Here is a 285,856-nt window from a genome sequence, read left to right as displayed (position 1 = left end):
TTGCTGTTTCTCCTTTTTTTCCTCCCCTCCCCCTCTCATGAACTCCCCTGACCCCTGGGGCTTAGACGCAGACGAATATCAACGTGCTGGTCCCAAAACATGACCCAGGCACATGGTTGCCTGACAGGGGATCAAAGGTCACGTCAGTAAAATATGACTCCAAAACGAGCTCAGTCTTAGCACACATGTAGCCCGAGGGGGAGGAAGGAAAGTGTATGTTTCTGTTCAACCGCGAGTGTGCACTTGAATTTGTAGAGCAGTAAACATACGTCAATAAGAGGAGAAACCAGGCAGACATATTTTTCTGATTTTGTTGATATAAATTACACAAAACTACCACAGGAATGCAAAAATATCTACCAGACGGGTTGTTTATGCACAGGAAGAGTCACAGTTCATCATACGTTTTTAGTTTAGTGGTGTTTTCAGCAGCTGCTGATGCACAGAGCTCATGAAGCACTCTATAAAAAAACATGTAGGTGCTGAACATAGTGATCTTTGAACTCTGCTTTTATGCTGTGTGTGTGTGTATGTGTGTGTGTGTGTGTGAGAAGAAATGAGTTTATTTTAAACTACAGGTGTTTTGCAGCCTGAGCAAAATAATTATTGAACTTCACTTGAACCTGAAGATACCGTGATCTCAAACCGTCAATAACGCTGTTGTGTAACATTGTTCCTCTTAGATAAGGCAGATGACTTCTCTCACCAGATGATGTTTCACCTGCAGTTCATGTAACTTAAAGGATGTGTATGAGTGTGTGGTGAGTGGATCAAAGAAAAATTGTGAGCCTCCTGGTACTGACCCTGACCCTGTGTAGCTGAGTGGATTTTCTTGCAGACATACCAAACATTCTCCACATTTCAAATCGATACGGCCTGCATATTTTATTCCAACACTGAACAGAAAAAACAAGCTGAGCAGAAACTTCAGGAACTTATAACTGTCATATCGACTGCTCTCTGACATTTTATGAGCAATGAGCTGATCAAACAGTCAGACTCCTGACTTTACTTACTTTAAAGGAAAGTTCCCTTGTTTTTTCCAAACAGAAGTTTGGCTACCAGCTTCTTCAGACTGAGCCATGGCTAGTCTGGCTATTTTTAAGAAACTCTGACTCAAACACAGATGTTTGTGCAACTAAACTTTACATTCAGAAACATGTCAGTGCCTCACTGACAGAAATCATGTGTGGTTTTGCACTATTTGCAGAAGCAACACGTGTGAGCAGTCTGCCAGTTTTGCTGCCTTCTATAGAGATCAAAGTTGGGATGCCGTTGACCTCCCTGTTTAAGCACTCCTAATACAGAAGACAGTCCCTGTCCTAGTCCTTGCCGTTACTGGTTAGACTCCGGCCCTGACCCTTTGCAGCATGCCCTCCCCCACTCTCTACTCTTCACATTTCCTGTCTCTCCTTTGCCATGAAAATGCCCAAAGACACATCTAAAGTTAAAAAAAATGAGAGATTCTGACAGTGGTGAAACAATCCTGTTTCATGAAGACACCAGACAAAATCTTACACTGGGAACCAGAAAAAAAAGTTGAGTTTTCTTAAAAAATGTTTGTAACCCGGTTACCTTAAAAAAAAACGTCCTCACTCATGGTTACGAACTCCGTCACAACAAAAATCAGCTCTAATGTCATAACTTTGGTAACAGTGAGTGAAGAGGGAGGCAGTAGATATGAGACCCTGCTGTTCACTGAAATATTGTTCTTCAGGGGGCACAGGTTGTCTGAGCTCCACAGCACTGACTGGTGGTCTGTGCTCCATGGCACGGGGTCTCGTTCCTACTGACTTTTGCACCTAATGGTTACTATATTTATATATGAATTTTTGACTGGACTAACATTCTGTTTTGGCCAATTTTAAAAGATTTATTGACTTTTAAAACAAACAGTCCACATCACATAGAGCATGGACAGCTGATCGATGCCACAAGGAACACAGATAGCTGATCCATGCTGTGGAGCACAGACAAACAGTACATATAATGTAGAGCACAGAGAACCTGTGCTACTGCTGCACGTCTAGAAGTTCAGCGGGGTCTCGTATCAACTGTGTCTCCTCCTCACTCACGGTTACAAAACTCAGTCACGAACTAATGGTTTTAAGTTGTTCTTACTTAAACAGCAACAAAAGTTAAATCTACTCAGCAATCATCATCTTCAACTCTGAAAACTCAGACATTTGAGTAAAATGAACTTACTAACAAATTTTAAGTTTTCATAGCTTAATACAATGGAGTAATTTGAACTTTGGGGTTTACAGTGTATGCACCACAGTTCACAGAGGAAGAACACAACTCAGTGGACCAAAGGAAAGTGAGGAGAAACTTCTGCAGACATCTCAGGTTACCTGGTGGTGCAGGTGTGTAACATGTCTTTAAACACTCAGAGCTCCTGCTGTCATGAAGGGTAACAAACACAGGACACCAGCGGCTCACATACTGCTGCAGTCTGCATCTCTCTGGGACTGGGGTTTCCTGTCTGACTCAAAGCTGCTGTTTTACCTCTTCTCTGAAATGTTCAGAAAAACTCTCCAGCTGTAAAACTAACTATTGGCTCAAGATGACCAGCAGCTTCCCTTACAATTGACCACAACTTCATGAAAATAAATGATCCCTTTGAACATGACACATACTATCATGTGAATGTTGCTCAGTCTGCCTCCATGACTGCTGATAATATCTAGTCCAGAGACCAAGACTTTCAACAGGACTCTGCAGAAAACATTTGCGTGCATACACTTTCTGAACGCTGCTGCTTGCTGTCGGATCACATTTGCAGTTTTCCATCAACTAAATCATCTTTACTTCGCGTCTCATTATTTCAAAACAAATTTGTTCTGTACATTCTGTGATGTGGTGGGAGATAAGTTTCATATGGGAGTTTAAAAAAACAGTTTGCTGCTTTGACATCAAAGAGGAACTCTGCTCTTCGTGACTTTCATATCTGCGGTTTCACAGCAGGGCTCAAAGACAGAGTGGGAACAAGCCTCTGCAGAGTTTCATATTAGACCATTGAGTTTCCTCTCAGAGGCAATCATAGAAATCTTCAAAATGTTTTTTGTGTTGATGCAGTAGAGTAAAGGTCGATCTTACACTCAGAAAATTCTAAACTCGGAGGGAGAATCAGAGAATGAAGTCTTCCTTGCTTTGGTTGAATAAAAATGTGAAGTGAAGTTTTTCCCAGCTTAAAAAAAAATTGAAGCCAAATACCCCCTGACCAGAACAAATGGCATAAAAGATGTTTTTCTGATGATGCACCATAAGCTTTTGATTAACTAAAAATAACCGAAACTGAGAAACAATTCATGAGGAGCGCTGGTTTTACGTAACTGTTAGATAATGTCACAATGAAGCATTGAGAAGAACTAATCCCTTCATGTTGGAAACAAGCTCAAGATCACAACAGCAATGAACACACAGGAGCGGAGTGAAGTACGTTATGATGAAAATTAAGAAAGAGAATTAGATTTTACATTCCCACGGTGGAGAAAAGCTTTGAGGGCGTCACCTCAGGCCAAAAGAAGAGGCCAAATTCACAAAGTTGCTTAGTACCGACCAATTTACAAATCCCCAAATTTGGATCCCATCATTGGCTTGAGGTCATTTGAGGACTCGTGTCCTCGTGGTTCGGCCCTGTATGTTAATGCTCAGAGGCAAACACATGAATGGAGGCTTTGTTGCACCCAAAGCAAAGAATGCATCCTCAGTCATAAGTGGCTAAATGGATTGTACACGCAGACGAAAGGTCAGCTGTGAGGAGCTCCCAGTGCATCCAGACATACGAACAGTGATGCATCTCTGTGTGCAGCCTTTGTGAACAACGCACAATACTTAGAGGGAGCTCATTGTAAATGATTTAATGGACAGACAAAGATTGTTTATCATCAGAGCTATATGGGATGAAAAGACCTGACCTGATTCCTTTGAGCTTGTTCGGTTTTTGGTTTCCTCATATCCTCAAGCATTGATTGAATTTCCAGTTCCAATGTCATTCCTGTTTTTTGGATCTTCTGGCTGCCAAACTTATTTTTAATGCTTTGTATGAATGCAGCATTTAGATTAAGCATTAATGATTATACCAATAATGTAAAAGATTGATTCAAGGTACACTGTGGAGTGATTAGGATCATTTAGCCTAAGCAGAAATGGAATTAAACATTTATAAGTATGCTTGAATTAGTTCTCTGAATTTAAAGACACTTTTGTTTTTGTTTACATTTGGAGTGAGGTATGTTCCACAGAGGCCATGTTTTTACCATAATTGTATACTGTGTAATAAATGAACACAGTCTCTGTGACATCACCCGTTTGTCAGCCATATTGGAAATGGGCGTGAAATGGGCACCCGTCAGTCACACTGACCTAATATCTTCTAAACTGCTGAGTAAGAAAAAAAAAATGCAACGCCGGAACAGCGTGTGCTGATAGTGATATTAGTGAATCAGCCAGAAGACTCGTGTTTTACCTGCAGGCTGTAAACATGTCTATTTCTGCTGTGAAAGTGTTTTTTCTCAGCTTGTTGTGTATTTGACTTCTGGTACTTCAGGAGCCAGCGTGAAGCACACACTTGAGAAACTGCTGATTTTAGTACCAGTCCAGCGCCTTATATTTATAGACTGGAGTTTGCAGCTTGACCACAATACATAACTGACAAGTTAGAAAGGGCCACACATTATTGTGTTCAGTTGTGGGTGAAAATCTGTTGATTGGAGTAATAGAATAGAATAGAATAGAATAGAATAGAATAGAATAGAATAGAATAGAATAGAATAGAATAGAAGACTTAATTGTCCATTGGTTGAGAACACAGTGGAAATTTGTCTTTGCCGTCATGATCACCAGCCACAACAGTAAAGCTCACAACACTGTTGGTTTACAAAGCTCTGAATTGATTAGGGCCAAAACATATAAACGATTTTTTGATCCCTTATAAACCATCAAGACCACTTAGGGCTTCTGGATCAGGTCTGCTTTCAGTCCCCAGAGTCAGAACCAAACATAGAGAGGCAGCATTCAGCTTCTATGCTCCAAATATCTGGAACAAACTGCCAGAAAACATCAGGTCTGCTGTAACCAGAGTTGGGTATATAACTACAAGTAACGAACGTTACAAGTAGTTAAATTACTTTTGATAGGAACAAGTAGTGTAACGGCACTACTCCTCCTGGATTAGTAGTTAAACTAGAATTACAAATGAAACGCCACGATCGTTACTTTTACAATGACTGCAAATAGAGCAACCAAAATATCACTATTTGCAGCAGTGCTTCAGGAGATATTTAGATCCAAAATCATGCAGCGGACGTCCGTATAATGGGATCCATCGGGGCATAGACAGCGCCGCTCCTAAAACTGCATTAATCGTCCAAGAACTCGTGTTTTTCATCAATGTTCCATCATGGTCCGCTCCAAGTTAGTGCTCTGCTGCAGTCTGTGTCACTCCAGACAGCGCTGTGTGGCTGTAATGACCTCTGAACTGACGGAGACTTTGTTTACATTTGTCCCTCAAAGAAAGGAGTCAGCTCTCCAGAGAGTACTGCGCATGTGTGACACAGAGTGTGACACTGCAACAGAGGACCAACTTTGAGCGGACCATGATGGAATATTGGTGAAAAACATGAGTTTTTGGATGATTAATGCAGTTTTAGGAGCGGCGCTGTCTGTGCCCCGATGGATCCCATTATACAGACGTCCACTGCACGATTTTGGATCTAAATATCTCCCAAAGCACTGCTTGGATCAGGAAAGCCTTCTGGGTGAGTATTTTGTTCTACTTGATTTTATGAACAAAGTAAAAGCTGTATAAACCAAACTTATCCTTGAAGGGGCATTTACAGTGGGAGGGAGTGCAGTGTTGTCAGTGGGGCACAGATTTATACAAGGCAACCAATTTTACTGTGACAGTTCATATGCACATTATTTTTGATTTTGTAGAGCAGAAGGAGAAGAGCGTGACCGTAAAATGCAAGTTATGCCCAGGAAATAAGAGGCTGAATACTGCATGGAACACAACCACGAATCTCTTGAAGAATATAAAGATATATCAGGGGGATAAAGTAGTGTAACGAGTAGTGTAACGAGTAGTGTAACGAGTAGTGTAACTTCGTTACTATTTCCATGGAGTAATCAAGTAGTGTAAGGCACTACTTTTTTCAATAGTAACAAGTAACGGGTAACTCTTACACTGTAAAAAATTTCACCGTAAAATTACAGTAAGTTACTGGTTAATAATTGCATTACTTTCACAGCAAGTTGCTGTTAATATTTTCACAGCAATTTACCATAAGTAATTCACAGTAGTTTACTGTAATTGTTTCACAGTAGTTTACATTAAAACAACAACACTTTACTGTTAATTCACGGTTGCCAGGCCCAAGGAATTACCGTAAAACAGCACAAGCAGCCTATGCTGTGGAGCACAGCCAGGCAGCCAATGTCACTGGGCACAGCCAGGCAGTCTATGCTGTTGAGCACACACAGCCAGCTAGCCAGCGCAGCTGGTCCATGCCATGGAGCACAGACACACTGGCCCTGCGTGGTATCTTAATGTGCATCAGGGTCTCATATCCACAGTGTTGCCTCCTCACCCATGGTTTTCATTTTGGGTTTTGCAGATTATTGAGTTGAAACAACTAAAAACTTTAAGTTGGACAGATGCAAAATGTTGATTTGAGAAGAATTAAAATATTTAGTTTATTTGACCTATTAAGTTGTGTTAAATGAACTAGTTTATTTCATTTCAAAGAACTTAATTTATTTAGGTGTGACCAATTGAAGCAATTCATTTAAGTTGGTCCAACTACTTCTTTTTATTAGTTGTACTAACGCAGAATTTCAAGTTGACATGATCCACAAAAATACATCAGAAAACTTAATCTAAAAATTTCGAGTTGGATTGATTAAAAAAATTACATCACCTCAACTGACTAGAGATTCCCTTTTTACAGTGTAAGCTGACATACAGTCTTTGTTTCTAACGTGATCTAAAAAAGATTTTGTACTCCTATTATTGACAAAGGAACAGTTTACATCTGTGCTGGGAGCTGGCCCACACGGTGATGCGCTTCATGGCCTCTGATGCGCGCCCCGATGGTCAGTCTGTTCTCCTGGTTGCTGAGGTAACAGAGGCTCCGACCGTCTCCGCTACCGGGTCTTTCCAGCACACTTTTTCTGCGCTGGCATGGATCATCCAGACCGAGCAGTCACTGCGCCTCGGCCGCAATAAAAAAGAGTCAGAAAAGCAAATAAAAACGCGTCAGAGAAAAGAGGAATTAATATGGTGAACTTCACACTAGTTCAAAATGACTATATGTAGATAAAGTAAAGGTAGAAAACAAGGGTACAATAACTTGACAGAATATGTTAAACTTACTTTGGTGGCATCAACCTTGAAAATGTTGAAAATCTGCTGCACGTCCCACAATTCAGTTCATGGAATTTGCTGTGTTTTTGCAGTGGATAGTCTTAATACAGCATTTCATGGTGAAATAATGCAATAAAATGCTGTCAAATCCTGGTAATAATTGAAACAGCAAATATCACAGCAGTTGACTGTAGTAATACTGTTTTATTGTAAATTTTAAAATTACAGTCTTATATTGTAATTATTACAGTTAAGTCCTGTAAAGTTGTAATACAGCAATTTACTGTGAGAAAATACAGTGAAATATTGTGAAATCCTGGTAATTTTTTACAGTGTACTTTTTTGAGTAACAGACCCCAACTCTGGCTGAAACACTCTGCTCCTTTAAATTTTTTGTTTGTTTGTTTATTTTGTTTTGTTTGTTTTTTAAGCATAGTTTTGCAACTCTTGCTACTCTTTTCTTAAAATCTGTTTTAACTTTTTTCTTTTAATCTTGTTTTTTTATTGTATCTTATTTTTTATTACTATTTCTCTGCTTTTTAATCAAATTTTAATTGCTTTCTTTTAATATGTTCTGTCAGTAAAGGACTTTGAATTGCCTTGCTAAAATGTGCTATATAAATAAACTTGCCTTGCCTAAAAACACACAAGTCCAAAGATACATAAGTAAATAGATAGATAGATAGATAGATAGATAGATAGATAGATAGATAGATAGATAGATAGATAGATAGATAGCTAGATAGATAGATAATCCACTACAATTTCACTTAAAGAAGAAGAAGAAGATGATGATGAGAGCAGTGAATTTTCACTAATATATGTTTTAATGGTTAAAACTTAACAAACAAGGGTCAGACTTTTCATGCATCATGAAAGCTTCACTCCACTGAACCAGAGGGTGAGCAAAAAGCTTACCAACTCAGAGTCTGACGGAAAGATATCCCTGAGCATTTCTGTTTCTGCACTGTGCACCTTTCCAACCAAATTTTACAGAGAAAACATCCTGAACCATCTGAGTAGAGGAAGCATGAAGCATACTCTTCCTCACCTATATAAAATGGGAGGGCATGCAGAGGTGCAGTCAATCTAAATACATGTTGCAACACTCTCAGTGCATGTTATCTGTGGAAAAGTACCAGGGTACACTGTGTCACCGCGGCGTATTCCCTTGTTGTTTTAAAGCAAAGCCTCAGAGGGGGGAGGACTACGGGGCTGCACAGGATCAAGAGGTGTGGTGTGTCTGTGTATGCAGGTGTGTATGTGCATTTGTCTGTGTATGCATTAGAGAGAATGAGGGAAGTTATTAATGTAATCCCGAGTGTCTCTGTTGGAAATGTACCTTCAGAATAAAGCAGCTGGGAAAATTTTGACGATGAACGTGAACAAGGGAGGATGTTTCCCCTTCAGCCGTCCAGAAAGTTACTGATACAAACACAGAAGAGGAGGTGGGCAGCAATATGCATGTGAATGTGTCTGTCCTCTAAAATTAAGAAGAAGAAAAGTTTGTCATCTGTATTTTCATTCTTTTTTACCATTTTCCTGCAGAGTGCTAGGTAGGATGTGGACACGTACTTGTATATTATAAAAACAGAGCATGCACAGTTCTACAGTTTCATTCAGCAGTCCAAAGCGACGTACAACACAAGCAAGAATTTAGACAGTAGGAAAAACCTAGTTAATGCGACAAAGTGCTTTAAATTGTTCGGCTGCAGGTGCTGCCATTGAGTGCAGGATTTATTTTTTTAATTATGTAGATTAATCTAGCCAACTAACCACAATCAATTGCTGCAACAATATACTTCAACAACATTCAGTGATTAGTGTTGAAAATTCACTAAGAGCTGGGTCTGAGACCTTCTGACTCATTCTACCCCTGAGGACAAAGAGGAGAAAGGTCAGATTAAGTGCTTGAGTGTTCCCTGAACAGATGAGTTTTCAGATATCTCTTATAGCGCGGTCACACTGGCCATGCAAAACATGCCGTGCCTAAGCACGATTGCCCCCCCCGCAGCGCTGTTCCCCAGCCGGAGAGTACGGCCAGCGGTCACACTACCGCAATATGAACCAGACTTTAGCGGGTATCAGACGCGCACAGCCCGCCTACGTCATCGTGAAGCATCTGTTTACATGAAGTGCAATCTCATCAGAGTCAGGACAATGAGACACAGTGTGAGAGTTCATGAAGTAAACCGTGCCGAAGCCCACGTCTTCGAAGCGTGCCGAAGCACGGAAGGGAATCGTGCTTGAGCACGGCACAGTTGCGGTCACACTGGCCATCCCAAACATACTGTACGGCTGAAGCGTGCTTCGGCACGGCACGATTGGCCAGTGTGACCGCGTCCTTAAAAGTAGAAAGGGACTCTGCAGATCATATAGAGTTGGGTGGCTGGTCTGGCTAGTGATTTGGAGCCGCGCTGGGCTGGGAGCACCAGGCATCTTTCATAAGCAGAGCGTAGTGGACCAGAAGGAGTGTAGACCTGGATGAGGGACCCCAGGTAGGCAGGAGCCGTTCTTGTCAATGTTTTGTAGGCCAGAAGAAGAGCTTTGAATTTGATTGAAGCTGCTACTGGAAACCAGTGAACAGAGATTAACAGGGGGGTGACGTGTGCTGTTTTGGGCTGGTTAAAGACCAGATGTGCTGCTGCACTCTGGGTAATCTGCAGAAGTTTAAGGGACATTTACATGACAACAATTTCAGGGTGAAACCCAGAAGTTTTGTTACGTTTAAGCCACCCATTGACATGGAAACAGTGTTTGAGCTAACCTAAAACGCAAACTTTTGAAAACAGTCTCCAGAGTGGGATTTTTCTGAAACGCTGCTGCCACCGTTGCCGTGTAAACAGTAAGCAGGCACAGAACAACAGTACCATTGTTACGATCCTTGTGATCTACCGTGTTGTGCTTGTGCTGCTCAATCTGCTGTATCTGCTGACTGTCTTTATACAAAATGTGCATCTGTTGCTCCACTTTTGAACTTAGTTTTGTACTAAAACACCAAATTATTGGCTCAACTCTACTTCAGTGGAGATCCAACAAAAGCGGCTTCTGGACAAGACAGTTATAGCGCCGACTACAGGCCCGGCATGCTTACTATAGCGTATTCAGTCCCTCAGTGTTTCCGTGTAAACGCAGATTTTTTTCACTGAGTTTTAGCGTTTTTAGATGACATGTTGTCGTGTAAACGGGGCCTGAATGTACACACAGGGAGGCCTGCTTGGAGGGAATTGCAGTAGTCGATGCATGAAATCACAAGGGCCTGTACCAGAAGCTGCATGGCCTGTTGCTTCAGGTCGGATTCTTCTAATGTTATAGAGGACATATCGACAAGACCAAGCAATCGAGGCCACATGAACCTTAAAGGTCAGCTGGTCATTAATCATGACACCCAGATTTCTGGTAAAATTGGAATCAAGCTGGAACTGTTAACAGGAGCTGCAAATAAGAAACACACTTACTGTGCGTTCACACCAAAAGAGGCAAAAGAGGCAAAAGCAGCAAGCACGCCCGAGAAAGCAAGCCAAAGCGGCTAAATATTTTAGTATTTAAATATTTCAACTTCAGTTTAAAGCATGAACATACTGTAAAATCACCATCTAATCAGTCACGAGCAGATTGACAGGCAGGAAGCAATTTACCAAGGAGTAATATTGATTTATCCACGACATCAAACTTTTACAGTTTTGAAATATACTATAATTCTGTGGTGGTAAGGAGCGCCCATTTTCACAGTGTGTGTGTGTGTGTGTGTGTGTGTGTGTGTGTGTGTGTGTGTGTGTGTGTGTGCGTGTGTGTGTGCGTGTGCGTGTGCGTGCGTGTGTGTGTGTGTGTGTGTTTGTGTGTGTGTGTATGTGTGTGTGTGTGTGTGTGTGTGTGTGTGTGTGTGTGTGTGTGTGTTCTATAATCCTAAAGCAAAATACCCAGGAGCCGGACTTAATGTTAATCTTTTAATCAATAAATTAAACCCCTGTGCAGCCCGTGCATATTCCCCGTTCCAAAATAAATTACAACCAAAATAAAACAATAATCTCAATGTTCATAAAACCAAAATCATGAAAAAGATCCCAACTAATGAAAAATACAAGCTGTCATTCTTCACACTATTTTAAACAGTCCTTTAATCCTGTTTTTTCTGGTCTTCTTAAGTCCGTAACACAAAATGATGTTGATCCACAAGAAACGAAAGATAAATCCTCAAGGAAGAAAAAAGGTAGCTCAAAACAGACATGTGAAAACCAGGTTACCAGCGTCCGTTCAGATCCCGGCGCACAGTCCGGTACGAAGCCATCCACGGAAGGATCCAGAAGGATCAAGCGGGAGAATGTTTGATAATAAAAGTAGCCTGCAGTCCCGGTGTAAACCTCAGATCATTACTGAAAAAAGTTAGTCTGGAGCCCTGGTGTTATATCATTCAGATGAAGCAAGAAATGCTAGCATGCGCTAGGCTAGGCTACGTCTTTGTCATAGACTACACTACACTTAGCTATTTTCTGCTGTTACTGCACATTTTTTTTAACTCACCAGAACAATCTACCACCTCCGCGACACAATTTTTTTGATGTTGGTCACGGTAGCTAAAAAGGCGGATATTAAAAAGTATAGGGTAAACCCGAACACAGTTTATGAGCTTTTCTGTATCCAAGAAGGAACTAAGAACCGAAGTTACATGTGTTGTTCCTTAGGCCCGCTCGGTCAAAGGACATCTCTACTCTGATTGGTTGCCATCGTTTGCCGCTGAACTGCGTCATAGCTAATTACTATAAGGTGACCTAGGCTCAACTTCTCATCTGGTGCCTCTTTTGACGCTTTAGCCGCTCAGGACGCTGGGCTCTCATTGAAAATGAATGAACTTCCGGCGTGCTTGCCTCTTTTGCCTCTTTTGGTGTGAACACACAGTTAGAAAAAAAAACACAAAGAAGAAAATAAACAAACCCCAAAGTTTAAAAAGTCATCAAACTGCTCAACAAACAACCAGACAGCGAGAATTTTTAATTGCAATTCTAATTTTTGAATTTCTAAAGTCCTACTTTAAGGCTGCACACAGTTTCAAGTCGAGTCATGAAAACTTTGTCACCACGATTGTTTTTGTACCTGTGTGTAATGTGTGTCAAACCTGCACATACACTGTCTTTATGTACTAAAGCACCAAGGAAGTCCCAGCTGTCACTGAAGCAATAAAAATGATAAAATAAGATAATGAAGCTGTGAATAAGAATTGTTATTGTGTAAAGTAAAGTTACTTTATCTGTCTGGTTTTAAATTCAGGTTTTGTTTCATCACAATCAGCTGTTCCTGCTGCTTTTCTTCATCTTTGTAATTTCTTTCTTATGTTTTGATTTCCTGTTTTATTTTGCAGACTTTCCTTGAGTTTTTTTTTCCTTTGTTTGTTTGTTTGTTTGTTTGTTTGTTTTTGTTTAGCATTTCATTTTATGTTGTTGTTCTTGATTTCTGTGTGTTTCCCTCCACCTTTATTACCTTGCTGCTTTCACCTGTGTCTGGCATCACAGCTGTGTCTGGTTAGCCTGAGTGTGTTTTGGCTGTTTCCTCCTTTCTGTGTCAGTTCATTGTAACTTACTGGGTGTGTCCTGTATCTTTCTTGTCTTCAGTGTTGTGTTTAGCCCTGTTTGACTTAGAAAGGAATTTCTGGTCACCTTATTTTGTCCATCAAGCCATAACTGTCTGTGTGTGCACACCCCCTTTGTCTTTTGAGTCATTGTGACAGTTTCTCAACTTCTGCAACACTTAGCTTTTAGGCACATAAACGAGAATCTGTATGGTTTGTCCTTTGCCTCCATGAAATGCTACAAAAACACAACCTTTGCCGTTGAATTTCTCTGGGATACAAACAGAAACCGTGGATGGAGCTGGAAAGCTGTCTGCTGGTTTGTGGGCATGCTCAGTTTTCTCTGCTCTGCTGTGCATTCATTACAGTTGGACTGCAGGGGAAAGAAAAACAAACCCAGGCTAACTCTGAAATTCTCATGTATGAGGTCAGAAGGTCATGAGAGGATTGACTAACAACTTCCTCTTTTTACAGTTCTGTGTAACAGCTGAGTTACATTCAAATTCTCTGAATACTGTATGTACTCAGCGCATTTTCAGCAGTTCTCTTTGCAATTTGGGTTCCTTTGGGTTCATATTCAACAACAGTAATGAAAAAAAAAACAATTCAGCAGTTACTTAGCGTGATGAACATCAGAATTAAACAAAGACATTTTAAAAAAGACTTTTCGTCTCAAGATTGGTTTTTGACCAACAGATAAATTCTCTAGAAGCATTGTAACAACAAAGAAACAATCCACCAAACACAAGTTTCTTTTCTTTCTGTGTTAATTTTATATGTATAATCATACCAGCTGTGCTGCCCTGTGTTGTTAGAGCTGCTGCCTACACTGTACACACGGGAAGTTGAGTTTACTCAAAAAATGCTTGTAAACCGGTTACCTTGAAAAAACTAAGTGATAAAATAAGTTAATTGAAGTCAACATCTTAGGCAGTTACAATTATTTTAGATAATCATTCTACTGAATGTGTTTTATCAAATGAACCTGATGCTTATGTATTATAAAATTTTAAGTAATATTAAAAAATGTTTCATATCACTGTAAAACATAAGTTGGCCTTACTTACTTAATCTGAAAGATGTGATATCAATAAATTTGTCTTGTGAATTAAATAAATGTAATAATAAAGAATTGAAGCAGATCTGAAAAACTAAATTAAATAACATTTTCAGATCTGCTTAAAGAACAGCTGGGTCTCATATCCACAGTGTTCCCTCCTCACTCAAGGTTACGAACGCCGTCACAACAAAAATCAGCTCTAATTTCATAACTTTGGTAACCGTAAGTGAGGAGGGAAGGCAGTAGATATGAGACCCTGCTGTACATTGAAATATTGTTCTTCAGGGGGCACAGGTTGTCTGAGCTCCACAGCACTGACTGGTGGTCTGTGCTCCACAACACGAGGTCTTGTACCTACTGACTTTTGCAGTGGGTGCCTAATGGTTAATGTATTAATAAATGAATTTTTTGACTGGACTATCATGCTATTTAGGCCAATTTTAAAATTAAAGATATATTTATCAATTTTTGGCACAGTCAGTCCACACCACATAGAGCATAGACAGCTGATTGATGCCACAAGGAGCACAGACAGCTGGTCCATGCTGTGACGCACAGACAAACAGACCATATAATGTGGACAACAGAAAACCTGTGCCACTGCTGCACGTCTAGAAGTACAGGGTCCCATATCGACTGCGTCCCCTCCTCACTCACTGCGAAAGGCATTTTAGTAAATTGAACGTAGTAACAAATTTTAAGTTTTCATTGCTTGATCCAATGGAGTAATTTGAACTTTGGGATTTACAGTGTAACAGCAACAAGTTTCCCAGTTTACAGCCCAGCCAAGCAGGTGCCTTTCCATGTTGCATTTGGGTGTCAAATTTTAAACAGCTCATGGTGCTAACCAGCTCAAGATTTCTCAAAGGTTTCTGTGAGTTCTGGTGTGGTTGTTTTAAGAGCCGTGCTTGACTCTTCTTTGTCTTTGTCAGATTATCATTTGAAAAATATGTCTCCTGCTGTTCTCCTGTCTAAACACACCATGCCCATGAACTGAGGCTTCTTTGTTAACAGCTATGTTTGGCGTTTTGCAACTAAAATTGCCCCTGAAGAAATGAACAGAAAGATAAGAAAAGTCAGCTGCAATTTTGTAGTTTTTTTATTTGTTTGTTTTTAGTTTTTTTTAGTTTTTTTCAGTCTTTCCTACATGCATGAAAAGTACAGGTTCTTAAATGTGTCTGCTATATTATAATTTTGATAAACAACTTTTCTTTTTGGGGATGTTTGAACTGAAGGAGGAACAACAAATGTTAAGGAGAAACCATGCCGACATATGCAGAGTGTTTCCTAGTATTTGTTAAAATTGTTGGTGCATGGGAGCGCAGATGGCCAAGTGGTTAAGGTTGCGCTCAAAGAGGTTTGCCCAGGTTGGACTCCAGCCTGTGGCCTCTTTCTTGAGTGTCATCCCCAACTTCACCCTGTTTCCTGCTCTATCCACAGTCATCTCTGCTATCAAATTAAAAGCATAAAAGCCCAAAAATTAACTTCAAAAGAAAACATTGATAAGACATGGATGATAAACATGATAAAAAATTTACCTTAACATTATGTGAACGAAACCATCAGTTCTGTTTATATCACAGACCCATTCAAAATATTAGAGCATGAAATCAAGGATTGAAAAGATCATCACAGAGACAAGAATTAATTTGTCCTTTTCCAGAGTGAAGGCAAAAACATGGGATCAAAGCCATGGTTATAACTCCAGTTTGAACAAGACAGCCTTTAATGAATTTAAACTAAAGAATCTAGATATTTAGGTCGACTCCTGTGGATGCTTTTTGGCTACATAGAGGCAGAGGTGTATTTCCTGACTGATATTATTTGGATATTAAGTAGTGGCGGCTTAAGGGAGAGGAAATGAAAACATCTTTTTGAGTCTAACTGTCTTCAGGTGCTTTTCCTTGAGACGGTTATTGCTCTGCTGTTGTTGTGTCGTCAAAGGGCAGACAACTGCCACACATGGTCTCATGTATAAAACAATCTTTGATGCATTTGCAACAAAGGAGGCATTTAAAGATACCCTCTCTTGTTTCCTAGTGTAAAAAAATCACTTAGTGGAGATGTGATAATGTGATACAGTGGGGAAAATAAGTGCTGAACACGTCAACTTTTTTCTCATCACATTTATTTCCAAGGATGCAATTCAAACAAAATTTCTACCAGACATTGGTATTAACTCAAATAATCCAGACATGAAAAGAAATCACAACGTTCAGGTCCATAAATAATGATTATGTGGAATTAAGTGCGATAACACAGGAAAAAAGTATTGAACACACCATGGAAAGGCTGTATACTTTGGCAAGGAAATGCTCCATACCACCTGAAATCTGTCAGTAATTATTACTTGAACTTCCAATTAGTGCAAACCAACATCAGCTGGGCTACAGCAAATTGATGGTCCTATAAAAAATGTTGTTTTTTCACCAAGCAGTTAAATATGACACACCTCATGATGGGTAAAGGCAAAGAGCTCTCTGAAGACATTCACAACCTGATTGTTGCTCAGCATCAGAATGAACTGGTTACAGACCTATATCAAAGCACCTGAATATTCCAGTCAGCACCGTTGAGGCCATTATTCACAAGTGGAAGAAGCACCACCTTACCATCAACAGGCCACGCACAGGAGCTCCTTGTAAGATTTCTGACCAGGGAGTCAGAAAGATAGTCAGAAGAGTACTCAACGAGCCAAGGACCACCCTGAAAGTGCTCCAGAAAGACTTGGAGGCAGCAGGTATAATTGTTACAGAGAAAACAAGAGGCAATGCACTCCACTGCCATGGCCTCTATGGACGCTCAGCCCGCAAGACTCCATTCCTCAAGAAAAGGCATGTTGAAGCTGGTTTAAAGTTTGATAAACAGCATCTTGACAAACCTGTAGAATACTGGGAGAATGTTGTCTGGTCAGATGAGACCAAAATTGAACTTTTCGGCTGTCATACTACATACCATGTTTGGAGGAGAAATGGCACTGCACATCACCCAAAAAACACTACACCAACAGCGAAGTTTGGAGATCGAAGCATGGGGTTGTTTTTCATCTCATGGTATTGACAAACTTCATATAATTGACGGAGTAATGAATGGAGCCATGTATCAGGAAATTCTTGATCTGAATCTGCTGCCATCCACCAGGATGATGAAGATGAGACGTGGCTGGACCTTCCAGCAGGACAACGATCCAAAGCACACGGCAAAGTTGACTCTCAAATGGTTTCAAAAAAAGAAAATCAATCTGTTAGAACGGCCTAGTCAATCACCTGACTTAAATATAATTGAACATTTGTGGAAAGAACTAAAGAAAAGGGTTCACCAGAGAGCACCAAAGAATATTCAAGATTTAAAGACAATCTGTGCAGAGGAATGGGCCAAAATCACACCTGAGTAGTGTGGGCGATTAGTTAAAACATACAAGAAGCTTCTGGAAGCTGTGATTGCAAACAAAGGCTTCTCCACCGAGTATTAGATGAGTCTCAGCGTGTTCAATACTTTTTTCCTGTGTTATCGTACTTAATTCCACATAATCATTATTTATGGACCTGAACGTTGTGATTTTTTTCATGTGTGGATTATTTGAGTTAATGCCAATGTCTGGCAGAAGTTTTGTTTGAATTGCATCTTTTGAAATAAATGTGATGAGGAAAAAGTTGGCGTGTTCAAAACTTATTTTCTCTACTGTAATGTGCAGTCACAGGTGCTCCTTCAGTGGATAATCAACTATAGTATTGGTACATTGACTTGATGTTGGGTTGATTGTTTTGTTAGTGTGAACTAAATTTAATATCAGGTATACATCTTTCCAAGTTTAAATAAGTTAACAGTTTCCTTCTGTATTAACAGCTTAAACTTAGACTGTGAGCTTCATGCAAACAACCCATTTTCCATATTTGTGTTTATAATTTTCTTTTACTTTCATGTTTTTCTGCCATAAATTGTCAAAAAAATATTCACAAGAGTTTCAGGAGTTAAAAGTTGGACGCATTAGTGTTACAGTATTATTTGTGACCCAGTGTATTTCGATACATCCTTCTCTGTGGATGTGCCTTCTGTAAAACCCCGGCTACCTACTGCCAAGGTTGTGGCTTAAAACATTTGCTGCCTATCTTTAATTTAATAGGATTTAAAGTTTGGGAACATGGTTACAGAACGCTGAAGAGAGGGAATGCAGAACAACCTGAAACAACCTGTGTACAGCACCACTGTGCAGTGATCTGTTCACATCAAACAATGTTAACATCCATTCAGAGACTCAGACTTCAGGTATCACATGTTAAAGGAGCCTTCTTTTAACAGCCTGTTTATTAGCATCATGCCGGCTTATGTTTGCATAATTACAGCCGTGTAATAAAAGATAACTTAGTTGAACCTGCAGGGAAGCAGCTGATGGCACCTTTAAGTTCCTCAGACAGAGAGCCCAGAGCTGCAGTAATACAATTATGTGAAATCTGGCTGCCAGATTCGGTCATTAACAAGCAAGTCATGTGACCAGCGTGCTTATTAGCAGCTAATTTGGATGTAATGTGTGAGTTACGTAACCTTGTAACCTCATAACCTTGTATCCTTGTGAAGGAGCTATAGGTTCATCCTGTCCCAGTAAGAAAATGTAAGCATGCGGAGCAGACTGTTCAAGTGGAGCTGGCAGCAGGAGGATTGGACTGAAGAAGCCAGAGGTCTGCATACCTCGGAGAGGGGAATCAGGAACACAGAGCTCTGAGGACAAAGAACAATGTAGCTAGTTTGCTCAGGTTATACAACTGACATTTTGACTGCTATTTTTGCTTTTATTTGCAGACAGAGGCAAATGTCTCAGACAGTTGTTTGAACTTAGAGCCTTCTGGGAAATTTGAAAAGTGCATCAAATACATATCATAATTAAATACCCATAATCTATAACTGATAAACTATAAAAATCATTACATTTAATTTGCACTGATAACTACAGGTAATTCTAAACAATCATAGAAGGAACTGGGATTGATTTACAGGTGTGTTTGTGCATTAAAAGATTTGTGCCTGTGTGTTTTGGTGCAAAACTATCCTTTCTGTGGTGAGAAACAGAGCAAAAGTAGCAGTGGGCCCAGTCATAAAAAGAAGGAACAGGAATAAAATGAAAAAGAAACAGTTAAAAGTGCAATCACTGTCAACATTTGATGTTGGTGAATAAGACTTCTGCACAAAATATATATCAGCAAGTTTTTAACCTTGTTGCTATTGTCACTGGAGAACATTTAGATAGACCATATAATTGTGTTATCTGTTACCCAGCGTGTGTCGTTTTTACTTTGTGCAAATTTTCAGTAAAAGACCATGTTTGAAGTCAAAATCATGTGGTGTCAAAAAATTGATTTTATCTCAGGTCTTCTCATGGTTTATCATGTCACATGATCTCATCTCGTCTCACATTCACGACACACAAAGTCACAATACATCATTATACATTGCATCATTTCATGTCATCTCATCTTATTTCATGTTGTGTCAATGAGGTCACATTAAGTTATGTCGATGTACGTCACATCACAATACCTCACAATATCTCACATCATCTCATGTCACCTTTCATCTGACTTCATCTAAGGTCAGCTGGGTCACATCATGGCCCACATCATGTCGCAATATGTCATATCATGCCATGTCATTCATTTCATGTTCTGTCCTATTGTATCATCTCATATCATGTCCTGATATCACCTCATTCACACCATGCCACGATATGCCATGTCATATCATCTCATTTCATCCTGTATTCCCTCCTGTCAAGTCATCTCTTTTTGGTTTAATCCACTGACTGTATAAACATGGACGTAGTCTCGACGATGTCACCTGTCTGTTTCTGAAATGGAAAATGAAGCACATCGGGTATAGCGGCCATATTGGAAGTGGCAAGGGCTTCGCATACAGCTATAGGGCGCCCGTCAGTCACGTGACCTGGGCTGTGCCTCTGATTGGGTGAGCTTGTGATCTTAATATCCTCTGAACTGCCGAGTCAGAAAAAATTCACCCCTTTTACGGTGTGTGCTGATCGTAAAATTAGCAACTCAGACAGGAGACGTTTTTTGAACCAGGATGTAAATAGGTTAATTTCTGCTTTGAAAACGGCTTTTTTTGGCTTGGTGTGTATGTGACTTCTGGTACCTCTGGAGCCAGCCTCAAGTGGACACTGGAGAAACAGCCGATTTTAGCACTTCAGCATTGTCTCATATTCTTAGACCGGAGGTTGCTGCTTGGTTAAATCCCACATCCTGTTTTGTCCTCTTTTCTCATTTCATGTCATCTCATGTCATGCCTATCCATCCATTTTCTATACTGCTTATCCTCTTCAGGCTGGCTGGAGCCTGTCCAAGCTGTCTTAAGCTGCGTTTCCACCAAGCAGTCCGGTTCGGCTCAGTACGGTTTGTCGCAGTTTGGTAGCCTGATCCCGTTTGTGTTTCCACAGCAAACTGTGCCCTCTCGTGGTAGGTGGCGTGTAGGCTGGATGCCGAAAGCCACAGCTGTTAAACAATAGCGTGAAGCCATAGCAGCGCGACACAGTTTATACCGCTAATAAATCCAACGAAGAAGAAAAACGTGACAGTAAACAAAGAGCAACAATGGAAGACATCCAGCATTTCGTCCTCTCTGTGATTGACATGTAGCTCTTTGATACAAAGCACAATCAAGCTTTGTTTCAGAGAAGTCTGTGTGCCACCAGGAGAAATACAGCAGCTGTTCCATGGTAAGTGATGATTCTTTTGACCAATCAACAGTCTGCAGTGTTGTAGCTCCACCCTCCCGAGCGGATCGGTTCAGTCTGACACCCATACGAAGGGGTCCCAAAAAGTGGGACGGCTCTTTTGAGTTATTTGGGGATCTGTCCCGGTATAAGTCAGTGGAAAAAAAGTCAGTGGCCACAAAATGCATGCACACACAGACGTCTTATGCCATGTCAAGTTGTGTCATCTCCTTTTCTTACAGCTAGTCGTATTGTAACTTTTAGTCCCATCTCATGTCATGTTATGACATCTCATCTATCCACAAATTAATTGATTAATTAATTTTTTAAAATTTATTTATTTATTTATTTATTATGTAGGGGCTGCACGGTGGCGCAACAGTTAGTGCTGCAGCCTCACAGCAAGAAGGTCACTGGTTTGATTCCCATCTGTGTGGAGTTTGCATGTTCTCCCCGTGCATGTCTGTGTTTTCTCCGGGTTCTCCGGCTTCCTCCCACAGTCCAAAAACATGCTCATCAGGTTGATAGATCACTCTAAATTGTCCGTAGGTGTGAGTGTGTGTGTGGATGGTTGTCTGTTTCTGTGTCAGCCCTGTGATTGGCTGGCGACCAGTCCAGGGTGTACCCTGCCTCTCGACCAATGAAAGCTGGAATAGGGTCCAGCCACCCGCAACAGGATGAGCGGTTAAGAAAATGAAATGAAAGTCAAGTGTGGTGTTACTTGTCTGTTGTTAAAAGCAGATCTTAAAAAAAAGAAAAGCTTGGTCAGAAAGTGATCCTCTTCCAAAGATCATATGTTACCTCTCCTTCAGACAAATCACCTCACTCATCTGAACTTTTGCTCTTGTCCCTCTCCTCGTTACTCGTGTTCCCGGACATATTATGATAGATCCTAATGACTGCAGACTTTGACACATTAGAGGAAACTTTAATCTCTTTCTAATGATTCATTTTTCTTTTGAAATTCTTACTAAAGGCAAGAGAGAAACACAATTAGATTTGAATGTTTCCTCATCATCATGTCACACATTTCCTCCTTTGGCGCTGTATCTTACTGGAAGCATCTCACATGTTCACCACCCCAGGGGTGAAACATTCCTTACAGCATGTTCATGTCACAGATCCGCCCTCGACCTCGAACAGGGGTTTGCATCTGAAGCATGAAGCATACAACAGTACACTATGTATATGAGAGCTATCCAATGGCTGCATGTCTTGAGGGGATCAGCACTCTTCAGGAGGACAAGTATCTCTCTGGTTAGCCTTCTTTAAGGTTATCCCTGTATGACCTGAGCATTGGGTGCATACTGTGGCAAAAAGACTGTTTCCTTCCGTGTTTGCAAAGCCATCTCATCCCTCACTGAGGCATGTTTGGAATAAGTTTTATATGGTTTTGGCCTTTTTAGCTGCTCCAACAACTTTTGATTTATGACGTGCTCTAAAAGAGAAACATCTGCCCGAAAGGAGAAAAAAAAGTGATGGAACAAATAGAGCGCCACGCTGGTCCTGCTGTGGAGGTTTTCAGAAAGTGGGTTACTATTTAACTTGTGTTCATGCTGCAGAAAGGTGGTGTTGGGTGTTTTTACTGCTACTTAGATAATTTGCCCGCTGTGAATGTCTGGTCCTCTCAGCTGGGCTGCGTGGGAGACTCACATGGCTCGTCTTTTTGTCTGACAGCTAAAATATATGTGCTGTTTGTTTCAGGAATGCTGGTGAGTGTCACTCAGAGCAGATGTTGTGCTTTTATCATCCATATTGCTCTGAGGCTTTTCATGTTTTACTACTAGGATTCCTCCCTTAGCACCAAACACTTAGCTTGTTTTTTTAGAAACAAAAGAAGCAGACTAAGAAGAAGAAGAAGAGTGGTATTTGCTCTCATAGATATATTTCATATCTTATTATATATCATTCAGTTTGAAATGATTTGAAACTTTTAATTTTTCCTTTTATTTACTTGTAACTTGTACATTCAGACATGGTAGGCAGCTGGTTTTGATCCAAAGAAACAGAGAGAAATGAGAGCAGCCTCAGTGAGCTGAGAGGAGAGAAAAAATGACCTTAGATGTTTTTAACTCAGTGAGTCTTTGAAGCCACCTTAAAGTCGTCACAGTTAAGATTTGAAACATGATGCAACAGTATATGTAGCGTGCCAAACATAATTAAGACTTAAGCAATTAGTGATAAAAAAATCACAGTACTTATCTAAGAGCTTAGTTAGCTAACAATACATATGGAATTATATCTTCAGTCCTCATTACTTTGAAGTCCTCTCTTCAAGGTGTAGTCAGCAGTCTGGGGGAAAACGAGTGGAGAGGTTGTTGATAAACAAATTCAGACCCACCTCTTCCTTCATGCCCCACCCCTGGCTCCACGCCCGGTAGATGATGGACTTGCATCGTCATGGAAACAACCGTAGAAACTGTGTAGCTGACCAACATGGCGGAGACTGGACCAGTGAACAGTCGAGGGTCAGTTCACTATAATACATGAAGCTGTATTTATTGCTATGAAAGTAGCAGTAGTAGTAGCGTGATGAGTTTTAGTAGTATTATAGCAAAAGATATTATAATGTTTAGATGTTTAAATATTTTCCAATCAAAGACGTGCGATGCTCCACAATAGAAAGGCCCAGGTTGTTGAGCTTGCCTTTGAAAGAGACTTCACCCTCAGATGTACAACGGAGTGGGAGGACGCTGTCCTCAGGAGATTTAGCTGCTACGCTAAATTAAAACACGCTGTTTTAAAGGTATTTCTATCTTTAGCACGCTACTATTGTTTGGGTTTTGTGGTTCTTTGTTGAATGGTGTTTGATGCTCACTCTAATCTTGGTGCGCTAAAGGTGCACGGTCATGTGGGCACTGGAGGGAGAGAAAAGAGAGGGAGGGACGTGGCTTTTGTTGTGGTACAGTGCCTTGTATATGTGAATTAGAACTTTACACAATGGTTATGAATCCAGTAACAAACAAGAATTTGTGCCCCCCTGCACCTGTCATAATCCCCCCTGTTTAATTTTGTCTGACGCCAACTCTGGGTTAGCACACTGCTAAGCTGCTAAGCTAAGGTAACCCTGACTTGTCAGACAACGGTCGCCACAACTCGACCGCCATAAATGATAACATCACAACAACAGCACATTTTGACAGATTAGACAATACGATGAACGCCCGACGGCTGTTAGTGTTATGTGAAGCACCACAAAGCTTATCTTGCTTACCTGTCCAGCAGAAAGACGGCAACATCCACGTCCGTTTTCAGCTCTGTTAAATCGTGTAGTTCCCTCCACCGTTGGAAAGCCACACCAATTTTCCCTCTATTGTGGTCATAGACCTTCTTTTTCATTTTATGCTCTTCTGTCCTTTTTCTTTCTGGCTGTTTTTTGGCCATTGCCACTGTTGGTATTTACCTGCTGAAATTCAGAGCCAAGGCTGTGTATTGACACCGGACTTTTCTGTCAGTGATGATATCTTGTGGATGGAGAGGAGACATACGACAATTTTGACAAATAGTGAACTATAGACGATCGCTGACTACACCTCCTACTCACCTACCTGTGACATGATCTTGTGTAAAATTTAAACCCTGATACACAAAAACATCAGTGACAAGTATTATTACAGTTGCTATGACTGGGCATTAGTCCAGTGAGTATACACACCATCGGGTGTGCATTAACAAACACATTTCAACATGTATTAACACATAAAGATATCAGATCTCTAAGAGGTGTCAGCTACCAGAAGCAAGTTGTTGTCAGTTATCGTATGTCCTTACTCAGAGGTGAAAACTTGTCAATAAGACGTCAGCGACCTCAATAGAGTCTCTTTCATTCACAAGATACATACACTGATGCAATTTTTATGTAAAATTTGATGTTCTGGTCTAATATAATTGAGTTTTAGTCATTCCCATCGGCAGTTTAAGAAATTGAGGGCACCAAAGGTTGATTACACAACTGTCCACATCCAGTGGGGAGGTCCTCGACTGCAGAAATGGCTCCCAAAAATGAAATCTATGAACAACACATTTTATCCAGCAAAAATGTATTTACAAAAATATAGGTTGGATTTTATAAATAAAAATGCATGCAAATGAAGTTTGAGTTGTTTTCCACACTAAAGAAGGACAATGGTGAAATAATGTGCACATCTGTACTCCAGTTAAGTGATTCTCAAAGTGGGGTCCCAGGACCCTCATGGTCCCTCAAACCATAGCTTGGGGGTCAGTGGAATAATTCAAAAACTATTGTAAAAGGGTATTACATAACTGACAAAGCATATCACAAACTGGGATCTCTTGCACCAACAAAAATCAGGTATCTTTTCCAATACTGTCCAAAGTAGTTTTATACCATGACATCAATTCTGATATGATGGTGACATAATTTTCACTTTTTAGTGCATAAGGATAAAAAAAAAACAACTACTTAAAACAAACAAATAAAAAACACCTTAGAGTCAACATTGTCTCAAAGTTTACAAAATGAAGTACTTAGAAATTATAAATGTAGCCTAATACTTTCATTGTAAAGTACTACATATAACATTAGTATTGCATTTAATATATTAATATGATCATAATCAGTATTAGGATAATCAGAGGGTCCTTGGAAAAATGTCTCACCTGAGAGGGGTCCATTACGGTGGCCAGTAGGTGTCAGACGATTGGCAAAAGCTACAACACAAGTGCAAAGCTATAACACGGATGAAAGAGCAACAACACAATGGAGGTACGGCCACAACGGAGGTTAAAAGAGGTTATTTATCCAAACAGACACAGAGGAGTTGTAAAAGTAAGTAAGTTATATACTTCATCTATGATAAATATAGCTTTGTAGGGATGTCACCTTGTGATATCCTTCATAGTACTTAAATTTCTTTATTTTCGTTGGCATTAGAGCTATATTTATTATGTTTTAAGTTATAAAAGAAAACAATCATTAATTTACTTTAACAACTTTCGTTGTCCATAAGAAAACTGTCCCCTAACTTCTGTTGTGGCTGTACCCTACTGCATTGTTGTGTTTGCATCCGTGCTGTTGCTTTTGCAAAAAAAAAAAAAAAAAAAAAAAGGGGGGGGGGGGGGGGGGGGGGGGGGGGCATTAGCTATGGTATGTACTTGTGTGTCAAGAAAATTGCACTTAATAAGTCCATTATGAGCGACACTGCAGGCGGTGTTTTCCTTCGTTGCTGGCTAGCTACATGCCCACTGGCAATTTTTGTTGCCATGAAAGAAAAAATATTTATCCTAGGTAAAAAATTTTAGGGGAAGAGTTACTCTATAGACTTTAATGATTAAATAATTATAAATACATTTGGGGGGAAATCATAAGAAATTGATGAAAATTGTTTCTTACCAGAATGATTTGCACCCACCATGCCTTCCACCAGAAGGAGCAGGAAGCAGATGATGTGATGTGACAGGAACCACTTGGAAACTATTTTTTATAAATCAAAATCTTTGTCTAAGTTGTCGACTAGCATATGACTGGAAAAAGTTGCATCAGTAACATTGAGATTTTTTTTTGTGAGTAGAAAATGACAATGATACACTTTGGTGACAATTGCTGCTGTTAGGGCAAAATGGGTTAAAATTAGGATCTATTAAAGTCATAAAACAAAAATATGTTTCCTCCAGCTGGTTAAAAAATGATGAAAATTGGTCTTGAATGGGATTTGTTTTACCAAATATTCAGCCATTCTTCATAATATTAGGCTTTTTTGAGGAGCACTATGGAGCATACTCTGAGGAGTTTCTGTATGTCCATATTTAATTCAATACCAGCGACACACGTTTCCACATGCTGTCATTGGAGCTTTAGAGCAGAGCTTGATCCGCGGTGATGTGGTGAGTCTGTTTCTGTTTCCAACATAACTGTGACAATCAAAGTGAGGCCCTGTGAAAAGATTTAAACCATGCAGAACAACATGGTGCTTTCAGGATTTTAGACTCAGGCAACCCACGATGTCAGTGAAGCTCTAACAAAAACACAGATCTGAGTGCAGCAGCATGCAGGCTGTGGTTTCATGTTGTGGTTCAGGAAGCTTGGCCTGCTCAGTTAACGTTTAGTCTGGGATGATAGCCTGGGTTTCTTGTAGCTTCGGTCTGGTTTTCAGCAGACTGAGATCAATGATTAACTTGAATGTGTGTCAAAACAACTGGACGTTTTGCGTCAGTGCTGTCTGACGGTGAGGTAACACAACATTGTGTCCTTTAACATTTTGTACGGTACCTCCTTTCACAGTGAGGCAGCGTGCACGTTATTTTTATTTCTCTGCAATGTCAAGTGTGATAAAATGCATCTCGTCCTCTCTGATCAGCTCTGTCTACACAGTGGTTCCTTCATTGGGCAGTTTATGTGTAAACACTGCAGCTCTCTCCTCTGAGTTGACCACGTTTCTCAGGATATGCTCTTTGTTTGCTTTGAGTCAACTATGGCTCACATTCCCTCCATTCAGGGTCAAACTATACGCTGAGACGGTAAATCCAGTTTGGGGAGTGAGAAAGACCTGTAATGTGATCTCTTGTCCAAGATGCACCCGTGTTTTGTCTTGGACAGGTAAACAGAGGATTTTTCACCTCATCACTGAGAGTTTAACACATCTGAATATTGCAAGAGTGGTTTAATTTGAAGGCTGTTGAAAAGGCACATCTTTCGTTGCTTATAAACATGATTAATTCTGCTAAAAATGTCTGGTATTTTAAGACAGAAAGGACCTGATCATGTGAGCACAGCCTCGTCGCAGGCATACCTTTCACACAGGGGTCAAAGGATCGAATTCCAGGTCATCTCTTTGGTTTCACAAGACTCGCCAAGGCACAACCACAAGTGTAACCAGAGCTGGAGGTAAACAACTGCGACGACAGGGAGGTGTGAAAGGAGGGCAGAGCTGAACACTGGACAAATCAGCAGGGGTTATTTGGGTACCAGCCATGTGGCAGCAGGAGGGATCCGCTGCCTCTGCTCTGCATTTGACACCTGCAGGTGACAGATTTCCAGGAGCAGTCCGTGTCCTCCGCCTGGATCAGCTTGCTCTGAGGAGCAGGAGCACGTACAACACAAGGAAGAAGGGGATATAATAAGATCACACGTCTACTAGATTTGGCTGTGAACTTCTGTGCTCACAATCTGTTTACAGGATGATTGAAGGCTTCTCAAAACATGCAACTTGTTCATCTATCAACCTATAACTTAATCACCTCAGATCTGTTGAAAAGAGTAAAACTGGGGCTGAATATTGTAAAATTATATCACTTTTCACTATCTTTTCACTTTGATCTGCTAATGTTTGATGAATGAATTCAGAGTTTTCACGTGTGATCATTTCTGCAGATAAATAGGTCTTTATTTTAGGATCCGGTCTTGATTCACGTCCAGTGAGACCAGTTGTAGCTGATCATTCTCATTCAGGTCGGGCAGTTCACACACAGTTCAGTCTGCCACAGGAGGTTCAGGTGGATTGAGAGATCACATTCCTGTGCCAGGACACAGTGGAGCAGAGACACCCTCATGTAGAGCTCTGCATTGTCAGACCATGAGTTTAAAAGATACACTTTGAGTCTGATTTTAATCATCCTGGCAGCTCATTTACATGCCATGCAAAACTAGTTTAATATTCTTTGTTTATAAAATAAAGTGGAAATTTAATAGATGAGTCCATGATGGGGGCGGGAACAGGTGGTGTCAGAATCTGATAAGAATAACATTTCATAAGACTGCAGCCAAAATGTAAAGACCATGCAGATCAGCTTTCTATCAGAGAACAAAATCTGCTGAATCCTTTTCCCTGGGCTCCTTCAGCCCTTTTCAACAAAGACTAGGGTGTGAAGATCTGAGAAAACAATCTGTATTATTATCACGTTATTCACTATATTATTCAGTGTAATATTCTGTACATACTGTCCTGTGACATGTTTGATTCAGATATCAGTGAAAACAAAACCATATTTCCCTGAGTGCCCAAATTCTTTTTAGTGAAGGGCGAAAAACAAATCAGGGTGGAGGGTCGCAGGCTGAAACTAAACATTGATGTTACAGTGCATGATATTAATTATGCCTATAACATAATTGTGCAAAATAAATACTCATACAAGTAATTTTGAAAAAACACTGAAAACACTTTTCTTCACTGAATGTCACAGCATGAAAACACTGAGCACTCGTTTTTCACAAATACTAGGCTTCTGTCAAAGACATTTAGTGCAATAAAACCTAAAACATCATGGGACGCAGCATGCTCCTACGACACAAAAATAGTGCATTTTCCATCCTTTTGAAATGAAGAATTGTTTTCCCTGATATAAGACGACTGTATTTACATTAATTTAAGAAGATCATACTCTTTTAAAACAGCGACTTTCTACCTACATGTTAGGCAAACTGCAGTGGAAACAATTTCTGTTAAAAAAAAAAAGTATTTATGTTCCCAACTATTTTTAAACTTTCTTTTGTCAGAGTGTCACTGTCTCATGCGCTTCATCCCAGCCATGTACCTGTATCCTTTCACTCTCTGGTCCTGAACTTCCAGGTTTGAGCTGATAGGACTAGCGCCACCCTACTCCCAATGTAACACAGTGATAATATGTGGTCAGGAGAGGAAGTGCAACAATAAATAGATGATGAGTAAGAAATTCTGGCTACTGGCAGTGGGAAAATAATAATGATAATTAAATATATATGTATATATATATATATATATATATATATATATATATATATATATATATATATATATATATATATATATATATATACATGTATATATATATATATATATATATATATATATATATATATATATATATATATATATATATATATATATATATATATATATATATATATATATATGTATATAGAATAAAAATTCAAACATGGGCAGCACGCTGAAAACAATAGCTGGCAGGCCAACTTTGGCCCGCGAGCCCCCAATTGGACAGCCCTGCTCTACAGAATATTGAGGGAACAATGTGGAGTGAAAGTAAAACTCCAAGATGCTTGACAGTTTGTTTCACTCTGTTCATGACTTAATCTAGTTACCACAAACTCAACTGGAAAATCCATTTGGTGCTTCAGTTTTTCATTCCCAAATCTCTCTTCAAATGGTGCTTTAAATTTACCTGAATGTCACAGCTGTGAGAGAAACAGACAGAAGTGTGTGGTCATATAAAAATTAATGCTGCAGCACAACTCATGCGATACATACTGAAGCTCCATTACAACCCAATCACCCTGGAGCAGCAGAGAGACTCTTATTTCCTGTTCAGATAGTCTCATTACACAACAACATTGTAGCTTTCTGAGAGTTAATGGGACACGATGTACTAACACAGGCATGATGTACTGTTCCCTCGCCGGCTGTGTTAAGTATTTGATTCTGATCGATTAAAAAAAAAAAAACATTATTAAATTTTATGAACATCTCCTGGGACCAGCACAAAACTTTAGACGTATGGTTGAAATTTGAGCAGTCACGAGTAAAGAGGAGAGGACAAGATGTGAAAATCTGCGCAGAGAGGATTTTTGGATCACACAAGCAGCTTAGTAAAGGCACAGTGACCACACGCGTTAAACAGAAAAAACTCAGAACAACACAAACCGTTACATTTAAGTGCTTTGAGAGTGTTTCAGGACGACTCCACTGAAAAGAAAATGCCCACTAAAAGATAAATGAAGGAGAAATTTATGCAGGGGCTGCTTCGGTGTCCTGCATCTATTTGGAACTCTTATGAAAAAAAAAAAAAACAACAAAACCAACAAAGAAGAAAAAGAAGAGGAAGAAAACGACTTTACTGCTAATGAAACTGTAACTTGTAGTGTTTATCTACTTCACGCTTCAGCTGATGAGGATAACTGATGCCATGACAGAGCTATTGTCAAATAACAATGGTATTAAGTAAAAATAGAAACAATAAAATCATCTTTAGTTGAAGTTACTTAGAGTCACCCTGTTTGTTTCTTCAGTTGATAGCTGGGCAGAAGAATCATGGATGGTGAGCAGGTTGTTATGAAAAATGTAGAAAAAATCTTCTTCTAGATTTAAAGAATATTTCACATATTGCTACATTTTACATTATTCCATTCAACCAAGAGATATTCAACACAACAATTTTTCAGATTGTGTTTTTATTTAAGTACACTTTTTTGTTAATTTGTTTTTTTTGGGTTCTGTCTCAAACTCTAGCGCTGAGAGCATACTATTTGTCAATATGGAACAAACTACTATAAAACTAAACATAAAACCAATGTGTTTTCAGGCAGGCAAGCATTTAGCTTTTGATGAACCGCGCTCATTTAAATGAGTTGTTTGATTTCTACAGAAGCTCTGCAAAATACAAGAATTGATACCTATGACCAAGGGACAACATCCGGTTAGTAAAAATGAAGCCTATGAGGAAGTGCTAAAAGTTGCTGTTCATCAAGAATCTGCTTGAGGCTGGCTGCAGAAAGACAGGAAGTCACATATACACCCAGCCATAAAAACAGTATTTTACATCATTAAATAGCATATTTGCAGCCTGGTTCAAAAAACAGCTTGGGTCTAAAACACTAATTTCGCCATCAGCACACACTGTACGGTGAGTGATTTTTTTTCCATCTCTGTGGTTTATAAGTTACCAGAATCGTTTGATTTTCCAATCAGAGGCACAGCTCAGGTCACGTGACCGCCAGGCGCCCTCGAAGAAAAACTCACACCCGTGGATCCGTCCGTGGATTGGCTTCATTTCACGGTTTCAGGGACAGACAGGTGACGTTGCAGAGGCTACGTCCATGTTTTATACAACATATGGTTAAGACAGTTTTTGTAGCAGAAAAGAGGGGATCATTCAAATACAACTGCACATAACTGGTTACATCAGTGTGTAAAACGCAATCTGCTCTAGATCTGCAATGTAGTGTTGGTTCTTCCTGGCCTCAACAAGTTCAGTCAACTTGCTGCTGCAACTAAAAACGTTTTTGTTTGTTTTGTTTTTTTCTTCAGCATCTACTGTTGAGTGTACAAAATAACTTGTAAGCATTACCCGGTAGAATCCACAACATTGGTCTGGTGAAAAACAACTTATTGCTATAGCTAGCTAAGTCGATTCACAGTTTATATTAGCATGTGCTACTATGTGCTACAGAGTGCTACTGCTAAATGCTAGCTGTATTGTTCAAAGTCCTAGTCTTCGCCATATCTGTGGAAGTAATTAGAGAAACCTTTTGGCTGAATCCTTAATGAATAAGTTAACAGCGAATCTTTATTACTGTTTTATTAGTGGAGCAAATTGAAGAGCTGTAAAGTTTTTGAGCCAACACAACGTACTGCTGTGTTTCAGTTTGTGAAGATGTACTGAAACTGTGAGCAATGTTAGCATTGGTATGTTTGTGTCTGATTTCTATCATAATGTTGTAGTTTCACACATCCACAGTAGAGCTTTAAGTCTTTGCCAGCACTGAGTGTTAGGTCATGGATTGATCTGTTTGTGAAATTAATTCCCACAATTTAAACCTAACAAATCCCTTTTCATGGGTCTGACTCCACAGTGACTGAAACTGTTTTACTTCAAATTGACTTTTCAAGGGGAGACACCGTGATGTAAACTATTAAACATGGCTTTGTGATTATCTGCAATACAACACCATGAATCCGAGAATAAGCATCCTCTTCAGTTACACCGTGATGAGGATGATCTTTAAGTCTCTGAGGATCTGGTCGTCCCTTGAAGAAATATTTGAGGGTTTTTTTTTTCCGTAACGTCTTGTGATGAATTATGGGGCTGATGAACACTGACAAACATTAACACCACAAACCACAAGCATTTATCCCAGATCCAGAATTTGTTTTTATGCGTTAGTAACACAAGGAAAGATTTATTCCCATCAGAGCTGCAATGTGCCTGTGCAGAAGTACTGAAGACACAGGATCTTTGAGTGACCACCTGAAGTGAGAGGTGAAATGATCCACTTTGTTCAGCAGGTGGTCTCTTCCTCTGTCTGCAGACTGATGCTGAGCAGTTAGTGAGTTCATTGGAGTTTCTTTCTACAGCTAGAAGCCTGACTGTTGAGAGGATTAAGAGTTACAGTGAGCTGGACAAAGCTGGGAAAATAAAATCACTGATGGATTTCTCTGTTATTCAAAAATTCACAGTGTATATTGAAACCAATGGCAATATAGTTTTTTTTTTTTTTTCAAAGATATTTGTTATATTAGCTTTGACTCAACAATAAGCAATACAGAATGAAATTGTAGCGCATAGAAAGGTCATCAGGGCTCTGTAAAGACACTTTAGTTTGACTCCAAGATATGTGAACTTGTTTCTCTAAACTTGTCTTGTACAAAAATAAAATCAGTCAGCAGCTCAATATTTGATACAAATAGGATCCTCTTCAGATATCACATTTTTTTAATAAATCAAGCTAGCTTGTAATCTTAAAATGGAACATCCCAACCCCATTTTTAACCTTTAATCCTCCTCTTTAAAAACATCACATCATTTGAGGGACCACTTGGGGGTGTTTTTGCCCAAAGGACAGTGCTCATGTGATTAATTATGTAACCGATATTCACACCACAAACCACAAACATTTATCACAGACCGAGCATTTGTTTTTAATATGTCAGGACAAGAAAAACACAAAGATATAAAGATAAATAAATAAATGAAAATAACTACTAATAACACTTTCACTTATACCATCAAAGCAGCAGCAACAAGCAGTGTTAAAAACATCCAAAGCATTCCACATCAAGTTCAGCAGCAGCAGTATGAAGCATGAATTAAACAAGGTGTTCAGCAGTTCAATCAAAGTCATTTAAGCCTCATTTCTACCAGGTGGTTCAGTTTGTCTTAGGCCACGTTTACACGGAGACTGCAAAGATTCTTCCTTAGCGTTTCCAAAAGTCACCCGTGTTTACATGATGACACGGTGAAAATGATCCACGCTCATACGAATCCAAGAGGACAAGTCACAACGATGTCGAGGCCATGCCAAGCCAGTAGTTGGCGATGTGGATATATATGTGAATATATGCTACTCAGAAATCAGCAATCATATAGTGATTGTTCTTTCTTTTTTACCGTTTTATTGTGTGAGAATCCACACAGCCTTGAGGTGCATTACTGCCACCAGCTGGACCAGAATGGCTTAACTGTGCGCAACCTTCACCTGAAACTGCAAGTGCGCATGCGGTGACGTCAACGTTTCACCCTGAAACGATCTGCTCTGTGTTTGTACGAGGCTGGATGGAGGAGCATTTTGAAAACTCTCCACTCTGGAGAGCGTTTTCAAAAGTTTCTGTTTTCGGACAAAACGCAGCGCGGTCTCATCTAAACGCAAGGAAAAAAACAAACAAATTGTTATCGGATTTGATTGTTTTTGGTGTTGTGTAAATGTGGCCTTAGAGAGATCTCCAAATAAATGAGACACAACAACCCACTTTTTGGTAACCTACAGTTGGGGTACCAGACGTACTGATCCGACCACACAAGATGGAGCTACAATACTGCCGTCCATTGATTGGTTGAAAGAATCGTCACTTACTGTGCAACAGCAGCTGCTGTTTTTCCTCTTTAGTCTTCTCTGAAACAAAGCCTGATTGTGCTTTGTAACAAAGAGCCACATGGGAATCACAAAGATTTGTTGGTCTTTGTTTACTGTGCTGAGTTTTTCGTCTTTGTTGGATTTATTAGCAAGGTACACTGTGTTGAGCTGCTATCGCGTCACGCTATTACATAACTGATGCAACTATTAGCATCCAGCTTACACCCCGCCTACCAAGGTGAGGCATGGTTGACTGTGGAAAAGCAAACCGTTTCAGGCTTTACCGATCCAACCCCAGACTGTACTGATACACACCGCTTGGTGGGAACAGGGCTTCATTGATCATTAGTCTAAATCCCTGCCTGTCCTCACTTCAACCACCTACAGAGACTTTCCAAACAGCTGATCTTTACACCAAAAGTAAACACATTTACAGCCTGGTTCAAAGAAAGGCTTTGGTCTGAATAGCTCAGTTTTCTGTTGGCACATACTTTACAGGGGTGTAACATGATATTTTTGTAGTTATTAAACTTTTAAATTTTGCCTTATAAGGTTGACTTGGCCAACAGGCAGTCCCACTGTAGCCGACTGCAAACAGGCTAGTGGACATTTTCCCTCATCCTAACCACAGACTGTATAAAACATGGACGAAGCATCCATGACGTCACCCGTCTTTTCCTGAAACTGTGAAATGAAACCAATCCGCGGACGCAACCACATTCGCTATGACATCAGCTGTGAGTTTTTCTTCCAGCAGCTAGGGCGGCGGTCATGTGACCTGAGCTGTGCCTCTGATCGGACAATCAATTGATCCTAATAAATTCAAAATCGCAGAGATAGAATAAATACACTCACTGTACAGCGTGTGCCGATGGTGAAACAGCGTTTCAGACCCAAGACATTTTTGAACCAGGCTGTAAATAAGCTTTATGCTGTAAAAGTCAGTTTTTAAAGCTGCGTGTGTACTTGACTTCTGGTCTTTCTGCAGCCAGCCTCAGGTGGATTCTCCACGAAAAGGGACTTTCAGCACTTCTGCATAGGCTTCATTTTCACTGACTGGATGTTGCCCCTTGATCCTAACTAGAACAGAAGTAGCTCACATCAGTTTTTCCAATATGGCATCCCTTCTGTAACCTTGCATAGCAGAAGGACCACCCTGATTCAGTTTCTGGAATCCTGCAGCTCCATCTCGCCAGGCTCCATTGACCAACGAATTCACCAACAAATTCACCAACCAGGAAAGCGGGAGCTGCAGGAGCTGTAAGAGCAGCAGAAGTGAAGTCAGCAGACTTTCATTATTGACAGCGTTCCTTTGATTCTTAAGTTAACTTTACAAAAACTGCAGCAGTCGTCTGACGCCATTATCACAGCTGTTTCTCGGTCCCGCCTCTGAAAACAAATCCGATGAGCTGCTACCCATATGGACTAGTGAAATATTTTCATATATGAAACTCTCTGTCTGGCGTGTCGGGTTATCCCTTTTGATGATTGGCTTCAAAATTCGTCTTCAGAAACAGATGAATGATGTCACTGGTTTCTGTTTCTGGTCTTTGCCTGTTTCTCTACATACAGCTGGTTTCTGGGCATTGTCAAGGAAACTTACCTCGTTTGACAGAGTCTCTGGCATTTGTGTGAAGTGGGCCAGCTATTAAGTTACTTTCTGTTACTTTCATGACTCCTGAATGTACTTTGAACATAATTACCCACCCAAATCCATTATAGGCGCTACAGTCCTCGTGGTTGTCTCCACTCTCCACGTTTCCTGTTCCTGTATCCAGTGCAGGTAAAAAAAAAAATGCCTGTAATATACCATTACAAAATAAAAGAAACCAGTGGGTGGGTCTACTTCCACCTTTTATAAAATCGTCTTTTGTTGAAGACTCTCGTCTCGCTGACATTGATATATCTCACCAGGCGCACCGATTTTCAGTAATCACCTCTCAAAGTGAGCTGTTGGCTTTGTTCTCCAAATGATTGCAGGTGACACAAGTTCAATGTGAGACCATTCAGTTTGTCCTGCTGTGTGTGTGGTCTCTTAATGTGATATCTCCACTGGCTCTGACGAACCAGCAGGATGGACTGCCAGCACAGCAGCCGCCGCTTTGATTTTTCCATAGACAGATGAATCACTCTCGAATGAACACTTAGTGACCCGTGGCTTAAAGGCCAAGATTAGCCCTGGCAACCGAAGCTCACTGGGGTTCATAATCGATGCTTGGGCTGAACATCCTGCCGCTTACCTGAGCCTTCTCCTCTTGTCGTCCTATTTAAGTCGCAGCAGGGACAGTGTGACCAGGAAGTAACCAACAAAACACTGCGCTGGCGGCTGCTTTTCACTGACAGAAAAATTCAGCATTCAAGGATAAAAACATCTTTGCTCTGCTGCTGATCATTACATGAGAAGATTAATGCATGTGTATATGATATGATACTTTATATCAGGAGGCTGTTTACACACATCCATCAGCTGTTTATTAGCTTAGCTTAGCATCAGTAATGAAATTAGAGAAACATTTAAAATCTAAAAGTTAACTGGACCATTCCCTATGGGGAGCACAGTCTTGAAACAGCTGGTTTCACAAAGATTGGTGTTGATGTGAGGAACAGTGCTTGAACGCTTCGATGATGTTAGTTGCAGTTTTTACAATAGAAAAATTGCCAAATTAGAACTGGAGGGGGAAATATTTGAACCAGAAAAACAGAGGGGTGGAAAATTGTTGGTAAATTTTAGGAAAACTTTCTGTACTCGTAAAAACTTCTGAAACTTTCAGGGTTTGTTGCCATCAACTGAAATGAATTTTGGGGAAATCTGTGATTTTTGCTTTTTGTTATAAGCTTGAAATTAGGTTTTCAAAAATAATCTGGGTTAAAACAACATGATTTAATGCAAATTCAACTGTGAATCATGAATCACATGTGCAAACAATTCCAAACCCATTTGACCGTCATCAATCGAGCCCACAGCATTTTCATGATGATAAGGTAAATATATATATTTGATGGTATGGTTTGTCTGTAGGTTATAGACACACTTGAGTTAAAATAATCAAAATGATCAAAATGTGTATGATTTTTAGAGGCTAGCTTCTACAAATATGTATGCCTATACCCATCACAGTAAGACTCAGTAAAGAAAAATTAAAAAAAAAATCCCTGAATCCTTTTTTATTGTCATTTAAAAATAATGCATTAGACATGTTTGGATTGATGTCTGCAAATAACAAGCCAAACTGTTTATTATTTATGCATGCATATAACCAGGTAAAGGCAGTATATATAAATTCCTGAAAATTCACATTAACTCACAAACATTTTCCTTGAAAGTTTCCAACTTCTAAATTCCCAGAACTTTCAAGTCAAGCTAAAGCTTAAAGCTGGACAACAGTTGTCATTAGACTGGCAGAGTTACCACCTAAATGGGCTAAGTTTAAGCTGCGATGATCCAGGCACTCATGTCCAAATATGAATTGATAGTTATATACTGAGGGTTTGTAAATCATTTCAACCGTAAACCCTTGGCACTAGTTTTAAATAAACTCTGTCCTTAAATGGCTTTTAATCCTTCAAATGTCGTTTTTATCGACACTTTAACAGCATCACAGCTTTTCTTACGTAACTTGGTTTGTAAAGGCAGACTAGTTCATGTTCTTTTATGTGCTTTTTTCTCACACAACAAGCAGCCTATTAAAATGTGTCTTTAAAGTCTTGTTTGTGGCTGCAAAACCACGTGTTGCATCTGCCCAGCAGTCACCAGAAAAAGCATCACTTCAACCAGTGAAACACTGGTCTCATCCCACCCCCCCTCACTGTATCCACTGTGAATCCAAAAGTTAGAAAGGCTTTTTCATCTTTCATCCATCTCTTTGTTTTATAATGTTTTCTTTTAGGGTGACCTGGTCAGAAATCTGTAAAGCTATATATATATATATATATATATATATATATATATATATATATATATATATATATATATATATATATATGTGTGTGTGTGTGTGTGTGTGTGTGTGTGTGTGTGTGTGTGTGTGTGTGTGTGTGTGTACAGCGGGGAAAATAAGTATTTAATGCGTCAACTTTTTTAACTGAAATAATCCATATAAAAAGAAATCACAACATTCAGGTCTATATATATGATTATGTAGAATTAAGTGTGATAACACAGGAAAAAAGTATTGAACACGCTGAGACTCATCTAATACTTAGTGGAGAAGCCTTTGTTTGCAATGACAGCTTCCAGACGCTTCTTGTATGTTTGAACTAATGGCCCACACTGCTCAGGTGTGATTTTGGCCCATTCCTCTGCACAGATTGTCTTTAAATCTTGAATATTCTTTGGTGCCCTCTGGTGACCCCTTTTCTTTAGTTCTTTCCACAAATGTTCAGTTGGATTCAAGTCAGGTGATTGACTAGGCCATTCTAACAGATTGATTTCCTTTTTTTGAAACCATTTGAGAGTCAACTTTGCCGTGTGTTTTGGATTGTTGTCCTGCTGGAAGGTCCAACATGGTATGTAGTATGACAGCCCAAAAGTTTAATTTTGGTCTCATCTGACCAGACAACATTCTCCCAGTATTCTACAGGCTTGTCAAGATGCTGTTTAGCAAAATTTAAACCAGCTTCAACATGCCTTTTCTTGAGGAATGGAGTCTTGCGGGCTGAGCGTCCATAGAGGCCATGGCAGTGGAGGGCATTGCCTGTTGTTTTCTCTGTAACAATTATACCTGCTGCCTCCAAGTCTTTCTGGAGCACTTTCAGGGTGGTCCTTGGCTCGTTGAGTACTCTTCTGACTATCTTTCTGACTCCCTGGTCAGAAATCTTGCAAGGAGCTCCTGTGCGTGGACTGTTGATGGTAAGGTGGTGCTTCTTCCACTTGCGAATAATGGCCCCAATGGTGCTGACTGGAATATTCAGGTGCTTTGATATAAGTCTGTAACCAGTTCATTCTGATGCTGAGCAACAATCAGGTTGTGAATGTCTTCAGAGACCTCTTTGCCTTTACCCATCTTGAGGTGTGTCATATTTAATTGCTTGGTGATAAAACAACCTTTTTATAGGACCATCAATTTGCTCTCGCCCAGCTGATGTTGGTTTGCACTAATTAGAAGTTCAAGTAATAATTACTGACAGATTTCAGGTGGTATGGTGCATTTCCTTGCCAAAGTTGTAGTCTTACCATGGTGTGTTCAATACTTTTTTCCAGTGTTATCATACTTAATTCCACATAATCATTGTTTATGGACCTGAATGTTGTGATTTCTTTTCATGTCTGGATTATTTGAGTTAATACCAATGTCTGGTAGAAATTTAGTTTGAATTGTATCTTTGGAAATAAATGTGATGAGAAAAAAGGTAACAACCTTTCTGTGGGTTATAAATTGTCATGGTGTGTACTCTTTGATAAAAGATGAGTCAGACAGCATTAAATGAATTTCCGAATGAGAACGTACTCGAGCTGGAGGGGGTCCAATAAAAGCATCGGATGCGAATGGTACATTTTGGCTAATTGACTGAAATAACAGCAGCAGGGCGCTCACAGCTTCCTGTTGTCATCTCCCTCCACTTTTCGGCTTGTCCTCTGAGTGACATTCACATGTTCTTTGTAAATTGAATCAGATGGGAACACTGCGTACACACTGCGCTTGAGCCTGGATGCTCTGAGCTTCCCATGACTACTGTAGAACTAATTGCAATTGATGGTTTTGTTTGTGGTGAGCTTTCATTAGCGGCAGCCTTGGAGTCTGTGTGATCACACATCACTTCTTTCTTTCTTGCATGACTCGCTGGACAGGATTGATTTGAACACTTGTTTGTGATCTTTTATAGGTTGTACTTTGTAATTTGTTCAGTTTTTGATGAGATATAAGACAGATGATGTTATCTGTACTGAGCAGCAGCTGGCTCATCTTTGATTGAAAACAAGATGAGTGCTTATTAAAGCTGTGCAGATATGTGTCGAGTTGTTTCATTTAATCTTTATATATTTTTTGCCCCTTGCAGCTAAAATAATCAGATTTGGTTGTGAAGCAAAAATCTACTAAGTGTTAATCCATGATCTAAAACATGAAGCCAGGTGCAAAAAAACTGATCATCACATCAAAGCAGGTGAGACAGGTCTGACAGTGTCTCTGCTTCAGGAGTGCTTTGGTGTGAGGAATGTGACAGCTGTAGCACTGTCACTTAGGACATTTGTGTGAGCCAAGAGGGGTTGAGCCAAAATGAGTTTAAAATGTAGTTGTTCCGTCCCTGTATGAGACACACTTCAGTATAGAAAATAAAACCCTGATGAAGAAGAGCTCTGGCTTGTAACATAATGTCCTGGCTCCAGTGTTTTAGTATCTAATTATTTGTGAGTCTATTTCAAAGTTGTTACATTTTTTTTCTTTATTTTATTTGTACTCAAGTGATGTTCACAGCATTTAACTGAACACACATTCAAACTAGAACATACGTTGTCCCCTTGGTGGTTTCTTCAGACGATATTTGCTTTCTGTAAAATGTTTCTTCATATATGTGCTAACCAGCTACTTTCATAAACACTGATTATGATTACCTGGTTTCATCACATGTTGTCTGTAAAGAGCGACCGACTCACTCTCAGCGTGTGAAATAAGACATACACTCTAGTGTGTGTGACCCGTGTTGTAAGCATGCCTGTGCATTATGACACAGTTAAGATACAGTGGGATGCAGCAGCTTGAAGTCAAAGATAAACTTCTTATCTTATCTTCCTCAGAAATATATATAGGGTCCGTTTTGCTCTTTTGCATCAGTCTTGATGGATTATATACTCCATAGAAAAATGTGATGTAAGGAGAGACAGGGAGTTCACTGGCTGCTCAACGAAATGTAATTTTTTTTCCAGATGCCAGAGGAAAGGAATCCTCAACATATAGCAACAGTGTTCTGGTTATATAACGTGACTACCTCAGGAAACCTCAGCTCTGCCCAGAGTTTCATAAAGGAGGATAGGGAGGGAGGGAGGGGTCTGTTCATGTTTTTGGTACACTGGGTCTCTTCATGACAATCAGATAGCACAGAGTTATGCTATAGGGCAAGTCAGGTCTTTACACGCACCATTCCCCCCATTGTTTGCAAACCAGTTCTTTCACTGTGTGTGGAGTGCTAAAGCAACACTTTTAACCTCCAACAACTTATTTCATCTTTGCTCTGGAAATACAAAAATATTTTTCACATTTTTTATTATTATTATTATTTTATTTTTTTAGCATCCTGAAAGGAATTAAAGAAGCAGTGCTGATTTGTGAATTATCATATTTAGAATTCACTATTTGGGTTATATAAACTGATAAAGCTTCTCGCATTGTTTAAACAGCGGCGTAGTTTACTTGGCATGCGTGTCACAATTTACACGCCTTATCTCACTTGAGGTTTACACCACCTGCACTCTGTGACCTAAACCTGTCTCAAAGAGAGCTTTTAAAAGAGTCTGAATCTAATAAATAAACTAGGTATCCCGTCATCCTATGAATATCTTATGTGTGCTAATTTGATGGAAATAAATGTTTTTATAGTAGTAAAATATTAAACTGAGGCCTTAAGTCATAAAGAGACGCACTGAACTCATTTCCAGCCTCACGATGCTCGGTATGTCCGGCACATCAAATGGATGAATGAATTTCAGATGACTGAACAGAAAAAATAATCTCATTACTGGTCTGTTCAAAGAGGACTCCCTCTGTTGGCTCTCTGAGGGCGTTGAACAACTTTTTTTGACTTTCAGAGTAATTTTTCAGGCATTTTCCTCTGAGATTATTTATTCCAGTGGAAAAAAAAATGTTCTGGAGAGAGAATTCTTAATTTTCTCTATGACCCTGTCTTATGTTCCTAACGCAGAGACTTTGATACTTAGAGAGAAGCAGAATAAACAAATCACAGAAGTGAATTTATGCTGCCTATTAAAAAAACTACAATGAGATATTAACACTAATTTGTCAACTTTTTTAAACATTTTAAACTCATGATAGGATTGCATTACATGGTTAACCTGCACTGTGAGTATTTTTGCTCAGCAGGAAAACTATCAAGACTGAAACCAACTCCTGATAAGGTCTGATCAAGACAAATCAAGAAGTATCATGATGTGCATGGGGTGGGATTACAAATTACAGTTTGAAATTATTTTCTAGCTCTTAAGTGTGTGTATATATATATATATATATATATATATATATATATATATATATATATATATATATATATATATATATATACATATACATACACACACACACACACACACACACACACACACACACACACACACACACACACACACACACACACACACACACACACAATAGACTAAAGATCATCATTGAATGTCAGTAGGCAAAGTTTCATCAAATGCATTTAAACAACAGTTTTGACAAAGCAGAAAAGTTTCAAACACACACACTGACAGCTCTTTGTAGTGAGGGCGATGAAGTTGGTGTGTAAAACACAAAATGATTTTCTGGCTGTCCTTGTCTCATGATCAGAACCATGTGTCTGCCACGTGGAGGGTTCCCTGGATTTACATAAGCAGAAACTGAAACGACTTTTAGAGGACAGGAGGATCAGATTAGACACATCTCTCATTGATTAATGCTGCATATGTTCATGAACTCAAAACTGTTCTGCAAATGCATGAAAAGATGTCGGTTTCTGTGCACAAAGACTTTCAACATGTTTTACTTTCAGGGCCTGTGTCCACTAACACTGCTTTATACGCAGGCAGTATCTGTTTCCTGAACAAACCAGTACCAGCACTTTCAGCTGTCAGTGTCCTGAACACGAGTGTCTCAGTGCCAGCTGTGATGATGCTGCACTCACAGCTCTCTTGGCTTGAATAAAAACTGAACTTTTCAGGCATCATTGTAACTGTTCATATAAATTCTTCCCCAAAGATTGTCTTGATTTAAGAAGGGTCTTCTCTTTTTCAATTTTGTCAAAAAAAAAATACAAATTCCCAAACTGATGCTAAAACGAGGCGTACAAAGCACTTTGGGATCAACAGGCTCAAAATGGGTTGAACCTGACATGGTCTGCCAAACTTTTTGTTCCTGTTTTTTTCTGTTTGCTTGTACATTAAGCTCCAATAATAGGCCATAGTTGATTTCCAGGGAAGTACAGATGAAAATAAAGGTGGAAAGTGAGAAAAACTGCTATTTTTTTATCATATTGATCCAAAATCATGTAGAGATGAGTTTTAAAGGTATTTTTCAGTAGATAATGTCTTCACATGTGGACTGTGTATCTGGATTGACTTTATTTATTGACAGCCAACCCAATCCACTAAGCATTTTGAAGGAATTATAGTTTTTCACATTTTTTCTGTAAAAAATAAAGGGTACATACACTAAAATTTCCTCTATTTTTTACATTTTTATTTTTTATTTTTTAAGCAGAGCAGACCCTTCAGTTGTTGGAGTTTAGTCTCCAAGTAAACAGAAAAAAAGCACAAACAAAAGTTTGGCAAACCATGTCAGGTCCAATTTTACTGAGTTTTTGAGCTGTGGATCCCCGACTATCAGGGAAGTGGATTGAACCAATCTGCACTCTGAATTTGGGGTCATGGGGACAGGCAGAGCAAAAAAGACAACAGCCTGTGGTGGACACAGGCCCTTAATCTGAAGGTGTCCTTTGGGTGCCTTATCTGAAAAGGTCCGATTGTCAGCCGATCATTTTGTTTTTTAACATATTAATTTTACAATCAAAGCCTTCCAAGTGTGGAACAACTCTTCCAATAAAATCGATCTGATCTGGACAATGTTACCCTTTTCAAATCACACCTCCAGTCAGTATTTCAGGTGACACAGGGTGAGTGCTCTGGTACTGAGCAAAGGTGTTTTTATGAACACGAGAGAAATCGAGAGTATATTATGCAGCAGGTCGTCAGCAGCTGTTTCAGATTTTAAAATGGCTTTGTGCTATTTTAGAGTCTGTTTTAATAAACTTTCTCTTTCTTTTAGCCATTTTTTTTGTAATTCCTCAAACCAAAATGTTAAATTGAGTCTAACTTATTTTTGATCACTTTCTTTTAACGTGTCGTGCCGACTTTCTAATGATCATTTCCGTGTGGAGCACTTTGAATTGCTTTATTGACAAAATGTGCTGTATGAATAAACTTCTCATGCCTTGGATCTTTGACGTGGTTAAAGATCGGGGTGTGACCTCACAGCTCTGGCTGGATCTTGTAGATGCAAACACTAAAGTATGAAAGTGCTAGCCCACGTAAACTTTTTAAGACCAACAAGACACTTTCAGACCAGCTCCTCAAACTGATGGTCCTGATGTGATCCTGCTGTCTCTTCACAGCCAGGTGTGCAGGTGCATCCTGGACCAGCTGTCATCCACACAGAGTTGGCCAATCAACACCAAACATGCAAAATAATGTTAATCCAGAAATGGTTAACAGATGTTCATCATTCTCATTTCATGTCATTTCTTTATATCTATGATTTTGGAGGGGTTTGATGTTGCACATGCAACCTCAGAGGGCTCACCTTTCACCTCTGTCACAACAAATGTTTTTCAATATGTTGCTTATCTGCTTTACTGTTATCTTCTATGATCACCTGAGTTTCTCAAGCAGAGCCCTTTTTCTCCCTGCATTTCAATCATTAATGTGAATCATAAGCCTGCTCCACGTAAACACATACATCTCCTCCTGTTTTTAATGTAGTGCAGTGCACACAGGCATTAAAAGCATGGCGCATGTTTGCTCCAGGTAAATATGGAGGCCAGGACCTTGGCTGCCATGGAGACATCTGTGTGTTTTGCTCAGGCAGCGATCCAGGTGGAGGTTGAGGTCAGCACAGGCTGAGTGAGTGAAAATGAATGGTGAGCTGCAGAGCTCTGAGATGCAATGAGACTAGATTAAGTCAAGAGGAGGTGCAAAAGCACACAGCATGAGTCAGTTCACATGCACGCTAACACACACACATACACACACACACACATACACACACACACACACACACACACACACACACACACACACACACATACACATACACACACACACACACTCACACACACACACAGACAAGTGTGAATGCAGCGAGAAACACACCCATTAAAGATTTAGACTTCCTGCCGAGCTGAATGAAAAATCTCAACGTCAAGCTGATCTCATTAGTTAAGCTTCAAGGATCATCTGGCCTGTGTGTGTGTGTGTGTGTGTGTGTGTGTGTGTGTGTGTGTGTGTGTGTGTGTGTGTGTGTGTGTGTGTGTGTGTGTGTGTGTGTGTGTGCACATCCTTAACTCCTCAATCAAACTCACTTTGCCTGCCTTTCTCTCCTTAAAAAACCAAATGTACCTCATATTTCAGAGCGTACCACAGAGAGCAGGAGGCTGATCAGGAGAATAAATGAAGACAAAAACGCCGTCACTAGGAGGTCATTCATGCGTGTCCTTTCCACAATAAGCTCCCACAACAGCGTCATGACTCATTGAAAATGGTCTGGAGGTTGTTTGTCCAGGTGGGAAGGAGGTTAAAGTCAAGATTATGCCATTTCTCTCAAAGCTTTCTGGCGGTTTTTTTTTGGTGTCTTGTTCTCATTAGACACATTAAAGTCAGAACTGTACAACTTACATATGAGTCCTGATTTTAATCACCGGGTAGGACATGTTTAATGTAAAAAAAAATCTGTTTGCTTTTGAGAAGGAATCTCAGGATCCCCCTTTGTTGTCTATGGGGATCCCAACCCCAGTTTGGGAACCACTGCTTTAAAGCTCTGCAGCAGGGGAGGAAGTGATGAACAGTCTGTTTTAAATTTTGAACAGCAGCACCATGAGTGATACAGTCTGCTGTTAAAGAAAGCAAGATGGGGGTCCAGTGTAGTTATTAACTAAATATCACATCCCTCTGTCTTAAAGATGCTATGAGGAGGATCTGTTTTACTTGCTCTCCCTCGCCACCTTGTGGCCTGGAGTCTCTGCACACTGTAGTAAATTACTTTTAGCGAGGTGTGTGTTTGTTTTAGAATTAAATGGAGATCAGATCGAAACAAATTTTCTTTGTACAAGACAACTTTTTACTGGATACAACATGCTGAGGTAAGGGACTTATCAGTACAGTTACGTAGCCCTACGGTTTGAAATGTGACACCAAGCAAACATTGTAGCAGCCAGCTGTATGTTGGTGACATCCGCTGCCCAGTGCTTTGACGTATCTGTAGGCTAACGAGACAACAAGTAAACACTGTCAGTTTATAAGTAGTTTAGTAGCTGTTTGTATTTAGCACAGATGGCAGCTCGGCGCTCTAACACATGTCTGTAATGTGTAACGTGTAAGGTTAGTAAATAAAATCCTGGTTAGCTACGTCCTGCCAGTCATCTACCAATCAGAGCTAACGTAACCTCACTCTTCATTTTATTGATAGACTCTCAAGTTTGAACAGACCACTGCAGAATAACTGCTGACTGTGAGTTGGAATCAACATTATCAAAAACAGATTAGCCCCTGTGTTATAGAATGATACAGCTTGAGCTAAGGGCTAATTAGCCTTTAGCTCGGGGTGTATCACTCTCCTGTTTATCTTTCTTCTGCTCTTCTGTCCTTTTTCTGTCTGACAGTTTGGCTCCAGTGTCCACCATCACTACAAAATTAGTCACAGAAATAGTTTTCAGCAGAAAAAAACACAGATCTCTGTGTTTTTATCTCTTCTCACTACTAAACTTTATCAGCCAGCACGGTGTTGTCATAGAATCCTGGACGTGCCGTAGATCAATCCGGCCCTGCTTGACCAGAACTGGAAGCTTAGAAGTAGCAATTTGAAGTAACCTGTAACCTGTAATATTGGTGCTGATAATCTCATTTTAAAGTGTGGATTATGGTCAGATATATATATGGAAGGGAGAATTTTTCAAGATCACTTTCAAACTCCTCACAGATCCTTTAAAGTCACATGACTGGAGCTGCTGTCACTGGATCTGTGGGCTTTGCAATGAGGAAATGGAAATTTGAGACTTTGAAAGTGGAATTGGGACAAGAAAGAAAGAAAGAAAGAAAGAAAGAAAGAAAGAAAGAAAGAAAGAAAGAAAGAAAGAAAGAAAGCATCGAGTCAGTTGATTAAAAAAATTATGCTGCTGCAGCTTAGCGTCAGTTTTTCTGAATTCATGTTTAAATTTATGTTATTGGAGTAAAATCACTGGGTCCTAAATATAAACTAAAAGGCATCACTGGGCACGTCCTCTGTCTCTCTCCTTTCCCTGTCAATGACAAACCGTCACATCTTCTCATTAGAGACATAAAAACACGACCCTTTATTAAGACCTACTTTTTTACAAGTCATAAAAACATATTCTCACATTTTTGCATACTGTAAAGCAGTGGCTCTCAATCTTTTTTCAGTGATGAACCTCTATGATATGTTTTTTTTATTCCGCCAAGTACCCCCTAACAAACAAAGCAGTTTTGGATGGAAAAAAAAAAAAATAGAACATAGCTCCGTACTCTTAGTGTCTATTGGATATAGTATTAAATTTATGAACTTTAACTTATATTGGATTCAAAAATTGATTAAATAAATAGTGATAAAGCAATTTTGCTTGGTTGATATATTTTGAATGAATAGGCTGCATCTTTGAATCTTGAGTACCCCCTTTTAAGAACCACTGCTGTAAAGCAATTTTCTAGAGTATTTTATTTTCTTAGCATCAATTTTATTTGGAGTCCGTACATAACTTGTGTTTTGAAGTGTAGTTAATTTTCTTACCTGTGAATAAATAAATAAATGGATAAAAGTGCAAAATTTGCAAAGAGACAATTTTAACATCAAAACAAACTATTTATAATCCTACAATTCAATTTCTGAGAGTGCCATAAACTTAAGAACACACAAATTTTTGTAAAAAAAAAAAAAAAAAAAAAAAGGTCATCCTTAAAAAGCGTATTTGAAACTCTGAGTTGGAACTGTAGAATGATTAAAATAAAGAGTAGAGGAATACAGGTTTTGCTTGAAATAACGTATTTTGGCTCATAATTCAAAGTGCACACCTTCCCCTCAGTCCTCACAGCAGCTGTTGGTCACAGCTTTCAGCCTGGATCCTTTCTGCGAGTCCATCCCACGCTCTGCCATCCACATAACTAATAAATTTTCAACTCTGCCATCTAAGAAAGACAGTAATGCCTCCATATAACTTCTTATGCAGGTACGTAATAGTATCAGCAAATCGCACTAATCTATAGGAGGCGCCAAAAGCAACGCAATGTGGACAGGCGCTTTAAGAAGACTTTCAGTCTTAAACTTAATTAACTGAATTTTGAACCATTATGAAAGCTGGGTGACTTTTTGAAAAGAGATTTCCTTTCTAATGTGTTTCTAATTATAGAAATCTTCAACAATATCAAGTCAGAGATGAAATGTATAAAAGCAATGACAGGAGAAGGAGCAGAGCTGCAGAGCTTCTCTAAAACCAGTGAACCTCCATTCTCAGCTATAGTTTTGAAGGTGAGCTGTACTCTTCAGTCTTAAAGATTGTTTTGTCTTTATTTTTCTTATTTGGTTAACATTTACATTTTCTCTATGTGGAGACACTGATCATCACACACCCACCACTGTGCATTTAAAGCTACAGTAAACCTAAATACTTTATTTTCAGCTTAATTGATGCACATAATGGCTCAGTCTGTGTTTTTTTTTCACCTCATGTGAAATGGTTTTAACATCCCAGAAGTCCTTGGTTTGGCTCATGTATCTGCCTTTTGCTTGGTTTCATTCACACCCTGTCCTTCAGGAATCAAACATTCTTTGACTGACAGATGAAATTAAAAAGGCAGCATTTGTCTGAAAAGTAAACATTATAGATCTCTGTTTTCTCTTAAACATTTGTGTTAGTGTCTAAAGTTATTCAGGTCTGGATATCTCCCTCTCACAGGCCATACCAGGACTTCCCCCTCTGCTCCCTGAGTGATTTTATAAAACCAAAAAGCGACGTATAAAGGGACTGACTGAAATGATTTCAGCAGTCATTTAGTTTTCCATTTTATTTTGTAGCGCCTCATTGATTTCTCCTGTCTATCAGATGCACTCTGCTGATTGCAGCAGTCTGAGCTCGAGGTTGGTCCAGGTCCAGATCCTATAACTGGACCATAGAGGGGGGGAAACCCTCCGGTTAAGTGCTGCAGTGTCGATGCACTTCATCGTCCTAATCGTTGAGTTGTTTCACAGGGATCATAAAATAATATGCGACTGCCATTCATTGCATCAAATCCTCAAATTTTGAGTTCAATTTGCTGAAACACAAATTGATTGAAGCTGGAGGAGACTCCTTCAGGTCACGTTTGTGACTTGACGGAGTCCTGCATGGAGCAGCTGTGCTTTCAGAAGCTTTGAGAGATAGGATTGTGAGACTTAGCTTATATTCATTAAGACGATTGTTAGACAGATCTGAGGATTAGGTGTGCTGGAGATCAGAGGTCTAATTTGAGAGCGTGCTGTGGTACACACAGATTTAACATTAGCCTCTCAGGCTTTAACAGGTTCCCCAAACATTAAGATGTAGCTGCTCTGACCCTCCTGTTGGGTCTGAAAACAGCCTAAAAATTTAGGATTTACAAGACTTTCTTTTTTTACTTCCTTCAATTAACTCAAAAAATATTTATATATATATATATATTTATATATCACTGAAGGTAAGGGTGCGATGAAAGCAGAGAGCAGGAGAGGAAACAGCTGAAACGCAATATTTGTCACCAAACGTTACAGTAGGCTGCAGGTCTACATGAACTAATACACACCTGTTTGTCATGTCTGTGACTGTGTGTGTGCTTAAAGGTTTTTTTGTTTTGTTTTGTTTTTTTGCTTTTATGATGTTGGGTTATGACAACATTAAAAGAAAGCAACAGTGTATTCTTCTCATTGTGTGTTTACTTTTGTAGTTTTGGTAAATTTTCAGAAAAAAAAACGTACAATACATATGATAAAATTCAATACAATGAGAATTTCTGTTTTGTACGGTGGGCTGCCAAAACCACACCAATGAAAAACCACAGGCAAACGTCACAATACGATGGAAGTGGAGCCACAATTGAAGTTTAAAGAAGCCACACTTTAGCAGGCACAGAAAAGTGTGAAAGTAAATAAAATGCAGTTTTTCTTTTTAACTTCAGCTAAATTGCAAACATTGTGCCCTGACTGATTCTTGGAGCTAAATATAAGATGACACATCACTGGTAAATATCATAAAGAGGTAAGACTCCCACAAAGCTTTATTTGTCATAGCTGAAGTTAAAAAATAAAACAGTGTTTGACTCACTTTCTTAACTTTTCTGTATCCGTTGACCTAACCGTCCTGTAAAAACTGGCTAAAGTTGACTTCTTTTAACTTCCAGTGTGTTGTTGCTTCTGCACTTTTGTTGTGGCATTTGCCTTTGAGTTTTTCACTTGTGTGGTTGTGATTTTTTTGTTCATAAAGTGTTTTTAATTTGCGAATCGTCTGACACTTACCAGCCACCGTCGTTTTATAGGTAAGTATTTAATTGTGAAGATCAAAAAAATCTAAATTAAAAAAAAGGGGGGAAAATTGAAAAAATCAGAATAACACTGAAAGTTATGATACCTCTCAGGAAAAATATGTATATAATTCTATATTTATTAGTCAACCACCTCAGTCCTGTGATTCTTCTTTACCTGTGTTATTTTACAGTTTTAAATAAAGTTTGATCATTTAAAGTGAAAAAGATGTTCTATGCCTGCATCTTTCAGTCTTGATTTTAAGTTAAATATAAACTTTATTGGTTTTTATTTCACGCTGCAGAGTCAAACGTGAGGTGTTGACACAGAGGCTGAATCAAACACTCTCCTCTGAGGACCTCTAGTGGACAAACACTGTCACTTTTTATACAATTCACAACAAATGGCTTCAGAGCTCGGGCCTTAGAGTCACCTCAGGGACTTCACTGTATCACCTTGTAATTTAATGACACTAACTGGCAGACCAACATCACACATTAAAACAATTACCACACTGTGCTCTTTAACCCTTCTTCTTCCACTAACCCAACATTTAAAGAGCAGTGTTGTTAATGGTAAAACAGATTAGTTCCTGGAAGTCACAGAGGAAAAAAAAACGTTGATAACTCTGCCTTATGGCGGTCAGGGCTTAAACTGTAGCTGAACTTTCTCTTCTCGTATTTTACGCCCAGATTCAGGAAGTTAGACACAGAAATAAACCACAGCGGTAGTTTCTAATAAGCTGAGGAGGAAGAGGAGTCGACAGTTCATTCACTCTGTGTTTTCTAACTTCTCAAGAGGAGACTTCAATCATCACATCTTTGTTACATAAATGATATCATAACATTTGTGTTGTCGGTCAATTTTACTCTGTTCTTTTTTTCACTGATATCTAAGACGTAACCATTTTTATCTCTCTTTCCTCAGATAAAGACTTAAATAAAGGCTCCTGTGAAGAACTATGGACAAAATGTGTCATCGTGCTTTTGTAGGTCACTGAGAGGCATTACTGTGATTTCAGTTTGTTTTGAAAGCAGCTAAAATTACTGACAAGAGCTTTAAGTTTTTCTCCCAAGTTACTGATAATAACCTCAGATAACCACACCTTTATTGGCAGGAATGATCAAATTATAATGGGGCATTTTTGTTTTGTGTGTTACATCAACACTCTAACCTTTTAACTACCAAATGTATTTGTTAAAATGAGTAAACCAGCATTTATAAAGCCGAGTAATTAGAAAAAAAAGAAGTCAAAACATAGTTTTTAATTAGTATCTTTAGATCAGTGAACAGAATGAACATTTTATGTCTACACTGATATTTAAGCAGTTCAAATGTCACCAGGAATCCTGCTGTTTGTGGTGCAAACTCAACAAGCACCAGATGGTGGCGCTATTTGCTGCAGATTTACTGAAAGGTGTCACATTATACACACTTTTGTCTTCATTAAATAGATAAAACAGGTTTTTAAAAAAACATGTAGTGTGTTTGTATGGCTCTGGTGGGACAGGGAGTTAAACCTTCCTACAGCTTTTTTTTTTTCCTGACTGTGTGGAAAAGCACAGAGTGTACTCCGGTGTTGAGTGTCTAAGCTGTGTAAAATGTTCTAAATCTGGGCTTCATGAACTGAGATGACTGTTCCTCTCCTGCACAGAGGCATGCTGGGACATGAACCTGTGGTCTGAGGTATGTCTCCATGTTTGCCTCAGTTTAGTCTTCCCTCAGGCTACACATTTCTGCCCTCACTGCTACACGTCAGACACGAAGAAACACTCCAGAGGGTAGAGTTTCAGATTGTTTCAAGTTGACTTTCCAAAAACAGAAAAAATGTTTGTAAAAGAGACTTTTTGCCTTAATCCTTGTAAGAAAAGATGTGTGCATTTTATTAGTTTGTGTAAATTAACGTTCATCTGCGTTACTGCTCTGTCCCTGAAGACGGTAAAAATACTGCTATTCTTTGATCTTCCACTGAGCGGACAGCCTCGAGCTTGAAAGGACGCAAAGTCTCCTTGAATGAGTTTAGGGAGGAGTAAAACACACACACACACACACTCACACACACACACACACACACACACACACACACACACACACACACACACACACACACACACACACACACACACACACACACAGGTCTCACAGACAGCTTACTCCTTCTCTTATGATGACCCTTTTAACAGTGAACTTTGTGAACTTTAAAGGTTTGGTCATTGTTTCCTCTTTTATTCAAATTAAAAGAACAGGGTGAATAGGATTTCATGTTGTTTATCATTTACCTCCGCCGAGGAGGTTGTGTTTTTGGGAGAGTTTATCTGTTTGTCTGTGAACAAAGTAACTCAAGTAACAGGAAATGTTCAAAACCATCTGGATCCAGGATTTTTTTAAAGGATTCTTTATCATTGTGAGATAGGGCTGTTTTCACCATATGTGTATATAACTACATGATAAATGGTTGGATTGCTTTGCAAAACAATACAAGACAAGGTCACCATAATTTCTGAAAGATGTAAAAGTACGATCCAGATCCTGGCAATATTCTGGATACTAAGATCTGGAATATGAAATGTGTACTGCGTCATCACAGTTTTCAACAAACCTGCAACTAACACCAAATTGTAGCAGACAGTCTGCTGAAAGGGAGTATAACATTAAAGTAGGACTTAAGTGTTGGTGACAATCACAATATGCTTGGTGAAGGTTAGGTTTAGCATCAATTATTTAACAGTAATGCCAAAGAAGATAAACTTAAACCAAAAACAACAACCAGAAATAGAGACAGGTAGTGGTGAGGGGAAGTTAATAACTACTTCCAGTGGAGTTCAGGTGGGTGGAGTGAAGCATGTGTGGTACAGAGGGTTGGTCCCAATGAGGTAGTCTGTATGTTTGTTTATGTTTGTATGAAGCAGCAACATAGCAGCGAGTAATGAAGGTGCCTGAAACTGCAGATTGTGGTGTGCCTGGTTGAGGCTGGCTCTAAAAGTAACAGGAACCACTGAAAACACCACAGCGAAACATAACATTTTAAACATCTTTACAGCCTGGTTTGAGAAAGTGACTAAATCTGAACAGCATTTTTTTCCAAATCACAAGATAGATGCATACATACAAACATAGATCACAAGTTTGCCCAATCGGCACTGGTCACCTGACTGACAGACGAGCGCCCTATAGCTTTTAGTGAGAAGGTTCAAAGCCACCACCATCCCCCCCAACCCCAATTTAAGAATGTCTCCTGCCAACAAAACTATTTCAGAAACAAATTGGGAAACAGATTCAGAAAGAAATGAGTAACTTTAAGGCTACTATGCCCATATGTTATACTGTCTTTGGTTTGTGTGTGTTTACAGTAGAATGCATGCGTGGGACACATGTTTCTGTGGTCGAGATTTTGGGGCAAACAGATAGAAAAAAGAAAAAAAACTTACCAAAAAAAAGATGACTGTGGGTATTTGTCATTATAAATGATAAAAGGACAGGTGTTTACTCGTGATTGAAGCAGGAAAAAAAAATCAGGATGAAAACACAGAAAGGCTGTACCAAAATATTTTTATCCTTTAATGATGACCCATCTAATCCTCTATTATACATTAATGTGCTAAACAAAGGTAGAAAAAACTCATTTAAATATCATTAAAGACATGCAAGAATGTGAAATAATGAGACTTTTATTTATAAAAACATCGTTTGAAGTCAAAGAACAAAGAAGGTAAAACCAAAAGGCCATAGGCTCAGCAGATGAAGATGTAAACAAAGACTGCAAAAAAAAAAGTCCAACAAAATCTCATTAAATGCCTCAAACAGGTTAATTTTTTATCATGTTTTTTTAGGCAATTTTTTTCTTTTGTTTTGATGTTCGTGTCAAACTATTGAAGCTATTGTAGAGATGTCAGTTCATTTCCACAATATCAGATCTGAGGGACACCAGCCTGTTTTTTGTCATGTCTTGGAGTTGGGTGCATTTTCTATCAAACATGAACATTTACCCACCAAAGCTTCAACAGGCTGCAAAGAAAAAAAAACCATCCAAAATACAGTTGAAAATAGCTTTTTGTGAAAAATAAAGTTCATCCTGTAACGCCCTAAACATAGTCTCTGCCTGGCTGGCCTGCAGACGGGGGGTAGCGTGGAGATTTTCCTGAGCTCTTACTGGAGCAGTTGCAGCAGAGGAAGCCCCCTCCTATAATAACCAGAAAGGCTGCTCCCCATCCCACATACAGAGCACTTCCAAACTCGTACCTGAGGGAAAACAGGACAACACAGAGATATTTATAAAACTTTCTTTTTTATCAAGAACAACTTTTAAGTCTGAAACAAACTTTTACTTATTATTAATGATGAGGTGTGACCCATCCTCTTGAAGTGACAGTGTTGTTTGTACCCTAGTACTCCCTATTTTCCCTATTTTTTGTTTGTTTGTTTGAATAAAATCTAATATTATACCATCATGGCTGTAGTTAAAGAGATATTTTTGATGGAAGATTTCTCGTCAATAGTAACAGGAGATGTCAGTCAGCTCAGACCCTCTGATGACAAAGTGACCAAAGATCTGACACATGGGCTACGCTAACAACTGCTGCAGATGGAATCACGTCTCAGCTGGTGAACACAGTGTTATGTCCACAAATGGTTTGAAAATAAAGGGAATTAGGATGGTTGAGTAAGTGCTGAAATTTGCATTTAAAATTGTTTCTTTCGGGCTTTTATTCCTTTCATTAGATAGTAGAGAGGACAGTGGACGGAGCAGGAAACAGGGAAAGATTTGGGGGGTGACATACAGGAAAGAGAACACACTGCAAAAAAACAAAAATCCTACCAAGTGTTTTGTCTCATTTGAAGTAAAAATTGTCTTATTACACTTGATATGAGCCACATTCAACTTATCAGTCCAGAAAAATCTCTTGTTTCATATTGTTTTAAGACAAAAATTAGGTCTGATTTGCTTCTAACAATAATCTGCCAGTGGAACAAGAAAAAATTGCAAGAAAATTTGCTTGAAACTAGAACAACGTCTTAATACAAGTAACTCTTCTCTTGATCCATTGGCAGATTTTTTCTTACAAAAGATTCAGGCCTCATTTTTGTCTTCAAACAGCTTGAAACAAGACATTTTTCTACACTAGTAGAAAAATTGCCAGGCTAAAAAGACATTTTCTGCAAATGAGAAAATGACTTGATAAGATTTCAGCTTTTTACAGTCCACAGGCTGGATTTAAACCTGGGCCACCTGCTCGAGGGCGAACCTCATGGAGCACAACCTTAACCACCAGGCCATCTGCGCTCCTGAAATTTGAATTTAATCATGTTTGTTATGTAGATTTGAAACCAGCACAGCTCTGCACAAAATCCAGAAATCTAGGCTCTGTTTGAAAACCAAAACAATCACATTGTTATTTTGTCCTGGTCTGTTGCCATGGCTTCCTGAAATAAGAGGTGTCTGCCTGTAATCTGCCCACGTCCTGCCACTTAATTATCTATCTATCTATTTTGAGTCAGGTATCTTTGCTCTTTTTTTTTCTACAACATGTTTATTGACAGCTACTCATTAGAGTAAATTTCCGACCAGAGATGCAGAGATGCAGAGAGGGCTGGGCTCACCTGGAGTTGGTGGGGGTAAAGGGGTCATAAAAGTCTTGGGCTATTCTGTGACCATACCAACATGTTCCCACCAGAGCAAGCAAACCTAAACGACAGAAACAGACAAATGTTTTATATTGTTGCATTTTACAGTTTTAAACATGTACGAGTCACATTTGTTGTCAAAAAATCTCCATTTATCAATTCATACTCAAGGTGATGACACTATTTCATAAAATAACAACATTGTGGCGCAGCTTTTTCACATTAAAAAAAAAACATTATGACGACTTTCTGCGTTGACTCTGACCAGCAAATATCAAGAGGATCCCTCCAGCCAGAGCAACTTTGTCCTTCTGCTCAGGGGCTTCTGCCAAACAGGTGGTGCACCTCATGCCCACTGACTCCACAAGGATGGCAATGAAGGTGAGCAGGATGGAGCAGAGCATCAGACCCCGGGTCCCCAGAACGATCCCTGCGGAGGAAAAACAGGATTCAGAGTTTTCAGCAACTGGGTTTATGAATGTTCTTTCTCTTGGGATTTAAATCTTATTGTAAAAGGTTGAATATAAATTATCTATATTGTTTTTAAATATCTCTAGAATTATCACTCATAAATAGTTATCCTCTAAACCTAAGCAGACTTTTTGTTGACAACAAGCTCAAAAACAGGGCGGGAATGTGTGAAGCATGAGTCACCTCAGGGGAGGTGTTCCCACATCATCAAGAGTTGTTTTAACCTGAGGACACTTGTATCAGCCTTTTTTATGTGATCAAAAGACAAACTTCTTAATAGAACAACAGAAACAACACCATACTGAAATTTACAGAGTTAAATTTTGTCCCATTTGCAATAAAATGCAACAAAAGTAACAATAGAAGAAGGAGTCTCTTTGATGGGGCTGCAGCTGGTATTTGACTGACATGTCTCTGCACGCTCTGTCTTCTCACAAGGAGGAGAAAGGGCTTTTTCTTAAACCACCTGGAGAGTTTGAATGACCACAAATATTTATCATACTGTTATTTTTACAGAATATAAGCCCATTAAAAAAAAGAAATGTCTTTATCCCCCACCTCCTGTATTCACCTTAAAAAAGAATACTTTGTACCTAAAGATGCAGACCCTGTAGACCTTCCCCCATGTCTCACCTAGATGTTAAGAAGTGTTTTGCAACTCAGTAAATCAAACTTGTTGGAAACAAGGTGAAATAGAAACAGAACATGGGGATCAGCCTCACCTGGCAGCTGAAGAAGTGAATCATAGACTTTGCACTGAACCTGCCCGGTGCTCTGCGACGCACAGCTCTTCCACAGGCCTTCATACAGAGCCTGAGCTGTGATGATGTTGTCTCCTGCGTACGACGAAGCTTTCCACTCCACCATGATTGTGGATGCTATGGTGCCGATGAGGCCCAGGAAGGCCAGCGAGAAGCCAAGCAGTTGAATTCCTGCATTGGCCATGATTTCACTCAAAAAAAGTGAATTAATAAAGAAGGTAAGAAAAAAAGAAAACCAGGTGGATATAAAGAGATTTAAACAAACTCCTGTGATAGAGTTCCTGTCCGTTTTTGGCTTGTGGCTCTGATCCCAAGCTGTGCTGCTGTCTACCTGTGCATCCTCTGGAAACACCCTGGAGGACAGGGAGGATCCAGGAATGTCAGGAGTCAGGAATCTGACTGAGGGAAGGGGGGATTGGGTGACACCTGGTGGAGGTTTCAGTTACTGCAACCTGTAGCTTCCAACGATCTCTGCACAAAATACCTCTGGATCCTGAAACACTTTAGATAAATCAGTATAAATGAAAGTATGATCTGTTTGTGGACAGATATGTTACAGGTATTGATATCAACAGAATATGGAGTGAAGAAAGTGATCTGAGGTGACAGGAGTAGTTCTATGAAGACCACATATACCAGGTTGAAAGTCTTTGTGCAGCTTGTTGCAGTGATTATTTTAAGAAGGCTCAGCTGTGTGCTTCATTCAGTGATAGTTACACTGACATAATGCCAGCATTTTTATTTTATTATTTATTTTATTTATTTATTTTTTTATTTTTATCCCTGGTGCATCTCTTCACATTTTAAAGAAAGAAAAAGAAAAATGATGAAGTTTGAAAAGCTTTACATTGAAACACAGAGTACCCAGCAGGTATTGAAACATACCTTTAAAAAAAAATGTTATTTGAACTTTTAATGATCAAGATCTCATTTTCTTTCTTATGTTCCCACTTTGAAAGGATAACATTGTCTATAAGTGTTACAGATTCATTAGTGTGATGTCTTGTTATTGCTAAACTGCTTTTTCGGCAGTCTAAGATAAGACGCAGTATAGAATGAGTGCAGTAAGTCAATGAGAATCTCTGGTGCTGGTTGTGTCAATGTTCTGTATCATGAAAACGCAATGACCTTTTGGAGATATATTCTATTAATCACTACTTACATCTAATCGACGTATTTATTTTAAAAAGTAACAAGGTTGAAGGACCAAATTCTGTCAAAGTACCCATTCAGGTAAAATTGAAAGGTACCATGTTGACATGCCCAGCAGTCAAGTTATTTTTGACAGGAGTCTGTAAGTTAATTTCAGTGATCATTAATGTAAATATTGTCCCATGTCCGTCTGTGTATCTGTGGGGTCATAGGGCTGAACAATTAAAAACAAGACAAGAAAGTCTTGAAGTTGAGCCTTCTTGGTTGTCGAAAGAATGATTCTGTCAAACTGGAAAATTCAAAAACCAAAATGTTTCTTTGTAGAAACATGGATATCTGAGTTTTTTAATCTTTTAGGAACGAAGCGAATATCAGATACTCTAAATAATACTAAGTTTAGGTCTGACAGCATCTGGAAGCAGGTGTGGGGGCATATATCATTATCTCCTATGTTAATTTGATTAAATTTAATTGGATAAACTGTTAAAGGACTGTTAAATCAGGTTTATAAGAAAAGTGTTTGTTTCTTGTTTATCAAACTAGAGGTATGAGGTTGAGTTGAATATTTAAGTATGAGTATGCACTAATTTCCCTTATATATTTTGGATTTTGTGAATCTGTTAGTGGATTTTTTTGTGTGTATCTGTTAAAGTCTTGACCTATGTGTATTATGGATATGTGTATACAATATATATATATATATATATATATATATATATATATATATATATATATATATATATATATATATATATATATATATATATATATATATAGTTTTGTTTTGTTTTGTTTTGTTTTTTGTTTTGTTTTTTTTTAAGAAAGGTACCATGTTTAGGTACCTAAACACATCCTTGAGACTGTGAAGGAATGGAAGAGTTGGGGAATTTCCATACTGGAAATGTACACAGCATTGCAAGGTTATATATTGGAGAATAAATATCTTAAACTGAAAAAATTGAGACTTATTACATAAATAATAACAAAATAATTAACACAAAATGAAATCTGACTATTTATTCTGCTCATTGGGCTGAATTAGTGAAAACCCTGTCATTCAGTGCATGAAGCCACCAGGAGCGGGCCAAAGGTTTTCTGTGTGTTGCCTCACTCAGTCATGCTGTCGTTTGTACTTTGCGTCAGCTGCTTTCACACAGAAAACGGTTTCAGCGCTGCAGGATCTTAACTCTGAGGTGAGTTCAGTTTTATTGGATGTTATTGGATTCTATTGTGATTGGAACAGGAAATAAAGGTTTTAATGTTTTTTTCCTCTGTGAAAGTACACCCAAGAGACAAATTGAATATTTCTTTCTGTCATAGATTTAATTTTCTGAGTCTCTCTAAGCTTTTATTTGTGTGTTGACAGTGAAACATGGGTAAAGACCTGAGACTGCTTTTGCTCCTGGTGCTGCTTCTCTGTCACAAAGGAAACTCAGAGCTTCGAACTTTGTGTCCGTACGGATGTCACTGTTTCACTCCAGTCCAAGTTCTGTGTGCTGACACATGGATTTCAAAATTACCGAGTAACATGTCCAGGCATGTTACAAGCTTTATTCTCATGACATCCAGTGTGGCCCATCTCTTCCAAAACACTTTAAAGGAGAGCCCACAACTCACCAAGTTAATCTTCCTTAATAATGTCATGATGAGGAGCATTCACTCTCACGCTTTTGATCATCTGACTGAACTGCAGGAGCTGGAGATCAGTGGGAATCCTCTTCTGGATAATTTGTATCCAGGGACTTTTTCACAGCAGGAAAACTTGAAAAAACTGCTGCTGAACTATAACAAGTTTCAGACGGTGCTTCCAGGTATGTTTGATTCCCTCAGGCAGCTGCACAGTCTTCAGATGAAGGGCAACATCATTTCAGATCTGCCTCCATTTCTTTTCCTTGAGCTGGACAGTCTGCGTGTCCTGGATCTGTCGCAAAATAAGCTAACAGAAGTGAAAAAGGAAACATTTGCTGGGCTCGGACAGTTGGCAATCCTTAAAATGAAGTACAACCTCATCAGCAATCTGACAGCTGACACGTTTCACAACATGTCTCAGCTGACTGAGCTTCACTTGGAGGGGAACAAGATTTCACAACTTACTGATGGTATTTTTTCTGTGTGTGCCAAACTGGAGGTGCTGAACCTTCGTGGAAACCTACTTACAACCTTCAGAGACAGTGTTTTTGGATTGCAGACTTCGAATTTAAAGGAGCTGAACCTGAAAGGCAACAGATTGAGCGAGCTGTCGTCATTGAGCAGTTTGATTTATCTTACTGACCTCATCTTATCCTCCAACCAGCTCTCGTCTCTTCCTGAAGACAGTTTTAGAAACCTGACTACCCTGGAGAACCTGGACCTGTCTGAGAACCAACTCCACTGGCTTCCTGAAACAATCTTTAATGATCTACTCGCAATCAAGACGATCCACCTCAACAAGAACAACCTGAGCACAGTGGAGGCCAACCTGTTTAAGGACCAGATGCTTTTACAGCAGCTCTACCTGTCTGACAACCGACTGGAAACTGTCCCTTTTGGCCTGTTGGACCACTTTGTCATGCAGCACACTGTTAGGCTGCATGGAAACCCCTGGAAATGTGACTGTCACATGTTTTATCTGCACGACTGGATGGTGAACAACAGCCTGGACATAGAGATGCTGGACAGGGTGTTCTGTGACAGTCCAGGCTTTCTGAGGAGACAGACAGTGGTCTCCATCGACAGAGACCAGCTGGTGTGTCAGGTGTCTAAAGACGATATGCCTGACATAAGAAGCTGCAGCCTTCAGGCTTCAAATGACACCGTGACCATCAAATGTAGAGTGGATAAATCCTCCTCAATGACTGTGAAGGTGCAGTTTGAAGAGGATGACGGCACAGTTAAGGAGCATACTTTGACCAACAGGTCTGGACCTTCTGGATGTGCTGATGACACAACAACAGAGAGCACACTGGAGTAGTGTTTTTATTAATATTATCATCAATTTTATTATTATTATTATTATTATTATTATTATTATTATTATTATTATTATTGAATGAACTCAGTTTCTGTGAAAATGCGTACCCATGCATTCAGTCTTTTACACAGCCACATTACATGTTCTGTCTGTGACAGGCAGTATTGTAAACAAACTGCGAACTCAGAATCTGATAACACGCTGGATGATAAGAGGGGTGTTTGAACCTGTTTTCTGTGAAGTTTAAAGTTCAGCTCACTAAAAACCCTGTCTCTGCTTTAACATGTCAATCATCTGCTAATGTGTTAAATCCCCAATGTTGCCTCTGTTTCCCTATTGAGATGTGATGACTGTCTTCAGACATGTTGAAAACTAAGAGATGGAAGTGAAACTGAACAATCAGCAGTTAGAAGATAGTCTAAATCTGATCATCTAAACCTTAACAGTAACATTGCAGTTAAAACCTGCTAAAATGTAAATACGCTTTTATGCAGCCTTAACATTTTTTTGCTCGTTAGTAGTTTAGGAAGAGCAGCTGTACAAAAGAAAAGAAAAGAAAAGAAAAGAAAAGAAAAGAAAAGAAAAGAAAAGAAAAGAAAAGAAAAGAAAAGAAAAGAAGAGAAAAAAGAAGCCACTAAAAAAACTTTATTGGCTTCTTAAAAGTCTTTGTTTAAAGGGGCTGTGAGGAGTTTGAAAGTGATCTTTAAAAAGTCTCCCCTCTAGATATATGTCTGATCGTAATCCACACTTTAAACTAAGACTACCAGTGTCAATATGGCTGGTTACAGGTTATTTTAAATTTCTACTTCTTAGCTTCCAGTTGGGGTCAACCAAGACCACATTGATTTATGGCACGTTTAGTTTAGTCGTGAGAAGAGATGAAATACAGAGATCTGTGTTTTTCTCTGCTAAAAACAACTTCTATGACTAATTTTGTAGTGATGGTGGACACAGGAGCCGAATTTTCAGACAGAAAAAGGACAGAAGAGCAGAAGAAAGCTCAACACGAAAATGATACAGTCCGAGCTTAAGGCTAATTAGCCTTTGGGCTAATTAGGGCTGTATCTCTCTATAACACAAGGGGCTAAACTGTTTGTGCTAATGTTTTCAATCCAACCCACAGTCAGCAGTTATTCTGCAGTGGTCTGTTCAAACTTGAGAGTCTATCAATAAAATGAAGAGTGAGGTTACGTTAGCTCTGATTGGTAGGTGACTGGCTGGACATAGCGAACCAGGATTCAATGATGTTACACATTACAGACATGTCTTAGAGCACCGAGCTGTCAGCTGCGCTAAATATAAACAGCTACAAAAATACAACAAACTGACAGTTTTTACTTGTCACGTTAGCTTACAGGTACCTCAGAGCACCAGACTGCTGATGTTGCTAACATGTAGCCGGCTGCTACAGCATCTGCTTGATGTCACGTTTCAAACCGTAGCACTACCTAACAGTACTGATAAATACCTTACCTCCGGATGTTGAATCCAGTGAAAAGTTGTCTGGAGCAAATATAATTTGTTTAGATATGATCTCCATTTCATTCCAAAACAAACTCACGCCTCCCTAAAAGTAACTTATAACAGTGAGACTCCGGGCCACAAGGTGGCGAGGGAGTGCAGCTAGAACAGATCCTCCTCATAGCATCTTTAAGATCAATTAAATTACTCACACAGGGAACTGTCTCCACACACACACACACACACACACACACACACACACACACACACACACACACACACACACACACACACACACACACACACACACACTTCAGCACCACTTCATTTTGGATTATTTAGTGAATGTCAGAAAGTTTTGGAGGCAAAACAACAACAACAAACATGTCATTGAATGATGTTGACTGATCTTGCTATTTCCAGTTTGTATGTATTCTAATGATAAGTAAAGTGGCCTCTGCTGTTGTTATTATTGCTGCTTTACTGGTAGTGCCTTAAAATATGTTGTACTTCCCAATGAAGTCAGAAAAAGAAGGATAAATACCAAAACTGCCTCCAAAATTGTACAGTTTTAGGTTGACTGCTGCTTTAGCACACATTTTGTCTTGAGGTTTTTATCTGTGAGTCCTCCTGTCAGGGGTTTTAAAAGTTGATGGAGACTGGTCAGTCCTCCTCTGATCACTTCACTGCCCCTGAACACTGGGAGGGATGATAAAGAGTGAGGGAAGAGGGAGACCTCGACACAGCAAGGCACACAGATGGCTACACCTTGAATACAGCACACTAACCCAGGGTTAATAAGGGTCAGAGGCCAAAGGGGTCGATTGGGTCCTCTGTCCGAGCTGAATGACATCACAATTCACATGGCAAAAAGTGGAGGCCGTCTTACTTCCAGGGTGAGTAAGAGGATGGGAGGATGGCCTAAAGTTGGAGGTAATCCTCACTGGACTGAAACTGAGGGTGAAACGTTTTGTGTTGGATTGTTGGAAACAAGATGCATGGATGTCGTTAAACACATATCTGTACTCAGTTAGGGTCTCCACTCAATGAGGGGTTCAGATAAAACAGAAAATCAAAGGGCTGTATCTTTTCCTGGAGCACTTTCATTCCTCATTCCTGTGCCCTATGATGTTTTTAAATTACTGTCCTGATATGTGTCATAGTTTCCAAAGACCACAGCAGGAAACAAGTCTTTAAGCTGTGATGGGTAAATTAGAAATCACAAAAACAATGGTTTCGACAAAAAAAAAAAGATGTCTGCCATTGATCTGGAACTTTCTCAATCTTAAATGCATTTCAACAATGGACAGATCTATTGATTTATACTGCTCAAAAATCATATAATTATTGAGTGATTTTTGTATAAATGTACTGAAAAGTTCAAGATAATAGTATCTTTGGTGACACCAATAAAAGGTTTGTGGGGTTTTTTTTCTGTCTTTGTCTGTCAACCCCTTATTTGTGAAGCATTACACGGAGAATCACGCAGCACCGAGATTAGCAGAGTCATCCTTGATATCAAACCACCGCTCAGCGTCCATCACTGCCAATCACTGTCACTCCCTGACAAACTAACAGCCTCAGTCTGAGTGATGAAGTGAAGCCGTTCCTAACCCCTGTGGTCAGATCCTCAGCCTCTCTGTCCAGCTTGGCGTGCAGTAAGCCGTGGACACCGCGCTCCACACAGCAGCTCCTCTGATGGAAAGGGAGAGCAGCAGAGGGGTGCAGACATGATCTGGTGAGACACAAATGTCCAAAACAACACAAAGCACTGGGGGGTTTCCCACAGAGTTTAGAGCAGGCTGTGAGGAGGGAGGAGGCGAGGGCAGGGAGGAATCCTCAGGACAAAGAGCGAAGGGTCAACTGGGACTCGATGCCAGGGGCAAAACCTCAAGAACAGAGTTTTTAATGTAAACATAAACCTATTTTCTGTCGGATTACTGCTTAATAATTCATTTTATTGTTGATTATGTCATCCTGTCCTAATAACAAATATCAGATTTCTTCGTCGAGAGGGTAAAGATACACTGTGGTGGTTTTTATTCCAATTTTAATCATCACGCTTAAGTTTCCTTTTATCCTTTTTTATTCATCTTGACCTAAACGAGCTCACTCAGTCATGAAATGCTGACCAACACCAGTTGCCATTATGTGGACAGGTGTCTATTAGCTCCTCTCTCTCAGCCTGTGAGAGGGCAACTCACATCCTCAGTGACACAATGACCTAAACATCTCAAGAGCACAAATGAGCCATTTTGCACACTCATAATGTGAGCCTTGCTTACAAACAAGGGTCAATATTTTACCCCTCAGTGCACTCGAACCTCGGCTCGGGGCTAAATTGATGCTGCTGAGCAAATTAAGAACAGCTGACCTGATGTGATGTTAAGTGGATGCTGAGATGTCTCAGGGATGGTAATCTTTAAGCATGCTGGTACTCTGCCTTTTGTCTTCTCTGGTTCCTATTGGAGGCTAACAAGAGGCTCTAAGCTCCTTATCATTGCATTACAATTATGGAGGATGAATTAGTAGATATGGCTGTGCAGACTGCACTCTCATACAGACATACTTGTTTTGTCTTCAGTGCTGCAGATATAGAGGGTTTATTATGTATGCACGCAGCTCATCATTGTGGGCTGAAGAGTCCTAGCAGTTTGTTGGTGGCTTCAAGACAATTGCAAAACCCCCAACTCTTCAACGTCCAACAGCAGAAGTAATTTCTGAAGAGGCTGCTGTTTTATAATGGAAATACACTTTATCTCATTGCTTTAGTGCACTTCAGATGTTAAGGTTGAGTAAGGAACCATATGAAGCTTTATTCACTCAACAGTTTGAGTGCCTACTTGCCCGGAGCTTGTCACGTTGTGAAAGAACAACTTTGGCTTGTTTGAGTTTGAAAGCTGAGTGTCAATAGTGGGAGGGGTGCTGCAGAACATTAGTTAGCAATACATGTTTCTGAGATTTGATTTGTTTTAGTCTTTGATTTGCAGATATTTTCCAATTGCAGGTGTGCTTTCAGCAAAACTGAAGACTCGGCTAAATACGACAGTTTCACAAGACGCTAGACTGAGGCTTTGATTACCCAAAATGTCTTTCTGTCTGTGCACTGTAAAAACTAAAGTCTATTCAAGTGCTTCTGTCTTAGTCTTGGTAAAAGTTGTTTTGTATGAGCCACGTTAATCTGAAAAGTTAAGAAAAAATTATTATTGCATGATATTAACAGAAAAAATGGAGGCTGAATTGCTTGTAAGGAGTAAACAAAATCCTCTGACAGGGTAAGGAAAATGTTCTTGCTTCTTGAAATAAGAATAATGGTTTAATACAAGAAACTTAACAAGCACATTTTTCTTCTATAGGCATTTTTTATTCCTTAGAAGGCAAATCAGGTTTTCTTTGTCTTTTATATTAATCATATGGAAATAAGACATTTTTCTCAAGTCATCAGTAAACGTGGCTCACATTGAGTGTGATAAAACATTTTTTTATGAAACCAAAGATATAAACTCATAGACTGTATAAAACATGGACGTAGTCTCGCCGACGTTACCCGTCTGTTTCTGAAACGGAAAATGAAACACATCGGCTATAGCGGCCATATTGGTGGTAGCAAGGGCTTCGCCTACAGCCATAGGGCGCCTGTCGGTCACGTGACCCTCAGCTATGCCTCCTATTGGAGGAGCTCGGGATCTTAATATCCTCTGAACGGCTGAGTTAGAAAAAAAATCACCCGGTAGTAAAATTAGTGCCTCAGACTGGAGACCTTCTTTGAACCAGGCTGTAAATAGGTTCATTTCTGCTTTGAAAACATATTTTTTTGGCTTGGTGTGTTTGTGACTTCTGCTACTTCCAGAGCCAGCCTCAAGCGAACACTCGAGAAACAGCAGATTTTAACACTTCAGCGTTGTCTCATATTCTTGGACAGGAGGTTGCTGCTTGTATAAACTCTTGTTTAGATTTCTGTTTGTTGAGATCTGTATTACCTAAATATATTTGAACACAGATTTTAAGCGTAGTGTGATGGATTTTCTTGAGTCATTCCGGTGTGGCCTATATCTATAACTAATCTATAATTTTCATTAAAACATTATTTTACATAAAAAAAGACCATTAAATATATGATGTAAAAGTACTGATTGAAAAAAAAAACTATTGGTCTTTGTAACAAAATGTTAATCGAGCTGAGTGCCTGAGTCTGAGCTCAAGGTGCAGGTTAATAAGAAAATGTGTATCTGACTGCTCATTTAAACCTCTTAATTCATTCAATACTAAAGCAATGTTTCTGATATACATGTAGATTAAAACGGTTATGAGGAAACTTCTGTTTCACAATTTAGAGCAGGGTATAAAAATCAAACCTCTTTGTCCTTCACTAACTCTGTCAGGGTGACTCCACTGACGCCCTTCACAATGTTTGTGAGTCTTGCTCTGGGACTAAACATTAGTATACTTTGGAGGACCCTTGTAAAACCTTTATGAGCCTCTTCAGAGGCCTTCATGAGCATATGGCCCACACCACGGAGATATCAAACTCTCTCCTCCTGCTTCCCAGCATGCAACACAACATCTCCTTTGAAGAGGCTGTGACTTGTATAGAAACATGGTTACTCTGTTTTAATAGTCACACCACCATCTCTCTGTGTGGTGCTCCTCTGTAATAAATTTTCCACCTCCAGTGTTATCGTGTCACGCTGATGCTAAATTCACCCCGGAAGCTGCACTTCCACCAGCATGTTGTTGAGTTTTCCTTCAAAAACAAGCAGCTAAATCAAAAAGGGATGAATTGGAGGGAAGGCACAAAGAGCTTTGTCCATTCACTATTGATTTCAAGTGTATAATCTATTCATTAGCCTTGATGTGAACCACTGCTGGCCACTTCCACCCCCATCAAGCTCCATAACAACCCTCAGAACAATACTATGTAGATTCACCCGCAGAGGCAAGGCAGTGGAGGTTTCCGGTGAGTGTTGGGAAAAACAAGCGGGGAACCTGTCAGAGTTGTCCTCACAGAGTTTGTGAGGGAGGACATCAATCACTGAGTGGAGGGACAAGTCTTACCCTCCTAATGTTTACTACAGGCCACATTCACACTGCACCCATTTTCCCAAGCCTAAATGTTGTCATAATGTTGCACAGCTGTGTTCAAGGTTGGAACATAAAAAGTGATCCTGACAAATTTAATTTCACTGCTCCTTAAAAGATTTGCACATAGACGGCTTAAAAACAGAATTTCTTATGAGACATTAGGCAAAACTTGGAGTCAACATGATAGAGTTTGCTTGGGGATTAAGGAGGAAACAGGGTAAGAGTGGGGTGAGACATGTAGAAATGGTGCCGTCAGCTGTGGTTTGGGGTCAGACCCAGCTAAGGGCTTTGGAGTTTGGAGTTTAAGAGTGATCTTGGAAAAGTCTCCCTTCTAGCTGTTTACCTGTTGGTAATCCACACTTCAAAATGAGATTATCAGCGCCAATATGGAGGGTTACAGGTTATTTTAAATTGTTACTTCTTAGCTTCAAGTTTGGGTCATCCAGGACCGGATTGTTTAACAGCACGTTTAGGTCTCTATAACAACACCACACTGGCTGACAAAGTTTAGTAGAGAGAAGAGATAAAACACAGAGATCTGTGTTTTTCTCTGCCAAAAACGATTTCTGTGATTAATTTTGTAGTGATGGTGGAAACTGGAGCCTAACTGTCCGACAGAAAAAGGACAGAAGAGCAGAAGAAAGACAAACTGGAGAGTGATACAGCCCGAGCTAAAGGCTAATTAGCCTTTAGCTCAGGCTGTTTCACTTTATAACACAGGGGCTAAACTGTTTGTGATAATGTTGATTCCGACCCGCAGTCAGCAGTTATTCTGCAGTGGTCTGTTCAAACTTGAGAGTCTATCAATAAAATAAAGAGTGAGGTTACGTTAGCTCTGATTGGTAGATGACTGGCAGGACATAGCTAACCTGGATTCACTAACGTTACACATTACAGACATGTCTTAGAGCACCAGGCTGCCAGCTGAGCTAAATATAAACTGCTGCTAAACTACTTAAAAACTGACAGTATCTACTTGTTGTCACGTTAGCCCACAGATACGTCGGAGCACCGGGCTATCATACAGCCAGCTACTACAGTGTGTGATGTCACCTTTCAAACAGTATTTAGTGAAAAGTTGTCTTAAACAAAGAAAATTTGTTTTGATCCTATCTCCATTTAATTCCAAAACAAACACACACCTCGCTGAAGGTAATTTAAGACAGTGTGTGGAGACTCCAGGCCACAAGGTGGCGAGGGAGTGCAATCAAATCGGGTCCTCCTCATAGCATCTTTAATGCTATGTTTGCTCAATACTTACGTTAGCTGTTTTCCATTAGTAGCAAATAGGACAATCAGATATGCTGTGTCAATACAGAAAAAAACTCTTATTTTCCAACTGTCACACTCACAAAAGTCAAAATACTGAAAAATGTGATACAAGCTAATCAACTTGTGAACTGTGTCTCAGTTCAGAGGATGTATCATTAGAAGCTTAACTTTACTGTGTCATTTGGCACTTTTGAATGCATCCTCTAGTTCATATACCTTTTGATTCCACTAAACCATTTTTTTAAGATGGCAGACTCCCTCGTGCCGAAACAAAACAATGTTAAATGTCAGTATTTGGTTTCAGCTTCATGGAAAAATAAGCAATACAAACTTTACAAAAGTTTCAATGATCTTTTGAACCATGCAAATGGAGGGTGTGTTAAAACATATTAACTGTGTCTGCTAGTTAGCCAGCTAGCTACCTGTTGATTCCAGACTCAAGCAGGGCTGGAACAGCTACTAACACATGAGGAAAACTTCTGTAGACCTTTTTTTTTTTAGATTAGCAATTGGAAAAATATGCACAGATTTTTGATGTTTTACCTCCAGGTATTTATGCGACTAAGAGATGCGTTGATATTTCAGCATGAATTAAAACCTTCACAAATTGACCATGTACCAACTTCATGCCACACTAACGTTAGCATTAGGGTTGCTCACATGTTGACTATTTTCACCCTATCTTCAAAGTTGCTGATCTGGAAGTGGTAGAACGAGAAAGTTTGTCAATATCTTCACAGTGTAGATAAATATGACAGAAAATTGTGCTTCACATCCCAAGAAATATTTGCATTCACAATATCCATCGTGAGACTGTGAACATTTTTTTTTTAATTTATGGATTTGGCAAAATAATGGATTTAATTTGTGGTTTTGAGCAGAAGAGGCAGGAAAAAAAAAAAAAAAAAGAAGCAGACTCAGCTTATATTTAACCAATCTTTCATATTGAAATAAGGCTTGCATTGCATTTTAACCACCTGTTGTCTTTCCAAGTACAACAGGACTGTGATGATCTGTTTTCTTATAAATACACATCTCTGGATGTTTGGAGTAGGGAGGAAACACCAGCACTTAGAGGTATTGATAGATACGACCTGTCAGCTCTTATCTACTGAGTGAAGCCTGGTCTGAGGAGTTCTCCTAAAGCCTTAAAGAGCAGGACCTTTCAGGAGCGAGCAACAATAAGCCTTCTTCAGCACAGTGAAAGTGACAGCATGGACCCCCTCCTCCTTCTCACGACCATTAAATCTCTTCCTGGATAAACAAGAGGAAGGCCCTTTATGAAGATAGAGAGGGTCACAAAGAGAGGAGCCATTGAGCCTCTGAGGGGCCTGTCTTTGTTTTTGTGCTACGGAGGGTCTTCTCAAAGGATGCTCTGATAGAAGGGGGGTAGTATTTTTGTCTTTAAGTCCTCTTTAATGCCAGTCCTCTGCTGCTGTGCCAAAACAGAGATGTTTACTTAATTGACTGTATCATTTTCACAAAGTTAGGAGTTGTAATAAGTTTTTGATTAGCAATTATTTGACTCACATGTATCCTGATTTTTATGTTGAAGTGCAAAATTAAACTGTGACTGGCTCTAAATAGAATATGAATAAGACTTTAATACAGCATTGTTGCCTCTATGTGTAAACAAGCCTGTCCTTTATGAGAACTTAGGTTATTTTCAGGCAAGTTATTCACATTGTGTGAAGAAACAAAAGTTTGGAAGACATTTTCTTGACTTTATCTTGTACAAAGTCAACACAAACCAAAGCACCTTAGATTTACTTAAAAACTAGCAAACAATCATGGAAGCAGAATCAGCGCTGTGAGAAACACAGAGGTTACAGCTGCACTTATTTTTGTTTTGACCTAATCCCTGAAATTCCATGAATATTAAATAAGGAACAACCAAATGATGGTGGTGTGTGTGTGTGTGTGTGTGTGTGTGTGTGTGTGTGTGTGTGTGTGTGTGTGTGTGTGTGTGTGTGTGTGTGTGTCAGCCTCTGGAGGTGCCACTGTGTGATGCCATCAAAGGGAGGCCCTGTCTTCTGGTGATGGGCTGCCAGGTCTGTTGATGGGTTGCCAGCTTCAGGGCAACATGCTGCTGGAGCTGCGTTGTCTTTGGAGCATGAATGAGGGGCACCTGTGACCTCTGGCCACGCTCTGCTTGTGTCCCGCTGTGTGAGCACCACGCTCAGGACACACGCTGTGACCGTCAGCGCTTCAACTGTCCACTTAACGGACAAAGATTGGGCTGAGTCTGCAGGCTGCTGCTGAGGAGCCATTGTGCAATCACACACTTATATCATCTCAACATTTTAAATCGATTTTACAGGCCACCGTGTCAAGAGGTTGTGTCCATGTATGGTAATGGACTGCTCTTACACAGCGCTTTTCTGATCTTCTGACCGTTCAAAGCACCTTTATACTACATGTCAATTTCGCCTTTTCACACACATTCACACGCCAGGAGCAGAGGCCGCTGCTGAAAGTGCCCAATGCCCACCGCTGCTAATCACATTAAAGACAGCGATGGCTTGAGTTCAGTGTCTTTCCCCCTGACACTTTGATGAGTAGACTGCAGGAGCTGAGAATCAAACAGTTAAACTTTCAAATGAGACACAACACACAGCTACTGACTAAAGTGCTTCAGTTGTCCCTCAGAGGAAGAGCAATTTTTTTTTCAAGTTTTTCTCATTTCGGTTTCAAATCACCAGCACCAGTTACTGTCAGACAGGATGCAATATAGCCTGACTGAAATGACTGTTACAAAATACCCTAAATTTGATCATCAGCACAAAACTAGATGGATTTTTTGGTATGGAGAAGAATAAAGAAGTCGTAGCATACAATATTGTAGAAACATTATAGAAACATTTTATTCATCTCAAAAAAATCAGTGCTTTAGTACAACTTTCAAGGATTTTTCTAGATCTCCTGCAGCAAATCACAACACAAAAAGGCCATGAATATCTACAGAACACGTCCATATAAAAACACAAATGTGTGTAAACATTCCTCCAAAGAGGGTTTAAAACATTTACAAAATGTACATTAATCAGTGTTTGTTTTTTAATAGTTTGATAGTCCTTTTCCAGCAGATGAGTTACCATGGTCTCCACACAGAGTCTGAAGTGAGTGGAGGTGCGACAGGTGACATGTGCTGGCTGTTTTGCATGCTCAGAGGCACAAGAGCCGCGCTAGGGACCAGAAAAGCAAACTGTCCATCTGTTGTTGGCATGACCTGGAAACCTCCGTACATCTTCATAGCTCCTGGGGAGACAGGCATCGCTGAGTCACTTTTGCAAGGCATCTGAGGGATCTGTGGGCTGGTCTGTCTAAGTCCTGGAGCACCTGGGTGAGGTGTGTAGAAGTTGACAGCGTTGATTTGGGTCACACAGGCTGCCAGGTGGCTGAGGAGGCGAGTCCTCACATCTGCGTTCACGCCTTTACACGTGGACAGGAAGCGGGTGACCTCGCCTACACACTCACTGAAGCCGGCTCTGTATTTACCCAGAACAGATGGATCTGTGTTTACTGCAGCTGTAAAGGAAATAAAATATACATGAAACATAGATAGAAGGATGGATAGATGGGTAGATGGATAAAAAGGTAATATGGAGAGCAGATGGAATGCAGGAATATCTGTAATACTGTGAAAAACTAGCTTGTGTAACGGGCCTGAAATCAGTTTTAATGGTAGAAAACCACCAGCTTTGTGCCAGCAAGAGACTGTGGGAATGTAGACCATCTAAAGTTCTGCATCTGTAAACTATTTCACACATTAACATGTCATAGATGGAGCCCAGGTTTGCTCACCAGTCATCTGAAGCCGCTGCAGGTTCCTGAGGTGCTTCACAGTCATCTCCAGGATGTCTGCCTTCTCCAGTTTGGAGTGTCTGGAGCTCTAAAAAAATGAAAGATAATGTTTTAGCTTTGTTTCATTCCAAAATTAAGCTTATGTTGAATAAAAAACAATTTCCCATGCACTTACATCTTTCTTTAGTGCGTCCATGATGAGGGTCTTCAGCTGGCCCAGACTCTCGTTAATGCGCGCGCGTCTCCTCTTCTCCATGATGGGTTTGGACGACTGGAGGAAAACAGGAAATTGGAATATTCAGAGAAGAGTTTTAAAATGTTGACATTATACAAAATGCAAGATAAAATAAACAGGTAACCCAGCCTACCTTTCTGTTTTCTGTCAGAGTGCGGGGTTTCTCCGGTGTGGAGTCTCCTCTGGCCGGTGTCGCAGCCACAGAGGATGGAGATGTCCTCTCAAAAGTTCCGGCAGGCATCTTCAAGTTAAACCAAAGTTTATGAGTACCAGAATGATAAACAAAAATAAAAAGTCAGTCCAGTGTGGTGAGTCCCGCCTTCTCCTGACGAATCAGTGCAGTTAACAGAAGATAAATGACTGCGGTGACTTCTGTCCCCTCCACATGCCAACACTCACTCTGCTCCTGTTTCCAGCGCCTCACGTTTTATTTATAGAGCGCGAGCTTGCACGCGAGCGGCTCGTGTGAGACGTTCCTGGGTTTCTTCTCTCCGTCCAATGAGCGCGCGGGACACGGTGCCGGGGAGGCGGCGGGCTCGTGCGACGAGACGCTGCCATTGGCTACCAGTCAGGGTGCAATGAAAGGGTCAGTGAGAGAAGGTGCTCCATGGTTAACTGTTGAAGGAATCTGGGTCGCTCCAGCTCGGCTACAGGTGTGTTACTCCTCACATAAAACTAAATTTGTTATAAGAGGATGTCGAAGATGATACATCACAGGGAAGCCTGAGGTTTTACATTAACTCAAGCTTTTTTTAAAGTTTTGCCTGAAAGAGAAAAGCAACATCAGATTGGCTACTGCCAGATCCATCAATGAATCTGATTCAAGGTTTAATCTAATTGTAAACGCCAATAATATATTTTTCCATTTAATTTGTTTGGAAACCTTAAAACTAGCTTTCATCCTTAATTAAGCCACGTGATAAGTGGTAATTGCATGCGTTTAATATTTTGGTTTTGGTCAGACAAATCTAAGACACTTGTACCTCGGAGTATCCTGTTGTTCCTGTATAAAATTTCCAGGTTAACGAGCTTTGCATTTCTCAAAAAGGTATCATCTAGAACTCATCCTTAGATTAAGGAAACAAGCATTTTATGTTCTGACTAACTTACATAGAGTTGATCTTTTATGTATTTATGTGTATCAGGTTGGGATAGGGTATACACAAATAAAAAAGTAGCCCCCTTAGATGTAGAACATCTAAGTTCGCGAGAGTTGATTAAAAGATTTTTTATTCTTTCATTAAAGGTTCTGGTGAAGTGTAAAAAAGTAGCGCATCACTTGATGATTTTTTTTTTTTTTTTTTTTTTTAATTTTTCCCATAATGTGATGTGTTTATCAATGGCACATTTAGCAGCACTGATACTGTCTCTTTGTGTTTCTCTCTTTAGAATACACACAAACACACACACACACTCTCTCTCTCTCTCTCTCTCTCTCTCTCTCGCTTTGGGGGCATAGAGTGCCTCAGAGTTTGAGGTGGAGACCTGATCCACTGACACACTCCAGACCTGATGTCTAATGAAGAGGAAAATCTGAGGCGCACTCGTCTGCCTGCTCGCTGAGCTGAACTCCAACTGCTGCCACCTCCAAACACAGAGCTAAGGAGAAATAGTTATAACACTCCATTTGAATACTGTCATAAATTAGCTACTTTAGAGTAATAACAACAGTTTTCTGAAATAAAAAAGTCTTTTTGCTGAAAGTCAGAGTTTAACAAGTTGATTGAAATGAAGTATGACATCATAAAAACTGAAGTAAATCAATCCTCTGATTTATGCCAATAACTGTAATGAGGCAGAGTCAAATTAATGAACAGAGACGGGGACAGTGTTTGTATACAGGGTTCAATTGTAATCCTGTTGTTTCTGTAAATATTACTATGATGGAAAATTTGTCCAAAGGTAACCACACATTATTTAAAACCTCTATTTTTAATGACAAATCAGCATGCAGAAACCTGATCACATGTGGAGCTGCCTTTTCTTGTTTCATCTCTTATTTCCACCAAAAGTACATTCATAAGTCTTTTTATAGACAGATTTGGACCCTTGTGGCTCCAGAAACAACACTGAAAGGTTTATAATTTGACATGGCTGATGGATAAGAATAAGTTCACCAGGAAACAATTATACTTTATTTTTGTTTTTGTTTTATTACTTTTTCCTTTTTTGTGTGTTGCCTCTTTTTGTTTGGCCAGAGCCCTTACAGTTGTTGATTATTTTATGAAAAAGTCCCTAAATCAAAGTTGTCATAAGTGAAGCAGCAAATTTATTTTTTGTTTCAGTGTTGATATATATGAAAGTGCAGAATGCATGTCCGTTTTTTTCCTCTTTTTTTTTTTTTTTTCCAATTTTAACATAATTGTGTGTTTAGGTGTGAGAATTGCATGTGAAACACCCCTGTGTTAGACAGTTTCATTAATGTGAGCAGCTTGACAGATGTCTCTGTCTGGCACAGGTTTATATCCTCTGTGATGGACTTCAAACACTCTCCCCAAAGCTCCTAAACCCTCAGAGGTGAACTGACCCCAGAAGCAGGTCACTTTCTGCGTCCTCGGAATTATCTGTGTGAAGACGATGACTTCAAGCACCGCCAACTTCCTGACCTTAGTCTGTCGTAAATCACATCAGACAAAAGTAGATTTTTCACATTTACAACAAAGTTCTATTTGTGTTTGTTTGTGAAAACATGTCTTAGATTTTCTTGGAAAAAAACCTCAGTCACTCTGGATCACACAAACCTTAAACTTCATCCTTTAATTAACGAGAATTTTCGACATAATCTGTGAAAAACAACCAGGATGTGCTCAATGCAGATTAAAGAGAGTGTTTTCTGGAGAGGAGGCTTTGCCACAATAAATTACCTCCTATCAGTCGTGTTTTCAGTGAGCCTGCAGCGCCGACACAAACAGCCTTTTATTGTGCAGAGGGTGAAACAGACGTGAGGTTTATAGCCCGGCTCTGATCCGTATCAGTGTGGGAACCCTGAGAGGGGAGGGTCAGGTTAGAAAGCTATCACAGTCCACCATGAGAACGACAACCAGGAAAGGGAAACGGGCAGGCGGGTATCAATTAATCATGGTTTGGTCTGTTGAAAGTGTTTAGAAAGAAGTGGATAATTAAGGTTTGGTGAGAATAGAGTGACACAAATTGATTTTTTTTTCTATTAACTGCTGTTCAAATGTATTGAATATTATGAAAATAAGCACAAACAAAATTCTGAAAAATAGAACCATCAAAAAAGACAACCTGCAGTCAGGAGGGAGTCAATTCCTATGATTAAAGAAAGTCATTTATGTTCTGACAGTAAGATTCCCGTGAGGAGTTTTCAGCTTGTTTTGGACTGTGCCTGCCTTTTTCTGACCAAGAGAACATCAGCACGAATGTTGGTTATTGCCGTTAGTTTCAGTCCAAAAATGCTGGTGCAGAAAAAATGAAAGTAAATGTGTGCTTCAAATATAGACCTACTTAATTTGCAGTTGTAAATATTTATCATGAGTGAAAGGTTTGACCATCGGACAACAGCAGGATGACATTTTTCAACAGAAAACACAACCTTTATAAGCAGGGCAATCTCAGTAATGAAGCCGAGGATTTCACTTTGTCCACAGGGGTCGCCAAAATCAACCCAAAACCTGACTTCCTTACTGGAGCTTCAAATTAAACCAGTAAGAGAGGTAGACCCACCTATGAGCTGAGAACCATCTCAACGATTTGGTTTAGTGACAAAAAAGTTTTAATTGGCTGGGTCCTGGGATGTAAAAACTTTTATAACAGTATTGGTTTGACTGTGACATGATGCTACATTCAATGATGCTTAATCTATCAGAGTCCTTTGACGACTGACTCTGCCTTAAGTGTTGCAAAGCCTATTTTCAGATACACAGTTCCTAAATCTGTTTCATTTATCACTCTATAATATTTTTTGACAGTTTTATATGAAGGTCATAAATGAATTTGTCAATCAATCTTTGCATTTTTTTTTTTGATATATCAAAAAATTACAAACAAAAAGTTATCATAAAGCAGGCCAAGACTGCATAATTTGTCATGTAATTTACAGACACCAGACACTGATCCACCAGTGAGCCAGCTCTGCACAACAGAGTCAAGGAAAACTTCCTTTTTACAGGCAGCATCAGAGTCAGGTGGGGAACATCTTTGTTGAGCATGGGATAAAGAGCTGGAGCAAGTTTGTTTTAGTTTCATTTATATGAAATTATAATGAGTAAAACCACATCTGGGACAATATATGCCAAAATCTTAGCTTACATAGCTAGCAAAATTTAAGCAGGTGTGTATGTCTTAGTAGGAAATTGTCTCATTAGATTTTATATGAGCCACATTCCCATGTCAAATTCAGGATGATGTCTTATTTTACGATAGGAAAAAAATGAAAATGATGCCTGAAGATAAGAAAAATTTAGCTTTTATGTTTCTTGATTTAATTCTTATTTCAAAACGCCTGAGAAGCAGTTTTCTCAGTTTTTGCAGAGTGGCTGCATAAGCCAAGATTTTAGCACACAGGCCTGAGTGCTGGGCCTCATTATGATTTCATATCAGTGACTCAAATGCAAACTTGGCCCAGCTCATAATGCAATGTGATGCACACAGGAGCAAAATGACAGACTGATGTGTCAAATACTGGATGTGACAGGATGTGTCCTCGCTGTCAGGGAGTTTCCATCTTCACCTGTTCTGAAAGCTGTGCCCCCCTGGTCTCCTTCCTCACCCAGCCACCATCATCACCACCATGTGGGCAGTGAAATGACCATCCTCATCATCAAATACAGCAAAGGCTTCCTTTCAACCTCTTGTATGAAAACATTTCAGAATGAGCAGACAGAGGGGATCACTTAAACATCTCGTCCAGCGCTGCACTCACTCTCCGTCCCTCCTTCTTCCTTTGAATCCCCCCTTAAAGAGAGAAGGGGGGCCCCCCCTTTGCAACTCACAGCCCCCCCCTCGACTCTGCCCTCCTTTTGTCCCCCTCCCCAACAGCAGTTTCTGCTCCAGAAGCCTTAGACAAGGCCTCCATTAATTGCGGGCCTGTGTGGAATACACGCGGGACAATGGGCTCAACAGAGTGTCCGGCCCCCAGACAAGGCTGGAAACAAGTGGTACAGGAATCCAGCAGAATAGACTCGTCCTGGCTGATGTCACTGAATACATTTACCTACCTCAGAGCGCATTCACTCTCTGCTTTGTTTTATTTGGACAAAAAAAAAGAAGGGTAGGGGGGAGGCAGCAGTATCAATGCCAAAGAGGAGCCGGACGGAGGGGAGGCTCAAGGATGGGAAATAACTGGTTGTCATGGTGAAGTAGTGAATCAAAAATATGGTCGAATTTAGCGGAGGCAGAGATGTAAAAAGGGTAGAGGGCATTAGATTAAACCCCGGGTGAGATAAGAGAAGGCTGGAGACAGAGCTCTGGTTTTTCTAGCGTATTCAGGCCTGTTTATACGGCAATAAAGGGTGGATAAAGGAGCGGGAGATTAGCAGACTCATCTGGGCTCATGTTTGTCAACAACAACCTGTGGAGTTTCAAGTCCCCTTTTTCCAAGTCAGTACACCAGCAGAGAGGATGCTGAGCTGTGCCGAGTGAAGCTGGGACCATAGCAACTGGTATTTCGGCAAAACAACCTGCCATCTGTCACCTAACGTGGTGGTGGGTGCTTTCTTCAAAAAAAAAAAGAAGAAAAACAGCGTTTAGATTTTCATCTTGGAGGCAAAGGCAATGAGACTGAAGTCTTATTGAACTCTGGGTCTCCTCCTTTGAAAAGGAAAAGCCCAGTCAACGCCTTATCCCTCATCAAATTGAAAAACGCTTTTGGAGACTCAAAGAGAGGCCTCACGTTTAATTTTTAAAACCCAGACATGAAAGTGTTTCCAAAGCACATTCAGCAGTAGAAACTCTTTAAAGGACTAGTTAGCATGTAGATTATATGCATTTCAGCGCATTGTCAAAGTATCTAAGTGTATTTACATGTTAATATGTCCAGGGATACTATCGTCTTGAAAAGGTGTTGGGGGGAGGTTGTTTAACTGTGTGTTTTCTCCGTGTGCACCACGGGAATGTGATTTCTTTGTGCCATCAAGGTTCAAACACATTCCTGTAAGGCCATGGATATTATGAGCACTGATTCCCTGCAGAAAAACAACCTGTGAACTTGTTGATTCCAACATTAAAATGAGGCAGTGGTCAATCAATGTGCGCTAAAGTTAGCTCAGCCTGTGTGTTAATTTGCTCTTTTCTCTTCTGGTGGTGAAATGACAACAGGCCTGGTTCTTTAAAGTCAGTGCCAAGCCACCGAGCTTCAACAAGTTCCCCGCTGACGTCCCTCCATGTGGTGCTTATCCTCATCCATGCTCAGTTTATATCCATGAGTGTGTTTGCACTGGGATTTATGAAACTGAAGATGGCCCATTCTTGCATCTCAAGATGACTCACAAGACCAGCGTTTTGGCCACTTACGCAGTGAAAGCAGCCCAGGGGATGCCCTTTCAGCACTCGAGGACCTCTGGCTGAGTCTCCTTCACACGCTGGAGATCAGCCTCACTTGGGAAAAAAGTCCCCGCTCCGTACGGGGGGGTAGAGCTGTCCTGAGGGATGGCTCAACTCGCTCCTTGTCCCAGGGCCTCCCTTCTTCACCTGCTGGCTTAGCGCTCATCTCTTATGCACATAATCCCTGGTTAGTGCATGTGATCCACCAGCCTGGGCCCGGGACCCTGCACCCCCTTTCTGTAGCCTCCCCTCGCTCACATGCTTGCTGGGTGGCTCCTGGGTGGCCATGGTAACTCTCATCTTCTCATGACAGTTAGGCTTCAGTCATAGCCCTAAGTCCCTCTTCAGTCTCTGAGCGTCTTTTTCTGTGCTTTCCTAAAGCCCTTCTCTGTTTGTGTGTTGCTCCATCTATGGCTCTCTGTGTCTCTTTTCTCCTGGGTCACTTGTTCCCATGCTTTGGCCCAACTGAGGCCCAAAAACCAACTCTAACTTGGCGACAGTCTGCTGTCATGGACCACCATATTTCAGACCCAGTCATTTTCAACTGGACCTTTTATTGAGAAGTGTAATGACTTTTAAGTTCAAAATATTTGTATTTGCTGCAGTGGATTGCTTCAGACAGCTGCTTAACAAGACTGTATGGGCTGTGCTATAATCCTTTGGAGCAATTATGAGCCACCAATCAAAGTTAAATACAACAAGTTACAAGTTCTTATTATCACCACAGAAGATTGAGCATAAAAGCAGAAACAGATAGGAAGAAAATAAGAACATAATCATTATTATTATTATTATTATAACTGTCATTTACCCGCAGCAGACTTTAATTTTTCCAAAAAGGACATTGAAATAAAACTTGAAGGCCCAGTGAGGAGTTAACTGAAGTGGTATTAAAAAGGTTTACATTTTTATATTTGCCTCCTCTGATTATTGGGTTTCAAAGAGATTATCAGTGCCAGAATCAATTAATTTGTGAATCCTCATTTTTTTAAGATTGATTGGTTGGGTTGAACAGTTTCTCTTTACAGCAGGTAGACCCAAAGTCCCAATGACAACACTACACCAGCTGTCAAAGTTTTGCAGTGAGAAGTGAGTAAGAACCAAGATCCGTCCTTCTCTAGCAGACAGCTCTGTGGTGGACTCTGGAACCAAAATGTAAAAAAGAAAGACGACAGAAGAGCATAAGAAAGCGAAGCAGGAAGGTGATGGAGCATGAGTTAAAGGCTAAAACACGGGTCAAACTGTTTGTGATGATATTCATTTCGACCAACACGCAGAAGTTATTCTGCAGAGTGAGGTTACGTTAGATCTGCACTAATACATTTCACAAACCACAAACATATTTCTAAAAAGACAAAAACATTTCACAGAATTCAAATAAAAATTATGGATCACAAATTAAAAGTAACTGAACTGAAAATAGGGCTGCATGGTGGCACAATGGTTAGCGCTGCAGCCTCACAGCAAGGTCGCCAGCCCCACTCCCAGCTTGGCCAGTGGGCCTTTCATGTTCTCTCCGGGTAATCCGGCGTCTTCCCACAGTCCAAAAAGATGCTCATCAGGTTATTTGGTCACTCTAAATTGTCTGTAGTGTGCATGTATGACTGTCTGTCTGTCTATGTTGGCCTTATAGTTGACTGGCGACCAGTCCAGGGTGTACCCTGCCTCTCACCCAAAGACAGCTGGGAAAGGCTCCAGCCACCTGCGGCCCGGAACAGGATAAGCGGTATAGAAAATGAATCAATGAGCACAAGATAAATTTCAACTATCACAAAATAAATTTCACTGATCGCAAAATAAGTTTCACAAACCGGAAGTGTAGGACCAGCGCCATCGAGTGAGACCATGATACTTGCCTCTGATTGGACAAACCCATGGAGTAGTTAGTGTGACAGATAAACCTGCAACGTGTCCACAAAAGGGTCCCACGTGGATTCAGCTCCCGGAGCAGTCTCGTTACGGTCTCCCTTTTTGACATGGAGACTGTGCTCCTGCTTGGTCGTGAGCCTCATTGTTCGGTTCCCAAACAGTTATCCAGGTCCCAGCAGCTCGGCTGATATTTCCCTCCTGACGACATTCAGCGAGGAATAACCACCTCTTCTCTGCAGCCCAAGGCTCTTTATGCGTGACTTCAGGGTTTGTAGTGATAACTGTATATCATGGTAAATGGAGGCATTTCTATAATCACACTATACGTTTGTCCCTTGTTGAAGTACTGTCTTATGAAATCAAGCTTCTCCTCCATCCTGGTTGATGCTTGAAACTTTCTGGCTCTGCGTAAGCTGGTATCTAATGTAAACAGGAAATGATTGACTGATGTGATTAACATGCTTCGATTAAGCCAATCAAAGACAAGTAGCATGGTCCTTCCCTTTCCGGTTACATGAAATTTATTTTGCAATCGGTGAAATATATTTTGGGACTGGTGAGATTTATTTTGTGATCAGTTACTTTTACTTTTTGTGATCTGTGATTTTCTTTTGTATTCTGTGAAATGAATTTGTCTTTTTAGAAATATATTTGTGGTTTGTAAAATGTGTTAGTGCTTCTGAAATTTATTTTGTGCTTTTGAAATAATTATTAGCATTGCCCTTCAGGGCCACACTATGTAACACTTCACTAATGTAACTACAGTACAAACTGGGTTTACAAAGTTTGCCTATTGTCACGTCTAAAACAATAGCGCTCAGTAACCCCAAATAAAATCATTACCTCGTCGCTGCACATCCTGGAAAAAGTAATGTTCAAAATAAGATTCAATCTCCAATTGTTTGCTTCTTAACAAATGCATGCCTTGGTAAGAGTCACATCCTTACGACAGTGGGTCCTCATGCTCATGGGAAACAGAGTCTTGTCAGACACCTGGGATAACCAGTAAATCGAAATCAAACATCTTAATCCACTCAGGTATTCTTGTCTTTAATTGTCCCAAAATCCAAAAAGTTTCACTGATACGTCCATCCTGAAATTAAAAGAAAGCCTTTTCATGTCAGTGTAGAAACCCTGAAGGGGCTGAGGCAGAGCCTGAAGACATGTCACACATGTGTGTGTTAGTGTGTTACAATCATAACCCAGTGAGTGAGTGAGTCAGCTAACTAGATAATTACCTCCTTGACTAACAAAACATGCATTCAAGTTTTCAAATTCTCATCACGCAGCATCACTGTGAACTGTGAGTTTTCAGGTGAGTGAACTTGATCAGAGCGTGGGTGGAGTGATCATTAATATCTGTCAGTTTAGGAATGTTAGCTGTGGTTAGCTTGTCTGCTACATCCATTTTTCAGAGTGACACAGACCATTTATCCATGATTTTAGCTAATCTATTATGGATACATTATTAGGGTGACCATATTTTGATTTCTAAAAAAGAGGACAACGGCACTGGCCTCGAGGCACAAATTCAGACAGGCTTCTTATATTCTTAATATTTTCACTGCCCCGTGGTCACTCCCGTCCGTGGAAACACCACAGTACTGGATTTTTTTGAGTGCTTCATGAATGACTTCAACAGAATGGGGGGTTATTACACCTAGAGATGGGTACCGAATCAGGTACTTCAAAAGGTACCGACCGATTTCTGTAAAAAAGTACCAAGTACCGATTCATGTAAAATCAAAAGGTACCACGTTTGGGTACCTGAACACATCCTTGTGACTGTGAGGAAGTGAAAGAATAGTCGATTTTCCATGATGGACATGAACACAGCATTGCAAGGGTATATACTGAAGGATATATATGTTAAATTGAAAAAAATATATAATATTGTTAAAGAAATTGAACTTTTTTACCACATAACTACAAAAAAGTACTGAAAATTTGTACCGTTGAGTACCGTTACCGATTGCCAGGTACCGGGCATTGGTGCCAGCACTACTAAACTTTTTAGCAACGTCAGAGTCAGGAAATGTCTTTTTAGCAAGGCACTGGTGCAATCCATGGACCTGTAGCTGTTGTGGTGTTTTACAGTATGAAATGCCAAACATGCCCTGTCATGTCATGTTTTTCGGTGTCCATGTAAGCTTTGAGATCTCCAGCACCTTTATTGGACACTGAGACATATGTGCCAGCTTTGCACACGGTTCACTCTGCCTCCCACTTGTCCCGACCGGGTCGGTATGTCGGAAATTTTTTTTTGCAGTTCATCTGTGAAGCTGCACTTAAACTTAGGCATCTTCCGTGCAATACAGCTCCGCTGTCTAAACAGCCCCGTCTTCTCCGCTCTCCGTCTATGTCTCTCTCTCTCGCCTTCTCTCTGATCTTCTCACTCTCTATGCGTGTGTGTGCACGCGCAGAGCAGACCTGCCCACAAGGCAGCTTCTCGGTAAGTGATGTCCATCATAGTGTTGTTTGCAAGCGCCGGTCAATGTACGGACGCGCGTAATGGTCCTATGAAAATCAGTGAACACCGGACATTTTCGTGAATTTATTAAACCCGCCCGGACACCCCAGACAGGACCTAAAAAGTGGACATGTCCGGGCAAAAGAGGACGCTTGGTCACCCTATACATTATGAGCTAAAGCTAACCGACAGCTAAAAAAGGAAGAATCGAACAACTCGACTACCGATTGTAACCACTTATTAAAGGGAATGGAAGCAGGATTTTTCTAAGAATAAAATTTCAACCTTCACAGGAGTAATCCTGCTCAATCATCTCCTATGGGCCTCTGTAGATGTGTGTCAGTGTCTGTGTCTGCCTTGCACCCCCTCCTCTGCCTGTATGCTGCTGTTTTGGTTGTACTGGATGTTTCTGGGCAGAGAGTAAGCGTGGGTACATCAGCCAATCACAGTGTGCCAAGTGAGCAAGCGACTGAATAGTGAGTGGGAGAAGCTAGGCTACGATAGTGGACATGGTACAGAAAAAGAAAAACACAACCAAATTGAAAAGGAATGACAATCAGATGAGGCTTTTTCCTAAATGAGGATGAAGCTTGACTCGGATTTCACTCACTTTCAGGAACTCTGAGAGCAGTACAGGACAAAGAGGAACTCATGTTGCCTATCTGCTGAGCAGGTATGCGTCAAATAACCCAGTGATTAGCTTGTGCTAACATGCTAAGTCAGGTGCACGGCTCTCAAGTCTCTCCCATGTAGAAAGGTGATGCTACAGGTGGTTGCTGGGCTAGTAACTGTTTTAACACAGTGGGTGTGCGCTGCAGCTGGCACTGAGCCAAGGAGGAGGAGCCTAAATGTTGTGTTCACTGACAAGTAATGAAAATTCATGCTAACCCCTAAAATCTGACTTACCTAAACTCACAGAGTAATCAGGTTTCTAAATCACTAAGTTACAGGTACCACTTCACTCCAAGTAGTTGCTCTGGGTTTGTCACCTGCCTCAGGATCAGCCAATCAAAAACTCAATGACAGCTGCTGTGTTTTCACCTGTAGAGGGCAGACGCTCAGCTTATTTCTAAAACAACATGTAAAATTTAAATTCTTTGCACTGAAATCTCAGGATTAGAGAACTATTTGAATCTATGAGTCATTTACTCACACAAATATTAAAAAAAAAAACCTTGTTGAGAAATACAGATTTCCCTTTCAGTGGATCTCTGAGGCTGATCCTCGCTGCAGGTTGTGCTCAGACTAAAAGCCTGACCTCATTTTATTGTGAGGCTGATCTGTAAGCTGAGATAGGTAGGATACACTTGTTCAGTGCTTTTCTCGGTGGTCACTGCAGGCCTCTGGGTGCAGATCATCTTACCGCAGTGCAAACCCTGCTTCCCAGACCAGTGGTTTGTTTAAAGTGCTGAATCTCGCACAGGGCCCTCGAGGGACAGGGGAAGAGAGAGCGAACCCGGCAGTGTTGTGCGGAGGCCCCCCAGTCTAACAAGTGTCACAGTGATCCTGGACCGGTCCTCCCCCTGTGTGAACGCCATGTGAGAGGCGGCTCCATCCATGCCCCCGCCACCTCCGCACAAGGCTCTCCATTGACTTCTAACCTGTTGAGGGACCACAGAGGACAAAGAGCGGCGGGGCGGGGCCCGTCCCTCCGACAAGCCTGTGAACAAACGTTAACACGGCTGCAACTGTCCACCCCCTGAATCACTGAATTTATTGACCAACCACAGAGCCTTTTCAGGCCTGCGAGGACTGATAAAGGAAGGGGGACAGGGACACAGTGAAGGCCAGGGGAAGGAGCCCATGCTTAGGGGACATGAGGGAGGAGAGGGGCTTTGTGACCGTCTGGTGGGTCACAGACCTTTCAGCAGACGTGGGTGCTTTTGTGTCATCTGTAAAATGAGGCTGACCGTAAGTGAGCATCAGGTTGGCCTTGTGTCCAGACTATTAATCAAGACGAGGGCCAAATGAGCGCCCAACAGCCGTCAAAGAAGACACATAATAAGAGAAAGCATGTGTGCTAGACAGGCGTTAATAGAGACGTCAAGAAAGCAGCGAAAATGACAACTCCTGGTGCAGAAAAGTGTGTTTCAGAGGCTGTGTCTGCAATTTATTCCAATCAGGGCTGATCTGAATGAGACACAGTAAACAAAGACGGCGAGCACAGGCCCAAATCTGGGCTCAGACAAAAAAACATATGGGTCAATGAGAAAGGAGATGAAGTCCAAAATGTTCAAAATCACACACGTCTGAGCTCAAGCTTGAGAAAGTCTTTTGGAGCGAGTAGCTAGCTGTGAAGAAGAAAGGCTGTGTGTTTTAGCTTCTTTATGTCTTTCCACCACTCCCCATCTGTTGCTCTAACCATACAAAAGGAATACAGCAAGAGTACACAAAAACCCATATTGCTTTGTGGAGAGGCAACACTTTCCTCCAAACTACATGGCAAACACACAGCGTCAAGCAGGACATCCCGGCTCTGCACACATCCCTGTTTACTGAAAAGATGATCCCTGCAAGTCAGGGAGACACACACATGAATTCAAGATGCCTCCTCATCCTCATCATGAATATTCCCAAAAAGGCTCTTCCCTGATCTGTGGGAGATTCTTTTCTCTTTGGTACAAGCGAGGACCCCCGTCCGTCATTCACAGTCCCCCCTAAATCCACCCATTCACTGCCTATAGGCCCTGATCTCCACATGAAATGATACCCCTCTTTCTCCTCCACTCTCGCAGCCTTTAAGCGCCCATATGCCAGGCAGCGAGGAGGCTGGGAAAGCCCATAATTGATCAGTAAGTCTTGGCTGAAAAAGTGTGACCAGGGTCAGCCCCCCACGAAGCACGCAAGAGTGGCTTCATATTCAGATTTATTGGGAGATGTAGCGGGAGTTCTGCAGCGCAAACAGAAAAGTTTGGGCAAGTTGTAGAAATAAGAAAGAAAATCCAAAAAAATAGTTTCCTTACTTTCAAAGATTAAAAAAGTTAATACAAAGACAAACTCTTACATTCTTTGACATTTTATTTTCATTTGAACTAGAAAAATATGTTTACATTAACAACAACAAAAAAAGTTACAAATACTTTGTAAAAATCAATCGTTAAAATCAAATGTTATAAAACTATCACAGCAGCAAGTGTCTTGATTCATTTATTTATTTTAATTGTTTTCATGTTAAAACTAAAACATTATCAGTATTCTGCAATACTTTAGTGATGTTAGAGGGTCTGATCACTTTGCTTTAAAACATTTTAGTTACAAAATCTTTTTTTTTTTTAAATCACGTTTTGAGAAAAAAAAAACAATAAAAGGTGTCATGATGCATTCGAGGGACAGAGAAATGACTTTTTAGATTCCCCTGTGAGGAAGTTGCGTTTAATTTTGCACCCCCGTAAATCAGTTGGTACCTTTTATCTCTTTACTAGTTTTGTCAGTAACACTTTACTTTAGAGGTCTGCAAATTTAATCCCACTTAGGTAATAATTACAAAAAGTTTTTTCTTATTTCTTTGAAATTACCTCCAAAATTTCTGGCCAATGTGGTGAAAATTAGCAAAATAACTTCTAGACAGATTCTATTTTTCAGTGCACCTGTACTCACAGTGTCTATCACACTCAGGTTAGGCCAATTTCCAACCCCACTCTTGGTGAATATCACATCTGAAGCCTTCACTTGTATTATTGTAAAACATTATAGACCTAATCATAAAGGTTTATCATTTTACATGTGATCTCAATTATGCATATCAACGAACTGGGTACTAAAGAACTTGGTGAAATTAAATAACAAATAGATAACTAACAACTGCTTATTGGGAAATTGAATTATTCACTGAACATTTCAAAGGTAATTATCAGAGGAAACAATGAACCTAACTTATGTTTTCAAGAACTAAGCAGATGTTTATCACCTGCTTCTCTGGAAATAGCAGAAACTTTGGGATACTTGTAAAAACATTTTGTGGTGGGTTGTGATTTAATTTAAAACGAATTATTTTCTAGCAAATAATTTGAAGCATCAAGACCACTTAGGTCTTCTGGATCAGGTCTGCCTTCAGTTCCCAGAGTCAGAACCAAACATGGAGAGGCAGCATTCAGCTTCTATGCTCCAAATATCTGGAACAAGCTGTCAGAAAACATCAGGTCTGCTGAAACTCTGAGCTTCCAGGTTGAAGACCCACCTTTTCACAGCTGCCTTTCATTAGAGCATTTTAACAATTTATTTTAATATCTTCTCTGTAACTGCACTGCCACTCTTATCTTACAATCTGTTTTAAAATCCATTTTATCTATTTTTATCTTATTGTTTTACTGTATCTTGCTAATTTTAATCTGCTTTTTAATTGAATTGTAATTGTTGTTTTTTTTTATTTGTTCTGTCTGTAAAGCACTTTGAATTGCCATGCTGAAATGTGCTATTTAAATAAACTTGCCTTGCCTAATTGTCGCCTTCTTACCTTGCAATTTGGAGTAAATTTCAAAGAAACTGGAAAACCTACCAATTGTGACAATAAATTTGCACATTATTTTAAAGTAGTTATGTGCTTATTTTAAAGAAATAAGATACATTTTTGTCTTATTATTACTGAAATGTGATGGAAATTTGCGGACCTCTAAAGTGAAGTGCTACAGTTTTGTCTTGTACATGTGTTAACAGAGTTTTCTGACAATTTCCTGATCCTGTTTTCTCAAACTGCCAGTGGTGTCATGTCTTGTGTAGATTTTCTGGGGGAAATGGGGAAAAAAGTCCTTTTCCTGCAACACAATATTCATTTCCTCACCTGTCACTAATCCCTCTTAGTGATGACACAAATTCAAAGTAATGATGCATTTTTTTAGTCTTTATGCTGGTGAGCTGGTTTGCTTTTGAACCAGGGGTTCATAAAGTAATAATAACCTATTCAACTTCAGTTTAATTCATACTTAGCTAAAACGCACACACTCTCTCTCACACACACACACAGATTTCACTGGCTTTAATTCTTTAAAACAGGGACAGTAAATTTTCTGTTTCTCTCTTCCACAGGAAGAATTTTAACATCACCCACTCAGAGACAGAAACACAGCAGTGGAAAGTTTTCTGTCTTAAAACAGACCAGATATGTTCATAAACCAGCAGGAAGACGTTCATCTTTCTCTGACTCCATTTAACCTCAAACTGTTTCACATTTTTAATCAGCAGTTAATGGTGAAGAACCGTACATTTGGATTTACAGTGACGTGGAAAAAGATACAACCAGCGCTATTAAGATCCAACCTGTCTGAGGAGCTGACCAGGTATTGTTTTAGTGGCACAACTGACAACTTAAAATCTTAGAGTTTTAAAAAGACCATAAATGCACCACAGAAAAATCTAACTGGTCACATGACTTATAGTGTGGAGCCCATGAATTTACACAACTTAAAAATAATGAGTTTTGACGCTGTGCTCACAAAATACTTTCCTTCAGCATCCAGGATAACAATATGTGCACACAAGTTGTTATGTGCACAAATTATTATTACATGCAATGCTCAACAGATAACTATGATAAAAAGGAACTTTTGCCTTTTTTGTGATTCAGGGTCCCCTACAAAAAACACAGATTAGACCTTTAATAAACTGCTCTTTTCTCTCCAACTGTTCCTCATATCCAGTGTTGTAGTTTTTAAGTTATGGTAAATTTCTTGTAGGGAATTTGATGAGAAGTCTGACACAATTCTTATATTTGTATACCAAAGAATAAGCACAAAGCCAGAAGCTAGCTAGCTTAGTTTAGCTTAGCACATGGATCGGAGACAAAGAAAAAGGCATCTTAGAGTCTGACACGACCACACAGAGGACCAAAAGTTGCTCTAAGTAAAACTGAACAAGGCCAGCTGCTTCCTGTTTGTGTGAAGCTAAGCTAACTAGCACATGCCTCTTCCTTCATAATCTCAGAGACAACCTCCAAATCATCAAACTCTTAGCATAAAAACAAAATGAGCCAGAGAAGAGCTCAAGTTTCAGGGATGTGACCTGATGTTAAAAACCAGAGTGTTTGTTCAGATGAATCAAAATGAGAAAAACAAACTAAATGAGCAGCTCAGTGTGGGTCTGTTGTGCAGCAGGAGGCCTTTGTTTTATGAGGATCCATGACTAACATGGAGCACCAGCAGGCTCCACTTTTATTTATCACAGTGTTACCGCTAAGTGTCTGAGCTCCTGCTCAGTCCTTTAAGGTTTAAGATGAAGGTTTAAATTTAGTCTAAGCTGTAGTTTACTCATTGGTCGTCAGAGGGGTTCAGAGCTCTGGGACTGTGTGTTGCTGCTGGCATACGTAACTGTGGAGGGTCGGGGGGGCCAGTTGGCATCGTCCTGCAGCTCGAGGGCCACGTGCATGTAGCGCACCCTGGGGGGCTTGTTCCTGCGACAGAACAACCAGGAGAGGAAGGAAGAGCCGCGGCGGTCAATGGCCTCCTGGGAACATGCAGAGGGTTAACATTAAAAAGTTGTTGAACAGAGATGTTTACACAAAGCAGGATACTTCAGCAACTGTCTCTCTTCTTCTGTGACTGAATGATCAAACTTTCATTGGCTGAAAAAAAATTGAGTGTGGCAATCTGATGTCAAGGTGACAAAGTATCAGGCTGAGACTACAAGTCCTCCAAAAGTTTTTTTAAAATCATCAAAATTGATGGAGGATTTGTTACCTGATAATAAACACCTCACTGTGTCATATACTCCTACAACAGACAACTGATGGCTGATGATCCAGGTTTAGTTCAATGATTTTTCAGCAGAAAACCCTCAAATATGTAAAAATATAACATAATTAACTCCAGTTGTATTGTTCACTTTACTTAGTCTCTGTTGATTTCACAGCACACAGTACACAACGCGTCTTCAGAAGGGAAACATGAAGCAAGAAAAACAACGTGTGACTTCAAACAACATGAAGCGTGCCAACCTGCGGTGTGTCAGCAGAGGGGGGCTGTGGAGGCGGATTTACCCCCTGATTCCCTCTGAAAACAAGCCTCCACAAGATGATGTCAAGGATGAAAATCTACGGGAGATTTCAGTGGGAATTTGAGAATCAGCTGATCGTGGTGATTGGGTCGCAGCAACAGAAATGCACACAGGAAAAAAAAAACTTAAACAGAAGCATTGGGATGATTTGATTCATTGGTCAGCAGGGTAAAAAAATCAAAACATGCAAATCATGGATTTCTAATCAGAGGGAGCAGACAGGTCACAGAGAGCAGGGAGAGTTTTTCTGAAGTGTACCTCAAGTACGAAAGACACGGCTGCATTCACAGCGATGATGATGACCAGCGTGAGGCGCCAGTCCTGGGGGACACAGACGATCTGTGGAGGCAGAGCAGCGTCACATCCATCACACTTTACAACACTTTACAACACTTTACAACACTTTACAACACTTTTCTGTTTCTACTTTTACAACAACTGTACACACACTGCAAAAAATGAAATCTAATCAAGTGTTTTTTGTCTTATTTCAGTAGAAATGTCTTTTTAGACTAAACATGAGCCACATTCACTTGACCTCATCCTATGAAAAATGCACTTGTATTAAGACATTATTCTCGTCTTGAAAAGCACATTTCTCTAACCCCAGTGGCAGATTTTTTTGTTGTTGTTTCAAGCAACTCAGACGTCATTTTTTTCTTTAAATAACTTAAAGTAAGATATTTTTAAGCTGGTCAGGTGAATGTGGCTCATATTAAGTCTAAAAAGACATTTTCCACTGAAATAAGACAAAAACACTTGATTAGATTTCATTTTTTGCAGTGCAGATGATACTCTTATTTGCAGCAGAAGATGTCTTTTTTGCCTTAATATGACCCAACTAGTGCAGAAAAAATGTCTTGTCTCAAGCTGCTTAGAGACAAAATTAGGCCTGAATCTCTTGTAAGCAGTAAAAAAAAATTTGCCAATGCATCAAAAGTTTCTTGTATTGAGACTTTATTTTAACTTATCTCCTTTCTCTAAAGTTTTCTTGTTTCATTGGCCGATTTTTTTACTTGTTACAACCAAACCAGACCTTATGTTTGTCTTGAAATAACTGGAAAAGAGATTTTTTGGACTGATAAGTTGAATGTGGCTCTTATCAAGTGTAATAAGACATTTTTTTTACTTAAAATGAGACTAAAACACTTAATAAGATTTTAGTTTTTTTGCAGTGTACCTGATCCAGGACCTAGTCCTTAACAATTTAGACCTGCATCAAACGTAAATTCATCTGGAGATGTGTTTTTTTTTCTGTACAGGGGCAGCAAATCTACCTCTGTGTCAGATTTTTAGAGGAATATTTTATCTCATTAACTTTAAGAGTAAAGCTGCCTAAAAAGTACTACGTTTCATGATTTATACACTGAAAAAAGATGAAATCTAATAAAGTGTTTTTGTCTTGTTTTTAGTAGAAAATGTCTTTTTAGACTTAATATAGACCACACTCACCTGACCAGCCCAGAAAAATGAGGTCTGAATTGATTTAAACAAGTAAAAACAATTTTTTTTTTTTAAATTGTTTCAAGCAATTCAGACCTCATTTTTTTCATTGCATAACTTGAACAAAATATTTTTCTGGACTGGTCAGTTAAATGTGGCTCATATTAAGTCTAAAAATACATTTTCAACTGAAAATATGAGAAAACTACTTGATAAGATTTCATTTTTTTCCAGTTTAAGATTGACCTCCTGAGATCTGAGCTTTTGACTGGTGTGCATTTTTTATTTCTCTTTGCTTTTGGGAATAGAAAAACCTAAAAGTCTGTTAACTACATGCGTTTTTTTTTGTACAGGAAGTTTTTGTTTATTAGTTTTATCATTAAGTTATTAGCTAGTTTAAAGGTTTTAGAGTTATTGTGCATAAATACACTGGTTATATTCAGAAAATTTGGATACAATTTTTATTTTTCTCTATTTTACTGGAGCTGCTGTAGCAGTTTTTTTGCAGATGTTCATTTTGTTTTCACTGAAATGGTTGTAATGTTGTGATATCACCAAAAGATGAAGTGGGCTGTGTCCCTAAATGTAGTTATTGGGTCAAAGTTTTAAAAAATGAAGTATTGTGAGTTTGAGAGGCAGAAATGAAATGTCCTCATATGACCAAGCAGGGTCCCAGGAGGTTAAAGGGTTGTTTGAGTTTTCTGGCATCTAAATTTTTGTTGGAAAAAATCTGAGGATTTTGTTCTTCAGTTCCTCAGAGGCTTCACGTAACTCAGTGTCAGCTTCCATCACAATTCACAACTAGTCAAAGAAATTTACTTGTACAATTTATCCTGAAAAAAAAAATTGTTAATCAGTTTATTATTTTTTCTGAATTGAACCTCTTTAAATCATATCTCCAAATAATCTGGATTTCTTACTGGGAGTTATCTCAGAGCTGCTCATAAGGTTCAGAGCATAAAAAATGAAGGTTTGATTCATTCAAGACTTTTACAGTTTATTCCTTAAAAAACAACAAACACATTTTTCCGGACATGTTCCAATCCAGTACATGAAACTGGATCAAGTAACTTCTGGACAGCATTCATGTATTTGTTGGTGTTTTAGAGTAGAAACTGATCAAATAAGAGTTTACCTCCAGGAATTTGTCGATCCCAGCGATAGGATACAGCAAGATGAGGAGGAGAAACGCATACAAGCCAACACAGGACAGCATGAACGGCCCTGAGGAGACACGAAAAGAGGAATTCACAACACGAAACCACAGACTTCTTTAAAATACATTTGTCACGAGAACGGGTTTAAAAAATTAACAGGAATAAAGACACAAAGTCCCACATCATATTTTTGCATCTATCATTCTGTAGTTATTTAAAGCCCTTTCCAAGGTTAAGAAAACGATAATCTAAAAATAGTATTCGCTTGAGGGTCAGCGTCTAAAAAGCAGCTGACTTTAACCAGTTTTGTCCCATCGGCAACAACTGTTGCTGAAGTGTATCACTATTATTTACTACTCACATTAAAAAATCTCAGTGTTACCAATACACATTTTTCTACTTATATGCTAGTAAACAACTTAAACAAAGATTTAGAAAAATAAATAAAAACTAGTTTCCAAGTGGTTCCTGTCACATGACATCATCTGCTTCCTGCTCCTTAAGGTGGAAGACATAGTGGATGCAAATCATTCTGGAAAGAGCCAATTTTCATAAATTTCTTATGATTTTCCCCCAAATACATTTATAACAATTTAACCATTCAAGTCTTTAGGGTAACCCTCATCAAAAACTTGTACCTGGGATAAATATTTTTTGGTTTATGGGCTTATTTCTGTGAGTGTTCTTTCAATTTATGAAATTGGACATGTGATGTCTTAGTTTTTCATTTTTGATAAATTTTCCAAAATTTTTGAAAAATTTGAAATTTCAAATATTTGCAAAATTTGATGAAATTTCAAAAATGTTCGCAATTTTTTTTTAAAGTTCAGTTTTTTAAGTATTTTTTAAAATTTCCTTTTTTTAATTTTCAAAATATCAAAGCATTTTGAAATAAAAAAGGAAAAAAATCAAAGAATAAATAAAAAAAAAAACGTTGTTGAAATGTCAAAAATTTTTAAAACAAATTGAAATTTACTAAGATCTGCAACAATTTCAAACAACTTTGGGATTTTAAAATTTGCTTAACTTTTATAAATTTTGAAAGACTACTTGAACTTGATAACATACCTTGATAATATTGCTGAACTTATCTTTTTTTGTTGTTTGCTAATGTCTTGCTACATATCAATCATGTATTTTAAGCATGTTGTCAGTGAAATGAATCCATCCACAAAGAATTAAAATCTCTATTTTCTTCTAGCTTTGTCTTTTTGTAGATATAGTTTTCTTCCCAGGGCTGTACAACTTGGGGTTAGCCACAGGTGCGTGGAAAGTTGGTGGGCTGATGATGTTGTAGGAGGTGAAGTAGAGCGGTGGCAGGCTTAGTGTCTTTAATCATCAATACCCTCTGTAAGAAAATAAAAAAATCTTTATTTCAATAATATTTTTGTAAAGCTACAAGGAGACACTGCAAAGGAGTCAAAGAGCCACACGAGGCTCCAGAGCTGCAGGTTGTAGACCCTTGCCATAGCCACTCCCCACACCTACCACACACACACACCACCTTTTCTTTAAATTTATGACTATTATTTTTTATAACTTTATTAGTATTATAATTATCATTATTATTTCTATATAATTATTAGGAGACCAAGTGATAAGCTGCGTGACCACCGGCATCAATTGTTGCCAGTCATAAAAATCCTATTTTCCTCAAAACAAAGAACAAAATGGAAATATAAATACATTACATGATTCAGAGGGACTCAACCGATAAAACTATGTGCCTAACAACTCTGAAACAAATCTGAGCATAAATGGGTTAAATCATAACTTGCTTTGAGGCCTCATTCATGCCAACTAAGGTCACTCCTGTTTGCCTGTTTGCCTACAGCGATCTTTTCTCCAGGCTCATCGCTCTGACAAAGACGAGAGCTTTCACAGCTCTGAATGAGGCTCACAGTTCTTGTAGCTGGGCTGCCTGAAGGGTTTCCCCTTGGAAAACACGATGGCCACGGTTAAATACTGGAAGGAGGAGACGTAGAAGAGGGTGGTGTTCTCGTAGTTCCTGATGTTTTTGGGGTCAGGAGGACTTGTTACGTTCTGGCTGTCGAGGCCTGAGTGGGAAACATTACAGGCGCTGCAGCAGAGAGAAAAAAGACATGTTAGGAAATCTGTGTTTATTTTTACTCATTCATGTGCTTTGGTAGAAATAAACATTAGGGAAACAGACAATTGAAGACCTCTGAAGTCTTATGAGTTGTAAAACAAAACAGGAAAAATAAGGTGTAAAAAACAGTTTCAGGTTTTTATTAGGGATAGACCGATTATCAGCCGGGCAGATCATCGGGGCTGATATTTGGGATTTTGATGCATATCGGCATCTGCCTTTTTTTAATCTGACGGCTGATAAGGAACATATTTAAAACTGTGTTGTTGCAGCTCTGATGCAGCTGCTCTGCTATCTGCAGTCACTACTCAGGCCCCGTTTACACAACAACGTTTCATCTGAAAATGCTAAAACGCAGTGAAAAAATCTGCGTTTACACGGAAACGCTGAGGGACTGAAAACGCTGTAGTAAGCATGCCAAGCCTGTAGGTGGTGCTACAACTGTTTTGTCCAGAAGCCGCTTTTGGTAGATCTCCACCGAAGTAGAGTTGAGACGATTATCAGGTGTTTTGGGGAATACTAAGTTAAAAAGTGGAGCAGCAGATGTACATTTTGTATAAAGATAGTCAGCAGATACAGCAGATTGAGCAGCACAAGCACAACACGGTAGTTCACGACGATCGTAACAATGGTACTGTTGTATACTGTTGAATGCACGTGCGCGAGGCGGAGTGTGACATCAGCATTTCCACTGAAAACGCCGGCTTACTGTTTACACGGCAACAGTGTCGGGAGTGTTTCAGAAAAATTCCACTCTAGAGGCCGTTTTCAAAAGTTTGCATTTTAGGTCGGCTGAAAACGCCGTTTCAGTTGACAACAAAACTTTTGCATTTCACCCTAAAACCATTGTTGTGTTAACAGCCCCTCAGTCCCCGGCACTGTCCCACCCACAGTACCATCTGATTGGTTACAAACAGAGCCATGGCTTGGGAAACAGCCAACCAGCAGTGCAGTTATTACAGTTATTGCAGTTACATTGAAATTTTGAAAAAAGTTTGGACACCAATATTTGCACTTTGACTGCAAATTAATATCGGCTTCAAATATCAGTTATCGGCCTGCTTGATTATAAATAATCGCTATCAGCCCAGAAAAACCCATATTGGTCTATCTCTAGTTTTTATTTGGTTGTTTTAAATGGTTGCTTTTCATTTCTTGGCCTGATTGACAAGCTGATGCTTATTGAACTAAAACTTTACAAGTATCCAAAATGGATTTCTATCTAAATCTCCCTTAAAGGTTTTTCTTTGTTTTTTTTTTACCACCCTGACAGAAAAAAACTACCACATCTTTAAGAAGAAAATTAGTAGTAATTCTTTTTGGATGAATGTGTTCAGGTCAGGTGTGTTTTTTTTACCAAACTCAGAACTTGAGAAGTGACAGCTCTAGAGCTGTTACTCACTCTGACTGAGGCGTCCACGTCTCGTACCAGCTTTGCTGTTTCACCAAAAGGAAAACCAGCACCTGAAAGACCAGCGCAGTGATGATCTGAGTCAGGACTGAGAAGAGGAGCGGGCCAGAGATCAGACTGGACGGCGGGCGGCGGGACACCAGCTCCTTCCACGCTGGGTTCAGACTCACTGAAGGCAGGAAAAAGTAGTGAGCTGCTTTATGAAAACTCCTTTATTTCACCAAAATCTCTTTTATCTGTCCCTGTCGACACAGAGTCCACCCAGCCACTGTTTCTCTGATCATGGATACTCACTGGTGAAGGCAATGATGAGGATGATGGCGATGTCAATGAAGAGGAACTGGAAGTCTCCCAAGTTACTGAGGATCTAAAATATGACAAACTATCACACAGCAGCAGAGAAACGTCTGAACTGACAGGACTCATTATTAGGAACAAAGCGACGTCACTTTGTGGTCGCTGCCTTTGTGTCACAGTCACAGGATGGAAACCCCCATGTCTTTCTGAAGCCCAAACTCTCCTCTACTTGCTCCTCACGTCTGGCTCTGTATCTCACGTGGGAACCAAACCAGTGTTTGTGACTGGACGCCTCTAACCAACACGGCTAACAAATGACAAAACCTGAATAACGAATGTCTTGAAAGTGAAGCTACGTGACACTTGTCATGTCAATTTACACGTATGAATCACGCCAAGGGTGAGTATTCTGCAAGTGGAAATGTCTCATTACACAAGTCAAATAATTCTTAAACATTTCTACTGTTTTAAAAGTTAAACAGAAGTATGTGCAGAGTGTCAGCTTGTTTACCGAGTAGAGCAGGGTCACACTGACATACTGGATGATGCTGTAAAGAGCCATGAACTTAAACACACAGAATGACGTGATGAGCGCAGCTCGGCCCTCCCTTTGGAAAAGCAAGAGTAACAGAAAATATCAGAGAAGGAGAAGGCTTCAGTATTTCATGTTCAGCAGTTTGATTCATGTCTAAAATGTAAAATGTTTAAAAACAGTGTTAGGACTGATGAGGGAGCACCTGATGAGGTTGGGGACACACGAGATGTTGGAGGTGGAGGAGGTGAAAGGGGAGGCAACAGAAGCCTCCAGCTCCGAGAGGGAGATCCCACTGTGAGCTCTTTTTAAAGCCTGACACACACACACACACACACACACACACACACACACACACACACACACACACACACACACACACACACACACACAAACGTGACAAGCTGAGTTATTTGAGTTTAAACTTCTCTCCTATGAAAGCAGAAATGTTTTGAAATAAAAGGTTTTAAATGCAGTGTAATGACTAAAATAAAATTTTTAGATAACATTTTTTTCCCACTGTTTTTACATCACAGTTTGTGTTTTTGTTTTATTATAAGTAAAATAAAAAGTTTTTTTGGCTTAGTAAGAGTCACATTCACATGACAAGTTCAGCGTAATTTCTTATTTCAATATATAAAAAGATCAAAATGACACTTGAATTTTTTTTAAAGGGTGAAGAAATCTGCCAATAGGTTATGAAAAAAATGTACTTGTTAGTTTCTTGCATTCAAAAAATAATCTTGTTTCAAGAAACCTGATGAGCACATTTTTATGGAAGAGGATTAGGGCCACTGGAAAAAAAAACGTCCAAATGTTTTTTTATTACTGTTTTTTCTATTAAAAAAAAAAAAAAAAAAAAAAAAAAAAAACACATGATTCTGACTTTGATCTTAGAATTCTAACTTTTCTACAAAAAAAAAAAAAAAAAAAATTACAGGAAGGTCGGGAAATTCAGGCTTCATTTTTTGTCTTTTAACACCTTGAAAAAAAATTACTTTTTTTAAACTTTCTGGTAAATGAGGCTCATATTCAGTCTAATTGGACATTTATTGCTAAAAAATAAAACGTAAACAGTTGATTAGATTTCAATTATTGCATTGAAATAACCTTTCCAAATTGTCTACATAAAATGACATGATCATGTCATTTTATGATAAAGACTATGCACACCAACACGTGAGCTTCTTTATAAAAAAACACTACAGTATTTAAAGCTTAATCCAATAAAACAATACTCTGCTCCTGACATATAAACCATTCTGTTAGTGGAAGAAGAATCATTGATGAAAACAAAATAAAAGTGCATTTAACACATTTCTCACTTACTCCACAGTCGTTAGCTCCGTCCCCACACATCCCGACAGTGTAGCTGTAGGAGAAATAAAGTGAGTCAGAGATGTGCTTTTTGTTTTTATAAAACAATCAGATTGAATCTGAAGAGATGACGGACTGACTCGATGCTCTGCAGGACCTCCACCAGCTGAGTCTTCTGGTCTGGAGCCATGCGCGCAAACACAGTAGCTCCCAGAGCAAGCTGCAGCGCCCCCATGTGGAGAGAAAGAGTTACTGCAGAATTCATACATAAAATGGCTTTCAATAGAGAAACTAACTCTGACAGTGTGTTGGTATGGCTGTGTAAAAAGAGGAGTCTGCACCTTCTGGACGAGGTGAGGGAAGTGCTCCATGAGCACAGCGAAGGCTCTCCCACTCACAGCGAAGTGATACTTTTGTTCCTGCTGAGCCATCTGTTTGTCGTACTCCTCGTCCTGCTCCAGATTTATCTCCACAGTCTGAGGACAGAGCACCAGAAAACACCGGATCATCAAAGTCCTCCGTCTGTGTAGAAAATTTGACCTAAAACACCTGACTTTGAGTGGTATTCATTCATCGTTATTCAGAGTAAATGGGCTGATGAAGGACATGTGATTGAAATAAACACTAACTATTGTGTTTATTGTTCCATTTGTTACATTGAGGATTTACGCTTACTCTTAAATTTGCAAATCCTAGTCCTTGTCTATAATAAGAAAAAATCACACCTGTACATGTTCAGCTGTTAGCATGTTCCTTTTTTTAAGATATTATGTAAACTAAAGACAATACAGGTTCCAATAATGGCCACAGCTGCTACACTGGCTCCTTTCTTTTCATCATTGTGTTGATTTTGGGGCCCTGGTACTTGGACAGTAGATTAAAAATAGAAAAGCCTTCAGAGAGCTCAGACCTCCTCCAAGCATATTGTGATTGTCACCAACACTTTAGTCCTACTTAAATGTTATACTCCCTTTCAGCAGACTGTCAGTGTTCCTGACAGTGTTGAAAATGATGATGACCCAGTACATATTTCATATTCTGGATCTTAGTATCCAGAATGTTGCCAGGATCTGGATCGTACTTTTACATCTGTCAGAAATTATGGTGACCTTGTCTTGTATTGTTTTGCAAAGCAATCCAACCATTCATCGTGGAGTTATATACACATATGGTGAAAACAGCCCTATCTCACAATGATAAAGAATCCTTTAAAAAAAAGTCCTGGATCCAGACAGTGATCCAGATCACCTCCAAAATTTAATCACTACTTCCTTATCCTGTTTTGAACATTTTCAGAAAATTTCTTGAAGATCTGTTCGTAACTTTTTGTTTACTTGTTGGTCACAGACAGACTAACTCTCTCAAAAACATAATCTCCTTGGCATTTTGAATTTTCTTAAAAGAAAAGAAAGCGTTTATAGTCCAGTAAATTTTTGTTTTGTTTTTTAATTATTTTATTTAATTTTTTGGAGTGTATGTCACCTTGTCTTAGATATTTACCCAAACCAAAAAATGATGTTATATTTTCTTGTTTTGTATTTGTTTGTATAAGAAGCCTTGTTTCATGGGCTACTTCTTCAGAGAAACACATACACACAGATTCTGTAACACACACACCAGTCCTTTAAAGCTCTAAAAACATTGACTGTGGTTGAATTAAACGTTAATTAAAACTTAAGGCTACTCCTACTCCTAAAAGCTAGTGAAAAGTATGGATGACGTTTAGATTCAGATCATTCTGACATGAATTAATACGTCCTTCACACACACAGCTCAAAACAGTCAAAACTGTGACATTACAAAACCTGCAGACACTTAAAGGAACAGAGACAAATACAAAGCGTAAGGTGTGTTTAAGTGTGTGAGTGTTTCCAGCAGAAAGGAGGAAAGAGGATCAGATTATTGTAGTTTGTGAATCATTGTTTTAAAAGCTGGAGAATAATCTCCCTGAAACATAATGTTTCTCACATTGTTGATACAGAAGATCAGTTTGGGTTAATTGATCAAAAAGATGATTCATTTATTTTTTTGAAGGGTTTCAAATAACTACAGTTTTTTTTTCAGTGGCTCTGAGGCGTCTCCCACTCACCTCAGTGTCTTTGATGGTTTGATGGTTTTCCGTGTAGTGCCAGGTGATGCAGGCAGGGAGAGACTCTTTAGGAGGCACAGCGTCCACGATAATGACCTTCTCATGTGCACGAACCATCCCGCAATCCCTCGCCACAGATATCGCTGTCAGCATGTTGTCCCCTAACAGAAAGTCAACAGCACGTCAGCTTTCTGTGCAGCACTGAGGTAAATAAAAAAACACGATGAACACATTAACCACCTGTCACCATCACAGAGCGGATGTCAGCTTTCTGTAGATCCTGTAACACCCCGGCCGTCTCCGCCTTTATTTTGTTCTGCATGATGATCAAACCCAGGAACTCCATGTTGGTCTCTATCAGGTCCCTGAACACAACACAAGTCAGACTGTTGATTGAAAACAAGCACTTTGTCAAAATACACTGGGGGAAATAAGTATTGAATGCGTCAACTTTTTCCTCATCACACTTATTTCCAAAGATGCAATTCAAACAAAATTTCTACCAGACATTGGTACTAACTCAAATAATCCACACATGAAAAGAAATCACAACGTTCAGGTCCATAAATAATGATTATGTGGAATTAAGTACAATGACACAGGAAAAAAGTATTGAACACCCCATGGAAAGGCTGTATACTTTGGCAAGGAAATGCACCATACCACCTGAAATCTGTCAGTAATTATTACTTGAACTTCCAATTAGTGCAAACCAACATCAGCTGAGCTAGAGCAAATTGATGGTCCTATAAAAAAGGTTGTTTTTCCACCAAGCAGTTAAATACAACAAACCTCATGATGTGAAAAGGCAAAGAGCTCTCTGAAGACATTCACAACCTGATTGTTGCTCAGCATCAGAATGGAACTGGTTACAGACTTATATCAAAGCACCTGAATATTCCAGTCAGCACCGTTGGGGCCATTATTCACAAGTGGAAGAAGCACCACCTTACCATCAACAGGCCACACACAGGAGCTCGTTGAAGATTTCTGACCTGGGAGTCAGAAAGATAGTCAGAAGAGTACTCAACGAGCCAAGGACCACCCTGAAAGGGCTCCAGAAAGACTTGGAGGCAGCAGGTATAATTGTTACAGAAACCAAAACTAGGCAATGCACTCCACAGCCATGGCCTCTATGGACGCTCAGCCCGCAAGACTCCATTCCTCAAGAAAAGGCATGTTGAAGCTTGTTTAAAATTTGCTGAACAGCATCTTGACAAGCCTGTAGAATACTGGGAGAATGTTGTCTGGTCAGATGAGACCAAAATTAAACTTTTGGGCTGTCATACTACAGACCATGTTTGGAGGAGAAATGGCACTGCACATCACCCAAAAAACACTTTACCGACAGTGAAGTTTGGAGGTGGATCATCATGGCATGGGGTTGTTTCTCATCTCATGGTATTGACAAACTTCATATAATTGACGGAGCAATGAATGGAGCCATGTTTGGGGAAATTCTTGATCTGAATCTGCTGCCATCCACCAGGATGATAAAGATGAGACGTGGCTGGACCTTCCAGCAGGACAACGATCCAAAGCACACGGCAAAGTTGACTCTCAAATGGTTTCAAAAAGGAAATCAATCTGTTAGAATGGCCTAGTCAATCACCTGACTTAAATCAATTGAAAATTTGTGGAAAGAACTAAAGAAAAGGGTTCACCAGAGGGCACCAAAGAATATTCAAGATTTAAAGACAATCTGTAGAGAAATGGGCCAAAATCACACCTGAGCAGTGTGGGCGATTAGTTCAAACATACAAGAAGCGTCTGGAAGCTGTCATTGCAAATAAAGGCTTCTCCACTAAGTATTAGATGAGTCTCAGTTAGCGTGTTCAATACTTCTTTCCTGTGTTATCACACTTAATTCCACATAATCATTATTTATGGACCTGAATGTTGTGATTTCTTTTCATGTGTGGATTATTTGAGTTAATACCAATGTCTGGCAGAAATTTTGTTTGAATTTCATCTTTGGAAATAAATGTGATGAGAAAAAAGTTGACGCGTTCAATATTTATTTCCCCCACTGTATGCGCATCAGTTGAAAGATTTCACATGTGAGAGTTTCTGTTTCTGTTCTGTATCATGAGAGATAAATGTCCGAGGCTCACATCACTGTAGCGTAACTCAAGTTTCAAGTTTGGTTTTCCACACTGCCTCTCTGTTTATCGGCCTTGTCCACTTCACTGAGGTTAATTAACAACTACAACTTCAGGATGCTGAATCATGATTTATTTTCTTACATAATTCCCAGCTTATTGTATTTTTTTACCTTTAATTAAATTATCATGGGAGTTTAGGGCGTTGACAAAGATAACAAACAAATAATTTGATGAAAGTGCACTTTGAGATCATAAAATAAGATTAATCATGATAGCCCTATCTTAGATTGCTGTTATAATATTTCACTCCGTCACGCTGTAAACCTCTGTGCCAACTTATTTATGACGCCATCATGTTACGTCTCTTATCCTGTAAAACATGGCTCAATCTATTTATTACTGCTTAATTATTACATAACTGGCTTATTAACTCACACATGCTTTGAGCTGGCACTCGGAAAGGTTTACTGATACTGATATTTAGCTTTTTGAAGAAACTAAAAAAAACATAAAAAGATAAAGATAGAAACAAAGTAGGAACCAGCACATCATTTCTTGTGGCCTGCCTCTGATATCAAGACTCCCTTTGACCCATTTCACAGCTGAGCTTGTGTGTTTCTCTTTGGTAGCTCGAGGTTTTGGTTTGTTGAGTCACTGGAACATTTCCCCTCTGCGGCAGCATTGCAGTAAATATTTGGATTTTATTTTATCAGGTGTGTTTACTGAGTTACCAGAAGAATTACATAATCCAAACATCAAAAAGTAAATCATGTAATCAATAAAGATACACAAATTGTAACCCAGTGCCAGTTTCTATGGCAGTGTGTTTCTGTGTGTTGCTGGGTGAACTGTGGACCGTGTTATCTGTGGGGGGAGCAGTACCTGCTGAGGCTCTGGACTTTGTGCCAGGAGAGTTTGGACTCCAGCTGTCGATGTGCCAGAGCAATGACCCTGAAGCCCTGCCTGGTGTAGGTCTCCAAAGTCTCAGTGAAACTCTGTGGGACTGTACACAAAGAGGGAGAAAGGGACATGTCAGTGCGGCCTTCTTTCAGATGAATGTGGTCGCTAAGCTCTTCAGAGGTTTGTGTTGTCTGTGTACCCTCATGGAGATTAATGAGGGAAATATCCAGCCAACCTCCACCAAACAGAAGTGTCGGACCTGTGTGCTGTTTGCAGAGGTTTGCCACAACCTCTGGTGCTCCTTTTAAGTAAGCGTCCATGTGTTTCTGCCCCAGCCTGCGGACCACCACGCTCATCCTCTGCAGAGCTGACGAGAAGGGGAACTGACGCACAATGCCGATCTCACAGGACTGAGGATGAAAACAAGCACGTTGTTTACATCTTCAGTTTCATTAACTTTTAACAAATGATTCAAGATTTTAAAAAAAAACAGCTAAACACTTGCTAAGCGTGATGTAGATAAATGACAGAAACCTTTCCCTCTGTACGATAAATATGAAGAAGCATCCACCAGATGGTTAGCACAGGTTCACTTACTGACAGAAAACAAAGAAAATAAGAGACACTGGCTTAAGTGAATTAAAAGAGGAGAGTGCAGATAAAATACTTTCTGTTGTTGTTTGATAAGCCAAACGGAGCTGTTTTCAGCCAGGATTTGAACACCGTCAGAGTTGGGGCCTGAGTTGGTTCATATGGGTCTAGCATGTCTGAGGTGTACTTTAGGCGAAACCATGAAGGGACTTGTAAACAAGCAGAGCTGTTTTAAAGTCTATTCTCTGAGCCACAGGAAGCCAGTGTAGAGACCTGGACTTATATGGTCGTATTTCCTGGGTCTGGTCAGGACCCGAGCAGCAGCGTTCTGGATGTACTGCAGCTGTCTTACAGCTCGTTTTGAGAGTCCATTGAGCAGGCCGTTACAGTAATCTAACCTGCTGGAGACAAACGCATGGATCAGTCTCTCTAAGTAAGGTTTAGACTCTATTCCTTTAATCCTGGAAATGTTTTTAAGATACTAAAAAGCGGCTGATGCTATTGATTTGATGTGGCTGTTAAAGTACAGGTCTGAGTCCAATATCACCCCTAGATTTCTAACCTGGTTACTCACATTTAGAGAGAGTCTGAAGGTGACTGATAACACTTTCTCTTTTTTTCTGTGGGCCACAGACAATGGTTGCAGTTTTATCTGAGTTCAGCTGGAGGAAATTGTTCTGCATCCACACACTGATCTGTTCGACGCAGCGACAGAGTGAATCTACAGGCTCATGTTCGCCTGCCGTCATTGACATGTAGATCTGATTGTCATCAGCATAGCTGTGGTAGGACACATTACAGCTGCGTATTAGCTGACCCAATGGGAGCATGTACAAATTAAACAATAGGGGTCCCAGGATTGAACCCTGGGGAACCTCACAAGTCAGGGCCATTTGGTCTGAGACACAGTTACCAATTTCAACAAACAAAGTCCTGCCCTCAAGACAGGACTTGAACCAGCTTAAAGCAGTTCCAAAGAAGAAGTCATCTGAAACATAATCTCCAGCAAAAAAGAACTAACTAGAACATCTGAAGAACCAGTAAAAACAGGAAAACTTACCGTCATTTCAGATGGCTCCTGAGAAAAAAAAAAAAACATAAATGGTTTGAGGATATTTCTGAAACCTGACAGGGATTTGACTTTAAGATGCAGATCATGAAATAAAGACGACTCTGTACCATGTTCTGAGTAAGTGGGTTGTTCTGATTGGCCTCAGGGGCGATGTGCCTCGGAGGACGCACAACTGTGGGCATGATGGGATTGTGAAGAGCGGTCTCTTCCTCTGTGGCCTCCTCCAGGATCTAAGCAACAGAGAGATCAGGTAAAAACAGACAGCACACCAAGTCTGTGACTTTAAGTAGTATGTTCCAGCTTCCTTGTGTTCATGCTGGAGTATCCATGGTACCAGACTTCAAACATTTCAGCCAAGAAGAAGAATCTTCTTTGTGCCAAGGAGACGAGCCTGGTGCTGCATAATTCATGAATGGACTGCTATCTCTGTTAACTGTGGTGCCAGTGACTGAGCGCATTGGCTGTAAACACTGGAAAACTTCACTTACCCAGCCTGTAGCTCCAAACATTTTGAGGTCCAGAGGGTCTCCAGAGAGCTCGCCCTCAATCTTTGTCAGTGAGTGGCAGGAGGCCATGCAGGCCACAAACACAGAGTCGACCAAACTTTCTTTAGCTGCATCCGACTCGGGAGGAGAGAAGCTGAAACAAGAGGAAAGCTCACTCAAAAACTGAGCTGACTTTGACTGGAAGAGGGGACAAATTACAAAATTACCTCCAGCAAGGAGGTTGTATTTTTGTCTATGAACAACGTAACTCAAAACAGAACAAACAGATCATGATTGAATTTTCAGGAAATGTTCAAAAAAGGATAAGGAAGAAGTGATTAAATTTTGGAGGTGATCTGGATCACCATCTGGATCCAGGACTTTTTAAAGGATTCTTTATCATTGTAACTTCATGATAAATGGTTGGATTGCTTTGCAAAACAAAACAAGACAAGGTCACCATAATTTCTGAAAGATGTAAAAGTATGATCCAGATCCTGGAAATATTCTGGATACTAAGATCCAGAATATGAAATATGTACTGGGTCATCATAATTTTCAACACTGTCAGGAAACAAATTATCATACAAACCTGCAACTAACACCAAATTGTAGCAGACAGTCTGCTGAAAGGGAGTATAACATTAAAGTAGGACTGTAGTGCTGGTGACAATCACAATATGCTTGGTGGAGGTCTGTGCTCTCTGGGTGATTTTCTAGGTATGGGGATGTGTTGAATGGATCACGCCGGATTAAATGTTTAGTCTCACAGGCAAAAAAGAAATCAGAATCATAAATAATCCAAAATATGTTTTCTGTTGCTACTCGAGTAAAAAAAATAGTTCTTTTATTTAAGTTTTTGTCTTTTTTCAACCATGTATTAGTTTCGGTTTAATTTAGTTGTATAGATCTCTCTCTATAGGATACAATCACAATCAATCCCAGGCATATTTTAAAAGTTACTTTGTATTATTGTCTCTTTCTGGTTCAGCAACCTTTCAGATGGTTGTTCTTTCATCAAGTCTGAAACTGCTCCTCAGTCGTCTGGTGTGCCTCAGGGATCTGTTTAGGGTCCTACCATATTTTCTCTTTCATGCTTTGTCTGAGTCATGTTACCGTAAAATTTCAGGACACCACCATAATAAAAATAATAATAATAATAATAATAATAATAATAATAATAATAATAATAATAATAATGTATTTTATTTAAAAGCGCCTTTCTGGACACTCAAGGTCGTTTTACAGCTAGTTAAAAAACATACTTGAAAAAGAGACATTGACAAATAAAACCAACATACACACAAAGGTTACATCAAGTTAAAATGGATCAGAGAATCCCCAAACCATTGTGCTGATGATAATCATTTGTATGTCTCTTTCAAGCCAGTTAACACCACAAAATTACTATTCACAACACTCCAACTGCCACCAAGCACTGGATGAGTGACAGCCTTCTGTGGTGAAACACTGATAGGATGGAGGTCCTTATCGTTGCCTCTGATAACATTAATTTAAGATTCGGTGTTTTATGATTGTTGATTGTCTCTTTCAGCCCAGACTGTGAAAGGTGCTGTGAGTAAACTTGTTTTTATTCATTTGAAGCTTCTTGACTGTTTTTTTTCTCTGTTGTGTTTAATCTTCTTTTGTTCTGCAGTTTTAATAAACAATAAAATCAAGGCCGCCTGATATTTATTCACACAGTGTTTCAAAAGTGTACCGTCTACAGAAAACTGCCACATTGTCTAACGATAAAACTGAACTTCTTGATAGTTTGACATGAAAATAAAAGGTCATACCGTTGAAGAGGAACAAATTCTCACATTTCTTTGTTCTCCCAGTTGTAACCAGTTTTTAGATTACTCCAAAGAAACTAAATGAGACCAAAGATCCAGTCTTACCTGTCTCCTTCAACTCTCTGGATACCCCACAAGTCCAAACCGTCCTCCGTCAGAGTGCCAGTCTGAAGAAAGAAAACACAGACATCTCCATCAACCCTACCTCAGATTAAAACACAAACTTTTTAGATAAGTATTAATGTCTGAGTCCTTGTCTGCTTACACAGAAACTTGTACACACTGTGATTTTTTTTACCACACTGAAACATTTGGAATAAGAAGTTGATTTAATCCTCAAATGAAAAGTCTACAGACTCACTCACTAGACAGCAGAAGTTATCAGAAAACTTTTGATTCAAAGCTGAAACTTTTTCCACATAACTCTCTTTATCTGAACATTTTTATTAACTTAACACTTGGATTTGAAAAATTGGTAAAAATACATGAAAAAAAAGAAACACAGCTCACAAGAAGCAACAAGAAAATTAGAAGAGGAACATTGCTACAGGATGCATGTACAGTAATAACACCCTGACCACAGATTTTCCCAGCTGATCTATTTTAAGATGTTCTGTTCTATGGGAGCTTAAAACTTGGTTTTGCTAACGTCATTTCTGTCCCAAACAGTAATGCATCAGAACATCATCAGTTATGTCGGGTTTTCAAGGTCAAAGATCCATGAAGACATTTCTCAAAAAACAAATAACTACTTGGGACGGAAGCGGGTTTGGATGCATCATGGTTCATTTCCATGAAGCCTGAGAAAGAACTCTGTTTAGTCTTCATTATGCAAGGTTCATAGAAATGATGACTGCCGGAAAGTTCTCTAAAAATCCCCGCTTCAGCAAGGAAAAGATTTCTCAGTAAAGGCAGAAACAAAGCTGAGCTTCGTAGTACCTTATCAAAGCAAACCAGGTTGAGTTGACCACACATGTTGATCCTCTGAGGACTGATGCAGAAGATGCCAACGCCCTTCAGACGCCGCTGAGCGTATACTATGCCAGCTGTCATGGCTGCCGGTAAAGCTGGGGGTACAGTGATGGTGATGATGTCCAGAGATTCAATGATGATGGTTTTGGCTGCAACCTAGAAGACACAGAGGAGGTACCATAAACTACCAAGATCTAAAAACAGGGTATTGTGTATTTGTGTATGTGTAAATGAGGGAAGCTCATTTACTCTCTAGGACAGCTCACTCATTCAAAATTGTATTACCTGTTTCCTAGTCTATTTTTGAGCTCTGATTTTTTGTGAATATCTAAATGACAACAAAAATCCAAATGGGTACATTAAAGGTCCCATATTGTGCAAAAATCACTTTACCAAGTCTTTTAGTGAAATTTGTGGGTCTTTGGCTTTCCTCCCAGCCCACAAAATATGATATTTAATGACAAAACCTGTATTTAGTAGTGCTTGTGAATGTAAAATCCTGACCTAAAATGAGCTGTTTGGATTTTGAGGATTAGCTGGCGTCAGTGGTTCCCTTTTTTGACCAATCAGGGGCAAGTCTGACCTGATTGGTCCACCGAAGCAGATACCCAGACCCCCCTCCTCACTGCTGGAGAGAAATCTCTCGAGCAGCATGGAGGAGAATGCCAAAGTTGAAGAGCCATCACTGCTCTGTTTTTGGCTGTAAACAGCCACATAGTTCCATGCACAAGCTTCCCATCTCAGAAGAAGACAAGACTACGTGGCTAGAGTTCATTTATGAGGGAAATGTACCAGCTACACTCAGTTAAACTGTGCATGTGTGTGCTAGTCAATTCACACTCGACTGCTTTTCTAACTTTGGACAGTACAACAGAGGGCTTGCAAATAGACTGGTCCTGAATCCAGGCACATTACCAACCATCCGCCAACAAACCTCGGACCCTAGAAATGTGAGTATTTTAAATGCTGTGTGCTGTGGAACAGATGTGAGAGCTTTTCCTCAGTGTCCCCCCTGTCTCTGTGTTAGCTTCAGGATGCTAACTTTACCTGCGGTTAGCCCGTTGTTTTAGCCTGTAATGTCACGGTAAATGAGCTTCGCTGTTTTCCAAACATTGTGCACTCGGAGCTCGTGGCGCCGCTCTCAGTGACGCAGAAGAGCGGGGCGGTATCAGCGGTGGCTCATTTACATATGAAGGTCACGCCCACTAAATCAGAGCGTTCTGAACAGAGGGGCTATGAGAGCCTGGAAACAATGCTGCTGTGCTTGATTTATTGGCTTTTTGGACCAAAACATGTTACTACCATTTAATGAAGACATCAATGATCCATATTAAACTGCAGAAAAGGAGCATAATATGGGACCTTTTAAGAGTTGTGAAATATTTTTTTTAAGCTTGGCCATTTGGCCCTAACATAAATAATGGTCTTGATGTGAACCGCGTTCATGTTTTTATAGACAGAGTTCTCAGATAAACCAGATAGACCAAATGCCAGGACCCAAAGATGAGGTCTTACTGCTAAACAGGGATAAAGAGGCCATCAGCTAATCAAGACGGGACCAAAACTTCAGGTTGTCTTACCTTTGCAGGCGAAACCCTGTGTAGTTTAGGATCACTGATTTGTGTTGCCTGATTTTGCACATTGCACACGTGTGTGTGATCTCACCTTAAGAGTCACTGAGGTGTCTCGACAAACCAACGAGAACTCACAGGTAAACTCTTAGTGTGTTATCCATTTGCAACTTTTAGAAAAAATGGTTAAATCCCCTTACGTCCACTGTCATACCTTGTTCATCACACTGAGGATGATGGTATAGATGAAGCCGATCCCAGCCACTCCCACCAGACACAGCAGGAACAGGTACGCATCCCTGTACAGTTTGAAGTCTGTAGGTTTGGGGTAGAGGATGGAGCGCACCAACTGGCCCTTCTCTGTGCTGAAGCCTGTGGGAACATTTCACACTCCTTCACTTTGGATTAATGTGAATATATATGATATATGATCTGTAGCAAAGTTATCAAATCTGTGGTTTCTACTCCTGGTGTTATTTCTCACCTGTTCTGACCACGACAGCTTTCACCTGTTCTCCTGCATAGAAGCGAGTCTGGATGACTTGGGTGCCACAGAACAGGGTGTGTCTTTTGTGCTCCTCCATGTTGTAGCAAACAGCTGCCTCCTCTCCTGAGCTTGGCAGACTCGTTTTTGTGACCGGCACACTCTCACCTGAAGAATTAGGACATGAAAACACAACATCAAGTTACAGTTTCTATGTAAAATTTACTATGAAGAATTATTTAGCGCCACGATCATGTGAAGTTGTTTTATGACTCATGAACTGAAATTTATTTCTGCACTAAAACTTGACTTTTAAACTGTAACACAGCAGAGAACATGTTTTATAACCAAACTGACAAAATGTTCTGTGTTTTCACTTTTATAAATGTCAGTTTTTAGTGTAACTATACAAAGAACTGAGGATCTATTCATGTTGATGTGAGGGTTGCTTTTAATTTGGATGGCTTGTTGAGGAAGATGGGTCATTACTCAGAAACTGAGACAGTAGTTTGTGTTCATACTTTGGTCCGTAATCATCAGCCAAAACATTAGAAAAATAGTTTCAGCTTAAAAACAACATGATTAAGACTTAAAAATAAACTGTGAATATTGTCAGTTAAATTCTAAATGGAATGACCCAGGGTCCGGAAAACATTGCTGATTTCTTCGGGTTATTTGAACGTAGAGCCTGGAGAGTAGAAGGTTTTATCAAGTCTACAACCTGAGTAAATTCATTTTGTTGGGGAAAGGAATGTTCAGAAAAAAACTATTCTCCTAATTCTCCAAAAGAAGATTCAAACTGTGACCAACCAAATATCTTTCAGGACAGAAAAACAAAACAGAATGAGTCCAAAGCGATCACATCTAAATATATAATATCCCCAGTATTAACATGCGATGTATTTCAGTTTTTCTCCATTGGTTTGGCTCATTTCTTGAAACAGAAATTACATTCTCAAAACTCTAAGATCCTTTGGCAAAACAGTGTTACAGTTCAGCACAACACAATAGCTCACCTGCAAAAGCTCATATCTCTCCTGAAACTGTTCACTCATGCTTCAAAGCTAAATTTCTTTCCCATAAAAACAGTCAGTGCCACCAAATATGCAAAAATCCTTCTCAGTTGCTTTGGCTCATTTTTGAAACAGACCAAACATTGGTGCTTCTACTCAAAATAACCTGGATTGATCAGCAAAACACCATGGATCACCTGTAAAAAGCTCATATCTCTCCCAGATCAGTTCAGTTAAGTGTCAAAATCAAATTTCTGTCTCATACAAACAGTCAGTGACTCCAAATTGCATAATCTCTTTGGCTTTGTGTGAGCACTGCAAGTCAAAATGTGTAGATGTTCTGTCACTATGGCAGACGACCATTGAAATATCCCTCAGGTCCACCTCTCAGTCTGAGCCTAGTCCTTCAAGGTGAGAAGAAGGAGGTGAGGATGTGCTGGTTCTCAGGTGTGAACTAAGAAGTGGCAACATGGACCTGTCCTTCCATCCATCGTTATTGAGAACATGAGATCTATCTCCAATAAGATGGACGAGCTAGCTGTGCTAACAGAGGGAATACCAGAGGGCAGAGTAGCATCATGCTATTCACAGACATGGCTAACAGAGCCAACATCAGACACCAACACCACATTTGAAGAGCTTCACCTGCTGTGAGCAGACAGGATCCAGGAGACAGAGACTGAACAGACTGCTGAAGAAGCTCAGTCCTGGACCCTGTGGAGGTGGAGACTGGCTGAACTGGACAATGATGGACAAGCTGTCATCATCTATTTTCTTATGGACCTTTTTGCACTTTCCATACACTTTCTTACTTTTGTTTTTCTCGATTGCTGCTGTGACTTAGATTTCGTTGTACTTGTTACAATGACAATAAAGTTCTATTCTATTCTATCAGAGTAAAAAGAAAATGTATAAGGCCCAAAATACTGTAATATAAACACATAAACAAAAAACAAAGAAAATCATATGTAGCCTGCAGTGCTGTCAATAAAGCTGGAGTTTCACAACTAACTCTTCTTCAGTGGTCGCTGTTCTCACCTTCCCTCTCCTGACCAATCACACGCTGCCGTTTGTCTGGCCACAGATTCTTATTCTCATCACAGCGTTTTTTCAGAATCATAGACAGAAACTGTCATTTGGTCGTCTGAGATGTGTGAAACTCCTTCTTCAAGTTCTAGTTTCACCTGACTTTTGATTCATCAATTTATCAAATGTTCCAAGAGATTTATATCTGGTATTCATGGTATTATGTTGCTGACTAATTCTGACAATTGAACAGACTATTGTGCTTGAGGTGACTCATACAATGAAATGATGCTGATATTTGCTGGAGAGAATGACCATTAGACTGAGAATCAACAGTCAGTTTAGATCAACGAGATGTATTCACTTGAAAATTTTGCTAAATCTAGGCTACCTGTGCTAACTGTAGGCTACCTGTACTTTTGTCACTAAACAAAAGCATTTGCAATTTGATGAAATTCATGAGAAATTAAATTATGCTGTGAACAATTGCCCAGTAGTTTAGAGGTTTGACCATATTATTTTGAGAATGTAATTTCTGTTTCAAGAAATGAGCCAAACCAATGGAGAAAAACTGTAAAACAATCAACTTGAGAACATGAAAGGAAAAATGACTGCTGGTCCAATGAGTAGCTTCTACTTACTTCTAAACCAAAAATCCATGAAACAGGTTTTGATGTATTAACAGCTGCTTTAAAAATGTACAGAGAACTTTTGTGCACGAGAAATCTACTATGTGAGAACTAAGTGAAAGTCTATCCCACCTGTCAGCATGCTCTCATTCACAATGCAGGTTCCATGAGTGAGCACGGCATCGCAGGGCATGATCATCCCATTGGCTGGGATAATGATGACATCACCAGGTACAAGCTCTGTTGACATGGCCTGTTCCACATCTACAGGACGGGAAATAGAGGGATTATTTCTGATACAGACACAGCTGACAGTCTGTAAGAGGTTATAACACTACGTCCCTATTCATACTGCAAAAAAAGAGTCATCAGAATCATTTAATCTAATGCGAGTTACCTTTAACACACCGATCCATTATTCATAAAGTGTATAAATCATCTTTTTTCTCTTTGTATTATTCTCAAATGTTGGAAATAAGGCACTCATTCATTCATTCATTCATTCATGTGGACAAGACAAAGAAAATAAAAAAATGGCAGTTTGTTGAATTTGTACACAAAAATAATTGATTTAAAACATCGTGATGATGTTCACAAAGTCATACATGCCTTTACCTCCTCTGCAAACGGACACACGGACCACACTGTGAGCTGCCACCATGTCCCTCAGCATCACGTATTGCTGGAACGAGACAGACAGTGTAATAAAGAGTGGAAGATTACAGCCAGAAAACACAGGTTAACTCACACATGGACAAGAGGCAGAGAGCAGGTTCTTCTTGAATGAACTGCTTCATGTTCTAATCTCAACTCACCTTTTTAACAGTGTACAGTGAGGTAACAATTGAGATGGCAGACATGAAAACTATAGCTGAAGCATAGTAATAGTAATCCTCAAAACTCCAGAGAATAACACTGAAGAGCTGGAAGATGTAGAAAGGATTCAGGACCTGATGGAGGAAACGAAATAAAGCGAAATTTAGAGTAAGATAAGTTGACAAGCAGAAAAAGCATCAGGCGAGCGGTTATGACTGAACTCACTTCTTTTATGAGCAGCTTGAACAGAGAGGGCACCCGTACAGCGATTTCATTCTCTCCAAAAAAAAGCATCCTGATGGGAGAGCATTCACAGTCATTGGAAGCGTCACTTCCTCCACATTTAGAGAGCAGTGTTAGAGCTCTAACGAATCACATACCTGTACTCCTGCAGTGTTTTAGAGAGCCCACAGCTGTGGTCAGAGTGGATGTCTCCACAGCTCACATTCAAATCCTCCAAGCCTCTAGAAAAGTCACACACAGTCATTCCCGCTGTCATAGCTGTGCAGAGCAGCAGATGCATGTATGTACTAATGCAATGCTCACTTCAGCAGCTGTTCAATGACTAAGATTTGATGCATGTAGGAAAGAAGAAAGGTTGTTTTCTAGTGGGACTCTTACTTAAAGGATTCAAAGCTCTGTATCTCATCGTTCCAGTAGTATGTAGTGCTGTGGTGGGTGAAGTAAAAGATCTAAAAATAAAGAAAAAGAGATCATCAGTTATCATCTGTATTTACTTTATCGACACATTTCAAAACAAGACTTGATATAAAACGTCAAAATCTGCTGTTTCTGGGTCAGTGAGGAGTCTCCATGATTTTATAATCTTGTACTGCTGAGTTTTAGGCTACAAATCTCAAAACAATATATTTAAAACCAAGCCTTAACTGCCTTTACATTGATAAGTACCACTGATAGTGAAATTGTGGCTTCATGTCACCCTGCATTCAGCCACTGCTCTGCAAACATGCATATTCACAGGTCATGATGGGGTAAAAATTAAATTCCTAGATTTGACAAATCTTGAATATTCATACAACTTGACATTTCAATCACAGCAGCACAGTGCTATTATTTTAAGAGGTAAAAGTAAAAAAAAAACGGTTAATCACTAATTCTCATGAAAACATGTCTATTCTAATAAGACTCCCCTTCAGATGAGAAACAAACGATATCAGACAACACTCCTCTAAGCTACCTGAGCACTCTGTGTGTAGTTATATTTCCCATAATGCTCCTCATGAGCCGGATTAATGCTGTGGTCTCCGTTTGGCAGCTGAGCTGAGGGCAGCAGATCCACACGGTCGAATGGTTTCCTCCCCGGAGAGATCATCACATGAACTTTGGCTCGAAACCACTGCCTGAATTCATCCTGTGATAATTAGATAAAAGAATTTTTCTTTTACTGGAAGAAAACCTTGAGTGTAACATTTGCAGTGCAATTGTTTCTGAATGTGCCAAAGAGTGTAGCAAGTGTGAGGATGATTTGTGAACAGCAGCAGCACTGAGAGAACTCAAAGTTATGATGAAAGACAAACTAGCTTCACACAGGCATGAGGTTCCCTGAGCTTTATGCATTTTGTTTGTTTGCTTTGATAAGGAAATTCAAAACTGGTCTCTAGCTTTGAATCACAGTTGTTGTTTTTGTTGTGTGTTGAGTTGTTTTCCTACAGTACTCCTCAGCAGCAGCGTGTGTGCGTCCTTCAGGGATGTGGGTGTGCAGGTTCCCTTGACGCCCCACTCAGGTAGCCAGTAGAGCAGCAGCAGCAGGAGACCCCCAGAGCACACAGTACCCACACCCACCAGGACCATCTTCCACATGCAGGGCTGATACCCCCACACTTCCTGCAAAGACACAAACTCAGGTTAACACACCTGAGGGTGAAACCTGCCTTTATAAAGAACATTTTAACGTGTCATGAAGCAGTGATTGCAAGTCAGTGTGAACAAAACAAAAAAAAAAGCTTAAAAAACAAGTTCACGATGGGGTTATTCTCACTGTGAAATGTCAGAAGTTCTTTTTAAAAAGCCTGAAATTTCCCATTTTGCTTGAAAATTGAAGAAATATTTTCCTAAGCAGCGGAGAACTGCAATTATGTGCAAACACTACTCAAGGACAAGTGACGGGATCATCTGATGGGATCTATTTCAGCAGAGAGCATTTCACACAAAAAACACTTCTCAATAGTCACTGCTAACTAGTCTGCAATAATTTGAGTAGATCTCCACCTCTCATGCAGACAAGGAGCCACAGATTCACGTCAGGACTCTAAAGTTGTTGCAGGCAAGTGAGATAAATAGATGAATGTGTATGAGCTATATACATGTTCTAGTTACACCGAGTGAAGTTTGAACTTAATCTCCATTTCTGAATCTCACAGTGTCAAACATGTTCTGAAAGAAAAATAGCACTGATATTCTCCCATGTTATTTAAAATGTTGAGATAATAGTCACATTAACTAAACTTCGCACAAAGTTGAGGCAATTTTTTCTGGTAGACTCTTTGTTGTAATAATACTTCTTGGCAGTTAATCCTGTACTGTTGTAAAGCCTATCACTATTTGTGGGATGAGCAGCAGAGCTAAGAGTCTGGGTTTCTCCTCTGCCAATGCCAAACAGCATATTCTGCCATTGACTCCTGTTCAGAGCTTCTGGTGCCCTCAGAGTGAGGCTGTTTGACACGGTCTGCCCAGGTACACGCTGCCTTTGGGGCCATATCAGACCTGGTCCACTCCTCTCATAGAGTCCCTTTATATATGGTCTGTTCAAGGACGGGCTATAACTGTTACACCAACGGACTGAGGAAAACACTAGAGGTGGGCTGATTGATCCAAATATCAATAATATCGATACCAACAAAAGATACCAGTGGAAAAAAAACAAAACTCTAGTTTAATTTTTTCCTGCATGCACTGACTGCTCTGCAGTTTTATAAAAGTGGCGACCTGACTGTGTCTGTGTAAGAGCTGCTGTCACAGCACGCCAGGAAAACAAGCAAGCAGGCTCCGCCCACTCTGCTCTCTTTGCTTTCTTAACTCTCTACGTGAAAAAAAAAGATTTTGTTTTTTTTTCTTCTCAATAAGTCTCTAATAATTTTTCACACACAGTTTTACTTGAAAAAAAAAGTTTGTTTGCACAGTGACTCCCCAACTTTTGTTTAATTTCTGGATTATAATCTTCAACTCTGTTCCTCAAAAAAAAGATTTTTGGCTTTTTCACCAAAAAATGAACATTTTTGGCACTTTATTTTCTGAAGAAAAGAATTCCACACATAACAATGTTTTGGGGAAGATTTGTTTTGTTACTGTTCCAACATAGATGTTTATCATGACTCTAAATTATTTTGTAGTCGCCTTCAAACTTTCCCTGAGCTCTGTCCTAGTTTTTAACAACATAATCAAAAGATAAAGAAAAAAAAACACAAAAACACCTAAAGGTTAGTAGTTTGATGATACATCAACCTTCAATATTAAGAAGTATCAGTATCGGCATGAGTATCGGCATGAGTATGGGCATGAGTATCGGCATGAGTATCGGCATGAGTATCGGCATGAGTATCGACATGAGTATCGGCATGAGTATCAGCGATACTGGCCCTGTTTTTACTTGGTATGGTATTGATACCAAAACTCCCAGAATCACCTGCCTCCATTAAACACAGTTTTGTTGTCCATTTGTTTTTGAAGAGCATTAAAAAGCTCAAGCTACAGCCCATACGCCTGTTCATCAACCCAACACAGCACCCATATCAGATTGTAACATAACTTAGGTTCACACATGCAGAAAGTGAATTAAAAAGTTAATTTTTAAGAAGTCAATGAAATTAAGGCATCGTGCCTATGTAACATATAAACATTCACATTTCAAGCAAGCGGGATTGATATTTACCATCTCATCCTCCAGATCCTGGTTCAGGATCTTCATCTCTCTTGTTTTCATTTTGTCAGAGGAGCAGCAGCTGCAGAGAGAAATAAAGAGTGACCTCACTACTGAAGTAAATAAGGAGGAAAAGTTTAAAAGCTCCTCTGAAATCCCTCAGTATTTATGGGTCAGCAGAGGTGATGAAACCTCAAAGTCACTCATGGTCATTAAAAAAAACAGTGTTTTATGACGTGTAGCAGAGGCAGCCTGAGGTGGAGAGGAAGTCACAACGGGTCGAGTTAATGTTTCTCTCTACTCATTAACAGGAAAACTGAAATGTGTATCTGTGTCAGACCACAGAACAAACCTTTACCGCTTTATTTTGATATGTCTACAGATGCTTCTCTTTTCGATTATCAATATCACTTTGAAGCTGATTCTTCGGGGGGGGGGGTCAATGATACGGTGCAGGATGGGTTGTTTTTAATGTTTAAAAACCTTTGTACCATACAAACGTTTCTGCTCAATAAAAGTCACACCTTTAAGACCGTACAGCCACAGTCTGTCTGAGTCAACCATTCAAAATAAAGTCATAAACATGTCACACAAACAAGGTCATTATTATTATTAGTGTTGTTACTCACAGCTCAGTCAAGTGTCATTTCTTTTCAGAAAACTCCCTGTGTGATTCAACCTTTCACTTACCAAATACCAAAAGTGATTTAGGGTGAAAAAGTGTTTTCCTATACTCCCATAATTTGACACCAGTCTGACTTGTGCTGATTTTTGTTATTGCCTCCCAAACTCCTTTCTTTATATTATTATTATTATTATTACACCAGGAAATATATATATTTCTTTGTCCTTTTCTATTTTCATCCTACCTTGTTTGTTTTAAGCCCCTGATCTGCCCTGCTGGCACTTGTAAAAACACCTTTTGTCTTTTTGATACTGAGGTGTGGTACCATGAGTAAATGACCATTTACAGCTCTGAAGATCACTTATTAAATCCTAGTTTTAAAAAGCACAACAGAAGAAAAAGCCCTGTTTGTCCTTGTTCTTACACTTTAGTGGGTTAAGTAGGTAAGTGCACTCCTTTCCTTGTCCCTTGGCATTTAAAGAGTTTAACATCTTGTTTTTTTTTAATTTCCTAAGATTTTTTACAGTCTCAATCATTTTTAAAGGGGAAACAATTTTACCCTGAGACACAAAGCATTGATCTCCTTTAAATTGCTTTCTCTTAAATCAGTCTGGGAGTGTGAGGAGCTGCCTGGTGTGACAAAAGCTTAACTTTTAATCTTTATTTTTTCCACTTTTTAAAACTATATAGTCCAGCATAAAACCTTGTGCCACAGTGAGCATCATAACATAAGGAGCACCATGGTTTAGCACCAAGCTGTGCGGATGACTCTCTGCTGTTTCATTCAGTAGAAATAAATAGAATTCCTGTCTGAATCCCTGCTGCTGTCCGTAAGTGATCCAGGACTCTTGAGGGAAAGATTTATTTTATTTTCCAGCTGGACAAAGACCCCAAACAGAAAACCAGAGCCGCTTCCAAACATCTTTGTGAAACTCCTGGAGCAGTCAAATGAGAGCCCATGTCCCAGTCCAATCCTGCATCTGCTTATGGCACAGATTCAAAGTGTCTGTTCTTGCAGGGTCACCACTGCAACCTGACAGAGGTTTGTACACAGAAAAAGCGGGAAACTGTTGAGTCCAGATGTGAAAACAAATCCACATGCGTGGAACTCACAGCTGCGAGGGGTGCAGGAGGAACTTTACTTCTGGCACAGTTTAAAAGGCACTGAAAGTTCATGTTTACTCTACTCATTTTGGATTTGAAGGTTTTTCAAATAAGACCAGAGAGGGTGTACAAATTCCTGTCAACCAAACCCAATTCAGCGCAGTAAAACAATAAAACAAAGTCCAAGAAGTGGTATCGTTCTGATGGACTTTGAACAACTTCATCTACTTAAAGAGCTAAGATTTACAGCGAAATTTTAACAAACTTTTAACCTACAAACTGTCGCAACACTGAGTATTTCTATTCATACATTTGAGTCGCAGTCGGCAGCATCATACAGTGTAGTTAGATCAAATCGTTGTATAGAACAGTTTGACACTTTGCTGTTTCACTGTGCTGACACGTAAAGCTCAAACCCGAGCAAACTCTCTAAACTCATGTGTAACAACGACTCACCAAAGCGTCTTCTCTTCTTCGTCAGTGCATCACACTCCTCACTGTCAGGTGCGTCAACAGATGCATCAAATGTTTCCTCTGAGGTCGCGTGGAGCAGAGTTTCACGTGTGCGTTCGGAGACACGCGCCACAACAACAGAGATCCACGCTGCGCCGCAGCCGGACCGTCCCAAACCGGTCCATTCAGTAGGAAGTGGGCAAACAGGATGTGAGGTCATTACAGGACACCGTGTTTGGGCTCAGAGTTGTAAAAAAGTCCACAGAGCTGCAGCGACGTGGTGTGTAAAACTGTCAACCTGCAACAGCGGAGGACGTTTCACTTAAAGATCTGCAGCTTTTAGAAAAATAAAACGACGCTTTTTTTCAACTGGATGCAGACTGGTCGGTTTATAGGGAGACTGGTGTTATTTCAGGTCAGTGGCACAGAAGAAGTGAACGAAGTTGGCTGATCTGGAGGTTACACCTTTAGAGTTTTAATTATAGATGTTGGAAAAAAAAAAACACTCAGAGGGAACTGGTTTGGTTTTTCCATCATTTATTATTATTACAACATAAAAATACAAACATTGATCACATGTTAGACCCTCAGCTAAAAATGAGAAGCATTTCAGTTAATCATTTTACAAGTTATAAAATCCAGGTTAAAATTATAAAACATGAAATCAGAAATTATCAGGTTCCTCCTGACAAAGAAATCACAGAACAGGAGTAAAATAAGGATGAAATCATTAAACAGTCTGTACACGCAGTCACAGCTGATGAGTGAACATGTTTTAGGTCAAAAAAAAGAGAGGAAACTTCTCTCAGTGGGTCAATCCTTATTTTTGATTTTTTTTTTAACACTCTGCTTTTTGGATCCAGCACCACGTCCTTTACCTGAAAGACAAGAAGTCCGTTTGTTTACTACACAGGATATCATGAGATAACCACTCAGAGACAGCCACCTACTGGCTGACACCTTTCCTCTTTATCAAGCAGATGATCCTGCACTCACGAGGCACTAAATGCTTCATCGATACATTTTAATGATAAATTAACTTAGCCAAACACAACAAATTAAAAAAAAACTTCAAAGAAAAATACTTGTTTCATGAAATGGATGTTTGCACAAATGTCAGAGGCTGGGTAATCTTCAACAAGGGTGCTAAAAATAATTTCCAGAGACAGAGTAGCAAAATGAGAAATACTTTTATTAAAGTTGGATGAGCCCATTAAAAAAAAAAAAAAAAAACTATCTGTGTGCTCTCCAAGAAGCTGTGACACTGATTTGCCAACTTATTAAACCGTTGGATGGAAACAGAGCAACATCACTGAGTGATCAGATGGGCTTTAACAAGGTGATACTGACATTTGCTACCATCTGAGCTCAGCGTGTGCAAGCTAACTGCCAAGATCTCCACTGTTTGATGGTAGATGGTGTAACGTATCAACATATTTGGTGTGACTCTGTTTGTTATACAACTGTTTGGTTAAGAAGTCAGCACGTTTAATATCCTGTAAATTAATTATAATCTGAGAAAAAAAGAGTCCAGACCTGCAAAAGAAGCATTTCAGCTCAGAGCCTCCTTCAGGCTTGTATCTAATGAGTTGACAGGAAGTAGTTTCCACATTTTCAAAATGAATGTCCAAGTAAAAAAATCACCCCCACAAAAAGAAAACCGTTAGTAATACATCAAAAAAGACCACTATCAAATTATCATTTATCAATTTAAAAGAGGAGGAAAATTCTTGCAACATTTTGGCTTAAAAATGACCAAGACTCAACACAACTGAGGCACATACTGTGGAAAAGCTTGTGAGGTGAACTAAATCATTGGTGGTCAGTTTTTCTACACATCAGCATCCAGGACAAACAATCACAGAATGTGATTCACTGGATGATATGATGATTCATTCATTTTCTGAACCCCTTATCCTGTTCAGGGTCGCTGGAGCCTATCCCAGCTGTCATTGGGCGAGAGGCAGGGTACACCCTGGACTGGTTGCCAGTCTATCACAAGGCTGACACATAGAGACAGACAACCATTCACTCACACACTCACAACTATGGACAATATAGAGTGATCAATTAACCTGATGATCATGTTTTTGGACTGTGGGAGGAAGCTGAAGTACCCGGAGAGAACCCACGCATGCATACTCCACACATAAAGGCCCACCGGCCAAGCTGGGAATCGGACCAGTGACCTTTTTGCTGTGAGGCTGCAGCACTAACAGTTGCGCCACTGTGCAGTGACATGATATGATAATAATTATCAAAAAAAGGTGAGGGGGCGCTGTATGGCCTCGAGGTTTAAGTCACACCCAATGAGTCCTGAGCGGTTGGCCCTGTGTTTAGATCGAACCTCAAGAATTTATCTCATGTCAACCCCAGTCTCCACCTGTTTCCTGCTACATCCACTGTCCCGCCATCTCTAATTAAAAAATTGATTTTTTTTTTTTTTTTTTTTAAAAGGAAGGCGGAAGTGCTCCCACATTCCCCATACCTCCCTCTAAGAGCACTTAAAATAATAACACAAAGAACAGCCACAAGGCCCGATCCAAGGCCTAAAGGAAAGAAATAAAGAAGCTCTGATATTTTTGCTAAAATTCTACAACAAATCTTAAAAGTACACCACCTTTCTCTTTCTTATATATTTTGGCTTTCATGTCTCCATTTAGAAAGGACAGGGCAGGACAGGAAACCATTGCTACAATTGTTTCAATAATTTTGGTCCTGTTCTTCGTATTGATAAATGATGAACTGATTGTGAAGTCGTGCACCTCAGGACGTTTATTACCATGAGTTTGTTTGATGACCATCAACACCCTGACAGTAAACTTTAGCAAACTTAAAGGCAGAGTGGATCATTTTAAATAGAGCTCATCCAAACCAAAGAAGAGAGTTGGAGTATAGATTTAGTGAAAAACAGATTTATTCTCATCTATTTAGATGACGTAAACTTAAAAGCAGGAGGTAGAAGGGCTTCAATCAGAGCATTTTCTTTACTAACAGCTGCGGGCTGTGGCTGAACATTGAAATGTTATCTGACCTGATTTAAGAAAGAAAGCCTAATCAAAATAAGTAAACACCAGAAGATGCTAAATACTCTGAATGAGAGCTGCTGAGGATTCTCTCTCCATTGTCACAAGCAAACGCTTTTAATTCAGTCTGTTAGTATACCATGATAAACCAGTTAAATTTCAAGTGTTACCTCCTTTTTTGGCTCCTAATCCTTTGACAGTCTCCTGACCAGCAGGCTGACCACCAGCACGCTCACCGGAGGCTGCCCTCCCTCCTGAAGAGACCCTCTCCTGTTGGGCGTAAGCTATGGTCACCACTTTGCCGTCTATCTCGCAGTGCTCCATGGCTTTTTTGGCCAATTCAGACTCTTTTTCAGACTCAAATTCCACAAACCCATACCTGAAAAAATTAATAAAACCAGTTAGTGTGAAGCAGACTTCTGAAAGAGCTCCAAGCACAGCATTTCAGAGAGTGTTTGCTGTTAACCTTTTAGAAACTTTTGTCTCCTTATCTAGAATGATACGCGCAGAGAGAGCGCCTTCGAAAGCACTTTGTAGCGTCTCTGCAGTGGTGTTCTCATCCAGGTGCTTCACCACCAGCGTTTTTGTTACAACTGCAAAGGAAAAAGTGACCTCAGTTATAATTCAACACAATGAAAGAGAGACAACAGAAACCTTGAACTAATGTTTTACTAATCAAAAAAACTTAGCAGATTATGTCATAACCATATGTAGATGAATATGTTGTGGAGAAGTCAACAAACCGTTCTCCTTCTTCTCTCGATGTTCACTGAATTGTACGTTGATTGTCCTTTGGCAGATTTTTTTGTTCTTGGATGATTCCAAGGCTTTTTCAGCATCTGCCACTGTTGCAAACGTAATGAACGCAAATCTGAAAAGAGTGAACGACATTTCCTGACCCTGTTACAACAACTCTCATAGGAAAAAAACACAGGACAGCGTACTGGTACTCACCCTTTGGATTTGCCTTTGTTTTGAGGTAATTTAATACTAACTGCCTTTGGGAAAATGGTCTTCAGGTTTTTTTCTTTTGCAACAAAAGACAAATTGCTCACATATAGGATGTTGTTTGGAGCAAGTTCAGCTGTGAGACAGAAGAAGAAATATTTTTTATGCACAGTTTCATTCAACTTTCAAAATAAAGGCATCATCTTAGGTATGGACGGTGAATTTCTGAATGTCTAGTGTATTCTACCTTTCTCGTTTTTGTCATTCGTTTTAGCGGCTTCAGACTCCTTCTTTGGCCTTATTGAGTCCACAATCAGAACGCGGCCTTGGATCTCAACGACTGGTTTACTCTGTAGCACTTGTTCGGCGATGTTTTTATTCTTAAACTCAACAAAGGCAATGCTGTTGGAAATAAGGAAGTTGATTCAGCAGTGATAATAAGTATCTATTGCATGCACAGATGTATCATGAAAAATAAAGTACATGTAAAGCATGTTTTACAAATCTGCCAACATTTCATAGAAACACGAGAAACTCTCACCCATGGTTTGGGTGTTCCCCTCCCCCTGGAAACCTGACTGTGGCGGCTCTATGAAAGCTTTTCAGGATTTCTTCTTTTGTGGAGTCGAAGGGGACGTTCTTCAAAAACAAACACCTGGCATCTTTTGCAGCTACAAAAAAGAAAAATCAGGTCAGATCATCCACATTGATCCAGACTTGTAATTCCTATGATCACAGATCATTAAAAACACCTAAAATTGTGGAGTGGACAATGAAACAATGACTGTCCAAAAATTACTCCAATTTCACCAAATAAAACATGTCAACAAATGTTGAATTCTTGAGTCACTATCTATCATTTTTTGCAGATGTACCTTTTTTTTCCTCTGGTGAAACTTTCACTTTCACCTTCTCTTCACTTTTGGCTTTTGCTACTTCGATCTTCATCGGCTTATCAAGCATCATCTCTCCATCTAACGTCAGGGCTTTGGTCAGATCCATCTGTGAGGCAAGATGTATGTGTGCGTATTTTCTAAAAGAACAAAACATTGTTTAGTGTTCGCTTAAAACCTGAGCAAGCAGCACTGCGGCAGGTTGATGTTAAGCAATCATGTCATTGAAAAAGTTTAAAAGCACAGAATCATGCACACCTGGAGCGGTCTAATATGATGTCCTGAAACAGGAGACTTTGTGACATGAAGTACTTTGCCAATGAGTTTTTGAGTTCTTGAAACCCTCTGGAGTCGTTCAGGTTGCCGACGTAGAGACAAAAACCTGCGACAAAACCAAGGCGAGAGATGTGAGGTTGTTAATAACCTTACAGATGGATGCATTTTGCAGTCATGTTTGTGTTATTTGAGTTTTTACCATCAGTGATGAGTTTGGTTTTCTTTGGTGGGGAGGTCTCGACAGTTTTTGCTTTCCTTTTTCCTTTAACTGAAACAGACAGAGGTAACATGTACGTCATGAGAAAAAGAAGAAACAAAAACATTGAAATGTAATTCCTTCAAAATAACCATGGACATAAAAAATGGCAAAGTTACACTTGCAATAAAAAGATTAAATGTGACACTGATTGTGAACAAGAAGCCCCATTAGTTTAACATCAAACCACTTTGGTCTTCTGCCTTTCATATTTCACACTGACCTGTGCCTTTTAAATAACCTCAGCTAGCTTTATAGATTATATGAATCACTTCAGTATCATTTACAGATTTGGGTGTCAAATTTGGGAAAAATTCCAAAGCAGAATGTTACAAAGTGATTTCCTTAGTGTTGTCTTTGAATAACTTTGATGAAGATAGGACAGATGGGAAAAGATGAAGCTGTATTGATATTAAATAATTCTTTGTTGAGTTCTTCCAGGCTGTCCCCAAATAAAGACGTTTTAAAGACCCAAGCAACAATGGGAGACTTTTCTGTCACGTTAAGTGGAATTGATCAGGCTTCAGGATGGAGAGGAGAGCAGCTCTACGAAACATCTTACCTGCTTTAATTTTAACTACAACCTCTTCACTTCGATCAGTTTTCTTTTCAACATCATCACTCTCCTCTTCATCGTCCTTCATTTCCTCAGTAGCATTTAAGGTGGTTGTACTTTCACTTTCTTCTGCCGTGGTGTCCATCTGAGACGCTGAAATAAGAAGGTTTACTACCATCAGCTCAAAATTTTGCTTTGCGTGAATGCGTGTAAATTTTGGAATTGATATACCTTCATCTTCTGGTTCTTCAACTTCTTGCTGGACCTTTGACTCCATCGAATCAACTCCATCAGTAGTTGAAACCCCCTGTTCCTCGCCTAAGGGTGATTTTTTTTTTTTTACAGTTAATATAGAACTTGTTTTTAAACTGTACAATCAATTCAAATAAAATCAAAAATGTTATTTGATTACAGAAAAGGTGCATAAAATAATTTTCTTGCTTATACAGAATGTGTTTAATACTTATGTAGTGATGATATGCAATAAATGCAATAAAACCTTAATATAACAAAAAAGCATGCAAACATATTTACCAGTAATCATAATCTGGTTACTCGCATCGGTGTCCTTTTCAATTTCTTCCTTTTTCTTCTCATCCCATTTTACAGTCACGGTGTCTTCAGCTCTTTTTACTTCAATAGCCATGTCCACCTGAGGGTCTAAACATGCAGGTTTGTAAGTGACAGCTCTGAATAAGTCAGACATGGTGTGTGTCTATTTTTGGCTCTGTGCTCTCAGTTATTGTGTTTTTGGAGACAGACTCGGTCTGCTCTTCTGAAAAAGTGATTGAAGTATCCATGTTACTGTCATAGTCAAGTCAAATGAGTCGTGATCATAGATTTACGTAGGTACCAACAAGAATCACTTACCAGTGTCCACATCAGTCTCCTCCAATTCAACACGTTTGACTCCTTTGCTTTGTCTTTTACTTCGTCTTGTGGCCTGAAAGACAACGCAAAGATATCAATTAGAAACCCTATATACAATCCAATTCAATCTATATCTTTCTATATGATCTATGCATGGCCCTGTACATCTAATAACACCGGTCACATCAATAACATTGATGTCCCAGCTGTGGGATCTTTCAATCCTTTTAAGTGACGCTCAGGTATAGTCTCCAGGTTACCTGTATTACACTTTTCAATGTCTAATACTACCTATATAACTGGTATATTATTAACGCTGATGCTGTTAACTCACTCATAAGTCAGTTTGAACGTGTACCCATTTTTAACTAAACCACAGCTTCCCCTGTGATTGTCAGTAAACTACCGAAAAATGGGTTTAAATCAAGCTGTTGTTTTGTTTATCACCAGATAATATAACTTTCATGTTGTCGGAACTAACGAACACAGAACCAAAACACGGAAACAACATCACACTTAGTGCACATTGAAGCCTGCTAGAAACTAATGTGAAATGTAAATTCTTTACCATATTCGTGGCTCGAAACGTCTAAATTTACCGGTTGGGGGTCGTTGCAGGTCGACACACGTGTGCTTAGCTAAAATACATGCATGCTATTTTCGATTACACATTGCGCATGCGCGTGGTGTACTACGGCTACCGATAAGGTATCAAATTTATGTGTGTCCGAAGAGCTGTGAAGGATCTTCCCCGAATGCTGCTCCAGTGTTTAAACGTCGTATAAATGAGCGCGCGCCTGGTAAATATTTATAACGAACAGTGACGGTTATTTGAGTAGAAACTGAATATTCGGATTTCTTGTATTCTTAAATTGGCTAGTATCTAGCCAAGAACCATTAGCTTGTAGCTGAACTCTTAAAATGGGAAATGCCTAACTTAATTCAGCTCAAGTGGTCATCACTGGACTCACTGGGCTATGTTTTACTTTCCGTTTAGCCCGCTTAGTAACTGCGCTAGTGATATTTTTCCAAATATTGTGCATTGTGTGTGGACTCGAGTGTAGCACTGTGTTGACTCAGACAGATAAAACTGGACTTCGAGGAATCAACTGTACGAAGGTCAACAGAGCAACAGCTCCAACTTTACAGCTAACCCGCAGCAGATATGGTTTTATCAGGTCACTTCAACAGGCTGCGGACATGACCAATACGAACTAGCTACGGCCGCGCAGGGACTGGTTTTGGATCCACAGGGTACGGTTATCTGCCATGGGGAGTCACAGAAACAGTGCGAAGAGGGAAAGCTTCATTCTGTCCGTGGACGTCGGGACAACATCGATCAGGTGTCACGTCTACGACAAGGAGGCAAAAATCAGGGGATCATGCAGCACCAAGGTATTCATCAAAACCCACAATTTGTCTGTCCACTTTTACAAATGAAAATGTTCTCAATTTGACTGGATCTCTGTGTTTCTCATTGTGTAATTATGCTGTGTTCAGGTTCAGCTCTTGTACCCTGAGGTGGGACATGTGGAGATGGACCCAGACGCCCTTTGGGACGGCTTTATCACTGCTGTCACAGGCGCTGTTCAAGGTACAGAATAACAGCCCATGTTACTGTCATCAGTGTTTACTGTTAGAAAGTTAAACCCGATGTTAAATGTCAGTAACATGCTTTGAATACTTTGTACGATTTCACAGAGTAGAAATGCCAGGCAACACAATAATACTCAATACATTTAAGGGAGGCATGATTCTTTCAGCACACCTGGGTCTTGTTCATTTAGCACTATTTATGAAGAAGTAATGAACCATCCCTACTAAACTCAGATTACATTTGAGGGTGTACCCTGTACTTGTTTGGTTATATGGTATCAGAATGTTAAAGTATTTCTGTCCTCAAAGGATCATCAACACTAGAGTGTCTTCATGTATGAAAAAGATCATTACATGATCATTTCACTAGACTTAAAAATGAATTTCTTACAATAGCTAGGATCTGTCCTTATTTCTTGCATTACAACAGAATGCCTGTATGTTTTTATGTTATAGATGCAGGAGTGCAGATGCGTCAGATGGAGGCTCTTGGCATCTCCACTCAACGAGGAACTTTCACTACATGGGACAGGTAAAACAAATGAAAGTGATCAAATGACTTTTCTCTCCAGCCTCTCAAAACCTGCAGGATTTCAAGCCACTGCTTTAAGACACAGTGAACCAGTGCAACTTCTTTCATTTATTTATTTCTGTCTATATTTCACCAGAAGTTCAGTTTTGTTTTGTTTTTTTGTTATAACAGAAAAACTGGGGTTCCTTTTCATAACTTCATCAGCTGGCAGGATCAGAGGTCTGCAGACCTGGTGAAGTCCTGGAACGGATCATGTACGATGAAGGTGAGTCTTTGATCGCTGCCCACTTTTTAGCAGATGCGTTTAGATTCAACTGGCAACAGAATAAATATAAGTTCACCCTTGGTGGTTAAATCGTGTGAAATTATGCTCTGAATACTTCATGACCTCCTGTCTATGACCTCAGGCGGTCCATGGCGTGATGAAGGTCCTGTACTTCTTGACCAGACAGAAGAGATCACTTGCTGGGAGTCTGATTGTCTTCTCCACTCAACATGTCACCTTTCGCCTCATCTGGGCCCTCACACACTACAAACAGGTGTGTGTGTGTGTGTGTGTGTGTGTGTGTGTGTGTGTGTGTGTGTGTGTGTGTGTGTGTGTGTGTGGGTGGATGTGTGTGAGAGAACAAGCTAATATTTGAACATTTAAACAAGTTCAGTGACAGGAACTATAGCCAAGAGCAGCTGAAATGACCTCTAGTAACCTGTGTAAGAACAGAAGAAGAATGAAATAGAACACAACATTTTTATAATAAATTAAGCTTCTTAATCATAAAAACTAAAAAGAGTCAGCACTAAAAAATGAAGTTGCAAGTGTTTTTTCTACTCATTGGATAATTAATGGAAAATTCAGGGTGAGCAAGTCATGATACTGGGAGAATAATCAACAAGGACAAGTTACAAAGAACTGTGTGGTAATATCAGAGGAGCAGACAGCCTCCTGCTCAAAAAAGAGGAACATAGATGATGAGAAGCTCACAGGCACCCCATTTCTCCACTTTTCTTCAGAACACAATCACGTTTCTTGCACAATCCATTCAGAATCCTGCTCTTTGTGACGATTGGTTGTGATGAGTTAAAAAGGGAGTGGTATTTTTGTAAACCTTAATTATAGAATAACTCCAAAGATGCTCCTTGCTCTTCATTTTAGTTTATGGTGGTGCCACTCTTCTGTTTTCCTCTTCGGAATGACCTGTGGGCTCATTAAAGCCAAAAAATACAAAATTTTCCCCAATAAATTTTCTTGCTTTCTTTTTCATGAATAGCATGGGGCTAACACCCTGTTATGCATTGGGTGTAAGATTTTTTGCAACTCTTTGTGGGTTTCACTACAATATTATGCCTGACCTGCAGTTTGCAACAAAATTGCTTAACTGTTAACTTTCCGCAACCAAAGTCCACTCCATCGAAATACTCATCATTTTGTTCTTTGTACACATTTTATCATAGTTCTTTAAAGCTCAACTTTTGTATTTTACCAAACCAATGAACTACTTAGAAAAGAGAGAAAGCAGCACATCCTCTCTCTTTAGGGGCCAACTCTACACTCTGCCAACACTCCTGATTTAGCACCACAGACTGTTACTATCACTGTATCATAGGCAAGAGTAAGTCATAGAATAGAATAGAACTTTATTTTCATTGTAACGAAAACGACCAAATCTAAGTCTCAGCGGCAATCAAGAGAACAAAAGTAATAAAGGGTATAGAAAGTGCAAAAAAGTCCATAAGAAAATAGATGATGACAGCTTGTCCATCATTCTCCAGTACAGCCAGCCTCCACCTCCACAGGGTCCAGGACTGAGCTTCTTCAGCAGTCTGTTCAGTCTCTGTCTCCTGGATCCTGTCTGCTCACAGCAGGTGAAGCTCTTCCAATGTGGCGTTGGTGTCTGGTGTTAGCTCTGTTAGCCATGTCTGTGAATAGCATGATGCTACTCTGCCCTCTGGTATTCTCTCTGTTGCTGGGTTAGCATGACTAGCTCATCCATCTTATTGGAGATAGATCTTACGTTCCCAATAACGATGGATGGAAGGACAGGTTGACATCGTCACTACTTAGCTCACACCTGAGAACCAGCACGTCGTCCTCACCTCCTTCTCCTCACCTTGTGGGAAGACATCAGGCCTTACACAAGTTAGCATTGACATGCTACAGGCTGCTAACAGCTGATATCACATGTAAACAATGCAGCCATGGTTACATGTAGGATCTCCAGACAAACACAGGAGAAAAAGTACTAAAAATATCACTGAAGACACAAATATTTTGGTGTCCATGACCAACAAATGAGCCACACAGAGTAATGATCCACTCCAAATACAAAGATTACAAAAAAGAGACGAAAAATTCAAAGAAACGGACAAAGAAGAGAGAGCTGCTGCAAAGGCAGCCATAGCCAACAGGGCAGCACCTAGCAACAGAGGTTAACGATAACTTCTAGCTCATCATTTTAGGTGGTGATGCAGAGGATAACCTCTTCATTCTTTAAATAAAGCGCAAAAGAAAGTTCCCGCACATTGGCCAGAAAGAAGAACTTTGTAACAACATTTTGGCTGTAGACTTTTTTCAAGCAAAATTGACCAAAACCCCATGATGAAGTTCTTCTCTCTGGAAGTTGGCCAGTGTGTGGGAACTCTCTTCTGTTAATTTGGACTTAATGGTCTTTGTCCAACACACCTGCTAAGGAGTGGATGTGCAAAGATTTTTTTCTAGAACAAAGAGCAGAAAGCTTCACAGGCTGGATGATGTGGGAGGGAGGTTTGTTTACTTTTTGTGAGATATTTAGCTGTAGGAAATAAACTCTATTTTAGCAATGAGGGATGCTACCTGTTAATTACGTTAAAAAGTACACCTCACACAAAAAACTCACCACACTTTAATGTAGTTTAGTGAAACCCATATAATTATCGTAAGATAAGGATTGTAATGATGTGGTTAATAATAACTGTTGTTTTAATAAAAATGTTTCAGGACATTGAGTCACATTTAGTCACTTAACCCCAGTTGTAGACATGAAACATCAGTTGTAGACAGGGTTGATGGGTTTAGGCTGATTTTCCGATACCCCAGAAAACCTCCCTGTTTATCACACTCTAATGTTGGCAGGTATGAACAAGATGGATGGATATAAGGTACAAAACAATCAAAACCTTTTTAAAATGTTTAACACAGGAAAACAAACTATATGAGTGAGATTAACCCGTGTTTAAAACCAGGTTAGAAAAAAGTCTGTTTCTTCTGTTTGCCATCTTCAGCTCAAGGCCGAGACTACTCACAACAATTCTTTTTGGACACTTGAAAAACTTTTGTAGAGAAGAGTTTGAGCCGAGGTATAAAACAAATAGGATGATGCTAAATGATGTATGGCTTTATAGATGACTGAAAGGATGCAAAGATCAATTGGGAATAAATCAGAATCAGAAATACTTTATTGATCCTGAGGGGAAATTACAGGTGGTCAGTTCAGAGATGTGTGCAGTAAAGTGAGTCGACATGTGATCCCTCCTCAGTGCTCTTTTATGGGGCGGCCATGGCTCAGTGGCAGAGTCGCTCCTTTCTTAGTTGGAAGGTCAGGGATCAGCAAACCCCAAACCGCCCTGGTGAATAGGAGTGGTTAATACTGATGGGCTCTTTCCACAGCAGTCTTCATCAGTGTATGACGATGGTGTGGATGGGTCTGTGTGACTATACAAATAGATTAACCTTCAGGTGATTCCTGTCACATGTGGGGCTTCTTTTGGTCAAGCTATCATGGTGTAAAACATGTTATATATTCCTGGTTCTGTGTACAGACCCCTCCCTGCTCATGGGGTTTAAGGTTTTTTCACAAAGAGCCTTTTTCATCTGCATCATGCATTCATCTTCATCTTAGTTTTATTTTTTCTCCCAGGTACGCCAAGCAGTCACTGAAGGAAACTGCTGCTTTGGAACGATCGACTCCTGGCTGCTGTTCAAACTCACTAAAGGTGTGTTTGGCACGTTAAGCTTGTGTTATCTTGTGTGAATACCCTCTCCTATTAGCATTTTAGCCTGAGAATACAGAGCAGTAACATACGAGTGGCCCGTGGGTAGCATTCCTCACAGTATCTAACATGTTTCTGAAGACCACACTGTGAATGTTCTTAGTGTTTTCAATCCTCTTGCATCACTGTTTGGCTGAAATTCCTCAGAAATGTTTCTGCTAATTCCAGTGGGAGGGGAGGGGTTCCCTTGGAAAAAGCAGGGGGCTATTTTTGTTTTCCCTTTGGAAAGGATTTTTAATCCGTTATATTTTTGGCTTTCAGGGCGCATTCATGTCACAGACTACTCTAACGCCAGCGCAACTGGAATTTTTGACTCTTATCAGGTGAGGTGGATAAAGGGAGGAATATTTTCTGCTCTTTTTCTTGCTTTTGTTTGTTCTACATTTTTTTTGCATCCCTGTCATGTGACTTTTCCACAGATGTGTTGGAGTGGGTTTCTCAGCACTCTTTTGTCCCTGCCTCTCTCGATTTTTCCCACAGTAGAAAACACAGGGTGAGTCATCCATATTCCCCAGACACTAACAAAATGTCAACTATGCCTTAGCTTCTAAATGTACTCAAACCTTGGATCTAGATTTGTTGGCTGCTGTTTAACTGATGGTGTCAGACTGAGAGAGTACCACTAAGTTTCCTGTACAGACTTTTATCATGTTTCATGGCAGAGATCTTCAAAGAGGGATTTATTTGTTGGTCAGAAGAGAGCAGGATGTGGTTTGGGGTCAGGAGACACCAGTTACACAAACACATGATAAAATTAGTGGTACTAATTTTACTAATTTTACTAATTTTACTAATTTAGTACAGACTACATTGCCCACAAGGGGCGCCAAAATCAACACAATTAAGAGTGATTTCTCTAGGGTTTTAAAGCATAACCATTAAATAGTAATGGTAACTTTGGCACATTTCCACCACACAGTACAGTTTGGTTCAGTATGGTTTGGCTCGGTTTGGTACTGTTAAGCCTGATCCCGTTTGCATTTCCACAGCAAACTGTGCCCCCTTATGCTAGGCGGTGTGTCAAAAGCTGCATCATGATGCCACAGCAGTGTGAAACAGTGTACCCCGCTAATAAACCCAACGAAGAAGAAAAACGCGACACAGTAAACAAAAAGCATAGATGGAAGATTCCGGCCTCTTTGTGATTGGCACGTAGCTCTTTGATACAAAGTACAATCAGGTTTTGTTTCAGAGAAGTCTGTGTGCTGCCAGGAGAAATGCAGCTGCTGTCGCACAGTGACAATTCTTTAGACCAATCAACGGTCTGCAGTGTTGTAGCGCCACCTTTCGAGAATGAATCGGTTTAGTCTGACATCCCTATGGAAGGGTCCCAAAAAAGTGGGACGACTCGTCTCAGTTTTTTGGGATGGTCATGTGAGGAACTTTGATGTTGTGTTGATTTTGGCGCCCTCTGTGAACAAACAGGGAAATATCTCTTCTTTCTGACAGAAACGTCTGTCTCCCAAAAGAAAATTTGCTTTAACAAAGTATTTTTCTTCAGATTACTTCATCTCGCACAGCTTTTATTAATATTACTTTAAAACCATAGACCATATAGAGCATGGACGTAGCCTCCACGTTGTCACCCGTCTGTTCCTGAAACCGCGTAATGAAGCCAATCTGAGGACGCAGCCACATGGGAGCGTCTGATTGGACAATCAGCTGATCCTAATAACTTCGAAACCGCTGAGTTAGAAAAAAAAATCACTGATCGTACAGTGTGTGCTGATAGTGAAATCAGCTTTTTAGACCCAAGCCGTTTTTTGAACCAGGCTGTAAATATGTTTTTTAATGCTGTAAAAGTCCGTTTTAATGGCTGGGTGTGTAGGTGACTTCTGGTCTTTCTGCAGCCAGCCTCAAGCAGATGAACAGCAACATTTGACACCCCTGCATAATCCTCATTTTTACTAACCAGATGTTGCCCTTTGTTTAAACCGTATAATCTGAGCATGAATGAAGAATTGTGTTGGTGCCGTGTTTGGTGTCTCCCTCAGACACGACTTTGGTTCCACTGACCCGTCCATCTTTGGAGTCCCTGTTCCCATCATGTCAGTGGTGAGTTGTCAAGTCTGTGCGTCCCACACGCTCTTATCTGTTTATAGATTAAAAGCTATCATTACAGCCTGGTTATGATTATTTAAGCACATTTAGGTCTGTGCCAAAGCAATAATGCTCCTAGAAGAGCCTTTATCAAGTCTTATTAAGTTAATCAACAGCAAGAAGCGTGCTACTTGGCCTCTACAGTGGACTCCATACAGTGAGTGACTTCTGTACCTCTGCTGTAGATGGCAGATCAGCAGGCAGCCATGTTTGGAGAGTGCTGCTTTGATGTTGGAGATGTAAAAATCACGATGGGTACGGGAACCTTCATGGACATCAACACGGGAAGCAAACCACATACATCTGTAACAGGTACATCAATGACAGGGGAGTGTATAGCTTTACATCTGACTCATCCATCCATTCTTTCATTCATTAACTCTCTTTTTTTTGTTGTGTTGTTGTTGTTTGATGAAAGCACTTGTTCTTTTGTTTTCTGAAGATGATTGTTTTCATTCTGCAGGTCTGTATCCCCTGGTTGGCTGGAAGATTGGCACAGAGGTGGTTTATTTGGCTGAAGGAAATTCAGCAGACACAGGGACAGCGGTGAAATGGGCTCAGGAGCTGGGTGAGTGATCAGTTGTTTGGTTCTGTTCTCATCACAAGGAATTTTACATCATTAAAAGAAAGTAATGAGGTGCACAAATATGAAAGTTATTCCAATGGACTATTTCTGACATCATGTGTCATTGCAGAGCTCTTCTCTGATGTCCAGGGCACCAGTGCGATGGCGTACAGTGTCAGTGACTCAGATGGAGTGTGTTTCGTCCCTTCCTTCAGCGGCCTGCAGGTAGATGATGTGTTTAGTACGATGTGCATGTTGGTGTATTTGCATCAAATAATGTTGTCACACGGTCAGTAAGAGTTTGGTGTTTGCTCAGCCACATTGGATAGAGATGTCCCAATCCAACCCTGTGTGTAAACTTAGCAGTGTAATAGCTCTGTGCTGCTTTCTAGTTTCTCTTTAATGTATTTTTATATTTAGAAAAATGACAAACTCTCTTCAGTCGTGTCTCTTTCTCTCTGTCTCAGGGGAATTTCTTCATTTCTTTGAAAGTATCATACTCGTTTGTCTCTTCCATGCTGCCTTTGGCTGATTTGCCTCATTGAGGTGTTTGCTTTGAAGGTTTATTCCTGTAAATCTTGCACACCGCTTACATTAGAGAAGTCTCTTTCTTTTTTTGCCTTTTATTGCACAAGCACACTGCCAAAACTGAAATCTAAGAAATGTTTGTGTCTTATTGTCTAATTAGACTAAGTATGAGTCACACACCTGCACTGTGAAAAAAAATGCTTGTAAACCAGTTAACTTGAAAAACTAAGTAATGAAATAAGTTAATTTAACTCAACATCTTAAGTAGTTATGATTATAATGGAAAATCATTCTACTGAATGTCTTTAATCAAATAAACCTGATGTTTAGTTGTTACAATTTAAAATATTAAGTAATGTAAAAAAAAATATTTCATATCACAGTAAAACATAAGTTGACCTTATTCAAAACTGAAAGATGTGATATCAATAAATTTTCCTTTTGAATTAATTAAATGTAATAATAAAAAACTGAAGCAGATCTAAACAATTAGATTAAAACACATTTTAAACTTCGGCTGGGTCTCATACCCACAGTGTTCCCTCCTCACTCATGGTTACAAACGCCGTCACAACAAAATTCAGCTCTAATTTCCTAACTTTGGTAACCGTGAGTGAGGAGGGAAGGCAATAGATATGAGACACTGCTGTACATTGAAATATTTTTCTTCAGGTTGTCTGAGCCCCACGGCACTGACTGGTGGTCTGTGCTCCATGGCACGGGGTCTTGTTCCTACTGACTTTTGCAGTGTGCGCCTAATGGTTCATATATTAATATATGAAATTTTTGACTGGACTATCATGCTGTTTAGGCCCATTTTAAAATCAAAGATATATTTATCAATATTTGGCACTGTCAGTCCACACCCCATAGAGCATAGACAGCTGATTGATGCCACAAGGAGCACAGACAGCTGGTCCGTGCTGTGGCATACAGATAACCAGTCCGTATAATGTGGAGCACAGAGAACATTTGCCACTGCTGCATGTCCAGAAGTACAGCAGGGTCTAATATCGACTGCGCCCCCTCCTCACTCACGGTTACAAAACACAGTCACAAACTATGAGCTATGATTAAAACTGGGACACCTGAGTAAATTGAACTTACTTAAAAATTTTAAGTTTTCATAGCTTAATCCAATGGAGTAATTTGAACTTTGGGGTTTACAGAGTGACAAGCCCTGAAAAATCTCATTTCAAGATATGAAGACACAAAATGTCACCTGAATTTTCAATAAAAAAAGTGCCAGTGGGTTAACAAAAATGTATTTCGTTTCTTGTATCGAGGCTTTTTTATATTAAGAAACTCAACAAGTCAATTATTTTTACTCCATGAACCTCATTGATGTAAGAATGGTTGCTATCAACCCCCATAAAGGTAAACTAGAGTTCTTCTGATACAATAAATACTTTCAGTACAGCTGGTTCAGACATTCAGTTTCACATCTTGAAAAGAAAAAGGGTGATGTGACATCAAAAAGCAGCCAGTAGCGTGTGGCGTAGTAAATAGTATATCACAGGGGGTCAGTTGCATGTGCTGGTCCACTCTGTGGTTTGTTGCCGTTGTTACTTTTTCGGTTTCTATTGAAGCATAAGCACAGCATGATGATGCAGGTAGCTTGTTTTTCATGTCTGGACTTTATTTTTATATGAAACAGTTGTTTTCCACCCTACTGATAACTTGCTTGTTAGCCTGGCTCGTAACCAGATAACTGTGATGAGCAGCTCATAGAAATCTTTGTTTAGAGGAAACAAACGACCGATGTGATTCTACCAGTGAGGACCAATCTGCTTCTTCCTGGTGTGGGCATTAGCTGCATGTGATGATGTAATATGCGGCATCCGCATATGGTGTGGCATGCTATCACATCTAAAAGCTGCCAAGAGTCGAAAAAACACCCCAACATCTATGCGCTGAAAAACCAAGAGATCAGAATTGAGCTGAGGATCAAACACATGTACAGTAGACAAGTGTTACAACACGTTTAAACCTTTACCCTGTGCATTCAGACTTGTTTTTGGTAAGTGGACCCCCTGTTCTTACACACAGTGTTTTCCTCCTGTTGATCCAGATTGGACCGGATTGGAGCATCTCTATTTTTCACTCTAAGCTACTAAAATCTGTATTTATTCTAATACATGCTCTGATTTAACGTTTTTGTCTCTCTGTAAAATGATTCTGTGTCTCTTTTGTTTCTCTGCCCTCCATTGTGATCTGGCCCTTGTAAGTTTGTGTGCTGAATGTTTATGGTTCATAAAGTAATTGAGATATTGTTGCATCAGTTGTCTTGTATTCGTGCAGGTTGTGTGTAGCATTCATTTGAAATTAAGATTACTGGTCAGATTGACGTTTGATTTTAAAAACGTTGACATTTATCTGCTCTTTTTATCCAGGCTCCTCTGAACGACCCTAAAGCCTGTGCCTCCTTCATGGGTCTCAAACCTTCTACCACTAAAAGTCACCTGGTCCGAGCCATCCTGGAGTCGATCGCCTTCAGGTGAGATCATTTGGATGGAAATGACCTCGGCTTTCATTTGGATTTAACGTAACTGAGTTTTTGGATTCTTTTCAGAAACAAGCAGCTGTACGAGCTGATGCTGAGGGAGACTCGCATCCCCATCACTAAGATCAGGTACAAGTTTTTATTTATACCAGCTTGTGAATCAAAAACCTGACAGAGAATTAGGTACTTTTATTGGTACTGACTGAATTCTGTCTGTAGTATCAAGTACCGATTCACGCAAAATCAAACGGTACCATGTTTCGGTACTTAAACTCATCCTTGTGACTGTGAGGGAAGGGATGAGAATCGATAAGATTTTGTCAATACCGATGCCCTTATCAATTCTGCTTATCGATCTGATTCTATATCGATTCCCTTATCAATTCCCGTTGTGAATTTTCTTTGTACAAAAAGTAGCTTTACAGGTTTTCTGTGTCAAAAAAGTTTGATTGAGTTTATACTGTAGGTGAATAAAATGTAATTGGTCCCTGAGTCTGAATATTTCTGGGCATAATTATACAGAAACAGGTAAAAACTACATTGATGTACTGTGTTGTAATATATAGTAATAATTCAAGTAGGCCATCTAGTGTCTCAAAGTGGTTATAGCATTGGTTTAAGTTGTTTGGAACCTTTCCGTAGTTATGAAGTCAGCCATGAGCCTTTCAATTGCCTGTTAGCTTTTGACATTTGAAATTCTCAGTATTTTTTACAAAGAGTTGATGTGACATGTTTCTGTGATGAAAGTTGCAATTCTATTCTGAAGCTGAAGTTATACTGATGTATGCTAACTGCTAGCATATCAATGCAGTTTCCCATATACGTTAGCATCAAGCTTGCGCTATTTTGTTATTTTGGTAAATAAGGTGATTTATACCATTTTGAATGTACTGAATATGAATCTCCTGAGAGAGAGTAATGTACATTTCTTTATGAAGTCAGTTCTTCAGTAAAACTTCAAGCTGAAAGTCCTGAATCAGAGTTTTCTTGGGAAACGTTATCTAACTGTTAAGCTAAGATAGCTACAGCAGACTAGTCGACGTAAGGCCCGGTGGCTCCAGCACAATGTAAAGAATTGATAAGGGAATCGTTAAGCACAAAGGCTAACGATATCGATGGATTGAAACATTTCTTATCGATTCTCAACTGGAACTGGTTTTCGATACCCATCGTTATGGGAGGGAGAGGGAGAGAAGGCATTTTCCCATGCTGGACATGGACACAGCATTGCACGTTTCTGTATTTAGAAATAAATGTGTTAAATAGAAAAACTTTGAGATTTTACGTTTAAAAAAGTAATATTTATTACCACATAAACTCACAAAAAGTACCAAAATTGGTGCCATTGAGTACTGATACCAATTCCCTATCCCCATTCCTAGTTATGTAAGCGTGCACATTAAACTCGACACATTCATCACACAGCTCTGTGATATCCCAGCTTGCATTGCAGTATGTGATGGAAAGATATGGAGTCAAGCCAGCAAACAGAGTGTAGCTGAGTGCACTGTTGTGTACGCTGCGTCTACTAATGCAGTCCAGCAGATTTTATCAGCAATGCATTATGGGTGTGTGTTTCCTCTCTGATGCTGTTACAGTAAGTGAGTTGCAGTGTAATTGAGTGCTCGTTGTTCTGTCTCAGGATGGATGGAGGAGTCTCCTCCAACGACTTCGTCATGCAGCTAACTGCGGACCTGTTCGGCAGAAAAGTGGCACGACCCCAGCACCACGAGATGTCGTGTTTGGGGGCCGCGTTTGTTGCTGGACTTGGAGCTGGTATGAAAAAGCTCATTTTAACGCTGCTTACATTTCAAACAGGATGATGTAGAGAATTTTCTAATCCTCTTCTATGAAAGTTTGGTGTATGTCACACTTTGCCATGTAAAGATGAGAGCAGCTCTATCAAACACATCACCTTACTTTTGCTTTTGCTGCTTTTCTTCCGTTTACTCTATAAAATCCATAAAAATACTCAGTCATGACATCGAGCACTGTTTAAGAAGTTATGATCAAAAGTCCTATGTTTATTTTTGGAACCAGAGTGTGAGAAGCAAACTGAAATGCCTCTCTCTGTTATGTAACCTGTTTTCCATTTAATTATTCACATTATGTAATTAGATTATTATACATTAGTCAGGGTTTAATCAAATCAAACATGCAAGAGAAAAGAGGCCAAAAGCAGGAGGTGCTAATGTCTGAATATTAATGTGAATCAAGTGTTTGAGAAGATTCATTTTCAGTGCATCAGGAAAGAGCATCATTGCATGATATATGAAAAACAGTAAAAGTCAGAGTCCTCCATCTCCAGTTGTGTTACATATCTTCTAAGTGTTTGCGATGGTCTCTTTATCTCTATTTCTGTTGTCCCTGCAGGCTTCTGGAAGACCAGAGAAGAGCTGAAGAAGCTACACAGCACAGACAAGGTGTTTCACCCCCGAGACGCACCTCAAGTTTCCAATCACTCTGGTAGCCCGAGTCGAGAGTACCCCCCAGTCCTCCAGAGCTGGGAGAGAGCTCTCAAACGCTCCATGAACTGGTACAACAAGACCTGAGACTTGAAACTGAAAGAGTGAAGGTTTGAAGTCTTGTGACAGCAGGACGTTTGTTCTGAACACCTTTTCTTAAGATTTAATGAGAAAACTCCAAAGGTCCATTTTTTGTTAAAGCATCATCAGCCACCTTCACTCGCACACATTTCTTCCTCTTTTCTTTACTTGATTCAGCGGTCTTATCAGATTACTTTGTTCCACATCTTAAGCCACTGGTACCTCTTCTTCGTATAGTCTTTCACAGGTGAATAATAGTTTTACATCTCTCCACATGGGGGCGCTAATGACTTCTCATACAGCTTTTTTACATTTATGAACTGTGCTATAGCAACCACATGCTGCCTGCTAACAAGCAGCCTCAGAGTCAAACCAGTGATATCACATTAAAATGTGATCCTCTGTGAGGAGAAAGACCCTGATCTTTACCTCTCTGTCACCTCAGTGTTCAAAGAGCTCAAAACACAATTCAGGAAATATTGCTTGCAGGTCTTCTTCTTGATTTTCAGGACAAATATCAAGGTATTAATGTCATGTTAGAGTATTACACAGCATCGAAATTCATCAAACACCAGTATTAACTGTGAGGATTTCTTTTAACTGGAACAAAAACCTGGACGCATGAAATACCAACGGCCTAGAGAGCTGGGTTTCTGCGTCTGTGGCACATCACTCGTCTCTCTCAGCAAGGACTCAGAAATAACGTCATCTGTGACAGGAAGTTTTATAGGATTGAGGATATTATAAAGACATAATAAATTAACTTGCCTTTACAGTAACAGCTGACTTCATGCCGGCTCACAGAAATGTATCCCTGATCATAATTCAGTGTGCACATGTTTACAGAAATAATTTATATGAAAAGTTTACAAAGACGTCGATTGACACTGCCTCAGACAGAATGATGATGATGTCGCACAGGAAACATATGAAATTATTCTAAATGTTGTGTAGATGTTTTGTCTGTCACTAGTTTGTGATAATAATTGTGTTTTCATCCAGGACGATGTCACATGATAAAGTTATGACTCAAGTCTTTTAGTTGACCTGATGAACTCTGATGACAAACTCAAACCACTCACTGTGTTAAAAGCTCTTGAATGACGAAGAAAATGTAAACTTTCGTTCTTGGGTGGATCTTCTCAGTGTTAAAAGTGTTTGCCTTTTCTATCTGTAATGTATTTTCTTTTTATAAAACGTCTCATGCACTGTGCATCATCAACACCTCAGCATTGTTTTCCCAACACTTTGTACTTCATTCAGTTTGTAAACCGCGATGTGTTATCCCAAACTGCAGGGAAATATGAGATCATGTGTAATTTTACAACCAAACTGGATAAAAATATCTGTTCTGAACAATCTGAGTATGAAAACTTTATTGATCAGTGGAGGCACGTGGGCGCTTGACTGTAGGTGTCACCCACATGGTGTGTGAGCAGATGCTGTCTGGAGGATTTTACCTCCTCCTGCACTCTGGGGAAATGCCGTTTGTGTTGTGCCTGGGGAATTATCAGAAACGCAGGCTGCTCAGATGAGTGCAGGGAGTGCTTCCTATTGATGTGGCCAATCTGGCTGTGAGGGTTGCTATGGCAGCTCGCGTATGGAGTGACTGAGAACAAATGGGGTGTGTTTTCCTGCTCATGGTGCTGGTATGGTGAAGGGGGCGCTAATTGAGTGCGCAGAAAGGGGGATTTCCTAAACAATGGGAGGATTGTGTGCTCGTCCCTTCAGAGGACGAGCAGAAGTGAGTGTCGTGTACATCGCTCAGATCTGTACTGTACAGCTTTGCGGCATTAACCCTTCATCCTCTTGCTGTCCATCACACATGGGCTGTTTTGCTCCCGTGGGCTCGGTGCGCACTAGGATGCCTTCACAGAGAAAAAATGCGCTGGAGTGAGTGAGACAGACAGGACTAGCCCATGAATCAGTGCTGCGGGCTCTCACACTAATCAGTAAAATGGCTCTGTGTGTGTGTGTGTGTGTGTGTGCTGGTATTATTCTTGGTAGCCGCATTATGTGAATGGTGGAGGACCCTGCCTTGCAACAAATTCAAGCTGACAGCAGGAACTGGATGCAATGCGACCACCACTCCAGTCCCCCTCCCCCATACGAGCTGAACCCTACATCAGGGGTCATTATATAACTCCCTCGTCTCTCCTTTTCTGACACACTGGGATTGTTTTCTGGAGTGTCAGGGGGTTGGAAGTTAAGCTTTTGTCTTTTTTTTCCAGTGTCTCAGCCTCTCCCCCTGCTGCCTGAGCACCTAACTCCATCTCTCTCAGTTCACTTCACTTCAGTCAGTGGCACGACATGCAGTACACGTGCTGCACAGTGTGGCAAAGCAGGGGATGGAGCACGAATCAAACGAGAGATTTACTCTGCAGGTGGAGCTTATTTATTAATGTGAATGCCAAAACAAATACAGCGAAAAGAAGCTGCAGCATTGCCCCGTTCCCTCGAGTACAGTGTTCTCTGTTAACTCTGACACATCTGGCTACAGCGCATGCTATGCTCCCTCTGCCCCCCCCTCTGCACCTCCTCCTCAATTTAATCCAATTTAGCTCAAAGGACTCGATTGTCATGAAAGTTTCAAGAACAAGGAAAGAGTGCAGATATCTGGATGGAATGTGCAGCATGTCACTAAAATGAAATATTTCACAATGAAGGCTATTGATCCATGTGGGATAGATCTGCTCCACTGTGCAGCCTCCTTTCAATCCAAAAGCTTTATGAGCAGGAGAAGTTTGGGGATAAAAATGTCACCGAGGAACAGATGGACCAAATTTGGAAATGTAAAGTGCAAATCAATAACAGCAGTAATTCTGGCGATAACACAACAAAAACTATAATACAGAATTTCTCTCCCCCTCTGAATGTGTGTGTGTGTCTCTCTCTCACACACACACACACATTCTGGTTTCAGTAGTACTGAATTGCCATAGCAACAAGGATTGGCAAATGCTCTAAATATCTATGCTCGTCCAGTCTGTCACAAATAACATCCTCATGGGCTTCAGATATGTTGATCACTGGCATTTATGTTCTTACTGATAACCAAACAGTGCGTGTGTGCGCGTGTGTGTATGTGCACGTGTGTGTGCATGTGTGTGTGGCTGCTGTTGAGATTTTTCCTCCCAGCATTCCTCCTGACTTCAGGGTTTGGTGACTCAACACCTGAGCAGTTCTGTTCACGTAATGTACCAGAGTGATGTGTTGATAACGAGCACAGGTGCGTTTGGTCGGCGCAGACACACTGGAGCTCTTTTTGATTTCTTGAAAAATCTCATCGATTGATTTGTTTTTTCAGGATTCCCATCTTGTGAACCTCTGAGACCCCCTACATGTCCCCCCACGCTCACTGCCATGATATTATAATTGATGTTAAGCGGGATGTGGTGCGCTCTATTTATAATTTGTGCGCGTAACGGTGCGTCTCCTTGCGTCTCCGTCATTAGCCAATGTACATCCATCTGCTCGCACTGCATCAGCTGCCACGGCGGGGTTTGTGTTCACGTCACTGATTTTTTTCTTCTTCTTCTTCTTCTTTCCTCACCTTCCCCTTCTCGATTTTTTTTGTTCCAGCAGAGCATCTCTCTCCTTCTGCTCTCCCTCCCCCCTCTACTCTCCCTCCCTCTCCTCTCTCTACACCGCCCACTCCACTCACCGCCGCCTCGCCGGCTTCTTCTTCGCCTGCCTCACCACATCGCCCGCTGCCCCCTTTTTCTGCATTTTTTTAAAGGGTGAAGGATAAAGTGCACATTTCAGGACCAAAAAACCAAACCAGCCAAACAGAAAAGGAAGAAAGGACCATCACCATGGCGAGCACCGAAGATAAACCGGCCAACAAGGAGAGCACGTCCAGCTGGAAGGACTCCATCTACAACCCGAGGACCGGGGAGCTGCTGGGTCGCACGGCCAGCAGCTGGGGTAAGAATCCCACGATTCATACAGGATTCAATTAGAAGATTTGCTATGACATTCACGCTGCTGTCATCTAATATGGCGCCCCCCATTCAACACTGCCAAAGCTCTCACAGACGTGTCCCTCCTGAATAAAAACCCCACTTAAATCTGTGCATGGGTGGATTAGTGTGAAAGCCTTATTGATATTGTTTTAGCGGAGGAGCCATCACTGGCCTACATGAAGGTGTAAAGGAGAAGCCTGGGCTGAAAAGAGGATGAATGATGCTAGGAAAGGTGTGCTCCAGCCTCTCTTTGCTGCATAGGCAGAAAAACCTACCAGGTGACCGTCAATTAAAGAAGCAGGGATTTATTTTGAACCTTATGAATAAATGGGATTATCAGGATTATAACAGAGGAGATCCCGGCTGATAACACCTCACATTACCTAATCATCCAGGAGTGTGCTACAGCAGAGCTGAGCTGAATCAGTAGCTCATTAGGCCATACATTTTTTACATAATGGCTCTTCTCCGGTCATTTCCACACTGAGGTAGTAACACAACACCTACCCTCCCTCCAGCAGCTGCCTCCTATAGGCTCTCGCCGTGCTGTCGGGCTGCCTGGGCCCCTGTGCTGATGTGCAGTGGGATGCTCCATTGCAGTTGCATGGCCGCCCACATTAGCATGCCTGTCAAGGTCAAATGGGATTCCCCTCTCTCCTCTTTCTCCCTCTTTCACGCACTAGGCAGGTGCATTGTGGGATACTGCTGGGGAGGAATGAGAGGAAGGGGGAACGTACAGCAGGAAGCTGAGGGGTCCATCTCTTTTTTTCCACCCCCCCTCCTCTCTGTCAACTTAGAGGGCATCTCTGCTGTGCAGGCTGGATGGTGGTGAACCATTTTGAGTCAGATGTTTCCTCAACTGCAGCTCCGCTTCCTCTGTCTCCCCTGAAAAAGATTGAACAGGTTGTAGAAGATTTGTGCGCTGTAGTGCGTCACTAAATCTGGTCTGGTTTGAGTGAAGAATGGGCTCAGATTTGATAGCAGCGAGTAGCTTTCCCCTCCTCATCCAAAATGGTTTCTCTCAGAAGGATTGTGCTTTCAGATGACAGTTTTCTTCTTCAAGAGGCTTTTTTTTTCCTGAGCATGTGTGGAAAGCTTGTAGTTAATTATACATGACCCATTTTATGTCTCTTTTCCTCATTATGTCTCCTCTCTCCTTCTCTTTCATTACATCTAACGTCCACCAGCGCTCATCCTGCTCTTCTACCTGGTCTTCTACTGTTTCCTGGCTGGTATGTTTGCCCTCACCATGTGGGTGATGCTGCTCACTCTGGACGACAACGTGCCGAGGTACCGAGACCGTGTCCCCTACCCAGGTTAGTGTCTCAACACACGCAAGAGGAGCACGAGAGAGAATAACAGGGGGCTTTCAGCTGCAGTAACTTTTCTTTTAGACATTTATTATTCATGCTCGCACCAATGAGCTGCTGTCACAATAATGTGCAACATAACAACTGCTTTTTGCATCGATCTATTTTGAAAGTCTCTTCCTGAGTGAGATCAGCAGCAGAGATGGGAATGTTTTTCTGTTCGGCTGTAATTCGAGACAAATTTCAGAGCTGGATGTGCATTAGTTCCCTCTGTTTGGATTGTTTACTACATTACTCATGTTTACATCGTTTTATGTGATGTTGGCAGGGCTGGTGATACGTCCTCACTCACTGGACATCGCTTTCAACAAATCAGACCCCTTAAAGTATGGTCAGTATGTCCGAACCCTGGAGACCTTCCTGCAGAGTAAGTGCCTCCCCTCTCCCTGTTACAGAGATGAATCTTCTTTTTCCAATGAGTCATTCCAATTACCTGAACACACACTCGTTTTTCCTCAGGTTATAATGATACAGAGCAGGAGAGGAACCTTGACTGCCCTCAAGGAGAGTATTTCATGCAGGATGAAACCGAGGAGCCTACCAAGAAGGCTTGTCGCTTCAAGAGGGGCTTTTTGAGTCTCTGCTCCGGCCTCTCTGACACCAACTTTGGTTATTCTGAGGGACGACCCTGCATACTGCTCAAAATGAACAGGGTAACATCATCTTCACGAAACCCAAGTCTTAAAAAAGAAACGCGAGTCTTTTCAATCCTTTTTTCTCTGACAGCTTCTAATCTCTGTTTCTTTCGTCTGGCTGACAGCTCCTAAAATAAAGCTTTAAGTTAATTTCCACAGCAGTGGCTCCTCACATGCAGCTGTCTCACCCTCTCCTGTTTTTACCTCACCTCTCAGATCATTGGCCTGAAGCCCCGCGGAGACCCTTACATCAACTGCACAGTAAAAGTAAACAAATTTTTCCACGCCTTGGTGTGATACATGTGACTTGCCTGTTTGTGTATTCTGTCTGTTCTGTTCTTTTCATTTCCTTCACAAAAATAGCACTGTGATCATAACGGTCTCAAAGTTTTCTTTCTGTTGTTTTCATTTCTTCCTCCTTTTTCTTTGTGTTTGTGTCTGATTTCTTTCTGCATGCTGTCACTGACGGCTTTAGGGTAAGATTACATGTAAATTACCGGGATAATAAGGCCAGTAGGAGTGTTAGCGCACTTTTTTATTATGTAACAGGTCATTATGCAGGTGCCATAAACTCATCATAGTGACATTTTACAATCTAACAGGCATAATTTTCAGCAACAAATGTCCTTTAGCAGATTTTAATCAGAACACATCATGTTTCCACTTTATTTAAATCTCTTTGCTAAAATCTTAGGGTCATTAATTTCGTTTTGTGTCCTGTCTCATGTGGTCTTTACAAACTGTCTTCATAGTTCACTTTTGTTTGTGAAACTTACATTTACTGACAAGTTTTCTTTATGCAGAGGGACAACCCAGTTCAAATGCAGTATTTCCCCAGTGAGGGGCGCATTGATAAGATGTATTTCCCCTATTACGGCAAGAGGATCCATGTGAGTGATTATTCTCTGCACAGATCACAAACGTCCTCTCATCTCTCATGGATGTTTGACTGACAGGTGTCTGGTTTTTGTTTTTCGATGCAGGAGAATTACGTGCAGCCACTGGTGGCTGTGAAGCTGCTCCTCACTAAGGAGGACTACAACAAGGAGCTGGCCGTGGAGTGCAGGGTAGAGGGCTCCGACCTCCGCAACGATGACGAAAGGGACAAGTTCCTCGGTCGCGTCACCTTCAGGATCAAGGTGGTGGAGTAAGAGAGAAGAAAGCCAGTAAAAGGGAGAACCCCAACGCAGAGGCTGCCAATGTTTGCTGAGGATTTGTGTTCAAGTTCATACGAAAGGGAAGGAAGTGTCAAATAAGTCACAAAGGTGGCATTTTAAACGGAGTGTGGGAAAGCATTGTGAAGCAAATGAGTCGAGAGCCAGTTAGATACAGATACTGAATGTTGCTTTGTGGACATTTCTGACCTTTCTTTCCTTAACTAATCCTTGCCAACCTTCGCAAACATCCCCAGAACACCATCGAAAGCTCTGCTCCTTCATCTGTCCATGTACCTTTTCTTTCACCCATTGCACTGCTCATTCCTCATCCAGTCTTTTTGTTTCTATCAGCATAGATGTGATTAGATAACTAATAGCCATTGCAACCAAGCCATTTGGAGCTGTTGTGTACTTGCAGATACATCATTTTTAATTGTTTTTAGATCTTTCTGCTGTCAAGAAGCGAGTGGTGAGTTCATCTTTCTACAATGTATGAACAGCTGTGTTATGGTCAGAGCTGAGAGGATTTTTATCTTGCTGTACAGTACAAGTGAGAAGGTAGAAGATTTCCAAACACATCCCCTGAGTATTCACATTATCACATCACAAAGAATCCATAGGAACGTATGAACCTTGATAATCAAGTATAGCCACTGTATCCTTGTATATGAAATGCCAATTACAAAGTCCCTTTCTACATATAAATACATTGTGATCCTTATCATATTTAGGGAATTATAGATAGATCTTTGTGTTGGGGCCTGAGTAGCCACAACAACAGTCTTGTGCTGTCTGTCTGTCCGTCTGTCTGCATGTCCGTTCGTCCGTCCGTCTGCTCGTCTTCCTGTTTTTACTCACTTCTCCACTGCAATAGCCGACATGGGTGAGCCAACCAGGGCTGGGTTAGATGTCCTGCTCCACCTCACAGGGTGCTGCACATCATCGGTGGCTGAGGAGGCACACATAAACACACACACACAAATACACAAATACATACATGTAAGGTACATAATGCTCTAAAGATGAAGAGGAAAGCGTTGCAAAATAAAAAGCTCACTGTAACTATGTACTGTATATCTTATACGTGATCTGTATATCTATCTGGGTCTCAAAGATTGTCTGTTAGTTTTCGCTCTTCTTCAGCCTGTTGATCTGATTGTCTGCCAATCTATTACTCTTCAATGTATATATAAACACTATCTACCATATTTACTTAATTCACACTGTATTTTTGTCACAAAACACAATGTCTGTGCACTGTAAAGAAATAATTTAAGCAAAGATTTACAGGAAATTATCTTATTCAAAGCTATGTTTACACAGTCTTAAAAGGAACCCGCATTTGAAAGAACATCTTGTAACATCTCTTCAGGGTGCCTTAAGACCTGATGAAATAAATTGTGAAATAAAAGTGATTTTGAAGAAAAAAAGAGAGTTTTTTAAGGGTCTGCTTTGTCATCATTTTACAATAACTAAAAGTGTGCCTGATGGGGAAAAAGTAAATGAAACTGTGAGCCTGATTTAACTCATTTGTTTCATTTAATCCATACCTGTTTGTTAATATAACATATGTTTACATCATGAGGTGGTTCAGGCATCAGGTGAGGATGCCTCCCTGGGGGGGTTGTTCCGGGCATGTTCAACTGGATGGAGACCCCAGGGCAGACCCAGGACACAGTGGAGAGATTATATCACTCAACAAGCCTGGGAACAGCTTGGTATCTCCTCAGAGGAGCTGGTGGAAGTGGCCGGGGACAGGAGCCATTGGTCTTCGCTGATGGCACTACTGCCCCCACAACCCTGGATAAGTGATGGAAAATGGATGGAGGGATGGATGTTTACATCTTTAAGAAAACTACTGCCACAACTCACAGGTACCTGAACACATCAAAGGGACTCTACACACTGCTTCTTGTAAGAGGATGTGGAAAAAACACCACAAAAACAAAATGATTTGATCTTTGAAATTATTTATGACTGTTGTGTATAAACAGTCCTTAAAGGGGCTATAAGCGCTATCTGAAAAAGCTAGTGTAGGGTAAAGACTCCATCTCCCATGAGCACTAGAATGCACTGTCCTGAGGTCATGACTCTTACCAAGGTATGTGCTTGTTTTGAGGCAAATCCTTCATTTTACTGATAGACTTTTAAGTTTGATCAGACCACTGCAGAATAACTGCTACATGTGGGTTGGAGTGGACATTATCACAAACAGCTTAACCAGTGTTTTAGCCTTTGGCTTGTGTTTTAGCCTTTGGCCCGTGTTCTGTCACTCTCCTGTTTAGCTTTCCTCTGCTCTTCTGTCCTTTCCTTTTTGACAGTTCAGCTCCAGTGTCCACCATTACGACAAAATCAATCCAAGAAACCTTGTTGGCAGAGAAAAACACAGGTTTCTATTCTCACTTCCAAACCTCATCAGCTTGCACCATGTCGTCATAGAGAAAATCACAAATCAATCCGATCCTGTCCAACCCATTTGGGAAACTGTTAAATAGTATTTAGAAATAGCCTTTTTTGGGACTGATAATCTCATTTTAAATTGTGAGTTATGATCAGGCATGTATCTAGAAGTGAGAATTTTTCAGGATCAGTTAGAAAGTCCTCACAGTCTCTTTGAAAAACTTATTAAACCACCTGTCTTAAAAATGAGAAAACTACTCAGCCTCATGAAGTCTTTTAACTCAGACCCTTTGTTTTTCAGACATGTTGCTTCATTTCAAATTTTTGAACAGGAATGAGGACTTTCAAACTGATTTAATGTTTTTTATTCCCATATCTCAACCAGAAGACTGGAATTCTCAAAGAATTCAAAAACTGACAGATTAAAAAAAAAAAAAAAAAACACTAAACCACATTTTTTTCTGTTCAGGTATGAAATAACTTTAACTTGTCACTCTGAGGGTGCTTTACTTTTTCTGCTATTTTGTACAACAGTATAAAGTATTTGAGAATTTAAAACAAAAGTTATAGTTTATCATTAAATAATAATTTTGATTAAAGAGCTGGCACATCCTGGTGGATTAACCATTACAGAAACAAAGTATTTTGGTACTGAACTATAAAGGCTACTGCTATTTAAGGCAGTGAGGGCCAACACCTTACACTGGGTGGTTCTCTAATAGTTTATTAAGCACTGTATATGTCCCCTTTTTTATTAATAGGAACATTTGGATCATTATTTTCTAAAATTATATTAATCTAGTCTTTCGTGCAACCATTAATGTCACCCTAAAAATACATTTTTAACGTTGTTTGAAACATGTTCAGTATGTAGTTGAGATTAACTAAAGCGTATGAACCGGGGGCGTCAACAATATTAGAGACTGGCGGAGAAAAATATCATACTTTAAAAAAAAAATTAAGTCGTGTGCTTTTATTTTGAAAGCACGACACAGCGTAGTGTGACTGGGACCCCCTTCCTTATCGGCTCTAATGAGATTTGAGAGGCGGGAGATGGCAGGAGGTGACAGCAGGTTGTCCAAGGACAATCTTTCTTTGAATGAGGTAAAACTGTAAGGACGACGTGAATACAGCTTGTTTATGACGTCATGTTGTTAGTTCACATTCATATTCAGAAACCAAATCTTTTGAATGAAGTCATCTCAGTCTTGGGATTGTTCTTGTCCATTATTTAACTTTAAGTTATGTTATAAACAGAATTGACAGTGTATGAGCGTATACATCTACAAATTGTATGTAATGTTGTCTGTTGTCTGTAGGAAGAAGTATTATATAATAGTGGTAGATATTTTACAGGAGTTTACAAAAAAAAAGTGGGAAAATGGAATTGCTTGCTTGTATTATATTGTAGTCACTTTAAGTTAATTAATGACACATTTCTGCTCAAAATATTTGCAGGCATGTCAGGTTTCTAATATGCCCACACACACACACACACGATCCCCCTGGGGGATCGTAAAAAAATACCTTTCAAAATTAAAAATAATTTACAACTGACATTTCATCAATTATTTTAAACATATTAGCAAAAAGTCTTAAATAGTATAGAAAACCATGAAAAAGAAAATTGTTTGACCTGATTTCCACATTTCTGTTTTGCCACAAAATCCCTGAATAAACCAGAATAATGACGCCACCTACAGAGTTCACAATATATACTCATAGGTTGTCTAATCGTTTATTAATAAGTTAGAAAAAGTATCATGGGCCTTTGGTTTTAATTGCTCACTTTGTCTGTTTTAAGATTGGTAGTGTATCCAATGGCAAGGGCTCCCCAGTCTCTGGCACCCCTACTTTTGGGGTCAATGGCTAAAAAGTTTTGAAACCCCTGCTTTACGTGTTGTTATCTAAGAAAATCAACAGTATCTCATGATCATAGAAATATAACCAGACACAAGCTTCAGAAGTTTCTTTGCATAAAACTATCTGTACATTAATAAGTTGGCACAAAGTGAAGAGAAAGGTCAAACTGGGATTTGAGCTGTACTGTACAAGTGAGATTGTGTCTTGGTGAACTGCTATCTCAAGCTCAACCCTGCCAACACTGAAATGTAAAACCTGCAGCCACACGAGGGAGCCAGAATCTACAGCTACAGACAGAGTGAGCACTTAATAACAGTGTGGTCCAGACATGTAGCTGCCACAGGGCCGGAGGAGGTCAGTGTGGCGTTTTAAATTCCTCCTGTCTGCGTCTTGAGGTTTTCCCCCATCGACAAATCGATGTCAACGAATCCACATGATTAAATGTGCCAGCAGTTTATGTAACATCACTTGATAGCTGCTGGTAAATGAGCTTAGAGTGTAGCTGCTGTGGATCCTTGTTCTATTCCTAACCATTTAAAACCACCTGTCCAAGCCTGAAGCCAAGCTTTTGGCTTTCCAATGAGCCAGGTCAAAGATGATTTGGATTTGTGCCAGGCGTATGGCACTAAGTCTACTTCTCTTCAAGTCACCAAGTATTTCTGACATGTCCTGAAACATAGTTCTATTCCTCACTATCATGTGCATTCACCTGTAACTATTCCCAGAGGTCAGAAGACATCAAGTCAGTGTCAACAGAAGTCTGATCATACCCGACTGCCCTAATTTCACCTCCATCTACCAGCCTTCACAGCCCTGAGGCGGCACCATCAGCAGAGGCTCTGTCCTTCACTGTCAGCAAGTCTCCTGTCCCCAAGTCCTGCTGTATGTCAGATAATCTCTCAGGGTTTAGCTGGAGAACGAATCCACCTAGGCGTCTTCTGAGCTCTCACTGTCCTTGAGTGGCAGCGCTGTAAACAAGTGCTGAGAACATCCAAAAAGAACAACATAAAACATGATTTCATCCTTTCGACTTCTAAAAGAGTGGGAATGAAGGAGGTCAGAGGTCATTCAAAGTGAACAATCAGCATACGTGTAAGTATTCAAGTATCCACCCTTATTTTTCTAAGATTCACTCTCAGAGGACATCCATGGTGTCACCTTCCAATTCTCTACATTCAAAGGCATCAGGGAGATTTTTACATTTACCTTTTTCTCTGCACAGCACATTTACTGAAAAGTAAAAAAAAAAATCACATCAAAATGTGTCAAAACAATGTTTTTCAGCTCAGCCTTGCTGTTATTTTTTGTTTTAATCTGCCAAGTAGCTGTAACATTGAGATGCTTCAAAACCTGAAGGGGGATTTGAAGCTGATTTAAGCAAAGAAGGTGCAAGGATAACACTGGTTATCGCCTTATCAGCTAAGAGTTGAACTTGCCAATTTGCGGCAGCCTGGAGCACAGCCTGGCTGTAGTCAGCATCCTGGAGGGGATTATTGCAGCTGATATTTTTAGGTTTTACTCCACAGTCCTCACAGCACTTTCTCTATGGATATATATATATATATATATATAGTCCAAACAACATCCATAACATTTTACAACTCTCTGACACTGGCGGTAGATGTGCTCTTCTCAAAGTCTGAAGACAACGAGAGCCACATAAATTCTAATAACCACAGAAGAAACACAGGTTTTTAAAAGACATCTTTTAATTTATTCAAATGATTCAACATTTAAGGAAATTTCTGCTTTACATCTGCCAGTCCTAGAGTAGCAATTCATTTTCTGGTATATTTACAAGTATATGTGTCATATATATTTATATCGTATTAACATTACTGTAAAAACTCAACTCTGCCCAACATCTGGAAGTTCAAAAACTCAAGCAAATAATTACCCTGAGACAAGTAAACAAAAATAACAAGGACTTTCTTTTGAACTAACCCAAATCGCTATTCTTCAAAAACCACAGCAGTGGGGTGTTTTTTTTTTTTTAATTTCCAAATCTGGCTAGTTTGAGTTATTTACATTTATCTCAAACTAAAAGAAGCTCTGAAGCTTCACAGTGTTTTAGGGTCATGAACAGGGCAACCTACGTGATCCTGGTACAGGAATTTATGCCCAACTCCTCTAAAAAGTTCCTCTTTCATGTGCAGTAAGTTACTGCTATTTCTGCTCTTATCTCTCTCCCAGCATCCCAGGGCTACATAGTTCTCGCTAAGTTGAGCCTCATAGCACCAACAGTAGAGGGATTCAGTGAAGAGGTGTCTCGAATTCTTAGATTTTTTTAAATATGTGCTAAATTTAAAATTACTTACATGGTCGCCTTCCTCTCTGTGCATAGATATAATTCTTTATGTACAATACATACAACAGCAATATTTGCTTTTCTAAATTTATAAAACTAAAATTTTGGGCGGAAGGAAACCCGCCCGAATAGAAATGGAGTGATCGGTAAAGGATCACAGAGTAAAATACGCAGCACTAGAATTATCTCCATGCCTGAAAAGCCCTCTTTGTTATGGAAATAGTGAGACCCTCTGATGGCATAAACAAAGGGGGTAAAAAGGTGAGTCGTGGCTTTTAGTCAGTTTGGATTTAGACATTTTCATCACAAAGTCAATCGGCACAAAGGCCTTTATCGTACTACTCTAGTGGTTGTATTGTTGTTAAATTACTCTGAGCAGTCTTTCTGGGTTGCAAGTCTACATTACGTATGTGTATTTACATAAGAAGCTGTGAACCAAAGAAATGATGTTTAAAATACATCATCACATCCTCAATATTTTACTGAACCTCGCCCCGAAAGCAGGAGTTCTCTAAACCACGAGCATCTTTACTAGAGAGGACCTGCACATCTATCTCAACGTAGATGCTGATGCTCACCTCTCTCCATTCATCTTGTGCATCCATAATACCTTTCATCTGACCAAGAAACAAACAAATTATTGAGTGTTAGAGCAGATCAATTATACCACACATGAGGCTTCTCACAGCAATATACATGTGCCAGATTTCTTTTCATCGTCAGGATCCCCGCCACCTTCTTTCCTGTTGGGGTCATTGAGCTCGTCAAACAGTCCGGTGTCAACCATCTCTTGCTGCCACTGAATGGCCACAGCCCCTGTGCTGAACTCCTTGAAGAATTTGTCGTCCTTGGCATCAAACTCAATGCCTTTGATCTCAGAGAACTCAGCGATGTCGCCGGTGTCCTTTGCATATACGACATTGGGCTTGGGTACCCAGGGAGGAGGCACGAGCCCGGCCTCCAGGCGGGGGAAGTTGATGGACTTGAACCACTCGTGCTTCCTGGGATCTTCCATGTTGTTCCTGTGCAGAAGACGAGAGTCAGTGTTTCAGAAGGATGAAAAGAGAGCAGGATGCAACACTTCTGTTTCAGTTTCAGTGAAGGTGAAGTTTTCTCAATCATGCGTTACCCTGTGTGCTGCAGGTTTGGTCTTGTGGTTAAGATGCTACAGTCCTTGATGTCTGAATTTAACCTAAAGCCCTTTACTGCGGATCATTTCTCTCTCTTGATTTTAAAAGTCATATGTTGCTTTTATCGTACTGGTTCATAGATTCAGTGTAACATAAAAAAGCATGTTGCTGTAAAAAGAAGCACCAGTAAAACAAGTAAAAAAAAATGATAATAAAAATAATCGAGCAGTATGCATAATCAAAAATTTGAATATTGTGCCAGTCTCTTTTATTTGAGTTCGTGTATTCATGTCAGAGGTATACAGGGATTCTTACTTCATGCCCAGGCGCTCTTCGATCTTCTTTTTGAGGAACTGCTGGATGATGTCCTTGGTTGGGGCATCGAAGCACTTATGCTCCCACTTGGGCTCCTCGTTGAGAATACGACGCTGTACCTCCTCCTTCTCTACTTTCTCTTTCTTGCTCTCAGGCCCTTTGAAAGGTGTGTAGCCAGCCACCATCTCATAGATACTGCAGCCCAGGGCCCACCAGTCCACTGATGTCCTGTAGGGAGTTTTATTAAGGAGCTCAGGGGCCATGTATGCTCCTGTACCAGCCTGTAGGGAGGAGTAGAAGAAAACTGAGCAGAGGTTTTAATGTAATCTTTAAGAAAGAAATAATAAGTAGTGATAAAAAGTAATGCATTTCATATCATTTTAAGAAACTTTTGGATGTGTAATTTTTGTTGACTAGTTAAAGTCTGACATATATTCTGAGTACACGTAGTGTGGTGAAACAGTCACTGGCTAACAATGCCAATAAAAGGTGACAGGAAACAGCTAAATGGTCAAATTAAGCAGGGCCACTCATCCTGAGTAACTCAGGACTCTTAAATCTTAACTCCAGCCTTCAGTGTTCTTGTATTGTCAATGTCTGTGTAACTTTCACCTTTTCCTCTTACGCTCACTCTCTCCCTTCTCCTCTTCCCCTCACCCTCTCTGACCTAAACTGCAGCCTCGGACCAGCAGCTTAATCCTAATGCTAAGCCTACTACCTGTCAAGAGTCATGTATGTCTACACACTGACAGAGTTGCCCAGGCTCTTATATAAAGGCTGGCCATTTTTGGAAACCTATGTCACCAGCAAAGGTACGCAACATCCGGACTACACGTAGCCGTGCTCCTGATTTTTTATCTGTTTACAATGACGGCAAACTAGCACTGAGATGAGGTCCTGAAGAAACACACTTTTGCACATTTTTAAAGACACAAAGTGCCCTGTAAGAGGTTGCATCACATATGCTTTTACAACTTCTGTAGCTGTTAGACTAAAAATAATTCATTATATTGCATCACAGACTGAGCGCAACAAATGCGCTTTTGGTGCGCAAGATCCTCCCTGCACTCAGTGACAACACTTGGTCACAAATGACCGTAGGTTGACCTTTCAGGCTGATAATTAAAGAAATAATATGACAGCTAACTTTACCACATTTAAATAGGTTTGCAAGCAAAAGCTGCCACTTTGTTGACTCCAACGCCACCAAACATTTAAATCAACAAAATTCCTGCACTTGCCATTTTGATTTCCCTTTGCGTTTTTTGAAACTACTTGTGTAAATTTGCAATATGTGTATTCTTTGGTAATAGGTTAAACCTCACAAATAAAGAACCAGCACACTCTGGTCCATCATAAAGGCCAAACTCTGTTATGTAGAATCACACAGGTTACAAAATTATCACCTAAATTGATCTAATCTTGGTTCAAACAAGGAACAGATCTCATTTGTCAACCCCAGTTTAAGTCACCTTGTTTGCAAGCTAACATGTCTGAATATATTCAACATAGGTTTTTACCTGGATCTGTCAATCTAATCAGGGACAGACTTGTGTAATGCCACTAAGAGGATTAGAGGACCAAAGCCAGCCTTGCCTGTAGGAGGTTAGTCCAGTCATTTTGGCTGGCTGAGGAGCATCAGAGTACTGGATAATGAGCTTACTGGACTTTCATGGAACTGAGAGCTTACTCTTTGCTACTGCAAGTAAGTCTCAAAGAAACTCTGAAAAGGAAACTCTTTTGCTGTTCTTAATTTCATTTGGTCACACATTGTTTAGTGTAAGTAGGTGTGATACACTGTGGGTGGTTTAATGCAATAATTGGAAATTGATATTAAAATGTACTGTTAAGCACTGTGGTTCTTTCTTCCATCTGTGGTTTTTGAAGGTTATGGTAGTCTCCCACAAGTACAATCCATCTTTGTTGGAACCTGACCCATTTTTAGGCCTCACTGATTGGTCTGGAAGGCAATCATGACCACTTAGATACCACTAACCACCTGTGCGGCCATGTGATGTTACGACAGGCTGAACTCACAGGTGACATAAATGCTTGAGTCACAATCAAGAACATCAGGAAACAGGCTTCATAAAGGGCTGTTGGGTGTAACTGCAGCACAGAAACTTTCTCAAAGTAATACCTCTACAGGAATAGAAACATCTCTGCAAACACATTGCCACGGGACACTTCTCTTATTCATTGACGGTTAATTTTCAGGGCAGTGGAACTCCATGTCTCTGACGTAGCCCCTGACAAAATGGTGGCCTATAATTGGCCATGCTATAATCTGTCGCTCAGGATCAATTGAGTTATATAATGGATTCAGAGTCACTCATTGCACAGATCTTTAAGTGGTAATCCCTGTCCGGATTTAAAGTCAAAACCCCACCAAGACTGACAGCATGTGCAATAGCCTGAGCTCACAGACCGCCCTCTTTACATGAGTGAACTGGCAGTTAAAGATGTAGACCAGACCAGATCACCTATCACCTGCTCCCTTTTCCCCTCTCTTTGTTTTCCTGTGCATCAGTTTGTGTTTGCTCTCTTAAAACCATACAAATGTGCATTGAGCTGTCAGCATCTTCTTAGCTGAAAGGTCAGCTTCACACCACAAAGCCAGGGTCTCTGACCGCTCTCTGTGCCATGCAACCTCAGGAACTATGAATAACACATGAGACGACCCTTGAGAATGGACATGTCACCATGATGTGAAATATCAAGTTGCTAACATAACACCACAGGGTTCCCTTGTGTAAAAAATGTCATAAGAGTAAAACTTGGTGTTCTTTGCGAATATCTTGACACAGTTCATCATTTGTACCATTTGTGTTTGTTGCAATTTAAACCAGAAGGTCACTGTCTTGTGCACATCTACTCACCATCTGGGTGACGGTCTTCTCAGGACTAATCTCAATGGCCAAACCCAAATCTGAAAGTCGGCACTGGCCTTGGCTATCCAGCAACACATTCTCTGGTTTCATATCACGGTATACGATATCCATGGCGTGCAGATGCAGAATGCCAGTCGTGATCTGCCCTGTGTAGTGGATGACGCGTTTCATCTCAATTCCCTTGTCCACACCTTTTCCATCATAACCCATGTTGTAAATGTGATACTTGAGATCTCCTCCATTCATCAGGGTCATGACAAGGCACAGGTGGGTCTTGGTGTCATAAGCGTATCCCAGGTTGACCAAAAACAGACTGTTAACCTTTTCCAAGATCTTCTTCTCCAACAGGGCCATTTTCTCACCACCCTTCTTCTTCAGTCGCTTTTTACACAACTTCTTGCAGGCATACATTTGACCTGTGTTCTTGACTTGAACAGCACACACCTGTGGGAAGACAAAATGATTTTTTAGGGTTCATAAAAAGGAGGAATTTTCTACCAAAGTTATTCAGAAGTTTTTCTTTTAAAGGATTAAAATCCATTTTCCAGGGTCCAACCATATGAACTATTGGCACTAGGCCTCTATAGGCAGAAGAGGAACCATTACACTTCACTGTTCTGAAGACTAAGATCTATAATCACTGTAAGTCATTTAAAAACTTTGGTGTATCAAAGGGTCTTTCAGGTAAACTGCTAATAAAAATAAAATACACTTAGTATTTCTCATGTGTAGGTTAGATCAGATTGGGTTATCAATCTGTGCTGGCGCATATTACATCACACTTTTTTAAATTAAAATTTATCTGATTATATTATCCTTTCACACAAGTGCAGGAGGATATGTTTCATGCAAAAAAAAATCTCTCATAACTGATCCTTACAGAGTACACTCACTCAGGATCCGGTTAGCACACAGCATAAGGCCTTCTTGTGAAATCAGCATTTAAAACAGATACCCCGGTTGGACATGGTTATTGTAGTTCCTTTCACAAAGAGCTCAACTAGGAGTATGTCGATTTAACATCACTTCATGTATTTCTGTAAAGTCCTTTCTGTATTTCTTTTTATTTACTTATCTCCAGATGTGTCCAGAAGCTAGCTTGATGCCATCAGTGGCCTTCCTAAAGCTTAACACTACTATGAGGTTCCTCAAGGCTTGTTTGTGGGTCCTCTGTGTATTAAACACTTAGCTAAACTAGTGGATGTTCAGACACCTCTCGTCATTCATCTTTAGGCTTTTAGACGACTGAAAATAATGTATACTACTTTCTTTTATCTCTGCAGGTAACACGACTGTGTGCATTACTGTTTGTCAGACAACTTCAAACCATCTACTGTTGAATGATTTTATATTCTTTGTTGTTGTTTTTGACTTTTCTATTTTCAACATGAGCTGTGAACTGAGACAGAATTTGGTCTCAATTATGCAATGGTGGTTTGGACTGATAGGTGTACGAATTATTCTGGCTGTCTGCCAGGTTTACCAAAGAGATAACTCTCATGAGTTTTGTCTATATGTAGATTTTACATTCCATCTTATAAGATATGATTTCCATTGGTTTTAGAGGTACCTTGCTATGCCACATGATCACCTTGAGGTAAGGCAAATCCACAGGATTGTATAAGGCATGATCTCTTGTCCTAGAAAATCCTTTCTTATGGTTCAAAGAAAATACATCCTTTAGCTTTATAAACAGAATTAAACTGTTTATGCCCTGGAATAATCTTCTGTAGCACAAACAAACACATGAATGTAACTTCTGATTGAAATTAGAGATAGTATCAATACCTAAGGGGGATTTTAAGAGTCCTGCAGGTTGATCATGTTTAAAGATGAATTACCTGACACAACACATGTTTCAACAGAAGTTAAGATTGTAGAGTAACTTTCATGCTTACCTCTCCGAAGCCTCCTTTCCCCAGAGTTCTGAACTCATAGAAATATTTGTCGGAGATGGGCTGTTTCTCATACTCTTTCCATTGGAGGAATTTATCAAAGAACGGGCTGGCCTGGTAATCTGTGAAGGGTTTGTCTTTGAGATATTCACGTACACCCTCCTGGACTTTGCCCTTCATCACCTCATCAAAGTTGGCATCTGTCACTGACTTGCATTTTTCAGCAGCTTCCCCAGCGAGGAAAGACAGGAAGTTCTTGGATTCTGGCTTGCAAAAATTCTTGATGATGTTTTGGCGGGCTTTGTCTTTTGCTGCACCTTCAGCCAGGTCCCAATCATAGAGCTCATCCAAGAAATCAGCAGCCAGCTTGTAATCTTTGTTGTTTGCCAGGAAGTTGCGGAAAAACTTCTTGCCAATAGGCTGCCTTTCACAAAGTGATGTAAAGTCCTTTTCAATAGAAGCCCGTGTTCCAGCACATTGCTCAGGCTTGGGAAGAGACAAGCTTCGACGTCGCTTTTTCATCTCCTTGTCATCACCACCCTGGGCTTTTAGGTAGGCCGTGTTGGCCACCAAGTTATCCAGTCCCCCCATGTCACACATCTTGGCGGCTGTTTGTGGTCTGTCCCCCCTAAGTGACTGGGTTCTTCAGTGGCCCTCTTACAACCGGTGCAGGGTCTTTCAGAATGTGTGTATCAATGTGAGAGCGCAATTCTCTCCAAAGCCAGCCAGCAAATGAGCTCCTTAACCCAGCCTACCTGGAATCCGAAGACACACTGACACACCCAGTAATTACTCATTTAGAATTAAATACCAGGGAGGGATTTTGGCTTAAGGATCTTTGTGTGGTCTATTCGAGGATGCTGTGCACGGAAAGGGAATCGTAAGCGGGCTCTGTCCTAAGAGGCTTTGTAGCCCTCTATATTTGCTCTTTGTGTTCAGTAGTCTCCAACTATGGTCCTATGTATTCTGTTGACTGTGCAGTAAATGGTGAGACAGTTACAGATATACGAAGAAGAAAAAGGGATACCTTTGCAAAACCTTCCCTTCTAAATTTTTGATTCCTTCTACAAAGTAACGAGGAACCATTTGGTATTTACATATAATTTAAGCATAAAATTAAGTCAGGACCCTTGTGCAGAAAGTTGATGAAATAGTCCCTGGGACAGTCAGTATAGTCTGGCCTGGCCGAGCAGTACAGTTGAATTTCTTCACATCCTTCTCTTTCCTCCTCCCAGTCTCAGCGTAGCAGGAACTTTAGGGAGCTTACCCTTAATCTGTCTGCTTTATTTTGGCCACTTGCTCTTTCATACTTACTTTCATCAGTGACCAACAATATAGAATGAGCAATCTTTGAATTTACTGCATTTTATGACTTACTTTATAATTAATTTTACAATCTCTTGCTGTCATGTGCATATGATATTTCTATAACTGTAAAATGATCTTAAACTGAATGCTGACTTGGTTGGAAAGAGATGCTTCAATTCATTTTTTGTCAGCATTTGTAAATGTGTTAAAACAAAACATATGACTGTGAGTAGTTTCTGGAGGATGTGTGTATGAATGTTTCCCACTTTTTGTGGGAGATGAATATCTGCTGTATGTGGTCAATATTGAAAAAAATGCATTAAAATTTAGTCCAAGCTGTGTTTTTACAGCCTCTTCAAATAAAATACTTAATTGCAGCAGATGTGTATTTCAATGTAAGGAATCAATAAAACTCCTTGTCATGTTGTTTGTTTATTGTTCAATTTAAAAGTTCAGAAAAGGTCCACAGGTAAATTAACCAGAGGATTTATTTTTTATTATTATTTTTTAATATATATTTTGCAAATTGGGAAAAGTAAAAAAAAAAGTGTCATAGTATCTCTTCAATCGAAAACTATGCATTGTGTTGTTGGGAGTAGTAGCTTGTATGTGTTTAGATGTGTGCACAAATGTATTTCTGAGCGACTGGCAAAAGAAGGACAGAAAGAAACTCTCTTGGTTTATCGCCTGGTAACCGAGGGGCATTGGTTGACGAGATCAAAAGTCAGCACTCAGAAGAAGAGATCAATGTGGCACCAGAGCTTCTTTTCACCAGGTGGTCTATAAAAAGCCTGAGGAGTATGAACTCAATCACGTGACAGTGCCGAGGTCAATCCGAGGATACACTTGATGACTTACTGCGATACCACACACAAAAAGACAGACGAAGATTTAAGTGTATAGGTATTCTACAGGTCATGGTTCAATGTAGCTCTTTGAGTCAATCTTTAGTCTCATTTTACCAAAATTATTGTTAGGTTGCTTTGGGATCTATTGTGGAGCACTACATTAATAATGTTTATGAATAAAATGTTTCTCTTCTATTGTTTTATTGTATTTCATTTGACCATCAGTATGATAAATTATATTTCATTTATTTCGTTGCTCTGCAATGACCTTCTGTACGGCTATGACCATGTGGGCTAATTTAGTAACGTAACCCTTGGATAATATTAGCTAATCCTTTCTCAAATGGTCCCAAGCCCTCAGTCCTCAGCAAGCTCTCAGTGTCCCGCAAAAAGATCAAGGGCTTTGCTTGCCGTCAAAGAGCTACAGACCCAGACCTTCTGACTTTAAAGCCTGGGGACAACCGCACAGAGGAACCAGCTGGATTAGTTCCAAAAGTAGAAAAACATGCGTGATCGGGTCCACTTAACAGAGTAGAAACAAGAACAGTGCTTGTGTTACACCAAATAATAGAGTAAGATTTAAAGTTTTATAAAGAAAGTAAAACGTAAAAAATGTCCGCGGCCAATATCAAATATGTCAAATGTAAGTCATGTTGCAAAGGGATCATAGTGCCAGTAAGAACTTAAGCCTCCTAAGTGGATGAAAAGAGACTACAGGTTTCATCTTTCAGTGGGTCAGGTAAGGCAGAGTGCTGATAGCTGAATCTGTGCGGGTTTCCCTTTTTACTCTGTGGTGCATACCAACAGATAACAGGGGCTGTTTACAAACTCAGCCCTAAAAACTAATTACTAACAAAAATACCATTCAGTACAAGAGTTTTTTTGGTGTCATATAAAGTGGGCAAGGGCAGTTTAGAGAGTAAGCAAGGTTACTGCAGTTTGTTTGTCGGGATGTGTCGGGGTGGGATTAAAAGAAATTATTGTTCCTTTCCTTCTCTTCTTTGTGTCCGATATTTGGTATTTTTCTAAATGCGATGTTTGATCTTTGATCACCCCGTCATAACCTTGGGAGGATTAACCCTACCTCAGGATGAAGGAAAGGTTAAGATGAGCAGAGTACTCTCATCCTAGCCCCCACATGGTCTGCTGTGTGGTCTTTTTAAGTGGTCTGACTCCATCCTCTTATGGGTTTTCCCGAGCTCTAAAGAGGCAGTGGTCAGAAAATATTCTGAGAAGAGCAGAGGAAACAATAAACAGGAAGGTTTTTGTGGAAGCAGTCAATCCTCCTGCCATTGTGCTAACACTAATTAAATCAGAAGCCGTGATTTCTTACTTCAGGGAATCAGAGCATGAATGGTTGTCTCCATATGTCGATCCTGTGCCTGACAAGCGGTGTCTTCCAGTCTCCCATATCAGCTTGTAGTAGCTCCATCTTCTTGACCAATCTTCGAGGTTAAGCAAAGAAAAAAGTCATAAAGAGTGTAAATGATACACAACCTTATGAAGAGACACAATACTGATCAGTTAATTTTGAAATCATAGCTCCTGTGTGGTACAGCTGCTTTTTTCTGATGCATTGAAATTGATATTGTGACATAAATCACTCAAAATAAGGATAATAAAAATAATGACAGTGAGTATACTTAAATATGAATTATTACAAAGCAGACAATGCCAGTAGGAGTATATCACCACAAAAATATCTCCCAACCAAAACAGCCAAGACCAGCCCTGTAATGTGGAACCTTTACCTCGATTCACCTGATTCAAGGTAAAGGGTGGCATCAGGGTGCAAAGTCCAAAGGCTGGTCCAGGCCACAAAGCTCCTGCAGACTATGATTTTGGCAGCTCTAGTGCAGAGTTATACAAAACAAAAGCAAGCTGCCAGGTGTGGAGCTGTTTGTGAAATAGAAAAGTTCTGTTACTACTCGTCTCTCTAGAGGAAAATTAACTTTTCTCTGCACCTTCGGAGTAAAGCAGGTCAAGTGCTAAAGAGGGCTCAACCTGGTGACCTCACAGATTTGATTGTCTTTCTTTGAAAGACTGGTTCAGTAAGAGGAGTGTGATTTGAGCAATTGCCCCGTCTGATCTGGAGCTGGATGGTGATTGAGATTTTGGTGACCAAAGGAGATTTCCTTGCTAGATGTTTTATCAGATCTGAGGTCATATGCTCTAGACGCTCACGTGAATTGAGTACATGAGCTCATCATCAGATTACCATCTGGCAGTGAGTTGGATCAGATAGCAGGATAAGGCTCCAACATAATACCCAAACATGTTGTGAGGGTTTTCCTGGAATACCTGATTCGAAGCTTCGTCCATAATTATTTCAATCGTGACCCAAAATCTGGCAGAGATTTGAGGTCTCTACTGGTGCAAGTCCTCAACCCAAAATGATGCAGAAGGAAATGTCCAGGCTGAATGAAGATGGTGTCCACATCTGGTTGGTATCAGGAAATCAAGGTCCAGGAGACTATACCTGACAGGCAGAGAGAAGTGAATGACAACAGTCGTAATAATGGATTTGTCAGCTTTGATAGATGACTTTCTGACAACCGTTTATAATCATTCATCCGTCTTAAAGTACTCAGCCATGTCCATGTGCCCCTTGAGTACAAGTAAAACCGCAAAGAATTTACAGAGTCTGAAGCACAGATGAAACACCAACAAAGTCAGTGGTGAGCTGCCACTATAAATAAAATTTATAGCCCAGGCCAGTGGCACAGGTGGCTGCAACACACTTCTGGCTGATCTGTGCTCAAACTGTCTCAAGCAGGTAGTTTCATTGCAAGAGAGATAATTCTATTCCAAGGCTCATTTACTAAATAAATCTGAAAAAAAACAAAAAAACATTAGCATTTCAGCAGGCCCTTCAACCCTTTAAGGACTCATCAAAGTTTAGTCCAAAAGGCAACCAGACTTGGCTGACAAACAGGAAGTCAGATGAAAGGGTGAAAATGTCAGTGCGGCTGATGATGGTACAAGCCTTACCAGCAGACTCTGCCCCCTAGAGGACTGTCATATACCTGCACAGCACTCATAATCCAATCAAAAGTCACACGTTAGCTGAGATTTAAAGGGATACTGATCATGATATGACTGTATCAGACTCACTGGTTGAACAGATGGAAAGCCTGGAAGACAATAAAGTTCATTTTATAGGTTCTTAAGATACAGTTTGTCAAATATCAATATAAATCAAAGAGTACCTATCTATTTGTGTTTGTATTTAACCATATATACAGTATAAATGCTTTGGGGAAGTGGCCAGCTGCATCTCAGAATGTCAGACAGTGGGCATCCACACACTTAATCTGAGCCATATGGTATTTACTGGCTTATAAAATGACCACATGGTGATAGGATTCTTGATATTCATTGCTGTAAGAACCCCTGGACAAACATAGCACGTAATGATGAATGACTCAAGTTCACTGTTTCAGTTTTATTTCTCATAAAACTTGCTGTCTGGCTAAATTTTATGTTTGAAGATAAAGTCTTTACACTTAAAGTAGTTGGATGGAAGAGCCTCTTTACCAGCGATATCAAGGAAACTTCCTGTGTTTTCATCTCAGATGAAAAAAAACAGGAACTGCATTTGTTTCTTAAGCTGATTACAACACAATAATAACAACCTCTTCGAAATAGGAGGTGCTTTGTACTATTTACTTCAGTAGAACCATAACATTTGGGAAGAAATACTGAGATGGTTAAATGAAAACTGTGTGAGATAGAGGGTCAGACCAAATCTAAATCCTAAAACAACGTTCAGCCTCTAAATAAACTTCAATGGACTGTTACTGGTTTTGGTTATCTATAAATTACTGGTCATATGTAAAATAACACTTATCTGTTAATTAACCCTGTTAAGCCTGACCCATCAAAAAAAATATAGCCAGAAATTTTTATATGTTTTGGAATTTAGATGTTTATTAACCCGTTTAACAAAATCCGCAAAAAGTATTGTCTTATCATTCTGTTTCTGATAAAGTTTTGTATCACATTTGACACATTGGGCGGTTATGGAAACCCATATAGTTAAGTTTTTAGTAAACGTGCATTCTTTCAATATAGAAAGTACTTGTGATATCACAAATGATAGTTTGGATCAGTGTTTCCCAATCCTGGTCCTGGAGGACCCCTGCCCTGCATGTTTTTTATGTTACCGACTCCTACACACCTGATTCAAATGATCAGCTCGTCATCAAGCTCTGCTCAAGCCTGATAACGAGCCATTCATTTGAATCAGGTGTGCTGGAGTGGGGTAACATCTAAAACATGCAGGGCAGGGGTCCCCCAGGACCAGGGTTGGGAAACACTGGTTTAGATGGTATTTTTACTTCAACTTCCTGAAAATAAGCGAGGCTTTCCATGGTGAAAAAAACTGTGTGGAGGATTTCACGGAAGCAGCCATCTTTGAAAGAGCCTAATGACAATTTCATCATCAGTTGTGATACTTTTGGCAAAATATTGTTAAGCATCACAATAAACATTATTAGGCATGCATTGACACTCACGGGAGAGTAAGGTCCTGACTCATCCACAAGTTACACGGAGTAAATTCACTAAATTGATGAATGATGAGCAAAATTAAGCAGAACTATGAATATAAATATATTTAATCCAGAACAGATGTACACTCTAAAAGGAAACATTTACTGTAGCTAAAACTTGTATAAACTACAATGTCTGTCTATATTTTCTGTTAATGTCAGTGTTAATGACAGTACTCTGTACACAGAATCATGGCACGGTAAACAAATAAAGCAATAGAATACAAACTGTTCAAAGAATTGGCAACTGAAAATCACAACACAAATAGTTAGAAAATACATTCAGCAACTCAAAGATGAATTGGAGAAATACTCAACTCTTCTGAGATTGATAAGTGTGTATAAATGTAACAGTAACTTTGAAACACACTAGGCAAGAATTTGGCATCAGCATTTACTTGGGGTCTGGTTCTATTCTGCACCGCAGTCCCCTCCACTGCACAGTTCATCATCTGGCTTCTGTACATCATCCAACCCCTTCTCAATGTCTTGCAATGTTTGGCCAGACACGGGTAAGGTAAACTCAGAACAAGTGTCAGGTTCAGGGCAAGGGTCAGCCTCACAGTAAGAGTTGGTGTCAAAGCCAGTGCCAGTCTCCGTGCCTAAGCTTGGATCGGGGATAATACGAGGTAGAGAGTCCAGATCAGGACCAGATAAATGGTCTTTCCCTGAGCTTTCATCAAGAGACTTTTCCATCTTTGTATCAGGATCAGGGATCTGCTCTTTCTGTTCCTCCTCAGACTTCAGCCTCCTTCGGCTAAGCAACTTCTGCAGTTGTAGCTTACTGGTGAAAAAGACGCTGCGCCAGCCCACCTCAAGTGCCAGTGATGCCACCTCAGCTGAAACTGTGCTGCAGTGTCTGTGCACTGTCTGCCCCCAAAACTCTTCTGAACAGTAAAGCTGAGGAGCAAAGCAATAGTTCAGTAAGTACTGCTGATTCTAATAAAGTTTCTATCTAAACAAATGAATAATGACTTTACATCTAAATAACCAGTAATTTGAAATTGCTTGCTTGCGCTGTATGTCACTTTGGACAAAAGCGTCTGCTGAATGAAATTATAGAACTTTAGAAAGGACGTCAGAGACAGAATTCAAATTGTATGATAGAGAAAATTTCTTCACTTATGTTTTTGTGTCTTCAGAACCTACCTTCCTGAATCTACGTGATGTTCGTCCAAGTTGATCCGCATCCTCCAGTTCTAGATAGCTCATTATGTACAGGAGTAAGGAGTCAGGCAGGCGTTCCAGATAATCAAACTGCCCTTGGCACAGAGCTTTGGAGTACTGCAAGATGTGACGTCCAAAAACCATACAGACCTCACCTGTGAAGAAGCCCATCATTAATAATATGTGTGTGGAAAATATTACTAATATTTTCCACACACAGATCAAATCCAAGGTCTATCAAGGCTTGATGAAAAATTCAGGTCTTTAGTGATGCGTCTTTCTTATGCTCCAAAATATTGACCAACGTGTTTATTCTTTTACATCTCTGGGCAGAACTCACATAAAATACTCTGTATTTACTGGTGCAAAGCCACAACGAGGTGGTATCAAAGGTTACAGCTTTTTCTGGATCAGTGTTTTCAGTTATGTCTTGGAGAATGCGATCCCTGTTATGAGCTTTTTGTTTGTTTCCTGCCCTTACTAACACATATACAATGAGAATTGTGTTTATTTCTTGTTCAATTTCTCTATATCATAAATATCAAGTCCAGCAGACATTTGATTTTGCATTGTAGGTGAGGCATACAGTTGGTGTTATTGACATCAATGCTGGAACTGTTCCATTCTTGGTTTTAAGTACCAGAATAATACGATTGTGTCATTGTTTGATTATTGACACTTGTTTCCAGCCATTACATAATGATATTGAACCCTTTATGATGGACAAATAGGAAAAAATAAAACTGTTAAAGAGAGCGAAGACCATGTGAGAAGGTGAGTGGTGTCTTCAGCTCTAAACATCATTGTTTAAATCCCTTACTCTGTAGCTGCGGGTCATCTAAGAAATCCTGGTAGGACTCTTTCAGCTCTCCAGGCTTTGTGCGCCTGTCCACAGTTCTCAAAGAAATCTTCCACCATCTCCATATTATCTGCAAGAGAGTGTTCAATTCATATTATTTCACATCAAGGTACAACAGTTCAAGTTTTCTTCTTAAAGGCACCTCTTGTAAGACATTTTACACTGAGTTAAAAGTTTTTATTTTTGTTTTATTCAAAGCAGGCTAATGCATGCAGCTTTTAAGCTCATTGGAAGGAAATCAGTAGTTTATGATACCAACGGTAAATGATTATCTGGCATTACAAGCTGTGCTAACATCTCACCTCACAGCCGTTAGTTTAGAAGTTAAAGCTAGCAAGATTGAGAAAAGTTTCCCACAGAGGCCATTTATCGGTTTTTTACACAGATGAGACGTTTCTTCACAGTGTAATGAGAGTCTTACTGAAGTGCTGATACTTACAAGGGACTTGGTGACGGATAAATAGTAAAAAGTCTTAATGGGCGCAGGTCCCATCCCAGAGATTTCAAACAGCGGGTCAGTTAACAGAGACGCCATGTCGAAGTGTCTATGTTGTTATGGCAACAGCGCTGAGGAGACGTTGGGAAGAATGTGTAAGCTAACCGGCGATAACATGCAAAATGCTACATGAAAGACCTCCTGATTGACAAGTGATAAACACGGCTTTAATTTGAGTTCTTATCAAAGACACTTTTATGGAGGGTTTACATACACTTTCCAAACATAAATAAAACGAATTCAGACCGTCCTCATCGATTCTTAGCTTCGATGAATCAACTAGTCGGGTTGCTTGCATGCTTCCTATTAAGTTTAACCTTGTGTTATTTGGACATAATTTTCGCAACCATATGGAAAAAATGCGAATAAATGTGAACCTATGTGTGATATGTGTGTTGTGTTTTATGTTGTATATACCAATCAACAAAAAAAGGGCCCTCACAAATGTCAGCCCCAGTGTCTTAGTTAAATACAGCTGTAAATTGAGCATATTTCATAACCTTCTTGTCCTATCTATAATAAATGTTGAAACTGTTTAAACAACACAGAAAACTCAACTGTAGTTAAAAATCTTTAATTTATTTATACATATATTTATATATGTACACACTGACTTACCTATTCTTGTAAATACAATAAACTCATTGTTAGTCATTGGTGGCACGTTCCAGACCAGTTCTCAAGGGTACCAAGCTGATCCAATAGTGTAACAGGCCCCAAGTTTTAGTAGTTACTTTTACCTCACCTTATCTTAAAGCAAACTGAAGGAACATTAATTCTGGATTCCAGTTTTTCCATTCCAGAGCCTCATAACCAGAAGGCAGGAGGAAAGAAAGACAACAAGGGAGTGTGGTAGAGTTCATCAACATTACATAAATATTGTTCTCAAAAGTATTTCTGAAACGTTTGCCTTTGAAGGGTTTGCTTAACCTGTTTGACTCTGTGGAAGACATCACCTGCAATCATGTGAAGATGCCATAAGCCACAACCCTGAAGCTTTCTGAACAGCCTTTTCCTTTAACATTTCAGTATTCATTAAGTATGATTTATATTCTGGTATCTTCACCCAGAAGAAGACAGGATAACAACAGTTTATATAATAATTTCAACAATGTTTAAAAGATTAAGCTGAGAAGCAAGATAAAAAGCCAGTCTTTTGATATCTTAATGACTTTTTGTCCCTTTCCTCCAGTTGTGCTACAGATGTTATTTGCCCAGGGGGCAGGTCATCTGACATTTCTGCTGGTCTCATATTCAAGGAGTTGGCCTCGATTAAAACCCGAAAGAAGCCTGTAGTAATTTTCAAATTCTCAGATATGAGCAATTTCTAAAAGAATGTCTTGCAGTCCAAGTTTTTGGGTTTCACCCCTCTGGTACATCTGTCTGGGATGTTTGAAAAAAGCAGACATTTGGCTGCTTTGAAAAATAGGCAACTTGAACTGGGATCAGCATGTTAATAAAGGACACATTGCACCTCTGTGCCAGTACAGTAGTAGTTGTGCTAAAAAAGAAACCAAAAGTAATCCCTTTTGAAAATTCAATGCCAGTATCATCATGGTTACTTCACACCATAGATCGTGGACTTGGATGGCACCCTGTTGATAATCCTAAAGTGTTTCCCCGTACTTACATAGATACTTTGTAGTGGGATTTTCCCCACAATGGTGTGTGTATACTCACCTTTGTTAACTCAGTCCTTGTTATACATAACATATACTTAACTGTGATTACAAATTATGATATGCACAGAGCTTACAGTCATAAACAAAAAGTAAAAAGCATACATTGTAAATAGTCCAAAAAAGTATATAATCCTGATAACAGTCCCTTAGTCTTCAGTATAGTCCTTTGTACTCCTTCATAGTGTTGTAAACTTATTTCATGAAAATAAAAAAGAAAAAGGAAAAAGCTAGGTTTTTTTTTTTTTTTTGCAAATGTCCTGCCTCTAATTGCATGATGGGTGCTTTGAATATGTGCTGCATGCTGCCCTCTGCTGGCGATGACTTGGAGTTGTGCTACAGGAAAGGGTTGGTGGATGAACCACTTGATGGGAATGACCCTGCTGGAGCACCCGCCTGAAAAACAGAGGGAGCAGGCATTCACCAAAAAAGTATCCCCTCATAAAGAAATGTGTCCTGTTTAAAAATATTTTATATCATTAACTTCCAAAACAATACATGCTCACCATAAATGGGTTATTAGACATGCCAGGGCCAGCCATAGGTGGCCCAAAGGGTGTCATAGAGGGCTTGTTCTGGCTGTAGACTGGGAATGCAGGGCCTAAGGGTGATAACAGACAAAGGACTCAGCAATTATTACGTCTCTTTTTAACTTTTATTTAAGTGGACCATAAAGAAAAAGTAAAATGGAGTCTGAAATAAACAGTCATTTCACAATCAACTACATCATGGGGGAACTTCTAAAGAGAACTACGTGAATCAAACTCTTAAAATAAACAATGCCAAGCCCCAGAGTACCAGATTGCATTAAAGTGACAACAGAGATCTTCAAAATGTTTTCAGATTTGTTGGTTGTGTTTCTGGTTTAAAGCGAGGAAATTAAGCTCTTTTACCACAAATGCAGTCTGTTTTACTATGCAGCAGCAGGTGAAAGCAAGTCATCCTTTCACCTTGCCAAAGACAGACTTCAAGCAAGATTTCTAAAGCAGATTAATAAAATGCAGATTAAGATTTTATATCACTCATGCCAAGGAAATGCTGATCATGTCCTACATCGTGGACAGGTACTGCACTGGGGGGAGCAGGATAAGAGGGCAGAGGGATGTGGGAGGCCACTAACCATTAGACTGAGGGTGGTAGGTCGCAGGTTGAGAGTAAGGGATGGGGGCCTGGCCAGGGAACTGCTGCTGGAAGTTCCCGCTGAAACTGGTCGGGAGGCAGTAGGAAGATGCATTCCCAAAGCCGGCGGGCATGCTCATAGAGCCAGTACCAAATGAGGCTACAAGACGCACATACACAACACAGGAGTGGGAGTAATTCTACATACTTTGGAAAAATCACAGAGCTATTTGGCAATGTAACTGGGTTACATCAGAAAAACACAAATCTAAGTAAAAATGATATGTGGCAAATTACACTTCATCTAAAAAGCACACACCTGCATTCGGAGCTCTGCCATTGGTCTGGAAGGGGTTGGTGGCCATGTCTGGGGCCACAGCTGCAGCAACAAATGGGTTTGTGGATGGAACGGCTGGATGACAGAGACAAGCACATTGCAGGATGAGTTTTCAGATTGATGTGAAAACGAGACTTAATTCTGTACACAGACTGAAACTGTTGCGGCAGTTATTTGTATCACCTCCAAAGCCAGGCTGCATGCTGGGTAACACAGGTGGATTCTGGGCTGGTGATGACCCAAGCACTGGTCCAAATAGGTTTCTGTTAGAAAAAGGGTATTTTTAATACGGGACAGGCTTTCTTAAACCTTTGTGATTGATTTTGGTCATACTGCGATTTTTTTTTCAATTAAAATCAGCTAGCCCACTTTATCATGAGATTATTCAGTAACTCATATTAAATGCAAGGTTAACTTAAAACTCTTCAATAATCAACACATTATTTTCCTGGCTTTTTGAGTTTGCAGAGGAACTCTGGTCAGAAAAGTAATTTTACTTGATGGATTTATCAAAAGTCTAATTATTATGATACCACTGCGTGTTTGTCTGTGATGTCTCACCCTGGCACATTGCTGCTTGTGGAGACAGTCGAGAGTTCGTTGTCTAACTCAGCCAGAGCAGCATAGCGGTCTTCTGAGCAGCTCCCTGAGTGGGTTTGGGTTGGGACGGCTGTAGACATCGATGGGATTGGCACACCTCCACCTTTTGAGGGGAAAAATGTACTCACACTGACGTGACTCAAGACTCACAGAAAAACTCAGTTGTAAAATTCACATAGAGCTCGTTATAAGACTGGTTGTCCACTGGGGGTCTCCCTACACAGTGCTTCCATTTTTAACTGAATCCAAAGTGAAGGAATACAGTATGGTGTAATTTGCATGACTAAGACATGAACTTGACATCAACAGGATAGACGACCTGCAAATCAAATGTAATGGAAAAATCCAGTGAGGTGAAGGTGAGTATGTGGGTGGGGTAGACAGACACAATGGTAAGGAGAGGGGGTACCTGATGAAAAGGACTTTGAGGGGGGTGACGTGCTCAGATGGGATGGAATTGTAGTGTTTCCAAATGCCTCAAAGTTGGCAAAGTTGGTATTTGAATTACCCTGAGGTGCTGCTGCCATAAATGAGGAAAAATCAACAGAAACAATGAAAGTGGCAAAATAATTAATGACAGGGGAATGAGATGATGACTACTCAACAAAAACATACTTCTTAATTTCTTTTCAAACCTCTACTGGTCTGAGTTTAATGATGTACAGTTAGGGGGTGCTGTTTTACCCGACTGGCTTGGAAAATGTGCAAAGTTGGCAAAGTTTGTGGAGCTGGAGGTTTGAGTGGGTGGAGCAGCAAAGATGTCTCCTCCCAGGTCAGAGAGCAAGTCAAACTTCTTCTCCTGAGCAGCAGCGTGAGCCTGGGAACGACCCAGTCCCGGAGACTGGGCAGAAAACAAAGAGGGGTTGAGGGTTTTGCTCGGCTAACCCAGACAGACATCACAGCTTAAAATCTACAGTCCTCCTACCTGGCGTAGCGGGGTCTTATTGAGTTGCAAGGTCTTGAGGGGTTGGACTTCAGGGGTACTACCAGTGCTGCTGGCTGAAGAGCCAGAAACTGAGGCCTGAACATTTACCCTTGCCTGATCTGGAGGAACATACCTTTGAGTTCGGGAAAGCACATTTAACAATAATCATGAGAAAAATGAAATCACAGAAACAGCTTTTTTAAGTGGATCAATACTCTGAGTTAACAAACAAGTACATTTCCCAAAAGTGTCTTAATTCTATCAAACGTAACCTCCTCCCATAAATTACAGTCTTTAGAGTTTTCTTTTCTTCTCTTCTGACAGTGCAGTGTAGAGGAAGAGTGACACGTGGACATACTTGGAGATCTTAGACAATGAAGAGCATGTAATCAAATTAAAATATGGTTAACCAAATCTGTGACACCAAAACTGTTTCTGGGCAGACGTGACACTTTACTGTCAGCTCTTTTCACCAGTGGATCACACTTCACAGACAGAAACCAGAATGGCTAAATGAACAGCAAATGTTTGACATTCTGAATGAGTATTTCATGTCTTCCTGATTAAACTGTACAAAGGAAAATGTATCTGAGAGTATTTTAGTCCTCTATCTATTTAAACATGAGAATAGAAAGTATGAAAGTCAAGAGCAGAAGTATGTCACTGATGTCTCGGGGTCATTTTTTTTTTAGAAATGAACCAAAAGAAAAATCAAATGTTTACCATCTTTTCTTTTCATATTTTTCTTGAAGAAACTCTTTTACTTTCTGTGGTTCTCGGAAATCTGGAACAACTGATGTCCTGTCGTCATAGAGGCCCAACCAGATGTGTTTACAGACCTACAGGGGGGCAGAGGAATGAGGGGAGTGGGAGGTAAGGAAGGGGATTTGGGTGGGGGGTGGTGGCAAAGCCAAGAGAGAGATGAGAGAAAAGTAAAGGGAAGGGGGGAGGGGATGATGAGAAAGAGGAGAAAAAAAAGTTGGGAGAGGAATGCCAATAAAGTTGACTGAGCTGGGTTCAGAAAAATGCCATGATGCCACTTCAGAATCAAAACCAGATACTAATCAAAGGAAAAGGTGAAAAATGTCTTATGTTGAGTTGAGTTGAAAGGATAAGGTACCTCATTGCTGTGTTTCTGTAAGAACTCAATTTCCTGATGTGTAAATGTGGTCATAGAGATGGACTTCACTCTGTGTGGTGGATTCAGTCCTCGCCTGTTGGTGGAGAAGTGGATGTTAGTTTAAGAATAAGAGAAGCGGGATGCAACCCAGTGCTGTTTGTGTGACATGGAGCCAGCAAAGAAAATTCTCAATCACTGATGCACAGACACACTCCATCCAAGGCTGATTAAACATGAGTGTTTGATGTGTGGGACCTGGAAACTCAGAGCCTCACAAACATAACAGTCATCTCAAAAATGCAAACCAGCACACAGGATGTTACAGTTTCTGTTAAAGTCTCAGGAAATGTTTTTACTAATTCTTGGAAATCTCAGACATCAAAATGACGCGAATAAAAAAATGCAGCAATCTAACAAGACACAACCACATAATCTTTTTTTTTGCATCAGCTCATTTTAAACCTGTTGCCAGGAATTCATTTCAAAAAGTTGGTACAGGGGCATGTTTGACTGTGTTGCATCATCTCTCCTCCTGAGAATGCTCTGCCAACACTGAGCAGGGACCAAAAATGTGGTGCAATTCTTGTCTGATATAAGAATTTAGCTCAAGCTCGCTTTAGTCTGCTTTTTTGTATTTTGTGAAGCCTTGGTGTTGCAGAAAAGGTGCTGAATGTGGTTTGGCATCGTCTTGGCATAAGGTCTTCCCTGAGTTAAGTATTGTGTGGATGGTATAAGCTGACCCTGCTGTAAGCATTAATACATCCCAATACCACCACCAGTGTGCACTGGCAAAAGCCAAGAGTCTGCTTCACCTCTCAGAGTAAGGATGTGATGTCCATGAAAGAACTGCTTTATTTTGATTTAACAGACCAAAGGAAGATTCTGGTCTCAGTCCTGAGAGGTTGCTGATGTTTTTAGACCATGATTGCAAATGATTTCTGTATTTGCATGGTACAGTTTAAATCTGCATTTGTGGAATCACAGGCAAACTTTGTTGACACACAATGGTTCTTGGAAGTGATTCTGAGCCCATGCGGTGATCTCCATGACAGAGTCATCTGAAATTGTTGAACTAATAGCTTATGCAGTCTCTCACAGAAAACAGAGCATCTCTCATCATTATTCCTAAAGGGGCTCAGACTTTCTGGAATGCTGCTTTTATTCTGCTTTTACCGGTTGCAAATTAACCTAGTTAGGTTTAATAGCTGAGGGATATTCCTTGTTTTCAGCTTTCAGCCTTATATATATATATATATATATATATATATATATATATATATATATATATATATATATATATATATATATATATATGGTGGGACTTGGTTAAAAGAATTTAACGAATTAATTATGCAATTTGTAAATAATAATCATAATTAATCGCATTTTGAATCACATCAATATTCAACATCAGAAGCAACACTTTTCAATTCAAACAGATTTGGTAGAAGACTTAATCATTGAATATTCTCATACTCAAGTTTAAACCACAAAATCCTGTTTATTTTGTTCAGAAGATGTTTTTTTTTGTGGACACTACTTTCAAGTACATTCATCAGCCATCATGTGGAAAACAGTGCTGTCAGAAAAATAATCTAATTATTTACAGGATTTGTAATTAATTGATCTAATTAATCACATTTTAATCTTATATCTGCTTAAGGTCCCCACATAAAGACTTTGAACTGTAGGGCATTACAAAATCATAGTGCATGACTAATCAAATGAATTTACGAAAAAGAGAAGATTTGTAAATCCTTTTTTTTTTTTCAACTGGTCAATATTAATTGTCTGTGTTCCCTGCCATTGACATTGGATTACTATTTACTGCGTCTATAGAAGTAAATTATATTTTTCAGCGGAGGGAGGCGGAGTCTGGTGGAGCTTGCCAGTCAAAATCCTGCTCGTAAACTACTGTGGGTGGTGCGCTCTTTGGATGAGAGCTCAGCATGGATATGAGGAGAAATGTGAGATGACAGAGACACAGAGAGACTCTGCGAGTCAGAAAAGTTCAGGCAGCTCACGCTGACACGAAGATGTGTCACGGTAGTTCAGAGAATAGGGCAGCGCCATCGTGAGAAAAGGAGATCATGGAGAGGATCAAATAATGGAGCGCCCAAGGTGAACGCTATCAAAAAAGTTTGAAATTTTTTTTTTTGGACCAAAAACAGGAAGAGAGACATAAAAGAAGAGAGTCCACTCTTCTTGAGTAACTTTGGTGTTTACATGGTCAAAGAAAACAAGATTATTTGGGTCTTAAAAGATCGTTCAAGATGCTCTGAAAATGTCTAGCAGCCAATGAGTTAATCTTGCGTTGATTTTTATAACCCGTTAATGTGAGGTGTAATTAATTCATCTAATTAACGCGTTTAAGTCACAGCCCGAATATATATATATATATATATATATATATATATATATATATATATATATATATATATATATATATATATATATATATATATATATATCTGTCTATATATATATATATATATATATATATATATATATATATATATATATACAGATGGATAGATAGATAGTAATGTAACAGTGTTCCAGTAAGCATTCACTTGTTGACTGGAACAAGGTGCTTCCCCCAGCAATGAATTATCAGTCCCTAAATCATGACTTCAAACAGTGGCAAGCAGTAAGTTTGTTACTCCCTGACTAATCATCCGGTGTTTGCTCAAGCTTCCTCTAAAGTCAATGACTCTAAAGGGGTGATGACACATTGGGAAAAAAATCATACAAAGCAGTAATACCTTCAATCTAAATAGGAATAACAAAGGCTGATGTGTGTGAAATAAAAAAGAATAGTGAAATTTGATGTTAGAAAGACAAAACATGATCATAACTAATAAAAAATATTTATTTTTATGTATTTTTATAATTTACATCTTAACTTTTACTATATTCATTACATCTTAACTTTTACTATATTCTATTTTAAAGAGCTTGTAATTCTGTGTTATTTAAGTAGATGCTAGTCTCACGTCACTTCCTTGTTAATTGTTAGCACCAACAGACAAAGTCAAATTCCTTTTATGTGAAAATGTACATGGCAATAAAAGTTGATTCAGATAATAACAAGACTGTTTAGAATAGGAGAAAAAAAGCTTACATCACTTTGATCAACAAGCAGGTTTAAACCCACTTTGTGTGATTTAAGTGTTACTCTAGATGTTTGGTTGAATGGTGATGTTAGGTTTCTTGAAGATGCAACAAGTGCAGCCAACCCATTACAGCAACGTGCCTTTAATAACAAATCAGATTGAAGATTTCTTATTTAAACAGAGGTACTAATGTGTGTGAAGCAGTATTAAATATGTGGGTCTTAGAAAGAGGGACACCAGCAAGAAGGATCAGTAAGGGATCTATGGTAACCTCCAAAGAGCTGTAAGAGCACAGATAGGACAACGACTTATGTCAACAACTGTTTTTTTGGGGGTTAAGGGTTCACAGCAGATCCACTCAGAGAAAATTCCTCATGAAAAAAGCAAAATAATCTAATTTCCAAAGCACAGTTTGGCATGAGGGATGTGGGAGACTCTGTAAGAAAGTGTGAGAAGGTTCAATGGCCTGATAAGGCCAAAACAAAGAATGAAACCACTGGTAGACTTGTGGGGGCAAAGGGTAAAATTAAGTCAGACACTTGGGAAAGATCCAGAAAGAAAACCTGATGCAATCCATGACAGGGATGACTGGACACCGACGATGACAAAGTCCTTGCGCCACCCGGCCAGATTCCGGACCTGGATCCAAACCAGATTAATGTCAGGTTTGGAAATTCCCTTTCACTGTGACTTGGCAGAGCTTTGAAAGATTTCCCCTTAGATTTATGACTGACACTTGTCACCAGTTACCCATGAATCTCACCCTTGGTCTGTTCAGTTAAAGATTATATGTTGAACATGCATAGATTCAAACAGCTGTGAAGAATATCTAACAGGAGTGGGTTTTTCATTTGTCTCAGTTTCTTTGGAAATAATACTATCAGCTAATATATTCAACAACGTGTCTGGATCCTGCTGATGGAGGCACACACCTACATACAAACTAGCTTCTCATTAATGTGTAAATACAGCTGGGTGAAGGCTTGCAATACCTTCCCTAAGAAGAAAAACAAATGTAACACACTGACAGCAACATCAGCAGAAATGTTTGCTGTGTATGAGCAATTTCAGGGGCGTGGACAATATTGCATATATCTGCCACATTGCCCAAAATTGTGCTATGATTTCGCAAGGCAGAAAGTTTTCCATTAGAAAAAGAGGTTTCATCAGACAACCCACTGCCCCACTTCGTTTTTCACCTATTTCCCAAGCTTAGACCCACCCCGTTCCTGCTTATCTAAAGGTGTGTTTACGTGTGTTAAGGTGTGTGCGTGTGTGTGTGTGTGTTTTGCGAAATGACTTGTCGGAGGTCCAGCTAAAGTTTAACATGCGGAGGCTTTTCATGTCTGTGACGTGCTGTTTTCAGCAGGCTGCTCAAATATTTGGCTGTTAGGTATCTGGACCTAACACAAGGAGGGCTAACTGTGCCCCTGAGACCACCTCACGCTCCGACTACATGTATCCACCAACCATCACTCGCAAGTGATGCTGTAAACAAAACAAACTGACGACAACAACTGGCCCAGCCCAGCGGCTCCGCCAGAACCGAAGGTGGCGTTACCTGTTCTGACTTCAACGGCTAGCTAACGAGCTAACGGTACCGCCAAGTCAGCGGTGCCCCGCACAGACTCACAGCCAACAGATGAGCGTCTGCTTCACCTGGTGTATGCTGAACACATTAAAGATGTCAGTTTCGTCTTTAAGTAAACTCACAGGATACCGGAGCAGGTGGTACAAACGAAGGAGCCTACTGTCATGTTGACATAGGTCGGGCCGCGCTGGTCGCAGTCGAAGCATTTCCTATTCGCGGGAAGGCTAGTCATTTCCCGGAGCATCTTCAGATGAGTCTCCTCCTGCTTTCGCTTGGCACTCGTCGCCATGGCGGAGAACAGCGGGCTGGTATCACCGGGGGACACGTTTGGTGAGGGGACCCGGGGCAGGGCGGGTGTCTTCGCGGCAGACTCGTCGCGTGCGGCTGGCAGACACCTTGCTGAGAGGTCTGGCTGGGAGACTGGGCGACTGACAAACTACTTCTTCTACATGGTGAAAGTGAGAAACAGAACGGCTTTCACAAGCACAGGCGCCATCTGTTGGCTTGGAATGATGCCCCGTATTCTCATAAAAAACTAACCCGGTGCTTTTGGACACAATTCAAGAACAAGGTGCTATGAAAACACTGCACGTGCACAACTTGCGATTACTTGGCCAAGTCACACAAAAACACCACACTAACAAATGAACTAACAAACTGACATTTATTTATAAGGCTCTCAAGCTTGTAAATACAAAACATACATCATAGTCTCAACATATGGCATTTTTTTTGTGGATTTAAACATCTCACTTCCTTTTTTGGAAATTATCTCACTTCTAAACATGTTTTAAAATTCAACTCTCTCGGTCCGCATCTTGGCATCCTTTACACAACAGGTGCTCATTGAATATCTAGTGATGAGACATCCCCTGTCTGCAGTTTTGGCTGTGGGGGAGGTCTCCATGACAGTGGTAACACTGGTCTCTTTCATAGTCTTTCACCTCCTGCTCTGCTTTTCTTGGTGGCTTTGCAGGAAACTGCTTGATAGACTGAGAACCTGCTCAGTGAATTGTATTGTCCTTTTAGAAGACAAGATCATCTTGTTGAATTGTCAGTGGGTGATGTGTATCCATGTACACAAATTAAACCTGGAATCAGCAAGGTGCACGATGTCTGTTAGGTCTTGTTCTTGATTCGGGGGCAGCAAAAAGGCACATCTCACAGTCTCAAAAACCATGATCCAAAATGTAATTTAAGTTAAAGCAACTTCTAACATGTTTCAATATTTTCATGATTTTTGGAGATGTATTGGTCAGAGTTGAAAACTTCTTTTTCTGCCTGGTGGCCAAGGCAGAAAATGGCAGTAGATTATGGCTTTATTTTGTCTTTTGTCTCTTTTTGTTGATGTTTGGAGACTTCTGCACATCCACAGGCTGAAAAAAATAACAGACACATCAACACTCCACATCTTTCAGGTCATAACTGAAGCAAAAATCAAGACTGAAGCAAACACGGTAACTGTCATTATGTTGCATTTTTAAGTTTATTCATTATTTATACCTATCAATCTCATTCATTTATACTCACATGATTCCTTTTCCTGGTGACTCTGAAGAAATCTTCCATGCGCGTCTGTCTGCTACTTCCTGTTGCCCGTTCCTTCTCCCTCTCCTCTCGAATGCTTTCCCGCGTCTGGCGAAACTTTTCCATTCGACGATGGACCCTGTCCCCCCTTGATTAAATAAAAAAAAATCACATGAATACAGCCTTGATGTATCAGCAACATAACCCAAGCTAGAGAAGTTACCGTAACAAGTACATACTTCACGTGTGCCGTGTTACAAAGAAACCCAACCAAGGCCTCTTCATCTGGCTCAGTCCAGGTGAGGTCAGGAGCTTTGGTTTGAGGTTCATCCAAGAAGATCCTGCGTGCTTCTTTGTATTTCCATGAATGTGGCACAGGATGAGTCTTTGGGAAAGTTTTCACATTGTTATTTTACTTTTGTCTTTTGTCAATCAACACAAATAATAAAAATACTTCAGTGGTCCATTTTCAGAGAGTGGCTTTGGATTCCTATTTCAAATAGCAGGGGCGGACTGGCCATCTGGACGTTCTGGAGAAGTCCAGAACTGCTGCCGGTCGGCTGACAGCCGGTTTGTCCGGTGACAGCACCCCCCAGACAGCGGCGGCCAGCCGTTGACAGACCTGCAGCACCGGCCGTCGTTTCAAAAAACTGACCACAGAACAACTGTACATTTTTATGCTGATAACAGGTTGAATTTAGTGTTTAAAAAACGCTAATGCTGAATGAATGGAGCTAAACTCTGCCTTTGCGGTCAAGATGCATGTGTATCTTTATGATCTTTATGATGACGTAGCCTAACCTAACCAACATCCATCATGGCATGTCCTTGCATCTAAGCAGTCTTTATTTTAATTCCTCTGTTTATGTTTAATTTACAACTGCTTTCAAGTTCCTTTTTTCTGTTTTGTAACGTCAATATTTGCATACACTGCTATATAATTGATATTTAACTGGCTTATTGTGCTGCAGTAACAAGTTTCTCCCAACATGCCTTGCTGTATCAGGGCTCTATTCTAGTGTTGTCTTTTCCTAGTTGTGGTGCTGGGCTTCATTCCGACCCACTCAGAGTTGACCAAACAAACGCAAATCAGCTGTTTTGAGAACAAAAGCTCAGTTTCCCATCTGAGGTTCATAGTTCATGGTTTGACTCTGAGTTTGTTGAAACTTCTGTCTGAAATTGGACCCTTGTTATGCACGTAGTACCTTTTTGTTGACATGCAAAACCACTTCCTCGATTGTACGATGCCGCTGGATCAGTGTCAGAGCTTTCTTTGGACCCAGACCAGCGATCTTCTCACAGTAGTCACAGCCCAACAAAATACACAAGTCGACAAACTGATGGAGGAAAGTTGTAAAAAGTCTAAGAACTTGTTTGTAAAATATATTTACATAAAAAAGTGTAATTTACTTTTGAAGGCATTTAGTCTTACCTCACTGTGATTAATTTTGAGTTTCTCCAAGAGCTTGGGTAAGGAGTATTCAGTGATATCACTGTAAGGGAGAGGGAGAAATAAAAACTTTTCTAGTGAAGAAATCTTCTGACTGAGAGTTACCCAACAGTGGAAATAGGGGAAAGTAATATAACTGTAAAGGTAGTATAGTGGCAGGTGAAAACTTTGATCATGAACACAACCAGAGAAACACTTCAGCCATAGCACGACAAGACAGAACAATGACATCCCAAAACAAACACAACACATCCTCCTCCAAAAGTTAAGAATGACAAGAACAGCTTTCAAAATATTTTTCAGCTTACACCATTTTGCTGCTTTAACTGTTTGTCTGAAAGGCCACCTGCTGACAGGATGATGATGACTTGCTGCAGTGCCTGCAGCCTTAAGTAAAGTCAGTAATTCAGAACAACTTTATACTGTTAGCCAGGAAAGACCACTGAATGTAAAGAGCTCTAGGAAGTGACAACTATTTTGTACACATGAACACAACTGGGAACACAAGCTTTTCAGTTCAACCCTCAAGCAATATGGGAGTTTAAACTAAAATTTTATCTGTTAATCAAATTTCCACCTCACTATAATTAATGACACATTTTTAGGCTGTAAATAATAACTCTAAATAAAATCCTGTAAGTGTGGTATTTCTTTGACATTTCTCACCTGTCTCTCTTGGCGTTAAGCTGTCGTATGACAATAGTGGCTCCAAAAGGCAATGTGTCCATGTCCTCTGATGCCACGGCGTCCACTGTCCCCTTTTTCACCAGCCATGCACACAGAGCCTCAGCGTCCCCTGGGGCCTGTAGCCCAAGATAAAGTAGGGATAGAAAATGGGGTTTAAGGTACACCAATGAGATAGCAAAGAGCATTAATTCTACCAATGTTCAGGAGGGCTCACCTGGACAACAGGGACACCGAGAAGTCTAAGAAGCTGGAGACAATCATTGGTTTTGGATGATACTGCAGAGATTTAAAAGAGGTTCTCTAAAAAAAACTGATAGCTACAATTCCTTAGTATAACTAACTAACTAACTATAACTGATAGACAACAACCAGTGCTTGTAGTGATCACTCCAAGCGTAAGTACCTGTGCCTCTACGTTCAGTCCAGCTCCAACCAGCAACCTCAGCTCGCTTCTCAAGCTGCAAGGAAAACAGGAGCTTCATAAGAGCAGAAATCTGTATCACACACGGGTGTTTGTTATCACCCTGGTTCATCAATCTCACTGTTCAGTCACTGCATTGTTGAGATGTTTGCTTATCCGACCCGAACAAGGGAAGAGGACCAGTTTTACCACTCATTATTATCCCTCTGCTCTGAACAGGGATTATCCTGCACACATCAGGAGATTTTTTTACTGTAACATTCAGACAAAAGATAAAGGCTGATAGCTGTCACTTACTACAGGTTTCTTTTCCTGAGGAGGTTTTCCATCAAAAACAAAAACTGGCTTTATGTCATGCTCCAGGAGGGTGAGTGTGCGGTAAAAGACGCCTACCAGAGGGCTGTGGAGAAAAAAAAAAATTGAGTTTTTTTTTTCCCCTTTTTCAAATTTACATCCATTAATGACAAGCAGTTACTAAAACATTCACTTTAACAAAAATAAAATAATAAAATAAAACAGTACTGAAAATAAATCATGACTGTAATCATCATCATCCACCAGGACAGGAATGATATACTTTTCTCCCAATTCAATTCTTTTACAATTTGTGGGGTGCCAGTATGATTGAAACTGCAATTCTTCCCAATTTTTGATTGATATAGTAGATCACATCCCAGCAAGATGACATCTGTCACAGCACCTACACCTTGATTTATTTTTAGAAGTTTTGCCTTTAGAAAGGGAGCTCCATAGATTATGTTTCAAGAAAAAAAATCAATTACCAAACAATTAAAATACATCATAATAAACCTTAAAAGAAGACTATACATGAGGGCTTTTGTTATGGTGTCTTGTCAATAAAGAGCATGTGAAAAATGATCTGCTGCAGAACATATCATGTGTCAGTAAGGAGCTTACCTTAGTGAAGGTGTCACTGCCCGAAACTGGTTGACAATAATAGAAGTGTCCAGTGCAATTACTTTTCCTGTAAAGGGTAACCAATGGGTAACACATCAGTGTTGTTGTTAGCACTAAACTAAAAATTAAACAAATATGAATAGATGAGAGATCATAGAGTTAAGATAAAAAACTGTTTTCACTAGTCTAAACACCTAAGAGTGAAGTACTAAACCCATTCAAGGTTGTGACACATAGTAACAGTGGTCTTCGCTGTTTAGTCATACCAGTTGCGCTAGTATGCTAACATTAGCATTTAGCTTTTTATAAAAACACACGGTCACAATAAACTGGAGACACAGGTGTAGGATTAGTTGTAAAAGCACTTACCTGAGTAATCACTGATATCTTTATGGGAAATAGCATTATGAGCATCGAGGCGGATCAAATCCGCCAGTTTAGTGATCCCCATCGGGCTGTCAGCACTGCTCCTCTGTCTGGAAGTGGTGTTACATCCACTAATTTACAAAATGAGATTACGAAGTTTTTAAACTCTCACTGCCACGTGTGAATGGGTTTTGGTTGAAGAAATCAATCCACAATCTAGCAACACACCTGATCACCGTGAAGTCGCTGTACAATCATAGACCATAACAAAGTAGAATCCCTGACATCACTGGCTTCCTGGTTTGCACGTAGTCTGATGAGGCGATAGGGGTCAGCATTGCACAGAGACAGTACTCTGAAGGAATGTAACATCCATCATCATTTATTGCAGCAAAATATAAACAAACAATGAATTTATTCACATCTCACCAAGAAAATAAAATATGAACTTCAGCATGTAGTGAAAGGTACAGTGTTTAACAGAAACAATGGTCACATCAACATTTTGTTGGTACCGCTGCATGAAAGCAATAAGTTAACCCTCATGAAATCAAAATTTCATATACATAGCCATCTATAAGACACAACAACACAAACAGCAGCTCTGAGATGTACATCACTTGACGTAAATAAATCATATAGTCCATGCTTGTGGCTTTGTAGGTAATTTGTGTGGGGAAAAGTGATTTATTTCTCTAAAAAGAAAAATAAGCTCACGTCAAATAAATAGCATGAGGAAACAACCTTCCATTCACCACTTCATTTAGCTTATTATTCAATTCTTCAGCATACAAGGCAGCCAAAGATGTTAAAAAATAAGAGACATATTACAAACATTTCAACAATATATGAAGTGCTGAACTTAATGTTTTGGGTAATCTAGACCATAAATGACATCCAGGGTAAATGTTATGGCATCTCTAGAATAATTCAAGTTCCTTTGACACATTAAGAATGGTAGTCTTTGACAAAACTAATAAACCTCTTATCTTAAGCACACAAGAAGGGTCGGGTCTGAGGTTTGGTCCTGTAACTACAGCTTCAGCTTTGAGCTAAGTTCCCAAAACATTTGTGGCTGAAGTAAGTCCTTGTTCATCCTTTATCCATTCAACCTGTAAAGCTTAGAAGTCTGGTGTACTCAGTGCGGCCATTTTCTATATTACTGGTGCAATATTTAGTCACTGTTCAACTCCAGTTAACACCAGTTGCAAGAGCACTGGTTTCATTGTGCTTTATGCTATCAGTTACTACAGAAACAATAGAAACATCTATCGATGTAAGATCTGCTACCTTTAGGCTCATCTCTTGTTCTGATCATGATTGTTTTTCCACCCAGTTGGTAGTCAGTTGTGAAGATGAGAATATGAAGGAAATTAGGCTGAATTAAAAAGAAATGCCAAACGTTCATATAGAAATGGTTTTGTAAACTTAAGTTATATTTTACTGACAGCACCATACATTTCACTAAGAACCTAAAATGGAATTAGTTCAATGATGTTCTCATTCTATCCTTCTTAAAATGTAATTAACATGATTAAAAATGTCTTGGTTAACAATGGTTGCTTTTGACTTTGACAAACGAAATTTCAATGGTCACCTTTGACAAGGAATTGCTTTGGCTACAGTGTTTTGGGAGACAGTCTCGTCCCACCTTAACGCCTGAACCAAATCCAAGTGTTAATAATCCAGAAAGCCACCGTGGCAGAATACAGCATCACCTCTCGTTTGGAGCGTTCTTTGTTCTCTTCTTCCAGCAGCTGCAGACGCCGGTTCAACTTCACTATCTGAACAGCAACACAAAAAACATTTGTTTTTTACTTTAAAACACTACTTCAGCTGTACCTAAATAAGATTTGTGTAAGTATACACACAGACATCCCACTAGCTTGAACAACAGCAATAATGTTCAACCTATATAACTATCGTATCTGATGCATGAGTTTGAAAGACCTCTACCTTATCAGCATTCAACTTTCCTTAAAATCTTGTCAAAAAATATTTGAACACTTTGAGGATTATCATACAGGCAGCGGAAGTTGTATTTTGGCCTTTTTTTGGCTCCACACATTTTTTCAGGAAAATCACTGCTAATTTCAAGAAGTTGAAGTCAGAATAACATGTGAATTGTAACTCATTTTGTAAAATAAGTATTTTATAAAACCATCACTGGCCATGGTTCTCTCCCACCATCCTTTGCAGCCTGGTTTGCAGTCTTGTCAAGGACAAGATACAAACCAGTGCGTTAGGGAGGCAAAGTAACGACTAAAGCTATGCTCATGTCTGTACCATTTTTAGTCATTTAACAGACTTTGATGATATGTTTTTGATAAACTGTGCCTCAGGTAATGGCCTCCAAGTTAAATGAGTTGTTTCTTGCTCTGTGAGATTTTTTTACCTGTCTCCGCAGAGATGATGCGTCCATTAAACCAGAGTCATCATGGTTCATATCCAAGGCCAGGTCGAGGTGTGTCCTGTGGAGATCAACATTACTCAATTTAAATAAATGATAGCAGTGACTGGGGTTGGGTACTGAATTAGGTACTTGTATGGGTACCGACCGAATTCTGTCAAAAGTACCAGGTACTGATTCATGTAAGATCAATAGGTACCATGTTTAGGTACCTAAATGCATCCATGTGACTGTGAGGGAGTGGAAGAGTAGGAGATTTTTCATGCTGGACAGAAACACAGCATTGCAAGGTTATTGTTGAAGAATAAATATTTTAAATTGAAAAAATATATACTTATTATTAAACAAATTGATGTATTTTTCCACATTTTAACACAAAAAAGTACAAAAAAATTGGTACCGTTGCATACCAGTATCGATTGCCAGGTACCGGGCATCGGTAATGTATCGTTTTAAATTTGAAAGGTACCCATCCTAGCAGTGACATTCCTCCTAAAACCACAAAAACAGTTTTCACTCTACTCATGTATGACCCAGTGGCGTTTTCTCCCGGAGGCCAAGGGAAGCCATGCTTCCTCTCTTTTTTTAAGACTGTAGCTGTGATTTAATGAAAATATTCCTTTTTAACAGTTTCGATACTTCTTCTGTGTTTTGTCACCGTCATCTCTTCCTTATCCCTCTCCTCTAGTTATTGAGCATTTTACAATGTGTAAAACAGCGCCCTCCTAAATGTTCTGTGGCAAATGCGTGGTGAAAATACGATACTGCACGCTGTTGTCCGCAAGGAAGCCAAGCAGAGTTGGCATCCCTTGGTGAAAAAAACCCAGAATGATTAACCAATCAGATGAGGCCGTGGTCATGACACTGCTCATCTGTGATTGACCAAGACTGTGCCAAGGGAAGCCACCCTGTCTTTGGCCTCAAACCAATCAAATCACAGTATCGTCATCCTCGAGCCACTGAATGAAATCAGGGAGGTTAGCACATTAGTAGTGTGCATGAAGCGGCCGGTTGTGTGTTTAAGTGGGCGGTTGAATTAATTAATACGATGTTTAAGCTAAGTCAAGAGGACAATGTACGCGTGTGAATGAGTGAGTGAGGGTGGGAGAGCTAAAGGGCGTGTGTCGGTGTTAAAAGTAAGTAAAACGAGCGCTCTCTGGGCACTCTAACAGGTCCCTTACATGAAATAGCGATACAAACTGCAACATAGCCTTTTATGTACCCCACTCCCTTAAAAAAAATACAGATAACCAGATAACAGGCTTTGTCTCACTTGGCTTCCTCAAAAAAAATCTCCACGCCACGCCACTGGTATGACCTGATGTACCACTGACAACATACCTGTGTTCAGACTAATTCAAATTGTCCATAAAATTCTTCTTCTACACTTCAGTGACCATCTCCAAACATTTGTGCCTGAGAGAGCATTTTTTTCTCTTTTTGAACATTTACAAGTTTCAAGGTCAAATCACCTGCGGTTGCTGTCATCAAGCACTTCCAGGACCTGCTGATATGCCCGGCGTGTTGTAGACTGGATGTACGACAGGAACCCTGCAGCTGTGTACAGGTTGATGTTTGCATCCTCTGGAGAACAGAGGGGGGGACACAACCGGACTGGGGGGGCAGAAGGGGAGGGGGTTACACTGGCACAGAGAAGAGTGGGGACAAACAGCAAAGAAACAGGATATTTAAAACACAAACAAGTGAAATGAGAGTAAGTTCTGACTAAACTAGCATCGCTGCATTTGGTTTCTGGACAATGGATGTGCTCTTACCTAACATCAGCTCTGCTGTGGCGTCCAGTCATGTTCTCACTCGCACTGCGTTCTCTTCGTGATCGAGAGTGAAAGTTGGCCTGTGAACAATACACAGATTCAAAATAAGCTGGTGTGTCAAAAAGTAAAACAAAAACGCTGATTTTGATTTTACCTCAAACTAAACAATAATAAAAAAAAGAGTATTAATGCTAGCATGTCAGTAATAGTTGTCATTAATTTTCTACACAGCAAGAATCTTTCCAGTAAAAATAAATAAACGCTTGTTCCCACACTGGTGACATAGAGAAGAAAGTTTTTTTTTCTATTTCTGCCCTTGTAAGTCTGAAGCTGGTCAGCTGGCAGGAGTAGACTGCTGATGACATCCTCCTTTAGAACGGTGACTACAACTGTTTAAGTGACTAGACTTAGAGATTTAACTGGTGTATTATGATGAAATATTGTGAATATAAAAAAAATGTACAACCCAAATCTACCGCCTGTCCATAATGACATAAGAAAATCTATTGGAAAAGCATTAATGGGATTAATGTCAAGTTAAACTAATTAAGAATTGTCACGCACAGCCTGGCTGGAGTTGCTCTGTGAAGTTGGAGTTTGTTCAGTTTCAAGGGAGTCAAGTGGCTGTTCTGAGAGGGTGAGGACACGTGGTGGGGCCTTCATGTCCAGGAGGTCCACAGGGGGGATGGACTGGATCAGGTCTAGGTCTCTGGGACGAGAAAACAGAGTCTCCCCATCATCACCTGTAAGGTAATTGAAAAGAGAATCAACTCTGGTTGGTAGTCATGGGGACCACTGGATATATAAACAGTGGAACTGTCCAGGTGTTTAGCTTCACTTTAAGTAAGTACATGAGTGTGTGTTTATGTGTCTTACCTGCAACCACAATCCTCTCTGGCACATGCATCATAGCTGTGTGGGTAGGCAGAGGTGGTTGAAGTGGCAGTGACCCCGTTTGCTTTTCTGAAGACACCATGAGGGTCTCAGGGATTCGCATGCGCTGGCTTATGCCCTCTGTGTACTCCAACTCATAATGGATACGGTTCATCTCAGCCACCTCTGCAGAGGGTGAGGAGAAGGTTGGCCCACTCATCCAGCCTGCAGACATATTAAACAGAGACACATGAGTAAAACACCAAGGGACATTCAAAGAATTAGACTAAGACAATGTGGATTTATTTCACTGGCCCTATCACGAAGGCAAAACTGTCCAAACCAATCACATCATTGCTCGTGCGTTAACAGCCTGGATGCAAGCCAACTCTAAGTGAATGACTGACAGCCTGCAAACCCATTATGTTTGTCTTTGTAGTAGTCAAACGCAATGCCTAATATGCAATGCAAATTTGAGAAATTAGGTGCTTCTAAATTCGCGCGGTGGTTTTGTGCAAAACCCAAAACATGTTGGCTTTCCCGTGCAAAAGGGCATATCCCATGACCAAACGAGTCTCCACTGCAAGAAAAAAGATAGCGATGTATAAGCAAATATCCGCAGTTATAAAATCATGGTTTATCACAAATTAGGTGTGTTACGTTGCATGTAGTTACGTAATGTTACCATGAGGAGCTGTTGTTGCTATACGTCTTCAATGTCACTGGATGAAAATCCACATAAGACGCCATGTCTGGTTGGTAGGTTGGCAGATATCTAAGGTTAGCTGATGCTACTACAGTATTATGTCATGTCTGACAGCTTAAGCGCTTGTTATCTTTTTCAGGACACGTTAGCTTAGCAGCGCGTGAGTGGCCGTTGACCGTGAGCAGAGACATGCTAATCACATACATCCATGACTTCAATGTAGAGTCCCACTTCCTACCTTTGTGGTGTAATACCGGGGTTCAAAATGTCATATGTCTCACTGTTTTCCGTTCAGCAGCTTAGAGAGCATTGAAACGGGACGAAGGCGAAGCGAATCTGAAGCACAAGCCACGGTGGGTGTGTGTGGCTTCTGCAATGTTCCTCGTGTGCGTCCGCTCGGGCGGAGCTTGTTACTACAACGCGAGCCCTCGCTACGCGCACTAGCAGGTGGATGCCAGGTCAACGATCCCACAAGACAGTCCAGCTCTGCCGGAGACCACCACTCTCAGCCGACTCTCTTGCAGGCTCCGCTCCGAGATCCACTCCACCGTCAGATGGAAGTGACGTCAGTATATTACCAAAAAAAAAAATACAAAATTAAATCGACAGCATTGCTTTCAAAGCTACGTTGGGTACGTTTTTCTGCGTTTTTTAAGCTGTTGGAGTTGATTCCTCACTTGTATTACACTGAAAAAAAACAGCAGAAAATGCAGGCAATCAATAACATAAATTAGGCACCTAGTTTGGTGTAATGATCTTGAAAATTATCATTTCCGAGAGAGAGAACACAGTTTTCATTTTCACTAGTCCTATCACCACCAACGGGGGACAAATATTTCAGACCAACAAATGGGAAGTCAGAATTTTGACCAAAGCCATTGGTCAGAATTTTGAAAATCAAAAAACAAAAGTTTTGGTCCTCAAGCTTTATTCAGAATAGATTTTAGCACACTGGCTCCAACTGGCTTGGACGGGGGACAAATACTTCATAGAAATGACTTGAGAAATTTTGAAATCCTATTTCTCGATGGAATTCTAGTTTATTTCGAGTAAAGCCCGAAGGCTAAAACCTTTGTTTTTTATTTTCAAAATTCTGACCAAATGGGCTGGCCCCTCATTTTTATTAACAACACCTCAAAAATCTGCTTACAGGGTGCAAGCAGATTCATCAATGAAAAGATGATAGAAACAGTCAGAAAGATACCAAGAGTATGCTTTCTCAGCACTGTGGGTATTCAATGACCTCATCAATGAAGAAATGAAAAAAACCCACATGGTTTAGATACATCATGGGATGCCACTAATGCATATATTACCTCTGTTTTTTTAAGAGGTAGTACCTGAACATGAGCTTGTCTACTGTCAGTATCACTTTTGTATTTTAATCTTTTGACTCTACTTTACTCTTTTCTTCCTCCCTTATTATTGCTAATTTAATTTTTCATTTCTTTATTCTAATACTGTTTGTTTGGACATCCAAACACATCTAAAACAAAACATGTAAAACATAAATGAGCCTTGAATTCAAACCTGAAATGTATGTGACACAATTGCTCATAAACAGGTACATGTTAAAGTTGTTAAAAGTCAGCATTTACAGCTTTGGATATTGAAACAAATTTCTTTAAAATGTTCTCTGTGTATTTTGTACAAAGTAAAGTGAAATAAAATGTAGTGAAAATAAACTTTTAAAGAAGAAATTATTATTATTTTATATTATTATTATTATTATTATTATTATTATTATTATTATTATTATTATTATTATTATTATTATTATTCTTTGAGGACAGACTAATACACCAGGAGTAATCTCCATAAGCAAAATATCAACGGAGAATAAAAGTTTTATAGAAAAGTTCATAATTGCTAAGAAATACATCTCCCATGATTCCCCCTTCCTCCAAACCGATGCGCATGCGTCTTTCATCTGGGCCATTATTTTGTCCTCCTCAAGCTTCAAATGAACAACAGGCTAAACGTTCCTTGAAATGAATTAAATATTTAAACACGGAAGGAGTATTTTTTCCTCTTGTACATCGCTGCCGACATAAATGGAGTCTCTCAGTCAGTAGCTGGTTGTGTCGCCGGGCTCGTCGGTCCTTCGTGGGACTTGGAGGCCGAAAACAGTGCGCGGAGTGACAGCCCGTTAAAGCCAGCAGATTGGGTGTTTATCTGGTTGGCTAGCGAGCTAGCTTGCTTCCTAGACAGCAAGAAAGAGGGGAAGAAAAGCCCGAAAGCACCATTTAAAAACTTCGGACGGAGAGAGCTGTGGCTGTCCCTGTCTTGTGCGACCTACAGCGGGGATGGCACACCTTCAAAACATGCAGAACCAGGTACAGAAACCCTCTTTTCACTGTCACCTCCCTTCTTCTTGTCTGAGACTGGGCGAACCCCCATGACTGTCACTTACTCCATTAGTAGGTGGGTGGGGGTCTGAGCCTTCAATTCAAGTGTTACAACATGCTTTTCAAAGGCAACATTTCTGACAAAAGTGCACATTAAAAACTCTGTTATATGAAAGTGTACTGATATAATGAAAGCGTCCATTGTTTCACAGTCATAGCTTTCATGTGCTGTACACAATAGAGAAATTTACATTTAACAAGTTCTTTTTATGACTCCACCCAACTCCAAATTGATAACTCATTTCCTGCTGAGATGAGAGAGACACATCCACTTAACACTAGAGTAATGCATCTTCAGTTACATCCTGGCTCAAAGGTCGATCTACAAGCTGTGTAATTACACAGGCTGTGACTGAATAGATGGCCGTTGACACTTGACACACATATAAAAGTTTTTTTTTGTATTTGATCATGTGTAATGTAACATTTTTATGCAGGCTAACAGGCAGATATGACTCTTGCTGTCATATCTTGTCAACCTTTATTTAAAAGTCATTCATATATTATTACTTTCCCATTCATTTCTGTCCATACTTTGATTTTTTGTCCTGAACAGAACACCCGGTTGGACCCTGAGGAATACTTCACCAAGCAGGAGCGGATTGGGAAGGGGTCCTTTGGAGAGGTCTACAAAGGCATTAACAACCGCACAAAGGAGGTGGTGGCGATTAAAATAATAGATTTGGAGGAGGCGGAGGATGAGATTGAAGACATTCAACAGGAGATCACAGTGCTGAGCCAGTGCGATAGCCCTTTTGTTACAAAGTATTTTGGATCATATCTAAAGGTGAATAATGAAGCCACACAGTTCATTTACATTATGCCAAATAACAGCTTATTTGAATCTTAATCAAAATATTTTGCTCCCTCAGGGGACCAAACTGTGGATTATCATGGAGTATTTAGGTGGAGGATCTGCTCTGGATTTGGTAAGCAGATTAATATTTTTATACAGCTTGCAAAGTTTTATGCGGGTGTCGCAAGATTACACTGTAAGTACCTGAGCAGCCTAACTCGCCACTTGTTTCTGATACCCTTTCTTTCTTTCTTTCTTTCTTTCTTTCTTTCTTTCTTTCTTTCTTTCTTTCTTTCTTTCTTTCCTTTTTTCTGTCCCAACTTCCCCTTTTTTGTTCTCTTGTTTTTATCCCCCCTCCTCCCAGCTCCGTCCAGGGCCTCTTGAAGAAACTTACATTGCTACTATTCTGAGAGAAATACTGAAGGGTCTGGAGTATTTGCACTCTGAAAGGAAGATTCACAGAGATATCAAAGGTAGTAAACTGCATTCTCAACACACCTCACAGAAAAAAAAAAATTAAATATTTTGCAGGTAACTGTCATTTTTCAATTCTAAGCCTGATGGGAATTTTTGTTCAGTCTTTAACCAGATGCTTGAGTGGAAAAGGTGTTTGCAATATGCTGTGAAGCTGCATGCATTAATTAACACATTCTGTGTGCAACCTCACAGCATACTGTAGGTGTAAAAATTATATCATGTTTTTGATTTTGCATTTATTTTTTGTTTTCTGCAGTTACTTAAATATGATGACGCACTTTTACTACGTAGAATTTTAGAATAAAACAAATGACACAATGTGGCAAATTAACAAAAACAGAAAAAGTAATGTGTTTTTGTTGATCATGTTGAAATGTCATCAATTTCTCATCCAAAAGGCTCCGATGTTTGAAGCTGTTTCTGAACTAAATGGGGGAAGAAACTGTGAAATACCCTTTTTTATCCATTTTTTCCCTCACTGTGGGAGGTTTTCCTGATCAGAGAGTGTCTCGTGAGGCCAGACAGATCATTAAGAGCATAGTCACAATGTAATGTCTACAAGGCATCCAAGATGGTCAGGAAGGCGGAGTATGACTTTACAGACACTCTTTGCTTGTATATTAGTGTCACATGTGAACCATCATATTCACTGGTTTGGTGGATGAGTAGAATATGGACGCCCCAATTCTGGTATCAGGCAATGGTCCAGTACAGACTTAAACAATAAGTCTGAATATTGGAGACACAGAGCCGATCCTTGGAGCAGATTTGTTAAATTCAGTTCCATGATCTTCTATGTTGATAGAAATTATGTGCGTGCACTTTGTCAATAGCATCCATAGGATTATGAATATTATACAGTTATACAGAATATTATACAAGTGTTTTTCACACTTGTTTCACCAACAACTCTGACGAAAACCTTCACGTTTGGTTCCTCACTTACCCACTGCTGAGGTTGACAGTTAAATTGTAATTATTGTTAGGATAAACTCCCCACACATTTACATATTTATGAGATGAGATTAGAAAAGACTCATCCCACATCAAAGGAATTTACTGAGTTACAGCAGCAAACAAGGAAGTGTGTAGTGAAAACATTACAGTAAGAATATATCAAATAGGAGAATGTAATGTCACCAGAAAAAATATGTACAGGACTATTTAATAGGGCTGAACAATTAATTGAATTTAAACCAACTTTGCAATGTACAAGAATGCAATTTTTGTTCCTCTCTCTGATTGTATTTAAGGTTAGCAATGATAATTTTATTACACATCTACAAGGCTTGAAGTTGAATCAATCAAAAAAAATTTTATTAACATTTACGGGTCTAGACCTGTAAATGTTTTTGTAAAGTGTCTTGAAATAACATTTGTTATGATTTGGGGCTATACAAATAAAGATTGATTGATTGATTGATTGATTGATTGAATCAGTCAATATTCTGCTGTGATTGTTAAACAGTTAAGTCAAGATATTTTATTTGTATTAATTTATGCTTCAATTCATCTCATTTCATCATTACATGTAGGCCTGGCATACAGGAAAAAGTTGTTTATATGTTGACAGTATCATTTGTTGTGTTGGTCATACTATAGAACAGTTTATTGCTTGTGTTAAGTGGATAATGTAGAAAATAAACACCCCCCCAAAAAATCGCAATTGCAGTGTTGGTCCAAAAATATCGCCATTGGATTATTTTCCAAAATCATATCACATGAATCATGTAAAGAATCGATGTCAAATATGAAATGTGCACAGACTGATAGCATAAAGGTAAAGAGCCTTAACAAAGGGGTAAGACATGTTATCCATCAAAGACAACAGCTTGTCCATCATTTTTCTGTCAGTCACCACCTCCACAGGATCCAGAGAGGAGCTTAATCCCATAAAATAATGGTACAGTCAATTTTAAAAAAATGTTTTAATTCTTTTTGGTTTACAAAGTTAGAAAAGCCTGAAGTTGCCAAAATGTAATGCTCAGTCTCATACGCACATTTGGACTTTAAAAGTTGGATCAGTGCATCCCTGCATGTAAGAGCATGAAGCTTCTTTCTACAGATTTTAAATGAACACCAGTTGAATGCTGTACTGGTAAACTGTTACACCACCTCCAAAACACCTATGTGAACTGTTACCTGTTCACTTATCAGCTCACTTCTTTTGGAAATTTGACTTTCACAGGGGGCTTGTAAGAAAAAGTTTGGGTTAAGTAGGGGTAGAAATTTCAGCACATGCAGCTCACCCCTGAACACGTCTGTAGATTTTAAGGATTTTATTGCAGGAGTGAAAGCAGCTGTCATAGCTTAAAATGAGGCTCAACGGTCATTTTATGCTGTTATTATTGTGTCTCATGCTGTCTCTCTCCATGTGTCACTCTCCCAGCCGCCAACGTGCTCCTGTCAGAGCAGGGTGACGTGAAGCTGGCAGATTTCGGGGTGGCGGGACAGCTCACTGACACGCAGATTAAAAGGAACACATTTGTTGGCACACCTTTCTGGATGGCTCCAGAGGTTATCAAACAGTCTGCCTATGACTTCAAGGTGAGTCTGACAGAAAGAGCTGCTCAGATACAACAGAGAATTTAATAAAGCTCAATGTGACTTCCTTGCACACTTTCTGGTGTCTGTAAAAGATGTAAACGCACCTTGTGCCTCCCCTTCAGGCTGATATTTGGTCCCTGGGAATCACAGCCATTGAGTTGGCTAAAGGGGAACCTCCAAACTCTGACCTCCATCCCATGAGGGTCCTTTTCCTTATCCCGAAAAACACTCCACCCACGCTGGAGGGACCATACAGCAAACCCTTCAAAGAATTTGTGGAGGCTTGTCTAAATAAAGACCCTCGTTTTGTGAGTAATTGATTCATGTGCAGACATTGTAGTGGAGCTAAAAGAGCTCAGACATGCTGCTTATAGAGTCTAATTAGGGTCAGAAAATTGAAGAATAATTCCAGATTGGTTCTGAAGTTAAGAGTATAAGACTTAGGTCATTGTGAGGAGATTATCATGCCATGTCCTTAATAGGAATTTTAAACCCAAACTAAGTCATAATCTTCTGAAATCTAAGAATTGAGACAGTGGTGTTGTGTGATATTAGACTGCTGATCCCAGCTGTGTTAGTGTCTTTTGGCTGCTTCTGATTTTCTAATATTTCTGCGCAGAGGCCAACAGCCAAAGAGCTCCTGAAACACAAGTTCATTACACGTTATACCAAGAAGACGGCTTATCTGACGGAGCTGATCGACCGCTACCGCCGCTGGAAGTCTGAGGGACACGGGGAGGAATCCAGCTCTGATGACTCAGATATGTGAGTCTGTAAAAACAAACACAACCTGCAGTTGTATTTCCCAAAGAACCAATGTTGAAGATAAATGTTAAAGATGTTGAAGGCTCCTGTACAGAAGAGGAGATGAATATTTAGTTAGGTTTTTTATTCATGACCTGGGCTTCCTGATAAAATTTCTCACGTGAAGCCTTGTTATGATGCAGACAAACAAATGAAACCATTACAATCAGATTGATTATAACTGTTAAGTATTCTGCTATAACCACCATCGGGGTGATGCTTCATGGGCCTCAGGTGAGAAGATTACAGCTGATGTACATGCTGGAGAAACAGCAAATATTTGCAGTGAGTGAAACATTTTACTGTTTAAAGAATGGAGGGTGAGGGGATTTTTTTGTCAGAAAACTCTACTGATACATGTAAAGGACAAAATAAGCAAAGATGTAAGAAGTGCTGCTTTGTTTGTTGGAGTCTCCAAATCAGAAAGTTCCCCACAAGAATTTTGGTTCCAAATTAAAACTGGGTAAGGCAAGTATTTAAAGGTCGGGTCTGCAGGAATTTTCATCACTTGTTAGTAAACACAGCATCCAAACTGGGCTGGTCCTTCTTGGCTCAGTGCCAGCGGCAGCACACACCCACTGCCTCCAACTGTGAATACATGAACACAATCACTAGCCCAGCACAAACCTGTAGCGTCGCGTTTCTACATGCACCTGACTTGGCATGTTAGCACAAGCTAATCACAGGTATTTGACACATACGTGGTTAGTAGAAAGCCAACTTCTCACTCTTCATCCCGTCCTGCTCCCCAAGTGCCCATAGGCAAAAGCAAACTTTATCTGTTTAGCATTTCGTTTCACTTTGGTCGTGCTTTTCTTCCTCCGTGCTGCATCCACTATCGTAGCTGCTCTGATTAGCTTCTTCAACTTGCTATCAACATGCCAAGTCACTTGAGCACTGGGCGTGCTATGATTGGCTGAGAAAACCACGCTTACTCTCCTCTCAGAAATGCAACCAAAACATCAACATACAGGCAGAGGAGAGGGTTGGGGCAGACACAGACACTGACACGCATGTACAGAAGCCCAGAAGAGACAATTGAGCAGGATCATGATCATGAAATTAAATGTTCTGACAGAGGCTGAAATAGGAGTTTTTGGCTGTGAATCATGTAACGTGACAACGAGGGTGCCAGAGGGACAGTATAAAACCTTAAAGTAGAGCACAATACCCCTCTTTAACTAAATGAAAAGTAACATAAAGTTGCATTGTGATGTGTTCAAGGTTGGGTCTGAAGCCCGTACATATCAAGACTTCAAAGTGAAGCATCATGAAGTTTTGAAACAACCTCAAGAAGTCACTCAAAGAGCTGCAGCTTCTGGCATTTTTGGCTTCTACTCTCAGTTTTAAAATTAACACTTAATGTTCACACACACTTATATCCATGAATTTTTTAAAAAAACTGTGTGTAGTTAACAGTTTTGTTCTGGTTTTATTGAATTGGATTGTTGGATGATCATATTATAAAAGAAGTCTCTACTTTTCTCTCTCCTCCCTTCATTCTTTTCTTTCCATCACGGCTTCAGGGATGCTGACGGTGATGTGGACACGTGCCCCATGTGGACCTTCCCCACAGTCAGACCTACCTCTCTGAACAAGCTACAGAAGGGCTACACATACACAGATTCAGAAGTAAGACTCAGCAGCAGCTCTGAACGGCAGTCAAACGTTTAATGAATCATCAGTTCACCTGTTTCTCTTTCTTCTTCTCCAGACAGGAGATTCAGTGAAAAGACATCCCAAGTCACAATGCCTGTCTGCTTTGGTAACACCCATCTTCAGAGAGGTACGCTGAACTGGATTATTTGTTCACGTTAAAGAATCCAGTATCTATCTAGCTTTCCTAAATCAGATTATATCACAAAAAAACTTCTTTTTTAGTTCTGTAAAAAAGTCATTCATGGTTTTCTATCAAATAAAAACATGACTCTTTTCTAACAGTTAAATGGAACTAGTAGCTGGTCTTAATTTAGAGCAGGTAATCCAGTCTAAAAAAAGTATCCTGGTTATGTGTTGTTCATAAGCCCTAATAAGCCCTGGTCCTGGTTTTGAGATACCTTGATTTGTTACCTAGAGTACAATGTCAGAAACCTGTGAAACATGTAGCATGTTCACACTTCAACCAGGTATTTGAATATTTTCTTTCTCTTGGTACAAAATGAAGCGACTCAGGTCGTCAAACAGGTCCTGATGTTTTTTTTTCTTTTTGTAAACCAAATAAATTCAGAGGATGAACCTGTTCAGTTTTACTGAAGTGGTTTGTCACATCATCAGTGTAGCCCTTTTTACTTCGTAAAGTAACTCTCTAGGCCAGGTGTTTATTTAATCTTAGAACAGTTAAAAAAAAAAAACTCTTAATTGTTGAGGCTGACCTTTTTTCAGCTCTGGTACCATCATTGTAACCTATACAAAGCTTTTCTGTATGTGTAGCATAAACTTTGAGTTGTTCTAGGGTTAAAATTCACATTTGTTGGACTAAAGCAGCTTTTTTTTTTCCACCAGTTGAAAGAGAAGCGGCGGGCAAGCGGCGCAGGCGTCGGAGCCATCGAGGAGCTGGAAAACGCCTTTAACCTGGCAGAGGAGTCCTGTCCAGGGATCTCTGACCGCCTCGTCACACACATGATGGAGAGAGTGTGCAGGTGAGGCACCAGTCTCAGCTTTTAAACCTGTTTCTCTTCTGCTCTACAGAGATGATTCATTCATTTATTTTTCTGTTTCAGGTTTTCTTTGAATGGTAACACCACCCAGTCCTCGCGGTGAAAACCTGATGGATGGATGTGACTGAACCCCTGACCCCAGTTTTACTGTTTCCCAGACCTACCCACAGTTCAGAAAAGGACCACAGAAGACCCAACAACGCCTCGTATCTTTGCACCCTTCCTAGTGCTGCCCCTGAGAGATCTTTTAATTAGTTATAATTAAATATTTTTACAGTTTTTCTTTAAGAGCGGAGTATTTAAGACAAAAAAAGCCATGACATGTAGAGCGTTGTGTATACCTGTTAGACTGAGATGAAAAAAACTATAATAAAGTCTATGGAAAATGTCCGGTTGTTGTGAGGATCTTGTTTTGTGTTTGTTGTGACATTATTTGTGCAAATGTTCGGTGAGTCGGTCTTGTTTGCTTAATGTTCATTTACCTGATTAGGGCCAACATGTTCAATGATCAGCTCATCAGTGGAGCATTCATTCATAAAACTTCATCTTATTTTGCTGTTATGAGATTACAGGGTACAGGACCACAGTATCAAAAATCATTCATCTTATAACTGCAGTGATAGACACAGACAAATGTTTTTATATTTCATCAAAAGAAAGAAATTGTGTTTTACTCTTAAATAAATTTTCCACTGACAAAAACAAGCATGAAACTAATGCACACTGACAGCTGTGTCTTTGCACAGCAAAACACTGAAATCTTACCAAGTGTTTTTGTCTTATTTCAGTAAAAAAAAAGTCTTTGTAGACTTAATTTAAAAAAAATCTGCCAGAAATGTGCTTGTCAAGATAACAGTGACGTCTCAGTAAAAGAACATTTTTCTTACGTCACTGGCAGATTTTTTTTTACTCTTTACAGGCAATTCAGACCTCAATTTTGTCTTTAAATAAATTGAATGAAGTAATTTTTCTCGACTGGACAAGTGAATGCGACTCATATCAACACTTGGTAAGATTTCAGTGTTTTGCAGTGTGCAGACAGTGATAAACATGAGATCCCAGCAGGGAATTTGAAGATATTGACAGTTTCAAGCAACAAAAGCCAATATCCCAAACATGAACACACAGTGTGGATCTTACATGCAAAGAAGTCTGGTGCAATGAATTTTTGAAAGTCAAACATGTCCCTCCTGTTTATTTCTTGTCGGATAAAACACTCATTCACACATTTATAACAACCAGACTGAACGACTGCAAAAATCTCTTTATGACCTTCCCTCTGCTGTCCTCCATCCACTCCAATCTGTTCAGACTCCTCTTTCAGCATTTTCACCGGCTCCCCCATACAGCTCCTCGAGATCTTCCTTCATCCCCTAAAAAGCTCTCAATAAGCTCACCTCCTCATGCTTGATGACAAAACACAGGTGTTGGGGAAGTTACTTTTAAAAAATAGTGTTTGCTCGTTCCTTCTAGAAAAAGTAGTCCCTTACTTTACTTAGTTACCCTCTATGGAAAGAAACTTTTTATGTTACTCGTTACTTTTATGGTGCGTGACTTTGGGCAGAACCCCACCTCATTTCGTTAATGTGTATAGGCCTACATTAAGTTCCACCATGGAGGACATGTCACATTATTCTTTTGTGCTAATTATTTTGGAAAATGCCACAGAGCACTTGACAAGAAAGCAATAATGCCATGATGACTGAATGCTCTCTGCATGCTGTTGCAAGTAACAGTCTCAGTGAGAGGCAGCAACTATAGTGCATTGGCACAGCTGAGGCAGTGTTGCTGTCAAATCGGTCCGGGGGAAAAGTAAAGTTGTCCCCAACTGAAAGAGGAACAACATTTCTTACCATATTACCATATTAGTTCACAGCCAAACCAAAGCAGTGATGGCTCTTCAACTTCAGCACTCTCCTCCCCGCTAGCAGCTGGGAGGGGGTATCTGCTCCGGTGGCTCCTGATTGGTCGAAAAAAGGGAATCACTGACGTCGGAAAATCCCCAAAATCCAAACAGCTCATTTTAGGTCAGGATTAAACATTAACAAGCCCTGACTACTAAGTACAGGTGTGGTCATTAAATATCACATTTTGTGGGCTGGGAGGAAAGCCAAAGACCCACAAATTTCACTAAAAGACTTAATAGAGTGACTTTTGCATAACATGACTTCTACCTTCTTCCTGTCTCTGATCCATCTTTCTGTACTTTAGACTTTTTGTATCCTGTCATTTATCTGATAATATAGGCAAGCCCTCAAGACGTCCTACCACTTGCTATTCCTTAACTACCATTTTATATCATTTTTATTTACTTCTTTCTTTGAAGGAAGGTAAGCCCTGTAGTTTTATAAAATCAACCTGCTGTTATAACAGTCACTTCATCATTAAGGGCAGGAGAGATGTTATTTCAGTTTAACAAATCAGGCACAACCACAGAGAGAGGAGGAGGCACCAGCTGATGTGCATTAAAACCCTTTTGTTCATTTGACTGATCAACAGTACGGAGGCATACTGCTGCCATGCCAGGATAGAAGAGAAGACCTGGATCAAATCATAATGTGAAGTTTTCTGTGAGGTGTTTTTCCAGGTTATTAGAACATTCACTACTATCAAGTTTAAATGTGAAACAGGGAAATCAGCTCATCGACATGATTAGATTAAATTCTGTGTGATGTTTGAGTTAAGATGTAGAGAAATTATGCATTTTTCTGGTTCACCACAAATTTCTAGAAATGTCAACAGTGGTGTTTCCCTATTTTGGAGCATAGCGATTCTAGTTCACTGCATAAGGCAAAGTGCCAGCAAAGCAATGTACTTCACAGTGAGTCTATGGTCTTAATAAAAAGTTTTGTGCGTCTAAAAAATGTGAAGATATTCTGTTATACTATGGAAAAAAAATGTTATAACAAGAAATGTTTCATTTTATAATATAACCCTGATTTATTTTTTTCCTGTGTGGCAGTAATGTGCTTCCATACAACAGCCCTCCTTTGGTTCATCATGGGTCATGGTAAGGTGGATAAATAAGCATGAAACACAAGAACTGAATGAAGCTTAATAAAACTTTTATTACAATATATGCATCAAAAACAATATTTGGTTCTTTTTTTACGGTTGGATATCAACAGCACAAAGAGGAATGTCAAGAACTCACATCTTGGCTGGTGAGGGGAACGTTGGCTACACTGACTTCATCGGGTCACCTGTAATCTCCACAGTTATAGAAAGTACAAAGTACTCAGCAGTTTTCAGCTACTCACTGCATCAATTAATGTAGAAAACAGGAAATGCTCCCTGTCACATGACTTCATTTTACAGAGAGGAGGAAACACATCAAGATGTCTGAAAGCACCAAACAGAGGCAGGGCACCTCGTCTGTCTGTCCTTCATTTGACAGGTCCACAGGAAGACTGTAAGAGGTCAAGGGTCACAGTTTTCATCTATATTAATCTCAAACGAAGCTTCACAACACTTGAATTCCATTGTACGCAAAGACACTGGTCTGAGAAACGCAGTAATGAGTAAAGGTTTGGGCAGGACAGGGAGAAGCTGATCCCAAAGTTTTACATGCAGAGATGGTTAACATGATTAACACTGGTCAAATCTGGGACACAAAAACATGAAACAAAGACTAACTTCATGTCTTTTATTTCTGCTACTAGTCTTCACCATAGTTGACTCTGTCGATGTAAGTAACTACCTGCTTTCAGAGATGTTTTAGATTTAAAAAGCACTTCACCAAGCAGCGAAACTTTGGTTTTCTCATCAAAATAAACAACAAGGTAACACAAAAGAAGAAGACATCCCTACGAGTTTGTGGTTTATGTAGATATATATTGTGACTTCATTGATAACTGGCAAAGGTTTAAAAATATGACACAAAATAAAAAAAAAACTGAAAGAACCGTGTGAATATATAAAGATAACACTGTTTGAATATACTTTAATGTATTTAAAAAAAAAAGAATGAATCCTGATCCGTTAAAGGATTGAAATAAAAAAATAGTGGCAAGCAGTACGAGTCAATAACCAGAAGGCCTTTACAGCGTCTCTGCAGTCAGTCATCCCACAAGGGTCAAACTCTGGCAGTGGCTCAAATACCTGCAGAGGAAAACAAAGAGAAGGTACACACTCGTGTTTGGAATTCAAAGTTAAGCAAAGAATTACAAAAGAGCTGTATCAGGAGATAACAGAGCGTGGTTTAAGTCACAGCACAGGAGATTAGATGTTCCATAGGCTGGGAAATGAATGATCACAGTGTGTCTGGACCACAGCTGGTCAAGCTCCTACCATGGAGTTCTCACTGGTGTGGACCTTCTCCCTCTCCGTCTCCCTGCTTCTGCATCTGGGCCTGCATCTTGGCAATCATCTCCTGCATTCGTCTCAACTGTACAACAAAGAGCATTCATGTGTCATTTTTTACATCTATGTTCTCTGTTTACCTGTGATAAATTATTTTTACTAAATGTATCGTTTAGTGTCTACATCCAATCACAGCAAGTTTTTGCCCTGGTGGCCCACTCTGCCTCAGTGTCTGTAGATATTGAGATGTAGCACTAGAGTTGGGTACCTTTCACATCTGAAACAATACGGTACCGATGACCACTACCTGTCAATCAGTATCGGTACACAACGATACCAATTTTCAGAACTTTTTTGCGTTAATTTGTTAAAAAACATCAATTGGCTGAATAATAAAACTTTTTCTTTTTTCAATTTAAAATATTTATTCTTCAATGTATAACCTTGAAATGCTGTTTTCACGTCCAGCATGGAAAATCCCCTACTCTTCCACTCCTTCACAGTCATAAGGATGCATTTAGGTACCTACATAAGGTGCCTTTTAAATTTGTGTGAATGAGTACCTGGCACTTTTGACAGAATGCGGTCGGTACCTATAGAAGTATCTAATTTGGTACCCATCCTTATGTAGCACAAGTGTCAGATTCAGACTTGTAAAACAAAGTGCTTCTACTTTTTCCTCCTTACAAACCTCTGCTTTTGTTGGCAAAGTTGGTATCAGAAGTCCTGCTCCTCGTTTTAACTGATCACTGCTGACGAAGTGACAGTGACAAGCATCTTCTGAAAGTTTCATTTATTTATTTTTTATAAGAAAATGCAGAAAACAAACAGCTGCTGCAAAGGGCAGTTTTTGTCCAGAGGATGTGAAATGCTACACAAATACTGGACACGGGCCTTGATATTTTTAATTTGAAACAACTGGACCCATATATAAAATGCTCTTAAATTGCACCGTTTTTAAAATCTATAGGGGACGGTGAACATTCTTGTAAGGACGGGTTAACATTTTGGGTGTCCTGTTTTTAATAACAATTCAGCAAAGTCTTCGACTTGTAAGCTAACCATTCTCAGGGGTTCACTTTCATCAACATGGAGACCATAGACTGTATAATAAATGGACTAAATCTCTGTGATGTCACCTGTCTGCTTTTGAAACAGAGTTTTAAGCAAATCGTTGGTGGAAGCCATATTAGGAATGGGGCAGACGTTGACTCTCCACAATAACAGATACAGCTGAGCTGTGCCTCTGGTTGGGTAAACTCGTCATCTTAGTATCTAAACTGCTGGATAAACAAGACAAATTCACCCCTGTACAGTTAAAAAAATTGGCTATTGGCTACCTAGACTGAAGTTGTTTTTGTACCGTGTAAACATGTTTATTTCTGCTGTGAAAACAGCTTTTTTTGGCTTGGTGCGTTTGTGGTTTCTGGAACTTCTGAGGCCAGCCTCAAGCAGACACTTGACAAACTGCGGGAATTAAACTTCCCCATTGCCTCATATTTTCACACTGGAGGTTTCCATTTGATAAAGACAAAAACAACTGTATATTCCCAAATGTTTCCTAACTCAAGAGTGACTATCTGATAAAAATGATAATTCTTTAACGTGTGTAACATCCTACCTCAGCCTCCTTCTCCTGCAGGATCATGTCCTTGTCCATTTCCTCCGGCTCTGGTCCCTTTCTGCTTTAATGACACAACCACAGTTACCTTCGGAGTTACAGAATTAACTGTTGATATTTCTGAAAAATGTGTCCCATTAATCATCCAAACACTCATTGAGTTAATCTCATGTGAAGAATCGCTTTGTGTGATCATTTATAAAGCATAATGGCTGGTTAGGCTGAAGAGTTTGTGTTTGCGTGTGCATGCTTTAGAGAGCACGTTGTAGCCGTTGTTAGAGGCAAGAACAAAAAGCCACATTGAGAAAGTGAAAGTGGAGTCAGTGAGTTAGTGGTGGCAGAAAAGTGGGAGTCTACAACACAGAACTACAAAGAGATGAGAGCAGATTCAGGAGAGGAGCAGTGAGCGTGAGAGTCAGGGGAACAGCGGTACCTCCCCCCAAACTGGAAATAAAAAACGGTACCTCTTGGGGTTGGACAAATCAAGACGGGACAGCCATCATTGGTCAGATGGAGAGCCAATGAGAAGGCAGTTTAACCACTCCCTTGTCCTGGGTTTTTGAGGAAAGCCTTAAAGGATGTCTCTGCTCTACTTGGAGGGTTAAATGATGAAATATCCAAACTATGTTAAATGAGTCAACTGGTTTACAACTACGTGTTCTACTTAGCTACAAACTAACCATGTAAGCCCACAAACCACTGAGGCCCACAGAGCAGGTCTACGACCCGCCCTGCTGCACTGTTAAACATGCAAAATGAAGAGTTAGATCTACCGCACTAAAAAATGATACAAATGTTCATTATGCGAACGCTATTCTGTCTCTGTATGCACTTCTCTGGATGTTTTATCAATGAAACATGTGCTGTGTATTGCAAGCTTGATATGTGCATAGTTTGGGTTGAATCTTCCTCATATGCTGTATGTAACGCAGATCTAGTCACAGGTTGGCTGTTTGAGGTGGGGGAGGTGCAGAGAAGCAAGCTGACGTACGCAGGAGACAGAGGCAGAACGTAACCATGGGAAGACAACCTGCCACCCCGCTTGAGGCGGTCTGAGCGGAAGTTCTCATAGTGTAGGTCCTGGGTTACTTCCTGCAGGTCCTGCATGTGGGTTCTGTGATGGGATGAGGGAAAGTCAGTGAAGACGTTTAGAAATGACAGATTACTGCTTAAACACTGAGCTGTGGTGAAAACTAAACCTGAATTAAAAATGTGTACTGTAGCTTTAAAACTTTGACTGTGCCAACAGAAACAAATTTTCTTCAGCATAAAAAAGTCATCAATCGAGAGTCTGTAGGTCAAAGGAAATCTTTAAATGTTTAAATCCCGCCCCAGAATCTGATTGGTGCTTCATACTGGCAGATGATTGGTTGGCAGGAAATAATGAAAAGTTTTTAACCCACTCCGCAGGAGAAACTATCTCTGTTTAACCACATTAAGCTGGCAGTGCTGATGGTACTGAGTTTCACTTTAAGAGCTACGCGCCTCCATTTCGGGTCCATCCCTTGTTTTAATCAGCTACACCTTAACAAAGAAGTTACTGGCAACGTTAGAGGTAGTCGATTGTGTTGAAAGGCATCCTGGCAAACTAACAAGCTGGCTGCAGTTTCTTTCCTCAGTATTTGTAGGAAAACCGCCTGAAAAATCAGCCCCAACGTCTCAAACTTTCTCATTCTACAACAGTTTTCCACTCTAAGGAAGGCAACCTCCTTCACTTACATCAGCATGATCCGCAGCTTGAGGAAATCATTGTGCTCAGGATTCTCCACCTCCACGACACCCCAGGGATACAGGCGGCCCCTCACTTTCTTCCCCTTGGCCTCAATCTGCTGGTTGGATCCCACCACTGCAAATGGGATACTGGCCTGGGGAAGAGGGGGGGCGTTCATGAAACGACAGATTCAGATGACAGAGAAATAAAAACATTTCAGTTGAATTTTCATACAGGATACAATTTACCTTCAGGATCCTGGTCTGCTCCTTGAAGTCCTCGTCTTCGTCTGACTCAGCATCAGGAAGGTGGTAAATCTTAATGCCGTGTTCATCGATCTCATCCAGAATCTGTGGAGCAGCACCCTAGATGTTAACATCTTTAATACTCTCTCTGACGCCGTGTATCTAAAGCCATGTTTCAAATTACATCATCACCACTCGCAGCACACAACAACAACAGTTTATTTCAGGAGTTGGAAAAAACCCTGAACAATAGACGACTGTTATCCTCACCCTGCGCTTCAGCCTCTCCCTTTCTTTGAGGGTGAGCGTGTCTGCCTTGGCGATGACAGGAACCACGTTGACCTTATTGTGAATGGCCTTCATGAACTGAACATCTAGGGGTTTCAGTCTGCTCCAACAGGAAACAGACCAACAGAGAGACAGACATGGGCGGAGAGGGGAGAGGAGATTCAGGAGAATCGTAGCTGCAAACACACGACTGACTGACCCAAAGCTTTGTTTGTGAAGTGCACTCACCCGTGGCCGAGAGGGGAGATAAAATAGAAGCAGCAGTGGACTCTGTTGTCCACTATGTGTCTACGGTTTAGCCCGCTCTCATCGTGGAGGTAGCGCTCAAACTGGTCATCGATGTAGCTGATGATGGTGCTGAAACTGGTGGAGAGGAATATTTTCAAACATGAGAAAAAGGTGTTGTTTTTTATTTTACAACAAGGCTGTTTGGGGAAAAAAAGGGGAAATTAGCTCAACAATACATCAACACTCGTGAAATAATTTTACAATATAAACCCTTGTGAACTTTAAATGCCTCCAGGTTGTTCAAATAAATACATTAATTAATTAAAAACACCAAAGAGAGTTTATATTTTGTTTGAAACTATTTCTGATTTTGTTCTTCTAGAGACAGACCGATATAGACTTTTTAGGGCCGATACCGCCTATCGATATTAGTAGGCGAGGAGGCTGATAACTGATATTTGAAGCCAATATTAATTTGCAGTCAAAGTGAAGGGTTAACAGCATATTTTATAAAGTTAAATGAAAACTTTAAAAAATTAACAGTTCAAGTTTTCCACAGTAAATAAAGGTTTCCAAAATTTCAATGTAACTGCAATAAAACTGGACAAAATTGAGTTTGAGCTGTCTTTTACATGCATGTAATGTAGTTGAAATAATTTTCTGTTTGGTTTTACATGACTGATTTTAAATGTTTTGACCACCTAGGGCTTCCATAGAGTAGATGGCGAAACTGTGCAGAGAAGCATCAACAAGCAGCTCCTGAATTTCTGTAGTCTAAGACATTTCTTTGCATTTTGAAGAGGCAAAAAAATGAATTGTGTGTGTGAGAGAGAGAGGCAGCGCTGCATGTGCACAGCTTTGACTGCTGATTGGCTGTTACCAGGGCCACGGCTCTGCTTGTAACCAGTCAGATGGTACTGTTGGTGGGACAGTGCCGGGGACTGAGAAGTGACTGCAGACAGCGGCGTGGCTGCATTAGAGCTGAAACAACACAGTTTAGAATTGGGTTTCATATCAGCCGTCGAATTAAAAAAAAGGCTGATGCCGATATGCACCAAATGCCAAATATCGGCCTGATAATCGATCAATCCCTAGTTCCTGGAGTTGGAGAATTTTTTTTAGATCAAAAAAAACATGTAGGACTGCATCAGCTTTTGCCAGATGTAGCTGACGCATCACTTAATACATCTAAACAGAAGTACCGGTCTGACAGCCTCAAGAACATGAGAAGTAACATCTCAAACAGGAAGAATTTTTGAAATTCCTTTTAAAGCGTAGGAGTTCCTGTTGAAATATGAACAAACCTGGCACAAAACTTAACATTCAAGTTGTTAAAAGGCTTATATTTGGCCATAGGAAGCCAACAAATACTGTACCTATTAAATACTTTGATCAAAGGCTCAGGAAAGTTTCTCACCCCTGTTCTCAAACTTCATATCGTTTGATCCAAACATTACAAGGCTTCACGCTCATCACAGTTTAGATCACAGGGCAAACGCTGTAATCTCCATCTAAAAATACCTCATCTGGTCAACAGTGTACAGTGTTCAAAGTGTTCATACCAGTCTTGGCTGTTGATGGCATCTCCGTATCCTGGTGTGTCTACCACAGTGAGGCGTAGCTTTACTCCTCGCTCCTCAATTTCTACAGTTGACGCCTCAATCTGAACCGTTCTTTCAATCTTTTCTGTTAGGAAAACATGCAAAGGAAAGTTTTTAGGGAAAGTTGTGCAAACAGCTTCAAAGAAAGGTTATTAAGAGTTGCTTTGCTTCACCTGCTGCTCCTGGGATGACTCTCTCTGGGTAAAGGTCAGTGAGGAAAAGGCTGTTGATTAAGGTGGATTTTCCAAGTCCAGATTCACCTTTGACAGACAAAGACAACAATACTTTGTTAAAACCAGGATAATCAAGTTTCAAAAGTAGGACACTGTACACTTGGCTGGGGTAGACAGTCAATCAAAATCACAGTTGTGGCGTTAAAACAGAGTATAGTTGTAACAAACAGGCAACAGAGATCCACAGTCTTCTGCAGAAAGCCTGTGGCATGACACCAATAAACATCCTGATGCTAAATCCGTCTCCTTCAGCAGGAATTCTGCCTGTGACCAGGTCAGGTGTCTCATTCAGCAAAGCCAGTTTTGTCTGGAAGTGTTCAGAATTAGTTTGTTGGGTTTCAGAGAAAAAGAAAACAAAATGTCCATGACACAACCTTCAAGAAACTACAGAATACTGTGAAGTAACTGTGACTGTTGTTTGCATTGCACAAAAATAAATACTGACAGTTTCAATGATAAAGTTTATAGTGCAGAGAACAGCTTTGTTGCTTCCTAAAATATCTTCTTTCCACTGATTTCTAAAGGCTGGCTGAGCTTTGTTTTAGTCTTATGTTAAATTCTTCTGCAGGAAACCAAAAGATACAGCAGCAGCTTAGCAGCAGAAGCTATGCACTCATTGTAACAATGTAATGTGCATATCTTCACTCATTTTTCTAACTTATTAGCTTTAGCTTGGAATGCTACTTCTGTGGAGCCAAAGCAAAAGCTTAACCTGCCTGACTACATCCAATCTGGCAACTTTCAAAAGTGCATGAACTAAGAATTTAAATACATTCTTATATTTCATAGGAACAAACAGTCAACAGTCAGTGAGTTACAAATTAGCACTCAGTTAGCATTCTTGAAGCATAGCTGGCCAAGCAGGCCTTCATCCGCTGTGTGAATCAGACCCTGGAGGCCTGCTTGGCTGCATTCCTCTCTGGTTTATTTTAAAGGAAAAAGGATGAGCAGCAGCAGCGTTCAGGGGAGCTTCTACCCTCCCCCCTCACAGACAAGCAGGGAGGTTTACACAGTCACAGTGTTCACATCAAGAGTTCACGCTGCTGCTGCCAGCTGAGCTACTATACTGCTGGGACATCTGTCATTTTATACCAACTTCATGCTCATCACAACACACCTATGGCTGAGAAAAAGAAGAAGCAGATTACTGACGCACAAAGAAAAGGAACTACAGATGTTCAAAAGATCTGGATCTGTTGTGTAACAGGTGGTTGTTCAAAGAAAGCCAAACACAGGAACAAACTTATGATCTGTTTCATAATGGCAAAGATTACCCTGAAAGGTTTTTACAGAAGATTTTCAGCTGAACACCCAAAATACATCACCGAATTCAACTTTTAATTTTAGACCATCAAAGTTAGCATCACAAACAAGCAGTAAGAAATGAACAGGGTGACACAGGGTCTGTGTACTCACCTACAACCATCAACGTGAACTCAAATCCTTTCTTTACTGACTTGCGATGAACCTGATTTGGCAGATTAGCAAATCCAACATATCCTGGAGTCTCAGGGTTGTTGAACTGTCCCTGCTGCAAAAGAAAAGGTCACGTTTAAGCTTAAATGAAGTAAACGTGAATCACACTTTGCAGAGCAAGAACTGTAAACATAAAGATGACATCCATTCACAGAAAGGCAGGTTATTCAGGAGGCTGACAGCGACTTCTCTGCAGTTTATTTACAAAAGACCTTCAACCCATCATTCCCATGTTTATGACCCTGTCCTACACAGAAAGCCACACCAAGCAGAGACAAGCAAACCAGCAGCTTTTATCCTCCCCTGAAGCAACTTCAGATCAGCTGCTGTGAGTTCATGTTGTGATCCAGTTTGCTCAGGTTGGGCCTAACACAGTATCAAACTCTGCATTCCTGTCCACCCTGCAGAGTTAGGAAGTGATAAGAAAGTTTCATGTTCTTGCTCTGCCTCTGGGCCTGTCTGTCCACATGAAGCCGGATCACTGAGTCATAAGGGTGGTGAGAAGCCTGCTGAGAATTTGTCTGAGTGGCCCAGTAGTACTTGTGCTGGGAACCACACCAGAACGCAGGAAGTAATGTGAAGGAAGCAGCAAAGCACAAATTGTTGAAGTGGGAGTACTGCACTGGTTCAGATGTAGTACGTGTCTCACCTTCATTTTATCTGCCTGTGACATGTTTTCTTCTTGTTAGCCCTGAAAGAAAAAACAGACTGAATCAAGCAATGCGAAACTTGTTAATCTAAATACCTGCTACAGAAACTCTGATTTGGCTACAGTTCAGTTCAGTGAAGACTTAGTCTAAAATGGAGGGTATTTCATGTCGGCTTTTACTGACAGGCCTGAAAGAGTGAGAGACAGGAAGTGCTCAGTTCATTTTGTGAGTGTTGTCTCACCACAGGAAAAAAAACTCCTTTTCCTGCTATGATAGCTGCTCTACAGCTGCACCAGTCGTAGGACAAGAGAGATTAAACTACACATGTGCTATTATTTCCCATGGATGGGATGTTCCTTACCTGGATTGTTATGTTGTAAAATCTAAGCACTGAAAGCTCATTTTGGAACTAAAAATGACAGGCCGCTGCTGTTGTAAACATTTTATACAAAGTGCTGACAGTTTGCTACTAAACATCTCGGAGACACAATTTCTTGTGTGTGGTGGAGGCTATGTGCTTACAGTGTGTGTGCATTTGTGTTTTAAATTATTCTTCTTTTAAATGTGTCACTTTCATTGGTTTCCAAGAGAAACCTGCACAGCCAAATAAAAATAAATGTTGGATTGTTATCTTACTTATCCCCCCTAGGAGTCTAACACAGAAGAATTCATCATTTTAAAAATCATCTTTACACTACTTTGGAGTTAGCACAGATGCAATTTTGAGATTCATTAAAAAAAATAGAAAAAAAAAGAAAAACTTAACAATTCCACAGGGAAAATATCATTAAAAAAAAAAAAATTATCAACGGCTTCGAATGCACCATCATCACAACCTTAGTTATGACACAGCTACAATGAAAATAAAAAAAAGAATAATAGATACTGACAAACATAAAACAGTGAGTTTATATACGTGGTGTAACGACTTGCAGTCGTGAAATTGACCTTTTCTGCTTGTAAATGTATTTTATTTGCCAACAGACTGATATCTGCCAAAAAAAAGTTCGATAAACACAGTAAACACTAACAATATAAGTGCTAACTTGGTAAAACTGAAAAACACACCCAAACCATTCAGGCTGTGAGAATGAATGTCCCTCAATACATCCACTTTAGAGCAGACATAGGTGAAATGCTTCTCTAAGTGCAGTTAAAAGCCTTTCTTGGAAGATAATGAATAAAACCATATAACGGTCACTTGTGACAGCTAAGTAGCCAGGTCCCACCGCTTTCAGTAAGTTGGTTGTATGAAAATTAGCCGGTAATTAGCCACGGTTATTTTTATAACGGTAACAGCGCGGTGGGTGTGACGCTGATGCTGAAATCTTCGATTAAAAAGAAATCGTATTCCTTTGTATTTATTCGCCTTCCAAGCTTGATAAAACAAGCACATTTGGCTCTTAACCGAAGCTAACAGCCCCACTAGCTGTCCAGAAACTGGTAAAAGACAGCCTTAGCATAGCATTAACAACTAACTAGCCGAGTAGCTTCTCCTGCAGGATGTTAACTTCTAGAGCTAATGTTAGCGCCGTGATTGAGCTTACAAATGAAGAAGTCCACTGAATTAAGACAAAGAGGTAAACGAGAAGCTTTACCTTACAGTCTGTCCGTGAAAAATGTAATGCAAATAAGGTTACAGATGGATGGACACGACAGACTTGGCGGACACCTCAAATTCTTCAGATTCCGGTGCAGCAGCTTCCTCTAGCACACAGACCACAATGCACTGGGGGAGAAAGAGTGAGCTGCAGCAGCAGGGCCACAACTACTCCACACAGGATGACTACACACACGACGGCTTTTAACTGTAAAAGTCAACGTTTTTACTGTTTAAGCTTTGTACTATCTGCTATCATTAACAAGACTGGGGTAGCGTCTGGGTGCTTTTAGCAAAGCATAATGTTGAGTACTAGCACGATGATGAATCCCAGACGTGAGGAATCAAAATAAAAGAAGACAAAATCCACCTCGTTTAAAGGGGAATTTTGTAAGTGTTTAAGTCAGTAATATAACTAATACAGAAAAAGCGACTGTCTTATCTAGTTGTCTAATTGAAATAATACAAGGTGTGAATCCAAAGTCCTAAGCGTGTGGCTCAAGTCAAGTGCAGATAAAAATGTGCCCAAAGTAACAAGATAAACAAATGAGAGTGATCCGACAGGTTAAATGAGGGAGGATATTGGTGATGTTACACGTGAATGAACTATTGCATTACATAACTGCACGAGTGAAACTATTAAAAAAAAAAAAACTTGCACATGGGTGAACTATTTCCCATAATAATTAACTAAATAAACAAATACACGTTAAGATATTGCACATGGAATGAACAATTGTAATGACTATGTGTTATTACACGTAGCATGCATAACTGGCTGGATTTAATTTGGCTCAAATGATCATTAAGTTCAAAATTAGAACAAATATAAGATTTTGCCATGCTTTCCATTCATCAAACGTTTAAACTTAATGATCACCAATAGATGGCGCTGTGGCCTCTTCATAACCGATGAAAGCGTTAAGGCAGCGAGGTAGCCTATTTGTACTTCAGTAAAGTTTGAAACATTTGCAGTTCGACATTAAATTCCCCAACCGGTAAAGACACAGAAACGTACAAAGCTTTGAGCAAGTAAGTATAATTTATTTGTGTTGACTATGAATGAGCTTTCTAACCAGAGGTCCCGCATCTCAAACTAAAGCTGTCACTGAGTCCACAATGAAAAAAGAGGCTATCTATACAGATGTCCATCCAGATAACTACCATGCATCGATAAAAACAAAGACCAACATGCCTGAGTAGTCTGTATAAAACAAAGATAAGTTGACATTTCATCTAATGTACATGTTTGTCAATTGACTTAATCGGAAAGGCTAAGTGAGGAGCTTAGCTAGCATAAAACTGAGTTGTTAGCCCTACTGCTTTCTGCTAATCTTCGAAAATCTTTGGTTTTGGTTTCTCTGCACATTGTTTTGCATCAATTTTGGGCAATGATGAGTATTTTATCTTGTTGTTTTCCCAATACCTGCATGGCTCGTTGGTCTAGGGGTATGATTCTCGCTTTGGGTGCGAGAGGTCCCGGGTTCAAATCCCGGACGAGCCCTGCCTTTTGTCAAACTGAACTGATATATGTGTAATAACCCTGTGTGCACTGTCCCTGGATTTGTTCTAATTTTGTTGCTAAAACGTTTGAAAACCAGTCAGTTTGAGCTTTGCTTATCACCCATTGTTATACTGCCCTCTAGTGGATGTTCATAGTATGAAAATTTGGGGCCTGTGTTCCCTGTAAAATCATTATTCCAGTATTTTAATCCTATGTATGTCTTGTTTTTTTACCTTACTTTTCTTGACTAAATATATCACTTATAGTTGTTCTATTGTGTGATTAGGTTGTAGTTTATATCATAGACTGTCTGACAGTATAAAACAGTAATCATTTACATGGAAGACAAAGGAAATCTGTGTGTATACAGAGGTTTTCAAGATTTTCCACTTACTTCTTTCATCAATTGTGAGTGGTTCCTTCCCTATTTTAGATTCAGGACAGGCACTAAAGCATGAGATAACACCTGACACCATCTTTCCCTGTCTGTTACAGTGAGCATAATATTGTGGCAGAAGCTTAATGAAGGTTATCTTTTTAGATTTCTGTTTTTTTTTTGTACTTATTCATTTTTAGCCACATATTTTTTTTCTCCCCCTGAGCCCATTCCCTCTCTAATTATTTTTCTGAATGACAAAAAAGTGCTTTTGGAACACTTTATTAGTCTCACATTATTTACACTATCATTCTGATAACATGTGTCTTATATTGCAGTAAGGATCTACAACCTATTCCTTTTTTCTTTAGTGAAGTGAAAATTTACATTAGAGGTCAAAGTGAAATTTCTGTCAAAGACAGAAACAAATACAAACAAACAGACATTTTCTAATCACATATTCGAAAAGGAGTGGGATGAAGTATAAACTTATTAATTCCCACCCCTTTACCAAACAATTATTTATAAACAGATGCAGATGTTATGCACTCAAACAAAGTCAACTATGTCCACGCACCCTTGTTTAATGCTTGGACATTGCAACAGAAAACTTTTATCCAATTAATTAATTTAATCAAATTAAGTAATTATAATTTCAGACAGATATATATAATTCTCTCATCATCATTATATTCTAATAATAACCATATAATATTTTCAGACTCCTTAATTCTCTTCATTATGGTATCTTGCAAATATCATAATTTTGTACATTTTTTTAAACTTGTTTTTACTCGAACATTTCTTTAATTCCTCACTTAAACTGTTCCATATGCTCACCCCGATAACAGACACACAGAAACTTTTAATGTTTGTGCGTCTACTTATTATTTTAAAGTTGTCTTCACCTCTCAGATTGTAACCTCCTTCACGGTTAAAAAACAGACTCTGAATGTTTTCAGGTAAATGATTGGTATCAAGGACCCAGGTAAAGGTCTGCAAAACTTCATACTAATACAGATTTCTATAAGTAGGCTGGCTTATGGTTAGGATTAAAAGAAAAACAACTTTTAAAGCTTGATATGAGTTAAATAGTCTTAATAATGCAGGACTTAACAAATGTGTAAGTCTTTCTTTGTTCTTTCCTTTGTTCCACAACTAAAACATCCCTTCGATAAACAACAGAAAAAAACAATGAATACATTTTAAAACATAAATGGGATTCAAAATCTGCTTCAAAAAAATAAAATCACATTTTTACAGAACAATCAGTATAAACAAAGGGAATCCATCAAAAACCATAACCTTACTAAGAGAACTCAGATAAAAATTAAAGGATAGGTATTATAAAATTCTCTTTAAGATATATTAGTAGTTTAATGTAATACAGTAGGTTATGTAAATTATGATATTATAAATATATACTCAATAAAAAAGAAAGGCTCCAAATCCATCTGTTTTTTCTTTTTTTGTATTAAATCACATGTCTCAACATACCATCTCTTGTTAAACTTGAGTGTCTATCATTTCTGATCTTTGGCTAGGTTCAGAACATCTCATGATATTTTTGCTATTGAATCTAACCCCTCACTTTAAGAGGCTTTTACCTCTCTAAACTTAATTTATAGCCCAGAAGATGTTCCAGATTCTGATATAGATCATTCTAGTGTATTTAGTGTATTGATCAGTTGGTCAAATGTTAGTTTATCAGCATCGGAATCAGAGTCAAGTGTTCAGAGATCAGCCTCCTGACGTGTCAGATGCTCAGTATAAAGGGTGAAATCAAACGTGTAGCCCCCGGTTTACTCCCCTGATACCCCCATCTTCACCCCATCATCACCTCCTCAGCTAGGCTGTCATCTGGAGTAAGCAGCTGCCTGCTTAGGCGGCGCCTTTCACTTTTCAAGCAGCACTTCATTTACTGCAGGACATTTTAAATCTCTGCCTCTGTGGCAGAGTCGCTGACAAATGCCTGGTTGCAAATGTATCTCATTGACTGCTGACTTGGTTGTATTACAAGCCTGCTGATAGGAGCTGCTGCAGTAATGTGGCCCTCAGGTTTATCCTCAGATGTTGGAGGGGGTGAATTAATTTAGTTTAGATGGGGCCGTATGAAAGTGTACTGGCAGGGGGAGACTCACAACCTCTGGGGATTGAAGCTATCTGCCACACAGCTCAAGCATATTCCAGCATCAATGTGTCAGGGGAAAGCTATTAAAACCGCTTTACTTTTCCTAAGTATCACCAGAATAAGCACAAGATTTAGTGAAATCCCCCCACAGAGCGCTGAAAATCTCAGGGATTTTCTCCCTGAAATGTTTCCTAATGGACCGCTCAGAAGTGTCAGAAACTCTTGTAGGACTTGAATGCAGTTTTTAGGATCCAAGTGTGTTTATATGGAGCTGAAATGACAGAATTTCAAGTATGGGTGCATCTGAACTTTTCACACAAAAGATGGAAACCCATTCACTGCTTTCTTTGCAGTTCACTAAAGGAATTTTTGGTGGGTTAGAATAAAAGTTTGACTTCATGCTGACGTGCCGCAGAGTAAAACAAACTGGGAAATGATCAGGACCAAAACCTGAGCAATGGGCCACAAGAGTCTCAGGACCTGGGTCTCTGAAAAGGCTGAAACCTTTCATTCACTTTGTGAATCACTCATTGGCTTATTTTTTAAAACATTTTGTCTCTAGACTTTTCATAAGAGAGATAAAGGCTTTAGACTCTGTGTAGAATGAAATTATTGGGAAACTAAACAGACATCAATCACAAAATTATAATTTGGTTTAAGCCATTTACACTGGGCATGAACATCAGTCCTGCTGCTCTTACATTTCTAACACGGGAAGATCATGTACTGGAAAGGGGAGCAGAGGTGGAGAAGGTGTAAGTTAAGTAAAATAAATTGACCAAATTGTTGAATTGCTAGAATTAGAGCTGGGTACCAAATTAGGTACTCTTATAGGCACCAAGCAAATTCTGTCAAAAGTACCGAGTACCCATTCACGCAAAATCAAAAGGTACCATGTTTAGGTACCTAAATGCATCCTTGTGACTGTGAGGGGGTGGAAGAGTAGGTGATTTTCTATGCTGGACGTATGAACACAGCATTGTAAAGTTATGTACTGAAGAATAAATCTGTTAAAACGAAAAAAAAAGTGTTTTTTATCATTTAAAAATTGTTTTTTTTTACCCCATAAACACAAAAAAAGTACCAAAATTTGGTACCGTTGAGTACCAATACCAATTGCCAGGTACCAGGCATCAGTACCGCATCGTTCCAAATGTGAAAGGTATCATCCCTTGATAAAATACCTTGTTTCTGTAGACTTCAATCAACCAATCCACCAAATAAGAGCTGACGGCAGTAAAGGCTGTTTGGCATTGGCAGAGAGAAGATTTGGCAAATTTTTCATGAGCACAACCCACAAATTCATGTTCCTTATAAATGTGGCACCACTTAAAAGAGAAATAAACAGGCTTGCCAAGAAGCTTTGTTAAAAGAATAATCAACCAAACACACAGTGCCTTAATATTTGTGTTATGTTTCTAAGTAGCTGATGGTTTACATAAATGTGTGTTGAAATGTTGAGTTTTCACACAGGCCAGGCAGAGGGAATTTTGACCCATTTGTCATGTACGGCACAAGCTGTAGTTGTTTATTTGTTTACTTGTTAATTTAAAAGGATCCCCATTAACTGAAGACAACAGCTAGTCTTCTTGGGGTCCAGACAAAACATACAACACACACAATTTACAATCTGCATTACAAACAACTACAGGGGAAAAAAATGACAGCACTAAAAGTACTTGTTCGGACAAAAACAAAATCAATAAAATTAGGAAAAGCTACATCCCATATCACATGACAAAAACTCACTCAATCTAATAACAGTACTATCCAAGAAAAAATTATGGTGTCAACACCAAATACATTTATCCTTAATGTCACGAACCACTACTGGGAGTTTGTTCCAAGACGCAGTCAACCTAAACAATACAGTCCTTATTATATAGTCTGACTTAGGTAAAGGAATGGGAATCAAAAACCGGTTCTTGTCGAGAATCAATAAGAAATGTTTTAATCCATCGATATTGTTAGACTTTGTGCTTAACGATTCCCTTATTAATTCTTTACATTGTGCCGGAGCCGCCGGGCCTTACGTCAACTAGTCTGCTGCAGCTATCTTAGCTTAGCAGTTAGATAACATTTCCCAAGAAAACTCTGATTCAGGATTTTCAGCTTGAAGTTTTACTGAAGAACTGACTTCATAAAGAAATGCACATTACTCTCTCTCTCAGGAGATTCATATTCAGTACATTTGAAATGGTATTAATCACCTTATTTACCAAAATAACAAAATAGCGCAAGCTTGATGCTAAAGTATATAAGAAACTGCATTGATATGCTAGCAGTTAGCATACATCAGTATAATTTCAGCTTCAGAATAAAATTTAAACTTAAATCACAGAAACATATCACATCAACTCTCTGTAAAAATACTGAGAATTTCAAATGTCAAAAGCTAACAGGCTAATGAAAGGCTCATGGCTGACTTCATAACTACAGAAAGCTTCCAAACAGCTTAAACCATTGCTATAACCACTTTGAGACACTAGATGGCCTACTTGAATGATTAATATATTACAACACAGTACATCAACGTCACATTGTGTGCAATTTCTACCTGTTTCTGTTTCTTATGCCCAGAAATATTCAGACTCAGGGACCAATTACATTTTATTCACTTACAGTATCAACTCAGTTAAATGTTGTTGACACAGAAAACCTGTAAAGCTACTTTTTGTACCAAGAAAATTCACAACAGGAATTGATAAGATAATCGATAAGGGCATTGGTATTGACAAAATCGTATCAATTCCCATCCCTACTTAGGCAGGGGTAATGAAATCTGTCCACTATTAGCTTCTCTGGTGTAATGTGAGTGCTTATTCGAGCAGTAAGTGATATAGTTATAAAGAGACTTCGGAGTCTGAATGTTAATAATTTCATGAAAGTAAGTTAATATATTAACAGATAGTCCATGCTTGACCATCAGCCAAGTGAGACGTTCATGTCAGTGTCAGTTGTGACACACAAGCAGTTAATCAGAATTTATAGTAACGCAGTGCAATGAGTGGACTGATATTTCTGTGTTATACAAGAGTGTAATTCTTGTACTTCACTGATAAACTTCAGAGCTGCAGATAAAAATCAGGCTTCGTGATCAGTTTTATGTCCACTCATCATTCGGTCTGAAGTCCAGGCTCCTCCCTTGAGGGAAAAGCCAGACTTGATCACAAATAATCAGAGGAGACACAGTCTATTGTGTGCACATTCAACCTTGTAGAGTTGTCCACTTGCAATAATTTGTTGTTTAACCTGTAATGTTGCTCTGTGACATGACTAGGTTTCTCTACCCTTTGGGGCAAAGTGGGATTTTCAGGGTTTCTGTATTTTTGTAGTCCACCAACCTGAGAGAAAACAGTATGACATCATTTGGCTTCATAGCTTTAGCTTGTTGCCTGTGAAAATAGTGAATTCAAGGAGACAAGAATAGGTCTAATTTCAGTTGACAGACTCATCTCAGCCCATAAAGCTGGTAAGACATAGAAGCTGTTCTGTAGATCTTCTTTAACAGTGGACTATGGTGTGGATATGAGATCTTTCCAGACTGTAATCCTCTCTGGTGATTTTTTTTTATGTTGGATACTCATAAAGAATGCTAATAAGCTGAAGTAAACTTGGTGCATCAGCATCAGTGACCAACAGCTTTAAAACCTTCAAAGAAAGAAAAGCCACTTGACAAGACATAGGAAACAAAGTCAGCTTTCCCAAAGATCATCCACATAATCAATACATGAATTAGTACCAGACATTAGCATTTTCCTCCATGGTTGATGTGACAGATTTGTTTCTCGTTGGATGTTGGCACGCTCCCCTTGCCCTGGCGCCCAGCCTACCTCTGTGTCTTCTTTCATTTCCTTTTCACCCCCAGGTCTTTCTGTACCTGTCAATTTCTTTCTACAGTGTGACTCCTTAATCCACCTGAGTGCATGGAGGACAGTTTTGACATAAGAAGAAAAGATAGACTCCTAAGGAGAGGACCAGTATCTTTAGAGCCCTGGGGATAACCGGATTACGACGGCCATTCTGTGCTGCTGGCAGTTTTTCTTATTACTCACCCCCCTCTCCACACTTTCCCCCGTCTCTCAGAGTTAAAATGCTGCCCTTTCTTAGAAGTCGCAGCAAACACTTACAAGTACACAAACAAATGCTGTTTCCCCCCCAAATGAAAGGGCTCAAAGCTTTGAGCAGAATAAAAACAAATGAGGGTTTTAGTTTGTGAGGAAAAGATTTCTCCAAACTGTTCTTCAGGAACTTTTCTTCACACTGTTTAAAGCTCTGACAAAAATGTTTTTCCTGCCGGTGGACAGTTATAAAAACATAATGCAGGAGCGGGGCAAGACAGTTCCCTTATTTGTGTATAATTTTATAAAATCTGGACTCACATCAAGATGAAAATGTAAAATAATAATAATGAAATAGAATTGATTTTTAAAGCTTCAAAGGGAAGGGACCGCTCTTTTCCAAGATTAGCATGAAGAAGGATTATAGAAACAGATTATTTGTGCTGATGTACAACAAACAGTTCTCTTACCCTGATGCTATATCAATCACCAAATCATAAGAAACGTTATGAAACCTAGATTTGTGTGTGTTAGAGGACAGCTTTTGTGGCAGAAAAAGTCTTTCAGTTCTTTATTTGAGAAAAAGTAGAGGATTAAAATTGGCAATAACGTGTGAAAATGTTGAAGTATTTTACAGAATTTCTCAAAGACATTTAATTTGATTTAATTTAATTTAATTTAATTTAATTTAATTTAATTTAATTTAATTTAATTTAATTTAATTTAATTGCTATGCACCACCCTGTTGGCTATGGCTGCCTTTTGCAGCAGCTCTCTCTTCTTTGTCTGTTTCTTGTAATTTTTTTGTGTCTTTTTCGTAATCTTTGTGTTTGGAGTGGATCATTACTTTGTGTGGCTAATTTGTTGGTCATGGACACTAAACTTTTTGCAGCTTCAGTGATATTTTTTCTATTTTTGCTCCTGTGTTTGTCTGGAGATCCTACATGTAACCATGGCTGCATTGTTTACATGTGAACTCAGCTGTTAGCAGCCTGTAGCATGTCAATGCTAACTGGTGTAAGGCCTGATGTCTTCCCACAAGGTGAGGAGAAGGAGGTGAGGACAACATGCTGGTTCTCAGGTGTGAGCTAAGAAGTGATGACATAGACCTGTCCTTCCATCCATCGTTATTGGGAACGTAAGATCTATCTCCAATAAGATGGACGAGCTAGCTGTGCTAACCAGCAACAGAGGGAATACCAGAGGGCAGAGTAGCATCATGCTATTCACAGACATGGCTAACGGAGCTAACACTAAACACCAACACCACATTGGAAGAGCTTCACCTGCTGTGAGCAGACAGGATCCAGGAGACAGAGACTGAACAGACTGCTGAAGAAGCTCAGTCCTGGACCCTGTGGAGGTGGAGGCTGGCTGAACTGGACAATGATGGACAAGCTGTCATCATCTATTTTCTTATGGACCTTTTTACACTTTCTATACACTTTCTTACTTTTGTTTTCTTGATTGCTGCTGTGACTTCAATTCGGTTGTACTTGTTACAATGACAATACAGTTCTATTCTATTCTATTCTATTCTATTCTATTCTATTCTATTCTATTCCGTGTAATGACACATATTTCTTAATGCTGTATCTTGTGTCTGTTGGATGTTTACTGCTCTGGCAGGAGTTAGTTATTGACTACAGCTGACACTGAAAAGCTGCTCAGCCTGTGATGAGCGTAACTAAAAGTTATGAATGTTTCCTTTCTTTAAAATGTTCACCTGACAGGAGGTTTCCAAACGCTGTGATATTTAAAGCAGGTTGTGACGTGGAGTGCGAGTGCAGGCTTTCCTCTGTTGAACTAATCACTGTCTCTGTGTGGTCCCTGGTTCCTCCTGTGTGTGAGGCCTGAACCCACACAGCAGCAGATAACATACAGCCATGAGGAGACAGATCAACTGTCTGACCCCCCGCTGCCAATCACTTTATCCCTCTGGCCGTCTCATCTGAGGAAACCCGGAGGAAAATAACACTCTCTGAAAACGTCTTATCACCTCCAGCACTGATGTGGCGTGCTCAACCAGATCTTTTTTGTCTGTTTATTTTTCCTTCCAAGAGGCCTGTGGAGCCTTTGATTGTAGGAGGCAAATTAAATAAAGACCTCCTCCTCACTGGTGCACTGATATCTGAGTTTATCTCTGCAGCCAAAAGCTAAACCCAGCGCTCCAGCTAACCACCATGGATCTGTGGACGGAGGGAAACATTGTGGTTTTAATTCTTTATGACAAAGACATTTAGTGCCTTTGAGAGCCCTTGAAGCTTCACTTGCACACCAGTGATATGTTAAAAATAATTACCCAGTGTTGTTACCTACGAGACAGCTGGAAAATTACTGATTTACTCAGAGGAAGAAAATTAATTTAGAAAATATTTGTGTTTTAAATTTCATTTTGTTGAGCTCCAGTTTTAATGGCAGTTTTGTAGACAAGTGTGTTGATTCCTCTTAACTTACACTCAGCAGAGATATATAAATATATATATTCTATAATCTAAAGCAATGTTTTAATAAATGGTCCTATCCTCTGAATTGGGGATTGTTTATTTTATACATTTTTTTATTTTGTTTTATTTTTTTTTTTGTTTTGTTTTATTTTATTTTATTTTCTATTATTTTTATTTTATTTTAATTTACCTATTTTATTTTATTTTATTTTATTTTTTTGTGCAAAGAAACAAAACTTTGAGTTTGATGTGACTATTTGCTGACCAATAAGACACAAGGCATCAGTATTTTCCAGTCAGAAAGCTCTCCATAGAGACATTTGAACACATTTTTAATACCATGACAGTTCCCCCAAGTGAAATTACAAATTTCAGAGCTTTTCCAAACCGACCATGTTCCCATTCTGTTAGAGGAGATGGAACGTGGGTGAAACTGGAAAACTTAAACAAATGTAAAATGAAGCGGGCTTTCTGTATTTGAAGTTATGTCCAATCAGGTTGATTGAAGACGAAGAGTTTATGACTGTAATAATTATCAGTAAGAAAATTTTTCAGTTTCCTTCATCATTATTATATATTTTCTGAAAAAATGTATTAACTTTAATTAAAAATGATTTCTTAATAAATAAAACAATAATCTTTCTGTAACAAACTTTCAGTTCGTGATTAAATGTGGTATCCCTGTGGACTGGGTGGTATCTCTTATCTCTTTGCTTGTTTGGTAGTGACCATAGACTATATTATAAATGGTACCAGTAATGTTAATTGACTGTGAAGTCACAAGATTTAGCGCACCCCCTACTGACAGGCTATATGTAGGTCATAAACCACCAGTAACATGGTTTTGATGATATTTTAAATTGGAAAGATGATTGGTTGACAGCTCTATTAACAAATGCAGCTCCTTGAAGTGTTTTTAACCAGATTATCAGAATAAAAGAGGAACAGTGACAGGAAACTTAACAGATGCCAACACAAGTGTCACTGAACTTTCTATAGCTTAAACATCTGCTACAAATCAACTTGTGAATCAAATCTGCCAAAGTTACCAACCTGAAAAATCCCAGAGTTAAATTTGAAGATGGAGGAGTGGTGAATAAATAAACAATCATTAGGCTACACCTAGCATAATTTTTTTTTTTAAATCCTTGATGTTATTCTTAAAGATTTTGTTGTTGTGGTCCATACAAAGTCACGGATAGGGAAGTGGGGAAAAAAAAAATTAACAATCAAGGATTTCTAACAAGCGTCTGTTTTTTTTGTTTGTTTTTTTAAAAGAAAAAATAATGATGATGATAATAATAATTGTGTCATTCAACCTTGGGTTAAGTGCAGTGAGCTTTGAACCAAGTATGCAACAATTTTCTAAAATGGATCTGCTGCTTGTTGCTTGCTTGTTTGCAAAGTGTCTTTAAATAGTCTTTTAAATTGTATCTAGCTCTGCTATATACAGTGTTGTTTAGTTAATTACACTTTTATATTTCTGTTTTATTTAAGATTTATCACATCTTTTGCACTTAGGGGGGAGCTGTCCACTAATTTTGTTGTACTTACATACTCGATTTACTTAGATGTAGTTCTGATTCTAATTCCAATTCAGAAAAAAAAGTGTTATCAGAAAAAGTTGACCATATTTGAATAATCAATAACCATTTTTCCTGTGGCTCTACAGTTTGAATTTAGTTCTGGAGAACAAACCAACAATTCAGGTGTCTGAGTTACTCCAATAAGACACTTTGAAAGGTTATCAACAGCTAAGTAAACCAAAATGCTGTGTATTTGTAAATGTAAATTCACAGATAGGCTCCTCTCATGACCAGTGTGACCTCTGATTTTCTGACTACACTCCTGAATTTGGAGGAGAAGCTGAAGAACAGCACTCACCTCCTTGAATGGACTGTCAGGGCGCAGCACATCTCACAGTTTACTTCCATGACCTTGTACAATCTTTAACTTTATGTTTTCTTGTTTTATGTAGCACCGACTCTCTTGCCTGTTCTCCTGGCTGCTCTTGAGTCCTCAGGGAGACTAAACTGTCAGCGGAGGGGGTGAAGGAGGAGATCCCTCAGTAATGTTGTACAGTCACTTTGTGAAGGGATTAGCGCTTTCTCTCCTTCCCATTGGCTTTGCCCGCCGTGACAGCGGTGTGGAGATGAGTGGCTGACATGCCCAGCATCATCCATAACAACCTTCAAATCTGCTCCTGTGTGACTCCCATTCATGCGCCCTGGCTGTGCGCTTTATGTACTTTTCAATCCCACTTTGTTCAAAGGCTTTGGTTGATTTGGAATCATCATGTCTTCTTCTTCTTCTTCTTCTTGTTTTTGTACCCAATGGAGTGACTATTTTTCCTCATTCTGACTCTTGCTTTGATTCAGCTTATCCTCTTTTCTTTTACGCACGAGTGGACCATGAGCTCCTTGGAGAGGTGATTTCTAAGACCTGTGAGTTTCTAGATTTCATGCTTCAGTTTCTGATATGGCAAAGCCTTCAGATCACATCAAAAGACCCATGAACGCTTTCATGGTTTGGTCCCGAGGCCAAAGGAGGATGATGGCTCAGGAGAACCCAAAGATGCACAACTCTGAGATCAGCAAGAGGCTCGGGGCGGAGTGGAAGTTGCTCTCCGACTCCGAAAAACGTCCGTACATCGACGAGGCCAAGAGGCTGCGGGCTCAGCACATGAAAGAGCACCCGGACTACAAGTACCGACCCCGGAGGAAACCCAAGAGTCTCCTGAAGAGGGACCGCTTCCTTTTCCCGCTGCCGTCTCTGCTCGGGGACGCAGCGGAGCACTTAAAGGGATTTCCCATGGACTCTTTTCTAGTCCCTGGGGATAAAGCCAGAGCTCTCCTCGCTCCTACTTCCTCCTCCTCCTCTTCCTCCTCCTCATCATTCTCGCTGTTAGAGCCGGTGGCGCAGTTCAGCACCGGAGCTGTCCCTCACACTTTAGCCGCCGGCGCTCTGCCCTTCAGCGCGCACACCTTTGGTTTCCAGACTGGAGGGGTTGGGGGTCTGACGTGTCCTGGACAGTACTCCCACACTCATACCCACACCCACCCGTCCCCCTCTCACCCGGGCTACGTGATGCCGTGTAACTGTAGCGCCTGGTCTGCTGCCAGTTTGCAGCCTCAGGTGGCTTATATCCTCTTCCCTGGAGGGATGTCAAAGAGCGGCGTGGACTCCTGCTCCTCCGCCGGCTCCGGTGTGTGACCGGCGGGATACACGTGGAGACAAGAGTCTGAGCAGGAAATGAAAATGACTCAATTCACGTTTTACTTTTCAAAAGTCTGAGATGAACCATTTAGGCCACTTAACGCGTGTGTTAGAGAGAAAAAAACCAATAAATAAGACATAAAACTTTGTAGTAACTCGGACTGCCACTGCACTTAAACACATCAAACTTTGTAAAATGACAGACAAGTTGTAAAAAATTACGGATTGTTTTTAATACATGGCAAAAAAAAAAAGTCATGCTGGAGGTTTTTCCAACTTTCCAATGAAACAAAAAGAAGGAGAAAGTTTGTTCTCTCAGTCTCTGGTCTTGTATTAAATCCATCTACATGTTACAGTATCAGGCCTGGTTTATCATTCAGGAAGGATATTCCATTGTGTGAAACTGTTTCAGTAATTAAACCGTTTTAATGATAAAACACAAAACTTTTTATATTTGATTTGAAGGTCTGCAGAATATCTTTGTTTTTTTCTGAAACTCTTATGAGTAACTTTTCATTCACTTTAAGGGTCAGTATCATCATAAAGTGCCTTTGGTGTCCTCATCACATATATCAGTACAATAATAAGTCTCTTAAAATGTGTTTCCTTCATTTTTACATCTTCTTCATTGGATGCGTGTGATTTTGGTATGTCTCACACACTGCTCTGCTAACTAACACTTAAAGTCCGCTGAACATTTTGTTTTACATGGTTTTATAGTCCACAGTAAGATATTTGATAAAATGAGTCATTTTGATCATGTACACTGTATTTTTGTGATTACATTAACATTTTGCATGTGTCCCTGAAACTCCTGTCCACACTGTTGTGATGAGGTAAATGCACCCTTTAAGAAACCACTGATGTTTTTGATGACACTACTTCCAGTATTCTGTCTGTATTCAGTGGAGGCTGAAACAGTGGCTTGTTGCAGAGTAAGTATTTACACGTATGTTCAGTAATTTTTTTATCATACTTTGTGTGTAGCTGGATGTTGTTAAGCTTAACATGTCCAATCTGTCAAAGTGAAATATCAATTGATAAGAAAAGAAGATTCAGAAATTTGAAATCTGTTTGTTAAACAGCACATAGTTGGCTTACTAACTGAATCATATATCAGTGAAGGTCCCATGTGCTCATTAAATGCTCACATTTGCCAGAAATCTTTACCCTGACATTGTCCAATTGTTATTATGACGTATTTACTCTACTTTGAAACTGTCTATGACAGGGTGGACTTTTTTCTATTTGCATGTACATCGTCTGCAGTTGGTTTACATAAAGTGTGGGAGCTTGACCAATATGCATTTCTTACAGCAGAGCATCTACTACATACGTTGAAGATAAAGTTAAACTGATAATCTCAACTTTTTATAGGGAAATTGGAAAAGACTCAAAGGCACTTTGAGGTGATACTGGTCCAAAAACCCTTAAAAATTCACATATATGCCCCACTTTAAGCCATAAAAGGAAGCTGAACATCAGTATGAAAATAGAGCATGGATTTGAATGATTCTGTATAGTTACTATTGATATATGTTTTCAACAGTTCAGGACAAAATCCAGCAGCACCTTGATCAAAAGAGACCAGAGGAATGAAAGTGGTCTCACGATTGTGGTTCTGTTACTGAAGTGATGGGTACCTGGCAATCGGTATCGGTACTCAACGATACCAGTTTTCGGTACTTTTTTGTGTTTATGTGGTAAAAAATATCAGTTTGTTTAATAATTAAATTTACTTTTTTAAATTTCACATATTTATTCTTCACTGTATGACCTTATAATGCTGTGTTCATGTCCAGCATGGAAAATCACCTACTCTTCCACTTTCTCACAGTCACAAGGATGCATTTAGGTACTTAAACATGGTATCTTTTGATTTTTCATGAATAGGAACCCAGTACTTTTGACAGAATTCAATCGGTACCACTAAAAGTACCTAATTCTGTACCCATCCTTAACAACATTAATATAATACTGTGCTGTGCTGTACATTGGTTTTTAAATGTATTTACGTTAATTGGCCTAGTTGGAAGTTAGCCTTTTAGCCCAGTCAGAGTAATGAAAACAGATGGAGTCGGTGATCCTTCCCAGAATCCTTTGCTTTCAGAAAATATTTATAAAAGCCCACTTGTTACTAATTTGGAGTTGACTATTTTCTATTTTCTGTTTTCTGCTTTCATTTATGATTGAGTTTCATACCATTGAGTAATGTGGAGTTGCATTTTACCTGCTCTCAATTATTTTGCTAAGCTAAGAGGCTAAGAGGCTGGGCACCATCAAAAGGTGACCAAACAGATTTATTTTGATACTAATGAGTGATGATGAGAGAAAAGAAATCACTGTGTTGCATTTGCATTGTTAATAAAGACAAAAATATGCAGGTATAATGATGGCATGCTGCTGAGGAGGAGGACATGCCACAGAAGCCCTGCTACTTAACTTCCTGATGGTGTAGCTGTGGGTGCAGACAGTGACATGCCATTTTCCACTTTTCTACCTCACAGCCACTTCTAAATCATTAAAGAGGTAAGAGGTACAGTACTTGATCCATGGGGGGCGCCAAAGGCAACACAAACTGAAAGTTCCTCACAGGAGTTTTGAGAGTGTTTGACTTTCAAACTTCCATTAAGGTTGAAAATCCACATCCACAAAATACAGCCCCCAAAAAGTTAATAAAATGAAGAAGAAGAAAAAATTCTACAGTTTTGTTGTTTTTACTTCAGTCACTTTGATTGACTACTTTTACTAAATGTTGTTGTGGGCTTGGTCACTAAGTTGTTAGGTTAGAGTTAAATGATCAGACATGAGGGGCTTTTTGATTAATTGGTTAGAAAGAAAGATCTCTACTCATTTCCCCCATTTTGGAGAAACCCAACAGCCCTCAACCCGAATCAACATCGTACCAAAGAGCCACTTTGTCTCTCTTTATCATCTGCTTGAATTTACAAACACAGATATTTCAAACACAGGAACTTCTTGATCCTCCAGAGCAGGAGCCACAATCTGATGAAATCACTTGAAAAGTACAAAAATCTGGAGGAGTGTTTTCGAGTAAAGTTTGCTAAGAACTCACTGAAAAGAAAATGTCACAGTGCAGGAGTGTAGAAATTTTACACTTGAGGATTGATTGTGTGGTAAAAATACAGACTCTAAAGAGCTTTTCCAAGCACAGAAACATTTCATTTAGAGGAGAAGAAACAAAATGTTTGTTGTTGGAAAATGTAGAATATTTGTTGAACAAGTGATATTTTAAACTACTGTTTTTACTGTGTCCTTCTCCTCTTTAACACTTTTTCTAGTGTTGAGCGGACTCCTACAATATTACACTTAGAGCAGTGGAGTGTGTCCCCAGTCATGAACGGTCAGGCTGTGGTTGTAACTCAAAAACAGAAGGAGAGTGTAGATTCCTACAAGAGAGACAGATTTAATGAGAGACGTGAGTCCATGTTTTCTGTATGCAGACAGATCAAACCCTGATGACCGCGGGTTTGGTGCTGACCAGCCGACTTCCCTAACATTAGTTTGAGTGTTAGTGCAGCCAGAAAGTTTATCACGGTTGATCCAGTGAGAAACACAGAGGTGTGAAAGCACGGTGCAGAAATCAATCCTTTATCAATGATGTTGTCACAGTTTACCATAAAACCTCTGATTGTCACAACTTTACATCTTCTTATCAATCGTGTTACATCTGTAACCATCTCGGATGTGATTTTGTTTCATTTATTTGTTTTTAACATGTATCTTTGTACATCTTACATTAAGTTCAATTTATATTTATATTTAGCTTTTTATTGTCAGGGTATTGTTGTTTTGTTTTGAAGGGCTTCATGAGTTTTAGATAAAGTGATCTGGTTGTTAACATCATCCTGAAGCCATCGGCTTTGAGGGAAATTTGGAAGACAAAAATATCCTGGTGAGTTTTACTTTATTTGAACTTGTTTCAGTTTTCTACTTTTTAAAAATCTTTTTGACATGTTATCACATTCTTAAAAAAACCCACAACTTTACTATGATTTGCCTTCTGTATACCCTGTCCTTTGTTTCAGTTACCTGGGAAGGGAAGAGGTTTGTCTGTCAGGACTCTATAAAGAGAACCAGAGCAGGCACTCCTGAGGGATTAAAGCGGGACCAGAACCACGTGTTCATCTGTAACCAACAGTCTGTGTCTGCAGTTTGCTGTGTTTTTACAATGCTTCATACTGTCTGTAGGCAACACAATTTATGAAGTAAAAGAGGGAGTTAGGTTTAGTTTAAAGGAAATAAGTTTACTCTATATTTGTAGATTCATGTGTTTTGTGTAATTACCATTTAATTGTTCACTTTTTCAAATTCTTGGTTTTAATGTTTTGACATATACTTGAGTCATCTCTACATCGTTCTTTAAAACACTTTGCAAACATGAAGACTGACACATTTGCATACCTGACTGCATTATAGATCAGTAAAAGAAGTTGAGCTGTATGTCAAAGTTTTTTGCAGATTGCAATTTTTTATGTTATTAATTTTAGGGGTGCACCGATGTGAAAATTTTGGCCGATACTGATTGTAATATTGCAGTTATGGCCGATAACCAATATTTACCGATATTAATATTGGTAAGAAAAAAAAAACAATCTGAGATGATCAAATTGTGAATAGACTGAAAATCATACAAACTGAATTATCAAATACCTCCCTCTATTTTCTAACATGTTTTCCTTGTCCACTCTTCTTAGGTAGTTTTGGTGTTTGTATTGTCATAAAAAACAATATTATTTGAGTCTTGAAAGATCGTTCAAGATGCTCTGAAAATGGCCGACAGCTAATGAGTAAATATCAGCCTAATTTTACACACCAGCTGATACTGGTATGTTAAAAAAATGACCAACGGATACCGATATTGGTACCGATATATCGTGCATCACTCATTTATTTCTCTGTATGTTAATCTAATACATGTTAGCAACACAACTTTTCCAATTATTTCCAGGGCAAGCAACAACACTCCATATGTCAAGGCTGTATTGGATTACTTATGCCGTTCAGCTAAATTATTCAATACTCTTGCTCTGAAGAAGGTGATCGGGTGGGTTTTGATTTGCTCATCCACTCATTATAAACAAAACAACTTGTGAAAAATAATGAAAATCACATATGTAGCTTAATTTTTGGCACTTTAAGAGCCTAACAGGCACATTTTAACTTAATAGCCACTTGCTGAAGCAATTTGCTGCAATGTTGTAAGAGACCACTAGATGTCAGCACAATCATTGCTTGTGTAAAGATCAGGCTGATACATGGACAGATCATTTGTTACCTGTGCCAGGAAAAATGAAAGCGCAAAATGTTTTTCACACACGTGGGAAATAAGAGTCACTTTTTACAGAGGTACCTTCAGACTTTGTTTATTGTTGCATATTTCATCAATCGCCTCACTCGCTCAAAAAACAGACATCCTGGAAAATAAATCCAGTTTCTCTCTGAGGCTGGAGGGGCAGACAAACACACATGTACATCAGACGTCACATTCCAGCTCTGGTTTACTGTGACGTCTTCACTAACGTGTGCTTCAGCTCAAACTCCTGCATGCAGAGAAAAACTGGGACTCATTTTTAACCACAAACCCAATCAGTCACCATGTTGAGCATTATAAAAAAAAATTATACAAGAAAACTAGACGGATGGACGAGGGACAACTCATGATGTGCAGGATAGATTTCTAAATTTATCATCATTAGTCTGTGATGTTGAGTTTATAATCTGGGTGTGCTGCCTCTCCAGGCCACGCGATCATTTTCATCAAACCCTCAGTTATTTGGTCAAATTTAGACAAGAACTTTATGTTATACAAAACAGTCACACAGAGCAGTTATTGAACAACCATCTATCAAGGCAAAGTTGGATACAATTAGGAAAATAAATTGTTGCTTCGCCAAAGTTATGACTAGAAAGTTATCAAACTCACCTCTAGTTGTCTGTAGCCACACGGACACTTTTATTTTCTAACCTGGAATATGAATATGAATGGTTGCATTTTTTCTTTTTGTTGCTCAAACACTCAAGTAATTCAATGAAGTTGGAAACTGATATCTCCATCCATCTGCACGGCTACAGTCCACTAGAGGGATCATAATTCAGGCGAACCAACCCTTTAACTTAGAACTAAAAACAAAGAAGTTGGACTTTTGTGTCTATATTCGGTCTAGTTTCTCACTCAGAAACTCCTCCACGCTGTCTGTGTTCCACTTGAGGATGCTGAGTTCTTCAGCGATGTTCCCGTTATCGTCCAAAAGCTTGAGCACAGGATCTGAGCCTCTCACATACTGCAGTGTGGGAGGGGGTTGAGTGTGAAAGAGAGAAAAAGAGGAGAGACGTGTGAGGACAGCAGGTTTGCCCTCAGTACAACCTAATATATTCAGGGAAATGTTGGCGAAGCCTTCTTATCACCCTGATCTGATTTATCAGCTCCCACATAAAGCTTAATGTGTCTAATTATGACTTTAATCAGTTATAACACGAGTTATCACCCCCTACCTTGATCTGAAGACCCTTGAACATCTTCGGCTTGTCGCTCCTGACAAAAGCTGAGCAGAAAAAAACACAGTGGTGAGACAAATGTTGACTAATCAATCACTCGATTAGCCTTTCTGCTTTAGCACTGAGCTTTGTAATTCGTGACAACTGCAAACTCTCCTGAGAATGTGGCGTTAACAGCAGCAGCACAGACAGTTGAGAACACAGAGCGGCTACAGCTGAAGCAAACAAACGAGACGGCCATATGGCACAGACAGACGTTTCCTCCTGTCAATGTAACCTGACGCTGAATTAACCAAATGTTACACTGAGCGGTGACGGGAGGTCTGCTCCGGAAACACAGACAATAAAAATCACGTCAGAGGCCTGTTTGAAATTTGACCTCGACTTTTAGACCACCTACTGCAGAGAGGATCTCTAAAGGTGAAACAAGAACACAATGACTCCTTTAGTGTACAAGCAAACAGAATTAATGACTGTACATTGTCTGTAGGTCAGGCCGGAAACACTTTAAGACTCATTTATTCAACAATCTACATCATAAAACCTACAAGATTTTCTGTCTAAGAGAGCCCTCAAAAATAAATGGCCTTTAAAAAAAAGTCTGCAGAAATACAGTGTGCAGTCAGTAGTGTGGCTGCTGACAGGTCATCTCAACGTCCCCTGAATGGTGAGGCATGTTTCCCATCCTAAATCATGGCACATCCACCTGAAAACTGATACTGATTAATGTTTAGTGTAAACTCTTTCAAGTTAAACAAAATATTACTTCTGACTTACAGTGTTTAACAAATTTATAGAGCACCACCCAGTGTACGGTGTTTACTACCCCTAAATCAGCAGTATAAAGCTGACTATCAAACATTATTTATGTTTGTGACATAGTTAATGGTTGAGGATGTGCAAGCTCTGTAATCAAAATGATATATTTGATGCTAAAATATAATTATTGTTGTTATCCACGAGTTGTCAAATTTACTGTTTTACGAAAGGCCACAAAAATTAAAGCACATTGTTATTATAACTTTCATTCCTCAACAGAAAAAAATGTGTTTTGGTGTTTTTACATTAATTTTGAGAAATTTCTGACTCGTCAGACAATTTCAGTAGTTTGGCCCCAATTTGAAAACATAAAATCAGTTTGAGACTCCTAACTCCTGCTCAAAACAGTAAATGGAAGGAAAATCTCTGAAAGACAAAGTGTCCGAGTTAAAGCACTCCATGATACGGGGTGGTCTTATTTTATAATGACAGGTGGTCTAATAAATGCGTTACACACTCTTTCTTTACAGCTAGCAATTGGTTGGTTGCTTTGATTAGGAATAGGCATCTTTCACATTTGGTACTTTTTTGTGTTAATGTGGTAAAAAAAAAACATCAATTTGTTAAATAATATAATGATTTTTTTTTTATTTAACATAATTATTCTTCAATATGACCTTATAATGCTGTGTTCATGTCCAGCATAGAAAATTGCCTCCTCTTCCTCTGTCTCACAGTCACAAAGATATATTTAGGTACCTAAACATGGCACCTTTTGATCTTTTGTGAATTGGTACCCGGTACTTTTGACAGAATTCGGTCAGTAGCTATAAAAGTACCTAATTTGGGACCCATCCCTAGTTACGATTGGCTCTGGATTAATATTTCAATGAATAATTTTTCTCATTGGTTGTTTGTTTTCCCCCATAAAGTGGACTACCTTTTTGTTTATTACACATTGATGTTCAACGCTTAAAAAAACACAAGGGTTTTAAGAAAATTTTTGAGCACTTAGAATGTTCGTCATGTTCATAAATCTATGGGATTACCTTGTGTATTTTTCTGTTTAATGAATTAAAAAAATACAGAAAATCAATTTATGACATGTAACTGGCCGAGATAATCATGTACGTTGGCTTTATCTTCCAGGGAAATCCCACTGGTCCCCAATACGTTCACAGCAGAACCAAATACAACAGTGTTGAGCATAAACTTTTTTTCAGTCTCTAAATCTCTTTTCTAGACTGAAAATGTGCCGCTGATCTGCTGAAGTTGTGGGTCTGTTGTGGCACATCTCCAGGTGGCTATGGTCTCTACTAGGGCTGGGCGATTATGGTAAAAATAAGAATCCTGATTATTTTAAGTGATATTGAAATCACAATTAATGAACACAATTATTCTTTTATTCAAAAACTTCAGCATTGAATTACAACACAACTTTAAAGAACCAGCAAGTGGCACATAAAGTATTATTGATACACATAAGTCACACACACTCGCTGTGGCTGCACATGGAACACAGAAGAGCTATGAAGCACAGGAACTTGCAAACATCTACACTGTGTGGCATATTAATTGTTTTTCTTCAATTATATTGTTTTTATGATTGTCAGATGGCAAAATTGAAATCCCGATTAAAATCCAATTAATTGTCCAGCCCTGGTCTCTACTCTACCTACCTACCTATACACCAGTTTCACTATCACTGGCTGAAAGTTAGAAGAAGTCATCAACTGCACTATCAATTTTGATCCTGTTAACACTTCTTCAGAAATCAATGGGTGAGATCATCAAGTTTTCTTCATACAGTCTTTAGTTAAAATCAGATCCAATCCCTAAGTTCAGGTTGACTAAAGTGAAGAGCTTACCTTGGACTTGAGGGAACCTCCCCAATTTTCATCCACACACCTCCAGGATGGCCCCAGGGTAGAGCTGTGTGCACACACACACACAACATAAGGATGCACATGAGTTCACACATGAATGCACAGACAGACACAGAGGTAGGACTCCTGCTCTGCAGCTGTAATTTGATTCAGACAGGCTGATTCATAAACGTGTCCAGGCGACTCCACGGGGGTCATTAAACCCTGAGTCTGTGCATATGGAGCAGAGCTGATGGATGACAGTTTATGCAAGGTTCACTTGTAATCAAAGCTCCAGCACCACTGTACAATGAGTTAGAGGAAATTGGAGTGTCACGGCAGTATTTCACGACGCTGCTCTGCTGGGGGTTTCAGGGAGGAGGGCAGTAAACAGCTTGATGTGACTGGTTCACGCAGCAAATTAAATCAGCATGCAAAGCTGAGATGTTCTCCTCAACACTTCCTCTCCTCACGCTGTCTCTCTGTAAACAATCCGGCACAGCTGAAATTTAATTTCCGTGCTTTTCATTTCCACAAACAGACCAGAGACACGACTCTCCTGCACGCAGGAAACAAATGACAGAAACGCTCTGAGTGGACTTGTTGGAGCATCATAACATTTCAAATGTCTCTCCTAATGAGCTAATCCCCTGATTGTCGGGGATTACAAACCAACATGAAACAAGTTTTACTTTCTTATCATCCCTGTCAATGAGGAGGATTCAGTGCATCAGTCTGAGGCTTGGAGGATGGTTTTTCCTCCTCTGAGCAGGGAAGCTGAGGTGCTGCTGATGTGTCTGAAATGCCCTCCATGCTCAGTGAATCTTCCTAATCGACCAGGCTGCAAAATAAGCCATTTCTCAGAGGGTTTAATGATTCGGCACTGATGCCAATTGCGAGAGTGAAAGAATTCTTAAGGCAGATAATTGTTGCTGCTGAGGAGAAAATGTGCTTAGTGACACTGTCATTTCTGCTGCTCCCCCCAGAGAGCAGCTGGAGACAGCCAAGCGCTCGTCGAACCGACATTTTCACTCAAATCCTGAGGAGGAAGCAAAGTAATCGCTTCTCTAAGAGTCTGTTTGAAACGGGGTTATCATCAAGAGGTGTAATGAGGTGTGCGCTGGCCTGTTTCCAAGGTTCTGTTGCTAGGATACCACACACGCTCTGGGGGGCTTTGCTTAATCAAAGAAAAATGACATTGTTTTTCCGCCATCAGTTGACTCAGTGTTTACCCGTCAGGGCTCAGCAGGGACTCCTTTTTGAACTCCATGTAATCACTGGAGCAATGAGCGCATGCTAACACCTCCTAACTGGTTACAGCTGGTCTGTTACTGCAAAACTCGGACCCCACGGGGAGAGTCGAGCTGCGGTTAAGGAGCATTGCTTCAGAAGATCAGAGAGAAGGATTGAAACAGACAGTGACAGGGTTTGTGTGTGGCAGCTCGGGTCTGATGCACAGCTGCAAAGTGTCTTAAACCAGGTTGTTTTTAGCAGCAGTTCAAAGACTGGTGGGTGTGATCCTGACAATAAACATGACGCAGTCTGACAGGGCGGTCCTCTGGGTGCTTTTCCTCGCTTCAAACCCAGTTAAAATGACAGCAAAACACACTAAAATAAATACAACAACTTTTGTGCGTCATCAGTTGTACAAAGTCCCAGCACGCAGCCAAAAATAACCCTACATGCTTTTCTATTAAACATAACCCTGCCTGCACTTTGGGTAACCCTGAATTACTCTATTCACACTAATCTTTTAAGTTACACTCCTCGCTGTGACCCTGTCCACACAGGTAATCACTTCTTGTTTGTCGCTTCTCTCAGCTCTGTTGTTCCTCTTACCTTGCGCGCCTCCATCTGGGCCTCCTGCTGGCAGCACTGCCGGCAGTCGGGCTGGAGCTTGGTGAGGCTGAACTCCCCCAGCAGGTCACAGGAGCTGCACAGCAGGTTGCTGGAGAAGCCCAGGTCCCTGCATGCTTCAGACGACAGGTCGGCTGTGTACGCCGACAGCTGAATGGAAGAAGACAGACACAGTTTAGATAATGAAAGGACTAAAATTTTTCATTTAATTGTTCACTCATTGTTCAGCAAAGGAGATGATATAATTAAAACACAGGTTGTAGGTTGGAATGTTTATTTTGATACTTTGAGATATTTAAAACCCCCATCATCTTGGAGAGTCCTCAACAACAGCACCTGTGTCTGCTCACTTCTTATGTTACCTAACAGTAAAAGTATTTTTCTTTAATAACTTTCTACACAGATATTCATTGTGTGATTTTCTTCTGATCATTGTTTTTGTACAATGACATCAAGACAAGTACCTTGCATGGGATAACTTACACTGGATTCTGCATTTATTTTTTCTACAAAAATTAGAAACAGTCCTCAATTGATGATTGACACAACACAAACATTTGTTATGCAATTCAAATTTAGTCTCTTTTATATAACTCCAAACTTGAAATTATGTTTTATTAGCCATCGTAACAAACAATAGAGGAAGTTTATCTGTTGTCTGTTGCCCATTATTGGTATGTCTGATTAGATGGCATTAAAAAGCTGTGTCTTTTTAACATGGCTGAGCTATGAGAATACTAATTCTTCTCTTATAATTTGCCATAAATTTTGTTTGTATAACTTATGAAATATCAAAGCACAATAATATAAGACTGCTTTGTATGAGGGGAATTTGGCTGAAAACGTAGATACATTAACAAGATGTGTCACTCTGAGGTGTATCAAAACCATTTGCTTCCGTAAAAGTCTTGCTGTCAAAGTTAGAAACACAGAACTGACTGTAGCAGCTTTTTGTTTGAGGCACTTCAACTCTTCCGGATAGTTGAATGAACAGTTTTCACTTTCAAGGTTCAGGAAACTGTCGTGTTAACTTAAAATTCATAACCCCAAATGTTTCTTTTGGAAGAGTGGGGCACAGATTTGAAAGGGGTTGAGTAATTATGGTAACACCGGAAGTCTCACTCTTTTAAAACAAACGCTTTGATATACTAAAAGGTTTAAGCATAGCACTAGCCGCCCATCTGATAATTTATCCCTTAAGAGGCTTCACTTTCCGACACCGGAGCTCAGATTTTGACGGTAAGCCACGTCATTTTGAAGCTCCAGGCGAAGCAGGATGCAGCTCATAGACCTGAACTAACCGTTAGACAGCTCTCTACATCACCCAGTGTTGTTACCACGGAGACAGACCTCTGTAACGCTATCAATGAATCCCATTTTAGTGTGGAATAAACTCACCGTTTGTATTAAAGAGAAGAGCCACAGGAGATATACCTCTCCCGACATTTTACAGCCTGCTTTGTTAGCGAAAACTACAATGAGGACTCCTATATTTACCAAAGGGCTGCCACGCCGCGCCTGACTGTTAAATATTGTGGTTTGTCTCTTTTTTCTGTTTAAATATTCAATACTCTATGAAATGAATCAATTTAACATTATTTTTGTGATTTATAGAAACGTGTGTCATTGTTGAGAAAAGGAAAATTGTGATTTGACGTTTCTTTAGAACAGGCATTTTAGACGGTCGACTAAAAGTGTTCTTCCTCGCCTCTACAGCTGAAGCGGTTTTAAGTGTAAGTGCGACACCTGCCGTCCAAGTTCAGGTCAGCGTGTGAAAACTGTCCAATCCGGATTGAACAGACAGCTACAGTCGACGAATAGTAATCCTCTCCTGTGTGGTGGACTGTTGATACATCCAATAGCCTGGGTGGTGATCGTAGTAATGTGTCCGTGGTGCGCTGCTGAACACACTGGATGGGACAGGACAGCGCTACATGGGGGACGCAGGCAGCAGCAGCGGGTACCAGCGATCGCACACGCCGGAGGGACAAACACTCTCTCTGGAGAAATCCCTAAGGCTCTAACGGCGTTCTGCTATTAGGAAATGAATTAATGAAATCAATGAGCCGGGCATGCACACATCGCATATGAGGTAACCAAAGGATCTGAACACTGGGAGATATCCACTCACACGAAGAGAGAAAGAAACAGAAGCAGAGAGAGGGCCATGCACAGACACTCTGCCGCTTTGCAATCACCGTCGTCGCTCTCAATGCATGTGTGTTTCCAGTGTCTTCTCATCTGAGCATGGACTGACCAAATCCCTCTCTGGATGATTTGATGGGGCTGCTTAGAGTCATGATGCCGCCCAAGTTGCAGCTTCTGGCGCTGCTGGCTTTCGCAGTGGCCATGTTCTTTCTGGAGAACCAGATCCAGAAGCTCGAGGAGTCCCGAGGAAAGCTCGGTAAGTTTAAGACTGACCCAGACCTCACACTGTCCTCCAGGAGAACCGTGGGCTGCGTGTGTGTGAGCCTGGGGTCTCTCCTCTGTTTGACTCATCACCTTTGTTTTGCATGATGGTCACTAGGCGAAGCTCCTCCACCTCACATGCTTCATTGTTTGGTTCAGCCTCAGTCATGTCATTCAAAACATCTCTCTGAATCTGTCCTCCTCAACTTTGCATCACTGTGACTCCAACATTTTCCCCTCTTCTTTCAGTGACAGAATTACAACCTGTCGTCCTGATCTGTGCAGTGCAGTGTGAGATTTAGGAACTGCTGTGTTCAGCCTGTTTGACAGAGAATGCATGTTTGGATTCAGATAGTTTCCTAAAAATGAAGTTCTGAGTGTTTTTAATTTTGGTCTTTGCTGTTTTCTTAAGTTTCTGATCACAGTTCTTAAAAAGTAAAAAAAAAAAAGGTGCAACAGAGAGGAAGAGTGTATGAGAGAATAAAATGGTAAATACTTTGTATGCTGTGATGTGTGCTCAGCTGTGTGGCCGTACAGCCTAGATAATGAACATGTTTTTCTTTCTCTGGTTTCTGCTCAGGAGATGTGACACTGCTAACCTGTTGTGATATTGCTATTGCGGATTTGTAGTTCCCAAGGAGTGTGACTCCAAGTTGAGGTGGTCAGTCATGAATTTCAATCACGCTCAGTGCCCTAAGAACTGGCAGGAAGCATATTTTTGCTCAGAGTAATTTTTTTGGTAATACACTGCATGCTTGAGAGCGCTCCCCTGCCACAAATCCCCTGCTGCCCCTTCACCAAACTCTTCCCTGTGATTGAAATGTGGCCTGTGCTTCATTCAAATCTCATTTCGGGCTCCCATCAGGGGCTCGGCCCCAGTAAAGATCTGGGACATTGCAGGATTATCTCTCTGGTGCCTCCACTGTGCGGATTTTGCAGGAACAGCAGAGCGGCAGGGCCACTGTACCTCAGGGGTTCAAACAGCACCTCTTGTGTCACCCGTTGGGAGTGGACAGGAGGAGACATTTGGAGATGTTGAAGCAGGAAATTCACAGATGTAGACACTTGCACAAAAGCTGCAAGTGAGCATGAGACTGTCCCAGTGTCCTGTGTCAGTGCATGCTGGCTCTTTTTATTGGCTCATCTTCACGCTTAGTGTAACCTGATGTTATTAGTGACACTGATGTCTCCCCCACTATGGTGAGGAAATCCTCTCTGCTGTGTGATCTTTTACTAATGTAACTCCCTTGCATTTTCCCCAGCACACAGGTGTCACTCTGAACAATTGGACCAATACTTTACAGATGTTAATGACACTGTGAATTTAATGGCATGTCTATTTTGGTCATAATGAACTCTACTAAAAATCATCAAAAGAAATGTTCCACTCTTAAAATAACACTTAAAAATAATGAAAGTAATTCACCTTGCATTTTATAAAAAAAAGTTTGTTTTTTTCCACACCCTATCCAGTTTTTACATAAAAAGGCATCCCTGTACAAATAAGAACAGTAGGGATGCACTGATTTATCTGCTGAACAGCACTGTGTTGATGGGAAACAGCTCATTAGGTATAGAAATGGGCTTTTAGGGGAGTTTTTGGTCTTAATTGGATAAGACAGAGATAAGAAAGAAACCAGTGACCTTTGTGATGTAGACTACAGCCTCTGTCGTCCCCAAGCTCCTGCTAAAAATCATCCCATCTGTCAATTATTATAACAAATCAAACATTATTGTTTTTAGAGAGAAGACATACAAAGCATAAAACAATGTTATAAGTTCAGGGTTTGCACCTTTAGCTGAAAAGAAGGTTGAACTTGTTATATACTGTTATATATATAGTTTTATTGTGGGCCCTAAATGTCAGTCATATGTCATGTCAAAGCTGTAGTGTTGCCACCTTCCTGTGGCTGGCTTTAGCTCTGCCAATGCTATCGTGCTCTGATGCTCACAGGTAAACATGAACAGCCACACTCAGCGTACAAATTTCACATCATTTACGCTGACCACACAGATCCTCTGAGCCTGTTTATCTGCTGGTTTCTGAAAGTTTTCCTACCTTTGGTGTCGTTGGGACTCTGAATTTAAACTGACAGGAAATTGTTTGATTCAGGAATATCCCTGTTACTGGAATCATTTATGATTTGGTTTGTCTCTAGTTTCTACATTTGGGTTATTTTGGCAAGCTGAGCTGTCTTATGAAGTGACCGATGTGAAGACAATAATCATATCCCCAGTAATGGCAACGTACCAACCGCATTAACTTAAACATTACTTTTAATGAGATTCACAGTAAAACCATCATGGAAAATGCAGAGACAGTTTTTCACTATTATCCAATACCTCCCATATTATCTCTGTTATCAGCCTGTTATTTAGTTTGTCTCATTACTGTTTTATTAGTTGCAGTCTTTAATGAATTGTACTTCATAAATAGTCCTGAACAAACGTTCTACTCTCTTACTTTTGAGTTGTTCATCTTAAAAAAGACCCAACATCAAGAAAGGATGAGATCCACTTTCATAGCACAGCATAAGAGTCAGTTTTGTCTCATCTTAATCGACCATAAACAGAGCTGTTTGCAGCAATTAGCAAAATAACAGTGGTGAGGAAAAACTTGCCTCATGTCAAAGAGCTGTCATTGAAAGGCAGATTGAAGGAAACAGAAAATGATTATTGACTACCAAAACTATTTTAGCTTCATTTTTTTTATTGATAAATAGATTATTTTATATTTCAAAATATGCTATTTTTGATTAGTAGTTATTAGGGGTGTGAGAAAAAAAATAGAAAATTAATACATCAGGATTTTTTTTGTTTGACAATATCAAAACCATGATTCTTTGCCAAAAAACCGACTTTTTTTTTTTTCAAATTCAAATTCTTTGTTTCAGTCTTTGTTTATAAACTGGATTGGAAAAAAGTTTGTACTTTTCTCCAGCAGAGGGTGAAATGTTTTTCTGACTCACGTGATGTGCATATGGGAAAATATGGCTCTTGATATGGACTATAGATATTATCACCATCATTGAACTTTTTCACATAGTCTCGTGTTAAAAAAGCAAACTAAAAATCGCAAAAATCGTAAATATCAAAGAATCGCAATTTAAATTGAATCGGCACCCCAAAAATTGTAAAAGAATAGAATCATGAGAATGGCATATCGTCCCAGCCCTAGTAGTTATTGATTATAGGTCTCTTTGGTGATTATTATCCAATTATTACTCATCAGTTAATACATTTCATAAATTCAGTTTTGATTAAAGTCTTATACAGCTGATGTTTGATAGGGATGCGCTGATAACGATCCTGGTATCGGTGTATCGGTGCCTCTCAAAGCTGGATATGTATCGGTGGGAAAGGGGCCTATCCATAGTGTCAATCCAGGCAAACAGCTCCATACCTTTTTTTTACTGGCGCTCTTGGCTACTTGATCTAAAATGTTACCTTTAATGCACTTTTTTTGCTGCATCACCAGTCTACAGGGTATAAAAGTCTATATTGGCATAGATTTTTTTGTACATTCTGAAGCTTTGTTTTTACCAAAATACTGCAAAACATTTGAATATTCTATAGTTTAAATAGATATTTACTTCAGTAATTCATCTACTTATTTTTTGTCTTTTACCCAAAACATTTCCAGTCTTATCCCACAGTAGAGCATGCAGGTTATTATTTAACACTAGTATCAGATCGGTATCAACTGACACCCAAAGTCTAGGAACCAGAAAAGTTGGATCGGTGCATCCCTAACGTTCACCATCCTTACTCTGACTTTAGACCAGATTTCCTGATTTCTCGGCAGAAAATGACTCATTCAAACAGTATTGACAAAGCAGCATCACTATGAGTCATAGTTCAAACAGAGGCGTGTATACATTATGTACATTACAACATTATGCATTAATCACTTTCATCCCCATCAGTAAAATGAACATCTTTTACCTACTGACTGCTGTTAAGACCAGAATTGAAGTGTTAATAGCAATTTAGAAGATTATACTTGAATCTTTTTCTTTGCTTTAGGACTTAAGGTTGACTGAGCTATTAAAGTTAGTGTTAACTATTAAAGCTTACAGTCTTTGGGTTTACATGGAGGTGACTGACAGGCAGATCAGATTATTTGGAAGTCAAGAACCAGATTGTGAATAAAATATTTCAGTTTTGGTTAATTGGCTGCAGTATCACGGCTGAGCTCTCACATGTCGGGACAATGAGGAGTGCTGGGTGTGCAGATGGCTATATTGGCCTGTGACGTGGTTTACTGCTGCTGTAAAGGGCTATTCTTTCCACCCAGAGGGACGCACAAATAAATATACACACACCCTCTGCCGATGCTGAAACACAACCTGAGAGGCCTTTCCCCCACTGCCCACCACCACTAGAATCTGTTGACTTGGCACAAAGCGCTCTGATGGATGGCTGGGCCCGGCAGACGTCTGTATACCGGAGCTCTGAATTATGTGCTGCATGGCCAAATAGTTGTGAGTGAGGCTTTCACAGGCGCGGCACTGACAGACCGCCTCGGGGCCGGACACATTACCAGGTACTCCTGCTGCAGGTCCATCTGTGCAACAACATAAAGCAGCGTCACAGCCTCAACAAAGACAGGTGGTGTCCAGACCCGAGTCATGGTCCCTACCCTCTATAAACACCAGTGAAAGAGCGCTGTGTTTGTCACCTTCCTGTTTCATGTGTTCACAGTTAACTCCATGCAGGTTCTGGTGTTCAGTGTCCTCTCTCCACAGCGAGGGATCCTGTCACCTGACACACGTTCCCCCTGTTAGACGCCTCCCACGGGGCCGACAAGCTGTGATTTGCTTCCAATCTAATCGTTGTCCCCAGGTTTCTGCGAGAAGTCTCCCGCATTACAATCACGCCGCCGTGCAGCTGTGTGTCCTGCTGTGGGCCTAATCCATTATTCTGACAGGATTTCTCCCCGGCTGTGAGGCGGCCTCGCTGCAGGCTGGGTCAACGGTAACGCCGGCTGGCTGTGCAGAGATGGATGGGAGGAAGAATGAAAATAAAGTTTCTTTAATAAGGAGCCACAAACGGGGATTTAAGGCCACTAGTCATTAACTTCCTCCCAGTCCAGGCTGTATTACTTTCTCACCTTGAAGAAATTCTCCCTATCTGGAGTCTGAGGCTGGCTTTCTTGCGTTTCAATGACTTCGGAGAGGAAACAGACGCCTAAATTTGATTAAACTGTTATTAGATCTTCTCAGATATGTCAGGAAATTTAATAATTTGGTTAAAAGTGACCCAGGGGACTTCCAAAATTTTAATTTGGACCACAGCTAAAAGTCTGGGTGTTCAACAAAGGTGAAGTGCAATAGCTTTGTTAGAATAAAAGTATGTTTATTACACTCAAGAGTAAGTACCTTCATCGTGGGACCATGTTTACGTCTCATTAAACTCATGAAGGTGGTTTCCTCTTTGTATGTTTCAGATTTGGCACAGTCTCTATTTTAAAGTGCAAAGCTGGCACATGTGATGGAGTCTAGTCGGCTGGATGAGACATCTCATCCCCTCAGAACAACATTAGAAAAGATGCTGTTTCAAAGTAGTGCTGCAGTGCATGCTGGGAAGTATGTGATAAATTGAAAGCAGTGAAAATCACTCTCAGTAGTAGCTCTGAAGCCAGATTTCTTTTAAAATCATCCATCTTTTCTGGCTGAGAGCATGTTCATTACACAGTTGAGTGCATCAGTATTTGTGTAACATCTGTCTTACTATTTGCTTTTACAGATTAAAGCCATGCCGAAGTTATTTCCTCAGGGACAATATTCATAAACACAAAGGGAAGTTTGTTTTTTGTTCTTGCTGTTCGAGCTTTTAGCAGCCTTGTCATCTTCAGAATCAGTCCGTTTGAAGCTTGTGTTGATGTTGGGGTTCATTCAGGGGTATGCTACATTTTGAGCTGTGTAAATAGACACATTGCTTATTAAGCTGTCACCTTATGGCCTTTGTAACTGAACCAAACCACCTCCTCACCCCTGTGCCCTGCAGGCCATGAGAAGGCTGTGTGTCACCTAGCTGGACACATACCCAGAGACTTTTTCACCTCCTGAATCATGGCCTTTTTATCTCGCCAGCCGTTACTCAGCCTGATTAAAGGAATTCAATTTCTATCTGTTGCTGGGTGATATTAAGCTCCAGACACAAGCGGCTCTGTGATGAGCTCCGAGAGAGAGAGAGCGAGAAATGCTGCTATTGAGTGCAGAAAAAGAGGATGGAGATGCATGCACTCATTGTCAAAGTGTGTGCCTAGCTGACGCAAGACTGTTAAGCATTTGTTTGTAGCTATTAGGAATTTCCTTCCAGGCTGCGGTTTGGATTTGACTTTTGATTGTTGGCCAGCCCAGTCAGCCTGGAGCCCAACTTTCAATCCCTGCCACTGAGGGGACAAAAGCATCCGGGAAGGAATTTGGTTTTGAGTGGATACTGGTCAGACACTGACACGTCAGTTTTGGTAGTATGAGTCTTAGAGCTGTGAAAAAATAATGATACCGCAAAAAAGGGATAGACCGATTATCAGCCGGGCTGATTATCAGGGCCGATATTTGGCATTTTTGAGGCATATCACCATCGGCCTTTTTTTTAACCCAACGGATGATAAGAAACAAACTTAAAACTGCGTTGTTGTTGCTGATGCAGCCGCTCCACTGTCTGCAGTCACTTCTCAGTCCCCAGCACTGTCCCACCCACAGTACCATCTGATTGGTTACAAGCAGAGCCATGGATGGGGAAACAGCCAATCAGCTGTGCAGTTATTACAGTTATTGCAGTTACATTGAAATTTTGGAAAACTTACTGTAGAAAACTTTCGCTATTTATTTTTTGAAGTTTTAACTTTATAAAACATGCTGCTAAGCCTGGGAGCTGTTTAATAAAGTCATGCTTAAAAGTATTTAAATGAAGTTAAGTGTTGGAGTTTGTATTGTTTAAGATTTTGACACCAATATTTTCACTTTGACTGCAAATTAATATCGTCTTCAAATATTGGTTATTTGCCTCCTTGACTACAAATAATCAGTATCGGTATCGGCCAAGAAAAAACCATATAGGTTATCTCTACCACAAAATATCGTGATACTTTGACCTGTGATAAAATATTGATATTTCAGCTCTTGATATTGATGTTTATTAAAATAAAAATTCCTATTTTAGGTGAGTTAGAAGTACAATACGCCTTCTGCACCTCCACCGCTGTAGATGGCACTGAAGAGCTACTCCGCTATAACTTGTCCACAAACTGTTTAATAAATATAATCTCAAAGTATATTCAGAATATTTTATTTCTAAACTTGATGATGTGGGTTTTGGTGCCGTAAACATCAATATTTACTCTCTATTCTTGGGAATAGACTGATTAAACTAGAAAAGCCCTCAGAGAGCACAGACCTCCTCCAAGCATGTTTTGATTGTCACCAACACTTTAGTCCTACTTTAATGTTATACTCCCTTTCAGCAGACTGTCTGCTACAATTTGGTGTTAGTTGCAGGTTTGTACAATAATTTGTTTCCTGACAGTGTTGAAAATAATGATGACTCAGTTCATATTTCATATTCTGGATCTTAGTATGCAGAATATTTCCAGGATCTGGATCGTACTTTTACATCTGTCAGAAATTATGGTGAACTTTTCTTGTATTGTTTTGCAAAGCAATCCAACCATTTATGGTGGAGTTACATACACATATGGTGAAAACAGCCCTATCTCACAATGATAAATAATCCTTCAAAAAGTCCTGGATCCAGACGGTGATCTAGATCACCTCCAAAATGTAATCACTTCTTCCTTTTCTCATTTTGAACATTTCCTGAATATTTCATCAAGATCGGTTTGTTACTTTTTGAGTTATGTTGTTCACAGACAAACAAACTCTCCCAAAAACACAACCTTCTTGGCGGAGGTAACAATAATCATTGTCATGCTTTGTGCAGTATTAGATTTTTTAGGAGTAACATTGGTTTCACCAAGTGACATTTATCAGTTTAACCAACTGACCACGTCTTTCACCTGATAATTTCTTTTCCACATTAATTTAATGTCACAGTAGCTTAAGAGACAAACTTGATGCACTTAATGTTTTTAAGCTAAGTTACTGTATAAAACACTGCATCTGACTTTCTTTATTCAAAACTGCAATATGATAGAAAAACTGTTTTCAATTAAAAAATTAACTGTGTAGAATATGGCAATATGTCAGTTTATTATTGTATCGTGACCCAAGTATTGTGATGTGTATTGTATCGTGAGGTTCTTGCCATTACTCATCCCTTTTGAGTCTGTGCCCTGCTGCTAATCTGTCTTTCAGCCTCTTTTACACATGCTATTGGCAATTTAAGAATTTTCAGCATGTGTGAACACAAACCTCTGAACTGTGAAATTCAGGAGGATCCAGTGTGAGTGTTACGAACAGGCTCCATCCTCCTCCTTCTGTACGCGCCATTCTCCCACCCCTCCCTGACCAAAATCCAACAGAGTTCAAGGAGTTGTAAGAGCATGTCTAACACAGGTGATCTACCTCGGTGAGAGCTGTGTGTAAAAAGAAAGTTTCTGAGATTTCATGCCTTGAATATCCTAAATGATCTAGAAATGTCAGGAGTTCATGCGTGAAAGGAGCTTGAGCTGCAGTCGTGTTTGAAATCTAACTTTTTCAAAGATCCAAGCAGCTTACCTGTCTTCTTTGTAACTCCTACACACTTTCCAAGAGTGTGTCAACTGGTTTGTGACTCACTCAGGAGGCTGCAACACCAAAAGTTGGCGTCTTTCCAAAGCTAATTGGTGACACTTTGGGAGCACTGAGCGAGACTGGAGCCAAACACCAGCCCCTCTGAATGTGAACCCAGAGTTTCCTCCTCTCGTTGTTCCCGTCTCCTGTCCGAGGACGGTGTACTCAGTTTCCCTCTGAACTCTTCTTCACACCTCACATCTCTGTTTTTAGCTCCTCCGAGGGGTATAATGGGCTCATGAGTCATCTGCCTCGCTGCTCGTTGGCATCTGTTACCGTAAGAATCTGGTCCCGTCCAACGCCTGGACCTGGCTGCTTAGTCATTCCCTGCAACATGCCAAGTGAGCAGCTAATGGACACAAAGCCCCAGCTGAGATAGCGTAGGTGTCATGGATGGATTTGGTTTGGAGCACTAATGGTGATGCCAGGCTTTGGCTGTATTGTTTAAAGTAGGCTTTGATTGGAGCGAAGAATTTATGGATCCTGGCGCACGCTCGTACCTGATGGAGAATGCGTTCCTGCAAAGTGTCGCGTGGCAGCAACCAGAGCCGGCTGCTGCGCTCGCCGCTGTAGCAGGATGACAGACAGGCTAATCGGGGTGTTATGGACGGTTTCACACTCTGGATGTAATTGGAGGCCGTTTCAGAAGAACACCTCGATCTGAAACCACCCATCACTCGCCTCAACTGGCCTCTACCCAACGTCCCCTCCCCTCCTCTCCACACAGGAGCACTTTCTCCTCCTCACAGACTCCTCTCCGTCTTCATTTATTCCTGTGACACTGTTTCTTCAGCGGTGTCAGATCACTCAACTCCAGGATTCAGGCTTCAAATATCATGTGGCACAGGAACCCTGCAGGCCAGAGCCTGGTGAGTGGAGACTTGGGACAAATGGAGTCCTGACTGATGGCTGAAGAGAGGTCATTTAGCTGAAGTGATGAATCAGACGTGGGTCAGCAGACCGACCTGCTGAGACTCTCAAAGTGGACATTGATCCTGCGTGCTATGCTCCTCTGACATATCTGCACTCAGATAAATTATATTTTTCAGGCTGCACACTGGATTTTCATCATGAAGCCCATAGATCAGCGCTCACACCTGCCTTACCTGGTTAAAGCATGAAGTTTGTGACGGATGTTTGGGCATCTATGGGGCGAAAGGCATTTTGTCATTGAAATCCAAACCCATCCCTGGTTTCTTTATTGGATCACCTCCAGTTCTGGTTTTGAGAGCAGCCGTCTGTCTCCCCTCTTTCCTTTTTCCCTCAACACCATTCAGCTCTCCCCCTCACAGAGGAAACTTGGAGCAGTTAACAAACCTCTGTTGTGATTATAACTTATAATGACAGTGCTCTCATCCAGCTTCCTCTAGATCAATACACAACTTTCTCTATTTGTGTGCAGAGCCCTCTCTCTGATATTCAGATCCCTCTTGTGTTTCTCTCTAACCCCGCTGGATTGACGCCTGAGAGAAGAATATCCGCTGCTGGCTTCGGAAACAAGGTGCTATCAAAGGAGGAGGAGGAGGAGGAGGAGGAGGAGGAAGCGTGGAGGGAGGAGGATTGAAGGGGAATGAAATGAAAAAGATGATTTAATTTTCATTGCGACACAGTAATATTTAAAGCCCCGGCTTGTGAAAATCATAAGCCTCTGTGGAAAAAAAAAGGGAAGAAACGAGGAAAGCGGGCCCGCAGCTGTTTTACAACCAGTTTCATCAGAGAACAGAAGGATGAAGGAGAGATGAAGGAAGGTGGATGAAGAGCTCTGTCCTTCTTCATCCTATGATTCAACTTTGTTCCTTCTTGCTGGAGGGGTTGGCTTTGAGCTGCTCTTACTACATTTACCTGTTTAATGTTTCACACCTGGAGCCTAGGGGACCAAATGTGACATTTTCACTCCTCTTCCTCTTCTTTGCATCTGATTTATTCTAGGGGTGCACTGATCACAATCTGGCCGATCTTTCCTGCCGATACTGATTTGGCCCAATACCGATTTTTATTCTTTATTTTTTATAACTGACAGCATATACCCTCAATGTTCCAATCTTAATTAATTGAAAATAATTGAACAATACCTGTGAAACAATAAAATCTACATGTTTTAACTTAAACAACCAATAACGTGTCCTGAGTTTTAGGTCTCAGAGCAAAAAGCAACAATGGCCTTCAGACCTTCCTGGAGGTGTTTAAGATCAGTTTCATATGTAAGGATGGGCCAATCACCGATCCCCCAAAATCATAGATCCCATACTGTGCTCTTTTTCTGCAGTTTAATATGGATCATTGATGTCTTCATGAAATGGTAGTAACATCTTTTGGTCCAAAAAGCCAATAAATCAAGCACAGCAGCATTGTTTCCAGGCTCTCATAGCCCCTCTGTTCAGAACACTCTGATTTAGTGGGCGTGGCCTTCATATGTAAATGAGCCACTGCTGATACCGCCCCGCTCTTCCACGTCACTGAGAGCGGCGCCACGAGCTTTGAGTGCACAATGTTTAGAAAACAGCAAAGCTTGTGTAACGTAATATCACAGGCTAAAACAACAGGCTAACTGCAGCTAAAGTTAGCATCCTGAAGCTGACACAGAGACAGGGGGGACACTGAGGAAAAGCTCTTACATCTGCTCCACAGCACACAGCATTTAAAATACTCACATTTCCAGGGTCTGAGGTTTGTTGGTGGATGGTTGGAAATGCACCTGGATTCAGGACCAGTCTATTCACTAGCCCTCTGTTGTACTGTCCAAAGTTGGAAAAAACAGTCGGCTACTGAGTGTAGCTGGCACATTTCCCTGATAAATGAACTCTAGCCACTTAACCTTGTCTTCTTCCGAGATGGGAAGCTTGTGCATGGAACTATGCGGCTGTTTACAACCAAAAACAAAGCAGTGATGGCTCTTCAGCTTTGGCATTCTCCCCCTGGGGAGGGGAGTGGGCAGGGAGGGGGTTCGGGGGTATCTGCTCTGGTGGACCAATCAGGTCAGACTTGCTCCTGATTGGTCAAAACAGGGAATCGCTGACGTCAGCAAATCCCCAAAATCCAAACAGCTCATTTTAGGTCAGGATTTTACATTCACAAGCACTACTAAGTGCAGGTTTTGTCATTAAATATCACATTTTGTGGGCTGGGAGGAAAGCCAAAGACTCACAGATTTCACTAAAAGACTTAATAAAGTGATTTTTGCATAATATGGGACCTTTAAGGGCATCTGCACCAATTGATCGATGCATGTCTAATTTATTCCCATGTTGATATATTTTAGTTGTGTTCTCTTGATCCATGTGTTTGTGACCTCCCCTCTCTCTGTTGTGCCTGATGGTTTCAGCAGCTCCTCCATGTTGCCTAAAATTCAGGTTTAAGCCCATTAGACAGAGCACTAATACATCCATAGTAAACAGTTGTGTTGTCTGTGTGTGTGTCACACCTTATTACTGAAATATCTGGGTTGCTGAATATTCAGCTCCCACATTCAGACTGCTCCCTGCTGAGTTGGGATCAGTGGATTCGTGTGTCTGCATTTCTTTTTTCAGCGGTGTTCATCGTTTCTCTCAAACACTCTGAATCAGTAATGACAAACACTGAGTTGATTGAATAGGAATCATTTCATTAGAATAGAGTCTGCGTCCAGCCTGTCTCGTCTCTGAGTCATATTTACAACAAACCACTCCAATAAACTGGATTGGCGCTGCGTCTCATTCTGACCTTATTAAACAGATTGGATAGCGGCCAGACAGAATCGATCACCAGTGAAGACTGTCTCTTTTGTCGCTGTGATCAAAGACACAGCTTCAAGAAAAGCGTTGAAGTTTTCCCAAGCTTAAAAATAACCTTTATGTTTTCACTTTGTAGGATTGGAATTTACACTTATATCCTTATTGAGTAGTGAGACGTAAGACAAGCAGTGTTTTCTACGGTAGCTGTGGCAGGAGAGGTGACAACAGTGAGGAGGGGTTGTCCATTAAACCTGGGAATACATCACTCTATTAAATCACCTTACGTCATGAACCCATTACTGGATTAGTTCAGACATCAACTGTGCTTTTTACTCAAACCGTTTCAGCACGTCTCTTAACACCTTTCAATAACACAACCGCACCTCATCTACAACTTTCCTCCTCTTAACACCCACCCTCCTATTGTTTCCCTTTTTCCATCTGATCTTCTGACTGTACTCCTCACTAAACATTTTATTCAGTTATTTGTTTGTTTTTCCTTTCTGAGATCAGAAGTCTTCCCCAATAGAGATAAGGCAAAGTATGGCAGCGACACCATAGACTGTAAAAAAATGGACATCATCTTGCATTGCTCAAAGTGAGAAACACTGCTCCCTCTGGTGGCTGGCTGCAGTATAAGTAAAAAAAAAAATCTATCTCCCCAGACATTCCAGATGGGCTGTGGTCAAACTTTAAAAAATTAATACTCCTCGTAGAAATGTTCCCCACGTCCGATTGTTGTGGTGATTTGAAGATACCATTTCCATACCATTCAAGTTCTCTTTTTTTCTGAAAAGTTTTGTTTTCATTAGTTATACAAGGTTAAAAATTAGGTTTTACGTTATGTTTAATGATGATTGACAGCTGCTGTTCTTGTGTATTTTTTGGGGGGATTGTAAAATATGTTGGGAGGTAGAGTCAAGAAGTGATTAGACTCTCGAAAGAAAAAAAATAGTTATTATTTTTGTCACCCAGCTCCACCCAGATTCTCCCAGGATCCCTCACAGTCTCTACTGCACAGACTCTGGCTGCACAACTGCTACAATGTCTGCGCCTGTGACGGAGGAATTTTGGCTTCAAAACCGTACAATGGTAGATGGCACAGCCAAGCTGTCCACTCTATATACAGTCTATGAGTGACACATTAAAAGTTGAAATTAGACGGTAGAACCAAAGACTCCATGACTGAAGTCATAACAAAGGTTTAAATGACTGTAAACCTAGAGTCCTCACTTTTAACTTAAAAAACATTAGGGCTGGGACGATATGCCATTCTCATGATTCCATTCTATTACAATTTTTGGGGTGCTGCTTTGATTTAAAACGGTGATTCTTAGATATTTACAATTTTCGCGATTTTAAGTTTACTTTTTTAACATCAGACCATGTAAAAAGTTAAATGATAATGATGATGAAGTCTGACTACATCAGGAGCCATATTTTCCCATAAATGCACAACACGTGAGCCAGAGAGAGACATTTCACCCTCTGTTGGAGAAAAGTGATAACTTTTTTCCAATCCAGTTTATAAACAAAGACTGAAGTGAAGAATTTGAATTTCAGAAAAAAAGCAGATTTTTAGACAAAGAATCAGGATTTTAATATCGTCAAACAAAAACAGTTTATCAATTTTTGATTGACATTCAGCGCACCTTTGAGGACCAAAGGTACAGGAAACCCAAAGGCATTTTTTCCCACATCAGTTCTGACTTCAGGAACAACAAACTGCACGTCCCACAAACAAAGGCTGTAATTCCATCCTTCAGGGTTAAAGGTAGTCCAGAGTTTTGCTAAAAGTGGCTTTAAAGATAAAGACACACCAACCACTGAGACAGTTTGTACTTAAAGCATCATAAGTTATAAAGACCCCCAAATAACAACCTGCGTTTGGGAAGCTTTGCCCTGTATTTTGTTATTACATCACCTCAAACATGTGAGGTCAAGACTGTTGCATTTTGTAGTGATTCACAATAATCCAAAACCAAGATAGTGCAGGTTGACCTGAGCTGCAACCAAATACACATAACTTCTAAACCAGCATCATGAGAAGGTTCATATTTAACATTTAGTCTTACACTGCAATCGCCTTTGGTCTGCTGGATGGCATTGTATCTGTAGGATTTACATTACAACAACATACATTAGCTGTTCCCTTCATGCTGTATGAACAACAGCAACTAGTATCAGATCCATTTTAACATTATCATTGTGCGACATAAAACAAAAGAAGCAGAAAATGTAGTCAGATTGGCAACATGTGATCTGACAATTGTAAAGTTTACAATGCACACAAGTGCCCCCCATTAGTTTTAATAGAGCCCCTACAGACTTAGTAAGAGTAAAAGTTACAATAAGTTGTGAAATAATTTAAAGCATGTTGTGGGGTAGTCATCTCTCGTTTATAATATCTTTAGCCTCTATTTTTCCTATATAAGGTTGGTTGATGTAAGAAAGGTTGCTAGATGAAATAAAAAATTCTGGGCACTGCCTCTAGCGGTGCATCATGTTTTCTCGAATGTCAGATGACAAATATATCATTTAGCCACAATTTAAAAGCTGAAGGATATATTGAACAGTATTAGTCATCATGCCAGGAGAAAACCGATTTTTACCTGGCAGCTGAGATTCAACTCTTTTTGTTGTTGTTGTTGTTGTTTTGGATTGTGGTGATCTTTTGTGAATGCACACCTCTGCACAGTGTTTCCATATGTTTGATACTGTCTACCATGCATCCTTGGGTTCATTGCGAACTGTAGAGCTCTGACTGACCATTGTAAGCTGTACTCTTGGGATGGCCTGCTTTGGCAACTTCTGATCTCATTCACTGGTACACCTTTATATATGAGGTATACCTTTTTATTTATGTGTTAGTATCACACAGAGAAATATCAGACAGTATTCTTTCTGTTCTAAGGACCTCCTCATGCTCTCTGTCTCAAACGCTCAGACACAAAGTCAGAAAAGGGCCTTAGGGTGCTCTGCACCCTCAGCCTGGAATCTGTTGCGTAACGACTTAAAGTTGAAGGAGCTGATGTCCTTAGATGTTTTTAAATCTGAAATGAAAGATATGGAAGCAGATTCTATGGGATGTCGATGTTTAAGTTCGGCTGTTTGAACAACTGATCCCCAGATATGAGTCATGGATGGATCTATTTTGAATCCAAAATGTTCCCTTTGTAGATGTACTTTGTCTATCTTTGTTTTCCATCTGTAGCTCTGTGTTTTTGCTGCTGCCTGGTATGGGCTCCAATACAGCCTCTAAGAGCTGGCTCCTGTATCAGGTATTGGTGGGAAAGGATCAGTCTGAACTTGACACCAAAGCTAAACTATGATTTAGTATACAGAGTATAAAAATTTACAACTGAAAAGTCATTTCTGTAAATTCTGAAGTCTTTTTTTAACTTTAAACAGTCAAACTGCTCTTTGACATTTTAACAATTATAGTTTGAATAAATATCCAGTATCAGGTGGTGCAGCTCCAAAAACTGCTGTTATAAGAGGAGGTTTTAAGAATATCCTCACGACATCTGTAAAAGTTGTAACCACAAGTGTTTTGATGGAATTTTGAAGAGCGACACAAACACACACCAACACACACACACAGTATGTAGTGTCAGTCAGGCTTCGGTCTCTAATCTTAACACATGCATCACCCAACAACTCAAACCAGCAGCCACCAGCAGTTACGTTGGACTTTGAGGTGTTATCAGCAGCTGATATCGACTTTACCCTGGTAACTTCAACCAGGGTTAAAACGTTTTTCTGAAGACTTTTACTTCATATCTTCTCGTCCCCTGATTTTTCCCATTCTCCAACTGTCGTTTTTAGCTCCATCTAATGACTCACTTGAGAGAATTCATCTGATTTCTTGCAGCTGCCTCCGGATCCCAAAAAGCTTGTGTGCAAATTTTCTCAAATATGCAATCCCAAAGAGAGCCTCTGTCATCTGGGTTATATTGGACGGGCAGTGAAAGCGTTTGTTTGCGTGAATGAAGCACAAACATTTCAAAAGCGTGACCTTGCATATGGATACCTTATGGTTTTAAATACATGCTCCATGGCAAATTTTACAGATTTAAAAAGAAAGAGAGCTCTGGTATGGACTCAGGGATCAATATTAATTTGAATTTTTAGTTTTCTATTTAAGAGTCAGAACTGAAGAAGTGAAATAAGGTTGGGCTGGTTTGACAGATGTCTGATCTCAGTCCAGATTTTTGCAGTTTAACTGTCAGAGAAAAAGAGGCTGAAGCCAGAGACCAACACTTTCAGAGTCTAAAGCTTGTATCAGGGGCATGGAGTGGTATCATTGTGACTTTAAACTGTCCACTTTTTGACAGTCAACCTTCAAAGCTCAGTAATGGTGGGAAATAAATATCAAAGTGAGGTGCGAGGACGGTTTTTGGTCTGCTGTTGTTTCATGTGATGTTTCCCTCAGCAGCTTAGCAGGAGAAGTGGAGAGTTTTTTCAACTTACAAATTGTAATTTCAAAGAAGAAACAGAAAACAGCATATGCAGCAATAATGGCACCCCTCTTCAAAGGTCCCATATTCTGCTCCTTTTCAGCAGTTTAATATGGATCATAGATGTCTTCATGAAATGGTAGTAACATGTTTTGGTCCAAAAAGCCAATAAATCAAGCACAGCAGCATTGTTTCCAGGCTCTCATAGCCCCTCTGTTCAGAACGCTCTGATTTAGTGGGCGTGACCTTCATATGTAAATGAGCCACAGCTGATACCGCCCCGCTCTTCAGCGTCACTGAGAGCGGTGCCGCAAGCTCCGAGTGCACAATGTTTAGAAAACAGCAAAGTTCGTTTACCGTAACATTATAGGCTAAAACAACAGGCTAGCTGCAGCTACAGTTAGCATCCTGAAGCTAACATAGAGACAGGGGGGACATTGAGGAAAAGCTCTTACATTTGCTCCACAGCACACAGCATTTAAAATACTCACATTTCCAGGGTCCCAGGTTTGTTGGTGGATGGTTGGTAATGTGCCTGGATTCATCTTTGGCATTAACGCGCAATGGATCTTGGGATACGTGAGGCTACGAAGGATTCACCGAATCTGTCCTTCATGGCACTCAAAAAGGAGCAGATTTGTCGGCTGCATTTGGAGTAGCCTTTGAAAAGGGACAGCTTTGGACGCACCGCTGTGACATAATCTGTCTTCAAATTCAGCCTTTGTGGGCTGCAGCCCCTGAATTGGGACACAGCCGATGTGTTTCCATAATGATTTACAGGAAAGGGTGGCATTACCTGTGACACAGCATGCTTTAAGTTTATCCATTTTTTCCTCCTGTTTTTTTTTTTTTTTTTAAATTGTTGTTTATCATTTGCTTTTTTGTATCAAATTAGAGTTCTCTGTAGAACCTGATTCTTTTTTTACTTCAGTAGATATTCCACATTACGTATTTAAACTTCATGGGTGCCAATAATGGTGAGCAGTAGGGAAGAACAATTAATTGAATTTAAGTGGACATCGCAATGTGATAGAATCATAGACTGTATAAAACATGGACATAGTCTCGCCGGAGTCACCTGTCTGTTTCTGAAACGGAAAATGAAGCACATTGGCTATAGCGGCCATATTGGTAGGGGCAAGGGATTCGCCTATAGCCATAGGGCACCGGCCGTCACGTGACCCTCAGCTGTGCCTCTTATTGGGGGAGCTCGCGATCTCAATATTCTCTGAATGGCCGCGTTAGAAAAAAATTCACCCCTTGTACCGTGGATGCCTATAGTTAAATTAGCGACTCAGACAGGAGACGTTTTTTTGAACCAGGATGTAAATAGGTTAATTTCTGCTTTTGAAAACAGTTTTTTTGGCTTGGTGTGTATGTGACTTCCACTACTTCTGGAGCCAGCCTCAAGTGGACACTCGAGAAACAGCAGCTTTTAGCACTTCAGCACTGTCTCATATTCTCAGACCGGAGGTTGGCGCTTGGATAGAATGCAATTTCCAAATCGCAAAGGCTGCAATTAAAAATAAAAAAAAGGCTTTAAAGTGCATTGAAGTGCATTTCAGTGGTTGAGCCAAATCTTTGTTTTTATTAATATTTCTGCCCCTAAGTTTGTGTTTTGTTTCTGATAAGAGCTCAGTAAGATTTTAATACATATAATATTTATGTTCATTTAGTGTTTCTTTTTCATTTTATAAAACAGTGCACTCCGCATATTGATATATTTCAGTGGTTGAGCCAGAGATTTGGTCTAACTTACATTTCTACACTTTATTTAGTGTGAGATTCATAGAAGAGAGGATTCATGTTTACTTTACAGATTATTGTCCATACTAGGCCTGTTGTTCTTCAGTGCTTTGTTCCTTTCTCTGATTTTATTTAAGGAAATTAATGGTCATATTATTGCATGTCTACAAGGCTTGAAGTTCAATCAATCAGTCAATATCCTACTGTGATTTTAGTAGTTAAAGATACGTTATTCATGTCAATTCATGCATCAGTTTATCTCCTTTCATCATAACATGTAGACCTAGCCTGCAGGAAAGACTTGTTTATATGCTGACAGTGTCCTTGTTGTGTTGGTCAAACTATGGAACGGTGTATTGCTTGCGTTAAATGAATAATGTAGAGGATAAACATCTTCCCCCAAAAAATCACATGCTAAATCTCAACCGCTATATTGGTCCCAAAAAATCGCAATGGTCTTCAGATGCTGGGTACATTATGACAAAAGAAAAGCAGCTGAGCTCTGTAAAGATGAAAGCTAGAGAGAAGAGGCTGCAGAGATGAAGTGATAATAACATGTCGAGGTGGAGTCGTCTGTGCAGAGATCCTCTGTCAAGAGTAGTTCTCACTCTGTAGCTCCTTCCAGTGAGGGACTGATCCTCTGTGGGGCTCACCTGGTCCTCCCACTCATCATTAAACCTATGAATAGCTGTCGTAGGCTCCGTCTAATAGAGTGTGGAGTTTTCCCTGGACTCCTATATATGCATTATTAATTATCTGCTACAGGCCGGAGACTTAGAGGGAGAGGGAACATGGATGTCTGTGTTGTTCTTGCAATCAGATATCTGCTGTTATGCAAACAATGTATCACAAGCTGCTTTATGCATTACTAGCTGCTCAAATTTCTGCTCGTCACACAGATTTGACTGCAGCGGATGTGAAGCTGCAACAATGATGCTCCTGCTGTGGCATCTTTTCTACCCCACAAATTTATTAAATCTCCCCTTCTAACAAGACTTACCCTGATATATTCATCCTCCCTTGAAACACTCCTAAAATCCTGGCTAATTCCCCCACGTTTAGTCATCGACAGTCTGTGCCAAGAGAGATCTGTTCCAATCAATCGGCCCCCTCCCCCCGTCTTCCTCAACCTGTCAGACCCGCCTTTACCTAACAAGACGGGAATGATGAGATCTGCCATCTGTGTAAATTGCTCCATAATCTCATCTGACTGGCTGGTTGCAATGAGGCAGACAGCTTGTGTCCCCGCTTTACTCTTTCTGCTTTCCCTGACATTATCGGCTCACCTGCCAGACCGGACTGAGGGCTTCGATCGCACATGAGACACATTAGGAGGCAAAGTGGCAGGTTGAACCGTGGTCATAATCCTCTCCATCTATCCCAGATTGTTATCATTAGTGAAGGGGCTGCATTTCCTTTCAGACACGAGATTGTAATTTGTCGGCATGTGGATGCAGCTTGTTTAGTTTAGAGGAACAGCTTGTTTGTCATCTGTACTTTATGAACTTCAAAGAACAAGAAAAAGGAGCTTAAATCTCCACTTTATGACTTTGTTCCTCCAAAAAATGCTCACGTTGGAGTTTTCAGCAACACCATCTTTGTCTTAAATTGTGTAATTGTGGTCTCAAGCGTCATACACTAAACCTCTTACCCACTTTAAACTGGCTGCACAGTGTCGCCTGTCAGCACTCACAAGGGCAAGTTTTGTCTCTGCTGCATGTCTGAGGAATGCTTTGTCGGCACTCTCTGACAGAAACACACTTGTTTTCAACACACTTCATCTTCAGTGGGGAGAAAAAGTCATTTTCTAGATCGGTATGACCTTTACATGGATCGTTTGGGCTGAGTTTACAGTCCGCATGCAGCAGAAGCAGCATCTCTGTGCCTCAGTGTCCACCTGAAGTCCAGCTTTTATCCTCAACTGCCCTCCAACCTGTCACACCCACTGCCTGTATTTTTCTCACCTGTCCTTCTCCCCTCAGTCTTTCAGTAAGAGCAGAACTAGCGTGAAAGTCATAGTAATGAAACCCTCTCCGACTGGTGTTTGTGGAGCCTCACAGCACTGCAGCGCCAAGTTCAGGACAGGAAATATCACGTCACTCTGAAAGGCATTATTTACGAGAATCTGCAATGTAGCCAGGCATTTTATTTTCCCCACGTCACCTCTCCTGGTGCATCTGTGAATTTAAATTCTAATAGTGGAGGCTTTCTTCTGCTGATTCACTGTGAAACGTTGTTTGGGTCCATTTGTCACATTTGCAGTCAGACCTTCTCCTGTCACGATGAATCGAGAGGAAAAGACAAAAAGAGTCCTGAGGTTTTCTGTGGAGGAGACATTTTTGGGAGATTTGTTTCCAATTCAGTGCCTGTGGTTTGGTATTTTTGCAGTCACTACCTTAATTTCTAGGGTAGTGTTGAAAAGTTGAAGCAAATACTAATGGCTTTGGAAAGTTTGATGATTCTTGTGTTAGTCACTCCTCCACTTATGAAATCTAAAACTCTCTGAAAGACAATAAATCAGTTTGATAAACACTAACAATGACAAAAGAAACCATGCTGAGAATTTTTTATTTGTTAAGCTCTTGTCTTAGTTTGACTCATGTTTTAAGCCTTATGTTAACAAGGGACGTGGGATTTGTGACCTATACTGCAGCCAGTCAGAGGAGGTAGCTCTAAATCTTTGGGTTTCATGTTCAATGAACATTACAGAAAAGGGGAAGGTGCAGGTGCAGTTTAACTCTTAAAATTATTTATCAAACAAAAATCCAAACAAATCCCAACTAAAAAAATCCACTAACACTTACCCAGGAAAAGTCCAAAAAGGACATTTAGTGTGCTGACTTCATTTTTTAACTGTGGAAAGTAAACCTCCACTAAGCAGGATTGTAGTACATGACATGATATAGAATAGAATAAAATAGAATAGATCTTGTATCCTGTCTGCTCACAGCAGGTGAAGCTCTTCCAATGTGGCGTTTATGTCCAGTGTTAGCTTGGTTAACCATGTCTGTGAATAGCATGATGCTACTCTGCCCTCTGGTATTCCCTCTGTTGCTGGGTTTGTCGTCACTTCTTAGCTCATACCTGAGAACCAGCACGTCCTCCTCACCTCCTTCTCCTCACCTTGTGGGAAAACATCAGGCCTTACACCAGTTAGCATTGACATGCTTCAGGCTGCTAACAGCTGATTTCACATGTAAACAATGCAGCCATGGTTACATGTAGGATCTCCAGACAAACACAGGAGAAAAAGTGGTGAAAAAAAAAACCGCTGAAGACACAAAAAGTTTGGTGTCCATGACCAAAAAATGAGCCATACGCAGTAATGATCCACTCCAAATACAAAGATTACGAAAAAGAGAAGAAAAATTACAAGAAACGGACAAAAAAGAGAAAGCTGCTGCAACTAACAGGGCGGCACCTTGCACATATGACACAATATGACATGAACTGACCAGGGACTTAAAAACACAAAAATAGACAATGGGTGAATCAACACAGATGTGAAACAAGACACAGGAAAAAATCTCGAGGGGCAATCCAGACAGGAGGGAGGCATAAGGGCATGAGTCGAAACTTCAACAGACACAAAGGGAGAAAGAACCACAGCGTCTGGAAACATGACATGGGAACGCCACAGGAAACATATAAGAAAAGAATCAAATCCACAGGACAGAAAACACAAGGAACAGACACATCAGAAGCAAAAACTACATGATAAAACAGGAAACACAAGAAGACATACAAGAGAATCATCTCTGAGAATAAGACAGAGGATACCCAAGAAACATAGAAACACAAGACAAATCCACAAGACAGAAACACTAAGAGTACACATTATAAAAAAAGGCCAATGCGTGCTGTGAGATGCTATATTATCTGTGTTTGTTTACATCCTGGTAGTAGAGCCAAATAGAACAGAGCGATATTTCAGACCCACAATGATAAAAGTGTTAGTGGTTTCTTTAACTGACCACGAATTCTGGTGTTTACTAGCAAAAACTGCACTCAGCTATCTGTGCAGTCTCCCCCAGCTGGTCACATTACATCTTAAAGGCACTGTCGTATACGCTTTAGCTTCCAATTCCAAGGTCTGCATCTGCCTCTTAATTCAAATGACCACTTTCAGGCCAATCACAGGCCCAGGTGTAACTTAAACAGTGTCTGTATTACTGCACATTAAATTTATTCAGTCATTTTATGTAGCTGAATTTTTATCCCTTGAGTACAATATTCCAGAAGACAGGCCTGACATTTCTTACACTCATCTTGTTGTTCTAAATCCCTGTAAGATGATAGCTGATGGGTTTCGTGATCGGCTTAATGTGTCTGACTCTGAGTGCCTGGCAGGTAGTGCACAGTGGGTTTATTAGAGGGTTTTTCTTTTAATACAAGGCTTCCTGCTGCGAGGGAAAATAGCTGGGTTGGAGCTTTGAGACTGAACTGAGAGAGAAAAGTTTTGATGATTCAAGAAAAATAAACATCATTGACTTGGTAAGATACTGTGGATTTGTGGTTAGGTTATGTTTGGGTGAAAGAGCAGCTGATGACTGTAGATTAGTTTAATTCTGAAAAACAATATGATACACAAAACAGTATGAGGAGGCCAGAACGTGGGATCAGCTTTCACTATGTTTTTTCTTATAGACTGATCATGTTTAAAGAGGCGGCATTGTGCTGTTTTTTGGCTTTTTACATCCATCTGGTACCTATTTAGTAGCTTTAATGATCTACAGCTCAAAAAAAATCCCTGTTTTTCTCACACATTTTATAACTCAGTCCTTTTTTGATGACTTTCTTTCTCCTTTGACTTCTCCATCTCCTCGGACTGCTGAATGAGAGCCTTCATAGAGTGCAAATGTTGCACTTGAGTGTTGAACCATCAGGAAAAATGTCTCAGCTGGAACAGAAAGTCCACCCAACAATCACACTTCATTCTTTTGTGTGCCAGTCGTACCCTTTTCTAACAGAGAGCTGATTTGAAGAAGTGTTTGGAAGTGAAGTATTGATGTGTAGCTTTGAAGCCTGAAGGATGCTTCTCTGAGTGTTTGTGTACCTCTGTTCCTGCCGTCGTACTGAGCTTGTTACAAAGCTCTGAGAGCGTTTTAAATGGACCAAACACCTTCACAATCACTTAATGAAAGCGCATCCGTTTATCTGTCTCTTTTTTCTCCAGCTCTCTGCAGCTGCCAGCAGAGTTAAACGCTGCACAACAGACTCCTCTCTCGCAGTGTTTCATATTCCTGTCTTAAATCACTATGCTAATGCAGGTTCTGTTCTGATAAGTCAGCCCTGAATCCCCCCTCCGTCAGCCTGACTTTGTTCCTGTTTCCTCTGATAATCCACTCTCTACTAAAAGGATCTGAAGACTGAATTAGGATAATTAGAAAAGCAGAAGTGCACCATTTATTCAAATGTTCTTGAGTGCTGCAGTGGTGACATAACTGCAACCCCCCACCCCTCCAAACCTGGCACTGCAAAACAGCAGAGTGCATCCAAGTCTTTATAGAGAGAAGAGGCAGAAACACCATCACCACCAGCACCAGCAGCAGCAGCAGCAGCAGCAGCAAACTCAATTTTTATACAGCAGCAACCTAGATCTCCTCCTTGTCATCCTTCATTGATTTTGCAATCCAGCAGCATCCAAGCAGAACCATACAAGCCGTACACCTCAGTCTGCCGCTGATAGCCAATCTCTATTACCCACCTAGCCCAAGGCTTCGGTTCGAGGGGCAAACCCTCTCAGGGGAAGCAGAAAGAGGGAGAGAGCTCCGACTGGCGGATCGGAGCGATGATGGATTTATGAGCTGCTTAGCGAAAAAGGATCATCTTCTCTCCCCGCACACTTTTTATTATCCCATCAGATCTGACGCGATAGCAATAATACATGACGGCCTGTCACATTGTGAAGATCTGCCAGGGAATATGAATGATGATTTCAAATGCTTGCGTCTAATCAGCCGCGAAATTGCTTGGGTAAATATGTAGGACTACAGACGCTCCGTCTTCCTTCTGTCCCTCACCCTGAATGAAACTCACAGTAATAGGCTTGTAGTTGTCACAATGTTTAAGACCCGTGTTGGCTTCACGGCTCATAATTAGCTTTTAATGCACAGAGACGGCTTGAGGGGGGAAACTGACGGAAATGTGGAATGAAAAGAGGCCTGCTGTGTGGCCATAGTGATTCAGGCTTTTGTTCTCTAATTAAATGACCTCTGAAGGGAGCGCTAAGCCTAAGTTTGTGTGTGTGTGGCGCCCTCTGATATGGAGGTTTGTGCCAAGTGCATTCACTCTCCCAATGAATAGGGCGTCGACTACAAAGCCTAAGGAGCCCTCTCCGTGCCCGCTTCGCCTCCTTGTTGCTTGTTGGAAATCTGCCACAAAACACCATGTCTTTAACAAGTGGTTTCTGGGCCTCTTTGCTCAGTTCAGGACGTGGAGTTAGGAACACAGTAGCCCTTGGTCTTTCTCTTTCTCCCTCTGTCTCCCACCTCCTGCAGAAAATAAGCTGAGAGACTGGCAGCCGTCCTGCCCAACCTGCTGCACAAAGCCTTAATCTTCTTTGTTTATGCCAGAGTAAAGGTGGAAGAAGCTCACATCATGATGCACGTTCTCTGGGTTGGCTCAAATGTGACAGTAATTCAAAATAAAAACAAGACTATAAATTAAATCCACAGCCACAGAGATTGAAATTGAAGCTGTAAAATGTCATTAAAGCCTAATTTGGTCTTCAATCTCACTTATGCAACAGTTTCTTCCTCTCGGCACAAAGATGTGTTTGGAGTTGAATCACAGCTTTAAAACAACACATTTAAGTATTTTATATCTCTCAGAAACAATGTGCGGATAATCCTCAGACCCTGCTGTCGACAGTTTTCCCTCCAAGAAGTCGTTCAGAGGAAAGTAGTTCCAGTGAAAACAGTTGACAGTGAGGTCTGTGGATTATCCAAGAACACTGTCTTCTCAAACCACATCCTTCTCCTTCTTCGTCTTGCTATTTTGTTTTTAAGAACTGCACACAGAAGAAATCAAATTCATTTTACCTCTTGGATAACATTTGAGAGGTAGGGATCTGAGGATATCTCAGAAACCTCGACAAACCACTAGAGATCAGTGAGAAAGTGCTGCATGTTTTATTTTTTTAGCTAAAGCATCTAAAGCTCCTGAGCACTTGAAAAGTACCATCATTAAACATTTATGACTGGTTGAGTAATAATCAAAGTCGGTCCTTTCTATTCTTTTTTTTACAACCAGCTGCTGCTTCATCACATGCAGGCTGGTCTCGTCAAAACTGAAGTTTCTGTTTCTTTTCCCACAGTCAGTTCATGAGAAGACTAAACTTCATTTAGAATCAGTGTTTCTCAAACTTCAGAAGTTTGTCTCAAATTTGCTAACTTTTTGTTATGCTTTGGTCTCAAACCAACTTTTGACACCAGCAACTCCTCAGCTACAAAAATCTTTTTCATATTTACCACAGAGTTGCCTGTCTCGCCTATTTGCTGTAGTTTACAGTTTATCTGGACCATGTTTTGTGTTAACTGGCTTCATTCTTAGGACTAATGGGCCCAATTCATGAATACCAAAAGAGGGGAATCAAACATCACTCTGATTTGCTGTCTTCAAATAAAGGTGAGAAGCGATGCCAGTTTTGCTCATTGGGGCAGGGCTAACTTGTACAACAGATAGCTGCACTCAGAGAGTTTCACAACTAACAAAAGAATCTGACCTCTCACTTCTTTTCCACCAAGCGAGCTCCTCTTTTCTCCTGATCCAAATTAGGGATCCAGCCACTCAGGTACTTTTATAGGTATCAATCAAATTTAGTCAAAAGTACCGAGGACCGATTCATGTAAAATCAAAAGGTTCCATGTTTAGGTACCTGAATGCATCTTTGTGACTGTGAAGGAGAGGAAGAGAAGGTGATTTTTCCATGCTGGACATGAAAACAGCATTGCAAGTTTATATACTGAAGAATATGTCGAATTGAAATATATATATATATATATATATATATATATATATATATATATATATATATATATATATATATATATATATATATATATATATATATATATATATATATATATATATATATATATATATATATAATAAAAATAATAATGATTGTATAATAAACAAATTTATATATTTTTTTACCACATAAATACAAAAAAGTACCGAAAATTGGTACCATCGTGTACCTGGCATCAGTATATCAAAAATGAAGGGTACCCATCCCTACAGGTCTCAGACAGTCTATTACAGTCCCACTACTAAGTGGATCTGCTGAGCCTTTTAAGGCTTTTTTTTCCACCTAAATGCCGTGTCTGACCATAACACAAATAAAACCACACATGCAAGTAAATTACATGAAAAGTCAAAGTAGAAATACGAGTACACGCAAGTTGTTCTTGCCAGGCGGCATGAATGATGCTAAACAGGCAGAGAAAATTAAGTCCGATACACACATGATTGGTGAATTCAGGACATGCTCTAGTGTCAAGTACAGATTGATCCTTTCCAGGATCAGATCTGTGCATCCCTACTCCCTAGTTAGGCTCCAACAGACAGTTAGGGTCAAAAAAAGAATGGAAACGATAAATAGTGCACCATGGGAGATGTATGTAAGTTGCTGTAAAAAACTGCAGAGAGAAACTGTGATGACAGTAGAGGAGAGGAAAAGATATTGAGCAGTCCCAGCAGTCTAGAAAAAAATGGGTTAGTTTTAAACTGTTTTTTTGAAGCCACCATCAGCACAATCCATTTCTGCTTGTTGACACTTTGGCAAAGGAGCTGGTTTCTGTCTCAGGCTGGTTTTCAGAGCAGGACAATGATGACAGGTGATGACCCCACAGTTTTACTTCATCTAGAGGTGTCTTTTTGCTTAACCATTCACTCACTGTACACTATCCTTTAGATATTGGCTATAACTCATCCTAGCTGTGTTTACACTGACAGTTTTCTTTCAGGTGAAAATGTTGCACTGGCTTACCCACCCAACTTGTTGGCCACTACATTGTCTCTATGCTTAATTTTGGCCCATAACAAAAGTGGACATTCATAGTGTCATATGAAACGCATACAGCCAGAAACGTCCAGACCAAGTGCTTTTATGGGAGATCACGAGGGATGCACCAATCCAACTTTTGTGGTTCAAGTACCAATACTGATACCAATACCTGAGCTTTGGTATCAACTGATACTGATACTGATCTGATACCAGTGTTAAAAAACAACCTGCATTCCCTACTGTTGGATAAGACCAGTAATGTTTTGGGTAAAAGGCAAAAAATGAGTGTATAATGTACAAAAGGTCTTTTCAGTTGTAATCTGCCCTGCAGACTGGCAATGCAGCAAAAAACAAAGCAAGTGCATCAGAGTAGCATTTCAAATCAAGGAGCAAAGAAAAAAAGGCCTAGAGCTGTTTGCCTGGATCAGTACCATGGATCTCTTCCCACCGATACCAATCCAGCTTTGAGGGGCACGATACACCGATACCACCAATCGGTATCAGTGCATCCCCAGAGTTTACCCCAACAACAAACTGAAAAAATCACTGATGTGGCTCAGCGGTGTAGCCGGTCATCTCCCGATTAGAAGGTTGGGGTTTGATCCCAGGTCCTGCTGTCCACATACTGAAGTGTCCTCGGACCAGACACTTGCCCCCAAACTGCTCCTTGTGCTGTGCCATCTGTGTGTGGATGGGATTAGCTAAAACTGATGGGCACTTTCAAAAGCAGTCTCTGCTATCAGTGTATGAATGGGTGAGTGTGACATTTAGCGAACGAGAGCTCAGAAGACAAAGTCCATTTTTCCCTCCTCTCAGTCCTCTCTTTTTCCCTAAATGGACCGACCAGTTTGTTCCTGTTGAGGTGTTTACATGAAGCATTTTTGTTTTCATCTGGCTGTTACACTGTTTATTTGTGGCTTATGCAAACATAGCTTGTTTATCTGTCTATCTCCTTCAAAATAAGGCCAAAAGACTGGATTTCTTTCCCCACTTCATCGATGGGAATGAACCTTAGGTTACCTAATAAATGGTTCAAGCTGAATTTAACTGCATCAAAGTGATGAGACACCATGGCTCTTAAGGCAGGCTTTCATCTGATGGGTTAAATGAACACAGCTCAGTTAGAAAATATGGTTTACATAACTATTTTGACCTTTAACATATTATCTATCACAGCAAATATGAAATTTTGTTTTTCCTTTCTGTAAAACTGTTCTTATTGCAGCCCTGAGTTTAAAGAAAACTATTTGGCAAACAGATTCTTTAATCAAAACAGCGACTGAAAGAGACTGAACAGCTCTTTCAAGTGAAATAGACATGCAGCAGAGGCTGAGCGTTTGCTGTTTGTTTGTCATCTTGGACAACGTCTTAAATATCAAACAAAGTCAGCTTCACGGAAAGGAGTAAACATCTTTCTGTTTTTCAGCCTTTAACATTCACAAACTGGGCTAATCTAATCTGTCAGGGTCATGTAAGTGGATTAATGAGATTGGATCAACAAGCAACCTCACTACTGTCATTAGATTTGGTCCCAAATATGTCTAATCCTGAAATGTGGCCTTTTTTATTCAGACTAACCTTTTAAGATAGCTCAGTTTGCTTTTAGAAATTCTTCTGTGAAATAATTTTAATAACAGAAGTTGTTTGAGAAAAGTGTTATCAGGGCCGATGAACAGTGACTCTGACTTTTTATTTCTCCACTCTCCAGAAGCTCTAACGTATTGTCACAGGCTCTGTTTTCGTGGTCCCACTCTGTCTCCTTTCACTGTACACCATCTTAAAAATAATCCTGAAAGGACATTTGAGCCGAAGCGATAAAGTTCCAACATAGCAACTGTTATTACTGTTGTTGTTGGCCTGTGCGTGCTTGGGACAGACGCGTGAATGAATGTGTCCATTACAGTTGTCCAGCATGCTGACAGCCCTCGCCCGTTGCAGCCACCTGGCACGTCTCAGCACCAGCAGCCGTAGAGAGCGTGAAGCAGCGCGGCTCCGACCGTAACCAGATCCAGTCTTGATGAGTGGAACATTAACAGCTGCTCAGAGGAGTGTAAGAGAGGGGGAAGTGAGAGGATTTCTGTGAGTGTGTGTGTGACTACGTGCGTCCGTAGAGATGAAAGAGAGAGGCCGGCGGATTCACAGATGACATCTTAATTGGCCTCCGGTGGCAGATGCCAGCAAGTAAAGCCGGGCCAGGCCAGGCCAGGCTAGTGTAACAGTGTCTCAGCAGCCAGGCAGAGCTTTAGGCAGGGCTTATGGAGGCCCACTAGATCCACTGCGTGCTCCCACGGGTATTAGGTCCTCACACACACACATACACACATACACACATACACACATACACATACAGAAAAAAACTCTTTTACTTCTTCTCCTTGCTCCATCCTTCCTGCTGAGCTCTCTGAGGCATTGTCAACACCAGTCAATCTGAGGCCAATTCAGACGCAGAAAAGCTCAGGGCGACAAAGGCTCGATCTTCTTTGTGTTCAGTCTTTTCACCGTGAGGCACCGAGGACGGGTTTTTCTGAAGCCTCATTCGGTCTTTGCATCAAAATCCCCCCCTCAAACCCTGCCCTCCTCACTTATAGTGTATCAATGTCCCATAAATGTCCAGTCAGCGACCAAGTAACCGTAGCTGTCCCGTCTCAATCCCAACCTCTAACCCTTAGCCTCTCACCTCCCGCTCTTCACCTCCTCACCCTCGTTATAAGAACCTGTCCTCAGAAGAATCCAGGTCTAAAAGAGTCTGTGTCTGAAGCACACCCAGCTGAACTCCATGGTAGCACTCTGCTACTTTTCTGTTTGATGGAAAAGTGGAGCAGGCAGACACTTCACCCTGCAGTTTAATAAGGGAAGAGAAAGAAAAGGTGGGATATTAAAGTTGAATCTGATTAGAGAACAAGAGAGGTGGTGCAGCAGCGTGAAATAGGCTGCTCACAAAATGATTAACTAATATTCCTGTTTGACATTATTCTTGATCCTGGCTGTGAAGCAGGAAAGAGGTTTTTCGCTGTCTGCTCTCTAAAAGAGATCATGCTCAGATGAAACTGAAATCTATTTTTAATCAAGTTACTGATAATTTCCTCACACAGCGGTGATTTTCATGACGAGGGAGGAATACTAGTGTTAAGAGGGAGTTTTCTGTAGCAGAGCTGCAGCTACGGCTGGACTCAGCAGCTCAGTGTAATCTGAGCTCAGGTTAATCTTTGACCAGTATGTAAATATCTGGGGATGTGGGAGCAGTGGATAGCAGTGTTGTTGCTCAGTTTATCTTTTTTCTATAAATGAAAGGTACAGCATGAGCCATTGAGGGGTCAGAGGTCAAATTAAACCCTTAGGCCTGGTCCAACCTTGTATGACCAGCAACCGACTGAAATCTTTGTTAACTGTCTTAAAAAAAACACACAAAACCGCAGATCCTACACAGGGAACTGGTCTCAAACACCAAACATGAACATTTTCTGTTATTATTGTGGCCACAGGACGTGCTTGTCAAGTTATTTTAAGATACTGAAAGAGAACAAAAGCTCCTCTGCTGAAAGAACATGACAGCACAGCGGGGAAACAGTATCTTTGAGAAGTGCGCTCAGCTCATTTAGAGACTGTCTTTTCTGACATGAATCTGAAGTTATTTGAAAATAAAAAAGGTAATGGAAAATAAAAGCTTAGTCTGACATGCTATCAGTTGGCAAATATACATAGTTTTTCTTTCCCTAAGTTAATATTTCTTTACTGGTTGTACTGTTTACCTCTACCAAGGAGGTTGTGTTTTTGAGAGAGTTTGTCTGTGAACAACATGACTCAAAAACTATCAAACAGATCTTGATGAAATTTTCAGGAAATGTTCAGAATGGGATAAGGAAGAAGTGATTAAATTTTGGAGGTGATCCGGATCACTGTCTGGATCTAGGACATTTTAAAAGGAATCTTTATCATTGTGGGATAGGGCTGTTTTCACCATATGTGTATATAACTCCACCATAAATTGTCAGATTGTTTTGCAAAACAACACAAGATAAGGTCACCATAATTTCTGACAGATGTAAAAGTATGATCCAGATCATGGCAACATTCTGGATACTAAGATCCAGAATATGAAATACGAATTGGATCATGATGATTTTTAACACTGTCAGGAAACAAATTATCATACAAACCTGCAGCTAACACCAAATTGTAGCAGACAGTCTGCTGAAAAGGAGTATAACATTAAAGTAGGACTAAAGTGTTGGTGACAATCACAGTATGCTTGGATATATGCTTGGAAATATGCAAAATATGGCGAAACAAAGTTATACCATCCTTACCCCTGTGTGCTGTTTCTTTCCCTCTGTTTTTCCTCCAGAACGAGCCATCGCCAGACATGAGGTGCGAGAGATCGAGCAGCGGCACACACAGGACGGCCTGCGGGAGCGGGATCCATCAGCCTGGTTGATGTCAGACAGCGAAGAAGACATCGTCATCATCTACAACCGAGTGCCCAAGACAGCCAGCACCTCCTTCACCAACATCGCCTACGACCTGTGCGGGAAGAACCACTACCACGTCCTGCACATCAACACCACCAAGAACAACCCAGTCATGTCCATACAGGACCAGGTCTGACACCTCACAGGCTGTTTTTGTTTCTTAAACCCAGCATGAACATTTCTGTTACCATGTGGGAAACAAAGTAGTTGGAATGATGTTGGTTTTCCTTCTGTTGTTGTTCAGGTGCGGTTTGTGAAGAATGTAACCGAGTGGAGAGAAATGAAGCCAGCCTTCTACCATGGACACGTCTCCTTCCTGGACTTCACCAAGTAAATATAACATCCTGTTTGGGAAAGGCTTGATCAATTAATGGTAGAGAAGGTTAAAGAAACCTTTCATTTAACAGCATTTGTACATGTGTTGAACATTATTTTCTCATGGTTAAAACTTTTCAGTGAAATATGCTTTCAGTTTTACAACAAACACTTGTTAAAAACAGACAAAGCTGATGAGTGGTACTGCTCCTGGCAAACATAATAAGAAGATAACTGACATCTTGTCTTCCCAGCATGAGATAGAGGTGTCCTTGGATGAAATAAACATCCTTCTGCAGTTTTTCTTTCACACAAAACTTTGTTGTGTTGATTGATTCTGTAACAAAGTTTATCCACGTTGTGGTTTTGTGCAGCTGACTCCCCCCTGTGGCCACTTGCAGCTTTGCATTCACAGGATGGTGAAATGATGTGAGAGTAGCTAAATTAAAATTAGTTTATTTTCTGTTCATTAAAGAAAAAACATCAAAAGACCTTTACTCCTAACTGTGTCTGTTTCTCTGTTTTTCTGTTTTACACTCCATCTCGTTAAAATCTGTGACCAAATTATCTTTCAGGTTTGGAGTGAAGAGGAAGCCCATCTACATAAATGTGATCCGGGATCCAATTGAGAGGCTGGTCTCCTATTATTACTTTCTGCGCTTTGGAGACGACTACCGGCCGGGGTTGAGACGCAGGAAACAAGGAGACAAGAAGGTTTATAATCCATAACTGCTCTTATTCCTTTGTCTAGAGAGAGACATTAGTTTCTCTAATTTGGTGTAGATTATGTTGTCCTCATGACGTTTATGGACATTGAAACTGATGTGCTTGTGTCTGTAACACAAACTTAAATACTCTGTCCTTTATCTGATGACTCTTGTGAATTTCTCATCCTGTGTCTGCTTTAGACGTTCGATGAATGTGTATCAGCCGGCGGCTCAGACTGTGCCCCTGAGAAGCTCTGGCTTCAGATTCCCTTTTTCTGTGGTCACTACTCTGAATGCTGGTGAGTGTCCAGACACCAGACACAGCATCCTGCTCAGACAACACTTAGTCATACTCATAATGTTAAAGTTTGGAGATTTCTTGCACGAGAAAGCCTCTTTTATCTCATTTACCATTTTAGCTTTATTTATTCAGAAAACGGGAGAGAATACAGATTTTTCAGGTCAGTAAATCTCATTAAAGACTTCATCAGCAACAACAATAACAGGATCTGACTGTGAGTAATGTTGGTGTCAACAAAGCCCAGAAATGTTGCAAAAGTTAATAACACAAATCACTTGTGCCAATTAGTGTTTACTACATTATAATGATGATAGACGTTGTGGTTTGTGGGTTAATCCATCATGCAGCATTCTGGTGCTTCAGAGCACAAATACACCATTAATATAGTCCACAAATCCAAACTATACTCCAGTTTTAGTTATTTTTGACAATAGTTTTTTTTAACTAACTCTTTTTGTGTTAAAGATTAAGTTTTCTCCTTGTGATGTGTTTTACTTTTTAGTATTTGAAGCCTAAATCTTCTGATTCTGATTTCAGAGGTATAGATATAAATCATATTATATAAAATAATCTTTCAAACAGCTTGAAAAGACTTTTTGGCTGGAGCAGATAAATGAAGGAAATAATGATTTTGATTTTTTGAGAGTTCTCCTCTAATCACTTAGTCTTAGAAAATGTGATTTAAAACTTTCTTAACAGCTTTGTGTCTGAATATTGGAGTTCTTATTTCAGATAAGAAAGCATAACCTTACCGGAGTTATTGTACCAAACAGCCTCAGGCTCTGCTTTGTCTGTCCTCCCTCATCCTCCTCTGATCGTTGTGACTCATATTAAACTAGAATTAAAAAGACCATGACTCACTTCAAACACTGCATTATTCTTTGAAGACTTTTTGTACTTGTTTTCTTTTGCAACTAAGTCACATGTCAACAGTTATAACAGTCTCAAGCCACTGACGCCTTTGCATTTACTGTATCACTCATCATGTTTGATAGAGTCACTGTTCTTTGTGCTGAGGACCCTCCACTCTGTTTTGTAGGATTTGTTGAAAGTTGAACATTAATATCATCCTTTAATTATCTCGGGTGGTTCAGAGAGTTCAGGGATCTGTATCCGTTAAGTTTCATAATTCTCCACTTTACAGTTCTTCTCTATAACTTCTTCTCCACTCATCCTCTCAAGGCCTCTCTCCGCTTTGATCCGCTTCCTCTACATGATGATCGTATCAATCTCTTTCTCTCCGTGGCCTCGCTCATCCCTCTTACCCTCCTTAAATCTCTCCTTCAGTCTGGCCTCTGTTTTTTTCACCATTTACCCTCCTGACACGGGGAAGTAACTAAAGGTCTGAGAGTAAAGGATTCAGTGGTGTAGTGAAAAAAGACTGACTTAAGATAAATACAGAGGCTACTGCCAGTTCCTAAATGCTGTGTTGAATAAGCCTTTGCCAGAAAATACTTCAGAGGTGTAAACAACTTCCTCCCTTGCTTGTTATCTACCTGCCTGACCGTGGAAACATCTCAAAAGACCTCCTCTTCATTCCATCCCCCACAGTCCAATTATTATGTGCAACTTTTACTTTTTTTTAGGAAACTGTCTTTCAGTCCTTTGGTACTTTGATACAAATCAGAATACTCGATGCATTTCAATGTCATGAAATTTTCTGTGAAACTGTTCTATCAATGTATCATCACATACCCATCTTTCTGTCTTTAAAGTTTGCTTAATGTTTATAATTTCTGTTACCATATTTTGTCATATTTGTAATTATAGACTGTAACAGGTGAATGACATGACATCCCTCCAAAAGTAAATCTAGTTTTTTAAGCTACCCCCACTGAGAGGCTACAGTAGAGGGATTATTTGTTTATCAACAACGCCGGATGCGCGCGCGATTTGGGTGCAGAAGCACTGCGGATTATAATGGTTTGTCAACTGCCGTGGAGGAGCTGACCACCGAAAACAAAATATCATCACTTATACGGATGGTAAAGAGCTCCCAGGTTTGTGAAATAGCAGTGAGTGGACATAAGAGATCAGCAAGTGGACAGATATTAGGTGGACAGACGTTTTTAGCAGAGATCAAGAGAGCAATTTAAACACACAACTGTCACTTGATGCTCATGTCTGCATTATCCTGGACACTTACCAGACTGTGACAGACCAGGACGTAAACCTGTGTCAATAAATCAGAAACCCTTCTCAAAAAAAAAAAAAAAAAAAAAAAAAAAGCACGCTGATTGATGAGTCTGAGACCCGTTCATAATAAAATAATTAAAAAACTACGTCCAGAGTTAATTATTTACCCGCAGACATCGCTGGTGTTTCAGTGTAAAGTGTGACCGTGTTAACTGGTGACTCTCGGCCGTTAATCACTGATACTGTTGGCTGGGGGTCACCAGTTAGCATGGTCGCCATTAACACCAAAACACCTGTTGCTCTCTGACGGTCAAATCTTGATAGACGTTGTCTCTGTTGTGTAGTATCGTTTCTAGAAACTGACCACAGAACAACCGTACATTTTTATGTTGCTAACAGGTTGAATTAAGTGTTTAAAAAACGCTAACTCGTCTGAATGAATGGAGCTAAACGCTGCTTCAGCGGTTAAGATGCGTGCGCATCTTTATAATGACGTAAACTGATAATCCCTCTCCCTCCTCCATGTTAATGAATGAGTGATTGCTCTATACCTGTAATGCTAACAGGATTCACCAGAAGAGCACTCAAAATGAAGAAATAAAATATTGTCATTGTTTGGTTTAAATTCATACCCAGAGCACTTAAAGATTTTATAAGCTCATGTTATGGTTTTGTGTTGAGCACTTGAAAAATTAGCCCAACATTGAAGTGTTTTTCTCTGCTTGCAGGAACGTGGGCAGCCAGTGGGCTCTGGAGCAGGCCAAATACAACCTGGTGAACGAGTACATGCTGGTCGGAGTAACAGAGGAGCTGGAGGACTTCGTCATGATGCTGGAGGCCGCGCTGCCGCGTTTTTTCAAAGGAGCCACTGATCTTTACAAAACAGGTGCCGTGTCTGCAAAACATCTAAAGCGTACTTGCTGTTGCCTTGCATCTTTTTGTCCCTCGCAGCAGTATTAGCATAAACTGAGAGGAACCTTAATGGCTCTCTCACATTGCAATGCCAAAGCCTGTGTGCTGCGGTTGCATATTAGCAGTCTGAATTGGTCCTCTGGGAGTTGAATCGTGATCAATATGCACTCATGCCTCTTGCTGATGTAGTTACAGATTAGTTACAATGAGAGCAGCCAGAATGAATAATGGATAGCACAGAAGAATTAAATCTGACACGGATACAAATGTACTGTGACTCCACTGTGATATTAATCATTTCTAGCAGCAGATAAAGCAGAGTACTCAAGTTAATCAGGTTTGTATTTAATGAAATCAAAGGCTGAGTCTGTTTCAGGAGTCTTATGGGCTCAGCTCTCATGTTTCTTAAAGACTTGCAATATCTGTAGTCTCTATGAGCTCTCAGAGGTGACTTGATCTTCAAATTTTGCAATAATTAAATATTAAGAGGGATGTGGATCACATCAAACAGGATCAAAAGCTGTTCACACTGGCACAAAATTAATATCATATATTTCTGAAAAAATATGGTTTCCTTTTTTATGAGAGTGCGATGATAACGTTTATACCAGCTCATGTTTGTGCTATTTTTCAGAGTAGAAACGTGAGGAAATAGATAGTCAGGTTTTAGCTAAAGGAAACAAAAGTTGCTCTACAGTATTTTGTGAAGTTCACTGACTGTTTTAAACCGTAAAATCTTGTTTTATCTTGCCGTGAGCTGTACTAAGCCTGAGACTTTCCTCTGGTTTCAGAAATTTGTTGTTGTCTCTTTTGGTTGAGGACCTCAGTGTGACAGCCAAACCCTGTTAAAGTTTCTGATGGTTCTTAAGCGTTTTTACAGACATACCAGGTTTTTAAATATTGTTCCATGTCTTTCTGATTAACTCCAGCTGATCAGGAAAAATTATTAACTCTGAAAACAAATTTAGGTATTTCATACTTAGAGCCATTTTCACTTATTCAAAAAAAAAAAAAAAAAACTTTAGATTCCTTGGCATTTACAGGCTCATAATACGCATATCAAAAAAGTAAGCAAAAACCATCAAATTCACTTCACTATTTTTATTGAGCTGCTTTTCTTTGGGATGTCTGACAGTCATATTAACATCAAACTACACTGTGCCAGTTCAGGGAAAGACCACAAATGAAATGTGTGTAAAAGTCAGCAGCATTTTCCTTGACAGCATGTTTTTGGAGGAAATAGATGAGCATCTTATTTATGTTATATCTGGGAGCTCACAAAAATCAGCCAACCGCCCTCCCTCTCCAGCTCACAAAAAACACCAATGTACCAAAATGTGAGCTTAAAAATATTCTAACATGTGAAACAGAAAAATATTATGATGACACACTCGTCAAAACTGTAGAGTAATCTAATTTTACTCCCTAACATGAAAAAAAAAAAAAACTAAAATGAGGAAATAATTTACCAAAAGAAAATGCTCCACTGCTACCAGAACTGCTTCATAGATTTAGAACTTTTAATCAAACTTTTTAAAAGAAATTACCCAATAAATCAAAGCTTCCAAGCACTTCCAGCTCTTACTTCTCTTACTCATTCCAAAGTCATTTAAAAGCTTCATGGCTTGCTTCCTATATCCACTACTTTAGATTATGATCCATACTCCCTGGGACATAATAAGAAAAGACATAATAAGATGATCTATCAATTAGTATCATATTGATTTATTGTTCGATTATTATGTGGAGAGTCCATGATTGGTTGTAACACTTGCGAAGGAGTAATCGTGCCTCTAAATGAAAGAAAAGCACAAACAACAGATCAACTACTACAACATACACCTACATTACAAGGAAACTACTCTAATGATAAACTTGTTAAGCTGCATGTGTGTGAAAATGATGAATCACTAAGTTCTCAAACCTATTTTCGTCTTCCTTTTCCTTTCCTTTACTCTCAGGGAAGAAATCCCACCTGAGGAAGACCAGCGAGAAGAAGCCGCCCACGAAGGAGTCGATTGCCAAGCTGCAGCAGTCGGCCATCTGGAAGATGGAGAACGACTTCTATGAGTTTGCACTGGAGCAGTTCCAGTTTGTCAGGGCGCACGCTGTCAGAGAAAAGGATGGAGAGCTGTATCTGCTGGCACAAAACTTCTTCTACGAGAAAATCTACCCAAAAAACTGAAGAGATTGAATCGAGGAGCTCGGAGAAAACACTTGAAAAAAAGACAGAGAGTGATAGACTCCTGGTGACTGTGTGGCTGGTTTATACGTGTGAGTGAGAACATGATGTGGAGCTGCAGAACAATCTGGACTGTTGACGCAGCGATCAGGCTGTTTTTCTGGTGCAGAACCAGAACTGGATGAGAAGACCGAATTTCATCAGCAGCTTGAGTTCCCAGCAGCACCCCAGGGCCTCTGCTCCTCGTCACTTTCATTAAAAAGGTCGTCCATGCAGGGCGACGCTGCCAGCACATGTTGGTGGACAGATTTTCTAACAGCTGGTTAGACCTGGACTTCTGATTGGCTCCGATCCTGCCAAAAAATGTCATCAGCTCTGTACTGTTTGGTTGTGTTTGGTTGTGTTTTAACTCTTTACTATGGCTGTTTTTTTGTATGTGAAGACGGTGACATTTTCCATGGTGACACAACATCCCCATGCCCACCACTACTACTAACTTAAAGAGGTTTTAAGTGTAAAAACTGACTGTTGTGCTGTATCATTGGACTTGAATGAGAACTTTTGAGGTTTTTATGAAATAAAAATCCATTGTGACCATATTTTCCAGGATAGGCGTGTATATTTTATACTGTCCTTGATGAAATGTACAGCTTTTACTGAGTTTTTCTCCTTTGCTATATTGAAGGAGGATGCTGCTGCTGCTGCTGCTGCTGTTGCTGCTATACATGCGTTTCCAACCAGCTTGACATTCAGTTTTTTGGTATAAGTCAACCATTTTATACTGTTAACAATTCATCATCATAACAATAAAGTTACAACGTACCCTTCCTTTGGTTTTTGCTTACTCTCAAAACACCATTTAATATTTTGATGATTAGCTTTGTTATATTGGTTTGCTTCATATCTCCAGTAGGGGCCGATACAAGGAAAATATGTCAGGATTTTTTTAAGGCTGGATCAGGATTTCATCACACTATTTTGATTTTTCATCATTTTGATCAAATCTTGTGTCCTCTAATGTGTTTTTTTGAAACTCTGGGTGTTCAAGACACACATTTTCACATCATGATTAGTACATTAATTTAAACATGTCAGCTGTCAGATTTCTTGAGTTTCAAAGAGCCCCCGTAGTTTGGCTGTGATGTTTGAGAACCGAAAATTCCGATAACCAGCGTCCACGTGAAACTGCGTAACCGCAGTTTTCAAAAATCTTCACTTTGGCCGGAGTTCTCAGAAGACATCTTTTTCGTGACGTAAAACTTCGGTTTCGCGTGGGTTACAGGCTTACATGTATACAAATATATCCGGTTTCCCAAATGCCCGGCTACGTGTAGACCATAGACTGTAAAAAAACAAATGGACGTTCGTTTGCTCCGCTCGAAGTGAGGTCTCCACAAAAACTGCTCCCCCTGGTGGCTGGCTGCAGAATAGGTTAAAAAATCCGTCTTCCAGTCATTCCAGATGGGCTGTGGTCAAACTTTAAAAAATGTTTCTCACGTCCGATTGTTGTGGTGATTTGAAGATATTATTTGGCTGTCTTGTATCCAAATCCTCTTTTTTTCTGAAAAGTTTTGTTTTCATTAGTTATACGAGGTTAAAAACGAGGCTTTATGTAACGTTTAACAATGATTGACAGCTGCTGTTCTCGTGTATTTTTTTCGGGGATTGCAAAATGTGTCTGGAGGTAGAGTCAAGAAGCGATAAGACTCTCAAAAGAAAAAAAAAAAATACTATTTTTGTCACCCAGCTCCACTCAGATTCTCCCAGAATCCCTCACAGTCTCTACTGCGCAGACTCTGGCTCCAAACTGCTACAATGGTGGCACCTGTGACGGCGGGATTTTGGCTTCAAAACCGTAGAATGATAAATGGCGGAGCCATGCTGTCCACTCTATATACAGTCTATGGTGTGGACATGGCCTTCGAGTACATGTGTAAACAACGGACAAAATTAACAACCAACTGATTTTACAACTATCACCATTATCATGTTAGAAAAAGATATCCAACAGTAGTTTTATTTTAGCTGGATTAACAGAGGTCGCAGGTGTTCCCCCTGATTCCCTGTGCCATGTCGGAGGACATCCCTCTCTGTCCGGTCTCTCTCAAGCTGTCCGGTCGAATTAAAGCAAGATGTCAAAAAAGACTCCTAAAATCACCCTGATCAACATCATGCGCTGACCTTTAGTTGTCTTTTGACCGAGTAAGGCTCACTGTTACTAATCTTAGTGCTAAGCCAATTACTGCAGTGTATCTGGTTGTGATGTTTATCAGATTAAACTGTAAGCAAGGAAGAGAATATACCACAAAATGTCACTTCTCTTTCATTGCATCTTTCCACCTAAAAGTTGGAGGTAAGTATAATTTATTTTCCTTCATGGCTTTTTTCTCTTGTCTGTGGAGAGTTCTGAAAATTCACTTTATTGTACTTTTAACAGCTGATTATTGTCTGATTAAAGCTTTTGTTTCGTCATAAACTGTTCACTAACATTTAGAAATGTTTAACCCATCCCATGGAGTATGAAGCTTATACCTGAGTAAAACCTAAGTTTTCTGCACAGGAATACTGTAACACTAACCAAAGCTATTTGAGTGTTTGCGTAACAGTAAAAGTACAGTGCTAACTTTGATCTAAAGACTGACTGTGTGTTTTGTTACAGCCTTTTGAATGGTTAAACAAGCTGAAATTCACAAACCATTTGAACAAAAAAAAAAATCTGCAAGGAGAAAGTTTAGGCTTGGTTATTTAGGACTAGTGTCCTGCAGAGGGCGTTAAAGAGCTGCCATGTCTGCTGCAGCTTATAACTGAGAGTGAGTGTATAAAATGTGTTTGTGTGTTTTTTACATCCTTAAGCTTTTGTTCAACATCTAAATGTATGCTTGTAGTGAGGTAAACACATTTGTTCAATACAACACTGGTATACTGTCGACACCGTATGTGTCATATGTGTTTGCCACATTGTGCCATCACAAAGCTAAATACAATAAACATTTCCGTCTCTCAGCACAAGAAAACAGAAATAGGAGGACGAAAATAGGACCCTGGTCATGACTAACTACAGGAGTCACAGAGAGAAACTTTGTGTGTCAGTAATGTCACTCAATGTTACTCATCCTGCTCTCAGATAATCCTGGACAGTCATCATCCACTGGCTCATCCTCATTAATCTCAGCTCAT

At 40.0% G+C, this 285,856-nt stretch overlaps 17 protein-coding genes and 1 non-coding gene across 26 annotated transcripts; 7 read left to right on the top strand and 11 right to left on the bottom strand.

The window, feature by feature from the left end:
• Nucleotides 1-54,487: 54,487 nt before the first annotated feature.
• On the bottom strand, nucleotides 54,488-58,179 carry cldn1 (claudin 1). Its single transcript, XM_074689115.1, has 4 exons — nucleotides 57,508-58,179; nucleotides 56,580-56,744; nucleotides 56,291-56,375; nucleotides 54,488-54,931 (listed from the first exon to the last, which is right to left on the bottom strand). The coding sequence occupies exons 1-4, from the start codon at nucleotides 57,728-57,730 to the stop codon at nucleotides 54,775-54,777; spliced, it is 630 nt and encodes a 209-aa protein (XP_074545216.1). The 5' UTR covers nucleotides 57,731-58,179; the 3' UTR covers nucleotides 54,488-54,774.
• Nucleotides 58,180-59,844: 1,665 nt separating this feature from the next.
• Nucleotides 59,845-62,214, top strand: LOC141804384 (uncharacterized). The gene is made up of 2 exons (XM_074688778.1): nucleotides 59,845-59,891; nucleotides 60,065-62,214. Exon 2 carries the CDS (start codon nucleotides 60,071-60,073, stop codon nucleotides 61,646-61,648), a length of 1,578 nt encoding a protein of 525 aa, XP_074544879.1. The 5' UTR covers nucleotides 59,845-59,891; nucleotides 60,065-60,070; the 3' UTR covers nucleotides 61,649-62,214.
• Nucleotides 62,215-72,437: 10,223 nt separating this feature from the next.
• LOC141804564 (transcription factor HES-1-like) lies at nucleotides 72,438-74,487 on the bottom strand. Of its 2 annotated transcripts, XM_074689042.1 has the most exons (5): nucleotides 73,902-73,972; nucleotides 73,636-73,743; nucleotides 73,443-73,538; nucleotides 73,268-73,355; nucleotides 72,438-72,991 (listed from the first exon to the last, which is right to left on the bottom strand). In XM_074689042.1, exons 2-5 carry the CDS (start codon nucleotides 73,741-73,743, stop codon nucleotides 72,555-72,557), a joined length of 729 nt encoding a protein of 242 aa, XP_074545143.1. In that variant the 5' UTR covers nucleotides 73,902-73,972; the 3' UTR covers nucleotides 72,438-72,554. The 2 variants fall into 2 exon arrangements, with proteins under 2 accessions (XP_074545143.1, XP_074545142.1); XM_074689041.1 differs by having other exon boundaries at nucleotides 73,636-74,487.
• A 12,999-nt stretch (nucleotides 74,488-87,486) lies between these two features.
• LOC141804612 (polyamine-transporting ATPase 13A3-like) lies at nucleotides 87,487-121,390 on the bottom strand. 3 transcript variants are annotated; one of them, XM_074689129.1, is made up of 33 exons: nucleotides 121,208-121,390; nucleotides 119,035-119,104; nucleotides 116,817-116,990; nucleotides 116,344-116,517; nucleotides 115,767-115,837; nucleotides 115,526-115,609; nucleotides 115,371-115,440; nucleotides 115,145-115,279; nucleotides 114,945-115,011; nucleotides 114,462-114,593; nucleotides 111,662-111,829; nucleotides 111,392-111,549; nucleotides 109,574-109,762; nucleotides 108,740-108,801; nucleotides 106,842-106,992; nucleotides 106,461-106,583; nucleotides 106,342-106,359; nucleotides 104,950-105,100; nucleotides 104,673-104,793; nucleotides 101,926-102,050; nucleotides 101,686-101,846; nucleotides 99,938-100,072; nucleotides 99,737-99,816; nucleotides 99,609-99,651; nucleotides 98,485-98,594; nucleotides 98,259-98,355; nucleotides 97,745-97,817; nucleotides 97,442-97,619; nucleotides 95,831-96,009; nucleotides 93,908-93,996; nucleotides 91,588-91,668; nucleotides 91,271-91,366; nucleotides 87,487-90,780 (listed from the first exon to the last, which is right to left on the bottom strand). In XM_074689129.1, the coding sequence occupies exons 2-33, from the start codon at nucleotides 119,083-119,085 to the stop codon at nucleotides 90,595-90,597; spliced, it is 3,732 nt and encodes a 1,243-aa protein (XP_074545230.1). In that variant the 5' UTR covers nucleotides 119,086-119,104; nucleotides 121,208-121,390; the 3' UTR covers nucleotides 87,487-90,594. The 3 variants fall into 3 exon arrangements, with proteins under 3 accessions (XP_074545230.1, XP_074545231.1, XP_074545232.1); XM_074689130.1 differs by lacking the exon at nucleotides 91,271-91,366; XM_074689131.1 differs by lacking the exons at nucleotides 116,817-116,990; nucleotides 119,035-119,104; nucleotides 121,208-121,390 and having other exon boundaries at nucleotides 115,526-115,607; nucleotides 116,344-116,511.
• Nucleotides 121,391-121,760: 370 nt separating this feature from the next.
• On the bottom strand, nucleotides 121,761-128,736 carry LOC141804109 (nucleolin-like). The gene is made up of 15 exons (XM_074688387.1): nucleotides 128,598-128,736; nucleotides 128,030-128,102; nucleotides 127,694-127,819; nucleotides 127,391-127,477; nucleotides 127,166-127,312; nucleotides 126,547-126,615; nucleotides 126,330-126,453; nucleotides 126,054-126,211; nucleotides 125,720-125,849; nucleotides 125,426-125,580; nucleotides 125,185-125,314; nucleotides 124,974-125,101; nucleotides 124,697-124,823; nucleotides 124,401-124,609; nucleotides 121,761-122,082 (listed from the first exon to the last, which is right to left on the bottom strand). Exons 1-15 carry the CDS (start codon nucleotides 128,598-128,600, stop codon nucleotides 122,018-122,020), a joined length of 1,731 nt encoding a protein of 576 aa, XP_074544488.1. The 5' UTR covers nucleotides 128,601-128,736; the 3' UTR covers nucleotides 121,761-122,017.
• Nucleotides 128,717-143,765, top strand: gk5 (glycerol kinase 5). The gene is made up of 17 exons (XM_074688388.1): nucleotides 128,717-128,829; nucleotides 129,193-129,424; nucleotides 129,530-129,623; nucleotides 130,082-130,157; nucleotides 130,329-130,422; nucleotides 130,565-130,696; nucleotides 134,048-134,123; nucleotides 134,442-134,503; nucleotides 134,600-134,673; nucleotides 136,175-136,235; nucleotides 136,466-136,592; nucleotides 136,744-136,848; nucleotides 136,976-137,070; nucleotides 139,767-139,870; nucleotides 139,946-140,005; nucleotides 141,519-141,652; nucleotides 142,250-143,765. Exons 2-17 carry the CDS (start codon nucleotides 129,299-129,301, stop codon nucleotides 142,426-142,428), a joined length of 1,599 nt encoding a protein of 532 aa, XP_074544489.1. The 5' UTR covers nucleotides 128,717-128,829; nucleotides 129,193-129,298; the 3' UTR covers nucleotides 142,429-143,765.
• Nucleotides 143,766-145,984: 2,219 nt separating this feature from the next.
• LOC141804770 (sodium/potassium-transporting ATPase subunit beta-3-like) lies at nucleotides 145,985-150,924 on the top strand. The gene is made up of 7 exons (XM_074689385.1): nucleotides 145,985-146,349; nucleotides 147,575-147,703; nucleotides 148,026-148,124; nucleotides 148,217-148,410; nucleotides 148,609-148,659; nucleotides 149,196-149,282; nucleotides 149,376-150,924. The coding sequence occupies exons 1-7, from the start codon at nucleotides 146,238-146,240 to the stop codon at nucleotides 149,541-149,543; spliced, it is 840 nt and encodes a 279-aa protein (XP_074545486.1). The 5' UTR covers nucleotides 145,985-146,237; the 3' UTR covers nucleotides 149,544-150,924.
• A 4,640-nt stretch (nucleotides 150,925-155,564) lies between these two features.
• grk7a (G protein-coupled receptor kinase 7a) lies at nucleotides 155,565-163,017 on the bottom strand. The gene is made up of 4 exons (XM_074688702.1): nucleotides 162,355-163,017; nucleotides 160,445-160,900; nucleotides 157,566-157,846; nucleotides 155,565-157,142 (listed from the first exon to the last, which is right to left on the bottom strand). The coding sequence occupies exons 1-4, from the start codon at nucleotides 162,949-162,951 to the stop codon at nucleotides 156,803-156,805; spliced, it is 1,674 nt and encodes a 557-aa protein (XP_074544803.1). The 5' UTR covers nucleotides 162,952-163,017; the 3' UTR covers nucleotides 155,565-156,802.
• Nucleotides 163,018-169,010: 5,993 nt separating this feature from the next.
• Nucleotides 169,011-171,624, bottom strand: fbxo36b (F-box protein 36b). The gene is made up of 4 exons (XM_074689334.1): nucleotides 171,526-171,624; nucleotides 171,048-171,156; nucleotides 170,210-170,382; nucleotides 169,011-169,960 (listed from the first exon to the last, which is right to left on the bottom strand). Exons 1-4 carry the CDS (start codon nucleotides 171,619-171,621, stop codon nucleotides 169,472-169,474), a joined length of 867 nt encoding a protein of 288 aa, XP_074545435.1. The 5' UTR covers nucleotides 171,622-171,624; the 3' UTR covers nucleotides 169,011-169,471.
• A 527-nt stretch (nucleotides 171,625-172,151) lies between these two features.
• Nucleotides 172,152-182,528, bottom strand: agfg1b (ArfGAP with FG repeats 1b). Of its 3 annotated transcripts, none has more exons than XM_074689277.1 (12): nucleotides 182,192-182,528; nucleotides 177,363-177,456; nucleotides 176,966-177,081; nucleotides 176,243-176,375; nucleotides 176,002-176,158; nucleotides 175,727-175,837; nucleotides 175,279-175,420; nucleotides 174,901-174,980; nucleotides 174,700-174,792; nucleotides 174,382-174,540; nucleotides 173,768-173,862; nucleotides 172,152-173,657 (listed from the first exon to the last, which is right to left on the bottom strand). In XM_074689277.1, the coding sequence occupies exons 1-12, from the start codon at nucleotides 182,356-182,358 to the stop codon at nucleotides 173,598-173,600; spliced, it is 1,407 nt and encodes a 468-aa protein (XP_074545378.1). In that variant the 5' UTR covers nucleotides 182,359-182,528; the 3' UTR covers nucleotides 172,152-173,597. The 3 variants fall into 3 exon arrangements, with proteins under 3 accessions (XP_074545378.1, XP_074545379.1, XP_074545380.1); XM_074689278.1 differs by having other exon boundaries at nucleotides 172,153-173,657; nucleotides 175,727-175,834; XM_074689279.1 differs by lacking the exon at nucleotides 175,727-175,837 and having other exon boundaries at nucleotides 172,154-173,657; nucleotides 182,192-182,525.
• Nucleotides 182,529-182,748: 220 nt separating this feature from the next.
• LOC141804404 (putative flap endonuclease 1 homolog) lies at nucleotides 182,749-187,746 on the bottom strand. The gene is made up of 12 exons (XM_074688804.1): nucleotides 187,667-187,746; nucleotides 187,442-187,569; nucleotides 187,073-187,139; nucleotides 186,452-186,554; nucleotides 186,137-186,191; nucleotides 185,948-186,009; nucleotides 185,713-185,849; nucleotides 185,029-185,089; nucleotides 184,802-184,933; nucleotides 183,836-183,981; nucleotides 183,600-183,744; nucleotides 182,749-183,445 (listed from the first exon to the last, which is right to left on the bottom strand). The coding sequence occupies exons 2-12, from the start codon at nucleotides 187,521-187,523 to the stop codon at nucleotides 183,389-183,391; spliced, it is 1,047 nt and encodes a 348-aa protein (XP_074544905.1). The 5' UTR covers nucleotides 187,524-187,569; nucleotides 187,667-187,746; the 3' UTR covers nucleotides 182,749-183,388.
• A 393-nt stretch (nucleotides 187,747-188,139) lies between these two features.
• Nucleotides 188,140-193,766, bottom strand: LOC141804864 (mitochondrial fission factor homolog A-like). Its single transcript, XM_074689512.1, has 7 exons — nucleotides 193,441-193,766; nucleotides 192,500-192,721; nucleotides 192,188-192,366; nucleotides 191,624-191,703; nucleotides 191,321-191,491; nucleotides 189,834-189,909; nucleotides 188,140-189,222 (listed from the first exon to the last, which is right to left on the bottom strand). Exons 2-7 carry the CDS (start codon nucleotides 192,714-192,716, stop codon nucleotides 189,091-189,093), a joined length of 855 nt encoding a protein of 284 aa, XP_074545613.1. The 5' UTR covers nucleotides 192,717-192,721; nucleotides 193,441-193,766; the 3' UTR covers nucleotides 188,140-189,090.
• A 1,651-nt stretch (nucleotides 193,767-195,417) lies between these two features.
• On the top strand, nucleotides 195,418-203,250 carry stk25b (serine/threonine kinase 25b). Its single transcript, XM_074689389.1, has 11 exons — nucleotides 195,418-195,538; nucleotides 196,167-196,397; nucleotides 196,483-196,539; nucleotides 196,771-196,879; nucleotides 199,273-199,430; nucleotides 199,553-199,738; nucleotides 200,050-200,195; nucleotides 201,761-201,866; nucleotides 201,949-202,020; nucleotides 202,737-202,873; nucleotides 202,955-203,250. Exons 1-11 carry the CDS (start codon nucleotides 195,509-195,511, stop codon nucleotides 202,992-202,994), a joined length of 1,272 nt encoding a protein of 423 aa, XP_074545490.1. The 5' UTR covers nucleotides 195,418-195,508; the 3' UTR covers nucleotides 202,995-203,250.
• Nucleotides 203,251-205,939: 2,689 nt separating this feature from the next.
• septin2 (septin 2) lies at nucleotides 205,940-217,038 on the bottom strand. Of its 4 annotated transcripts, none has more exons than XM_074688446.1 (13): nucleotides 216,845-217,038; nucleotides 215,246-215,287; nucleotides 214,537-214,651; nucleotides 213,061-213,147; nucleotides 212,849-212,972; nucleotides 211,287-211,421; nucleotides 211,041-211,158; nucleotides 210,774-210,875; nucleotides 210,534-210,679; nucleotides 209,806-209,928; nucleotides 208,815-208,878; nucleotides 207,182-207,278; nucleotides 205,940-206,992 (listed from the first exon to the last, which is right to left on the bottom strand). In XM_074688446.1, exons 2-12 carry the CDS (start codon nucleotides 215,267-215,269, stop codon nucleotides 207,192-207,194), a joined length of 1,125 nt encoding a protein of 374 aa, XP_074544547.1. In that variant the 5' UTR covers nucleotides 215,270-215,287; nucleotides 216,845-217,038; the 3' UTR covers nucleotides 205,940-206,992; nucleotides 207,182-207,191. The 4 variants fall into 4 exon arrangements, with proteins under 4 accessions (XP_074544547.1, XP_074544549.1, XP_074544548.1 ...); XM_074688448.1 differs by having other exon boundaries at nucleotides 209,845-209,928; XM_074688447.1 differs by having other exon boundaries at nucleotides 208,815-208,875; nucleotides 216,845-217,037.
• A 1,240-nt stretch (nucleotides 217,039-218,278) lies between these two features.
• Nucleotides 218,279-218,350, top strand: trnap-ugg (transfer RNA proline (anticodon UGG)). Its single transcript has one exon. It is a non-coding gene; the product is annotated as a tRNA-Pro (tRNA).
• An 11,363-nt stretch (nucleotides 218,351-229,713) lies between these two features.
• LOC141804580 (transcription factor Sox-14) lies at nucleotides 229,714-230,578 on the top strand. The gene has a single exon (XM_074689077.1). The coding sequence runs from the start codon at nucleotides 229,844-229,846 to the stop codon at nucleotides 230,576-230,578; it is 735 nt and encodes a 244-aa protein (XP_074545178.1). The 5' UTR covers nucleotides 229,714-229,843.
• A 5,374-nt stretch (nucleotides 230,579-235,952) lies between these two features.
• selenof (selenoprotein F) lies at nucleotides 235,953-243,054 on the bottom strand. Its single transcript, XM_074688744.1, has 5 exons — nucleotides 242,980-243,054; nucleotides 241,564-241,731; nucleotides 239,728-239,791; nucleotides 237,098-237,147; nucleotides 235,953-236,886 (listed from the first exon to the last, which is right to left on the bottom strand). Exons 1-5 carry the CDS (start codon nucleotides 243,025-243,027, stop codon nucleotides 236,755-236,757), a joined length of 462 nt encoding a protein of 153 aa, XP_074544845.1. The 5' UTR covers nucleotides 243,028-243,054; the 3' UTR covers nucleotides 235,953-236,754.
• A 292-nt stretch (nucleotides 243,055-243,346) lies between these two features.
• hs2st1a (heparan sulfate 2-O-sulfotransferase 1a) lies at nucleotides 243,347-283,519 on the top strand. The gene is made up of 7 exons (XM_074688743.1): nucleotides 243,347-243,985; nucleotides 276,003-276,256; nucleotides 276,371-276,456; nucleotides 277,017-277,155; nucleotides 277,350-277,447; nucleotides 280,314-280,471; nucleotides 282,459-283,519. The coding sequence occupies exons 1-7, from the start codon at nucleotides 243,862-243,864 to the stop codon at nucleotides 282,680-282,682; spliced, it is 1,083 nt and encodes a 360-aa protein (XP_074544844.1). The 5' UTR covers nucleotides 243,347-243,861; the 3' UTR covers nucleotides 282,683-283,519.
• The last annotated feature ends 2,337 nt before the right edge of the window (nucleotides 283,520-285,856 follow it).

The sequence above is a fragment of the Halichoeres trimaculatus genome, unplaced genomic scaffold (assembly GCF_033239565.1).
Source record: "Halichoeres trimaculatus isolate MK-OKI-2021-1 unplaced genomic scaffold, fHalTri1.1 fHalTri1_scaffold_15, whole genome shotgun sequence".
In the NCBI taxonomy this organism is placed as follows: Eukaryota; Metazoa; Chordata; class Actinopteri; order Labriformes; family Labridae; genus Halichoeres; species Halichoeres trimaculatus.
The sequence above is the reverse complement of the archived record's forward strand: the minus strand, read 5'-3'. Positions and strand labels throughout refer to the sequence as shown.

Coding starts and splice junctions, on each gene's coding strand:
- cldn1 (XM_074689115.1), bottom strand. CDS start 57,730: ATGGCCAATGCAGGAATTCAACTGCTTGGCTTCTCGCTGGCCTTCCTG. Junction 56,376..56,579: donor GATCCTCTTGATATTTGCTG/GTCAGAGTCAAC, acceptor TCTGTCGTTTAG/GTTTGCTTGCTCTGGTGGGA. Junction 54,932..56,290: donor TTTACCCCCACCAACTCCAG/GTGAGCCCAGCC, acceptor GTTTTCCCTCAG/GTACGAGTTTGGAAGTGCTC.
- LOC141804384 (XM_074688778.1), top strand. CDS start 60,071: ATGGGTAAAGACCTGAGACTGCTTTTGCTCCTGGTGCTGCTTCTCTGT.
- LOC141804564 (XM_074689041.1), bottom strand. CDS start 73,743: ATGCCTGCCGGAACTTTTGAGAGGACATCTCCATCCTCTGTGGCTGCG. Junction 73,539..73,635: donor CTCTGACAGAAAACAGAAAG/GTAGGCTGGGTT, acceptor GTTTTCCTCCAG/TCGTCCAAACCCATCATGGA. Junction 72,992..73,267: donor GCAGCGGCTTCAGATGACTG/GTGAGCAAACCT, acceptor TTTCCTTTACAG/CTGCAGTAAACACAGATCCA.
- LOC141804612 (XM_074689129.1), bottom strand. CDS start 119,085: ATGAAAACAAGAGAGATGAAGATCCTGAACCAGGATCTGGAGGATGAG. Junction 115,012..115,144: donor CACTGTACACTGTTAAAAAG/GTGAGTTGAGAT, acceptor GTCTCGTTCCAG/CAATACGTGATGCTGAGGGA. Junction 114,594..114,944: donor TGTGTCCGTTTGCAGAGGAG/GTAAAGGCATGT, acceptor CCCGTCCTGTAG/ATGTGGAACAGGCCATGTCA.
- LOC141804109 (XM_074688387.1), bottom strand. Junction 126,454..126,546: donor AACCAAACTCATCACTGATG/GTAAAAACTCAA, acceptor GTTTTGTCGCAG/GTTTTTGTCTCTACGTCGGC. Junction 124,610..124,696: donor GAGACAAAAGTTTCTAAAAG/GTTAACAGCAAA, acceptor TAATTTTTTCAG/GTATGGGTTTGTGGAATTTG.
- gk5 (XM_074688388.1), top strand. CDS start 129,299: ATGGGGAGTCACAGAAACAGTGCGAAGAGGGAAAGCTTCATTCTGTCC. Junction 136,849..136,975: donor GAAATGGGCTCAGGAGCTGG/GTGAGTGATCAG, acceptor GTGTCATTGCAG/AGCTCTTCTCTGATGTCCAG. Junction 141,653..142,249: donor TGTTGCTGGACTTGGAGCTG/GTATGAAAAAGC, acceptor TTGTCCCTGCAG/GCTTCTGGAAGACCAGAGAA.
- LOC141804770 (XM_074689385.1), top strand. CDS start 146,238: ATGGCGAGCACCGAAGATAAACCGGCCAACAAGGAGAGCACGTCCAGC. Junction 147,704..148,025: donor AGACCGTGTCCCCTACCCAG/GTTAGTGTCTCA, acceptor TGATGTTGGCAG/GGCTGGTGATACGTCCTCAC. Junction 148,660..149,195: donor ACATCAACTGCACAGTAAAA/GTAAACAAATTT, acceptor TTCTTTATGCAG/AGGGACAACCCAGTTCAAAT.
- grk7a (XM_074688702.1), bottom strand. CDS start 162,951: ATGTGTGACATGGGGGGACTGGATAACTTGGTGGCCAACACGGCCTAC. Junction 157,847..160,444: donor AGAAGACCGTCACCCAGATG/GTGAGTAGATGT, acceptor TCCTCCCTACAG/GCTGGTACAGGAGCATACAT. Junction 157,143..157,565: donor GAAGAGCGCCTGGGCATGAA/GTAAGAATCCCT, acceptor TCTTCTGCACAG/GAACAACATGGAAGATCCCA.
- fbxo36b (XM_074689334.1), bottom strand. CDS start 171,621: ATGGCGTCTCTGTTAACTGACCCGCTGTTTGAAATCTCTGGGATGGGA. Junction 170,383..171,047: donor AGATGACCCGCAGCTACAGA/GTAAGGGATTTA, acceptor GCTTCTTCACAG/GTGAGGTCTGTATGGTTTTT. Junction 169,961..170,209: donor CATCACGTAGATTCAGGAAG/GTAGGTTCTGAA, acceptor TTTGCTCCTCAG/CTTTACTGTTCAGAAGAGTT.
- agfg1b (XM_074689277.1), bottom strand. CDS start 182,358: ATGGCGACGAGTGCCAAGCGAAAGCAGGAGGAGACTCATCTGAAGATG. Junction 175,838..176,001: donor ACATTTTCCAAGCCAGTCGG/GTAAAACAGCAC, acceptor CATTTATGGCAG/CAGCACCTCAGGGTAATTCA. Junction 174,981..175,278: donor ACAAGCAGCAATGTGCCAGG/GTGAGACATCAC, acceptor TTTTTCTAACAG/AAACCTATTTGGACCAGTGC.
- LOC141804404 (XM_074688804.1), bottom strand. CDS start 187,523: ATGGGGATCACTAAACTGGCGGATTTGATCCGCCTCGATGCTCATAAT. Junction 184,934..185,028: donor TCAAAATTAATCACAGTGAG/GTAAGACTAAAT, acceptor TTCCTCCATCAG/TTTGTCGACTTGTGTATTTT. Junction 183,982..184,801: donor TTTTGCATGTCAACAAAAAG/GTACTACGTGCA, acceptor ACTTTCCCAAAG/ACTCATCCTGTGCCACATTC.
- LOC141804864 (XM_074689512.1), bottom strand. CDS start 192,716: ATGAGTGGGCCAACCTTCTCCTCACCCTCTGCAGAGGTGGCTGAGATG. Junction 192,367..192,499: donor AGAGAGGATTGTGGTTGCAG/GTAAGACACATA, acceptor ATTACCTTACAG/GTGATGATGGGGAGACTCTG. Junction 191,704..192,187: donor AGAGCAACTCCAGCCAGGCT/GTGCGTGACAAT, acceptor TATTGTTCACAG/GCCAACTTTCACTCTCGATC.
- stk25b (XM_074689389.1), top strand. CDS start 195,509: ATGGCACACCTTCAAAACATGCAGAACCAG. Junction 196,540..196,770: donor GAGGATCTGCTCTGGATTTG/GTAAGCAGATTA, acceptor CCCTCCTCCCAG/CTCCGTCCAGGGCCTCTTGA. Junction 199,739..200,049: donor TAAATAAAGACCCTCGTTTT/GTGAGTAATTGA, acceptor ATTTCTGCGCAG/AGGCCAACAGCCAAAGAGCT.
- septin2 (XM_074688446.1), bottom strand. CDS start 215,269: ATGTCACAGGCAGATAAAATGAAG. Junction 211,422..212,848: donor GCCATCAACAGCCAAGACTG/GTATGAACACTT, acceptor CCTCTCCACCAG/TTTCAGCACCATCATCAGCT. Junction 208,879..209,805: donor GTTCTGCCTCTGTCTCCTGC/GTACGTCAGCTT, acceptor GTGTCATTAAAG/CAGAAAGGGACCAGAGCCGG.
- LOC141804580 (XM_074689077.1), top strand. CDS start 229,844: ATGGCAAAGCCTTCAGATCACATCAAAAGACCCATGAACGCTTTCATG.
- hs2st1a (XM_074688743.1), top strand. CDS start 243,862: ATGGGGCTGCTTAGAGTCATGATGCCGCCCAAGTTGCAGCTTCTGGCG. Junction 276,257..276,370: donor TCATGTCCATACAGGACCAG/GTCTGACACCTC, acceptor GTTGTTGTTCAG/GTGCGGTTTGTGAAGAATGT. Junction 277,448..280,313: donor GGTCACTACTCTGAATGCTG/GTGAGTGTCCAG, acceptor CTCTGCTTGCAG/GAACGTGGGCAGCCAGTGGG.